At 38.2% G+C, this 288,358-nt stretch overlaps 2 protein-coding genes, 1 long non-coding RNA gene and 1 other non-coding gene across 7 annotated transcripts; 3 read left to right on the forward strand and 1 right to left on the reverse strand.

Moving 5' to 3' along the window:
* Positions 1 to 21,453: 21,453 nt before the first annotated feature.
* PDE5A (phosphodiesterase 5A) lies at positions 21,454 to 181,697 on the reverse strand. 4 transcript variants are annotated; one of them, XM_037830561.1, is made up of 21 exons: positions 181,051 to 181,694; positions 158,047 to 158,635; positions 128,300 to 128,389; positions 96,143 to 96,214; positions 94,385 to 94,474; positions 90,348 to 90,485; positions 88,194 to 88,261; positions 82,219 to 82,327; positions 81,107 to 81,194; positions 75,522 to 75,697; positions 72,241 to 72,300; positions 55,445 to 55,591; positions 50,764 to 50,889; positions 49,091 to 49,185; positions 42,529 to 42,616; positions 38,581 to 38,681; positions 36,778 to 36,855; positions 34,696 to 34,759; positions 28,939 to 29,013; positions 28,128 to 28,211; positions 21,454 to 26,021 (listed from the first exon to the last, which is right to left on the reverse strand). In XM_037830561.1, exons 1-21 carry the CDS (start codon positions 181,170 to 181,172, stop codon positions 25,884 to 25,886), a joined length of 2,598 nt encoding a protein of 865 aa, XP_037686489.1. In that variant the 5' UTR covers positions 181,173 to 181,694; the 3' UTR covers positions 21,454 to 25,883. The 4 variants fall into 4 exon arrangements, with proteins under 4 accessions (XP_037686489.1, XP_037686492.1, XP_037686490.1 ...); XM_037830564.1 differs by lacking the exon at positions 181,051 to 181,694 and adding an exon at positions 180,485 to 180,621 and having other exon boundaries at positions 25,884 to 26,021; XM_037830562.1 differs by lacking the exon at positions 181,051 to 181,694 and adding an exon at positions 179,614 to 180,362 and having other exon boundaries at positions 25,884 to 26,021.
* LOC119529813 lies at positions 181,194 to 225,797 on the forward strand. Its single transcript, XR_005215954.1, has 3 exons — positions 181,194 to 181,663; positions 216,663 to 216,693; positions 225,505 to 225,797. It is a non-coding gene; the product is annotated as an uncharacterized LOC119529813 (long non-coding RNA).
* A 34,830-nt stretch (positions 225,798 to 260,627) lies between these two features.
* Positions 260,628 to 260,706, forward strand: TRNAI-GAU. The gene has a single exon. It is a non-coding gene; the product is annotated as a tRNA-Ile (tRNA).
* A 491-nt stretch (positions 260,707 to 261,197) lies between these two features.
* Positions 261,198 to 261,530, forward strand: LOC119530432 (40S ribosomal protein S24-like). Its single transcript, XM_037831470.1, has one exon. It carries the CDS (start codon positions 261,198 to 261,200, stop codon positions 261,528 to 261,530), a length of 333 nt encoding a protein of 110 aa, XP_037687398.1.
* The last annotated feature ends 26,828 nt before the right edge of the window (positions 261,531 to 288,358 follow it).

A 288,358-nucleotide genomic window follows, 5' to 3' on the forward strand; every position in this document is an offset into this window, starting at 1 on the left:
TGCACTGCTTGGATCCACCCCAGGATTCCAGTTGGTCTCTTTCTTTGGGAATATATGAAAAAGGAAGGTTAGTGGGATGAACCACTGGCCCCACCATGGCAGCAATCCTGCCGGCTGCAACTGATACTCAGCATCTCTCTTTCATTACCCATTCTAGATTCGCTTTGCCCTGGAGGTTAGCCTGAGGGGACTGAGACCCTGGCCATCATGCTCTTCTCATGCCATGGCTGAAGCATTGCTGTGCCCATTTTCTTTCCAAATTGGACAAAGAGATGCTCTAGTGGATCATCTGGGCACCAATCATAGTCTTCCTGTCCCCATTATGTAACAGCAGCCCTACTTTCCTCCCGATGGTCAGGGTCAGTTACTCCTGTGAGTATGGTGACTTCTTCCCTTGCCTACTGGTCTCTTAGCACACAGAGATGAAGTGACTGTGTGACCGCCACAGCTTAAGGCTTAATGGGACTTTTGCTATGTTTGCTGGTGGAAGCATTTCCCTTCTGAGTCACACAGTTCAGAGGGACTAGGAAGCACAAATTCCCTAAGTTCGTCACCAAGAGTGACTACAACAGAGCAACTTCTACTTTTACCCTTTAGTTCCCAGCCCTATGTATTCTACCTATTGAGGATGGAATGTCATGTAATGGTTATTAATGAGTATACACCACATTCCAGATGATGGTGCCCGACCCTTGCAGTACATCAGCTCCAGGCTGGCACCTCAGCTGCCCCTTCCAAAGGCCACCTTCTGGGCTTTGTGGTAAGCAAGGACCCAGTGGATCCCATGGTCTTGTACCCTTGATTGTACCTCTTTTGCTTATAATAAAGTGGGTTCCTTGGTCTGATGTGATGTGATGCAGGATGCCAGTGGATCAAAAACTCTGTTAGCCCTAAGACAGGGATGCTGACTGAGGCCTGGCAGGCAGGAAAGGCAAAACCATGCCTTGAATATGTGTCTATTCCAAGCAAGCTGAGTTGCAGCCCCTTCCAGGGTAGAAGAGATCCAAAGTAATAAACATGTCACTAAGAAGTGCCCTCCAACGATGATGACATATCAGGGGCTCAGCCTTGGTCTCTTTTGGACTTTTGGCAGAGACAACCACCAGATCAACCTTGGAGAGTGGGAGCCCATGCTGTTGGGTCCATGCATAGTCTCCATCCCCACTACTGCAGTTATTCATTCATGCTCTCATTGTACCGACACTGCGTGTCCAGTGAAAGAGGCTGATTATGTCACTGGTCAGGCCATTCTATCTCTAGGGTTGTTTAGTACCTTTTCATGGTAGATACACTCTGATGGGTAAGATGAGATTCAAGGATCCAATGTGTTGTGCTTAATCATAGGTCCATCCCCATATCCCTTTCCCAACCTACTTGTCCTCAATATTCCAGTCTTTCTTCCTACCAGAGTAACCAGCCAAGCCATTTACCCCTTCCCCAAAATCTATGTATACTCTTACTTTGGGCTACTTCTCCATGTAAGGTGACCAGTTATTCCCCCTGAGGCTTCTTCCCATTAAGAGGATTCCTCACCCTTGTCTGGTATGGCTGCCCTGTCTTCCTGGCTGACATCCACCTGCTGAGTCTACCCATTCATGAATCAAGCATGGCCTTTTCCCTCTCCCATCAGGTGGTCATAAGGGATCTCCCTCTAACCCCAGAATGTGGCTATAGGTGTGAAGTGCCAGTGTCACAGAGGTGATATGGGGTTCTGGGCCACCTACTTGGGAAGCTTACTTGTGCCATCTGGTTCTGTCACCTTCAATCCTTGTAATACCACTTTCATCCTATAGTGATTTGCTGATGCTGCTGTTATGCAAAATACCAGAAATGGATTGGCTTTTATAAAGGGAATTTATATGGTTACAAATTTACAGTCCTGAGGCCATAAAAGTATTCAAATTAAGGCATTAACATGAGTATACTTTCACTGAAGGAAGGCCAATAGCATACAGAAAACCTCTGTTAGCTAGGAAGGCATATGGCTGGTGTCAGATGATCCAGTTGTGTTCCAGCTCCGCTCTCAGCTCCTGTGCATTCTTAGTTCTTTCTCCCAGGATGGTTCTCTATAAGTGCCTGGGGGTCCTGTCTTAGCATATCCCAGTACAAACTCTGGGCTTCATCTCTCTTAGCTTCTCTGGAGCAAACTCTGGGCTAGCAAAAGTCTGCTTGCTCCCAGGTTGCATTTCAAAATGGCACTCTCCAAAATGTCTCTGAGCTTAGCTTCTCGGGGCAAACTCTGGGCTAGTATCTCCAAAGTATCAGCAAATATCTGCTTTCAATGGCTGTCTCCAGAACGTCTCTCTCAGCTACAGCACTGAGCTCCTTCTGTCTGAGCTCTTATAGGGCTCTAGTAAACTAATTAAGACCCACACTGAATGGGTGGGTCTACTCCCCCATGAAAATAATCTAATGAAACGTATTACCCATAGTTGGGTTGGTCACATCTCCATGGAAACAACCTAATCCAAAGATTCCAACCTAATCAACACTAATACTTCTGCCCCCACAAGATTGCATTAAAGAACATGGCATTTGGGGGGACATAATACATCCAAACCAGCACAGGCGTCCTCCAAGGTGTCCTCCAACCTTATGACTTGGTGGATTTTACACAGGATTTTAACCCTCGAACTATGACATTTTGGGCCAGATAATATTTGTAGTGAGGGGCTCTCCCGGGCACTGTAGGATCTTTAGCAGCATCTGTGGACTCCCCCCACTGGATCCCTTTCATTCAGTCAGGTCTGGAAACTGGACAAAGGATTGTGACTTTTTATTAGGGTAGTTCCCCTCAGCTTTCTAAACATCAATTTTTAATTTGCTGATTTTAGAGATTGGGTAACCCATTGTTGGCTGTCTATCCACCTTGTGCCTAGGAATAGCATGTTTCCTTAACCATCTTCATAGCTCACTGTAGGTCAGGCTCCCTTGGTGTTACTTTGACCTTGCTGTCCATTATAATAATCATACACACCTTTCTTTCATTACCCTTAGTATCTGCCTCTGGCATCTGTATTACTCCAGGGTCCTCTCATTGCCTTCAGGAGCTCAATTCTGTAACAACATCTCCTGAGACCTGACCTTCAGAGGATAGACACCACTGAGCTTGACAATACTAGTGCCCCTTTCACCAGTGCATTCCTTATCACTTTGGGAAACATAGCGACTTCCCGTTCTCCTGCAGAACATACTGGTTGGTGGGTTATCTTCTCCTGCAGAACATACTGGTTGGTGGGTTATCTGACCTTACATAATGTATCTGCTCTAGCATGAGCATTTCCATCCTTTCTCCCACCATCTCCCATGGCAATTCTGGCATTTCTATTTCACTTAGTGTGGACCAGCACTTTCTTTTACATTCCAAGGGTCATTCTAGCAGCACATCAGCACCATCTCCTGGGGTCTTTGCCAGAGTGTTAAATCCCTTATCAAGGGATAGTTCTCCCATAACAATAAAATCTCCCTTATCCAGCATTAAGGATTGAATTGGGTCCCCCAAAAGATATGTTGAAGACCTAATCCCCTCATTTGGAAATACGGTCTTTACAGATGAAGTTGGGCAAGTTAACATGAGGTCTTACTAGAGGAGGCTGTGCCCTTAATCCAATATGACTGGTGTCCTTATTAGAAGGGAAGAGGAGGCACAGACAGAGAGGACAGATGTGTGACAACAGAAGTAGAGATTGAGTTGTGTTGACACAAGCCAAGGAACACCAAGGAACCACCAGAAGTCAGGAGAGAAGAGCGGAACATATTTTTCCCTACAGACTTCAGAGGGAACATGGCCTTCTGACACCTTGATTTGGACTTCTAGACTCCAGAACTGTGCAACAATAAATTTCTGTTGTTTGACGCTACCCATTTTGTGGTACTTGGTTATAGTACCCCTAGCAAACTAAGCCATTTGCTTTATGCTTTGCCCTTCTTTCCCCTTATTCCGGTACCCTCAGTATCCACTCCCATATATACTGTGCTGGCTTCTGCTGGCATTTTTTTTTTTTTCCCCTGGGCCCTGAAGCTCTTTTCAGGACATATTTCCTTTCCTTCCTTGCAACCTAGCACTTCTTTGGCTGGGTTATTTGTGGTTTGACCTTAGTTCTTGTTCTGGTGGCCACAGGAGAGGTGAGGAACCTACACTGAGAAGAAGGGAGCAGGTGTTGCCTTGCAAGGCAGAGACGTCTGCATAGGCCTTAAGCAAGGGGGATGGAGGTGGCTATGGCTAGCCTTTTACAGGGCTATTTTTGCAAGTCCAGAGGGTACCGGGGATCAGGGGTTTCAAGGTTTGTGAGTGAATAGACCCAAATGTCCCCATCCCAAGACTCAGATCCCTGCTGCTTCCTAACCAAGGACCTGACTTTGGCATAGTAGACTTGCCTGGGTTATTGAATTCAACAGTCTCTGTAGCTCTGCTGTTCTTATAATCAAGTCCTGGGCCTAATCCTTAGCTTTTTCTCTCCTTGGCTACAGGAGATGAAGATCTCTTTCTATGTTGCCAAGGAGGACCTCTGATTTTCACACTTTGACTTAAACTGGTGATCATGGTTCAGCCTTTCATTATCTTCCTCCAACATATCAATGGTATTCAGCAACAGACTTTGGATTCTCTTGTCCTTTTAATTACTACTTTCCTCAAACCTTCAAATGACTGAGATATTGCATCCACCAGTTCACTCGCAGTGAGAATTTTAACAACTGCCCTTCTATTATTTCTGGTGCTCTACTTACCACCAATGAAATGATTTTCATTGCCAGCTGAACTGCCAGTGATCTAGACCCCAAATCCCTTTTTAGAGTCTTCTTTCTCAGACTGTGAGGTGGAGAACTGTGTGCTCTAGACTTGGGAACAATCGCTGTGAAGGAGCAAAGGAAACAAGATTGGGCAGAGGGAGAAGTTGCAACATGAAGCAGCAGCAACAAAAGGCCTCACCCAATCCCATGTGGAGCTCTGGAGCTGGGAAGGCCCTTTAGAGCTTTTCCCAGTTGAGGCAAGGTAGCTGGCTCTGGGTCCTCTTTGCCAACCAGCCCTGGGTGTGGGCTGCTCCCAGGGGAGGGACATAACCTCGGGCAAAGCAGCTCCTTTAGGCCAAGGGCGAGTCCTGGGGAGGGACTCAGCTGCGAATCACAACAGGCAACACTGACAGCGGCTGAGGGAATGAGGGCATCCATGCTGAAGGGGGGATCTTGGCGCTGCATCCCTAGCACTCACTTTAACATCATCATATCACACTCTTTTCGATATTCAAACATATTTAGAGCATCACCCTATTTTGGTTGAAAAAATGTACATATGTATATTTTATACATAAAAAAATATGTATATTTTTTCCACCAAAATAGGATGATGCTCTAAATATGTTCGGTAACTTTTCTTCACATCCTCCCCACCCAAACTTAATATATTGTGAACATTTCCCATGTAAAGTAAATATATTTGAAATGGTAAATTTTAATTTCTTGTACCCTAAGCAGCAAGATTTATATTCCAAGCCACCTATCTCCTGGCTATTTATATGTCCTTTTCTTTTTGACACAAAATTCTGTCATCCTAATTTATCAAAGGATATAAAGTAAACTCTGTAAGGCCTATTCCATCAGGGATCCTCCCACATTAACTTTTTGAGTCTTCTAATCTCTGCAAGACCCCCCAGAGGACTTGAGAAAGTTTGTGGATTCAGGTTTGCGTTCATACATATAAAACTACTGAAAGATTGACTGTAACTATAAGGATGTGCAGGGACCTCTAAGGAGGCAACCTGGAGGATTCCTTATCTCCTCAGCTTTGTCCCAGACTGAAACTCCAGCAGTCTAGAAAAGGGCATGCTTTTCAGAAGTAATCGCATCCCTTCTACACTCTTCCCTAGGGCTGCCCAGATGCATATTCTGACTGAGAAATTATTTCCCAATTCCTTAAATTTAATCGGTGCCTACAATTTTTAATATTTCATACATCCCTGCCAAAATTATATTTAGGCTTTTTTTGAAGAAATATTTCTTCCTCTTTCATCAACAAGATGGATTCTATTGTATATGTTTGTGGTTTTTCCTACAAATTTCATTCCTTTTATTCTTTGGAATAAGTCTGTAATCATTAAGTCGTTTTTTTTATATAGATGGATAAGGGAATGGTTTTTCCCCCTCTATTAGATTTGCTGTGTTAAGTCATATTGTGAATAAAATGTAGTAGTTAAGAGCAGAGGGTTGGAGAACCCATCTTGTTGAAAATAAAGTCAAAATTTTTAAATTAGTTGTATAACATGGAGTAAGTTACCTAACCTCTTTGGGGTTTATCATGTTTGTCATGTTTTATCATTCAAATCTCAGTAAGTTATCATGATTCAAAGCAATATAAAGTGCCTGGCTCATTAGTATATGCCTGATAATTATTTCTAGTTATAAAACCAAGCCTCATGGTGTGTAATCAAATGTGATTTGTATTTATGTCAGAGCTCATCTCCATTTTGAGAGCATTGGCTAGGCCAGAGGAGACAGGGAAGTCAAGCTTCTGACTTTTTGTGTAGCCAGTGATTTCGACAGACTTGGTTATGGTAAGAGAGGAATTATAGAAGTCTGTGTTACATGCAGACATGTTTCCAAACTAAAGGGGAAGACAATGCATCTGAAAGAAATATTTCTTGGGCTGTGTTGGAATAACCCTGCAGGAATTTATGGACTGGAGAAGCATTTTTGGTGGGGTGTGGGGAAAGCAGTAGCAGTGGGCAGAAGATTAGATATCAGACTCCAGGGGGGCAATGGTGTTCTCTATGGGATAGTGCAACTCAAGGGCCAGCTCGAGGTCCCTTCTTGGGAATTTCCACAGAGGGGCACAGACCATGGAAAAGGGGCACAGAATTTGAGATGCAGAGAGAAGCAAGACTCTTGTGACAGTTAAATGCAAGGAGCTACTTTTACTTCATGGTTCAGATGGGGAATGTGGAAATGAAACACTCCTAGTGTTTTGTGAAATCTTTTCCAGAATACTTTTCTTGTTCTTCTCATCTCCTGATCACAAAATCAATACAACATATCAGAATATATAGATAAGTAAAAATAACTACAAGAAAGACATGGAAAATTTTCTCCACTCCAAGACAGCCATTATTAGCAACTTAATATTTATTTTATCCCCTCCTTTTTGATTGTATATGTACACATAAAATGTAAAATTAAAAAAGTATACCTTGTATAGAATTTTTTACTCTTATTTTCACTTAACAATATATTCATTTTGATAGAGCTATTTCTACATGATTTTTAAATGTCTGCATGATATTCTTTTATAGTGAAGTATCACAATTTATTTAATTAGTCTTCTATGGGATGGATATTGATATTGTTTTGAACTTCCATTATAATAACCTTGTACAAATTTTCTAATGCACATCTTTATTTCCTTAGGCAAAATTCCTAAAGTAGATCTGTTAGTGAAGTGGCCATAGTAAGAGCAGCTCTCACACAGATGAGGGTGAGTGTTCCTACCTGTAGACCATGACAGAAAGCCCTGGGCTGCAGACAAATGCTCTCCTCCTACTCCGTTCAAAATTGTTTGCTCTGCCCTGGCAAGAAATACCCTGGCTTATTGCTGCCCAAGAACCCGACCCAGTAGGACTGGAATTGTATTGGCAAATAGCTTGTAAAAAAGAATGATAGAATTATGATTGATAAATACCAACTGAAGCATTCTGTAACAGTTAAATAAATCTCCAGTGGGGAATAATAGATATACATTCCAGTAAGAAAGGAGTCTGTTTCTATAAGAGGTTAGTTTGGCCAACTTGAAAATGGGGGGAAAAAAAACTTCAAAGAAAACTGTTCTTCTGACATAGGCCATCAAAAATGAATGATTAACTGGCTACAATATCTTTGATGGTTATGACTATGCTATATATCAAACTGGTTCAGGGCAAAAAGCACTTGAAGGGTTATGCTGAAACAAGCAGATTACAGCAAGTGTGTTTAGTTACCTTTGCAATTAAACGCTCACTTCAGCCCTTTCTTCTCCTCTCTAATGTAAGAAATAACAAAAACATTGATGATGGACTTTTGTTTAACTGGAAGATATGGAGGTGATATAGAGGAAATTGACTGCATAACTAAGAGTTATCTGTAAGAAAAACTTCTGACTCAGCTGTCTTTGATCTCCAACCCCTTCTTAGGTGGTAGAAGCATATAACTATTCTCTCGCAGGGCAGCATAATTGGGATATGTGTTTGTAAGCCAGAAAAAAATGGTCTGCGTGATGCTGGGATGTGCGTCTACACTGTAATCCTCATTTATCTGTGAGGGACAAAACACAGAGGAAGTTCTGAAGTGACCCTTCTCTCAGACTAAGTGTTTAGCCCACTGGGCCCTTTCTGCCATGACAGCTTGGTAGTGAAGGGAACATGAACTTTGTAGCCAGACCTGAGTTGATATTCTAGCTATGCTACTTACAAGCTGTGTGACTTTGAATAAGCAACCCAACCTTCTCTTCCTTGTTTTCATCTGAAAAATGGCAATAAAATTGTATACCTGAGGAAGTTGCTGTGAGGCTGAAATGAGTTAATGGATGGAAGGGTTCTGGTGCAGAGTAACTACTCAATCAATACACATTTGTTTCCTTCCCTCCACTCTTTTTTTTTTATTTTTTTAATTTTTTTTAAATTTTTATTTTGAAATAAATTCAAAGTTATAGTTGCAAAAATAATACTAACCCCATACACAGAATTCCATCATACCCTGACCCCCCTCCCCCGATAGCTCAATCCACCAACTTTTACCTGCTGTCACATTGCTATTTCTTTCCCTCCCTGCCTATCCATCATCCATCATCTATTGCTCTGTCTTCTGAACATATGAGAGCAAGCTGCACACATCCTTGAACATACACTATAATTCACATATACACTTCCCATGAACAAGAACATTCTTTTATGCAATCCCATTAAGTGCATCTAAGAAGTACAAGAGATTCAACAATGATACGAAGCTTACATTCTATATTTCCTTTTCCTTATGTCTCAACTGTGTCTCTTTGAGCCACCTGTACTCTATCCTCCAATCCCATCCAAGTTCATCCTTGGCATTCAATTGTCATCTATTTAGACTGTCTTTTTTTTTTTTTTTTCCAATTGTGGAAACATATACAGCCTAAATCTTCCCATTCCACCCCCTCCCTAGCCTTCCATTAGTGGGATTAATCACATTTAGAATGTTGTAATGCTCTTTTCCACCATCCATTACTAGAAATTTCCCTTCACCTCAAACAGCAACCCTACACTCATTTCTTAACTCCCCATTGCCCCTTGCCCCATTTCTCTTAACCCAAACTCTACTTCATCTCTATGGTTATATTCTCTAATAATTTCTTTGTGTTTACTGTGGGGCTTAAAATTAACCTCTTAAATCCAGATCAATCTTGTTTTTCTTTGATACCACCTTCACTTCAATAGGACACATAAACTATGTTTCTATACTCCTGCATTCCCCCACCTTTATATAATTGTCTAAAATTACATATTTTATGTTGAGTTCAAAACCTCTGATTTGTCATTAGAGTTTGTGTATTTTATATCATGTAGGAAGTAAATAGTGGAGTTACAGTTCAAAAATTATTGAGTTCTATTTGTATTCCATTGTGGTTGGAGAATGTGCTTTGAGTATATTCAATTTTTCTTTTCTAAATTTCTTGAGGCTTGTTTTATGTCCCAGCTTATGGTCCCTTCTGGAGAAAGATCCGTGATCACTGGAGAAAAATAAGTGTCCTGGTGATTTGGGATGTAAGGTACTATATATGTCAGTTAAAATTCTCTATATCTCTTTCTCCTTTCTTTGTTTTTCTGTTGGTAGGGGTCCCTCTAGTATCTGAAGTAGGGCAGGTCTTTTATTGGCAAAGTCTCTCAGCATTTGTTTGTCTGTGAAAAATTTAAGCTCTCCCTCAAATTTGAAGGAGAGTTTTGCTGGATAAAGTATTCTTGGTTGGAAATTTTTCTCTCTCAGAATTTTAAATATGTCATGCCACTGCCTTCTCACCTCCATGGTGGCTGCTGAGTAGTCACAACTTAGTCTTATGTTGTTTTCTTTGTATGTGGTGAATTGCTTTTCTCTTGCTGCTTTCAGAACTTGCTCCTTCTCTTCAATATTTGAGAGTCTGATCAGAATATGTCTTGGAGTGGGTTTATTTGAATTTATTCTATTTGGAGTTCGCTGGGCATTTATGCTTTGTGTATTTATATTGTGTAGAAGGTTTGGGAAGTTTTCCCCAACAATTTCTTTGAATATTCTTTCTAGACATTTACCCTTCTCTTCCCCTGCTGGGAAACCAATGAGTCTTAAGTTTGGATGTTTTATTTTATCTATCGTAACCCTGAGATCCGTTTCGATTTTTTTCTCCATTCTTTCTTTTGTTCTTTCATTTTCTGTTCTGTGGACTTCTAGGACACTGAGATGTTGTTCAGCTTCCTCTAGTCTTGTATTGTGAATATCCAGAGTCTTTTTAATTTCGCCAACAGTTTCTTTTATTTCCATAAGTTCTTCTATTTTTTTTATTTACTCTTGCAATGTCTTCTTTATGCTCTTCTAGGGTCTTCTTTATGTCGCTTATATCCTGGGCATGGTCTTCTTGATGTCCTTTAAATCCTTTGCCATGTTTTTATTCCTCAATTGTAGTTCTTTGATTAATTATGCGAGTACAGTGTTTCTTCTGATATCTTGATTTGTGTGTTTGGAGTTGGATTCTCCATATCATCTGGTTTTATCATATGCGTTAAGATTTTCTGTTGTTTTTGGCCTCTTGGCATTTGGTTTGCTTGACAGGGTGCTTTCAAGTTGAAAAAAAAATACCAATCTAATTTTTCAGAGACACAGTTTGGTGGCGTACACTTTCTCTAACTAACCAGCAGATGGCGTCTGTGAGTCACCTATACCCCTCAAGTCAGTTCTCCACCTTGTCCCCACGGTGTGTGGGGAAATGATTCTTGTGGGGTTCAATTGGAGAACTCAGTTTGGGTGTATTGCTGGAGCCATCCACCCTGAATGTGGGGTGTGTGTACGGGTGGCCAGGGAGGAAGGACAGTTTTAATATTCAAATCTCCCAGGTTCCCAGAGATTCAAGGCCGCCGCAAGAGTCTAAGCCTTCATTTCGTTTCAGCCCAGACCCTCTCTCTCACTGTCCCACAAACCACCAGACTTGGCGTAGTGTCCCTGGGTTCTCCAAGCGGGCTCCCCCCCCCCAGCTGTGATCCTCCAGGAGCTCAGCCGAGGAAATGCCGTGCTACGTCACCAGTGCACGCCGTCCCTCAAGGGAAGCCCTGGGCTGCCAGGTTGTGCCGGCTCGCTTTCAGCCTGATGCAAAGATGGCCAAACGGGGCGTCTCCACACCCCCCTCCTCGCACAGTTCCTCCTTCCCAGCTCTGGGACAACTGGCGGGGCTCTGGGCTGTGGGCACGGCCCCAGGAAGGAGTTTATCCAGCCCTCCGGGGAGCCAGCTGCTAGCCGCAGCGTTTGTTTCAGCTTCCAGCTCTTCCCTCATTCCCCTGGCCCCACCGGATCTGCAGCGGGCTATCTTCCAGGCCAGACACCGTGAGGCTGGCCCAACCCTCTCTTGCTGTGTTTTACTGCATGGTTCCCACTATCACTGCTGCAGTCTCTCTGGGGTTTTTCCCTTTTTTTTTTTTTTAAAAAGAGCCCATCGGTCTCCAAATGCCAAACTCCAGCTTCCCCAGACCGCCGTGCGGCTGCGGGTCTTCCAGCCAGCTCACTTACTCGTTTCAGAATGCAGACTCCCAGTTTCACCAAGTATACAGCCCCTTTGGAACTAGAAGATCTCGTCCAGCTGGTGCATCGCTGTAACTGGTATTCTGGATCACCCTCTGGTTTTTATCTAGTGTTTTTCATGGAGGTGTTTTTTCACCCTGTCTCACCTAGCCGCCATCTTAGTTTTCTCTCCCCTCCACTATTCTAGAAGGCCTCTCCGTAATGCAGAGAATTGTCCTCTGCTAACTCTTTATAGAAAAGGCATCTTTAAGCATGAAATCACTTGCTAGTCATGCCCAGGACAAAGGCCTCACTCAGCTCTTGGGGGCCAATTGAGGTGCAGGGCTCAAGGCAGAAAGATGTTTTGCTGCAGCTGGGGGTCCTCAGGGCCTCTTTGCCTCCTGAGTTGGAACGGCCTTGATCTCATCTGGAGTGTACCCCAGGTTTTGGTGAAAAGGCCCCAAACTAGAGCAGCTAGGAAGGCCCAAGGCAGAGCTGGAGACCAACCCTACCCTGGATTTTGGCCTCTACTGAAAGCAACACTAACTCACTTTATCTCCTAACTCTCCTTTGAAAAGCTGGCTCCCTGATAGACTTGGAATAGACTGGTTCTCCTCAGAGATGCTTTTTTTTTTTTTTTAATAATTCAATTTTATTGAGATATATTCACATACCATGCAGTCATACAAAGCATACATTCAGTTGTTTGCAGTACCACCATATAGTTGTGCGTCCATCACCAAAATTAATTTTTGAACATTTTCATTATCACACACACAAAAATAATAAGAATAAAAATTAAAGTGAAAAAGAACAATCAAAGTAAAAAAAAATGCCGGGGTGCTTTTTATTTTTTTTGCCCCCATTTTTCTACTCATCCATCCATATACTAGACAAAGGGGAGTGTGGTCCATATGGCTTTCCCAATCACATTGTCACCCCTCATAAGCTACATTTTTATACAATTGTCTTCAAGACTCAAGGGGTCTGGGTTGTAGTTTGATAGTTTTAGGTATTTACTGCTAGCTATTCCAATTCATTAGAACCTAAAAAGGGTTGTCTATATTGTACGTAAGACTGCCCACCAGAGTGACCTCTCGGCTCCTTTTGGAATCTCTCAGTCACTGAAACTTATTTCATTTCATTTCACATCCCCCTTTTGGTCAAGAAGATGTTCTCCATCCCATGATGCCAGGTCCAGATTCCTCCCTGGAAGTCATATTCCATGTTGCCAGGGGTATTTATACCCCTCATCAGAGATGCTTTTTGCCACTCTTCCCGAAGACCCCCATCAAAACTGAGCTGTTCCCCTGGTTCTGATAATAAAAGCTGATTATTAACCTTTCTGTATATATGTTATATTTCACAGTAGAAATAACAAACTGTGGAACTGTAACTGATATTCTTTGAAATTCGTTCTCTAACTACTTGTTAAATTGTACTTTGAAAGTTATCACTGTTCTTTATGTAAGTTGTATTTCACAATAAAAAATATACAAAAAAAGAAGTGGTTATCAGACATGTGGGGTGATGGTTGGAAGACTTCTTTGCCCTCCCAAATTACTCCTGGATGTTATCCAAACTATCATAACATATTTAGATGATAAACCAGAAAGAACCTTTGCCCTCTACCCCCAGATCCTAGGAACAATTTGGCAAATTACCAGTAAGCAGTATCTCTAACAGATAAAATGCCAGCTCCCCCTTTGACCTATGACGTGCCATATCCAATTTGTCTTAGTTACAATGTGAGAGGATTTAATTTCATCATTCTGGCCCTTGCAATTAAGTGTCCTCCAAGATATCATCTATGAGAATAAGGAGTACTGAAAATGGAGCTAATATTTCAGGGTCCTGCCTAAACAATTGTAGAGAATGCAGAAGGGGAAGAAACCCTGGAAATGACCTTGCTCTTCCTTGTTCTTCATGCTTTGCCCTTGCTGAAGCTCAGTCTGAACCCTCTCAAGTTTGACTTCTCTGGTCTCACTGTAGATGGAATATGTTATACTTTTGTGGAGATGAAAATCCAAATAATCAGAGAACAAATTTTGCAATGAGTTTGCTGTTCAACTTCTAGTGGTCTCTCTAAAGTGTTTCTTCAATCATTATTTATCCTTTTAATCTTGAGATTGTAAGCAGTTAGAAGAAAAGAGCAATGTCTTACATGAGTGGTTCTCAAACTCCAGCATGCATCAGAATAACCTGGAAGGTCTACTGAACACCGAATTTTCTGCTCCACCCGCCGTGGGTCTGGCATGGGGCCTGAGAGTTTGCATTATTAACAGGTGCTGCCAATGCTGCTGGTTCAAGAAACTACACTTTGAAAATTACTGTTTTACATAACAAGAGACTGACCACTTGGAACCCTTAGAGAGTGGACTATTTCGTACTGCAAAATGTTCCAGATTTGATGTAGGAAGACCTAGGTTCAAGTGGTAACCCTGCAAGTTACAAATGGTGAAACAGTTGAGGCTATGAGGCTTAGTTTAATTATCTGAAAGACAGGAATGAAACTAATGCCTATATCAGAGAATTATGATAAAGATCAGATCAGCTTATAAATGCGAAAGAGCTTGGTAAATGGCAAAGCACGATCTGAGTTCAATTCATTCATGGTTCTATGCTTTCAATAGCTAAGTTTTACTCACTAAAGAACAAAAGCTTATTTTAACCTCTGGGTGAGAAACCTTTCATCATCACCATCATCAGAGTAATACTAATAACAATTATAGAGGTCTCCTACTATTTATTGTACTTTCTTTACTGGGCCCATGATAAAATCTATTTATCAGGTATACATTTTTTGCTAGCCTAAGGGAGTATATTGGACAGAAGTTAAATCTTTCTTGAGCCTCAGTCAGGGCAGTCCCTAGGGTGTGCAAGGCCACTGTCTATTAATTTATTAAAATATATATATTATAAAATTCAAGAGCCCATGGGAGGGACACTGATTGTGGTAGACTGAATAATGGCTCCCCAAAGATGTTCTCATCCTTATCTTTGGAGTCTGTGAACATGTCTCTATATATGTTTGCGGTAATTATTTATAGCAGCAATAGGAAACTAAAACAGTGCTTTGCTAATGAAAATTTAGAATAACGGGTAGAGAAAAAGATTGACACATTCAAAAAAATCATTCAATTAGTGCAGGTGAAAATCAATTTGAAATGGTACTGGGTACAATCTTTTCCTGTATAGGTCTGGAAACCAACTGCTTGTGTCCTTTCTATCTCCCATCAAGAGAAAAAAGGAGCAGTGTTCTATTACTCACAGTGCTGTGACTCTTTGAACTTTTTGGGCTGTAATCACTGCGTTCCTAGAATGTGATCTCTTTCAACGTTGACCACTCCCCTGCCTTCCACACACTGTCCCCGGTGGAAGGAGGTTAGTGGGAACGATTTCATTTGCACAGGAATGTTCCGTCTCTCTAACAACGCAGTTTGGTGGACCTGGGCAAGCCCAGAGTTAACACATTGATCAGAGGCAGGAGAGGACATTGATCAGAGGACCCAGTGGAATTTCGGAGCAGTGGTCTAGAAAGCCCCCAGATGAGACAGGCACAGTTGCTCCTAGAAAACTAGGTGACACTGGCTGGAGTGGAGCTTTGTGGAAGGGATGGGTGAGTATAGGGTTTGGAGAACATGTCTGTGTTAGAGGACATGGATAGTCGAATGGGATTGTTATCACTGTGCCTCAGACCGTTCCCCAGGCTAGACCCTGGGACAGTCCATATACCCACACTTACCTAGGATTTCTAACTTGCACTGGATCAGGGTGGAAAGATCAGAAAAAGCAACAAATCCCCAGTGTTTACTGCTTTTCATTAGATTAGCAGTGGGCCATTTAAAGGATGTGGACCAATGGCTGTCACCCACCACTTAGGTACCTCACAGAGTTGAGTCCAGGGTGGAACGAGGCCAAGAGGATTACTTGGAGACGTGCCTCCAAATGGAAACAGTAGTGAGTAATGAATGATTTCCCTCAATAACCTTGATCAAATAGTTCTATATCTGAATACCTTGGGGATCTGATCCTATAGTCTGCTCATTGTGACTTTGCTCATTGTAAATTGTAAATTGTTTCCTCATGTGTCTTGCAATTTTGAATTTGTCTTTAGTGGTATAATTTCTATGGGTGTGTTCTTCCAAAAAGATTTTTCCTTTGCTTTTGCCTGAATTCCAGGCAGGGACATCACCTGCCTGGGACTTCTTTTTGGGCTTACAGCTTAACTTGGGTGGTCCAGGATCACAATCACACCCCAAACCTATGTGAGTGTGAGGGTGAACTCAGTGTTATATTTTGTGTTTTGTTTTGTTTTTGCCAGAGCTCGGATTAGGACAGACATGCTTCCTTCATGTTTCCCCAGGTCTTTGAATTGACTGCCCCCCACCCCTCCCTTTCTACATGTTCATTGAGGACATAACTCTTCAGGGGTTTCTTCTTTATTTGGGGGTGGGAAGGGGCATTCCCCACATGCTTCACAGGCTCTCAAGGCATGTTTCCTGCTTGGGCCCCACCCAAGTGAATAAAACTTAGCTATTAAATCCACACAACATTGTGACAGAGATCTGCAAATCTTTCCAGGTCTGACTTGGCATCAGCTCACATGCTTAACTGCTTGGGTTTTTAGTTACCTTTATTCTGGCCTCTGGGCATTTCCCTTCTTTTCTTAAGAGCGCAAATATGCATTTAAAGGGCACTTGCTTTATTCCATCCAGCATTTGCAAGTATTTAAATAAGCAGTGAGAATTCTTACAAGTTCTCCAGTCTGCCTATAGGTTTCCACACAGGCTATTTCTTCTCTCTTTTCACTTGGCTAACCTAGATGTCATACCCTTAAGGAAGCCTCTATGCCCCTTAAGTGTGAATCAGTACTCTCCAATTCCCACACTGCGCATAGATATAATTTTGTATTTGCCCTTGTGAACTAGAAGCTCTGTGAGAGATGCCTGTTTAGTTTAACCCAGCCCGACAGTGGAGACCCAACTATTTTTTCTGTTAATTATAGTCTCTAGTTTGTGTTGATTGTATTTTCCCCCCAATCCCACCCTACTTTTAACACTTTGCAATGTTGACATTCATTTGTTCTACCTCATGTAAAAACATATTTGTACCTTTTATTACAATCGTTGAGCACCCTAGGTTTTCCTGAGTTATACAGTTCCAGTCTTTATCGCTTGTCTTTTGTTCTGGTGTCCCACATGGTCCTAACCTTCCTCTTTCAACCACACTCACAGTTATCTTTGTTCAGTGTGCTTACATTGCTGTGCTACTATCTCCCAAAATTGTGTTCCAAACATCTAATTCCTGTCTTTTCCTTTCTATCTGCAGTGCTTCCTTTAGTATTTCCTGTAAAGCAAGTATCTTGTTCACAAACTCTGTCATTGTCTGTTTTTCAGAGACTATTTTAACCTCTCTCTCATATTTGAAGGACAGTTTTGCCTGATATAGGATTCTTGGTTGTTGGTTTTTCTCTTTCAGTATCTTAAAAATATCACACCACTTCCTTCTTGCCTCCATGGTTTCTGCTGAGAAATCCGCACATAGTCTTATTAAGCTTCCTTGTTATGTGATGGATTGCTTTTCTCTTGCTGCTTTCAGGAGTATCTCTTCATCTTCGACGTTAGATAATCTGATTATCAAGCGTCTTGATGTAGGCCTATTCAGATCTATTCTGTTTGGGGTATGCTGTGCTTCTTGGATCCATAATTTTATGTTTTTCATAAGAGACAGGAAATTTTCATTGATTATTTCCTCTATTATTGCTTCTGCCCCTTTTCTCTTCTCTTCTCCTGGGACACCAACAACACACACATTCTTGCTTTTTGTTTTGTTCTTATGTTCCCAGAGACACTGGTTGTATTTTTCCATTCTTTTCCCTGTCTGTTCTTTTGTGTGTAGGCTTTCAGGTGCCTTGTTCTCCAGTTCCTCAGTGTTTTCTTCTGCCTCTTGAAATCTGCTGTCGTATGTTTCCATTGTGTCTTTCAAGTCTTGTGTTGTGTTTTTCATTTCCATATATTCTGCCAGTTGGTTTTTTGAACTTTCAATTTCTACCTTATATACGTCCTGTATTTTCATTATACAGTTCATCTCTTTCACCATATCTTCCCTGAACTTTTTAAATCGATTTAGTATTAGTTGTTTCAATTCCTGTATCTCAGTTGAAGTGTAAGTTTGTTCCTTTGACTGGGCCATAACTTCATTTTTCTTAGTGTAGGTTGTAGCTTTCTGTTGTCTAGGCATGGTTTCCTTGGTTATCCCAATCAGATTTTCCCATACCAGAAGGGACTCAGGTCCCAGAAAGAAATATTCAGTAACCAGTTTTCCTGAGGGTGTGTCTTAGAAAACTGGTAAACTCTGTGAGGCCTCAGGTCACTGTGCTTTTCTGCCCAGCAGGTGAGACCTGTCAGCCTGTACCTCCAGACTGGTGTAAGGAGGTGTGGCCTGTGGCTATTTTCCCCCAGGCTCTGGGGTCTGGTTCGGAATGGAAGGCAGGTAGTAGAGCTGGGCCCCACCTCTTTCCTCTTAGGGAAGATAACCCCCGAGGGAGAGGTCATTAGCATTTCAATGGTCTCTCTCTGCCTGTGCTATCTCCACCCTTGTCTGGGTCAGAGCACTGGGAACTGAAAATGGCTGAGGCTTTCTCCGAGTCGAAACAGGGACAGAAAGTCCCCTACAGGGCCAGTCCGTGGCCACCCTCTGGCTCTCCAAAGTCAGTCATTACCCAAAGCCTCTGTTTGCTTGTTGGAGAGTCATACTGAGCAGTTGATGCTTGTTAATTAAAACCCCAATTGGAGCTCAGCTGAGCTATATTTGCTTGCTGGGAGAGAGCTGCTCTCTAGCACCATGAGGCTTTGCAGCTCGGGCCGTGGGGGGAGAGGGCTCCCGGCTTGGATCCGCAGTTTTTACTTACAGATATTATGCTACAATCTTGGGCATTTCTCCCAATTTGAGTTGGTGTATGATGAGTGGATGGTCACAGTTGTCCCCCCTTAGTTATTCCAGATTATTTACTAGTTGTTTCTGGTTGTTTATTATGGGTCCAGGGGAACTTCCAGCTTCCACTCTTCTCTATGCTGCCATCTTAGGAACTGTCGAGACCCAACTATTTTTAAGTGAATGGAAACCTTTGTTGATTTCTGCTTGTTGCTTATTTTAAAATGTTAAGTCTTGTTTCCACAGGATTGTTGGCTTCTAGCCTTTAGGGATTTTCCTTGGCTTCTAGCAATATGGTAAAAGTCCCACTAAGGGAAACTCCAAGATGGTTATCAATTTATTAATGATAGCCTGGCAACTAACTTGTTTTTCACAGAAAACAAATATTAAAAAAAAATCTGTTTTATTATTAACCTTAATTTATCATCTTAAATTTCAGCTCTTGTCCAACTGAGTATTTCTAAAAATGCTGCATTGATTTTTCTATTGTCCTTCACAAGAATTACCTTCCCCTTTCTTTATAAAAAATTCCATTTGCATCAAGGGAGAAAGGATGGAAATCTGTTCTTTCACCCAACAAATATTTGCTGAGTACCTTCTAAGTACAAGAATGAATGCAGACAGATGCTTGTAGCTTGGAAGGGCTGTGTGATTCAGGTAGGTGTTCTTAGGGCAGGGGAAAACTGAACATCCTACAGGATGGAGCCAGAATAGAAAATGCGAAGCAGGAGTTTCAAGAAGCAGAAGGAATAGTGATGGGGCACAACACTTGCCTTCATTTCCCAGGGAGCATATGACTTACTCTAATAGATCCAGTGGAGCACCTTTAATAGCTACCTTCTATTGGCTTTTTTGGAGACAAAGCAGGTATATTTCAAGTACAGTTGTTAACCAGGCTTTATGTCTTTTCTCCTTAGTTAAGGCAGATCAGTGAGAAAACCAGAAAATTCCCAACTTTCAGAGAGTGGTTGGTAAAGGGGGAAGCTTGTTTTTGACTGGAATAAACTGGACTTATGTTGTATAAAGCCTAAAAACGCTCCTGTTGGGTAAGAAGAAATAGTGCTATAAGGTGAAATTTTGAGCTATGGCCAAAAGCAATTAATACAGGCTCTATTAAAGTTGAAAATTATGCATGTCCACATTCATTGTTTTCTTTTTCTTTAGCCATCCAAACGTGCCTCTCAGATTCCAGTTTAGAAAGAGGGATCCTAAATGTGTCCCTGGGGTTGCTGTCAGACGAACTAAGAGTCGACTTCGTTCTTGTGGCTACTTCCTTAAATCTTTCCGGTCCAGTATAAACACCTCTCTCTCTTTCTCTCTCTCTCTCTGGTCCACTATAAACACCCCCCACCCTCTGGTCCACTATAAACACCTCTCTCTCTCTCACACACACTCAAACACTTTAAATGGAAAAAAAAAAAAAAAGCCTGAGACAGAAATCGTGCATGCCATTTAATTGGTCAGATTTCTTTTGATTTTGAATCATTGTGATTTTGATTCCATTCCTATCTCTTGTAGGTTTTTATTTTAAACAAACTGTGAACAGAAAATGTAATTTTTTTTTTCTGCTGAGGCTGAATATAGCTCAACGTCATAGAGAATACTCTCCATAAGTTCAAAGTGTTTTTTTTTTTTTAATGTTATGTGCCTTAGGAATAAAAAAATCATATTCTGACATTTGTATATATCAAACATAGAATCCGTTTGCTGCGAGAGCAGCATAGCTAGCTAATAGCAAGAATATAGGTTCAAGGGATTTGTCAAATGCTTCCTTTTTCAAGAGGGAGGGTTGTTTCCATAGGGAGGGCTGAAGTCTCTCTGAATGCAGTGTTGAGTGTCAGAGAGACGTCAGATGATCAGTTCGTTTTGTGGGAGAAAATCTTGAGAATGGTCACTGGACAAAGAACAGTAAGCAAGTCTAAAAAAAAAAGCCCATAAAGTAACAGTTACTTTTTATCTTTTTTTGTTAACCTTAAATTATCTATTGATTTTTTCCTCCATTTTTCTTTAGCTAGTAAAAATCTTTTAAAAAGGAGTATTGTTCGTTGTTATTGCTCAGGGGGGAGTACTTTTTAAAATACAACTGAAACTCTGGCTCCCTCTTGTGGTCACAAAATCTAAAATACTGTTTTTAATGAGCTTAGATTTTATTTTTGCCTTTAGCTTTTGGAACTAGGCATAGCTTAGAAATTCTGCCCCACATGAAGAGGGCTCGCTAGGCGCAAACCCAAATGATGGAATCGGAAATTCTACATTTTAATTCTACCTCTATACCTCCAGACCAGTAGCACTGAGACAGGTGGTATCTTGTCCCTAATGCTTCTAGGTAGGGTGAAAGTATTATTACAGCCCATTTGACCCAATAAAAATAGAGTTGGAATCTTTTAAATTTCAAATTCAAAAAGAGAACTAAGTGGAAAAAATACCTGCTTTGAAACCACATAGATCTGGGCTTGAATCCAGCTCATGCCACTGACAAGTACTGAACTCCCAAGCCTACCCCTCATGCAGCACGAGGTCAATAAGAATCAGTCTCCACAGATGTGACGGACCCAAAATGAGAAAATACACTGAAAATGTTGCCATCAAATCAGTACCAAATTATATTAATAAAAGGAAGACAGCTACTGAGAGGCATCTAGGCTAAGGAAAGGATTCTATTAATCACTTTTTTCTTCAGCTAATAGGACCACAGTTTAGCTTGATTAAAGTCTCTCAAACTAGAGGACCCATTCTCTCTACCCAATATTCAAAGTCCCCTAATAATCACACAATGTCCATACCTAATTGTTCATCCTTCTTTTTATTTTTACAAAGCAGGGCAAAATGAGGAAATAACTGACAGGTGAAGAGTTTGCACAATCGAAAACCAACCTGATCATCTCATGACTTTACAGAGACCACAGGTAGATGCAAGTTTCTTTTTTAAAGTGATTTGGTCATAGAAGAATCCTCTGAAATGGTTCTTATGGTGGGCAAGAGGAAAGAAAAGAAACCAGCATTCACAATTATTTAAAATGACTTAAACACAAAACATAATATACATAGTAACTCCTTTATCCTAGTACAAAAATAGTGCTAGAAACTATATATTTGTTCAAATATATTGAAAAGTAGAAGAATACAAATAGATATTAACATTGGCTAGTGATGATTCATAAGTTTTTGTTTTTTCTTAAACTGTAATAGAAATTTATATTTTAAACTATTTACACTGCTTTCAACAACATTCATTAAGACACCTTTACACAGGCTTTTGATCAATATACAGAAAGACAGGGTGTGCCTTAATACTTTCTTCCTTGTTCCCTGGTAGAGCAGAAGGGGTCCAAAACTGTGCATAATTTAGCAGACTGAGAGAACTTTGTGTAATCTCTACCTGGCTAGCATATGAAAACAGAATCTCTATAGTGGAGCATGTAACTCCTGACATAGGTGTCTTTAAGCTATCAACAGGTTAAATGATTCATTCTTGTAAGAATGACAGGATGTTCACCAACAGATTCTTCATGACTTTCTAGGAAAGCAGTGCTCAGGAAACTGCATAATACATATGTTATAGATGAAAACAAAACTGATATAATGCAACCTATGCTTTCATGTTGAATCGGCAGGATCAGAGGCTTTGGTAAGTCTCTTATCCGGCACTTTCCGCATAGTGCTTCTTGATGTCACTGCTCTCTCTCCGAGGCTGGGCACAGTATCTAACACGGCAGAGGCTTAATAAAAGGTGGAATGACTAATGTCTAATACTGAGCAATTAAACTGTGCCCCCTTATTTTAACTACAATTGATCACAGGAGAGGAGAGCAATTAGTTTTTTTCATCCTTTCATCTTAAGTCAATCTTGTAAAACAAAACAAAACACCTAGCATTGCTTTGTGATGGCCTGTTAAGTTTTAGGAGTACAATCTGGTGAAAAACATAGGAAAACTGAAAATCAAATCTGAGCAGGTCTAACATTTGTGCTCTATGCTGAAAATAAAGGCACTTCACTGCTAGGCAAGAATATATTTGTGCCAAAAGTTTCCTCCCAGAATCCTATATTTTCAACATATGTTTATACCCATTCTTATCTCTAACACTCCTACTAAAGAAAACTACCTTCATAACTAAGAAATCAGTGGTGACACCACCATCACTCTGGGTTTGTACTTTGAGGTAAAATGTACAAAGAGCTCTAAATCTCACGCTCATGAGGAATCTGCATGTGAAGCTGAGGAAATGGACTGTCTGTTTTATTGGTCTTGGAAACAACGTAAGAAATGACCTGTGGGATTAGATCACTATGGTCTCAAGCCCAATATCCCGTTTCTGACAGTGGTCTCCAGGGCCCACCAGGACTTACACAGTAGCTGCCTTCTGTGACATCTGACTTGGAGGCGAAGGCTTAGCCCAAACATAACTCCTTTAATAGCACAACTTGTTCAGGCACATAGAGGTTAAGTGATTTACATAAATTCACACAGGAGTGTGATTAGTAAAGGCCAAACCTCTGAATAATATAAAGCCAGACAATTTTAGAGACATCTTTGAACCAGTTAGTAAAACAGTGGGGACTGTTTTTGTCTGAAATTTGAAATTAAATGATATCACATTACTCCGCTGTAATGAAAATAACAAACACAGGCCCGAAATACAAAAAGTCAACACTATTTTTTTTTTTATCTAGAACAAGAAAAATCCCTTTTTAGTTACGGGTAATATAAATATAGGTTAGGGTGAGGGAGGACTGAATATATATTTTTCCCAGTTTGAGAAGATATTAGAAAGGAAATAATCACAGAAGAGTAAAAACTTTGATTTGAGCCCATGTACCAGAGATATTAATCCATGTATGGAATGATTTTTCCTAAAAACGACAAATTATTTGAACCAATCAACCAGTCCTAAAGAAGTACTCTCCTTGGTTATGAACTAAAACATCTAACAATAAGATTAAATAGGTAGGCATGGGATTGCCCAATTTCTTTTAATTAGTAAAATAAAATAAATCTGTATCCAAAGGCAAATCAAACACTTTCTAATCTTAATATATCTTCTTGCCTGTTAAAATGATACACATACAAATCCTCCACACACACTCAACCATGTCTTTACAAAAATTCTCGGTGACATATATTAGAGGGACCTAAACCAACTATTAAAGTACATGATTATAGCATAACTTCAAAATCAGAATGTGTGTGATAAAAAGATAGTTATTAAATATAATTATTCTCTGCAACAATTTTTCTATACTAAGAAATCATATATGCATGCATAGGTGTTTGCCAGTATGCAGTTATAATTATGATTTTAGTGATAGTCTGTGTAATTTACACATCAATGCCACCAAGAGGCGGCCTTACAGATCTCATCTGTATGACATAAAATAAAAATAAAAAAGGTCCTGAAAACACAAGTATTACAATGACAATACATACAACATTAAACAGTTGATAACCTCCTAGACTAGCTTTTTCCACTACAAAGTAATGGCAATACAATTTATTTTGTGGTTTTTCCTTGAATGGCAAGAATAAAGCCACATTATGTCAAGTTAAACATACACACAGTTTGGAACTCAGAGTTTTAAAAACTTAAAGAACATGCTGAATCTTAGGCAGAGTTCATGGAAATAGGATTTGCATAGGAAACAATGTGTTTTAGTGAAAGTCTTTGAGATTGCTGTATTACCATATCTCCAAGAAATTTCTATCCAAATAAGTAATACAAACTCACATGAAATAATTTTTGGGGTGGTGGGGAAACAAATCCAACAAATATCTCTCTTCCTATGCTCCCTAAATCTGAACTTTCTGCACATTTGGAACAGATTTTCCTTTCCTAAACCAGCTGCTCAAATCATTCACTACATTTCAAATACTAAAGAGTGTATTTAGAGGCACATATGTACAGTGGGAATCCACTTAGGGCTCAGTTTCCACGGAAACTGTTAACTGTGCTAAAAGCCATGGAAAGGGAGTATCACCAACTACAAGCTCATGGCCAAAATTCAGGATCCACTCCCACCCAAACTTTTGTGATTCCGGGTTGACTTGTCCCATAAACCAAAATGTGGCAGCTTCTCAATCACAAACCTCAACACTGCTAAGTTTGATTCGGGCTTAAGGTTTCTCACTTAACTGCTTCCTGAAATTCATTTCTGACCCCAGCATCAGGGATTGATCTTTGCTAAATATTGTTAAAACTTTTCTCCATACTTCGTTTGACAGAGAGAAAAAGATGACTCATGTTGTCATCTCATATCTGTAGCCATATCTCACTTCAGGTCAATGCTCCCATTATTAATTTTTTCCTCATTTTCCTGTTGAGATTGAAGCTGTTGACTGATGGTTCCATAAGGAAGTGAAAGATGAGAAAGTTATTTAAAAAAGAAAGTTCGATATTCAAAACACTCACTGACTCTCAGAAGGGTCTTCCACCAGAACATTTCTCTGCACTGAGATTTAGGCATCCACGGCTGTTCCAGTCCTGGATCACACACATTTCTTGATAAAATCAGTGACTGGCTCTTCTCCTAAGGTTTTCCTGCTTTACATCACACAGCTTAGACTGAAGGGATTTTCTGCTTTTGCATAGACAAACTGCACTAAAACGAGAAAAGCCTGTTCTCTTTTAAAAACAGCAAATCAATTAAATAATACCTGTTGTTTATAGTACTGCCTCATAGTACTTTGGATTTGTTTCAGTGTCTTTACATTTTTTTTGATTAAGATGATACATTGTTGACAAATAGCCTCTTTTCCCTTTAAGACCCACTCAGTCAACATTTTTCTGTGTCCCAAGAAGGCTTTAAAATGTCACAGAATAACATTCAATTTGTTCCTGGCCTAGTTTTGAAAAAAAGAAAGATTCCAAACATTCTTGAAAGATTGGTAATTCAGAAAACACAAAAACCAATTATTTAAAATCTCCAAGCAAAAAACATCCTCGGTGCAAGGATGCCACTTGCACTTTGCAGTGTGCAAAATATCACAAACAGCACCCTTCTAAATGTGCTAAGATCACAGGTTCAGTGGCATAAAACAAATACACAGAAAACATGTAATAGTCCCTTAAAAACATATCGTGCTATGCTCTCAAAAGTTGTGCAAAAAGAAAAATACATCAGTGGCAAAAGTATACACCAAATCTGTACAGTGTAGAGCAAAAGTAGGCCTACTGCAGAATACACCGTCTCAATAAAACATCTGCATGAACCAGCCCACTCAGTTCCGCTTGGCCTGGCTGCTCTCCCCATTAATCAGCATCTTCTCTTGCTGTTCTGCAAGGGCCTGCCATTTTTGCCTGTTCTTTCTGCAGCCATCCAGCAAAGGGAAACAGTCCTCTGATACGTGGGTCAGGGCCTAAAGAATAAAAGAAAGCAAACAACCAGAAGGAAGCCAGGAAGTATAGTCCTCTCCTACAGGCTGTCACAAAGGGCCACCTCCCATGCTCATTTCACGAGCAGGCCCACTGTCGGGGTTTTCGCAAGCTGAGTGCATAAGCAGGTCACTGACAAATCACTCCTTTTAAGGTATACAGAGGGGGAGCACATGCTGGGAGAGAGAGCACACATTCTAAAATAACGTTATTGAAGTATAGAAACAGATTCATGAGGAACCCACTTGAGGAAAAGAACAATGCATTTTGTTTCTATGTAGCACAGATGGCTCTCCCTAAGTATGACTACACTGGGAACTGCTTTGTTTTTGTGTTTTTCTACTGAATGGTTTTATGCGATGTACTTAAATAGATTTTTATCAAGGATTACAATAAAGATTAATTTATAATTCTGTGTGGGTATTATTTTCCAACTATACTGTCAAATATTTAGCTACGATAATTTCCACTGCAGATTTCTTTGTCACAGAAACACTGAAAATGACTTAAACACCCTGAACAGGGCCATATTATGTTACTATTTTGTAGCCATTAAAATGTTGTCATAGAAACATTTGACACAGAAAGATGTACATGATTATTGTGAATGGTGAAAAGTAATTTTTTTAAGGGTAAAACATATGAAAATGCTATGAAAGATATATACTAGCATGTCCACTAGTTATCTCTGGTTAGTGGGATTACGAGTGATTTTTATCTTCCTTTTTGCTCTCTGAATTCTCATATTTTTCTAATAAATAATGGTAAAATATCAAAATCACACAGAATTTTCAGCAGCAGATTCAAATAAACTGAATTCTTGTACTGATAAAAAACAAAGAAAAATGTACAATGGGTCGTCTGATTGCTATTTTGAACATATATGTAGTCAAATACTTACATATACATACACACATATATATACACATACATATAGATACAGATACAGCTATATAGATGGAAGGGAATTAAAAAAGGCATTAGTATGTTCAATTGGGGTGAGGACTTTTTACTCCAATCACTAAGGGAAGCATCTGTTGTGGAAAGAAGGAGATGTTCAAGGGTATCTGAAACACTGCTGTGAACACACTTCTGAGGAAGAACCTACAAGCGAAGGAGTAAATAAGTAGAAAGCTGAGGCAGGTGGGGACAGTGCAAAAGGAACACATCTGCTGTTCATCAGTCCTTTTGGTGTGCCCTGTCCTTAATTCCTCCTTTTCCTTGTAAGCCACAGATTCTTTGTTAAATTCTTCTGATGATAAAGCCTCTCACCTCACTAGGGGCGAGACCTGGACTCTAGACACAGTTCTCATACTAACCACCTATTTGACTTGGACAAACACTTCCATTTTCCTAGAAATGAATTTTACAAATTCGGTTACTTAAGATGTCTGAAGGAGAAGATTTCTAGGGTTTCTTCTGGTTCTGACATTCTAATATTGATATTCTAACACAACTCCATAATAAATGTTCCTTCCCCAAATAATTCAAAATTAAAGCAGTTTCTGGTTTAAACTTTTTAAAGACAAAGCCAGCATCTACTTTCTGTCCCTGGGTTATAAATATGTAAACTAGTAAATTGAATAGTTACTAAACCAGCAGGTAAGTAAAAATAGGAGCCTGCAACATCCCGTCTAAGCTACCTCCTTTTAATCTTCATATACATTTTCTTAATATTAAAACCATACTTATGACAATGAGAAAAAAATGGATAGTTAGTTTTCCTTATTTAGGTCAAAACTTAGACTTAAAAAAGAGCATACAAATAGAGTGTGTACAATAAACCTCATGGAGGGTAGTGTAGACAAATGATTCTTAAGACTTAGTTAAATCAGTTTACTGGAGCCCAACCACAGAAAGTACTCAATAGACATTTATACACTGAATGAATTAAAGTAAATATAAAATGTGTTCCTTGTTCAAGCAAACTTCATGTTCATCAATAAAAGAAACAATAATGATAATTTTATTTTGTCTCTTGATTGAGAAGCAAAAAAATATGACTAGAGTTAATCCCTTGAATTTATTTTAGGTTTTAATTCACAACACTAAATACAGAAAATCGAAGTTTCCTTTCTTCATATAAATACCTCATATAGTTGCAAACAGATGGCATCTATGAATCCGACTTGCATACTTGGGATTTTGTTTTTCTTTTCTCTGTTCATTAGATCCTGAAAACACAGACAAACACAAACACACATATGCATGGATCTGCATTTATTTAAATAATACTATGTAAGTTGCCTCTAAAAAGATGAATCACTAGATTAGCCAAGGAAAGGCAGATTAAAAGCTATACAAAAAAAACCCAACGGTGCTTCATTTGCTACAAAAACTCATTCTGAAAGTCAGAAATGCTTTGAGAAGGATTTTTTTTTCCTTGTTTTTGGAGCAGGTAAGGTATTTGAGATCTGCACACTAGGTAAAAAGGTAGTATGCATCAAAAAACTTGAAAATCTGTGTGCCCTTCAACAAAGCAATTCCAGGAATTTTTATCAAAATTTTAGCAAGATAGATGCTTACCACAGTGCTGTTAATAATAGTGAACACTGCAAACATCATTACCCTAAAGAAAGTGACTACTTTTAAATTATGGTGAAATATATATTATGTAGTCATTATAAATAATACAGCTGTTAGCATGGAAGTGACATTTACATGGAAAATGCAAATGACAAAATAGTAGGTAAAATATGATTACAAGAGTCTTTTTTTGTCCTCTTTTACTTTTATTTTCTGCAATGAACATGTATGCTTCTTCCAATAAGAATAAAGATTTTAAAAATAAAATGAGGAGAAATTGTGTTCCTAAGGAAAGAACATACTCACAAAGCATAAAAAGAAGTCTACAAAAAAAATGTATTTGAGTAATTCCTATCAACAAGGTCTCATACTCACAGTGGGCTCTATGTTGAGTTCTTTCCTTTCCCTGTCTCCTTGGTCAAAAAATTCAGTCGCTACCAGTTCTGCTATCTGAAATAAATAACAAAATGAGCTCTGGCAATAGAAAGCAGATCACACTGTCAAAAACCGAGTTTGAGTGAAGAAAATCAATCAAATTTGTAGTTTTCAACCACATCAGTAAAATCAGAAAAAAGCGGTAGTGAGTAACAGAAATGATGTTTCATTTGTTTTAAATGTGCAACTAATCACAAAGGCTATATAGTTTTGTACCTTCTGTGACAAAGCAGAAAAATCAACACGGTATTTAAACTTCAGCGGTCAGTGAAAAAAAAAAACAGAGTACTATGTGTCCACCTGAGTACATAGTCAATGAGGTATTTATTAAGTGCCTGTTATACCAGGTGCTGTGAAAAGCACAGCATCAAACAGGTTTATATATGGTGACTGAAGGATATGATTTTTAAGTTTCCTTTAATCAACAGGTTCCTCCTTTGCCTCTATTTTTCTTGCAATTTTTTTTGTTGTTGTTGAATAAACTGGGTTGTGTATCCTGCAGAGTATCCTACAGCTTAGATTTTGCTGATTCCATCTGGTGATGTCATTTAATATGTTCCTCTGTACCTTGTATTTCCACAAACTCGTAATGGATCTGGAAGGTGGATCAGATTGAGACTGGGTTTTTTTTGGTCATGATACTTCATAGGCAGTGTTGTAAACTTCCCTCAGGGGCTATGGTAATGCCTTGTTGCCTCTCTTTTTACGATATTAGATACATTAAATTAGGGGTTTCAAAATGTGATATTCAAGTCCATCATTCCTTTTTCCTTTATTAGTTGGAATACAGTAAAGAGAAACTTCTCTACATCGACTATTTTGTTACTGAGGTACAGTTCATTTAAGAAGAGCAAAAGAAATGCTTGATTTCCCCCCTTTACCGGTTTTTTTAAAAGGTGGTGGTTCTCAAGCATCCACCAAAGATGAACCTGGAGGGTTTATAAAAATTATTTTTATTATTTTGAAACTCTTGAATTTAAACATATTTAATGTATTTCAATCTTTATTGGTGCTCAAATTTTCCCATCTTTGGCCAGGAGGAATTTATTAAATTGGCTTCTATGGTCTTTTGACACAAACCTCTTAGTCTTTGAAGGCTTCATTGTTTTCTGGTATAGCAAAATGTTCTAGGCTCTAGAACCGGATCAGCCATTTCTCTATGGAGTCCTGGTTCCTTTCACTTGAGATATTTAGAAACCTAAAGGTTTGTTTTCCCATCATTAAGGTATATCACTAGAGAAACATTGTCACGTTAGTTTTCTAACATCACTTGGAATAAAATAACTCCTCTCTGTGTGGTGGTTTTGCAACCAGAATCATGTTTGTTTCACTTTATGTTCAAGGTTTAGTGTTTGCTTTTCTTATTTATTCAATTTTATTTTATAATTTATTATATTGTATAATATAACTTGCCTGGTTTCAAAGTCAAATCTATGATACAAATACAGTCAAGGAACTCTAGCTTCCATCTCTGTTCTCTCCAACCTATTCCCTTCCTCCTCAAGAGGAAACCATTAACTTTTTTGTGTGTGGCTAATAATTCTTCTTTTTTTTAATATAAGCAAATACTAATGTTTCACTTCCTCTTAGATAAATGGTAGCACACCATAACAATTTTTCTCTGCCTTCTTTTTTGCTTTTTCACTTAAAAATATACCTTGGTGATCACTTCCAAATAGTATGGAGATAATCCTCATTCTTTTTGCAGTCATACAGAACTCATTATGTAAATGAGTAAACTTTCTTCTATCAGTAACCCACTGATGAATATGTGAGTTGTTTCTAGTCTTTGCTTTTACAAATAGCACTAAAATGAATAGCCTTGTGTAAATATATTTTTATATTTGTGCCAGTGTATCTCTGGGATAAGATTCCCAGAAGTAATGGCAAATGCATATGTACAGGTATATATCTCCAAAAGGCCGTAATATTTTGCATTCTTCTTTTCCCAGTTTCTCCAAACTGTCAAACTTGTGAGTTTTTTTGCCAGTTGGACAGTTGAGAAATGGTAATTTTAACAGAACAGAGTTTACATACTGTGAATTGCACAGATCTTACAACTCAGTGTATTGAAAATGCATATAACCCTATAACCCACAGCCCATTCAAGGTAGAGAATATTCCTACCACCCAAGAAACTGCCCTCATACCCCTTCTCAGTCAATCCCTGCCCCTTTCTTCTTCTCCCCACTATTCAGATCTTTTTTTTATACAGTGTATTTGTCCATTCTCTTGTTGATGGGTGTGATGGTTGGGTTCATGTGTCAACTTGGCTAGGTGGCCTAGCTGTCTGGTCAAGTGGGCACTGGCCTGACGATTGCTGTGAGGATATTTGAGGCTGGTTAATAAACCAACGGGCTGGTTTGTTGGATCATCAGTCAATTGACTGCAGCTGACTGATGACTCATCAAGGGGCGTGCTTCCACAGTGAGAGAATGCAATTGGCTGGATTTGGTCCGAGTGATCAGTTGGAGGCTTATAAACTGGACGGTTAGAGAACCTTCACTTCTTCTTCAGCTGCTCAGTGAAGCTTTTCCTGGGGAGCTCGTTCAAGTTGCCAGTTCGTTTCCTGAGGAGTTCGTCGAAGTTGCCGGTTCGTTTCCTGAGGAGTTCGTCAAAGTTGTTGGTTCGTTTCCTGAGGAGTTTGTCGGACGTCTTCCTTGGAGTTGACAGCTTGTTGATGGCTCTGCAGAAATTGGACTAGTGCGCTCCCGCAGTTGCGTGAGTCACTTTTACAATTTGATAATCAGAGACATCTCTCATTGATTCTGTTTCCAAGGAGAACCCTAACTAATACAATGGGCATTTGAGTTGTTTCCAGCTTCTGATTATTAGGAATAAAGATCTTCTTGTACAAGTTTGTATGTGTCAGTGTAGTTTTAATTTGCATTTTTCTTTATGACTGAGTTTTTTAGGACTTTTTCAAAAGGGCAAGAGTCATTCCTATCACTTTTTTCTATTGACTGTCCAACTCTTTGGCCCATTTTTCTAGAGTTGTTGGTCTTCTCTATTTTTAGAAACTCTTTATGTATCAGACATACTAACCATCTATTGGATATAAGTTGCAAATATTTTTTTCACAGTTTCTCATTGTCTTTTACTTTGCTAATGTTACCTTTTGACATGCAAATGTTTATTTTATTTTTTTTTATTTCTATGCCATCAAATTGATCAGTCTTTTCCTTTATTGCTTCTGTAAGTTGAGCCATAGTTAAGAAAGTCTTCCCACTCCTAGATTATAGAAGAGTCTATTCATGTGTATCTAGTACTTGTCTGGTTTCATTCTGTACAGTGAACTCACAGTTCCATTTAAGGTATATAGAGTGGATCCAATTTTATCTATCTCCATATGGCTATCTATTCATCTGCACACAGTTTGTAAAAAGTCTATCTTTTCCCTAATTATTTGAAATGCCACCTATATTACATATTAAACATCCTATCAAACTCTAGATTTTCTATTGTGTTCAACTCAACCTGTCAGCAATACCAAAACTTTTTTAATTATAGAGGTTTTATAGTATTGTTTTGGTCTCTAGACCCCATCTTCATTTCTCTAACTTTTCAGGGTTCTCTTGACTATTTTTGCTTATTGGTTTACTTCAAATGAATTTTGAAATCAACTTTTGAACAAAAATTGATGTAATTTTTATTGCAACTGCACCAATTCTATAAATTAACCTCAGGAGGGAGAAATGACATCTTTATGCTAATGAGTTTTTCTATCTAAGAACATGATCTATCTTTCCATGTAACTTGGTCTACTTTTGTACTTTAGTAGTGTCTATAATTTTCCTCATAGTATTTGGATACTTTTAAGTTCAGAATGAGGTATTTCATTTTATTAATTTACTTTTTGCTGTCACAAACAGTGTTTTTCTTTCCATTATATCCTCTAATTGCTGGTTGTCTGTTTATATGAAGGTTATTAAAATTTATTGATTAATTTTATAACCTCTTGTTTGTAATAGTTTTCCCATTGCTTATTTTGGATTTTCCATATATGTAAGTAGAGACAGTTTTACTTCTTGCTTTCTAATTCTTAGGACTCTGATTGCTTTCACTTACCTAATTGCATTGGCTAATTCCTCTAGCACAAAGATTTTTATTTATTTTTATGGAATAAGACCTCTGTTTATTTTATTATTCTAAGGAAGTATATTTCTTTAACATGAATGGGTATTGCATTTTGACAAATGTCATTGCCGTATTTATGGGTACGATCAGATGTTTTTTTTTCCCTCAGTTAGTTACTAACATAATGGTAATCATTGCTTGTAATCTCAGTATTTCCTGTCATTTTTAAATCAGCTAAAGGAGCAAATATATTAAGAAAGAATACAAGTCTAAAGGGTAAGTGAGTACTAACTTTGAAGAAAGAGAAAGGAAAATCAGTGCCTGTGGGACTTCATAATCATCATCATAGTGGTAAAAGAAGTAACAGTAGCATTTAATAAGCATCTACTATGTACCTGGCACACAGTAGTAAGTCATCTAAGCCTCACAGCAATCTTAAGAGGAAAATCTCCATTTTACAGATTAGGAAATTGAGGCCCAAAGATGAAGTAACTTATATAAGGATAAATAGCAAATATGTAGCAGCACAGGACATGAACACATGCAGTATATGTCCAAAACCTGCTCTCTTAACCACTGCCTGATACTCTCCCTACTTCTGTAAATCTCTTCTTGGTAGTCTCCAACTTCTTTCCTTTTGTGCATGTGTGATTTTCTCTCCCTTCATTTATTTTCTCCCCATCAAACAACAGATTATGAGTCTGAAGAAAGAAAAGATAAATGAAAAAATAAATTCTTCCCCATTCCAATCTCTTTCCCATTTGGAAATGGGTATATAGCCCTATTTAATATAGAACAGGAAGGTATGTAAATACCTCCTTTCTTGAGTGCTCAGGAAAAGTCAGCTTTGGCACATGGAGAGTGATTTCTGATCCTGCTTTCTCAGCATGTGTTTCACAGGATGAGTCTGTAGCTGCTTGGTTCCGTGACTCAGCTGCCATGGTCCACGACCAACAGCAGATTGTCAGTAATCTTAGCTAGTGATATAAGGATTCAAAATGCATCTTGAAAAACAAAACCACAATATACACACCACTGCATGTATCGCCATCAGTTTTCTGAGCCCAGGGCCTTTATTGCCTTTGCAAAACTTCACAGCAGTTACTTACTTAGAAGAAGGTATTTCCGCCTCCTAGCCACAGGCCCTGATCAGATCCTTCCTGACATTTTATACCAACATTTCCTATGTCTAACAAGCCTCAGAAATGTTTAAGTTCTGCTTCTTAATGTCTGTTTAGAGCTGAGATTTAACATAGTAGTCTAACCATATGAAAAACAGCTTTGCTGCTTCTAATTTTCAAAGCTATTAAAGGGGTGTGCTAAAAAAATATCCCAATGTGAGCCAGACATAGTACTGGAATTAAAACTTACCAATAATTAGGCTTTTGTGGTCTTACTATAGATGCTTGCTTTCTTAACATTTCTTGCAAATATTATTAAGTGCAAATGAATCTTCTTAAAAGGAAACCTTGTTTATGTCCAACTACCTGCTTTTAATACTACTTAAAATTAGAAAAAAAATTCCGTAAATACTTAAACTACTTCAGGAGCTACTAAGAGTAAAGACTTCTCTTATTTTGACTTGTTAATTAACACTTTTACAGTCACTAAGCAACATACCCGTTGTTGAATAGGCCAGGGTTTTGTTATTGCAGAAAGATCACAAGCTGTCATCAGCATCGCTCTGTTAAGGGAAAAAAGAAACCCAACACTCCTATTTACTTTTAGGTGAATGCATAACCTCAGTAAATAGTTCCTAATAAGAAGTTAAATTAAAGTCCTTTAAACTATGGTAATGGCAGTTTATAAAGACTAAAGAAATAAAGAGAATTTATATAGAAGTCTACTGACGCATTGATAACAGCATCACTGGTTTGGTTACACTGTGAACTACTGGAATTTGCCCTCAAGCTGCCTCATTTAGTTCCTGATTGGCACAAAGAGAAATTATTAACTTTTGGACAAAAATCTGCCTGCTATTATATTTTTTTTAATCTTGGTATCCCATTCTCAGCGACAATATGATGAAAACACATTGATTACTAGTAGTTAACCATTAAAGGATAATTATCAGACATTCCGCTGATAAAAGTGCTATATCAGAAAGGGATATGGTGGGTCATCCTAGTTCTCTCAACACATGCAGTGAAAAGCCTTTGAATGGTTCGACAGCATTTGCCAGTGAAAGAAAGGAGAGCTCGAGGGTCTTCAGTCCTCCTTTCACTGGAGAGGTGAAAACCATGACTGTCTCTTGAGTCTGTGACAAGATGCTCTAGAACTGTATGATACAGCTATTGTCTATTGTACGGCAAATGGTTCTGTCTTTAGCCCAGTGTTTTCCCATGTCAGATCCAAATATCTGCCATACAACCCCTTAATTTGTTTGAAGAAATAGGCAAAAAAGGCTAATACTGTAACACAGGAACACTCCAGGTTAAGTACTATATCATGTGTCCCTCTAGGGGAACCCAACCTAAATGTATATTCTCCTAACTGTATAAGGCCATAAAGAAAATGGATGCTCTATTGCTCTTATGTCTCTTACACTGATTCTTTCACAAGAAATCAGTGCACCAGTGATATTTTTTTATTACTGTTTGAACCCCATTTCATGACAGATTTTAATACTACTTGCCAATATAAACTGCTTCCCCAAAAGAACAGTGCATGCACCGATAGGAACTGAACTACAACCCAACAAGGGAGAGCACTAGAGCTACTGCACACTTCTGTGCAAGAGGTCACAGCTCAGGTGAGTGGTTTAGTGAGCACTCTGGCAGTGGAGCTGAGGTTGTATTTTCTTTTTGTTACTGAGAAAAAGTGTTCAGTAATCATAGCAGCATGTCTACACTTTTCCAAGACACTATTCAAAAAAAAACTTGTGAAGACTATTTATTAAGTGCTGGCAGTGGAGCTGAGGTTGTATTTTCTTTTTGTTACTGAGAAAAAGTGTTCAGTAATCATAGCAGCATGTCTACACTTTTCCAAGACACTATTCAAAAAAAAACTTGTGAAGACTATTTATTAAGTGATACATGCCTGCATAGAACAGGCAGCTGGGCATTTGCATATTGTCTTCCTATGAATTGCATTCTAAATAATATCAATCTATTTAAAGAAATGTTGACTTCAAAATTGTATTAGCACTATCCTTGCTACTCTATTGCCTACTTTTCTTTATTATTGACCCTCGTTCCTTCTCATTGATTAGTTCTTGCCATGGCTAAAGTAGTAAGAGTGAAGGGACAGTACCTATGACTAGACAGGAGGGCAGGATGGGGGTCCTAGTGAGGAAAAACCAAAACTATGAAGTGCTTCATTTCTGACAGCACTGCTCTGCCATCATTCAAGAGCAGTAGACACTTCACTGCCACCACTTGCTTCCGGAATTTTTAGGATGTTCTTTTCAGTACTTTCTTTTTAAAGAATTGTGAAAGTGAACAAGGGCACCCTGTAGCCTTGCATTGATACTCTACATTTTAAAAGTCTTTCTAGAACGAAGGAGCAAGTTGTTCACTTGAGTTCATAAATGCATTTCTTTTCAAATAAATATTCATGTTCAGCCCTTTGTACAGCACTCTGGAGAATTCTGACAGCCTTTAGGATCATCACGTTTTAATAAATAATTGCAATAAAAACCGAGAGTGAAAAAATTAATTGGGTAGTAAACTTTTCGGCTTTAAAGAGAGTGAACTGACTTACAAAAATAGCTCCTTTTGTTCAGGATCTTCCAAATTAAACTGATTTTTTCTTATAAGTTCAAAAAATTCTCCTCGCCTCCTTGAAAATAAAGAAAAATATTTCGTTAGGATTCCCTAGGCTCTTATTCCTTTGGTCTACAAAGACTCATGGAGTAAATTTTGGGGAAAAAATCTCTAATGGTTTTTTCCCACCTTAGGACCAAATTTAAAAGTCATCATTTAAAAATCTTTACTACCTCACTTTTTTCCCTTCTATCATTTTCTTTGGGTGAAATATAAAATCTCACCTAATTTCTAACTCCAAATTTCAAATAATGGTAATTTTATTTCTTTCACATTATTTATTTTAAGAAAATGAAAGAATATGAGTTAAAAATTGGATGCCAAGAATTATTTAAGAGATTTAAAGTGCATAGCATAATAAGATATAAGTTTTCTGTTTAACTTCATTTATTCTATTCATATATATTATGGGATAGGGTAAAACATGTTCATAATCATTATCAGTAAAAAGTAGTGAAGTGCTTTTGAAGCAAAGAAAAATCAAATGAAGTTTAAAATAATATTCATTCAGTGTACAGTGAATATCTTCTATGTGCCTAACATTGTTAAGCATTTTGGAAGTTGTAAGACAGAGTTGTTCTTTTCATAGGGTTTAAAATCTAGCTGGAGACATTAGACATAAGAAAAATATATGTAACAAAATTGATGCTATTCGATTATGTACCAAAAATGAGAAGTCTGTTTCATCAGGGTTCAGAGAGCCCCACATGATGTGCAAAGGCTGGGGCTTTGAGGGGAAGATGTGACTACAGTGAGTCTTCAAACTTTTGGTAATTTGGTAATCCGCATTCTACAAGTATTTCAGATATACTGAAGTTTACCATATTTTCTTGTATTCTAATGAATCATAAAGTGCTCCAAAACCCAATGAAACAGAGAAAGGGAGTTGTAAATGTGCAAATTCGGATATCTGTATACTCTGATGCATAATTTTATGAAAAGCCCATAGGGTAAAAAATGTTTTTGATTTTTTGTTCTATATGTTTTTACTTCTCATAAGAGTGTCTAAAACCATGGATGTGAATCCCTGTACACAGGAGAGAGATCTGGGTACAGGGCAATCCCAGAGTGTGATTCTCTGACTCCCCTCACTCCCATACATGAACCAAGGATCTCAGTCTGTGTTGGAAATTAATGCCTGCTCAAACACAGGAAATGATTTTCTAGTTCTTAGAAAGGCAGCTTAATATGCAGATACATGTCACAAATACCACTCTAATGCATTCCCTCATTTTTGAATTACTAATTTCAAATGTAAGTTCTACATTAAAACTTTGTAGCTGCCAAAATCAATTAGGAAGAAACAAGAGTTACTTGTTCGGTTTGCAGCTCCTTTTCCTGCCCACCTAGGCTTGGATGATGGTGTAAATGAATTGTGAAACGGTCAGAAGTTGGGAAAGCAATGGAAAGGAGAGAAACCAAATGGCTTATCTAACCTTTAGATTGGACAACTTGGCTTGGAATGACCTTGGGATGGCTATTTGCTTTGTATACAGTTTCAAAGTATTGGTGGATAAATATCAGAAACAACTGTGTATCCCATAATTTTTAGCATTTGAGTAAGGTAAAGAAGTGTAGGGTTTCTTGGCTTACTTTAAGAAACTGCTTCACAGTCTGATAAACAACTTTGCAGGGACATTTTCCTTATAATCTAAAAAGTTCTCAATATGGATTTTAAAAGTTTGAAATGATGCAAACACGTCTGAAAGCTACTACTTTCAGGGTTTTTGCTAGAACTTACTTAATGTACAGTGCTAGGTCTGTAGCTAAAATAGCTTGCTTGATTATTTTCAATGTGGTCTTATATTCTTCAATGGAGAGGCCACTGAGAATCTGATTGCCCTTTATAAAAAAAGAAAACCATCATTAGCACTCCCATCTGGAAAAGCTGTTGTCAGAAACTGAAACATTAAACTGACAAGAAGAACAATATCTGAAAACACAGTCACATATCCTAAACACGTGCCCAGTATTCTGAACTCATGAATATGGAGGGCACCTGCTTACGTAAAGCAAATCCCATTTGTTTCCCCTCTGCCCCCACCTCCTGCGTCTTCTCATATATGAAAAAAACAGCTCATAACAGGTAGATGTTTTTCCAACTCTTACATTCCTTAGGTCTTAATCAAGACCTTAAATATAGTAGTTATGTACCATTTTCCTTTGGCTGGTTAATTGCTATAATCTAACAGCAAGCAAAACTTTGAAAAAGCAAAGGCATATTAATGAATGTGAAGAGCAGAATGGCTAAAGTTTTAAATAATTGATTATTAAAAAGTAATTTCTCTGTGGTTCTTATAATAAACATGGTAACACTTTGGGTACAAATTTATATATTTTTAACTTAATCAGTATTGAGAATAGTGCGTATTCCTGAGGAACATGCCAGTATAAATGGGTAGAAGGCATGAGCCCAAGGTGTGCTTACTGGGTTGAAACATCTATAATGAATATTTAAAAGGGGGCTAATCCATGTGCAAATCATTGAAAGTTATCCCTATGTGACTACTTTTTATTTCTTGCCCATAAGTTAAAGCACAGTAGCTCTCTAATCTTATCTAATTAATGACAAAAATCTGTATTTACAACCATAAATATTGTTTTAAAATATTAAATCATTTTAGATTCTTGGCCAAACAGAAAGGTGTTCAGAAAATACCTCCTGATACTTTTATTTATTATAAGAGAAAACATTTTAAAGTGAAAAAGGAAATGTCTTTTGGTGTTATATTCTTAGTTTTCCTTTCCAAAGCTTTCCAAAAGTTGCAATTTCTTGTGTAATGGTTCTTACAAAGACAAAATACATGGATAGGCACTACAATTTGAGGTCAGTCATATTTATCACCAGATTCCTTATATGTTACGTTAAATAATAACATACATAACAAGTTATGTTAACTAATAACAGAGGTAGATAGCATAGGAATAACTGTCAAATATGTTTTTGAAAAAACAAAAAGGTTAGCATATTTTTTGTTTTTAAAAACTGAATTTGTTTTTTTCACTAATGTGAACTCTGTGAAAAATGTAAAATAAGTTGTCTTATATTGTAGAGTGCAGGTGACCAAGAGATGGACAGCAGCTCATGAAGAGGGAACAGTAATCTAATTAAGAACAGACAAGATATTGAGGCTGATCTTAATGACATGGGAATGCTCAGGTGTGTATATGGTTTGTTAATTTTCTTTTGGTATGGTAGGAGTACATTGGAAGGAATGAAGTTATTTCAGGATATTTGTTTTTCCCATTGCTTTGCTTTGCTTTGTTTGGAAAGGTTTTTTTATTTGATAAATAAAGTAATTTTAAATAAAAAAAAAACAAAAAAAAACCTGAATTTGGAGCAGGGTATTAAAATGAAAGTTTCAGCTGAGGTACTTAGATAGCAGATTCCAAGGAAAGTACAGATGTTTCTGCTATAACATGGCATATACGGTCCTAAAACACCTTAGTTCTGAAAAACTGCACACTAAAAATAACATAGTTTATGGGAAAAATAGCATTGGGGCAGATCACTCAAAACATACGCAACTTTGTAACTAGAGCACAACCAAACCAAAAATTGGTATATGTGAAAGTAACTTGGACAGCCCAGGCCAGCAGCCAAGGACATTAAAGGGACACAGAGAACAATCGAGTGGAAATGCTGGTTAGTGGGGGCGCTGAGACAATGTGGATGGAACTGGCTCTCTGAGACAGTGGGGTTGCGAGCAAGGTGAGCACTGAAGAAGAAAAACATGCCGTGAGTCTAGAGGAGTGCAGGTCAGGGAGCGAGCCTCAGGTGCAAGCACCCATTTTTAATATTCCTCAAATGGAATGGAAAGGGCTGCAGGTGCAGGAGCCAAGCTGAGGGCTTTTTCCTTTCTTGCTGAACGTCCAAATTCTACTCTCACTATCCTTGCACCTCTTACCCAAGAGATCTGGTATGTGAAACAATATGACTCCCACATTATATCGACTTAATACGACTTCTGCATTATACTGACTTCATTCCCCTACTTACCAATCACACATGAACTCACTCATATGTGTCGTAGCAAAAGAGTCTGTACTAGACCCTGTGCAGATTTATAAAGGAGGCTGCTGAGAAATGGTGTCTAACTCTTAACCCTTTACCCACACTGAAGTATTTAGGGAGAGGTTAAGAGTGTGTTCCTCTTCACCTCAAGTAAGAGAGGGGCTTTAGGGCTTTCTGTATGCCTCCTGTAGCTTAGTGGGATGGGGTAATGGCTACAGTGGACTTGTGTCTGATTCCTGTCTGGACGAGTTTACAAGGCGAGATACTGGATGGCTAGCCACTCTGACTGCAGGAGTAAGGGAAAGGTTGCTACTCTTTGGGATGGCCTGCATTCTCCAAGTTTAGGGGGCATGGAGTCAGCTTAAATCTTGTCCTGTCCATGAGGGCCATAAAGAGTGGCAAAGGGACCTTTAGTAGAAAGGAGCCGAAAGTGAACAGACAGATTCCTAGGAGCTGAGAAAGGAGTCATGGGTGACAAGCCAGACAGAGGTGATCACTCATATAAAGGGAACATCAAGTGGCATATTCCCCACAATGGGGGCTATTTGCAGAGAACATGAAATGACCCATAAGAAAAGAAATTTGGCTTAAGTACCTACCAGGTATGAAGAGCAAGACACTCAAGAGAGTACTATCTGTTAAGAATGCTCTTGCTCCTTCTCTTATCTATTCTCTCCCTTCCCACTCTCCAACTCTGGAGGGGCAGGAAACTAAATGGAGGTTGGAGATGAGGAAGGAAGTAGAAAAATACACAAAGTAGGGAACAAGAGAAGCCAACTAGGGAAATAAGGGGAGAACTTGAAACTTTAAATCAAGTCCAAAGTTTGGACCATTACACAAGTCTGGATAGGGTGGTTACTGAATTGAAAACTGTACACTATGTATTGTCATGTACAGTCATTAGAAAGTCACTCTTTTTTTAATCATACAAGAGTGATCAGAAAAGTCATGGAATTCCTTGAGCTTCCATGCAGGGGCCTGGGAAGAACTACCCCAATGAGCAAACTTAAGGAGAGACTAATAAAACTGCTTTAAGATTATGTCACATGCATTCTTATTATTCAACATAATAGTTACAACTTTCATTATTTTTTCTTATTATAAAAGCAATAAAATAGATAATGTACAAAAATAAAATTTATAATTTTACTAGACAAAGATAACCACTGTTAACATTTTGATGTATATTATGTCTTATTTTTTAAAATTTAAATGTTTAGCATAGCATACTGTATGCTTTGTGTTACATTGATAAAATATTCATTAAACAAATTGTTGAATAGCTTTATTCCCTACCAAAATAATTCTTTAGTGCATAGGCATTTCAACAAAAAGAAGAAAAGGTATTCCCTTGTGAAAGCTAATTCTAGAGCTATATAACCATTTCATCTGACCAAAAAAAAAAAAGAACTCAGAGCCACAGAATATCTATTTTGTTTGTTTTGAATTTGGAATAACAAAATTTCCCTTACCAAGCTATATTTAGGCAGTTTTGGTTGTCTAAAGAAGTGAAGCTGTGAAGATCTCAAATGTTTTGGCTTTGCCTTCCTTACCAAAAAGGGATAAAGTATGTTCAAGAATTTATGATACCGGGAACAAATCCAAAACATAAAAATAAAACTGAATTTATAAAGCTCTCTTTTGAAATGCCACAACCATAAATCAGGTACTTACTGGACTATTAAGAATCATCAAGCACTGGTCAAAATGATGATGCTCCATGATTGAATGACAGTAGAGTTGGGCAAGTGGGTGTTCACTTCTGAAAAATATTTTGTTGAAGAAAGAGGACAAAGTGAAAAAAAAAGAGATCAATTTTCCCAATGTGTGCCAGTTGATCAATTTCTCCTATTTTTGGTAATCTAAAAGAGAGTATACTTCACAAAATTAATTAAGCCAACAATCTTCTCTCCTTTTGCTGAAAAAAAAATGAGCTTATCTCTAGAAAATAAATACAACCACAGAGTCAACTTGTTTTCAAATACCAATGTAATCAAAGCATGAGCAATTTCATTGGTTTTAATACTAACTAAAATAGTAGAAGCAAGGAATAAGGGATAAAGAAAAGCTAATTTTTCCAAGAAATAAAGAAAAAAAGTCTTTGAAACAGTTGTATTGATAATATTTTTCAATTTTAAAACTGAAATTAATTTCAGAATCTGAAACAAGTTCACATGCTAGCTTCCACTCTGAAATAATGCTAAGGCAGAAGGTCAGATAATTACCATGTGCTTATATATATATAAAGAATTGACTGAGAGGAAATTAACTGAGGTGTGACTGGTGAAAGGTGAGGACAAGGGGATGGAGCGCCAGTGCACGCTTGGAAAAGGCAAGAAAGTAAACAGCTGAGTCAGAAAGTTTCCCATGCAGGACCCTGGCTAAAAGCTCAGGATATCTTGGAGCTCTCTGAGTTGAACTTAGGGATACCGTATACACCCTCTTTTTGTCTGGGTGGAAAGAGGGGGCAGGATTTTCTATTCAGTTCATTGTAAGTATGGGCTAGTTAGAAATTAAGTTTGTGAATTTTTTCTAAAGCATTACAAGTATACCCCTTCCTCATATTTCTCGGGAAACAGTTTTCACGTTTCTTTGCTAAAAAAAAGAGGTTTCTCTTCCTAAAATTTATCAAACAGGGATTTATGAATTGTAAAGCACCGTCCAAGTGTTAGAGAATACAACTGACTTGTTATTTCTTTACACTACTCTGCTAATCATTATTTTGCATTTAATCTGTTGATGACAGAGAAGCTACTCAAGAATGGAGAAAATAGAACATAAGGAAAAAAATGGAGAACAGAGGGAAAAAATGCGTAGAGTGAGAGAAGTCTAAGGGAAAGCAAAATCAGTAAAAGGACAAACAGAATCCATTATCTCCCTTTATAATCCAGCCTCCTATTCTGTGGTCTCTATTTTGGAGACGGTATTTTCGTATCACTGGGGTCAACGTTAACTTAACAGTTGCAGCCTTCCTCATCCTCTTCACTTAAAATAAAAGGAAAAGCTTCTAAAGTATCTATTACTTTTTATTTGTATCAAATTCAATGGCATACAGTATTAGCTTAATATCAACTGTATTCTACTAGGTGTTAGCTGTTTAAAAAACAAGGTTAGCCTCTTGAGCTTGGTCAGACTTTTTTTCCCTACAACAAATAGTACAGCAATGACAGTTATCATTTACACATTTTAACACCGTGCTCAGTTGTTCATATTTAATTTTGTACAATAACCCTATAAAGGAACACTTCTGTTCACCACTTCAAAATCCTCTCAGTTCTACCTTTTGACTCCAGTCACTGATGTGTAACTCAGTTTCGTGCAAGCCTGAAGAGACGTGCAGATACCTAGTAAAGGAGCCTTGTCCGGGCCCACTCTGACCACCTCACTTTTGCCCGAAGCGCTCTGACCCCACAGCTGGTGCCTATTCAACCAGGAAGTGTGGAGAGTAAAGGCCCATGGGGCCACCGCTGGCTAGTGGAGTGTGAGAACTTAGGGATAACTGCTCTCTGTTTGTCCCCTAGGCGGACAGCCTGTCTCACTTCATAAACATTCTTCAAAAGGGCCTGGCAGGATGAGCATACTGGGTGGACAGCTGGACAGCTCATCCTCAAATTGGCTTTCCCTTCTCTGTTTCACTCCCAGCCCTGCCTTCCTGCTGCCTGCGGTCACAGTCACAAATCAGCTACATACATGCCAGCCTTTGTCTCTGGCTCTGCTTCTGGGGTAATCCAGGCTGGGACCTGTCTAAAATTGGCATTATTATATTTATTTTTTAGAGTTTGAACAAAGGTCCACAGAGATTATCTAACTTGTTCAAGGTTAATAACTGATAGAGCTGGGATTCAAGTACATCCTCTTCACTGCTTCACACTGTCTCACGGCACCAGAATACTTTGCAGAGTACACACTCACTGACCTAGTTAAGAGATGGACTAGCAAATGCAGTGCGTTGGACATAACACAAACATATTTAGAATGTCAGATGTACATTATGTTTTTAGATGATGCAGAAAGGACTGTTTTGCATTATAGAAAAATTTTGGCTTATGAGATAGATGATTGCAAATTATGTGTTTGCCTTCACTTACATTCTAAAAATATAGATTTATGAATCAATAAGAGGATGACAAATACCCCAAATTTCCTGTTTACAAAAATATTCATGGAAACTAATGTCTTCTACATCCTGTTTCTTTTCATTCATTCAAACGCAAGGCTGTGTTGTCTCTATTTGAGGTCACGTCATAACGACCCATTTATACCATGGCTGCAGCAAAACTCTGTTCCCACGGTGATGTAAGCGAGCCTTCATGGTCTGGCATGCCCTCCTGCATTTTCCTCCTGTCCTACACAGTTGTTGGTCCATCTGTGAGAGTGGCACAGGGATGCCTGAGGAAAAATCCCACCAAAATTCTAGAAAATTTAAATATAAGGCCTTAGAAATAAATTGAAAATTAAAGCCCCAGGAGAAAAACACTCCTGCCACCTCAGTCTCCCTCTTTTCACTGGCTATAACAAGGGCCTTGATTCTGCTCCTCATTCACACACGTGGCTCTGGGCTCAAATCTCCAACTACTGCTTTGCACTCTTGTGGCTCCCATTGCAGTCTTTCCTTTGCCATTTCTCTCCAAATTACCAGTATTGTCTTCATCAGTGGTTATTTTGCCTTTCTAGACAAAAAACAGACTTGGTTTATTTTCTTCTTCTGTTTTCTGTAATCACATTTGATGACACAGATACTCAAGTTGATGATCCATTTGACCTTTTGACCTCATGGCCAAGCTATTTGGTGCAAGAAACTACATGGGACCCAGTTATCTTTGCCCTTCCCTCATCAGCTACAGACGAAGCAAGGGCTAGAATCTCCTATCTGTCATGAACAGCTCTGAAAAGAGCCAAAAACTGCAGAGCACTGAATATGCACCAGGTATGGTTCTAAGACTTTATGTCTATCAAGTTCCTTTAACCCTTATAAAAACCCTATGGGGTAGGTACTACCATTATTCCACTTTCTAAGATCCAGTTTAAGTCTCACTTCCTCCACTAATGGTGAAGCTGGACTACACCAGTCTTGACCAGTATCCTCCTCTGCTGAACACTTACAACCAGTAATTACACAGGTCAGGACCTACTACTTTCTTGCACTGATCCCTACTGCTTCATGAGACTGTGAAAATTCCTTGAGGGCAGGAACCACATTTTATACTTTTACAGCTCTCTCTCTGCCTAGCAAGGTACCAAGGCCCCAGTAATTGTTCATTATCCATCTGCCTAAAATGTAGGGGAATTTTACTATATTATCTTATAAGACACCAAACCCAAATCTAATGAAATAGATACATCCACAGTCTTACACTGGACCATGTACATTTCATGCTGGAAATTCCCCTATTAACACAAGTGTCCCTACCGTTGTGTTATCTCTAATGGATGCCTGTACTTGAGCCATTTTGTTCCTGCTCCTGCTTATTCTTTAACTAATTCAGAATCTATCTGAAAACACTCTTTTCTTTTTCAACCCACATGGGAGAAGTAAGCACAAGCGGTGAATTCTTTGCTCAAGTATTTCCCTGCCACGCTCTCAGTACTCACCAAAGGCGGAAGTCTTCCTAACCAGGGAAAGCATCCAAGAATCAAGGGATGAATCGAGGGAGAGCATCCTAATCAAAGAGTATCTTACTTCAAATTAATTTTCCAAAAATATGTTCAAGAAGAATGAATGACAGGAGAATTACGGTTTCTAACTTTGCCACCATGTGGGGGCCTTTTCTCTTTTTGAAGGATTACTCCTATTTCTGTGCTTCTTTTATTGTTATAATTTTTTTTACTTATTAGTCAGAATCTCTGATGAGGTCTAACAACAGTATACTGTTTTAGAAGTTAGGACTTTAGAGGGGTGTGTTCATGGTACTTTTACTCTCCCAAGAGTCTCCTGGTTCAGAAAATCCCACTTTAAGTATCACTCATTTACCACTAAGGAAGGAAAAAAGAAACAAAAAGAAACATCCCTGGAAAATTCTTGGTTTTCTCTGCTCAAACCACAGGGACGGAGGAAGAAACAAAAATCTCTGAAACTGCTTTAAATTTCTTTTTTGAAGTTATTTATTACTTGGTAGAAGTTGGTTTTGTGGTGGGTGTACAAGAAAGATTTTTCAATCTATGACTTTTTCCCAGGAAGTTTTTTTTTTTTGAAGAGATGATGATGTTTCTCCAGATGTTTTCCTGGATAATTATTTTTAAATAAACAAAGAAAAAAATAACTGAGTGTTTTTGCATTCTAAGGCAGGGCAATATAGCCCCTTAGTGCACTCTATATACCAATAATCCTTATGTTCAGTTCTGAAGTAGCGAGGGGCATGTCTGTGCACTGTCTCTGTGAGGCTGTGCTGACCACGGAAAGTCATACTATGTGGCTGGAGTCTGCGCTACAAATCTTTTCTTGTTGCTGTTCCCTTTCATAATTACTCCCTGTGTCTATGTTAAACTCAGGATCAAATCACATGACAAAGCACAGGAGACAGAGGACATATTAGCCAGTCAGTTCTCCAAAACATTTGATTTCAAGAAGGCAACACCCAGTCTCTGACAGTTAGGCAAGAGCGTGCTCTCTTTTCTCATCAGAAGGTCAGCTGAGGACATAGTTGCTACATTGCTACAATTCTTTTTACATGAAGTTTTCCATTTATTTAGATAAAGGGAATGTGATTAGAGTTTTCTGAAATTCCCTCAAGATATCAAACATTTGGAATTTCCTTAAGACATTCTATCCATTAATTGAATCACTTGCATACTTAAGGAAATGCTCAGTAGTAAGAGATTCTGCCATTATAATTTAGGCTTTTCAGTCAAATTGCTGCAAGAAAATAAAAATATCATAGTGGCTCAAAAATTTGACGAAAAATGATATCATTTTTATCATCTCATTTGTAATTGCAAATGTCACTTAAGGGAGCCTGAAACTCTTCTCTGAAGGGTTAGTATCTGTGATGGCCTGAAGCTGTATGCACCCCAAAAAATCCTATTCTTAAATTTAACCCATTCCTGTAGTGTGGACAATTGTGAGTAGGACCTTTTGGTGAGTAGGATCTTAACTTAGGTTGAGATTTGACCCACCTCAACTGGGGTGGGTTTACTCCTCTTATTGAAGTCCTTTAAAAGAGGAATCCTAATACAGAGAGAAACACAGGGAAGCTGAGAGGGAAGGACACACACAGAAGGTGAGAGAGAAAGCCACAGAAACATAGAGGAAGTCACTAAAGCCCGAAGCTGGATTCAACAAGAAGGGACAGAACAGCAGACGCCATGTGCCTTGCCATCTGACAGAGGAGTCCAGGTTTCATTTAATGATGCCTTGATTTGGACATTTTCATGGCCTTGAAACTGTAAGCTTGTCAGATAATAAATTCCCATTGTTAAAAGCCAGTCCATATCTTGTATATTGCATTTCAGCAGCTTTATCAAAGTAAAATAGTATCTTCCTTCCCAAATCAGTCAATGAGCAGACTTCTGCTAATGATATGACTATCCACTAGCATCTGCAGCTAACTTTTATTTAACTCTTGAATATGCATTGAACATTCTACTTGGTATTTATGTGCTTTATCTCTGAAAACTTACATCAACTCTATGAGGAAGGTATTCAACTATTTTCATTTTATAGACCAGGAAATTGAGATAGAGATTAGCTACCTTGCCCAAGGTCAGTGACCCAAGGTCACACACAGTTACTGTGGGGAAGAACTACGACTGAATCCAGTTCTCACCACAGAGCCTGAGTTCTCCAACATTGTGCTATTCTGCCTTCATGAAGACCAAAAGTCCCCTTTTATTAAGCATGTATTACGTGCCAAGGACCAAGCTGAGCACTTCTCAAGTATTGCCCTTTTATTCCAGGGTGAAATATGTTTTCAAGACTAGTCTTAATAATTTTCTACAGAAGCTCTTAAGCTAGATCTACACAAACGAAGCAAAACGCCTGGTAATTATCTAATGAAATAAAGATTCTGAACATAAATATTTTTTGAAATCCAGGCCAGAAACATTATTTTGCCCCAATACAATATTGGGCTGGCATTATTTTTTTCCATTTCCCTTGAATGCAACCAAAGTATGTTATGGGATCTTGACCAATTGAAATTTCGTACCATCAAATTTTGCTGTGGCTTTTACTTTAAAAAATACAGCCCTACAATTTAAAAGAAACATTTTCTTGTTCTGCTGGGGAAAAATGTCTTACCGTTGTATGTAAGAATTATTCACCCCGCGGTGATCCAAATCATGGCTTAAAGCAGCAATCAACAATGCAAGTATCTCCAGGTCAGTCAGCTTGGTCTGCAGGGCCAAAGACATTGGAGGAAAGACAGAAAGAAGCAAATTGGTAAACTGCATTATACTACCTCTTTGCAGTAATCATGTATTTTTTCTCAGTGTTTCACATATGCACTTTATAGTCACAAAGGACTCAAGCTGGAATCATATTCTGCAGGTAATTCCGTTGTCATTCAAGACAAGGATTTTATAAATGTTACTTATCAGCAGAAAAGAAATCAATAATCTGCCCAACTATAGTAAACAGTAATTCTCAATTATCACATACGTGTGGAAAAATCATTAAAAACTTTAAATAATTGTTTTCTTTCTGACTCTTAGTTACCTGAACTCTGCTGCCTTTACTCTTTGCAGCAAACAATGTGAACATTAAGCAAAACAGAATAAAAGATAATTAGGAATGAAAATTTGGCTTTAAAAAAATACATAACAGAGTCCAAAGCCAAGTGTAGGTTATTTTTAAATACTCGCCATTTGTATTATCTTTACTACTGTTCCCCTTAATTAGTAAGAAAAAAACAAGTTGAAATTATTATCAGCTCTATTCTGCTGGAAATCAATTCTCTAAATAGGTTTGACAACATATACACAAAATCATCATTTTGTTATTTTCTCACAAAAAAGCAAGGATAGTCTTTAGTGGTGAGAATCCTTATGACCTTTCTGTACCCAAAACAAGTTAAGCTTATTTCTTATAAATGTTTGCTACCACAGCAAAATACTACTATGATATGCTATATGCCTTCTTTGAAAGCAATTATTTCTTTTGTATCTAGCCAGTTAAAGTGTGCATGCTATGAAAACAGAGACAGAGAATAACATTTTTAGAACTTATTAAAAGAAAATAAGAGGAAAGTAAAAGAAAGGAAAGGAAAGAAAGGAAAAGAAAGGAAAGCAAAAGCAAAGCAAAGCAGGGACACTCTGAATTTAAAACATTTATATCATGGATGCCTGGAATTACTTACCTAGAATAACTAGTTGATTCTCAATGAAGTTAAAATCTAAGGACAGAGATATGGATAAAATTTGGCCTGAAAAGGAATGAACTGAATGTTTTCTGCAATGACCTTCCTTGTAGTTAGTCTCTGGTCAATGTATATGAAATCAAAACACTTGCCATTAAACAATACTTATAAGATTAACTGAGTACTCCAGAGAAAACGTGATCGTGGATCCTGGACTGACTTATCTATGAAGCCACTTGGGTGGTTTCGTACTATGGAACAGGTTGAATGTGAACATAAGAAAATGTGATATTTTTTCTTATTAATACTGTAGAGTTTGCTTTTGAAAGAAATATTTATTTGCCCAAAGATATTTAAGTATATTATGAAGTTATTTTAAAGATTTTAAAAATATATTTTTAATATATATTGTATATGAAAGAAAATTAGCAAGTAAGCATTTTGCCATACTAGCCCTCTTTAAATGACAAAATAAAATTTATGCTGTATGTGGAGGTAAAGATTATTCTCACTCATCATTAGTGCACATTAAAAAAAAAAACTTGAAAGAGCATGGCATAAATTTTACTTCTAAAGCAAGAAAATATCTTAAATATATGAACAGCTCTTAAAGTACCTGAATTTTGCCTGCTCTTAGAGCCACAAACATGCACTGAGCTGTATTAAAGGCATGTCTCCAATTATGATAGGCAACATTCTTCCGATAATTCTTCTTAACACTTAAAATCCACCTGCAAAGAACCTTTACGAAAGAAAGCATAAGTAATAACAATAATTGCAACACTGAACACATACTTACTACGTTCCAGGTACTGTATAAAGCATTCACATTTAATTCTTATGACTCTGTGTGTTGGGGGGGGCTGCTATTTTGATCATTTTATAGGTGAGGAGATTGAAGAAGAGGTTAAGTAATTTGCCTAAGGTCATGTTACCATTAAAGGTGGGGTCACAATTCAAACTTGAGCAGTTTAACTCCAGAGCCCACCACGTTAACCACCACACTAACCACATTATATATAATTTGCAAGGCATCTCTAATACGGGCAGGGTGCTGACTAGCTTTTAAAATAGCTATTATGTCAACTGTCATCCATTAGGAGAATCCAAATAGACAGTCACATATATATGAATTCACTTTTAGAGACTCATAGAAGCAGCCACTCGCGAATTCCTCCCATGCTCCCATTTTGTACATCTGAGAAGGTATTTAGTGGAAGGTTTTGGGGGTGGATTGGGGACAAGTTTGCAACACATCTCTAAAGACAAATTGGAGTTGCCAAGTCCTAATACAATCATTAGATCTTTGCTCCTTTTAAACCATGTGTAAATATTCAGGCAGAGTTACTGCTTGGTTACCAAGAAATAATTAAAAAATAATATATGTAAAATAAACCCTGTATTCTTTTATGAAAAAAAAATGTATTTTAAAAGAGGAAAAAACGATAGACATTCAAAGTCTCTTAAGTCGGGTTTATATCAACTTCTAAGTGCTGTATTCAATAAAATTATCAGAGGCACATGGGCTCAAGCATAGATATTCTGTGTTTGTGTGAGCTTCAGAGTCTGCTTCTCCAAATCACAATGATTTACTTTACCTTTGGGGAGCTGTAAAAATAAATATGTGCTTCTGTCTACATATATCACTGGGGATACTCTAAATACAGAGAGCATTACTCTGGGGGATGAAAAAAGTACCAGGAAAAGAATGTTGGTTTGACAATGTTTAATTCAGAGTGACTGGCTGCAGAAGTAGGTCAAAACACAAGGTTTCTTCATTGTTGGTAGAGACCTGCTTAGAGAGGATTTGGAGGTAATCAATGCTTTCCTGTTCTCCCTTTTCTTGTCAGGTCTTTCTGTTCCTGTTCTATGACTCAGTTTACAGGGAGCTTGGATAACCAAGAACTCTACTGTCTCCCACCCCTTTCACTCTAAGTCACCATATTTCCAACAGAGGATTTCAGTGTGCCTAAGACTGATATCTGTTAAACTCAAGTATATTACAGCTTCTTTCAACATGACCATTTCTGAAAAAGTTTGCCAAAAAGATGATGGATTAAACTTATTAGGAAAATATTAAGCAAGAGCTACAACCTTTCTTTGATGCACTTAGAAACCATATGGTGAAGTGTTGTAAAAAGTAAATATGATTAATTAAAGAAGCAAGGAAAATAAGTAGGAAAAACCAGAGATTAAATTTATGGGCGTATCTTTTTACTAATCATAAATTTGTAGCTATAATTAAATATACACATATACCATATAATGTGAAGCAAGGACTGAGATGACTCTAGGAAGCATAATTACTGATCAACTACTCTATTAGGCTTCTATTAAGATGGGCATAATAGAATTGGACAACCCAGGGGATACAGTAGTTTGTAATTAGATTTAAGTACAGTTTTGTATTCTGTTATCAGGATGTTCTCAACAGCATACCGGAAAATTATGGTCAGATCTAAGTGCCCAATGGATATGGGGCAACATGCAAATTGTGACACAGTATTCTGCACAGAACTATTGAATAGTTATTTGCAGTTTGGGTGACTCTAGAGAGTATGCTCATTACATGGAAAACATTCTCTGTCCTGAGTGCTGTACACGAGATGTTTAGGAGAATCAGAAGAAACAGAAACCGCATTTCAACTCTTGCCTTCAAGAAACTAGAGTTTCTTTTTTTGTTGCTGTTATTTTCTATAGTAAAAATAACAAAATGCACATTTTAGCAAATTTAAGTTAATTTATCTAAGTTAATTTATTTAAGCAAATAAATTAACATAAAAATTGAGAGCACAGATTTACAAAGTGCCAACCAGTAATCCAAGGGGCATGAAGTCAATCCTAGGTTTCTCCCAGGAAGAGTTGAGTTAGACTCTGAGGAAGAGAAAACTGTGTTGTGGCATGAAGTGGAGCAGACATACTTCAGAGAAAGAATGCCATGTAGAAGACAGAAGGTGAAATTAGGACAGCATATGCAGATTTATTTGAGTAGAGTCAAGAATCTGTTTCAGAGATGAGCAAGAGGCAACTTCTGGTGCACTGGTTGTAGGAGAGTAACTCAAGGTTTGGCAGCTAAGCAGAGATGTGAAGATTCTGTGAAGATATCTTCCAAAAGGAAATAGTCCCTGGCAGGGCAGCCTCATTATGCTAACATCCTTTTCAACAATAACATTTTAATTAAATCATCCTAAAATTATATTGACAATATCTGAAATAAATAAAACACAAGAGGCACTAAGGCAGGAGGGTGAATGTGATGTTCCAGTTGATAGTGGCCAAAATTAGAACAGCAAATATTCAAACAGAAAAGAAGGGTAGATGATTCAGATGTTGAGGAGGTATATTTGCCTAATGGACAGAAATTCAAGAAAAGGTAATAACAAAAACTGCCAAAGAAATTCTGAGTGACTATCCAGCCTTCAAATGCTAAGAACCAAGTAAGAAAAAAAATCAACTTGTCAGAATTTCATGAAAACGAACAAGGATCACATTCCTTTGTTCTGGTCAGGCCCTTTTAACAAAATCACTTCCAGTTTAAAGTACGGAAGCTCCCGGGAATGGAAGGGGATTTGGGAAGTCATCTAGATTTATAGGGTCCTGTAAATAGCGAGAAGCAGAACTGAGATTCACATTTAGAACTTCTGGCTCTGAGTGATGCCTTCACTCCAGTAACAGAAAATCCTTGTAAAAATGAGCCCTACAACCTACAACAGAGAGACAATGATGGGGCAATACCACCATAACTCAAGTTCAGCCTAAGACCATGGTAAGTGACATGTACTCCACACTGCGTTTTAAGCAGAGTATTAGACAAATGTACATATATATACAGACATATAAATATACATGCTCATAATCATATAGACGCATGTGTAATTCTCATAAGACTCCCATGGGAAAGGTATTCCAATTACCCCCAATGAAAAGATTGGGAAACTGAGCAGGTGCGAGATTAAATAAACTGCCCAAGGGAATAAGAGCTAGAACGCAAACTCAGGTCTGTATGACTCAAAAGCCAAGATCTGTCTACTCTACCATGTTGTCCTGATTTCTTCATTTGTAAAACAGAGAATAATATTAGAAATCATAACTAAAGAATCTTTCTTGAGAGTTTGTTATAATAATTAAATGAAGCAATATCCCTTCATCAACACACTCTAACGAGAGTGAAGTATTATTACAGAAGAGTCTACAGACAGTTGTTTTTTTGTTTTCACCCAAGAAAGAGTCAAAAAATTTTTGGTTAAATTTAAGAAAGAAGTACATTCAGGGCTCTCAATAATACCATATGTGACACTGTATTAATCTGGGCTGATAAACCCTTAGTTTTTTGAGCCTAACTGTGAAGCAGGGACAACATACTGCTGAAATGTGCACTCAGCACAGTCCAGGGTACACAGAAAACATTAGTCAATTCTCACTGCATGAATGAATAGATTGCTAAATATAGAGGACTTCAATAGACTTAAATCTCCAGATAGGAAATCTGTGTAAGGAGACTAAACATTCAACTGACCAGGAAAGGACAAAAAGTCCTTTCTGGTGTCACTTATTCTTTGATGCTACATAGCGATTATGAGACAAAATAGAATTCCCTGATTATCTCTCCAAACTGGTTTTAAAAGGTATTGACTTAAGCCTTGCTATTTTCTGAGAAGCAAATAAAGTAATCAACAGGGGATAAAATCAGTTTTCATCTTCACCCCATAGGGATCACCATGTTGCTTCAACCAGGACCTTGTCCCCTTATCAAGACACTTTCTCATTTCCAAAGGTGTTCACTCTTTTTGGATCTTTCCCTGTATACTGTTATTAAAACCTCTGCAAACAGATAGTGTACTTCCCTGCTGAAGATCCTCAGTGACACACCACTGTTTGTAGAATAAAACCCAAATTCCTTGGAATGGCTTCTAAGGTTCCATGTGATTTGCTCTGTACTTTCCTCTCCAGTTGCTTCTCTCGCCACTCTTACCCCCTGCCCCCAATCCAGTTGCTCTCCACCCCCTGCCCCCAATCTAGCGCTCTCCGCCCCCCACCCCAATCTTTCCTGTCATCCTGACTTTGTACTTCCTGCTCTCCCTTGTTAGAATATTCTTCCCTATTCTTCAATCTGGTGTTTGACACATGGTTGGAGTCCAATAAAAGTCCTAATGGTTGCTTTTTTTAAAAAGTCTGGGTCTTCATTAGGTGACAGTATATTAATCACTGAAATGTAAAAATTCCTATTCCATACTAGCATTTAAAACTAATTCTCTCTTACAAACACACTTTTCCAAAGGACAATACTGAATTCCTACCTCATGTTTCATCTGGAAATTCTGCACAAGGTTGAGGTCAGTGAACATCCGAATTGTACACAGTGCTGTTTCCAGATCAGACAACTCAAAGTCACTGAAGCCAAAGTCAATAATTTTAAGGGTCTGAGCAGATGGTACCACAGCAGCCTTAGGTAAGAGGAGAAGAAGAAAATGAAATAAAGCTGTTAATTAATCAGCAGTGAGTCACAGTTTTCTCACTTTGTTATAAGAAAACAGGATGTTTATTTTTTCCTTTTTATAATACACTAGAAATCTTTTAGTACAGTAACTACTACCATTTTTTTTTTAACTGAGGCACTATATGGTTCCAGGTGGGTTAGGTGGAGGAGAAGAGAGGACGACTGCGCTGAGGTTGTCACCTACAACAGTACACAGCCCTAAGGCTCCCAGTGATCCATCCCCTTTATAACTCCCTGTTCTTATTTATTCAATAGATACTTGTTACATAATTATTCTTGGCCTGCCCAGTGCTAAAGGCTGGGAAGAAGTGGTAAGCAGGATAATGATAATGTTTTAAACACTTGACATTCAATCTTCAGGACAACCTTATACAGTGGATGCTCTAGCTCCATTTTTCAGGTACAGAACTTAAGCACAAAGGTTAATTTTGTTGCTCATGTTAGCTCAACTAGTGAAGGAACCGAGCCTGGCTTCCAGGCAGGCGACTCTGCCCTCAGATTTGACACAATCCCTACCTACTCATGAGCCTATGTCCCACACTCGCTTCACCCAGGTCTGTCTCTAAGTATCACTTGGGGTGCCTATTAAAAGCACTTGCTGATTCAGTAGCTCTGGGATGGGTACTGGGAATCCGGTTTTGTTTCTGGGAGGGGTATCTGTTTTCACATCCTTGGTTTTGAGTTTATAATCATGTAATTGTGGTAAATAACTTTAATTTCAAACACACCTTCCCCTTTTTCATCAAGGTGCCTTTGCACCTCCTGCTTCTCCTGTAGAGCCTCTACTTGCTTTAACTGATGGACTCCTTTAAGGCACAGTTCCCACTAAAAAAGGGTTAAGTTCCCCTTTAAGCTAGCCTCCTATGGACACCTATTCATTCACATGAAGTTTACAATAATGTAATTTCCTGTTCATCTTTCTATCTCTTAAACTACACTGGGAGCTCCAGGTGGGGCTGTACCCATGTGCCTAGCAAAGGATACAGTTTAAATATCTGTTAATATAAACACTGATTAAATAAATGAGAGGAAAAAAATCTCATTCCCCTAGCTTAATTTGAGTCAACAAACTCTGTTTTTAGAAAGCCTCCTGGGAGGGTGAGTCTATTAATCTGAGCTGGGAAACTGGAAGATCTGGTAAGGGTTTGCCAATGAGTTTTGTTTGGTACACAGTGTTTTAAAAAAATGACTGATTTTTTTTTATACTAGGTAAAAAGTGGGCAAGTTTAGCAACAACAACAGCAAAAAAATAGGATTTCCATCTTCTCCTGAAAAACCAGGGAACACTGAGCCCTGATTCCCACAAAGCAACAGCCGGCCCAGGGCCAGGAGCCCTGGCTGAGCAGCTCCCCAGGCTTCTGTCCTAGACTTCCTGCCAGCCTTGGGGGCATCTACATACCCAGGAATCCCCACTTGTCCAACCCCTTCACCATGCACCTCCTGGCACTGTATTAATCAGGCTGAGATTTACCTGATGAGAGAGACTTTTAACTTGATACATGTGAGAATTAGATTAAGTTTAGCTTTCACACAGGGTGGGGGCAGTTAAGGAATTGGCCAAAGGATAAAAAGACAAACTGTAATCCACAGTCAGTCCCCCTGCTTATCCACCCACTATCCACAGTCAGTCCCCCTGCTTATCTGCCCACTATCCACAGTCAGTCCCCCTGCTTATCCGCCCACTATCTACTGTCCTTGCAAGGTGGAGACTTGGGGTAGAGTTTCCTTAAACAGCTTCATAAGTTGTTACCAAACTAGCTCAGACTGGCTCTGCAGCTCAAGAACAAAGGAAAGAGGGGTGGAGACTTGTTTCAAACGTTCCAAGTTTGCACAGGAGACTTTTTTTCAAATGTTTCCAATTTGGGCGGGCGGCATGTTTCAAATTTGCGTGGGCTAGTTAGGCTTGTCGAATAGAATGTAACCTCTGAAGTATCCAGCCAATGGAGAAACAGGGGAGGGACTTGCGGTTAGGTGTAGGGAATAAATACTGCTGGGTCTATTGTTTTGGGCGCCAACCCCCACATTTTGGTTGGGCGCCCGTTCTTGCAAGACCGTGAATAAATTTGCTTCTTCTCCACAATCGGGTGAGCGTTTATTCCTTTTTAGGAATAGTGCTTGTTTCTCACAATTTCTTGGTGGCTCGTCTGGGATCCGAAGCATCGGGGAGGACCCCCCAGGATGGAAGAAGGGAAGGCGCGCCCCGCCGTTTGAGCGGTCTCAGACTCCATCATTGGGGGCCCACCTCTGACTGCTGGTGAGACCTGCGATCAGATGCTTAGGTCTGCCGCTTGTGGACAAGAAAAGGGGAAGGGAAACATGCCTCACAGCCACCAGGTAACTCTGTGCACAGACCAAGGTAAGAAAACAGGACTATTAAGTATTACCTTGGTGGTGGGGACATTCTGATGAGTCTGAGGCTGATCCTAAGGGAAAAATGCCCAGACAAGACTCAGAATGTGGACATTCTGATGAGGCTGAGGCTGATCCTAAGGGAAAGACGCCCAGACAAGACTCAGAATGGGGAATAGAGGCAGCCGGCCGGCCGGGGATAAAGGAAAGGGGGTACCTGTAAGGTCCCCTGGGAACATTCCTCTAAATGGTCCATTGGGAAGGATGTTGAAACACTGGGCCAAAAGTGATCTGACCAAGGGAAAGGATAAAAAGAAATGTTATGTTTGGACAAGAGAAAGCATTTTGCCGCCTGATGTATTCTGGCCAAAATACAGGGCAGATGAGGTATGGCTTTGTGCTGACCTCGTGCATTATGCTAATAAAAAGAAACCTTTTTCCAAGGAAAAATATGACTATGCCATGTGCTGGCTGCAGGGAAAAGAAATCAGTTTTTATACCTTGAAAGTTAAGAACCCAGATTCAGAGACTGAATCTTTAGAAACGAAAACCTGGAATCCTTTGTTAAGCTTTCCCCTTCTTATGTTTCCCCTCCCCCACCGGAGCAGGAACCGTTAAGCCCTAAAGATTTAATGGAACCAGGCCACGCCCCCAGAGAATGGGAGGGGCAGTCAGAGAGCCAATCGGTGCTGACTGCTCCACCAGTTACAACCCACCCACAGTTGAGAAAAAAATTGGAACAATATAAAAAAGATATACAGGAGCTTCCGTTTCCAGAGGCTCCTGAGGAAAGGAGGATGAGGGTATAAACCCGCTGACTCTTTGTACCCTCTCAGGGAAGTCCCTGTTAGACCAGGAGAAATTGGTTATGTAAATGTCCCATTGATGAGTACAGAAGTAAGGAACCTGAAGAGGGAAATGAAATCATCAATAAAAGATGCAGCGAGGCTAGCTGAACAGTTAGATCAATTCTTAGGCCCCAGTTTATATACCTGGTCTGAACTTATGTCCATACTAAATATCCTCTTTATGGGAGAGGAAAGGGGAGTGGTGAGGAGGGCGGCTATGAGAGAATGGGAGAGGCAGCACCTGCCCGGATAAGGGGTGAGGGCAGCAGAGCAGAAGTTCCCCAATGTGGACCCCAATTGGAATAATAATGATCGGCGGCTAGAACACACATGGAAAATCTTAGAAAACTAGTCATACTGGGAATAAAATTGGCTGTACCCAAATCCCAGAACCTAAGTAAGGCCTTTGAGGTAAATCAGGAAAAAGATGAGACCCCCCCTCAGCCTACTGGCAAAGGTTGAGGGACCAGGTGAGGAAGTACTCAGGGATGAACCCTGATGATCTGTAGCCCAGGGAATGCTAAAGGTCAGCTATGTAAAGGGATCTTGGCCTGATATTCAAAAAAAGATCCAGAAAATGGATGGATGGCTGGATAAGCCATTGGAGGAGTTATTGAGAGAGTCTCAGAAAGTGTTTGTAAGAAGAGAGGAGGAAAAGCAGAAGCAGAAAGCTAAGGTCATGATGAGTATGGTTGACTTCATGGTCAAGGAGAGATTAGGGATGAAGCAGGGAGGAGACAGACGGGCAAGATAGAGAAGCAGTTGGGGCCAGTTAGAAAGAAAGAGGGGGGATTGGTCTGGGGGGAATTCAGGCCATGGCTGGCTTGCCTCTTCCCTGGACAAAAAAAAAGGGAACTAAGGAAATTTCTGGGTTTGGTGGGGGGTTGTATATGTTCAGATTTAAGGATTCTGTGGCATGGGGTTTGTGTAATTCTCTATCCGTATACTTAAGTGATGTGGGGCTGGATAGGTATTGGTGGATATATTTGCATATTTTAGCATATGCATTCTGGGAGTTAAAGATTTGTGTATCTAATGGAAGTTTGGGTTGTGTGTTTACACAGGGATGTGGGATAATTATATTTGTATGTAATAAAAGCATGTGATATGATTACGTAGGAGTCTTTAAAGCTGTGGAAGTCTGTCAGTGTATGGTTTGAGACTTGGCAGAGATTTCCTGTGTACTCATCTATGGTAGATTGGAGATGCTTCTTTATGTCTTTGTAGCATATACTAGTTTGTGTGTACTCTAAAACTGGGCAATTATGTGCAGGTTTACAATAGTGTGGAGAATGAAACAACTCTTTACTTGAAACTGTAAAAGAAACTGGCTGTACATGCTTGCAAATGGGCATAATGTGTGGTTCTGTATGGTTATGGGTGTGTATATATGAATTTTACTGTGTGCAGTGTTTTCCCTTAGTTAGGTAGAAGTGGTTTGAGTAGTGTAAGTTGTATGTGTCTGTCTGTTCCAAATACATAAGGGGCTGTGTGTTCTTGTGATTCATAGTATGGTTTCGCTGATATATTTTGGGCAAAAGCAGAAGGTTCATAATCAGAGTGCAAGTGGATTGTATGCACATGTTTCTGTAAAAGGGGTTGAGGTTCACTAAAGCTGCATCAAATGAGCTTGGGACAGTAAGTGGTGCATGTCTCTTCCCAGCTCTGTGTTTGGTGATGCCAGGTTGCTAGCTTGAAATTGGCTCCGGTGGGAATAGAGGCACCACTTATATTGTCAAATGCCACACACCAAGGCTTGTCCTCCTTCCCCTGAAGAGTGGGTTATTATTCATCTGGCAGCAAACCTTGTGTGTGTGTTTAAGGTGTACATATATGTGAATCAACTACATTCAGGCATCACTGAACTGGGTGTATTGGAGACTGGATTTTCAGTGGGTATTTGGGAATGGTGAGCCTTTTTGTTCATTAATCCTGGGTTATTCTGAATTATTGTTGCCCTTTAGTTTAATTGCTCCATTGTTTTTAGCAGTAAATAGCCTTAAATGCTGATAAATTCTTGCTGTGCTTCATATAAATAAGTTCAGGGGTGTCTGTACCTGAGGGAGGTGTTAGCAGTTTTACACCAGGGGAGTCATTGGGGAGTACAGCCTATGTGTGATCTGGTTCTTAAGCATTTTGGATGTGTGGGCCTTTATACTGTAGCTAAACAAATAAGTGAACGATGTATTATTTGCCAAAGGGTTAATAATAAAGTCCTAAGGAAACAAGTACAGAGGGGAAAGGAACCAGGCTTCAGGCCACTTCAGAGTATTCAAGTTAATTACACTGATATGCCCCCAGTGGGGCGGCTAAAACTAGAGATCTCCCTTCCTTAGATTCAAAGAACTTCTTCCTTAAAAATTATGTACTGGCTTTGTCTCCTACTCTGTCATCCCTCAGGCACCCTGGTTTGCTGGCCCAGACTCCGCCCCTTGGGTGTGCTGTCCATCAACACCAACCTGGCAGCTGGGTCCTCATCAAGTCATGGAAGGAGTCTGGACTTCAACCAGCCTGGGAGGAACCTTATCAAGTTTTGTTAACAACTGAAACAGCAGTCTGGACGGCAGAGAAAGGCTGAACTCACTACACCTGAGTAAAGGGACCGGTGTCTGAACCGGACGATAAATACCCAGCAACTCTGCCCAAATCTTGAAAAATAACTCCAACCGCAGATCTCTGAAGGGTCACTCTAAAATGACAATGGCTAGGAGGGACTATTGGAAAAGGCGGAGGGGGGGGAGGCACGCAGGTCAAACCCTGTGTCTCCATACCACTTGGTCAGGTGCTTTAGAAAACTAAAAAATAGGCAGCTTAAAGCTCAGACTAGAAATGGAGATAATTATGCTAGCCATAATGTTTCCAGTTTGGAAGGCAACGAGTCCTGTCAAACTAGTAATAAATATAACTGAAGGCTTAGAGTTTCAAACAGTGCAATCTGACGCATGTCAGGTAGTGAACTGTGGGAGCTTGGAGTACCAGCGGTGGCTGAGTGGAAAGGATAAATATCTATGCCCAGAGCCAGTAAGAAATATTTTCAGCTAAGTCTCCCCTTGCCTCTCTTAGGCTGATGTATGGTGGACTACCCAATACAAGGAATGGACTATAGATAGAAGTTGGATCCACCCAACCCACTGGAAATTAAAGAATAAAATAACCTTTTATAAAGGTAATACCCCAAATTGCAGGAATCATCAATGCAACCCAGTGGTAATAACTATTAAAGGAGCTGATAAACGACCCACTGCCAGTGGGGGAGATGATGGAATATATGGCATAGGGATAGAGGTTACTGGTAGAGATCCTCTGGGGAGATTCCGTCTACAAGTCCTTTCCTCTCCATTAAACTTGTCATTAACCACGCTATCTCCAGTTAGCCGTTCAGTAACCCTGGAGGGAGTTCAATCGGAGGCCAGTTCCCCAGTTCAGAATGATCCCAAGGTAATTAGAATAATCAAAGCAGAAAACTTAAAGCAAACCATAGAAACAGACACAGGGTAAAAAGATGCAAATGCCTGGGTAGAATGGGTTAAATATACAGTCCAGAGCCTAGACAAAAGTAGCTGCTATGCTTGTGCAACAGGCCGACCCACTGCTTGGATCATGCCCTTTCCCTTTGGTGTGGAAAAGCATGAGAAGGAGTTCAAGTGTGTGGCGCTCCTTTTCCAGAACACTACTCCTGGTGAAAACTGCAGTACGTTGCCCTCCCTTTTTCCTCCAATCAGGAGAGGAAACACCAAGGCCAGGCTAGCTCCTCACCCTGGTCCAGGAAACCACTCTGCTTGTCTCTCTGGATGGGGTGAGGGGCTCCAGGATCTCGGGACCATGGCCTCGTGTACCAAAGTGTGGGATGTGACTGAGGATAGTATTGGCAGTTTCCCCAGTCTAACCACACCCCGAGCAGACCTTCGGTGGTACTGCGGAAAGGGCGTCCTCCGACCAGTGTTACCTGAAAAATGGAAGGGGACCTGTGCTCTGGTTCAATTGGCCATCCCATTCATCCTGGCATTTGAGAAAGGGGAGGATGTGAAAACCCAAGAGAAAAGGGAGAAAAAGAGTTTACCTGGTTCTTTTGACAACCAGATATATTTAAAATGTGAGAAAGCTCTCCAAAGGTTTGAGAGACTAAAATGTAAAAGCTAAAAAGAGTTTAAAAGAAAAAGGGGGGAGCTGTGAGAATTAGATTAAGTTTAGCTTTCACACAGGGTAGGGGCGGTTAAGGAATTAGCGAAAGGTTAAAAAGACAAACTGTAATCAACAGTCAGTCCCCCTGCTTATCCACCACTAGCCACAGTCAGTCCCCCTGCTTATCCGCCCACTATCTACTGTCCTTGCAAGGTGGAGACTCAAGGTAGAGTTTCCTTAAACAGCTTCATAAGTTGTTACCAAACTAGCTCAGACTGGCTCTGCAGCTCAAGAACAAAGGAAAGAGAGGTGGAGACTTGTTTCAAATGTTCCAAGTTTGCACAGAAGACTTTTTTTCAAATGTTTCCAATTTGGGTGGGCTGCATGTTTCCAATTTGGGCGGGCTAGTTAGGCTTGTCGAATAGAATGTAACCTCTGAAGTATCCAGCCAATGGAAAAACAGGGGAGGGACTTGCGGTTAGGCATAGGGAATAAATACTGCTGGGTCTATTGTCTGGGTGCCAATCCCCACATTTTGGTTGGGCGCCCGTTCTTGCAAGACCGTGAATAAATTCGTTTCTTCTCCACAATCAGGTAAGCATTTATTCCTTTTTAGGAATAGTGCTTGTTTCTCACAATACACAGCAGAGGGAAGAAAAATCAAGCAATTTGAACCAGACTCCTTCTTTTACTTTCATCTTTTTTCCTAACTCTTTCCAAACCTCTTAGGCTTCCTGTGAGTATTTGGGGTTTCCCTACTCAGCTTTATATCTATCTTTTTCAAAGTAAAAAGGTCCAATTAATAAATTTTTAGAGCGCGCTAGAGCTTCCCTCACAAATCTGAGGGCCCATGCACATTCTCCTGCTTATCTGGGCCTTTAAATTTCATTTATGCATACCAGTTTTGTTCACACTTTAAATGAAAGCCACTCTCCTCATACTCTAAAAAAAGAATCTTTCCCAAGAGTAAAGTTCATAACAAAATATGCTTTCTGGTAGATCAGTTCCACAGGCTAAAGCATGGACTTAAACGGGAGAAGAGAGGAGGGTTTAAAACGTCTAGATAAATAACTCTGTCGTTTATGCCAGTTACGGACATCAGAGATGGAGCAGGCAATGCTAGGAAGTGAGGATGTGGGAATCGGCCCACCTTTTAACTCAAAGCAGACAGCAGCCGCTTTAGTCAAACATATTGTACTCTACAAGGGAACAGATGTTTTTTCCTTAGGGCATCATTATTCTTACAGCAGGAAGTTTTCGTTCCTTCCACAAAGGATATTCTAAAAGCTACAGGATAAAGATGAGCCAACACAGCTTGTGCTTCTCTCCATTATACACTCTAATTCCCAGCCTCTCTCCACTGAGAGTAGAATATTTCCTTTTATTTGTTCCTTTATGCCATGACTCAACCTTTCTGACCTGACCCAGTGGGGACCTGCAAACACTTTCCTTAAGAAACTTGTGCTCAGTGATGTAGAGGTCCAGAATTCTTGGGATTTATTGTTAACAAGTCACAAGGAGGTCAAATCATTTCAAGCGTTTGTAATCTCCTTCGTGACTGTCGCATGAGAATTCAACTTTCTGTTTGTCTCACAGTTTGCCTCAGAAGGGCTTGGGATAAAGGTGATTTTAAATAAAGCATATTACTACCTGTGCATTCTTATTTACCATTTCATAAAACAAAATGTTTTGCATTTTACTAATAGCAGGGAATAAAGTATGTGGTATTTTGCGATAGGAGATGTATACATACTTTTGGATTTTCATAGCTTCCTCTTTTAGTGATGTTTGGTTACAATTTGCAAAGTGAGAAAATGTTTTTTTGTTTTTGTTTTTGTTTTTTGTTTTAAGAAAGCATTAATAGATATAAATTTGAGATCCACGCCCAGATCTGCTAGTCACCAGCCAGAGGAAAGTCATTAGCAATTCTTCGTGAGTCTGATTTTCTCCTGGGCATATCTGCACTGTGGTATTGAAGATTAACAGAAATACTGTATTTTAAAGGGGCTGTGGAACAATAAGACACTATAAATATGCATGTATTTTTATGGTTGAACAATTTAACTCAAAACTCCTGGAACCGAAAGCCACCCCATAGGGTCTCTCTGTCCACATAAGGAGCACAAATGCTGTGGAGTTGCACGTAGCAGTGTTCAGAGACTTTAGCACTCAATCTAGATATGGTTAAACTCTGCTAGGGTTAGAGTTTTCACTCGTGTCAAAGTAACCAATGTGGAATGCAAACAAACAGACAAAGCTCACTGTGTTAAAGACTCAATATGACAAACAGCTTGGTAGTATAATCTCATTTATCTTCTGGGTTCTTTAATTGTATCTGCCACTCAAACTAAAGAAACTAGTTTGCCTCTAGTGGATTCTTTCAAGGAAACTCTTCTTTAAGTCATCTTAATTTTTGTTGGCTATTCTTCAGATTTTTATGACATTTTCTAATCCCTTGGCTCCTTTTCACCATTCTTGCAAAAATTAAAAACAAAAAGCCCCACAACTCTGGAAGAGAAATTCCCTACAGAGTGGGACTGGACATGTCTTTGGAAGTAGGAGTGGCTTAAGTTAAAGGAAGCAGCGGTCAGTGTTATAAAAATATTTTCATTTCTCAGTGATCTTAAATCAAAACCAATCATTCTGTTATTAACTGATAAGGAGGCTAAATATTAAATTGATTGTCAGCCAACAATCTAGATCAGCTACTACATTTGCATTTCAGGTGAGATGATGATCATAAAAAGAAATTTAAAAGCAGGGTAAAGTACATGGCAAAAAAGGAATGTTTGCTGTTGGAGGTTCTAGTCCTGGTGTTCCACTGATTTTGTCATCTTGAACAGGTTATTTGGCTTTTTGTTGTATTTTGATTTGCATTTCCCTGATGACTAATGACAGCAAGCATCTTTTCATGTATTTATTGGCCATTTGTATACTTACGTTGGAAAAATGTCTTTGAAGCCTTTTCCCATTTTTAAATTGGGTTGTCTGTCTTTTTGTTGTGTTGTAGTTTTTTATATATTCTGAATATTAAATCCTTATCAGTTATATGGTTTCCATATATCTTCTCCCATTCTGTAGGTTGTCTTTTTACTTTCTTGGTTAAGTTCTTTGATGTACCAAAGTTTTAAAATTTGATTAAGTCCTTTTTATCTAATTTTTCTTTTGTTGCTCATGCTTTTGGTGTAAAGTCTAAGAAGTCACTGCCTAACACAAGGTCCAGAAGATGATTCCTTATGTTTTCTTCTAGGAGTTCTATAGTTTTAATTCTTATATTTAGACTTTTGATCTATTTGAGTTAATTTTTATGTAAGGTGTGAGGTAGGGATCCAGTTTCATTATTTTGCATACATCTGTTCATTTCTCCCAGCACCACTTGTTGAAAAGACTATTCTTTCCCCATTGAGTAGACTTGGCACCTTTGTCAAAGACCAATTGGCCAAAGGTATAAGAGTTTATTTCTGAGCTTTCAATTCAATTCCATTGGTCTGTATATCTGTTCTTTGAGTTAGTACCACACTGTTTTGATTACTGTAGATTTGTAATAAATTTTGAAATCAAGAAGTGGGATTCTTCTAATTTTGTTCCACTTTCTCAAGATGGTTTTGGCTTCAGGGCTGCTTACCCTTCCATATAAATTTGATGATTTATATGACTTTTCCATTTCAGTGAAGAGGCTGTTGGAATTTTGATTGGAATTGCACTGAATCTGTATATTGCTTTGAGTAGAACTGACATCTTAATGATATTCAATCTTCTGATCCATGAACATGAATGTCCTTCAATTTATTTAGGTCTTCTTTAATTTCTTTCAGCAATGTTTTGAAGTTTTCCATGTGCAAGTCCTTTATATCCTTGGTTAAATTTATTTCTAGATATTTGATTCTTTTAGTTGCTATTGTAAATGGTTTTTTCTTGACTTCCTCTTCAACTGTTCATTTCTAAGTGTATAGAAATACCACTGATTTTTGCATGGCTGATCCTGTACCTTACCACTTCAGTGAATTAGTTTATTAGCTCTAGTAGCTTTGTTGTGGAGTTTTCACGATTGTCTACATATAGGATCATGTCATCTGCAAATAGGGAGTTTTACTTCCCTATTTATACTTTGCAAAGGCTTTTTAAAGAAGAAACAACACAGTTAGTTTGCAAGGCTGTTTGAATTTACTTTCTCTAAGAGGGGAGCTGAATCCAAATATAGGTGAGAAAGAAATCTATTCATACAAAGGGAGGTGAATATTCAACTTGGTATATGGGAGCAAATCTTATGAAGCATTGAATAGGGCACAGCAGAACTGGAATAGTACATTTTCTTCAATGACTATGTCAACATGTTTTATGATTTTTCCTTCTTTCTAACTTTATATAAGTGGATCCCTTTAAATCTCAAAAGGGAAGGGGGAGAGATTATAAAAAATAAGCTTCTAATTTTTCAAACTCTTATAAAGAAGGCATGGAAGAATGTTAAAAATTCTGATCAAATACTCATACACTTATGGGTAAAATTTAGAGTCAACTGATGACTAAATTGGGGTTAACAGATCTGGTTAACATCCTGGTTATCTGGCAGGTTTCATACATAATTTTTAAATTATCTAGAACTATGGTTTTTAGAACTGTACATAGTAGTTAGTAAATAAGAAGTTCAAGAATGGTGTCCTGATGGTACTATGAACAGCTGACTGTACACCATGGATGACTGTATGATATATGAATATATCTCAATAAAACTGAATTAAAAAAAAAAAAGAATGGTGTACCATATTCTGGAGCAAAGATTACCATTGGAAGTTTTCATTCATAAAATCAAAACAAAACAGATAAGATTAGCTTACCAGTAATAGAAGAATCAAACATTAAATCTCTCTCGCCATGTGAAACGGATGTGGCCTACTTAATGGTATGGACTTACATAGAAATGAATGTAGGAAGAGGGATGCGATTGGCTACTACAATCCAGTGACACCGGGTTTTAGGACCATAGGGCTGACTCTCCTCTGTGTTATTACTTGCTCAAAAATTTTTTCGTTTATAATTTGGTTATTGTGGTGGTTTGAAACTGTGTGTACTCCAGAAAAAACAAGTTCCTACATCTAATCCATTCCTGTGGATGTGGATCCAATGTAAGTAGGATCTTTCCCTGAGGCTGCTTCAGTTAAGGTGTGACCCACCTCATTCAGGATGGGAGTTAATCCTATTACTAGAGTCTGTTATAAGGGAATGAATACAGAGAGAGAGAGAAAGCAGCCACTGAAGCAAGAAGCTTAAATCAACAAAACCTGGAAGAGAAGGGAGAGACCAGCGGATGCCACCATGTGCCTCACCATGTATCAGAGGAGCCAAGGATCGCCAGCAGCCAGTCTTTGGGAGCAAAGCATCGCCTTGATGATGCTCACAGCCGCAAACTGTAAGCTAAGAAATTCCCATTGTTTAAAGCCAACCTGTTTCATGGTATCTGCTTTGAGCAGCCTAGGAAACTAAAACAGCTATCCATACAGATTTTCCAGAAAGTGAGGGAATGTGACTTATATCTTTGGATGTAAGGGTTGGATCAGTAATACTGACTAAGGCACCAGAGATTTGGGTCAGGCCCTGCCCCATGATGCTGTATTACCTGGAGCATCACACACAGGCCTCATCAAGACTATGTTCATGTGGCCTTTCTGGCTCTGAAGGTTAAGGTCAAGATGAGGTGAAATCCTGCCTCAACTGCCAACCTCTTCCCGCTTCTCTAGTTTGGTACAGAAGACCCTCAGGATCACAACAGAGTCTCACAATCAGCTAGATACATTCCCTATGATTAAAGAAATTGCTGTAAAGTGGAAGCTACAGGAACGGAACTGAATCAGTTCTGACTTCATGACAAAACTGAGAAACTTGTTCTAAAAAACTAAATTCTATTTATTTACTGCTCTTCTAACAAGACAGGAGGACAGAAAAGGCAATCAGTCAATCCAGCAAATATTCAGTTCCTGGAATTTTCTGGCTTTTTAGATAATAAATAAACATTTATGACATTTTCTCTTAAATAATGATTTTCTAATAACTTTAACCAAATTAGCTGGGGTCCCTTTATTGAGATCTCAACAATTTGAGACCAATGATTATTAAACAGTATATGGAAAAATTTTCAGTTTAAGGCCTTGTTTCTGCCACACCCAAATTTTAAGCCAAGAGGTTACTTTTAAAATGGGACAACAACCCAAGAAAGCAGGGAAAAAAATAAGGATTCTGAATTTCCTACCAGCTAGATTACCTTGCTATAACTAAGGAGCTTTTCTGGAAAAAGACATAACTATTCTGTATATTTAAGAACATTATTTAATTCTCATAAGAGCAAATTTTTGAAAAGAATAGTTAAGAAAAACATTCAACAGCGTCTCAATTTATTTTAGGTTTTAAATTGAAATGAACAATCAGACACATGACAAACAGCAATTTTTGGTAATTGCTGGGTAATGTGACTAATTACACACACCTGTGTAAAGGAATTTTTATTAGGTTGATAGAAAACTGGAGTGGAAATCAGTTGCTGAATCTCAAACAATTTAAATAAATTACTTGATCTACAAGCTATGTAACCCCAATTTTCTCAATGCAGCTGCCAAAAATCTATTTTCCAAATGGAACAACAGCTGGTTTTGAACAATATTGCAATATAGAAATTTTCAGTTATTCTGAAGTTTTTCTCTTGCTAAAATTGTAAAACATAATTGAGAAGATAATTTTCAGATTTTTCTGAAAGACCATACTATTTTCAAAATGAGAAGCAAAGTTTAAAATCCTAGTGATTTTTTTAGCTTAGTCTTTAGAAATTACTCAACTTGCTAGTTTTTATTTATCTAAAACAACACATGGCAGGCTGTAACCCTGCCCTCATCTTAGAACTAATTGAATAACCCCGCAGCGCCTGCAAGCACTTCAAATGCCATCTCTCCATGTGATCATTTCCAACTCATAGTACACATTTAGTTGAAAACATACCCTTCTAGGAGGAATAGACAAATGGGTCAATTAAGCCTGTGGTGAAAGAGACTTTAAACCAATAAATCTCTGTAAATAACTGAAAAACAGCTCTTTATTTCAAATATTATCATGAACTTACATAATGAATACAGCCAATTCAGTATGAGGCTAACTTCAAAAGAGTCTTAAGCTTTCAAGTGAAAACACGTAAAATTTCTTAAACTGCTCTTGGCAAATGACCCCGCTTCCTACTCAACTGAGATGAAGGAGAATGTCTATAAGATCCCACCCTACTCCCTTCTTTTCTAACTCATTCTCCTTCAGAGTAGTGTAATGGAATGTGGGCTCTGAATCCTGACTGCCCTGGATTTTAGTACTGGAACCATCACTTACCACCTGTGAGAACTCGAGTAGGATAATCTAGACTCCAACTTCAAATTCCCTTTGCTAATGGCACTTATCTCATAGGGTTGTTGTGGATTAAATACACTTGGTTAACACAGACAAAGAACTTAAAACATGCCAGGCGTGTAGTAAGTACTCAATAAAGGTAGCTATTATTATTTTCCTTTTGCTCTTATCTTTACAAAAGAAATGTCTCTCTCATGCCCAGGACACCTCACGGTCCGTTATCTCTTCACCACCTTCTTCCTTTGTCTCACACTCGCCCCTGTAGCTTCCGCCTTTGTCTAAGAACACATTGGCTCTCTTGCTTGGGAGCAACCTTCCTCACAAAAAACAAAACAGAAAATTTCACATGATTCAGCCAACGCCTTTCATAGCTACTTCACCACTCTCTCTTTTACACAAAGCTTATTACTGAAAAAACGTCTGTATTCACTTCCTCCATTTTCTTACCATTTCCTCTTGTCTTTGGCAATTTCAATCACTTGAAATGCTCTTGCAACAATCACCAGATCACTGAATCCAGCAGTCTTTTCTCAGTCCTCATATTTTTCAACCTTCCTAATACTTCCCTTTTTGAAATGCTGTCCTCCTTTGTCCTCTGTGCCACTGCACTATCCTAACCTTCCTCTCCCTGTTTACTATCACTTCTCTATCTTCTCAGCTGGTTTCTTCCCCTGCTCCTTCCATCTCAACCTACATTCACAAGAGATCTGCCCTATCTCTCTGCACCCTCTCTCCCAGTTACCCCACTCACATGGGATTGCTAACTCCCAAATCTCCGCCTCTAGCTCTGCCACATTCTGCCCCCTCCCCCACCCTAGTCCTGTCTTTCCTGATTTTTTGAAGATGTTCCACCAGCACCTCAAATTTACCAATGTCCTAAATCAAATCTACTAGCTTTCCTTCAAAACAAATGTCTCAATATTTCCACTCGTGTTAATTAACGGCACCACTGTTCTTTGAATTACCCAAGGTCAACACATTTGCATTAATCTTCTCTCATTCTAACAGCTCGTAACAGATGGGCTCTGAAGGTAGACTGAGTCTGCATCTTGACTCTTTCACTTAGTGGCATTGTAACCTGGTACAAGTCCCTTGGTTTCTCTAGGTTTCAGTATGGTCTTCGTAATACAACTGTGCCGTTTACATGAAAAAATGTACGTAAGGGCCTAGTGTACAAGCAAGCTAGGATGATGATGACAATGAACCAGAATCTCAATTATCTGTTCATGCCATTTCCATTCCTTTCACAACTGCTGTTGCATCTCTATAGACCTTATCTGTGTCATTTCAAATATGCCTTAAATTTAAACCCAGGGGGCCATGCTTGTTGTAAATGTAAAAGCACCTCAAATTTTCATTAATCCCAATCAAGGCAATATCAAATCTGGAACATGTGGCATTTACTTGCAAATCAATGTCGTTGTCTCCCACCATATGTTAACAGAGAATGTAATAAGAAATCAGGAACTCACTCTATCTGAATCAAATTTCAAAGCCATATGGTCAGAAATTAAAATCAATCACTCTCAATTCTTGATAATGCAGAGTAGATTATCAGTGACAAATCATAAAATCTTTGTTGTCATTAGCTTAGCTACACAATCACCTTTCAACCACCTGTCCCCATTTCCTTGGGAACTGAAAATAAATTTAATTTTGGCCTAAGAAAGATGTAAAGATATAACAATTACTGGAAAAATAAGAATAATACAATGTATTACAATGCCAATAAAAATTATCTTTTGCTTTGTATTATCAGTGACAAGAAAGTAGAGTTAATTATATATTTTTCTGAGAGTTGACCCAAATGCCAGTAGAAGCAGATACCCTGAGAAAAGCATATTTACATACTAACTGATGTCTATATTTAGTCATTCTTAAAAAGAAGCAGCAAAATTACCGCTAGAGACTGGAGCTCCCTTGTTTCTTCCTCTGCTGCTGACGCATGATATGACAGAACCTACAGGGCAAGAAAAGGACAGGTTATACATGAAAAGACAACCAAATGTAGACTAGAACTTCAAGCTTGGGATTCTGTAGAGACCACCAGACTACTCAGATGTCCCAATCTTGGTTGCTGCTTTCTTCAACAGATTGACAATCCCAGATCCATTTAGAAAATCCTCCTCAAAATGTAGATTCAATTGCTTGTTCTGAAAAATAAAAAGTTACACTCCCTATGTTCAAAGAAAAATCTAATATGTTTCATTCTGACATTTGTTGGTATAACAAACACAATTTTGTTATTTCGAATTTAAACCTATCACCTAGATAAAGAAAAAAAATAGTGACATGTTAGTTTTGCTTGTGTACAAAATTAGGAAAAAAAATACCTTTGCATAAACTTCCACTTTAATATCCACATTGGGGAAGAAGTAACCTAGAAGTATAGAAGTAGCTCTCAGAAAAGGCCTGTACCCACTGTAGAATTAATAAAGAAACCTGTGGTTGGGTTATAATGTTACAGAGATCCAGGGATCCCTTTACACTCATAGGACTCCAGAGCTGAGAAGATAGTAGTGCACACCTACAAATCCACCCAATGACAGCTGAAGACACGGGACGCTCGGATGCAGCTTTATACCTAGTGAGAGGACCTGGGGGACTATGACCCGGCTTTCAACGTATCTACTATACTTTCCATTACCCTAGTTGAATTACAAAGTTAGACTTGCTATCTTCTACTACCTCAAACCCAAAAGTTTAAAAATCGTTAATAAAAACATAACCCATTTCCAGGTTCTATATGGTAAGCCAAATAATTCATCAACCCCAGCTGATCTTCCTTGAAGCAGTCTTTAAAGTTTTAAGTAACTCAAAATCTAAAGCCAAAACCTACATGTTTACTCTCTTGTGATTCAAGATGTTTATAATACCATGCTACTTCTAATCTTTCTTAGCATTTTAATCATTAATCATTAGAAAGTCTCAGGTAATCAGGGCTGCTGTTCTCACCTGTGTGAAATCGGTGAGTGAGGGGCTGGAAACCTGTGGCTGCTGATACCACAGAGCGCATTTCTGAGAAAAGCTAAGACTGTGACCATGAGTTAGTCAAATACAAATAGCTGCAATGCAAAACCGGATAAATAAATAAAGGAATAATACAACGCATTCTAAATTTAGAAAAAATTATTATGCCACACAGGGGATAAAAAAGCACTTTACTCATAGGGTTGTAAGGATTAATTTTGTTAATCAGAATACAGAGTAAGCATTTGATAAAGGTTAGCTGCTATTATTATTGCTATTGTTTTATTATTATAATTATCGTGGCTGCTAGGTCAAAATAATTCACTGTTATCAGAAAACCTGAGGGGTTTGTGTTCCTGGCTTTTATCCAATGGATTAAGGAAAAGAAAAATTTTTTCAAGGTTGGGCTTATGAACACAGAAAGCACTTCCCATAATGACCTGAGACTGAACAATTTTTATTCTAAGTGAATAACCTAATTATTCATATATATAACTGAAGGAGAGCTACAGTGTAAAAATTAGTCCAGAAAATATTCAGAGATTTTATACTTTCAAGGGTAATTTATGTTTGAAGTTTTCCATAATAAAGAATTTTCAAAAAAGAAACAATTTCTAATTGGCAGCTGGCTTACATTCAAATCTTCAATGCAAAACCATGTGAACAAAAAAAATAAAACTGTATTAAAAATTGAATATATATATATTTGAAACTATTTCCCACAAAAGTTTATAATCCAAGGACTCTTATTTTACATAATACTGTAGAACAATTATTAGTGCTTTATATTCAAGATGAGGTGCCTTAGAGAGTAAAGGCCGTTGGTAAATCTTGATGTATAATGTGTGTCTTTTTGGCTGCTTAGGTTATGTATTTGTTAGAGGTCAGAGGAGAAGTTATTATGTCTCAAACACGACTTCCACTGATGACAACTACATCAGAATAGGATATCAACCAAACATAGGTCACACTAGTGGTCTATGGTGTGAGAAATATCCATGTTATATGCAGTGAATATTTGCAAGGCAATTAGTGAGCCGTATCTGGAAAGACCTGGACCCACCTGGGTAGGCCAGTGTCACAGGGAGAGCCGGCCTCTGAAGTCAGTCCCTCTAAGCCAGTGCGTTCATTAGCTGCCTGCACACTCAGAATCCCTTGGCAGAGCTTTGTAATGATACAGATCCCCAGCCTCTACTCAAGACTTACTGCACCAGAATTTTCAGAATCGGCTTCTGTTCTAGTTTGCTAATGCTGCGGAATGCAAAACACCAGAGATGGATTGGCTTTTATAAAAAGGGGGTTTATTTGGCTATACAGTTACAGTCTTAAGGCCATAAAGTATCCAAAGTAACACATCAGTAATCGGGTACCTTCACTAGAGGATGGCCAATGGCGTCCAGAAAACCTGTTAGCTGGGAAGGCACGTGGCTGGCGTCTGCTCCAAAGTTCTGGTTTCAAAATGGCTTTCTCCCAGGACATTCCTCTCTAGCAAGCTTGCTCTTCTTCAAATAACATCACTCACAGCTGAACTCCATCCAGTCTCTTTGAGTCAGCATGTTTTATATGGCCCCACTGATCAAGGCCCACCATGAATGGGTGGGGTCACACCTCCATGGGAGTATCCCACCAAAGTCACCACCCACAGCTGGGTGGGGCACATTCCAAACAAATCTAACCAGCACCAAAACATCTGTCCCACAAGACCACAAAGATAATGGCATTTGGGGGGCACAATACATTCAAACTGGCACAGCTTCCATAAATTTGCAGTTTGAATTCTGAGGTGATGCTGAAGTAGTTAGTTAGTCCAGGAGCTTAAAGTGTTTCTGCTTTTCATAGATTTATTTTTCCTTTCCTCAATTCTGATTCTGAATGCCTAAGATTTTTGTTTTTGAAGATTTTCAGAGCTGTCTGCATGGAGATGGGGAAGAGATCAGGCAAGGGGAAGGCCTTGATCTGGCTTAGTCATATGTCCCTTGACAAGTTTGTCAATTATTCTGGGTCTTAGTTTACTTAGCCATTTAAATGGGATAATATGGATTTGATCGTCTATCACACGACTTCTGTAAGAACACAAATGATATTACAACAACAACAAAATAACAACAAAATAACAACAACAAAACAAGTACTATGAGGTGTTAATGAGAGAAAGGTAAAAGCTGAGTGTTTGACAGTGGAGACCCAGAAGTCCCATAAGTGTCAGCTCACCTCCAAGGTGACCATCTGCTTGGCCATGGCTCTCTCCACTGCTTCATACATTTGTGTGTTCTGGATCCCCAAGCCACAAAAGATGACAAAAGCTTCCAGAAACTGCTCGTCATTTCGGTTGAAAGGCTTAACCTTGCCAGTGTTTTCCTCCAACTTATTAACAAGTTGGCAAACCCCTACAATGGTCCAAGAAATTGAGCAAATTTATTGTTAATTTTGATAATTTTTATTAACCTTAATACACAGACACACAAAGATGGTCTTATCCGTTTTCTCTTAGGAATGCTTGCTATTTCCAAATAATCACACAAATGTTCACAAATATAAGCTAGAAAAGTAAAGTAAATTAATTTATATGAGAACTGTTTTCACATAGTCATAAACGTATGATGCCTGGGTTAAAAAAAAACCTAAAGTACTATTTTCTTCTAGACTGTAGCAAATTTTAGTCAGTCGAGTCCCTAAAGACAATTTGTCCTTTGGAGACTAATTGGATTTTTGTATGTTTGCCAAGAGAACAATTTTGATGCACATCAGAATTTTGGGATGCACACATTGCCTTTCCTTTCTGAGAAACCAGAAGTATAAAAACTCAATTATACAAAAAAAATTGAATGCAGAAAACAGGCAATTCACATAGTCTCAAATTTCAAATATGCACCTCTGCGTCCGGGGGAATCAATTTGCAGACAACTTTCAATACTGCAAATAAATGACTAAAAATGAGTATTTACTTAGAAATACAAGCAGATGAAGAAAATCATAACCTCCCAAGCCCTGGCCTCTCTTGGAAAGTCAAACATGTAGTTGATAAAAATGGAAGATTACATCAACACTATGATAAATTTTACTGAACTGGGTTCATTATGGAACTTGGAGCCTAGTGGTCTCTCCATTAAGAGTTTGGTGACCCAGCTTACCTCTGGGTAAAACAAGCAAAGTGCTATTGAGTCCGTATCACTTCTGTCTCTGAATACATAACTAACTTCCATCAAGTGCCCACTGTGGGACAGGCACTGAACTAAATACATTATAAGCATTGTCTCCAGTCCTCATAATGTATACTATGAGGTAGGTGTGATCACCCCCATTTTACAGATGAGGAAACTGAGTCTTAGAAATACAGATGAAGAAAAATGAATCTCAGAAAGGTTAAGTCACTTGCTAAGGGTCACTTAGCAACTATATATGGGTCTGAAATTCAAACTGCAGCTCTTTCTGGCCCACAGGCCACTGCTTCCACTGCACACTGCTAGCAGTTCCCCAGTTGCATCCTGCTTGCCTACACCTCTGCCCAGGCTTTCCCACCAGTCTGTACCACACCCCTCATGACCATTCTTATTAACTCCCCAGTCAAACCCCATACTTGCTTCACAATGAGCTCCTGGAGGCCTCCCACTTTCCCTTTACTATGGCCTTAACATTATCACTTGGTGTACCATGGTGGATTTTATTTGTGTCTCTCCTTCTAAGCTGTAAATATCTTGGGTTTAGAAATTGTATTTTTTTTTCCCTATTAAATGCCTGGCATATAATAGGAACTCAAACAATGTTTGCTGAGTTAATGAAGGAATGCACGATTTTTGCTCTGGCCCAAACAACTTTTGTCCCTTTCCCATGAAAATATGGTCTTTATTATCCCTTATTTTTCCTGGAGCACAAAAGGATTTCATAAAATCTAAGATGATACATGGTTGCACATTAAGTCCTTTTATTGGGTCCTGGGACTAAAAACTGTACTAAATGGCCATCAGCATTCATTATCTTAATAGACGATATCCCATGTACGGTAAAAACATACACATATACAGTAGACCTTTTACATTCTCAAGGGTGATGCTCTCCAACCTTTGTGAATCCCCAAATTATAAATATGGAACTGTTTATATGGGCTCCTGGCTGTCACCCAAATCACATTTTCTTGAGAGTCATATGTTTCATGCCCTTATCCTTACATCAGAATGTGATTGCTTTTTCAAGTTTTACTGAATAAAATGTTTTCTTCTACTTGATGGCCATTTTTCATTAAAAAAAGATTTTTTAAAAAATCACTTCATAAGAATGACTACATATATAATAAAGAAAGAACAAAGAGGGGTCCAGACATAGGTATCAAGCAATCTGCCAGGCTTATGCCTAGCTAAGTAACTCTCTCTGGTATAGCAGTTCAAATCTACCCATCAGTAAAAATTACTGAATTAATACTTTAAGTGGTATTAATAAACTTAGAGAGGTTTAGACTATTTATGCCATGGTATCATATTGCAACACAAAGCTGAGCAGACTTTGTCTCCAAACATTTACCTTTTTTAAGATACACATGTAATTTGCTAAGCAAATCCAAAATAAATTAAGAGTAAGATTAGATTATATGGAGCAACACTCGGTGATTCAAAATTTATTGACCATCTATTCAGAAAGACTCAGTAAGCATGCAAGTCTCCCCAAATTTTATTGATACATAGGATCAGGAGGACACAAGTGTTTAAATGGTTCAATTAGGCTAACAGAACAAGTTTGAATGTATAAGAGACTCAGAAAATTCATTGTGGGAATAGAAAGCACAGAATCTTCTTACAGTATAGTTTAGAGAGAATTAGGACAGTAAACAGTTTAGAACATACATTCAGTAAGAAAATATACTTCTCTCATACTTTCCTATCAAACAATGTGTGGGAAAGCACTATAATTTTTTTTTTTCACCATATTTATTCACTCACAAAGAGATGGAAATGTAAGTTATTTAAGGTGGAAATGTTCTCAAACACTTTTTTCTTTTGGATGGGAATGGGACTAATTTCTGCAAAATCTCCCCTGAAACTGTTACAGAAAATAGACATAAAAAAATTCCTGGTGAGTACAATATGGGAAAAAGTCATGTTTAGCCTAAAAAACGGGGAAGATAACTGGATAAAATAAATGACTGTTGAGTGAGAAAAAATATTTCCTTAATACTGTTGGAAGCAAAGCGGTGGAAACACTCTGTATTAGCCAGAGCACTGAGAAAACATCTGATACAAAACAATACCTCAGGGAATAAATTTGATGATACAACAGGCCCTGTACTGCTCTAATGTCTATAATTTCATCTAAATGCCAGTAATAGAAAAAAATGAGGGAGAAGGAAGAGGATTACAAAAAACATATGGACCTGCCTGTCTTTCTGCATGCAACTCTGTGGGGATTCTCTATTAGAATTACATAATAGTGGAATCTGGCCTGTGACATGTAAGACAAATTATCTATAACCATGATATTTCCTATGCTGAATCCATGGGTACATTAAGTATAACCCAGAATTCAAATTCTTGGTTTTGTCACACTTGTAAAACAGCAAACACCAGAAAAATTTGTCCCTCATATTTGGAACCAACTTGAGGCCCCCAAAAACCCAGATAGAGGAATATTTTCTTTTTGTTTTTTTTTTTCTTTATTTTTATTTGTAGTAATTTTTCTCTCCAAAAACATTTGCTTACTTTCAGCTCTGTTAGCAATGAGGGTGACACAAAATGTATGCCATGAGAAGTCTGGAATTGCTACAATTGTTATGTTTATTTTATTTTATTTTTATTTCTTGTCTGAAACAGGGACATTTAGGATCATAGAATGTGAATTTTGAAAATACCTGAAAGGTTATTTAGTTCAACTTGCTCAGAAAATAAAACCCAGAGAAATGACTAATGGGCCCACAATCATTTAAATGGTAGAGTCAACAGGATGCTGTGATTCCTATTCCTAGTCCAGAGCTTTTTCCCTTTCACATAACTAGTTCTCATTTACCATATGCATAAAATGATGGAGAAGACCCAATGCAAACTTCCTCCAGCCACTCCCCATTCCCAGGAATGAGGAAAGGTGAAGATGTGACTTGATGTGGCAAGTTGCCATTATGCCCTGCTTCTTCTGAGAACTCACTGGTAAATAATATATTCCTTCTGGAATTTAATTTCACATTTACAAAGGACAATTGTTTATGCTAGAAGTCTGATCAGTGATAATCTTTAAAAGAGACTGTTTACTCATTAGTCCCTATTTCTCTGAGAATTGTAGAAGAGTGCAGTTACCCAAACAGACCTGCAGGAAGTTGGCAAGTTGACTTCTACCAGGCTTTAATATAGCAATTCACAGTCTTGTAGGCTTAGAAACTAGATTACCATTCTGGGGACAGAGCCATCTCTCGGTGCTGGAGAAACATTAACTAAGTTCACGAAACTGATTTATAAAACCAGAATAGTATTAATTTATAACGAGAAATAGATCTGTCTCAAGAACAGGAGTGCATGCACTGCAGCTGCAGTCCATTGCCTCAATTCCAATTCATTAATGTACATTAAGAAAAACTGTTGCAGCAACCAATAAATTTGAGGGTAAATGAATAATGCATTTTGTGAGCTAACATACCTTGGAAAGAAAATCATAATCAGAACAAGGGAAGCCTGATTGGTAAAGCTGGAATCAGAATAGAGGAAGTCAGATTCATGGAATGTTTCATGGCTTTAAGCCGATGTATCCGTCTCACAATAAGGATGCATATTGTCAAAGGGAATCGATCATTGAAAAAAAAAACTGATTACAACCTGATGCATCCATCGCCACCTAAGCAATGGTCTTGCCATCGTGATCAGAATATTCAATGCATATTGACACAACCTCTACAACCATCCCACATTAGGGACAAATGTTCTCTTGTCTCTGGACAGAACTTGGATGGGCACTTTCAATATCTGTCCTTTTTAAAAAAAATTTTCATTAATGATAACCCCCTTTCTGACTGATAATTTCCTTCAATAATATTGGTCAAGTCTTGTAACCTGGAAACTCTTCATTCTTTTTAAGTAAACTTACGTATCTAAATGTTGCTTATGCAGGGTTTTTATCATTTAAAATTTAGCCTTTAGAAGGCAGTCTTATTTCCTTTATTTCCAGGTTTGTGAGAAAATGTCCATAGTTCAGACTATTTTCACAATGTCAAGCATGCACGACCGGCACACATAAGTCCCATATTTTCTGTCCTACTCTTAATATAATCTGCAATGCCAAAAAACAAATATGTCTACAATAGAAACACTATTCCATTTTTCATAGAATGTATTCCTCCGCCATTACTGAAGTAGAAATTTTTCCTATAAACTTCGTATAAGAATGTAAGCTCCATAAGGAGCTGATTTATCCCAACTGCCACTGAATGAACAAATGAATGAATACAGCCTGCAATCTAAACCACATATTAAAAACAAAAATTTCAGAAACCAGGAAGTGAGACTTTATAACAATACATATTATCAACGTGATGTCTCTTACTTAGTCTAATTTTCAGCACAACATCATTCTTAAACAATAAATTCTACTGAAATAGGATTATAATAATCATTTCATTCCAGTTAATAAACCACAGCTAAGATATTTTTTAAATGTCTATTGGCATTTATCAACATAAAATCATTTCAAAATTCTTTTATTATTCGAATTTCTATCTTTTTTCCCCAGACATTTTAATTTTTAAATTTACACTGAAACGGAGAAGTTTCTGGAAATACAGAATTTCTTTTTTAAGTACAGAGTATAGGTTAACGGAAAGGCTTTACCTATCACTTTATTCTTCTTTCCATTTTTTATAGGTGTACAAAGCAAACTTCTAATGTGCTGTTGGTTTAAGTTTCCTGTGTTTTCATTCTAAAACAAAAACAAAGACAAAACAGCTAAAAATTCTGGAGAAACTGATTTGTCCATTAGATGCCACATCACCTACACAGACATCTGAATCCACTAATATATTCTCTTTTATTAGCTAAAGATAACATTAGAGTACAGAAAATGTACAAATGATAATAATGTTTGCAAAAATGCAATAAAGCCATCAGTCTTTATCAAAAAATAATACCTTATATTTCTCTATATTTTTTATTTCAAACTTTCCCCAAGCAGTTTATAATAATATTAAGTAAAGTATTTATTCAACAGCTATCAACTGGTATATTCTATATCTCAGATAATTTGACAACCCTCTTGTCAAATCCAAAAAGTAATCCCAAAGCAGAACCCAAAAGCAATACGCCACCTAGGATACTACTTGTTACAAGCTTTTCCTTCCTTAGCAGTGTCATTGTTTCTATTGCTCATATTTTTTAAGTTCTAAAAATGTCTCCTAGACATGCAAGCAATAAAACCAAAGGAGCCACCTCAAAGTGTAATGCTTTTCTGAAATAAGATGAGAGAAAAATACTAGAATTCAAGGTTTTCAATGTCTGAGAAACTGATCTTTGCTGCTTTACTATTCCAAAGAAAAGAGATAATTTTCCACAGCTACTCATTGTGATAGATTACCAATCATATAAGCTCAAGTTACACGGAACTTATTTTTTGAGGATAAAGTCAAGAACTCTAGGAACACTATCTAAGGAATGAAACTGACACTATATAGGTAAAAGCTAAATTACTTAATAATCAGTATATGGCTGTTCATCAATATCCTTTAAAAAAACTGAAAAAAGTACAGAGAAAAATATCTAAGTATTAGATGATCACCCCTCACTAGATGTGATGAGCTATTTTATTCTACTTTGTCAGATCAGGGAAAGCACAGATTAGTCCTTAAGTGTCAACTCTAGGGCCGGTCTCTCAGATGAGGAGTAACTGTAAGTACAGACCCAATGGGAAAACAACTTTCTGGCTTCAAGTCTAAAACTGGGTTACTTACTGTCCAGGGAAATCTTTTGTCCTTACTGACATCTGGGATATTAAGTGGTTCCATAGTATTTTTGACATACTGAGCATACATGTAATTGATTCTGTTTGCATCACGTTCCCTGCGGAAATAACAAATATGATGAGTTCCTCCTGGGCAGTGAGAAAATATGGACAAAATAAAGTTAAAGAACTGATTCTATGAGAGACAGACCAGTCTCAAATTATAGGAAAAGTATATTTTAATTGGCATGCAGCTTTAAATGTTTAATTTACAACTTTTGTAGTCACTATACTTTAGGTGTTTGGAAAAGGCAAAAATCCATACTTTCTCAACCATCTAAAAGAAGTTTAAACACGTTATAAGTAATCTTATTGCTACTGTTAATGTGCCCATTGATTTTTGTGCCATTTAATGTAAAATGTTTGGATTTTCCCCCATGTCTAATTTTTTCATCAGATAATAGAATGACTAAGGTATAGTGCTTGTTTTACTTCCTCAATCATTTACTTTATCTGTTCATCTCAATAAAACATTCCAAGTTCAAGGGAAAAAAACAAGCTGGCTTAGAATGTTATTAAACTCTTCTCCCTGGTTGAATCTTTTTCATCTCTCTTCCTCAACATCTTCTTTGTTCAATTTCTTCTCTACACTCTTTTTTGTGCTTTTAGATCCTCTGTAATGCTTTTTAAATAAAGAATGAATCTTCAATTTTTTTTTTTTAATTTACAATATTTTTACCATTTTTCCAGTCTCTTAGTTGGTTGAACATAGAGATTAATCTGATGCCAGAGGGGATATAAGTACAGTATCAGTGCTGGGGTTAGGAAAAACAGATCAAGACATGTTTTTTCATCAGGAAACTTTATAGGTTTCTAGATGATGAATTAGGGAAATAAGGTAAGGTCACAGAAATTTTCTCCTACTGTAGGATAGGCCTATCTTAATTGTAATTATCACTAAATAATGAAATAGCGAAGCCTAGTAGTAGAAGACACTTCAAAATAAAATACATGCTCTCAAAATTCCAATATTTGGCCCATCTGCTGTTCTTCTTACCCAGCTGCCAAACTGCTTCTTGGGCCAGTGGTTTCAAATGGTGTTCTTCAAGAGCTACTGATTTCACAAAGATTCCTGAAGTCTGTGGCCTCATTCCTGGCCTAGATATTTTCCTCTTCCCTTTCTTTGCTGTACATTTTAGTTTACATGCAATTTAGTCAAATCAGGTATTGACTGCGTGCCCAGTATTATGCATGAGGGGAAAACAATGAAAAGGAAATAACAGAATAGTCACATAGGAATAAATGAACTTTAGATTGAACACTTCCTGAAACTAGACTGATAACCTGTGAAGGTATGCAAATTATCATACAAATCAGACATAATACACTCATGGGGCTCCTATTTCGTGCTTTTTATCTGATGGCATTCAAGCAAAGGTTATGAGATAAGTGCAGGGTTTAGTTAACAAAACAATTTCTAAAACGATAAATATTAAATGGATAGCAAAAGCCAAAAGAAAAGAAAAGCAGCAGCAGCTATACTAAAGATAAGAAAAATGGAAAGGAGACCACAGGGAGAAAGGAGTACATTGGAAAAATAAGATACCCTTGTTCAAATTTCCTTTAAAATGATAATTATATTAATTATTTTTATTATTATTACCATTGTGTTAATAGTGGGAACCAGAAGAAACCCAAAATGGTTAAGCAACTTGCCAAAGATCATAAATTCAGCCTTTTGGGGGTTGACAGAGAGAATCAAAAATGCTAAAATTACTTTTAAATCATCAGGTATTTAATTTCTTTCTCAATTCCCTGAAAATTTTAAGTTTTCTCAATGGGTACTTAAGTAAAAAAGGAATATGATATTTATTGAACTTATGAAATACCATGTTTATTTTTTAATCTATAAGAAAGGCTGATAAATTACTAACTGCTGCACTCAATAAATACGTATTAAATATCTGGTCCATGGCAGGCAAACTTACTGCACAAGGGAGACAGACTTAGGTAGGTCAGTAGGTGTAATAAAGGAGTTTACCATCTATTAGAGGTACAGCATGAATATAACACACACCTGTTTTGGGGGTGCATTTGTTTTGGGTAGAGCAGGGCAGAGACTGCCGGCTGTCCTTCAGTGACTACACTTCTCAGCCACCCCAGAGGCTTGCTATGACCACGTGACTAAGTTCTGGACAACAGGAGGTAAGAGGCAACGTGTATAACAGCGTCTAGACACCTTCCTTAAGAGACAGCTGACACACCCTCTCTGTCCTTTCTCCATCCTGCTGTTTGAGACATGGATAAGATGTTTACCCTGAATACTTTTTAGTCTTACACTTAATATTTCAAAACTGTCTTCAATATATTATTTTAATTTAGGGAAGATATTTTGTTGATTAGGGGAAAAATCCTAAATAAGCCATGGTTTTCAACTGAGAAATAACTGCCTACAAAGAAGGACTTGCCTACTGCTAGCATCATCAAATTGCCTAGAATTCCATCTAAGGAAAAAAGTTTGGCTTGGCCAAGTGTTATTAGAGAATCAGAGTCCTGAAGTCTAGCAACAAGTAATTTTAGAAATGTAACAAAAGAATCTTCTGGTGAAAAATAAGTATCAATATTGGTTTAGTCCTCTTTTACTAAATGCCATTAATCATCTTAGAAAAGATGCAAGTGACTTGTAATTTACATTTTTGTGAATTAGGCCTGATATCTAATTTTTATTAAAATAAAAATGTATTCAAGACTAAGAGGTTTTTTAACTGCATCATCAGAATAAAAGGCTAACATTAAAATGTTTAGTAACATAAGCCATTAGTGTCAATAATCTTAACTATAAAATCAGTTAATGGATCAAAGTGAGCCATCTAAATTAGTCTCTTTTAAGGTAAGCACACTGACCTATTTTTCCTTTATAAAATATATCTTATCTAAGACAGTCTTGAAATGAGTAAATAAATTAAATGAAAGGATATCTTTTTTGTCTACAGAGGGAAGGTGTTACTTTATCAGAAACAAATCAAATACATAGCAAGACTTTGCTTTTGCTTTTATTTTTAAAACGCACATTCACCAGTAGAGGTCACTATTAAACCAGGCCACCAGGTTTGTTCAGTTATCACTTGAGAAACTGTACAAGACAGGCTGAATTTATAACAAAAATCATAATGCCAACACAAAAACATAATTATACAGACATATGCTGCATTCTAGGGTAAATACAGATAATTCATTATTTGATACTTTTAATATGCATTATATTGATTTTCTGTTGTCTGATAGACACATACATACATGTATATATTCATGTAATAGATGTATATATGTCTATATGGATTTATATAGTAATTCATTGTTTATGCAAATCAATAAAAAACAAATAAGTATTTACAAGTGTCTTAATCTAGAAACTTTCTAAAACATTTTTAAAAGCAACAAAAATGTCATAGCATCATAAAATCAAAATAATAATATTTATTGATGCTCTACTAAGGATAAGGAGCTTCATGACTGAACTAGGCAATAGAGCCTGAAGCCAGCATTTAGGAGGAACACATATATACCAGCATGTGAACACATTATCACACACTCAAAAAGGATACACTCCTAGCTAAAACAAAGTCAAATATGTCAGAAAATATAATGGCACAGGGGTTTAGGAAAGAACAGGCATGGAGATGGGATATAAACTTCAGCTCATGACCAGCAAGGCCAAAGGAGAAATAAAAGGTCAACTATTCAGTTAGGACCATGGAAACCCAAAACTCCAGGGTAGAAAAATCTCTGGGCTGAGAGAGCACTTTTTTTGGCATTTGCTACACAAGCTACCCTCAAGACATGATTAAGGTCAGTGGTACCTTTGGAGTCAGATGATTCCCCATCTGTCCCTAAATTAAACCTCTGCCCCATTGATAATTTCTAAAATTCTTTTAAAAGGAGAAAGGGAATTTCATTGCACCATTAGTATGCTTAAAATGATATCACATTGTTAAAATATACTCTGATAATTCTGAGTTTAATTTAAATACAATCACTTAAAAAGCTAAGGACTCTAGGTCAGGTGGTCAACAGTTTCTCAATCCTAATGGGGGAAGACAGAGGACAGGAAATGCGAGAAATTTTTTTTAGATAAGGGAGGAAGAAAGGAAAGGACATACACAAAACAAGAGCTGCTTTTATGGACAGTGTTCCTTGGCGTCAGTCTTATTCAAGAGGGTCGGAACAAAAACAGGCTGTGCACGTTAAGTATTTTATTCTTGCAGCTGCAAATTCAGGCAGTTCTGCTTTATATGAGCTACAGAGATGATTTTTGCTTTAATTTGCTTCCAACTTTTTATTAAAATGATTTTCTTCCAACTTTTCATGAGGAATGTTTTGAGACATGCAGAAAAGTTGGAAGTAAAATGGACACACTCCATCCACCTAGATTCAACAATTTTTATTATTGTGCCATATTTGCTTTATATATGGATGTGTGAATATATTTATTTATTTTACCATATTAAATTTAAAAATATTTACTTCTTTACCTTTGGCTGAACCACTTTAAAGTAAATTAGAAACATCATATTTCAACCCTAAATGCTTCAGCCTTCATGTCCTAAACATAAGAACATTATCCTACTAACCACAATGCCTTACTAATGCCAAGAAAAGTATCAATAATTCCCTATCATCATCTAATATCCAGTCCATATTCAAATTTCCAGTTGTCTCCACTAATGTCTTTGACAGCTGTTTTTTTGGTTTGTTTGTTTTGTGTTGTATTTTTAACCAGGATCTAATCAAGTTTCACATATTTACATTTGGCTGATACGTCCCTGAGAATAGTCCTTCCATCCATTTGTTTTTGAAGATGCTGACTTTTTGGAAGAGACAAGAATAGACTATTCTATAGCCTAGATGTTGTACAGAGTTTATTTTAAAAGATCTACCACCTTTTTCTAATGAAGGATCTTAGTTACTGAGGACCATACTAATTACAGTATCATTCACTACATAAAATAATTCTGAAACAGGTCAACTCTAGTGAAAAAAAATCTTGTACTTTAATATCAAACAATAAAGTTAAAATAATTAAAACAATTTTCTATTTCCATTATAATACAAGCCTTTTAGAAACAGTATCAATAGTTGTAACTTGAGTTGTTATCAGTAAAGTTCTTAGGAGTGTAACAGTCTGCAACAAATGAACAATGAACAATATGTCAATAGCATTAAGCTCAACAATTTCTTACACCTTATTGTGGTAGATTTATATTCCTGAAGAAATCCTGTCACTTAAGCCAACAATATTAGTTTTTTGCCAAGGGTGAAAAAGATTATGAGAAAAAAACATTTGGCAAGCTAACTCTTTTCAACTTTCTTTTCAAAATTCTTCAGAAAGCATCTATAAAATGGGTGCAATAACATCTATTATCTCCATCATACAAATACTTTATATTGTTTGTGAGGGATAAGGACGAAAATGAATAAAAATTTAAAAATAATGAAAAACATTAAAAATAACTACAGTGAAGAGCTGATCTGATTCTAGCCATAACACACATATTGGTATGATCAGGGCCACAGGCTTCCTTTTTTTATTAGTTAAATCCCCATGGCTGAGTCCAAAACAGAGCAGACTTACAGAAAAGTTTGTTCAGAAGCCTATCAAATTTCCAGTGAGGTTCCAATATGCAAAGAGAATACTTAACTGAAATATACTACTTGTGGGTCTTAAATGAATCAGTTGATGGAAAATACAATACTGAGTACTATCTTACTGAAACATAATTGATATATAAAATGATTCTTAGGTACATCAACTATAGTGGAAAACACTCTGGAACTTTAATATCAAATAAAGTATTTTCACAAATGAAACTATTTGTGGGACAAAAAAGTGCCTGTGGCTTACAAGTCTTAAACTGGTCATGAGATAACTATTTATTCATTATTATACATCTGTTGTAAAGACATATAAAGAATACGTTATTTCACCTTGTTAAAGTATCAGATGATTTTTCTAATTCTTCACATTCCATGTGAAACACACTAGAAAAAGAATCCTGAAAACAGAGCAACAACAGATATTGAGAAATAGGTTTGACAGGGTACTGAAAACTATCTAGATGTAGACATCCATGTCTGTGGAACTGACTAAGACAAAAATATTTGTAATATATTTTACTTACTTCCAGTCTAAATTGACCTGGCATTCATTTCAAGACACCCTCAAAGATGCTTCCCATTATAAAAGCCTTACTGAAAATTGTTCCTGATCTTCACTTGCAGGAATGCTTATTTGAGTATCATTTGGTTTATTTTTTCTACCAAGTGTCATCAGATATTTTAGCTTCAAAATTTCTCTATGCTTATTTTTAAATCCTCAATTTTGACTTCCGTGCATACGTTGATTGCTGCTATTAGAGCCCATGAACATACATAAATACTTTTGACATTAAAAATCAGAATACACATTTGCATCCACACTATATTTACAAATGAATAAAGAAGAGCCAAAGAAACAAAGAAAAAAAAACCACTGATAATAGTTTAATTTGGTGATGGAAGAACTGAATACTTTTTTTTCTTGCTTATATTTTTATTTTTGCTCATGATGTTGAATATTTTTAGTCAACAAATAATTGCAATATAAATGAAGACATCAAGTTGCCCAATTCTTTTCCTAAATCCAACAACTTAAATTGTTAAAAAGTGAGCAAAAGAAACTAACAGGCCTGTTGTTGAGCTATCTTTCAAAGAACCACTAATCAAAATCAGTTGCTACCATGACAAATGTTAACTGGTAGAAGTAAGCACTGAATGTTAATTAAAGTGATATTTAAGTTGTCTATAAAAGGAGTGCCTCATGTGTAACTTTCAAAAATTAAATGCTAAAGAGCAGGTCACAGAGTAAAAATAGTAAAATGACATACTGTATTAATGAGTTCTGACCTGAACTTTAAAAGGACAGCTACTATCTTGTGACCATCTCTCATTTAAATACATTAAGGATTTTATAACAGATTGAACTTATGAAATAATACCTGTGAGAATATGGATTATCCTATAGCAGTGAATTCTCATTTGATATCCTATTAATGAGAATTCTGTATTACACAATACATCCATTCTGACATATACATGCATATATGTGTGTATATATGGGCAGTTGTGTGTGGGTGTGTATATACGTATATGCTGGGCCATGCAGTACAGTCTTAAGATCTGAAACAATTAAAAATGCTAATATAAATTATGTATTAGATATCTTTTATTATTCTACTTACCCTCCAAAATCAATTCAGATATCATATATGGATTGACACTGACCTATACATACAAATGGTAATCCCTACTCTCTTTCCTATTAATCCACCAATGAAGAGCTTATTCTTAGGCACATAAGGAAAAAAATAAACAAGTACATCAAAAAGAAATATCCCAGAAGTGGTGTTTCATAGGTTGAGAAAGGAAGGAGATGCATAAGGAAAAGTGCCTTAAGACAGGGGATCTGATTCCAAAGGCACATTCGAGGCAGATGGTCTGCCTGTAGGGAACACACACTATAAGAACAACTCATCTTTCCCCACACATTACAAATCGGTGGACTGAAATCTAGCAATTAGAACAGTAATCTAACACTGATCTACCAATGAGCTCAGTGGTTTGCCACTGTGGGGAAAAGATTTGGTAGTACAGCGTCTTTAGTAACAGTGCCTCTACTGGGTCGGGACTTGTGGTTTCTAAACAATTCCCAGTGAAAAGAAATTTTGAGACCCAACCCATTCAGACCGGGGTCTATGTGTTCATGGCAACCAGGGCACCACTATTCCTGACCATGAGAAATCACCACCCTGCAGTGACAATGCATGTTTTCATCAAGATGGTGCAGTCCTCAACAAAAGCAGCACATAGACATTCCCATGATAACTATTAAAGGTGGGGGGACAGAGTGTGTTGAAGGCACCTCCAACCTCACCTCCACCTCTTTCCAACCAGTGCAGCTCACACACCGATCTGTTTACAAGAATCCACATGCAGTTCTGTTTGAGAGAGAGTTCTGAGGCTAAAATGAGGTGTAAAAGCAGTGCTTTAAGGAATTTAAGTTTCTGTCTTTCTAAAAATAAAAATGTCATACTCTGTACTCACGGAGCAATCTTCATCCACTATGAAAATGGTGCATTTTTGCACCTGCATGAAAGAGATAATAGTGGCAGCTATTTTCTTCAGAATTACTTCTAATGATTGCTGTTCTTCAAAAATTAAGCTAGCAAGGTCAAGGAGCACCTAAGTAAAAAAAAAAATTCAGTTTATTATTTATTGCTCATAATTATTAAAGGAATACAATAATTTATAGGGGTTATAAGTCGTTCATACAAGCTAGCAAGTCATGACAAAGTTTGCATTCAAATATTAAATATGTAATTGCCTGCTGACTAACAAAATTTCCCTATCAATCAGTAGTTAGCATGGTGGGGAAGATCATGGACTCTGGAAGTCAGACTAATCAGTTTTTAATCCTGGCTCCTCTTCTTGCTGCTTTAGTGACCAAGGGCAAGTTTCCTGAAAATAGGGATAGTAACAGTACCCAAAACTTGGGTTGTTTTGAGGATTAAATAAGTTAATATTGATAAAGAATTCTGAATGGTGTTAGTTACATCATACACACTATTATTGCTGTAGTTGTTCCAAACTTCTGAAATCAGCATATATTGAATCAAAAACATTTTCCACAGAGCATAGTAAATATTGTCTGAGGCAAACAAAGTGCTAAGCATTCCTTTAGCGTTTTTTCCTGAAATTTCTCTTTCCTCTAAATTTCATAGATCTTCTAATCTCTTGCTGCATTTGTGCAATGAGGGAGAAGGAAGGGGATTACAGAAAAGTTCTTGGCAGCTATAGTATCCTACCTGTGGCCTGAAAGATGAATAGGAATTGTTCAGGTGATGAGGGAAAGGAAGTATTTCAGATAAAAAGAATGGAATGGAGAGAAAGCAGCATACTGCAGGTTTTGATCAAGTTTTATGAGTGCATAGAATAAAAAGAGGAGAGCTAGGGAGATGAAGTTGCGGAGTTAAGCAAGGAGAGAATCTGAAAAGTTCTGTACATCTCATGAGCAGTTTGGACTTTGTCTGAGATGGATTGCCGGAGGGAAGTGACATGGTGTCACATTTGTGTTCTTAAAAACAGGGATTGGATTAAAGAGTGGAGCAGGGAGAGGTGGGATACCTGAAACACATGGTCTACACTGGCTCTCAGAGTTTCTCAAAGAGAGTGAGCTCCAGTTGCTCACAGGTATAACTGGTTTCATTGTCTTCCTTTTCTTTCCTGGCTCACTTTCCCTTTCCCTCACCCCTGCTGGTGTTTCTTTCAGAGCTGGAATAAACTACTTGTACTAGGGAAGAAAAAAAAGAGTGGAGCAGGGAGAACAGTTAGGAGGATATGGCAGCTGAAGGCAATGGGTTGGCCACAGGTCTTTTACCATCTCTTCTTCCTGTTACCCTGCAATAATGAGAGTAGAGACAACTAATTTTAAGCCCACAGAGGAGAATAATAGAGGGTCCATCAGTGAATCTGGTGGTTCAATATATCAGTGGAGGATGGAATATGGAGGGAGGAGTGGTAACTGATAGAGCAGAGTCTGTGGAGCTATGAGGGGTTTGGAATGCAAATGCTAGGAATTGTCCTCCTCCTCACCTCTGATCCACTCACTGTAGGGTGGCAGCTGGGCATCTATCTTCTTTGCAAAAACAAAAATAACTTCTCAAAATAAATTGAGCAGCCCCGGAGGAAAAAAACTGAGAATTAGGGATATACACAAATTCTTCTAAACAAATCATCCTAAAGCAAAGCCTTGCAGTTGATGAAGTTATCCATGTAAACAGAGTTCCCAAATAACTCTGGTTTGCTTCATGTACAAAAAATACAAACTATGTCAAACATGAAGAATATTAAGTGTACCCACCAGCTAGCTCTATTATAACTCAACAATTTGCGTCAGAGTTCTTTTTCCTTTTAATAAGTGAAACAGTACAGAAACCTTGAAGCCTGTATATTTTCTCTTAATCTTATGCCACTGTTGTTCCCTCTTCAGAATTAACCATTAGACTGAATTTAACGTTCTTATATTACTACATAGTTAATTATAAATAAAAACATAGAAAGGAGAATTTTAGATCCAAATATTACACAAATTGTATCATACTGTAGGTATAATCTGCAATTTGCTTTTTAGTTTAATATTAAATTATTGGTGTTTATGCCAATATTTGTGACTCTGTGTGTCTTTTTAAGTGCTCTGTAGCATATCTGAGTTTCTCCTGAGGAGGGGCCTTGAATAGTAATTATAGGGTCAGAGGGCACAAGTCTCTAATATGTTAGCAGATAGTGACAAACTGGTCTCCAAAATGGGTGTACCAATTTACATTCTCACTTGCAAAGTAAAAGAGTTCTGAATTTCCCTCACTAATACCTGGTATTACCATATTTTAAAATTTTGTCCAATTTGATAAATATAAAGTAGAATTTCCTTTTTGTTTTAATTTTACTATCCATGAATATTTGTGAGGTTAAACATCTGGACAAATTTAGCTTAATATACTTGGATATTTGAAGTTTTGGTTTTGTGAACTGTCTGCTGATATCCTTTGCCCATTTGTATACTGAGTGTCTTACTTACTGATGTATAGGAGTACATTGTAAATTCTGGATACTATTCTTGAGACAACTGCCTCACTCTTAAAATTTAAGGGACATCAAAGAATCACTAGACATTTTGTAAATCCTCCCAACTTAAAGAAAAGAGACGAAAACATCAAACAAAAGAGAAAATTTGAAGGAAAACTTGAAAAAAGATTCCTATTTTGCATTATCTGAGAAATCTGAAGGGATATTACATCATTTATTTAAAAAAGAAAAAGAAAATGAGGTGCAATCAGAGAAAAATTTCTTGGAAATTAAAAATGACTGTCCCCCACCCACTACCTCTCAAGAAAAATTAAATTATGAAAGCAAAGATAAAGAGACATCCAAAAAGCTTAAAGGCCAAAACAAACAGACAAAAGACAACACGCACAAAAACTATAAAGAATCAAAAGTGAGAATGACACAGATGTTAGTTAGAAAACCACAAAGCACTGTCTTAAAACGTCTAAGACAGTGATTTTCATCTCAAAATTCTATACCCAGCCAAACTGGTAGGCATTTTCATACATGTAAGGACTCAGAAAGCACACCTCACCAATTTCCTTCCTCAAATGGTTACCTGAGAATGTGCTGCATCAAAATAAGAGGGTAAACTGAGGAAGAAGTATGGGATCCAGAAAACAGTGAAATCATTCCAAGAAAGCAGGGAAGGAAAGTTATATGGTGACAGCTGGGCAGCAGGGAGAAATAACTCAGCTTGGAAGAGGGAAGATGGAGAATCTCATTTGGGAGTTCTCCAAGAAAAAGAGGAACTCAACAGAATGCCTAATATGATGGAGAATTTGGAGGGCAGGGGACAACATGAAGCTACAATAGGCAACGAGTTCAAGGAAAAAAGAAAGGAATTCAGAAACATCAAGGAAAAGGAAAAGTTATAAATAATGTGAACAATATTTACATAGTCATGGTAATCAACACTTTATTTGAAATTTCAACTTCAGAATTAACCTCGACAAAGTTTAAGATAACTTAATCATGATTAGGGAACAAAATACATATTAACTTAAAGAATATAAAAGAAAAAGGCCAGATGCAAAAGCAGGTGTAATGAGTGGTAGTTGGGAATGAGAGATGCTAAGATCTTGTCTTACAAAGTATGGAATCAAGAGATGACATCTATAGTTGACAGAGCAAGAACGAGAAGCATAAGTTTATTATATTATTTATCATCACAAATACAACTCATACCATAACTTAAAACACTGACATGATACAGATAAGGGAAATGGCAAGTAAGGAGTGGTGTATATCAGATAAATCTTCATCTCTCAAGTCAATGAATACTGTCTAACAGCAATAAAGCAACTGAGTATGGAAAATCAGAAATGGAAAAAAATATTAGAAGAAACAGCCAAATCATTTAGCAGCAGAATATGTACAATTTGAATTTTTAATCATGTTATATATTAGTTGCATTAAAATTTTAATAATTTTTGAGAAAACAATTTCTACACTCTCTGTTTAGTAATCAAGAGATTTACCTGATTTCTCTTGTTCTCCAGCAGTGAAGTCTCATAGAGCTGAGCATTATGAAGAACAATACCACAAAATGCCAAATAGGCAGCAAAGTCCTAGAAAACAGACAAAGAAACAGTTAAAAAAGAATTATCTATAAATCTGTCTAGTTATACTGACTGAAGTACTTAAAGGCATCCAAAAATATTTAAAGTTGAAATAAATATTTTAAAGCCAAAGTGTACATGTTTGTTCTGCATGAAATTCTAAAATTAGGAATTAAATTAACCACTAGTAGATGACAAGTATTAACACAATCCCCTAAGGCAATATGTTAGGTATAAATTAATAAGGAGAGAGAGTAGAGAGACTGACCCAGAACTCTTTAAATTATTTAAAATTGCAATTTGCTCTATGCAAAATTTGGTGTAGTCTTTGCACAGTATTAAAAGACTTGGTTCTATGCTGAGACTATATAAATAGTTCGTAACTTATTACTGGGGCACCTGAAAGCTCATGTACTTATTAAGAGAATATTGGCAATAATAGACCTATATAAAGATGCAAATATTAGTTTAAATATGCTCTTTTTATCCTCAGTAAACTACATTAGGGTGATGTGCTCACAATTACATTAATCATTGATTTAAATAAATTGTTAGAATGTCATATTTTATTTACAATTATAGAATTTTTTTCTAAGAGGTGACAGAGCCTAAAAACGTAAATCAATTTAATAAAAGTTTATATTAATGGACCACAGACCAATAATGGAATATAACGCCAACCTAGCATCATGTTTTCCCACCAAATATTCTCAGATGTCGCTAACATAATAGGAGGCTAGATGTCTATTACTTTGATTTAAAAGGGATTTGTACCTTCTCAAACAATTAAATTAAAAGGTACTTGCCACATTCTCAAGCAATTAAAATATGAGGACCAACACAGGCGCCAATCCAGCCTAGAGCACTGAGACAAAAATAACTGTCTTGTCTGGAACATCTTCCAAATTCAAAAGCTCCTTCTAATTTTCAGGGCAGCAACATAAAATAGTAACAGCTTGGAATAGGAAGAATTCAGTGGGCTGTATGATATACATGTAATTACATATTCAATAGGATACATAATAAAACCTCTTGACAGAATGATGTCATAAGCAGGTTTAAGGCCTTCAGTCCCAGAAAGCATGCCAAATTGGTGTGTGGAATGTATTCCTTCAGAGCTGGATGAGAAGAGAAATAAAATACTGCTGACTGCTGTTTTTTCTGAAGCTAAATTCACATCATCCAGCCTGAGTTCACACCTTGGCGCCCCACCATCTGTGTGCAGAGCTTATAAAACATTCTGAAATTTGCTTCACCAGGAGCCAATTCCAATTTTCAGCCAATCTGGAGTGCTGAATTTGGAGCAGTGCTTTTAGAGGTTTTTACTCGAGGTTGAATTCTTTATAGCAGTGATGAAAGGTAAATGTGAAAGTTAAAATACCAGCAGTTACCCTCTGTAGGGCCTCAACATGCCCACAGCCCTGTGAAGTCTTGGCTCCACAATGAGCGGGGAATGTGGGACTTTTTTCTGGTGCAGCCATGATTGAATACCAAGTTACTCTCAGGTCAATATGGCGCTGTATTCAGCCATAGGGAAGATCCACTTTCAAACAATTCAAATCATTTTTAACCATAACAATTTTCATGATCAATAATTTCAGCAACAGCTAATTATAATGCTATAAAGAGAAAGCGCCTTCCTTAAATTGACATTACATCCAACACAGATTTTGGTACCTTTTCATCTTTTTCAGTGAATGTCCCACCATTTCCAGATTTCTTGTTGATGGCTTGAGCTACACCAACCACCTGGTATAAGGAGCGTAAAGTGATAAGTTTTTCATTGACTGAAAGTATTGGTGCAAGTTCATCAGAATGTGTTTACAGAAGAATTTCTAGTTACATGTACTTTAAAATAACTCTAAGCTACAAAACAAAAACAAAACCCCTCAGCATTTGAACTAGTTTGGTATCTTTTTCTACACTCTTTTCTCCTAATAAGAGTTTGAATGTTTTTAATTTCTTGGGGCTCAAACAATATTTGATTCTCTAAGTCCACCCTGCATGCTTAATGAAATGATTAGCCATCATATTTCAACTGAATAATTTGCATACTTTTTGAAAAAATATACACAATTACTATTACATTTCAAATAAAATATATGATAACATGAACATTTTATATTGGCTTTAAAAATAATATTTCAAAAGGGCTAATTTTCTCTTTTACTAAAAATGAAACAGGACCGAGTAGCCAACCACAGAAGTATAACTGTAGGGATGTAGTACGACAACTTCAAATTCTTTTTGAAACTTCTATCCTTGAAAATTATTTTACCTTCAACAGACTTATTTTTGAGGAAAGATTACTATAAAATCAAAACAGGAATTAATAGGCTGAGGCTTATTTCAAATAGCTCAGAAGGAATTTGAAAAATAATCTGTACTTTCAGAAGACTAAACACTGTGACTGTCTTAAGTGTCCACAAAAAATTCAGCACAACTTTAAGTAGCCTCTCAACTCTCTGCTTGAAAGTCTATTTTACTTACCTCTGTAGTTACATACTACCTTAGTTTTATAAAGGTCTTCAACTTACTTTGACTCCCCTTTCCTACCTACAAATTCTACTCGTCCCTTCTTTCTGCAATTTAATGTCAGCAGAAATAAGCTATTGTCTCCTAAATGATTCCACTTTAGGTGTATGAAGCCCTTAGTTGTCTTAGCTTTAAGAAAAAGATAAAATCCTCCTCTAGGACATCAGAACAAGGAAAGGGAAAATACATTTCTTGTCTGATGTAGTGTTTGGTCTTCTTAGTGTCTTTCTTCCCCCCTGCCCCGCAAATAGAGTCAAGAGATGTTGATTTTAAAAGGTAGAATTATCCAATTATCCAGTACCTTTTTATTGCCTTTAGTTCATCTCTCTCTTATTCTTTGTATATTCTTTAGCTCTTGAAAATGGTGAATGGATTTCAGTATGCTCCGTTCTCAATGACTAATTGTATTGCAAAGCTTTTGTCTAATGTCAAAAATGTATGGATTACGGCTAGGCATGTTCACTCAAAATATAATCAATAGGAACCACTTGAGTCTCTGAGTTCTAATGTCCAGTATGACTTGGCTATTTTAATTGTCCATACATTCATTCATTCAACAAACACTGAAGTGCCTAATATACTGCAAGTAGTGATAAAAACGGGGAAATTCTGCTCAGAATCAAGACTGGGTGGTGCATAAACATACACTTACAGCACAGTAGGAAAGTATAACTGGTTTTATGGTACAGATATCCAGAAATTGCTGGGAGCCCAGAAATGGGTCACCTAATATGGTAAAACACAGACTTCAGAAATGCACATTTGAGCTTTTGTCTTGAATTCATGGTTTTATAAAAGAAAGTCCAAAATCTTAATCTTCATTTTAAGGAAGATGAGTTTAAAACAGATATGGTGACTGTTATGCAAAACTCCTCAGACACTTGAACAATAAAAACAAAACGAAAACATGTATTCATACGCTATTTATACCTGGAACTGGGTGAGGCTGTGAACAAAGCAAGCAAATAAGGAGACAGCTCCTATTTGCTTAAAAACATAAAGAGACAAAAAGTCAGCTGCTTATTAAATAACAAATAATCAAATTATTTTAACATTTTAGTCCATTGTTACATCACCATAAATTGGCAGTGAGATGTTTGCAACTTTCAAAGTTTTAAAAGGACACAAGGAAATCAGTAGCAGAATGTGTTCTCCGAAATCATGACTAGTAAAAATGATCATGTTTGTTAGCTGAGATCATTAGTGTCCCTTGAAAATGAGGTCAAAGTTTGTATGAGCAAATTAGCTTCTGTGGTCCATGGGTGTAGGCTCCAGATTCCTGTAATCTGGTGAGGGATCTGAACCCTGGGTGACTGAACAATGCTATAGCATGGGAGGGAGGAGATGGAAGGGGAGAAGTGGTATGAAGTTTTGTGGGTGGGTCAATCAGCATAAATCCTTACTAGAGGAGCAGAACCAAATTATAGCCTGTTTCCAGTGGGTTCACGTAAAACAAGTAGACACAGGGATGGCCTACTGTGTGATGGTGAACATTTTTCCACGTGCTTTTTAGACATTTGTACTAAAACCTGTATCCCTGAAAAATTAACTTAGTCATCTGCACCGGTGTACAATTTAAGTTGTAATCTGCTCGGGAGTATTTATAGGGTAAATGCTATTTCTGTATGGGCTGAAGAGTTTTTTCCCTGGTTACAAGAGCAATGTCCCTGAAACCATACTAAATATACTCCATTATTCACAATTTTCAACAGCAAAACAGTATTCATGCAGTTTCATAACTGTATTTTTCATTTCCAGAATTTCTATTTAATTCTTTTTTTTCAAATCTGCCCGTTCTTTCTTCTGTCGAGTCCCCTTTAAATACTGGCCTGTTTCCCTTCCTTCATCTCTTTGAATGAACTTATTTTAAAGTAACTTTCAAGTTTTTCTACCAACTCGAGTAGATGAATTCTCCTACTTGTTGCATCTGCTAACTCTCCGCCATCGTGACTATTTTCTCACGTTTATAATTTTAACTGCTGGTTCATCCTTAGGAGGGCTGTTTTCCATGGGAGTCCTATGTTCCCTGAGTCATGAATACCCATATATAGCTAATTTGACTCTGCCCTACACTGGTGGTGTGAATTTTCTTTTAAAGCAGTTTTATTCACACACCATACAATCCATCCAACATGTACAATCAATGGCTCTCAGTATAATCACAGAGTTGTGGTTTCATCACCACAGTCAATTTTAGAACACTGTCATAGCTAAAAACAAAACAAAACAAAACAAAAAACCAAGACAATTTTAGAACAGTGTCACAGCTAAAAACAAAACAAAACAAAACAAAATGAAAAACCATGACAACCCATCAACCCATACCCCTTAGAGCCCCCTATTATTGATACTTAGCATTGCTGTGGCACCTTTGTTATAACTGATGGAAGAATATTATAATACTTCTATTAACTGTAGTGCACAGCTCATATTAGGTGTCTTTTTTCTCATATACCACCCTATTATTAATGACATTTTTCTAGATTATGGAAGAACATTTTTATATTTGTACTATTAACCACGTTCATTGTCCATAATAGGGTTCACTATGTTATACAGTTCCATGTTTTTTCTTCTAGCTTTTCTTCTAGTGACATGCATGACCCTAAACTTCCCTTTTCAACCACAATGATACACACGATCCAGTGCTGTTAATTACACTCAAGATAACAAGCTACCATCACCGCTATTTATTTCCAAATATTTAGGATCAACTTTATTAAAAATTCTGCACAAATTATGCATCAGTTTCCCATTCTCTATACTATTCTATCTTCTAGTAACTTACACTCTGGATATTAACTCCATGAGTTTGCTCATTACATTAGTGAGATCATACAATATTTGTCCTTTTGTGTCTGGCTTATTTCACTCAACATAATGTCCCCCAGATTCATCCAAATTGTTGCATGCCCAGGACTTCATTTCTTCTTACAGCTGAATAATACTCCATCGTATGTATAAACCATATTTTGTTTATCCATTCATCAGTTGATGGACACTTGAGTTGTTTCCATCTTTTGGCAACTGTGAATAACGCCGCTATGAAATGAACACTGGTGTGCAAATGTCTGTTTGCATCCCAGCTTTCAGTTCTTCTGTGTATATATCTCATAGTAGGGTTGCTGAATCATATGGCAATTCTATACTTAGCTTCCTGAGGAACCACTAAACTGTCTGTCACAAAGCCTGTACAATTTTACATTCTCACCAGCAGTGAATAAGTGTTCCTATTTTTCTACATCCTCTCCAACACTGGCAGTTTTCTGTTTAATAGTGCTCATTCTCTTAAGCGTGAAATGACATTTTATTGTGGTTTTGATTTGCATTTCTCTAATAGTGATGAACATTTTTTCATGTGCTTTTTAGCCATTTGTATTTCTTTTTTGGAAAAACGTCCATTCAAGTCTTTTGCCCATTTTTCAATTGGGTTGTTTGTCATTTTATTGTTGAGTTGTGGGATTTTGTTATATATTCTGCATATTAAACCCTGATTGGAAATGTGGTTTCCAAATATTTTCTCCCTTTGAGTAGGCTGCCTTTTCATTTTCTCGACAACCTTTGAAGCACAAAAGTCTTCAATTTTGATGAGGTCCCCTTTATTTTTCATTGCTTCTGCTTTGGGTTTAAGGACTAAGAAACCGCCACCCACCACAAGATCTTGAAGATGCTTCCCTATGTTTTCTCCTAGGAATTTTATGGTCCTGACTTACATAAGTCTTTGATTTATTTTGAGTTAATTTTTGTTTACGGTGTGAGAAAGGAGTTCACTTTCATTCTTTTGGATATGGATATCCAGTTCTCCCAGCAACGTTTGTTGAAACAACTGTTTTGTCTCAGTTGAGTGGACTTGGCAGCCTTGTCAAAAATCAGTTGACTGAAAATGTGCAGGTCTATTTCTGAACTCTCAATTCAGTTCCATTGATCAATATGCCTATCTTTATGCCAATACCATATTATTTTGACCACTGTAGCTTTTTAATATGCTTTAAAGTCAGGAAGTGTGAGTCCTCCAACTTTGTTCTTCTTCAAGATGTTTTTGGCTATTCAGGACCCCCTACCCTTCCAAACGAATCTGATATATAGCTTTTCTATTTCTGCAAAGTAGGCTTTGGAATTTTGATTGGGATTGCATTGAATCTGTAAATCAATTTGGATAGAATCGACATCCTGATATTTAGTCTTTTAATCCCTGAACACAGAATATCCTTCCATGTATTTAGATGTTCTCTGATTTCTTTCAGTAATGTTTTGTAGTCTTCTGAATACAGGTCCTTTACAACCTTGGTTAAATTTATTCCTAGATATTGATTCTTTTAGTTGCTATTGTAAATGGATTTTTTTTCTTGATTTCCAACTCAGATCGCCCACTATTAGCATTTAGAAACACTACTGATTTTTGCATGTAGATCTTGTATCCTGCCTCTTTGCTGCATTTGTTTTTTAGCTCTAGTAGATTTGTTTTAGATTTTTTTGGACTTTATTAAGTATAGGATCATGACAACTGCAGTGAAAGTTTTACCTCTTTCTAATTTGGATGCCTTATTTCTACATAAGGACATCTCCATTTCTTCCGCAAAGGAGGAGGAAGAGTCAAAAAAGGTAGAGGGACAAAAGAAAAAGCAGAAAGAAAGAAAGAGGAAAAAAAAATGACAGCTAGAAAGCAAATTAATTCATTTGCTTCAAGCCAAGTAACAGCTAACTACTGGTCATTAAAAGTCAGTTTTCAAATACAGACTTTATTGTAAGTATATGTCAGACTTCGTAAGTAAGAGGTAAATGTCCTAAAAATGTTAGCCTCCATATTGAAAAGTCTATTCACTTCTGCCTACCTGCTGGCTACTTGCACCCTGACATTCGTACTCCATGCTTTTTTGTTTTTTTTAAAGCACAAAGAAGCATCTCTGTTTTCTATTTATTGACACTTTCTCCAGCATAGATTATTATGTCCTCACAGGGTCAAGTGTTCTTTTAGGAATGCAAACAGCAAGTCTTGATTCCTACTGGGTGAGCAGAGTGGAATGTGACAACTGGTGGTTTCAGGGGCAACTTGTTGCCACAGTGAGCAATTTCTTCTTCAATCAGCTGCTGCCCCAGACACTAACTAAGGTCATTCATCAATCCCAATATATTCCCCTTTCCTAGTTCCAGGAGATGCTCACAGGGAAACTAAAAGAAGGGGGAAAAAAAGGAACAGACTCTACAAATCTTAGCTACTCATCTGTCCTATCCAATGGAAATGTCTCCATCAGAATGACAGGACTGTAGACAGTCTATAACCTGAACTAAAAACTGTACTTCACTAAGAAAACAAGAACTTAATGCCATGCCCAGGAGCCACTAGAGAATTTTCCCTGGGGCTCTTTTCAACCTTTACCTCAACTCAGTCATTCATTCAGCAGCAAATATTAGTTTGGAATTTATTGGAATTCCAATAATTTATTGGCTCATGGTTTTGAGGCTAGAAGAAGTCCAAAATTGAGGCATCAGCAAGGCAGTGCTTTCTCCCCAAAGACTGTGTTGTTCTGGGGCTGGCTGCCAGTGATCTTTGGTCCTTGACTCTTCCATCACAAGGCAATGTATATGGTGGCATTTTCTTCTTTCTCATCCAGGTTCCTTTGATTTCTAGCTTCTGGCTGCTCCCCATGGCTTCGCTTTCTGTGTCAATTTGCTTATAAGGACTTCAGGCTATAATGGATTAAGCCCCACCCTCATTCATACTGGGCACACCTCAAAGGTCCTATTTACAAGTGGGTTCACACCCACAGGACCAGAGGTTGGAAACTGAATATGCCTTTTGGGGAGACATGATTCAATACCCAACAAGTGCCTGTTACATACCACTGTTCTAGGCAATGGAGATATAGTAAGGAACAAAACAGATAAAGATCCCCGTTCTCATGGAGTTTATTAGTCTTGAGAGGGAACCCCACCTGATACCCTTTCCCACACCTGTTTTACAGATAAGCAAACTGGAAGTTAGAGGAATGTCATGACCAATCGAGTCTTTTATTAACCTTGCTTCTAAGTCAGAGGCAATCAATAAATTATGGTCCTATTCCATGTGGTAGGCAAAATAATGTGCCCCCTACCCCCAAGATGTCCATGTCCTAAGCCCGAGAACCTGTGAATATGTTATCTCGCATAGCAAAAGGGATTTTGCAGAGGTGATTAGTTTAGGATTTTGACAGAGGGTGACATGGGGAGATTATCCTGGATTATCTTGATTAGCCCAATATAATCACAAGGATCCTTATAAAAGACAGAGAAAAGCGGAAAGATTTGAAGATGCTATGTTGCTGGCTAAGAAGATGACGTCATGAGCCAAGGGATGCAGGCAACCTGTAGAAGCTGGGAAAGGAAAGAAAACAGATTCTTCCCAAGAAAATCCATAAAAGAATGCAGTTAATGCTGACACCTTGATATTAGCCCACTGGGAGCAATTTTGGACTTCTGACCTCTAAAACTGTAAGATAATACATTTGTGTTGTTTTAAGCACCTATGGTTCTGGCAGTGTCACCGCAGCAATAAGAAACTAATACATTCCATTAGAATTCTTCTTCTCACATTCTTCGATTTCTTTCTCACTTTTCCTCACTCGATATTACATCTTCTGTTTTACCCATGAGAATCCTCACTTTCTTTAAAGGCCCTGGCAACTCATTTCTAATTGTCATCTTGCCTTCAGTCCATCTTTGACACTTATGCCAAACTTATTTTCTTGGAACACTGCTTTGCACACCCAGATCACCTCATTACTCAAAAATTTTTAATGGCTCTGTCCATCTTACAGAATAAAAATTGAAGACTTTGCCTAACATTCAACACCCCCAACTTTAACTAAGATCATTTATATGGTCCTTTGATTTACAATGCTACAATATCCTCCATTCACATCATTCCTTGAAATACTGCCTTCCACCTTCTCTAGGGACACTGAAAAAAAAAAGTGTTCCCTTCAAGCCCACCCCTGTGAAATTCTACAAGGCAGTTATTTGTACTATATGCCTGAAAATGAGGTATTCTTCTTTATAATCTTATCTTCTCTACTCATATCCTGACTCTCCAATTAGTTTGCTGTCTAAGGATATGATCTGTATCTTATGCCTTGTGGTGGCCTCAATACTTGCACTGTCCTGAAAGCACTCAATGTTTGATAGGTGCTTGTTGACAATGATGGGAGAATTATCAAAGGGGACAAAATATTTTTTAGGGTGATGTACTTACTGCCAATTCACATTCAAATAGTACTTAATTGTATCTGCCTATTTTTTTCTCTACCCTTTACTTAATATTAGAAATCTACCCAGACCAGAGAACTTGATGTGGCACTAAGAAGTTTCCATTATCAGTAAGCCTCTTAGTTACAGAGTTGAAACTTACAGCCTAAAAGAACACTGGGAGAGGTGGAAGGAAAGCCTTTTGACTGTTATTTTTAATTTAAACAATTTAGAAAATAAGATAACAAACACCCATGTCTTCGTCATGTAGATCAGTGGTAAAGTGTGCCAGAATCAACTGGAGGGCTTGTTAAAACAGCTCGCTGGGCTCAACCCCCAGAGTTTCAATTTCAATAGATCTGGGGTGGGCCCTGATAATTTGTATTTCCAAGTTCTCAGGGGATGCCAAATGCTGCTGGTCCAGGGACAAAAGACACTTTGAGAACCACTGATACAGAATTACTAAAAGTTAATATTTGGTGACTTCTCCTTTGTTCAAATTGAATTAATATAAATTGCAATTTGAAAGTTATCACCTTTTTGTATATATGTTATATTTTACAATAAGGAAATAACTGAAACTATGGTACTGTAACCATAACCTTCTTGGAAATTTCCTATATAACTACTTGTTAAATTGTACTTTGAAAGTTATCATCATTTTGCATATATGTTATATTTCACAATAAGGAAATAACTGAAACTGTGGCACTGTAACCCATGACATTCTTTGAAATTTGCTAACTACTGGTTAAATTGCACTTGGAAAATTATCACTTCTGTGTATGTATGTTATATTTCACAATTAAAAAAAAATTCAATTGGACTTTTTCTTCACAGTCCCATTTTCCTTCGTATCCCTCTTCCCCAGAGTCAACCACTATCTTTATACTCTTACCAAATACATGAATCCATTCATTTCATACACAATATTGTATTTCATACCAAATTTTACTCCTTTGATCCCCAGATGATGGATTTTCAGGTTATGTGCAATTTTTTTTTGCTATAAAAAGCAATCTACAACTAACATCTCTATACACGTCTTTGTGCACATGTGCAAGACTGTCTCTCGTGAAATCTTCATAGGGATTATAGAACGTATACCTTTACCACAAGTGCATAAGGGTTCCTGTTTAACTCACATTCTCATAAGTACCTGGTATTATCAGCTTTTTAATGTTTGTCAATATGATGGGTATATAAATGTTTCATTATTACTTTAATTTGCATGTTCCTGATTTCTAGAGAAAGTAAACATCTTTGCTATTTTTGTTTGTTGCACTAGTTTTCCTCTTCTGTGTTGTCCATGTGTTCCTATGCCAATTTTAACCTTTTTTGTTGTTGGTTTTTTTTGACTTTTATTAATGAATTTTAGAATTAAAGCTTGATATTTCTGTAAATGATTGGTAAGGCTGACTTTATTTGCTTGTGATCCATTTTTCTGCATCTGGTGTGCAAGCACCTCAACTATTTACCTCAAGAGAATATTTATGAATCTTCCAGGGTTGGGGAACAAGACACGTATGAATATAGGAGAATCAGATGTTTTTAGTTTGCTCTCACAGCTGGGTGGCTAGGAAGAGGCAACAAAGTGGAAGGGAAAGTTGCAAGATATAAACAGCATTGCCCTGAAGATAACTGACATCAGAAATAGATGTTCAATGCCCGGTGTCTCTAGCTTAGTTAAATTTATGTTATGTAAGCTGAAAAATGAAAGTCACAATGCTAAAAAGTTTGCCATTAAAAGAGGAGGAGGAGGAAGAGGAGGAGGAGGAGGAGAATGAGGAGGTGGAGAGAGGGACTGCTATGTGACAGACACTTTGTTCTGTTAATTCATTTAATCTTTACCACAACCCTTTCAGGTAGATAGCATTATCCTCATTTTGCAACAGGGGAAACTGAGGCACAAGGAGGTTAAACAGGTAGTCCAAGAATAAGCGGACCTGCATACACTCTACGTCTGAGGCTCCCCCCAGGGAGAAGTGAAGCCAGCACTGGTATAAAATGCAAATTCTTAAGCATTATCCTCTTAAACTGAAGGAATCATAAGGACTAAGGGTTTTGTTTTTTTTTTTAAAGCTCCCATGGGGTTCGCGTATCTTGTCAATGCATATTTTCACCAAAGGGAGGAGAACAAGTTTAAATTAGGACTTTCAGAAAACAAAGACAAATCCAAGGTGGCTGCAAAAAGTTCTGTTTTCTTTGACTTAGAATATAAATCTTGTGACAAGTTTTTGTAGCCAAGATCCATTTTTGCAACATAAAGAAAATCCCATGTTTCAAGGAAAAATGAGTAATACTAAACAGTTCCAAAACAAGTAGATTCTTCAAGAAAGGTGAAACTACTTTATGGTGATAGAAATCAGAACAGAGTTACCCATAGGTGGTGAGGATTGGCTGGGGTGATGAAACTGTTCTATATCTTGACTGGGGTATTGGTTACTGTGATGGCTAATTTTGTTTCAACGTGGCCAGGTTACGGTGTCCAGCTGTTTGGTCAAGCACTGGCCTCGTTGTTACTGTGGAAGCATTTCATAAATGTGAGGAGCATCTACAGTCAGGTGACCTCCATAAAGTGGGCAGGCCTCATCCAATCAGTTGGAGGTCTTAACAGCAAGAACTAAGAGTTAAAGAGGTCAGAAGAATTTCTACCTCAAGATTTCAACATCAACTCTTACCATTATTTCCAGCCTGCGAGCTTCCCCTAAGGAATCTGGACTCAAGATTTCAATATCACTTTTATCAGAATTTCCAGCCTGCAGCCTGCCCTACGGAGTTCGGACTTGCCAGCCCTACAATCACGAGTCAATTCCTTATAATAAATCTTATACACACACACACACATACACTTATATATGTACATACACATATACATATATCCTGTTGGTTCTGTTTCTCTGGAGAAGCCTGGCTGATACAGTTATACAGTTGTATATACAGTTATCAAAACCCATAAAATTTTACATATAGATCTGTGTATTTCACTGGATGTAATTTTTTTCCGTGCAATTTTATTGACATATGGTCACATACCACACAATCATCCAGTGTACAATCAATTGTTCACAGTACATCATATGTAGCTTTTCATTCATCATCACAATCAATTTTTGAACATTTTCATTACTCCCCAACAAAGTAATAAAAATAAAAATAAGAATCAAAATAAAATAGAACACCCAAAATTTCCCATCCCCTCACATCCCCCTATTATTCATTTACTTTTTCTCCCCTTTCTCTATCCATCTGTCCATATACTGGATAAAGGGAGTGTGAGCCACAAGGTTTTCATAATCACACAGTCACACCATATATAGTAAATAGTTATACATTCGTCTTCAAGAATCAAGGCTATTGGGCTGCAGATCAACAGTTTCAGGTATTTCTTTCTAGCTATTCTAATATACTAAAAACTAAAAGGGATAGCTATATAATGCATAAGAATAACTTCCTGAGTGACCTCTCACTCCATTTGAAATCTCTCAGCCACTGAAACTTTACTTTGTTTCATTTCTCTTCCCCTTTTTGGACTGTATGTAAATTTTAACTCAGTTTTTTTTTTTTTTTTTTTAAGAAGAATCTAAGTGACTTCTTTATTTTCTTATTTATGTTTTCAGTATTTTCCAACACTTATGAAATACATATGAATTTCTGTCATAATTATAAAATATTGTAAATAATTTTAAATGTGCTTTAGACTACTAAAAATAAACACAAGTTCTCTAGCTAGTTCATTTGCAACATTGACCAATCTCTTCCTAAATTCTGTTCCGCCTCTGGCATGCTTACTACTTGTGTAACTAGAAAAGACAGCAACGAAACTGTGTAATCCAATTGGTAGGCTACGTGGAGTCATCCAATTTTCCTCAGAATTCCAAATAAAATGCTATGCAGGTAACAATCTATCTTGTCTTTATGACCCCCATCCCAAAAATATTATGTATACATATATTTTTTGTCTTCATTTTATCATTCATCTACCCATACCCTGGATCCAGGAAGTGTCAGTCACAAGGTTTTCACAATTACACAGTCACACAATAAAAGCTATATAGTTATACAATCATCATTAACTCAGTTTTTTAAAGCAATAAAAAATAAGTGAATTTATAACTGCTGAAGGTATGTAAAAGTGGCGGCCCATGTGCTACATCCTCAGCTATCTCGGGAATGGTGAACCAGGCTGAGGTCCAGACCATTTGCCATCAGCTATTAGACAGGATGGAAGTTCCCCAGATGGGGCCAGTGCAAGTCCACCCTCTGGGAGTCAGCAGCTGCCCTGCCCCAGGATCGTCCCGAGGGAGCAGAACCAACCCGAGCCTGGGTTCCTTCCAGATGAGGCGATGTTGGGCACAAGTCTTAAGCCTAGTGTTTATTCCCATCCCTCTGCAGAATAAAAATTCCTCTTCCCTGCCAAGTACTAAATTCTCTGCTGCACCAGCTTTCAGCAGTGAGGTAAAGGTCTTAAACCTATAACCACTGGGACCCTTTAGCCTTCTTACTAGACCTTTCTGTCCCTTGGGATACAGAAATTCAGTCCAGAGACAAAACAGCACACAGCCATTGTGAGTGAAGTCTCCTTATATGCCCTTTAAAAACTGCCAGAGACACAAAGGTTACATAGCAGAAAAGAGCCTGCTGTCTTTCCCATGGCAGACTACGTCCCGTGTTTACTGTTGTTGTTTAACTTTCCATTGCTCCACTTGTCTGGCCTTGCAAGCATTCTCAAAGGAGGAAACTGACATTTTCTCAACCCCGACTAGGTACAAAGCTCTTTGCTAGAAAAGGGGCATATTCTTCCCTCATTAGGACTTTCAAAACCACCCCGTGCGTCTGTTCTTCATATTGAACCTTTACAGACGAACCACTCTTGGCACAGATCCACGAAGGAACTTGCTCAAGGAAACGCTGCTCGAAGCCAGCAATCAAGACAAAGGCATTTGTCTTCAAAGTCAGAGATCTTTCTTTCAAACTCTATGTCTCTGCCTAACTGGGAATAAGTCCAAAATAACAATCAAAAATTTGTATACTCGATACGTATTGTACATACTGTGTTTGGTATCAGAATAATTCCATCACTGTTTGTGCTCACCTTTACACATGACATTGACAAAAACTGCTTCAGAGACTTGGAGCCATTAAATAACTAAGATTTATTTTAACAGTGGTGTCCTGCATTCTGCCGGGTGCTGGCCTGCAAAGCTCAGGCTCACCCTGCACAGTGTTGTTGGATTTGGACTCTGTTAAACCAGGATCAAGCTTGTTCCACCACAGCCTGCCCTTATAATAGGTCTCTGTCCAAACAGCTTGGTAAACACTGTGCTAATAAAGCTTCTTGATAATTACAGGTTAAGAGGGTGTGCCCATCAGGTACACCTAATAGAAATAGGGGAGAAATAACACAACAATAGTAGCAAAAAGCAAGTTTTATATGTCAAAACACTTAATAGGCTGAATCCCATTTAAAAATTAAAGTTGGTATCAGAAGGATTGACAGAACACCTTCTTTATTAGAACTGAACCACATCTTAACAGCTCAAGAGATTAAGAAAATAAATGTACATGTACACATGTATATGTGTATGTGTGCACAGGCACAGATGCAGACTCAGACTCACAGATACGTATGTTCTCTCACACTCAGCAAATCCTCCACATAGAGAACATAGTCTATTAGGTCATCATGGCCAAAACAGAATTTTATCTATGATTGTTCTTCTTCCAAATGGAAGATGACCCTGAAAAGATGATCATATATGAAATCTTAGATGCAGACATGTCCCACTACCAAAACTCCAAGCTGTACGTGTTACCTGCAAAAAAAGAACATATCCTCCTTCATCTGGTTGTGTACAAAGGAACTGAAATTATTTATAACATTGCTTAAACTATAGATTTTATTATTATTTTATTCTATCCATAATTTGCATTTTCAAAAACTAAAATAGTAAAGAGTTAGTTGGTAGCTTTGCAGGTAAAAACACTAACAAAGATGAAGGAAGGCAGTTTACAACATGATGAGAAAAACACAAGCTTAGTTTAAGACAATGTGGGTCAGAATTCCAGTTCTGCCACTTAATAAACAAGCAATACTGGGAAATTTCCTTAACTTGACCAAGTCCATATTTCCTCATCTATAAATGGGGATGAGAGTATCAATAAATTACTGGTCTCTAAGGGTCAGCATGAAGATCCCATCTCCACTGCTATATACCACATAGCCTTGGTTAAATTTCTACTTGAGATCCCCTACTTTGTCAATCGATTTGAGTTACCATGCTTCAAGGTGGTAAAGAAATACTCTTGACAAAAAAGCATAGCACAAGTTCTCAAGTGAACTAGATTACTGCATACCAAAAGTGCAGTTGGAATGCTACTTTCTCTGTCAAATATCCTTGTCTCACTCTGCTCTGATGGAGCTTACACTCTAAGTGAGGGGAGACAGATAATAAACAAACCAGTAAGTCAATATGTAATATGTGAGGTGGTGATTAAGTGCTTACTTGCTATGGAGATAACAGAGCAGAGAAGGATGGTAATAGTTGCTTTTCAGTGAGAGTGGCCAAACTAAGTCTTATGCAGATGTCATTAGAACAAAATCCTGAAGGAGGCAAGGGGGTAAGCAACATGGATATCTGGGGAAGAGAATTCCAGACAGAGGGAACAGGAAGTGCAAAGGCTCTGGGGCTGGAGCTTACCTGATTTCTGAAGAAACAGCAAGCCTGCCAGAAGGCTGGAGGGGAGAGAGCTAGGGGGCAAAAGATAGGCAGTGAGATCAGAGAGGCACCAGGGGCCAGATCACGTAGGACCTATGGAGACATTGTGGTTGGGTGAGGCAGAAAACCATTGGAAGGTTTTGAGCAAGGGAGTGACAGGATCTAACAAGTTTTATACATTCTGTGTTGAGAAGAGACTGTAGGGAGCTAAAGGCATGAGGCAGGGATACTGTGATATTACACAAGGCTACTATATACAGTATCACAGGTGAGACATAATGATGGCTTGAACCAGGGTACTAGCACTAAAGGTGGTAAGCAGTGACTGAAGGTAAAGCTAACAGTTTTTGCTAACGAACTGGATGTCCACTGTGAGAGAAAGAAAGGAGTCGAGGATGAGTCCAAGGAATTTAGCCTGAATAGCTGCAATGATAGGGAAATTGTTAAGGGACATAGGGGAAAATATGGAGGAGCACATTTGGTGGGAAGGAAGATAAAGAGATATGTTAAGTTCAAGATGACTACTAGACCTAAAAAAGTAAAGAAGCCAAGAAAGCAGTTGAATATGTAAGTTTAAATTGAAGAAATAAGTATAACAGCAATATAAATTTGGTCAACATATAAATAGTAGTCAAGCTATGAAAGTAGATCAGATTACCACAGAAATAAGTGTAGCCAGATCAAAGAACAGGGCCCAGGAGAGAGGCAGTCAGTGAGGCAGAAGGAAAACCAAGGAGTCAGATGTCCTAAAAAGTGAGTGAAAAAAAAAACATCTGGGGAGAGAGGAGTGATCAACGACAATGTCAGATGCTGCTGACAGACTGGGTAAAATGAGGATTAAGAAGTGATCACCAGCTCTAGCTTCCTGGAAGTCACTGGGACCATGGCCAAGAGTGGTTTCCATAGAGTGGTGAAGGTGCAAGCTTGCGTGGAGTATGTTGACAAGAGAATGGAAGGAATGTTTCCAAATGGCAAAAAGTTGTGCTCTAATGGGGCTCAGAGAAATAGGGTGGCCCCTGAAAGGAGATGACAGGTGGTCTGTAGAAGTTTGGGTTTTTGTTTTTAAGATGGGAGAAATAACAGCATATGTGTGCACTGATAAACTGATTTGGTTGGGAGGGAAGTTTTGATGATTCTGGAGTGGGGAGAGTGGCAGGAAGTTTACTCTCATGGAGTATCCTTCTAACTGCTTTATTTTTCGCTAAAATAGCAAGCCAGGCGATCAGTTGAGAGTGGTGATGAGGAGGCAGAGTTGATATTTGAGGGGAGAGAAGAAAGTATTAGATAGTAAAACAACACATCCCCCCCCACCACCAAAACAAACAAACAAACAAACAAACAAAAAAACCAACAAGCTACTTGTCTTCTTGCCCACAAACTAACTCTCTCTGTTGCATGTTTTATCTTAGGGAATGTCACAGCTCTCCCCCGAACAGGCTGTCCAAAACCTTGAAAGTATTCTAGATTCTTCCATCTCCCATATTCCTCCAACAATTCACTCAGCTTCTCAAATGGATTACAATTCCTTGTCCTTGTTTCCAAGGCCAGGCCTGGGTGTGCCTCTCCTATGGGTTATCGCAAAAGCCCCTTACCAGCATCCCTGCCTCTAGATGCAGTACTCTACGTACAAACAAACATGGAAGTTATTTAATTACCAAAATCTATCAAGTCAAATTATGTGGCTCTGCGTTAGATAATAAACAAAGAAAACTGTTCATCCTTAAGCCTGTGGCTGCATAGATCTTTAAATAATAGCAAATGTTTTCAGGCTTAAAAAAAAATTCAGTGCCTCTGCACAGCATGGAGGGCTCTGCGTGACCTCGTCTCTGTCCACCTGCTCAGCCGCGACACAAGTCATGCCACTCCTTCCATTTTATGGAAGACACGGAAACAAAGTAACACACGCTCCGCCGTTCTTGGCTCATGAACTGATGTAGAAAACAAGTGTGTAGACTCTAATTATTATTCTTGTTATTTTTGTGTGTGTGCTAATGAAGGTGTCAGGGATTGATTTAGGTGATGAATGTACAACTATGTAATGGTACTGTAAACAATCGAAAGTACAATTTGTTTTGTATGACTGCGTGGTATGTGAATATATCTCAATAAAATGATGATAAAAAAAAAAAAAAAACTAGAGGGAAAAGGAATTGTGTGGAGCTTATATAAAAAGACACTAACAGAATGAAGATGGCTATGGTGTACTGGTCTATGTATTTCTCTTCCTAGCCTTCAGGTATTAGAGTTAGTAAAATTTGTCTGAAAAACATATACTATGTTGTTTTGTTAGTGGAAAGTCTATTTTTTTTTTGTTTTACATTAGCACATGTGCAAGTGACAATTTGTTGAGGAAATAAATATTTTCATTTGCATTTTAAGTCTCTGTTTTGTAGCCTTCTAATTCAAGACTGCCTATCCTTGTCCCTAAAAAAAAAAACTCAGCTGTTTCTGTTAAAACATCTTAAAAAGAAGACTATGAAAAATATTTTAATAAATTTTATCTTCTTAAAAAGGAAAAAAAAAAAAAAAAAAAGAAAACAAGTGTGTAGAAAAGTATAAGGATACACCAGTGAGCAATTCCTGTGGATATTTAAAAGCCCAAAGTACTCTTTAAAAAGACAAAAAAAAAGGGGCAGGGCAAAAAAGCAAAGTACTTATATTTCATGCAAATGATGATCTCATTTAGAACAACATTTCTGACATAACCTTTTAGAAACCTTTTAATACCTCAATCATTTACCACAGCACAGAGGCAAACATCTTCCTCTTTTTCTCCTCAGTCTTCCTCTTTGAATTCTCTACTTCCTCTTTTCCCTTTTACTCATGCCCATCTTGAGCAGCATATTCAACTCACTAACTATGTTGTTTAAACCCAGTTTATGTGGCCCCTGGTAGTTCAATTTATTTTTGAAGTACATGAAAGGTTAAAAAATAAAGATTTAATATATTATTTTCATGAACAGAGCTTGTCTTACCACCAAGTCTTTATTTTTATTGTGATACATGTATATAACACCAAATTTCCCATTTTAACCATTTTTAAGTGTGTACTTCAGTTGGTATTAATTACATTTACAATGTTGTACTTCCATCACCACCACCCTTTACCAAGATGTTTTCATGACCTAGAATGGAAACCATACATATTAAGCAAAACCTCCCCAACCCCTTTCCCTCAGGCCTCTGGTAACTTCTAATAATTTACTTTCTCTCTATGAATTTGCTAATTCTAAATATTTCAAATGGAATCATACAATATTTGTCCGTTTGTGTCTGGCTTATTTCACTCAACAAAATGATTTCAAGGTTTATCCATGCTGTCCCATGTATCAAAACTTTATTTCTTTTTATGGCTGTATAATATTCCATGGTATGTACACATCACATTTTGTTTGTCCATTCATCTGTTGATAGACAGGGCTTGTTTCCACCTTTCGGCTATTGCGGATAATGCTGCTATGAACACTGGTGTTCAATTATCTGTTTGAGTCCCTGCTTTCAATTTTCTGGGGTATCTACCTACAAGTGGAATTACCAGTGTTCCAGTCTGCTAAAGTGCCAGAATGCAAAATATCAGAAATGGGTTGGCTTTTACAATAGGGGTTTATTAGTTCACAATTTTACGTCTAAGGCCATGAAAATGTCCCAGTTAGGGCCATCAACAGGATGATACCTTCTCTGAAGAAAGGCCGATGGCGTCTGGGTTCCTCTGTCACATGGGAAGGCACATGGATAGAGTCTGCTGGGCCTCTCCCAGGGTTAGCTTCTGGTTTCCATTGCTTTCTCCAAAATGTCTCTGGGCTTATGTCTTAGCTTCTCTCTCTCAGCTCCTGGTGTCCTTGCCTGTTTCTCCAGGGCATTTCTCTCTAAGCATCTGTGGATCCTCTCTTAGCTTCTCTGGTGCAAATTTTGGATTTCATCTCTTAGCATCTCTCCTGGTTCTGGTTTCAATAACTGTCTCCAAAATGTCTCTGGGCATTTTCTCTCTTAGCTTCTCTGAGCTCTCTTCCAAATGTCTCCCCTTGAGCTCTATTAAGGACTCCAGTAAACTAATTAAGACCCACTTTGAATGGGTGGGATCACATCTCCATGGAAATGATCTAATCAAAAGGTCCCACCCACAATAGGTCTGCCCCCACAAGAGTGGATTAAAAGAACATGGCTTTTGTGGGGTACATAATAGATTCAAACCAGCATACCAGGTCATATGGTAAGTCTATGTTTAACGTTTTGCAGAACTACCAAACCATTTTATACAGTGGTTGCACCATTTTATATTCCCAACAACAACGTTCCAAGGATTCCAAAATCTGGCCACTTTTAAGGAAAGAGAATCAAGCCTCAAAATGCATCAGTAACTTGTGGTGGTTTTTAAATATTGCCACAAATTCCTTGATACTCCTCCCTTCAAGAGGTTGATCCCAATTCCCCTCCTCTTGAGTTTGGGCAGGACTTAATGAGTCACTTCCAAAGAACAGAAGATGCAGGAAGTGATGGTGTGCCACTGTGGAGAGCAGGCCACGAAAGGCACTGAGGCTTCCTCCTTGCTCACTCTTAACTCACTCACTCTGGGGGAAGTTAGCTGCCAGGCCATGGGGACACTCAAGCACTTATGGAGAAGCCCTGGTGATGAGGAGCAGAGGTCCCCTGCCAGCAACCACGAGGGAGCCCTAGGGGAAGGGGATGCCTCAGCCCACGGCAAGCAGCCTCGGCCCACCTCCTGACTTCTGAGCCAGACTTCTGACCCAGAATCACCCAGCTCACCAAGCAGCTTGGAATTCCTGATCCCTCAACCACAGAAACTGTGAGATAATAAATGGTGGATCCTTAAAACCACTATTTGGGGTAATTTGTTATGCTGCAAGAGAAAACTAATGATACTCATGAAACCAAAAAATCTGTAACAATCAAACAAATCTGCAATTCTAAATCCAGGTCATTTTCAATCTATTTCACTACTATGAGCTGAGGCAAAAACAACAACAACAACAACAAAATCATAAGTGGTCATCATCTCTTACTCTTCAATTTAAATTGAGCCTAGAATATTAATTTCCTGTCTGTGGTAGAAGAGAAACAACTAGGGATTTCTAGATGAGAACTTTATAAGAAGGAATACAGAATATTTAACAGTTTACAAAGCACTCTAACCTGTGTAATCTTAGCTCTTAATAGATGAATATGAATGTGTACACACATATCTACTGAGAACAGCAATTTCACTTACAACCACTTTAACTCTTTAAGAATGCAAGCAAAATCTATTCAAGGGTCTAATTATGTGGCTCTGGGTCAGATATATAATACAAAGAAAATTGTTTACAAGAGGTTCCAGTCCTCTAATAGCCATTATTCAGAATCTATGTAAAACCCCTCAAAACTAAATTTTTAAAATGAAGATAACTCTCATATTGAATAAAAAACAACATTCAGTATGAATTGAATTTTCTGAGCAGTAAAAATAAGACCTCATCTGGTCACATATAGACTACCATTAATTTAATCTTCACCCTCAAGCTTTTATTCACCCTTTCTTCTTTTCCTGAATCAGTAGTGTACCTTCAGGGATTTAACCTAGTAGCGCTATGTTTTTCATCTGCTGTTCTTAAGAAATGTTGTTTTTCCCCCTTAAGAAAATGGTTACCGTCTTCTTTACAAAATATACTTGTTTATTAAAGGACAATGTGGAAAAGAGGGAAAAAAAAAAAGATCATCACCACCATAACATCAAGTTCAGAACAAATGGAAATTTCACAAGTTTCTTTTATTTTCTTTCTAAAACAAAGCTACAAAAAAGAATACTGTAGGGGTATAAATGCTAAGAATGATTCTTAAGTTTAAAAAGGGCACAAAACTAGCCAGTTAAGACTAAAATAGATGAAAATCAACTGACAGTCTGCAATTAAACCCTGTGCATTTTTGTAGCTATAGTTTGATCTAGTTTTGACATAGAATTCAAAGCTTATGCTTAAAGCTATAAAGTTTATCTGTGCCAAGCAAGTTACTTGTCCAATTTAAGAAAGCCCTCGTCAGTTATCAGCACGAGACCACAGATAATGGTCTATTCTGCATTCACCCTGTCATGGGGGCCAACTATCATACAAACAATTTAAGAGCTGCTTCTCTTAAAAAGTTTTCATTCTTCCTCTGTAATTTCTCTAGCTCCCCTAATCCAGTCTCTGTTCTTTGAACTTGTGTATTGAACATTGAACTCATTTGACATTTGTTTTGCTACCTTACATTAATAATAATTTTTGTTGAACAAGATCTATCGCCAGAAATTGAAAACTTTTAAAAAGCAAATATCTCTCTTGCTTCATATTTTTTGATATCCCAACTGCCTAGACCAGTGCACTTCTGTATTGTAGTGATTCAATAATTACTTATCAAAACAAGATACTTAGAGGAAATACATGAAAGTGTATTTTTAAATGAGCAGACATAGTCATAAAGTTTAAATTCTAGAAAACATTTATTTTTGTATACTGCAGTTTGAATTACCCATCTGATTCCAGTAATGGCTGATTTTGTGATTTTGGGAGGTCATTAACTCTCAGTGATATATATCAGAGTATTTATCTCATAGAAATCTCATAAAATTAGCTGACACTTTCTTGAACCTCATCAGGCTTTTTTTCCTTTAAAGGAAGATATAAATAGTTATGAATTTATCTAAAATGCTCTTTTATCACATTATAAAGGATTATAATAAATCATCTATTTTAACTTTATATTTGGATCAAAATATTACAAGCACATCATAAAGGATGATAAAATAAAACCAAGATGATAAAACAAAAAAAGAAAAATAAAGAGCTCTAGTTCCAAATTGGACTTGTACTTAATAACTGGAGTTGACAAAAGACCAAAAGTAAGTGTTTCCTTCCAGCCTGAAGGGCATTAATGGATATAATCACCGGCTCAGATCAATAAGAAATTTTCACAGAACTTGGGTTATTTTATAATGTCCCACTTTCGATCTCCTATCCCACCCCCACTCCCCAACTGATCTAACAGAGAAAATTGGGCAGGCACTGAGTGAAAAACAAGGGCTCTGAATAAGAGTTAATACCTAAGGTCAGTTACATTGGTGCAGCCCCTATAAATAAAGAGGAACACTCATCTCTGCCATGTCATATAATGAGCAAAACTTCAGGGGAGGGCAGTATTTCAGAAATAGGTCACCTGAGCAAAGAAAGAGTGAATTTCCCTGAACTTTACTAAACATAAAAGGATTCTGTCTGGTTACAGAAATAACTAACACAAGTGACAAAAAGAAAAAAAAAAAAAAAAACTGGCCCAAGTGCTCAGGTCTGAAAAACCCAGCACTAAATCTATATAGAAATTCAATAGCAGCCCTAAAAACCCACGAATTCCACATACTTGGTTGAAGTTTTTTTCTTTTTTTCCATTATGCTTCACCACACTGGCCCAGATGAAAGTAAACCATGATCTGTAACTATGTTATCTCTGATAAAAATTTCCTCTTATTTAATGGTTGGATTCCAGGTATTATACAGAATGATATGCTGAGCCCTCTTACTCTGTATTTCTCTTTTTAAAGAGACACTGCAGCAAGGTGGTTTAAACATTGACTTTGAAACGACATGAAATACAGCCAGGTCTCCTTGTTCCCACCTTCAGGTCCTGCTTGTGTGTGGAGTAACATTAAATGCATCCATGTATTTGTTAACACCCCCCAAAAAATCGACAGTAATTTAAACGCTTACTGCAGTTTGAGAAAACACGAAGGGAGCGGGAAGCAGGTTGCAGTTATCATCCACAGCAGAATTTTAAGAAACTCCTTTTCCCCACTGTCTTAGCTTCCTAGGGCTGTCATAACAAAGTACCACAAACTGAGGGTCTTAAAACAACAGAAATGTATTGTCTCAAAGTTCTGGAGGCCTGAAGTCAGAAAAGAAGGTGTCAGCAGGGCCACACGTCCTCTGCAGTCTATAGGGAAGAATCTCTTCCATGCCTCTCTTCTGGCTTCTGGGTGTCTGTATGTGTGTGTCCAATTGCCCCCTTCTTTAAGGACACCAGTCATATTGCATTAGGACCCATGCTAACCCAGTTTGGCCTCATCTTAACTAATAACATCTTCAAAGACCCTATTTCCAAATAAGGTCACAGTCACAGGATTGAGGGTTAGTACTTGAAAATGTCTTTTTTGGGGGGAAGAAGGGGTCACACTTCAACCCATAATACCCATATTATGACCCTGTAGTCATATTGCCTAGGTTTGAATCTCAGCTTCAGCAGCCTGGACTTTGGCCAGGCTCTGTAAAATGTTCCAAGCCTCAGCTTGCTGCTGGGCAATATTAACTATGACTACCTCCCACGGTTGTTATAAAGATGAAATGAATTACTATGTGTAAGGTCCTTAAGACAATTCCCATAGGATTTGCTCAGTAAATATCATGTGCATTTACTGTCTCCTACACATGAGGCAGCTATTTCCAAAGTCCTACTCCCTTTTCAAACCACTCTTTCATATATAGCTTGCACTGGCTCTCTTTTCTCCCTTGCTCCCTTTTTCTTTTTGTCTTTTTTCATTTTCTCTAGCCAGTAGCTCTCTGACCTTTCCAAAATAAATTCCTTTGGCCTCTTAAGCTTCTTAAGTTTTTTTATTTTAATTTTTCCACTTTCCCATTAAGCCCATTCTCTTAGAACAGAGTAGGGAGAGGGAAGATTGCAAAAACTTATCCTCTACAAGTTTTTCAAAAGTCCTTGTCACAGAAGTTTAGAAATATTTATGATCCTTACTCTAAAAGAGCATCTCTGTATTTATTACACTTAACATTGATGAAAAGAACTCCTAGAAATTTTCAAATAGTTGAAATACTTCACAAGAGAGGCAAATGAGGAGCTTAGATATTTTACTGAATTTTAAAATCTTCCTGAAGTTTACATTTTCTAACTTATGTTATATAGTTTAGACTTTACTATTCAAATTTGAACTGCTGCATTAGACCAGCTTTCCAGAGTGAGTGCCTGTGCCTTAAAAAATCGAGGTCACTAAAGGCACCCAAGGTAGTTTTGTGAAGTCTACCACAATCAATAAACAATTAATTACTCAATAATCACAATTTATTGTAGGTCCCTTGGTAATTAGTTGGAATAGATGCTGGCTTACTCTATACAGTTGGACTAACAAATGAAAGACAGCAAATTCATTTTGACCCATTTATGAGAAAAAACAGTGAAAACATTTTTCTTTCTAAGCTTAAGGTTTGTTGAAGATTAATAGTAGGCCAGTTAAGTCAAAAGCTAGGCTGGTTATCATTTGGCCTCATCTGACTGTATATTTTTCATTTGTTTGTTTTGTTTTTTTATTTTTTAATGCAATTTTATTGAGATATGATCACATAACAGTCATTCCAAGCATACAATCAGTTGTTCACCATATCATCATATAGTTGTGCATTCATCACCACAATCAATCTTTGAACATTTTCATTACTCCAAAAAATAAAATAAAAATTAAAATAGAAAAGAACACTCAAAATATCCCATTCCCTTCCTCCCCCCATTGTACATTTACTTTTTTTTTTTGAAATAAAAGAAAATATTTTTCATTAATGAGTAATTCAAGTGACATAATTTTACCATTACAATCAGTTGCCCCTGGGTACCCTCATACAGCTGTGCATCCATCACCACACTTAATTTCTGTTCAATTTTTAGGAACTTTTCATTACTCCAGACAAGAAATAAAGTGAAAGATGAAAAAAGAAAAGGAAACTCGGATCCTCCCCTATCCCCAACCAACCCTCCTCAATTGTTGACTCGTAGTGTTGGTATAGTACATTTGTTACTGTCCATGAAAAGATGCTGAAATACTACTAACTGCAGTATACAGTCTGCAATAGGTATATATTTTCTCCCTATATACCCCTCTATTATTAACTTCCAATTCTATTGTCATACATTTGTTCTGGTTCATGGAAGCGATTTCCAATATTTGCACAGTTAATCATGGACAGTGCACACCACAGGATTCAGTTTTATACATTCCCACCTTTCAATCTCCAACCTTCCCTCTGGTGACATATATAACCCTGAGCTTCCCCATTCCACCTCATTCACATGCTATTCAGCACTGTTAGTTATTCTCACATCTTGCTACCAACATGTCTGTTCATTTCCAAACATCCAAGTTCATCCTTGTTGAACATTCTGTTCACACTAAGCAACTGCTCCATTCTTAAGCCTCTTCCTATATCCTGGTACGTTATATTTCATGTTTATGAGTTTACATATTATAATTAGTTCCTATCAGTGAGACCCTGCAATAATTGTCCTTACGTCTCTGGCTTATTTCACTCAGTATATTGCCCTCAAGGTTTTGTCATCAACCCATTTTTTTTTTCTTTTAATACGGTTTTGTTCACTCACCATACATTTCATCCTAAGTAAATAATCAATGGTTCTCTGTATGGTTATATATTTATGTGTTCACCACCTTCACCACTATCTATATAAGGGCATCTACATTTCTTTCACAAGGCAGGAGGGAGAGTCAAAGAAGGTAGAGAGGCAAAAGAAAGAGGAAAAAAAATGACAGCTAAGAAGCAGCAAAAGGAAAAATAACCTCAAATCAAAGCAGAGCAAAGAATCAGACAACACCACCAATGTCAAGTGTCCAACATGTCTTCCCTATCCCCCCCTCTTATCTACATTTACCTTGGTATATCACCTTGTCAGATCAAAGGAAGCATAACACAATGATTCTATTAGTTACAGTCTCTAGTTTATGCTGATTGCATCCCTCCCCCAGTGCCTCCCCACCTCTAACACCCTGCAAGGTTGACATTTGCCCATTCTCCCTCATAAAAGAACATATTTGTACATCTTATCACAACCGTTGAACACTCTAGATTTCACCAAGTTACACAGTCCCAGTCTTTATCTTTCCTCCTTTCTGGTGTCTCACATGCTCCCAACCTTCCTCTCCCAACCGTATTTATGGTTATCTTTGTTCAGTGTACTTACATTGTTGTGCCACCATCTCCCAAAATTGTGTTCCAAACCACACACTCCTGTCTTCTATCATTCTGTAGTGCTCCCTTTAATATTTCCTGTAGGGCAGGTGTCTTGTTCACGAAGTCTCTCATTGTCTGTTTGTCGGAAAATATTTTGAGCTCTCCCTCATATTTGAAGGACAGCTTTGCTGGATATAGGATTCTTGGTTGGTGGTTTTTCTCTTTCAGTATCCCAAATATATCACACCACTTCCTTCTTGCCTCCATGGTTTCTACTGAGAGATCCGCACATAGTCTTATTAAGCTTCCTTTGTATGTAATGGATCGCTTTTCTCTTGCTGCTTTCAGGATTCTCTCTTTGTCTTTGATATTTGATAATCTGATTATTAAGTGTCTTGGCGTAGGCCTCTTCATATCTCTTCTGTTTGGGGTACGCTGCGCTTCTTGGATCTTTAATTTTATGTCTTTCATAAGAGATGGGAAATTTTCATTAATTATTTCCTCTATTATTGCTTCTGCCCCCTTTCCCTTCTCTTCTCCTTCTGGGACACCAATGATATGTACATTACTGAACTTTGTTTCATCCTTGAGTTCCCAGAGATGTTGCTCGTATTTTTTCATTCTTTTCTCCATCTGCTCCTTTGCATGTAGGCTTTCAGGTGTTTTGTTCTCCAGTTCCTGAGTGTTTTCTTCTGCCTCTTGAGATCTGCTGTTGAATGTTTCCATTGTGTCTTTCATCTCTTGTGTTGTGCCTTTCGTTTCCATAGATTCTACTAGTTGTTTTTTTGAACTTTTGATTTCTGCCTTATATATGCCCAGTGTTTTCTTTACAGCCTCTATCTCTTTTGCAATATACTCTCTAAACTTTTTGAACTGATTTAGCATTAGTTGTTTAAATTCCTGTATCTCAGTTGAAGTGTATGTTTGTTCCTTTGACTGGGCCGTAATTTTGTTCCTCTTAGTGTAGGTTGTAATTTTCTGTTGTCTAGGCATGGTTTCCTTGGTTATCCACATCAGGCTTTCCAAGACCAGAACAGGCTCAGGTCCCAGAGGGAAGAAATATTCAGTATCTGGTTTCCCTGAGGGTGTGTCTTAGAAAATTGCTCCACTCTGTGATGCCTCAGGTCACTGTGCTTTTCTGCCTAGCAGGTGATGCCTGTTAGCCTATAATTCTTGACTGGTGTGAGGAGGTATGGCCGTGTTCCCCCAGGCTCTGGGGTCTGGTTCTGAATGGAAAGGGCCCCACCCCTTTCCTCTTAGAGAAGATAGAACCCCTAGGGGGAGGTCATTAGCATTTCAATGGTCTCTCTCTCTGCTTGTGCTATCCCCACCCTTCTCTGTCTGAGTCACAGCCCTGGGAACTGGAAATGACTGGGGCTTTCTCCACTGAGCCGAAAAACAAACAGATACTCCCCTTCAGACCCAGTCCAAGCGAGCCTTTGGCTCTCCAAGGTCAGTCATCACCCAAAGCCTCTGTCTGTTTTTTGGGGATTCGTACCTGTAGTGAGCAGTTCACAGTCGCTACTTAAAACCCCAGTTGGACCTCAGCTGAGCTATATTCGCTTGCTGGGAGAGAGCTTCTCTCTGGCACCATGAGGCTTTCCAGCTCGGGCTATGGGGGAGGGAGTCTCACGACTTGGATCTGCAGGTTTTACTTACAGATTTTATGCTGTGATCTTGGGCATTCCTCCCAATTCAGGTTGGTGTATGATGAGTGGATGGTCTCGTTTGTCCACCCGCAGTTGTTCTGGATTATTTACTAGTTGTTTCTGTTTTTTTTAGTTGTTCCAGGGGGACTACTTAGCTTCCAGTCCTCTCTATGCCACCATCTTCCCTCCTCCTCAGCTGACTGTATGTTTTGTGTCTGATGACCTCTTCATAAAACTCTCTCAATCCTCGTCTCTCTAAAAAGCTCTGTTAGTTCCGTCTCCTTTTAAAAAATAATAATAGCTGATAGTTATTGATCACTTACTAGCAACTCTGTGAATCCTTCTGCACACTGCATGACTGCACTTAATCTTCACAACAACCCTATGAGGTAAGTACTATTATTTTTTAAAGCTGTTTTATTGAGATATATTCAGATACCATGCCATCCATCCAAAGTGTACAATCAATGGCTTTAGTACATTCACAGAGTTGTGCATTCATCACCACAATTTTAGAACCTTTTCATCCTTTCCAAAAGAAAAAAACCCATATCCTTCAGCAGTCACTGCTTGATCCCTCTACCCCTCCCCATCCCTAAGTAACCACTAATCTATTTCTGTCTCTATAGATTCATAGATGTATGTATTTACATTTTATATAAGTGGAATCATACAATACTTTGTGCCTAGTTTCTTTCGTTTAGCATGTTTTATTTAACCATTATTTCTTTCATTAGAGAAATTATAGGTTTATGGAAAAGTCATATAAAAACTTAAATGTTCCCATATACCTCCCTATTGTTGACATTTTGCATAGTATGGTACCTTTGTTACAACTGATGAAAGAATATTAAAATAGTACTATTAACTATAGCCTATAGTTTACATTAGGTGTATTTTTTCCACATACCATCCTATTATTAACATCTTGTATTAGTGTTGCACATTTGTTATAATTCATGAAAGGATATTCTTATACTTGTACCATTAACCCCAGTCCATCATCCAAGCAGGGTTCACTGTGTTATACAAATATATATGTTTTATCTTCTAACTTTCCTTCTAGTAACACAGACGGCCCCAAAATCCCCCTTTCAACCATAGTCACATACATAATTCAGGGCTGTCAATTACACTTCACAATAATGTGCCACTATTACCACCCATTTTGCAGATGAGGAAACTGAAGCCCAGAGGGATTAACTAAGTCAATCCTGGTTACTCACCAGGACAGGTAAGTGACAGAGATGGGAATCAAGCCCAGACAAGATGACTCCAGAGCAAACGATCTTAACAATGACTTGCAAAAGCCTTACTGATGAAGTTCTCAATTTTCATTTCAAATTTTCATTAGAGAGAGAGGGGGTACTTTTGTGTGTACATAAAAGCAAACACTGCCCAGAGTTTGGTTACATAGCTAGAAATTTAAAACTTATTCTGGAGGCTGCGCATTGCATATTGCTGGTGGTTCTCAGCCAGCCAAGTTACTTTTTTTATATTGAAACAGCCATGCTGAGACTACAGCTATTCTATTTCTCCTCATTTCCTTTCTCTGAAGAAATAATTCTCAGAGGAAACAATGTGGAACTCCACTGTCGTGTGACTGTGGAAGCAAGAGTTAGAGGAAAGGGAATGCTGTGTTCTGGCAACTTTCCCTTCAGCAAGTTACTAGGTATTCAGTGAAATTACTGAAAGTTTTTTGTCTCATGAAATGCTTAGCAGCATGTAGACTTTTGTGGACAACAGTGAAGCTTCACAATAAGTCATCACAGGATGAAACAGACTGAGGCGGAGGTGCAAGAGCAAGGAGGTAGTGAAGCATGAAGAAGCCCTGGAACCCTGAGCAGCAGGGCCCTTGGCTAAGAGCTGGGTTATATAGTCAGGTAATCAAATTTAAATCATCCTCTACTAGAATGGCTAAAATGAAAAAGACTGACAATATTATGTGTTGATAAGGATGCAAAGCAACTGGAACTCTCATACTCTGACGGAATGCAATATGGTACAGCTACTTTGGAAAAGTTTGGAAGTTTCTTCTAAAATTAAACATACACCTACCATATGACCTAGCAATTCCTCCCCTGGATATTTACCCAAGAGAAATGAAAACATGTCCACAGAAAGGCCTGCATGCAAACAATGATAGCAACCTTTTTCATAATACATAAAAACTGGAAAACCTTAAATGTCTAAGAAGTGTGGGTAAACATATTGTGGTATATGCCTAAAATGGAATAAACTACTCAGCAATAAAAAGAAACAAACTACTGATACATGCAACAACATGGATGAAACTCAAAAGCTTTAAGCTAAGTGAAAAAAGCCAGATACAAAAGATTGTATACTGTATGATTCCATTTATATGACATTCTAGAAAAGGCATAACGATAGTGACAGAAAGGAGATCAGAAATTGTCAGGGGCTGAGGGTCGGCAGGGCAGGTGAGCACCTTCAAAGGGAAACAGGAGTACTTCAGGTGACAGAAATGTTTTACATCGTGATTATAGTGGTGGTGGTTTGGTTATATATGCATTCGTCAAAACTCATCCAAGTATACACTTAAAATGGGTGAATTTTCTTGTATGCAAATCACACCTCAACACACCTGTTATTACTATGTTTTTTTAATTTAACTCATCCTCAGTGGTAGTGTTATAGGTGAAAAACATGTATCCTGAGAATATTCTCTCATAGAATGGGCAGTACACTCACTTCACCATGGTGATTTTGTTGTATATTCTCACAATTCTCCCAATCCCCAATGCCAGAGATTGTTCATGCTATTTAGAAAGAGAAGTTTAATCAGAGCATGATTCAGGCTGATCCCTTTGCCAATACAAAGTTGTTTCTTCGGCCATGATTTTAAACCATAATTATTAACTGAAAGCTGAACTTTAGTAGAGCCTAGTTTTCTACCTACTCTTCTTAAGACCACAGAATCATAGTCCTTGGTATATAACTAGAACTGCCAGATAAAATACAGTGTGTCCAGTCAAATTTGATTTCAAATAAACAATGAAAAATTTTTTAGTATCTGTCCTAAATATTGAATGGGACATCCTTTTTATTTGCTATTACTGGCAACCCTGTTTATAACACACTGTCATCATTAGTCCATGTGTGGCTTTTTTAATTTTACTTATTCAGTCACACAATTAGTTAATTAACTAATTAATTAATTAATCTCATATTCATGTCTTCACTGCAGGTATAATTAGTAACTCTTGCTGGAACTATCCTCCTAAGAAACCATCTAGCAACTTGAAGGCACTGAGAACTTATTGAGGACTGCAGAGAAGGGACCGATTTAGGACCCTGTTAATCAAAGTGTGGTCTGCAGACCAATGGCATCACACCAACTCTGAGCTTGTTAGAAAAGAATCTCAGGCCCCACTCCAGACTTATTGAATTCAGAATCTGCATTTTAACAAGATCCCTACGGGATTCATACGCACACCAGTGTTTTAGAAGCACTGATTTAGAAAGTCATGTTTCAGGAAAATTCCCAGGACAATGGTATGCAGGATGGATCAAAGGAAATTGCACGTATAGAAACCCCTTACAGGAATATTTTAAAAGCTTAGGCATCAACTGCAAGATGTTTGGCGTAGGCAGCGGGAATGAAAAGAAAGGAAATGATGAGAAACACTGTAAAGAACAAAATCTATGGGACTTGATAACTGACTACTTGGAAAAGGGGAAACAAAGAGGTCAGAATTTGCATATAAATCAAATAGAAGCATAAACTATTTCCAATATCCTTGGCAATGATTCTCAACCTTGGCTGCACATGTAATCTTTTGGGGAGCTTTAAAAAATATTGATACCGGGGTCCCAACTCCATAGATTCTGACTGAACTGGTCCAAGAGGAAGCCTGGAAATCAGGATTCTGAATGTTTCCCAGATGATTCTAAAGTGTAGCCAAGGTTAAGAATCCAGCAATACAGGTTCTTTCAATCCACATGTTTTTACTCAGAGCAGTGATTTTCAACCCTGCTATTCTTTAGAATTATTTGGGAGCTTTAGAAATATGTCAGTACCCGGATCCTGCCTCCTAGAGAGTCTGATTTAACTGGCAATTTTTTAGAAGGCCCCCGGTTGATTGTAATGTGCAGCCAGGGTTGAGCATGCTCACTTGAAACGTGCCATTTAATTTATAATTCATGTACTTTCTTTTTCAAACAAGTATAAAATGATGAGAGAAAGTGCTGACAGAATTCAAATCTTCTAGTTAGTGTAAATATGAACCAACATTATTTCCATTTTCTCAGTCATAATCCACAATGAAATTTACACATTTTTTCAGATATAACTACCATTTCAATTTTTTCAAAACATCATTTTGAATCCAAAGAAATCAGCTGATGACCATTGCAATCGGATGACCATTTATGAAGCATAGATTATTGAGACACATAAAACATTACATGAAATAAATTGATTCCAACCACAACTGTAATTACATATCTTAGGATACAATAAGGCTTTCTGGAGGGGAGAATATGGCATGTCTAAATTTATTTCTAAATTAAAGACTATAATAAAATTGCTATCAGAATTCAAATAAAGTCTGAATAAAAACATCAAGCAGGATAGTTAAATCCTTTACAGTTAACTTGTCTCTATAGTGTTATTTCATTTGTGTGCAAAGTAAAAAAAAAAAAAATCTTTCAAAAAGAAACATATTTCTAAAAGACCTTTTATAAAATGGAAAATTGGCTTACCTCTTCCCTATGATTTTTAATTGGCATACAAAGAATACTTTGTGTCTTGTAACCTGTAATTTGGTCCACTTCTGCATTGAATCGAGGATCCTGGTAAGGAAAAAGAAATTCAATTTAACGACTGACCTGTTCAGAGATTCATTTGATTTTTCTGATTTATAAGATTAGAGCAATTTAACCTTCCACTTACCTTGTTACTCTGACAAGGTAACAAATGTGAAAGGCAACAAATCATGTAAGTATATATTATCTTTGATAAAGAAGAATGTTTTTTGTTTTTTAGCAAGTAGTGTTCATGAGAAACAAAAAATGCAAACAAATATTCAGAAATAAAAAAGTTCAAAATACTAACCATTTTAGAGCGCTTTACTTAAATTCAGGAAAATGTGGCATCTCTCTACCTCAGTCATACAGTTTGCCTGTCTCCATCTCAGTACCTGATTCCCCTACGCCATCCCAAGAAAAGCATCTCCACCTCTGAAACTCTCCCTATAAAACCTACCACATCCGAAAGAACCTTTCCAATACTGACTTTACTTCCCTTGTAATAGTTGTTTATATAACACTTCTCAGTACTCTGTACTTCTATTTCAGATATTCACAAGTATTTCCATATTTTTTTTGTACATATAAAAAACTTCATGGCCTTGATTCAGACTATAAACAAACTCAAGATCAGGAACTATGTCTCCTTTATCTTTTGAATCTCACCTTTTACAAAGCACATAATGCACATCCAATAATCATCAAGGACTTCTGAGAGGTGTAGAAGTTCCAAATGTGGGTTAAAGAAAGAACGGTTCAGGCTATTTTCCATTAAACTCTAGATTGGGAAGAACTAAAATTAGGCTACAGGTCCCATGAGAGGTTCTTTTTGTTGTTGTTGCTCACCACTGTAACCCCAGTACCTAACAAAGGAACTCAAAAGCATTTGCTAAATGAGGGAAGGAATTCACTAATGAATGATATCATAGCTATCAAATGTACTAATTTTTAGCTTATTATAGTTTAAAGCAAATCTTTAAAATGGGGGGGGGGGTGGGGCATAATACAGGAAATCAACAGATAACACTACATGAGATTAGATTACAATGGAAAGAAACATACCAGAACAGAAACATCTGAATGAATGTTGTTCCCTTCAAAGCAGAGTCTTGGAAAGCTACATGCTTACCCTAAAAATAGCATCAACTGCTCCAAAAACTCAGCATTTGGAATTCCCTTCAGAGAATATGGAATATCCACATTAGGGAATCCTCATCTTTTGGAGGTTGTTTTAATTTATTTTTCAATTAGTTCAATGTCATGTAAAGCCAAAGCTGTGAGTGAAGTAGGTAATTAATGACATTCTGCCATTTGGGGTCAGAAATGAGGCCAATTTTCATGTTAGGGCTAAACTTGGCTTTAAAGACAATGTCAAGAGAAAAGTTACAAATTGGTGGAAAATCACCACAAATATTTTATATTATAAATAAAACTGCATTTTGCTTTTTCTGCAAATCTGCTCAAAGTTATATTCAGACACACAGAAAACCTTAGCTGAATGTTTCTAATAAAATAGATCTTAAAGAGCATACTATTTTGCAAGGTATCTAAAGAAAGCAGACACATGTTAGAATTAGCACAAAAGAACTTTAAAGCAGCTAATATAAATGTATGTAAGAACTTAAAGGAAAATATAGTAATAATAAACAGATGGGAATCTCAACAACAAAAAAGAAAAACTGTAAAGAAGTCAAATGGGAATCCTAGAACTGAAAACTACAATGCCTAAAATGAAAAAGTCATTGATGGGTTTAACAGGAGAGTAGAAACAGTGGAAGAAAGGGTCAATGAGTCTGAAGATAGATAAACAAAAAGTACCCATAGAGAAAGACAGAGAAAAAAAAATATATAGAAAGTTAAGAGCTTTGGTGTTTTGTAGGACAATATAAAGTGGCCTAACAATATATAACCGGAGTCCTAAAGAGACAAGGGAAAATGAGGCAGAAAAATATTTAAAGATATAATGACCAAAGAATCAAATATCTAGTAATAAATTTAACCAAGGATGTAGAGGACCTATACACAGAAAACTAAAAAACACTGCTAAAGGAAAGCAAGTAAGTTTTCATGGACTGGAAGACTAAGTATCGTTAAGATGCAATTCTACCCAAATTGATTTACAGATTCAACACAATCCCAATCAAAATTCCAGCAGCCTATTTTGCAGAAATGGATACGACAATTATAAAATTTATTTGGAAGGTGGGGTCCAGAGTAGCCAAAAACATCTTGAAAAACAAGAATGAAGTTGGAAGACCCATGCTTCCTGACATTAAAGCATATTACAAAGCAACTGTGATCAAAACAGCATGGTACTGGCATAAAGACAGATATATTGATCAACAGAATCAAATTGAGAGCTCACAAATAGACCCTTACATCTATGACCAACTAATATTTGAAATGGAGGCCAAGTCCACTCAACTGGGATAGAATAGTCTCTTCAGCACATGGTGCTGGGAGAACTGGATATGCATAACCAAAAGAATGAAAGAGGACCTCTATCTCACACCTTACACAAAAATTAACTCAAAATGGATCAAAGACCTCAATATACAGCCAGGACCATAAAACTCCTAGAAGAAAATGTAAGGAAGCATCACTGAGATCTTGTGGTAGGAGGTGGTTTCATAGACTTCACACCCCAAGTACAAGCAGTGAAAGAAAAAATAGATAAATGGAACCGCCTCAAAACTGAAAATTATGTGCTTCAAAAAACTTTGTCAAGAAAGTGAAAAGGCAGCTTGCTCAATGGGAGAAAATATTTGGAAACTGCAGCATATCTAGTAAGAGTTTAATATCCAGAATATATAAAGAAATCCTACAATTCAACAATAAAAAGACAAACAACCCAATTTAAGAAGGGGCAAAAGACTTGAACAGACATTTTCCAAAAAGGTAATGCAAATGGCTAAAAAGCACATGTAAAGATGTTCAACATCACTAGCTATTAGAGAAATGCAAATTAAAACCACAAGATATCATTTTACACCTTCACTATTTAAAAAAAAACAGGAAACTACAAAGGTTGGAGAGGATGTGGAGAAACTGGAACTTATTCACTGCTGGCAGGAATGTAAAATGGTGCAGCCACTGTGGAAGACAGTTTGGTGTTTCCTCAGGAAGTTGAGTATAGAATTGCCATATGATCCAGCAATCCTGCTACTAGGTATACACCTGGAAGAAATGAAAGCAGGGATGCGAACAAACATTGCACACCAATGTTCACAGCAGCATTATTCACAATAGATGAAAAGATGGAAGCATCTCAACCGTCCAACCAATGAATGGATAAACAAAATGAGATATATCCATATGGTGGAATGTTATTCAGCTGTAAGAAGGAGTGAAGTCCTGAGTCATGAGAAACATGGATGAACCTTGAGGACATTATGTTGAGTGAAGTAAGTCAAGACACAAAAGGATAAATATTGTATGCTCTCACTAACATGAACTAATTATAATAAGCAAACTCATAGAGTCTAGAAGACAGGTTACCAAGAGACAGAATAGGGGTAGAGAATGGGGAGCTGATATTTAATTTGTACAGAATTTCTAGTTAGGTTGATTGTTAGTATATGGAAATTGATAGAGGTGATGGTAGCACATTATTGTGGGTGTCATTAATAATTAACAGTGCTGAATTATGTGTGTGAATGTTGTTGAAAGGGGAAATTTAGGGCCCTGAATGTTACTAGAAGGAAATTTAAAGGATAAAGCATGGGACTGTAGAACACAATGAACCCTTCTGTGGATGATGATTGAGGTTAACAGTACAAATATAAGAATGTTCTTTTAGGAACTATAACAAAAGAACGTCACTATTACAAGACGTTAATAGGATGGTATATGGGAAAAAATATACCTAAAGTAAAGTATAGACTATAGCTAACAGTAATATTTTAACATTCTTTCATCAGTTGTAACAAAGGTACCACACCAATGCTAAGCGTCAACAATAGGGAGGTATATGGGAATGTTATATTTTTTATTCTTAGAAAAATGTTATGTCACAGAAACAAACATTTTCTTGTCAGTTACACTATTTTACTCTGCTGCTTCTCTGAAAGTGCATGTGGTCAGCTGCAGATCAAAGCTTCATCTTCAGCAAAAAAAAAAAAAAAAAAAAAAAAAAAAAAAACCCACATACACCCAAAAACTTTACACAATAAGCAAGGAAAATATATAAATTATGTTCTACTGTCCATTCACATAACTCTGGTAAGAATGTAAAGGTGGGACAAAGTCAGGTCTTGACTGACATGGCACTTTTGGAAAACTTGAACTTTATACAGCTACATACTTCTATGGGAAAAGAAATGTGTCCTTTTTGTCTTGTCTGTTTTCTGGATAGATAGAGGCTTTTCCTATAGCCCTCACAGTAGCTAAAAATCTATTAAACCTCCCCACCTGGGGAATTCCTGCTACACATAAGTAATATGGCCAAAAGCTCTGGAATATATAACCTTGCCTAATAAAAGAAAGTATGCTATTAAACCAAGCTGTTGAGCTTGCATCTATGAACTTTATTTCTGTAATGACAAAACTAAAGTGAATTATAATTAATGCCTAGGAGTCACCCCCTGAAAACTGCCTGTTGCTCAAGTATGGCCTCTCTCTAAGCCAAACTCTGCAAATAAACTCATTACTTCTCCCCTATGTGGGATGGGACTCCCAGGGATGAGCCTCCCTGTCACCGAGGGATTATTACCACACGTTAATCAGCGATGCATTTAGAGAAAGACCTTGATCAAAAGGGGGAAATTTTATGGCTAAGAGATTTCAAAGAGAGTCGAGAGGTCCTTCTGGAAGGCAGCCTTATGCAGGTCTCAGCCAGATTTCACAAACTGTCACTGTGTGCAAAACCTCAAATGAAAGTGCTCCTGGGGCCCTAGGGACATCCAGACAACACAGGCAAGCCACATGGAAGTCAACACCCCCTCAGTGGGCTCTATCTGGGAATCTTTGAAAAGCTATTTTCCCAATATAATATAGTTATACTCACTTATAAATCCCCTAATCATGATTCTTCTACTTCTTTTATTTGAACCTATAATTTTCAATTAATTAAGTTTATTTCTCAGAGAATTAAAGCCTATGGGTTGTTCCTATACCAGCTGAACCCTGAAACCCAGCAGGTTATGATCAACTCCCACTCTCCAGTTCTTCTGGCCTGCCCCGGAAAATTAACAGAAAGATAAGGATGGATCACCCCTATCCCAAAAGCAAGGAGTACCTTCAACTGCAAGCAAAACAATTCCATTCCTCTGTCCCATAATGCATACACCCCTCCTCAGCTTGAAGCAGCCAGAGTGGTCATCATCCCAAATCCCTCAAGACTGAGGAATGAACAAAAATAAGGGGGGTCTGTAATTGCTGACTGCAGTGGATTTATTGTTACTGTAGTTTCTATCTTGTGTTAACTGAGTAATTTGTTACACTGCTATAAAAAAAGAGACAAGGGATACCATATATGCAAACTATTCTTAAAAGGTTCAGGGGAAAAAGTAACAAGGTATACATGTTAAATATTGGTGAATTGGGGTAATGGGTATAAAAGAGTTCTTTATAATATCCTTGCAACTTCTCTGTAAAGTTGAAGCTATTTCAAAATAAAACATTTTTTTTTTTTAATTAAAGAATGCAAGGGAGGAGAAGACATGTAGAGAATAGTAAACCAATAATCAGGGAACAATCTACTGCGTAAATAATTACAATAAATATAGTTCTAAAACTAAAAGAAAGAGATAATGACCCCAAATTTCCCAAAGTGGGTAAAAATCTTCAACTTATACCACACATTACATAAAATGTGAAAATGATGCACAGGATGGCTGAATTCTCATGAGAAAAATGAACACAAAGCAATGGGAAAACTTTTTCAAAGTGTTGAATGAAAACTACTGTCAACTAAGATTTCTCTGTCCAATGAAAATATCCTTCAAGAATATAGACAAAATAAACACATTTTCAGATCAATGAAATCCGAGAGAGAGAATTTGTCTCCAGCAGACCTGAACTTCCATGAATTGTTAGTTTTTCAGCCTGAAGGGAAGGATATTGGGATCTACACAAAGGAATAAAGAGTTTCAGAGTTGGCTTGACTATATGAGTAAATATATAAAGGATAAGGAAGCCCAGTTCTTCATTTTGGGAGAAGGAGCACCCAACAGAGAAAGGAGGAAGAAAACATGCACCTTGAGGTGCCGATTGAATTTGGAGTTCCAGTATAAGTTCTTAGTTTTTAATACAGTAAATAGACAGACATAAATAAAATGCAGTGTGCATGTGTATGTGTGTATTTATGTATTTTTTCCTTGCTCTGTCTGCTGACATACCAGGAGAAATGAGCATATACCAAAAGCAATGAATAATCTAATGCCCAGATCTCGTTTCTAAATACCATCCCCTCCACTAAAGGGAGCCAAGGCTTCTTGAAAAAAAGAATGATTTCAGGGCTAGGGCAGGGAAAATACGAGATAAGCCTCAAACATCTTGTGTCGAAGATGAGAAAATGCTCAAAGGATGATGGGGACATATCAAAAAGACACAGGAGGCAGCAAACCTGCTATAATTTGAGCTTCAAAATAAATAACAGAGTAAAATGCATTAAATGAAATAAAAACCATGAGTCCACACTGGTATAAATGAATGAATGAATGAATGAATAGAAGAGGCAAAAGTCCTCCTTCCATTAGAATGTCAACTAACAATTACAGAAGGTATGATGGAGTTAGAAAATGAAGGTATGGTAAAACTGGCATCTGAATAAATGATGAGGAACAGAATTTTTACAAAATCCCAAAGTATCTCTCCAATAGATGCCTATTAATCACAAACGGAAAAATTGTACCTTTATAATGGAGACACCCGGTGGACATCACTTTAATCAAGTTGTCAAATTTAATGTCATCAGTACTGGGACAAACTGACATCATGTGCCTCCTGATAAGATACAGTGAAAAGGTTATATCACCACCATCTGTTGTATTCCTGCCCAAAGTGCGTAACTGGAATCTATTCATGAAAGACATCTGACAAAATAACCGGACTGTACTCTTCAAAAATGTCTCAGTCAAGAAAAACAAAGGCTGAGAAACTGTTCCAGATTTAAAGGAGACCAAAAAGGCACATGCATGTGATCCTGGATTAGATTCTGGTTTAGGGACAAAATAAGGGACATTAATGAGACAACTGATGAAATTTGACTATGGACTGTTACATAATATATTGTATTGATGTAAAATTTCCTGATTTTCGAAAAAGTATAATGGCTATGTAAGAGAATATTTTGTAGAAACCATACACTGAAATATTTAGTAAAACTGTCAAGTTTTCATTAAACAGTTTAGAAAAATAAATATGTATATATTTACATGCATTATAAAGAAAGGAGAGAAAATAAAGCAAATGTGGAAAAGTAAAAAACCATTGGAAAATCCTGGTTAAGGATATATGGAAGTTTCTTATCCTGGTCTTGCAACTTTTCTGTAAGTTTTGAAATTATAACAAAAGAAAAAGTAACAGAAAACAAAAACAACACAGAGGACTCAACAAATTATAAGGCTGGTGTTCTTCCATAGAGTGGCATTTTTTTAAGACAATGCCTAACAGTGATTAAAAATTGAACTAAGACAGATGCAAAACAATCTAGAATAGTAGTTCTCAAACTGTGTTCCTTGGGGCATAATTATTCCATAAGAGATTAGTAGAGTTATCAAAATTAAAAGTCACTTTTGTTTTTTCTCTTCTAAAATTCATTTTGGGTATAGTTACATTCTTCAGAATTCCTCTTGAGAGAGGTCATATTTCTTTAGAAAAAATATTGTGATAAATACTTGGAGTAGTATGTCAGACCTGCAGGGTGGGAGACGGTGCAGATATGTTCCTCTGGAGAAAGAATGAGAAGAGAAGGATGAAGTGCGGCTGAGAGGAATTGCAGCTACACGGTAAAGCCACAGAAGCAGCAATGTGATCCTTCCCTAAGACCCTAAAATCTTCTCTCTAGAAGTCATGGCATGCAAGGAGTGGCTGTCCTGCACAAACAAGAGAGTCCAGGTTTTGAATTCCATTTGACTTGGGAAAGAGAGGCTGTTTTGACAATGTAAATCCTTAAGACACAGGAAATCCTGGTACAGCTTAAGGCTTCTCCAGGACATGGAATGAGAGGTTCAAGGCAATCCAATCTAGATATTGTATGACAACTAGCTTTCGTGCATGAGGAAATCTCCAAGCACATATCTATAGTTGTTATCATTATGTGTAAATTTCTTATTATAATAAATGCTGTGCCACATCCATGGAAGTTGCATGAGTGGCTGATGCAGCAGGAGATGATGTGTGACTGAATGTCACTGTATGGGCAGCATTTACCACCTAACCCTTTCACTGGTATGTGTGGTCTGACCAAGAGTCACTGGTCTATGTTGTGGGTCTTGTCCTATATTTTAAATACATGAATGTGTTATGTTATTACTAATAAAAGTAAGTGAATTAGCAAATTTACAGGCATACCTCATTTTATTGCGCTTTGCTTTACTGCACTTTGCAGATACTGCTTTCTTACAAATTGAAGGCTTGTGGCCACCCTGCATCAAACAAGTCTACAGACCCCATTTTTCCAGCAGCATGTGCTCACTTCGTATCTATGTGTCACACTTTAATTAAGGTATGTACATTGTTTTTTTTTTTTTTTTTTTTTTTTTTTTTGGCTTTTGTAAAAAGGGGGTTTATTTGGCTACACAGTTACAGTCTTAAGGCCGTAAAGTGTCCAAGGTAACACATCAGTAATCGGGTACCTTCACTGGAGGATGGCAATGGCGTCTGGAAAACCTCTGTTAGCTGGGAAGGCATGTGGCTGGCGTCTGCTCCAAAGTTCTGGTTTCAAAATGGCTTTCTCCCAGGATGTTCCTCTCTAGCAAGCTTGCTCCTCTTCAAAACATCACTCACAGCTGCACTCCGTCCAGTCTCTTTGAGTTAGCACATTTATATGGCTCCACTGATCAAGGCCCACCCTGAATGAGCGGGGCCACGCCTCCATGGAAATATCCCATCAGTTATCATTCACAGTTGGGTGGGGGGCATCTTCATGCAAACAACCTAATTCAAACGTTCCAACTTAATCCCCACTATTATGTCTGCCCCACAAAGAATATGGCTTTTTCTGGGGGACATAATACACTCAAACCAGCACACCAGCAAATAGTACAATTTGAGAGAATAGTAGGTTGAGTATTATTTTTTTTTAAAGATAAATTTTTACTTCCTCTGACCAGGTATAAAAACATCACAAGATGCAACCAGTGCTTGAATATATACATAGGGGGAGACTTTCAATGACAAGTTAGGGTGGCTCTTACAGGTGATTTGGGAACAAAAGTCCTTTTTGGCAGTTCTAAGTTGTGCTCTGAAAACCCTCTTCTGTAGCTTTCAGTGCCCTCATGCTATCACTATCAGATCCTTCTGTCATGGTCTCCCTCTAAGTTCATCCCTGCTCCAATAATAACATTCTCCCCATTCCAAACTGCAAAAGACAGAGGGTACTAGGCTTTAGGTAATCTTATACAATTAAAGTAGTATCCATTTTGGTGTCTGTGCATGTGTATACTTATATTTAATTTTTTGTGGTAACAATGCAGCATAAATTTTGTCATTTTAACTATTTTTTAAGTGCAAAATTCAGTGGCATTAAGTACATTCACAATGTTTTGCTGCTGTCACCACCATTCATTACCCAAACAGAAACTCTGTACCCATTAAGCAATAACCCCCTTACAGGGACTGAATCATGTTCCCCACAAAAGGTATGTTCTGGTCCCAACCTCTGGTCCCATTTGTAAATAGGAACTTTGAAAATGTTACTAGTTAATGTGTGCCGAAACTGAATGAAAGCGGGTCTTAATCCAATATGGCTTAAGTCCTCATAAGCAAAGGAAATTGGGCATGATGGTGAGAAGCCATGGAGAGCAGCTGGAAGTCAACAGAATCTGGGCAAAAAAGGAGAAGACACAGCCATGTGCATTGCCAGATGACAGAAAAGCCAAGGAAACCCAAAGATTGCCTGCGAGCCAAAAGATACCAACCCCAAGAGGAAGCAAGTCTACTAGCCTCTGAAGCTATGAAACAATAAAATCCAGTTATTAAGCCAACCCATTATGTGGTATTTTGTGAGCAGCCACATTCCGGATTAGGCCTAGTAGACAAGCTGCAGCCTGCCCTTGAGTCCCCCCGCCCATCGAGTGGTGCAAAGATGGCGCCCACATCCTGCTTCCGCTTTGTGATGTATGTGACAACCCTCTGTATTCACCAATCATGCTTGTATGCGTGGCGTTTGCCCATTGGATATACGTAAGGTTTATAAGAAAGTTCCCGGGCAGAGCTCGGGGAGACAGCCCACAAGGAGCCGCGCCTGACGGCCGCATCGAGGTTGTTCTCCCCCGAGGCGTCTTGCCCCGGGCGGAACCTGTAAAGAGGATGATTGCCTAGTTCCATTAAAAGCCTACATGCTTCACTGCTGCGAGTCCAGAGTGATCACGAGTGCGTCGGGTAAGACATTGTCCGCACCCTCTCTCCCCTTATCTCTCTGGTCCCCATCGCCGGCCGACCGAGGACTCGAGGCGAGGCGGAGAAAGCGCCGGACAAGTGGTGGCCCGTACGGGGAACTTCGAACCCGCAACCTCATTTGCGTTCCCCTCGCCCCGACGGAGACGTGCTCCCGGGATCCGTGGTTTGACCTCCGCGACTGATCACCGCGAGAAGGTAAGCACCCCCTTTCCATGCGAGGACTAGGGCCCGTGGGCGTTCAGGTAGCCCCGGGGACTCGGAAGAGCTCTCCGAGTGATTACAAGACAGTGCCGGCTGCAAGCATGGGGCAGTCCGGGAGTTCACCCCTACTAACCCCCTTAAAGACCCTTTTGAAACAGTGGGGTATCTCAGTTAAGAGAAGCTCTCTCCAGCGATTTTTTGATGATGTGGCCACTTTTGCCCCCTGGTTTCCTTGTTCCGGCAGCCTTAATCTGCCCTCGTGGATGAAACTTGGTCATGATATAGACCGAGCGCGCCAAACGGGTGTTTGTTTGGACCCGATTCTAGTCCCAATATGGGAGACTGTTCGTGCAGTACTTGAGTTAGAATCAGCCACTGGCCTAACTACGCCCACTGCCTTGTTGCAGGCGCGACATGCACTCCAAGAGGCTCAGTCTGTTTCGTCTGCGGAGGGCTCCCATAAGGGCAAGCCGCCGGAGTCGGATACTAGTTCTGATAATTCTGACTCAGGATCTGAGAGTGAGGCAGACGAAGGGCCGGAAGCGCCTCCGCTGATTGATCTAGAGGGACCTCCTGTTTCACCCACGCAGCCCTCCGCCCCACCACCAACGGCTGCTGCGCCCCTGAGGATGCACCTGCATCCGGTGGACGGTTTCGGTGGTTCCGTAAAGGGCCCGTATAGAGAGCTCCCTCTAGCGGTCATGCCGAGTAGATACCCTGGCCCTCCCGTGCAATGCCCAGAATCCCCACCCGATTACGCGGATCCTCCGCACCCTTCACCCAATAGGAGGCATTTTTGGAGGTGGAGCCTTTTCACCACATTCAGACCTTTTGGCGTTCTGGGCGGCTACCGACCGCTGCTCAATGAACCCGAACCAGCCTCCGAGATGTTCCCAGTCATTATCAATCAGCAAGCTCGTAATCATGAACCCTATGATTACAAGCTCTTGAAGGAGCTGAGGCAAGCCGTCCATCAGTACGGCCCTAACGCCCCTTACACCCTGAATATGGTTGAAAACCTCTCCGCCCTAAATCATACACCTGCAGATATCCTTCAGCTGGCTCGCTCTTGCTTGCCTCCTGGCAGGTTTATCGATTGGAAGGCGTGGTTTGAGGAGTTAGCTGAGGAACAAGCCGCAAGAAACGCTGTGGCAAGGCACGGCGGGTGGAATGCGGATATGCTTTTAGGGAAAGGTGCTCACGCCCAGAATCAGACAGGATACCCCCAGGAGGTTTATGCCCAAATTTTTCGCTGTTTCATAGGGGCTTGGAAAAAATTGACAGGGGAAGGAGAGGCGCAGGCTTCGCTTAGCGGCATACACCAGGGTCCCACAGAACCTTTTGTAGATTTTGTAGCGAAAATGCAGACTGCGGCTGAGAGGATTTTCTCAGATCCAATGGTTGCAGAAACTGTGGTTAAGCAGATGATTTTTGAGCAATGCAATAAGGAGTGCAAGGTTATCCTGGCACAGAATAAGGGAAAGAGCTTGACAGAGTGGGTTCGGCTTTGCAGGGACGCTGGCAGCCCGTTAACTAATGCGGGGCTGGCTGCTATGTTAGCCAGCTCCTTACAAGTAAACACAAAGGACCCCAGAGCTTTAGAGGTAAAGCCAAAAAGATGCTATGGCTGTGGCCAGCCCGGTCATTTTAAGAGAGACTGCCCCAATAAAGATCAACCGCCTGCCGTTCAGCACCTCCGCGGACCGCGTGCGGCCATTAAGCTGTGCGGCCGCTGCTACAAGGGGCCTCATCGCGCAGAGGACTGTAAGTCAGTCTTCAGCGCGCAGGGAGTACGCCTTTCTGGCCGCCCCGAACAGGATTCAAAAAACGGGCAGAGGGGGTCCACCCTTGCGGTGGGCCCCCAAACACACCAGCGGGCGATGCGGCTCCCATCCAGACCCGCGCATCTCCCGGATCAGCAGGATTGGACCTCCGTGCCACCTCCGGGCTCGTACTAACCCCAGCTATGGGAGTCCAATTGGTGGGGACCTCTTTCAAGGGGCCCTTACCAGCAGGAACGGTGGGGCTCTTAATAGGGAGAGCATCCACAGCCCTAAAAGGGTTAACAGTTATACCAGGTATTGTAGACTCAGATTTCACAGGCCATGTCCAGATTATGGTACAGTCTCTGCAGGGTACTCTGGTCATTGCAGAGGGTGATAAGTTGGCGCAGCTTCTGCTTTTGCCCAGCCTGCATTCAGTCTTTCCAAGCAAGCCAGGACAGAGGGGGAATAAAGGATTTGGATCCTCCGGAGAGGTTTTTGAGGGTCTTCAAATGTCCCTGGAGTCTCGACCCATGCTGACTCTTAAAGTGCAAGGCCGAGCCTTCCTAGGTCTGTTAGATACCGGAGCAGATAGGTCGATTATAAGACAGCAAGATTGGCCCCCCGCTTGGCCAACGAACCAAGCGGAAGACACCATCAGAGGGATCGGCCAAATCTCAGCGCCCATGGTGAGCGCCATTACTCTCCATTGGGAGGATGAGGAAGGGCATCAAGGCAGTTTTCAGCCTTATGTGCTGGCCCTGCCTGTTTCGTTATGGGGAAGAGATATTCTAGCTCAAATGGACGTGACTTTAACCACTGGTTACTCTCCAACTTCTAAACAGTTGCTGAATAGAATGGGATATGTCCCGGGCAGGGGGCTGGGAGCCTCCTTGCAAGGGCGCGTGAAGCCCGTTCAGACTGACCCTGACCCCGGTAGATGAGGCTTGGGTTTTTCCTAGGGGCCACTGAGGGTGCATACCCGCCTACACCCATAAAGTTAACATGGAAAGTTAAGGTCCCAGTCTGGGTACCTCAGTGGCCCTTACCTCAGGAAAAACTTTCAGCGTTGCACGCTGTGGTGTCAGATCAGTTGGAGAAGGGGCACATCGTTCCTTCCACGTCTCCCTGGAACACCCCTATCTTTGTCATTAAGAAAAAATCAGGTGCGTGGAGGCTATTACATGATCTGAGGGCCATCAATAGTTGCATGGAGCCTCTAGGACCTGTCCAGATGGGGTTGCCCCTCCTCTCAACTCTGCCAGAGCGGTGGCCTATTGTAGTCATAGACATTAGAGATTGCTTCTTTTCTATCCCACTTCACCCCGAGGATACCTCAAAATTTGCTTTCACAGTGCCCTCCCTAAATCAGGGGGAGCCCTGCCGTCGTTTTGAATGGACGGTTCTGCCTCAAGGTATGGCTAATAGCCCTACTATGTGTCAGCTGTACGTGGCCGAAAAACTAGTCAGTACCCGTCAGCTTTTTCCCCATGTGAGGATCCTCCATTACATGGATGACATCCTGTTGACCCATGGAAAGGTAGACCTCCTCAAGACCGCATTAGCACATTTAATTCTAACACTCCGAGAGGCCAACTTAGTAGTGGCCCCGGAAAAAATACAAATGACCGAGCTTGTCACCTTTTTAGGAGCAAGACTCACCCCTACCCACATTTCACCCCAGAAGGTTACACTCAGAGTAGATAGGATTCATACCCTAAATGATATGCAGAAGCTTATGGGGGACATAACCTGGATCCGCCCGTATTTGAAATTACCCAATGCAGATTTAATGCCCTTATTCGACTTGCTGAAAGGGGACCCGGATCTAACCTCGCCTAGACACCTCACCCCTGCGGCGAAGCAGTCCTTGTACCGAGTAGAGCGAGCGCTCAGCAATGCTGCATTGAAAAGAGTGAACCCCAACGAACCCTTTGATGTCTGCCTTCTACCGACAGACTCACAGCCCACCGCGGTGCTGTGGCAGCAAGGACCATTACTCTGGATCCACCCCGGAGTTTCCCCTAAAAAGATCTTAGAGCATTATCCCACTGCAGTCGCCGAACTGGCCCTACAAGCCATTAGACAGGCGGTGCAACATTTTGGTCTGCAGCCCAAAAACCTCAGGGTGCCTTACTCTTCTCAGCAACTTGAGGTGCTTACTGGGTGTATAGATCAATGGGCCATTCTCCGATGCACCTTTTCGGGATGTATCAATAATCAGTACCCCAAAGACCCCCTTCTACAGTTTGTCACCCGACACCCGGTGATTTTTCCCAGGGTCACGTCGCCTAGACCAATTAAAGGCGCTCTCACTGTGTACACTGATGGTTCCAGCTCGGGTATAGGAGCATATTGTGTGGAAGGAGATGCTCCCAAAACTGTTCTTTTTCAGCCACTCAAACCTCAGTGGGTCGAACTGCAGGTCGTCTCCACGGTTTTGAAAGAGTTTCCAGACCCCCTGAATATTGTCTCTGATTCCATCTATGTTGTTAATTCTCTGCAAATTTTGGAAGTCGTGGGCATTATAAAGGGTTCCTCCACAGTAAGCACCTTCTTTCTCGAGCTTCAGAAGGCGATTCTCGCGAGACAGCACCCCTTTCATATAGTTCATATTAGGGCTCATACGGGCTTACCTGGCCCCATGGCACGCGGTAACCATTTAGTAGATATGGCTACTCGGCAGCCACATGTCTTTCCTGCACTGACGCCTTGCCAACTAGCCCGAGAATTCCATCACAGGTTCCACATCAACGCGGGTACCCTGGCTAGGCGGTTTAAGATACCACGAGCAATAGCTAGAGACATAGTCCGAGCCTGTGGAAATTGTGTCACTCGAAAAGCTATCCCCTCAATAGGAGTAAACCCTAGGGGTCTCATCCCGGGAGACATTTGGCAGATGGATGTTACTCATTTTGCCGAGTTTGGTAGGGTCAAGTACTTGCATGTGTCAATTGATACCTGTTCTCAGGTGATGTTTGCCTCTGCCGAGACAGGGGAAAAGGTCCATCAGGTTATTGCGCATTGCCTTGCAGCTTGGGCAACGTGGGGCAAGCCAAAAACTTTGAAAACAGACAATGGACCGGCTTACGTCAGCAAGGCTTTCCAAAAATTTTGTGATGTTATGGAAGTTCACCTAAAACATGGCATCCCATACAACCCTCAGGGGCAAGGTATCATCGAGAGAGCGCATAGAACCATTAAAGAATTATTACAAAAGCAAAAGGGGGGAATAGGTCATGGTCTGTCCCCCAGGGCCCAATTGTCTGCCGCCCTATTTACATACAATTATTTAAATGAAAACACATCGACCATGACACCTGCCCTGCAACATACCACCCCAGGTCCTCTACATAGAGGCCTGGTCCGCTGGAAGGATGTTTTAACGGGGCAGTGGAAAGGCCCTGACCCAGTGCTCAGCTGGGCCAGAGGCTCTGTTTGTGTCTTTCCCCAGGAACTAGGACGTCAGCCAGTGTGGGTGCCGGAGAGATTGGTGAGAACCGTGCAGCCGCCTGAGAATACCAAAGAACTGCAGCCGGATAAGTCGTCGAACCCCCAACGTGACCTGTTGGATCCAGCCCTCGACTCGCGTAATGAGCGGTCAGATGATGTCGGTGGCGCCAACCACTCCCCAACAGCCCGGGAAGAGGGCCTGGGATATTGAACCTTTTTCCCTCCTGGTTTGTCCCTCTCTACCGGGGAACTCGCCTTAACCATGGAAAGTGTTAACGAACTTGCCAACGCCACTCGAAAGGCTATACAGGCCCACGGCAAAATGTTGCAACTGAATTCACAGGCCATTCAAAGCCTGCAGCTTGAGATACAGGAACTCGGCCAAGAGATAGACGTGCTCTGGGAAGTGATTGGGCAAGCATGTGATGCCCGATGGCTCTGGTCAAAAATCTGTGTCACTCCTACCAGAGCCAACACAACTGTTAATATTCAAAAGATCTCTGATTGGCTGAAGAATACTTATCTCCCTGAATTTCAGAATCTTACCCTGCAGGTGGAGTCCAGTCTAGATAGAATCGGGGGCATTAAGTTACAGCCCGTGACATTCGATCTGTCTACTTTAAAGGAAAAACTGGGGGAGTTGTGGAGCACAGTCACATCCTGGCTCTCCTGGCCTAATCTGACGAACTGGGTTCTCCTTGCTGTGGGGTTGTTAGTAGGTTTGATCATTGTTAAGAGCTTGCTGGAGCGTCTGTTTCAAAAACAGCAGCAATTGCGCGTTACCGCCATGATGGCCATGTCCTCTGCCTGTAACCCTCCTGATGACTATAGTCCCTCTGCCCAGCACCCATCCCAACCACTCGAAGCGGGGCATTTGGGGGCAAGGTTCGCAGCTAAGTATTTGGCAAAATCCCGGATATAAATAATCGGCACCAGTGATCCTATTTTTGTCTCAGGTAGATCTCTTGGGCAGAGTCCTAGTTGTGGCCAGACGGGACCCCTGCCATTGCACAGAGACACCTAGTGACGCCCTCGACACTGGCTACCGTTCTCCTAACCCTCTTGTCCCCCAGTTGCGAGACTGAGTACTGCAAGGAGAGCCACATGGTTTCCAGCTCATGGGCTCTCCGGTCTCTATATGAAGTGAGCATTCTGGTCGGTGCCAGAGGCCCCGCCGCAGTATGGCCGGGACCTAGTCCAGACTCCCCAAAGCACCAAAACATACGTTGTGGGCCATCTAGGTCCACGGGAGCACATTCATCACTGGAGACACTGGGGCATCAAAATAAAAACAAAAAGGGGGAGATGTGAGCAGCCACATTCCGGATTAGGCCTAGTAGACAAGCTGCAGCCTGCCCTTGAGTTCCCCCCGCCCATCGAGTGGTGCAAAGATGGCGCCCACATCCTGCTTCCGCTTTGTGATGTATGTGACAACCCTCTGTATTCACCAATCATGCTTGTATGCGTGGCGTTTGCCCATTGGATATACGTAAGGTTTATAAGAAAGTTCCCGGGCAGAGCTCGGGGAGACAGCCCACAAGGAGCCGCGCCTGACGGCCGCATCGAGGTTGTTCTCCCCCGAGGCGTCTTGCCCCGGGCGGAACCTGTAAAGAGGATGATTGCCTAGTTCCATTAAAAGCCTACATGCTTCACTGCTGCGAGTCCAGAGTGATCACGAGTGCGTCGGGTAAGACATTGTCCGCACCCTCTCTCCCCTTATCTCTCTGGTCCCCATCGCCGGCCGACCGAGGACTCGAGGCGAGGCGGAGAAAGCGCCGGACAGTATTTGTTTTAGCATCTAGGAAACGAAAACAGTCATTCCTACCTCTAATCTTCTTTCAGTTTCTATGAATTTGTTTATTCTAGACATTGCATATACATGGAAAAATACAATATTTGTCCTTTTGTGTCTCATTTCACTTAGCATAATGCTTTCAAGTTTCATCATGTTGTAGTATGTGTCAGAACTTTATTCCTTTTCATGGCTGAATAGTATTCCATTGTGTGTATGTACTACATCTGTCTATCTACTCATCTGTTGAAGGACACGGGTTGTTTCTACCTTTTGGCTATATAATGCTGCTGTGAACAATGGTGTACTCTTATCTGTTTGAATCCCTGTTTTCAATAGTTTTGAGTATATGGAGTAGAATTGCTGGGTCAAATGGTAATTCTATGTTTAACTTTTTGAGAAACCACAAAACTTTTTCACAGAGGGTGCACCATTTTACATTCCCAACAGCAATGCACAAGGGTTCCTATTTTTCCACATACTCACCAACATTTATTTTCCATTTCTTTAATGATGGCCATCTAATGTGGGTGAGGTGGTGGTGTCTATATTTTGAGGTTGTTCATTTTATAGACTGAGAAAAGGTATTTTGTATGCTACTAGCTGGCATCAGTTCTCTGCCATTTCTCACTGTGCAGGGTAGCTTGGGGGTGCTGGCCTCATCCATAAGCCTCCCCTTCTTTTAAAGCTTTATTTTCTACTGTAGACTTGGATAAGCAGGACCAGCACTAGGCACTCACCGGTCTTCTCACCATTTAGGCTCACATTATGTTCATTTAAACATGTTGTACCAATTTTTTTCACTGATCAGATAATATTGCTATACTGTGTCAGGCAACATTATTTTGCATTAGCCCCCTTACATATAACCAGATTTTGAACTCCTATGAATCATGCCCCTTTTTTTTTTTTTTTTTTTAAATCATCATTTTATTGAGATATATTCACATACCACGCAGTCATACAAAACAAATTGTACTTTCGATTGTTTACAGTACCATTACATAGTTGTACATTCATCACCTAAATCAATCCCTGACACCTTCATTAGCACACACACAAAAATAACAAGAATAATAATTAGAGTGAAAAAGAGCAATTGAAGTAAAAAAGAACACTGGGTACCTTTGTCTGTTTGTTTCCTTCCCCTACTTCTCTACACATCCATCCATAAACTAGACAAAGTGGAGTTTGGTCCTTATGGCTTTCCCAATCCCATTGTCACCCCTCATAAGCTACATTTTTATACAAGTGTCTTCGAGATTCATGGGTTCTGGGTTGTAGTTTAATAGTTTCAGGTATCCACCACCAGCTACCCCAATTCTTTAGAACCTAAAAAAGGTTGTCTAAAGTGTGCGTAAGAGTGCCCACCAGAGTGATCTCTCGACTCGTTTTGGAATCTCTCTGCCACTGAAGCTTATTTCATTTCCTTTCACATCCCCCTTTTGGTCAAGAAGATGTTCTCCATCCTACGATGCCGGGTCTACATTCCTCCCCGGGAGTCATATTCCACGTTGCCAGGGAGATTCACTTCCCTGGGTGTCTGATCCCACGTAGGGGGGAGGGCAGTGATTTCACCTTTCAAGTTGGCTTAGCCAGAGAGAGAGGGCCACATCTGAGCAACAAAGAGGCATTCAGGAGGAGACTCTTAGGCACAAATACAGGGAGGCCTAGCCTCTCCTTTGCAGCAACCGTCTTCCCAAGGGTAAAACTTATGGTAGAGGGCTCAACCCATCAAACCACCAGTCCCCTATGTCTGTGGTCATGTTAGCAGCCATGGAGGTGGGGTAGGCGAATACCCCTGCATTCTCCACAGGCTCCTCAAGGGGGCACTACATCTTTTTTTTTTTTTTTCCCTTGTTTGTCTTCTTTCTTTCTTTTTTTTTTTTTTAACTTTACCTTCTTTTTTAAATCAACTGTATGAAAAAAAAGTTAAAAAGAAAACAAACATACAATAAAAGAACATTTCAAAGAGACCATAACAAGGGAGTAAGAAAAAGACAACTAACCTAAGATAACTGCTTAACTTCCAACATGTTCCTACTTTACCCCAAGAAAGTTACATAATATAGCAACATTTCAGTGAACTTGTTCCTACTACATCCATCAGAAATTAACAGACCATAGTCATTTCTGGGCATCCCCAGAACGTTAAATAGCTTATCTGTTCTTCTTGGATTATTGTTCCCCCTTCCTTAATTGCTCTCTACTGCTAGTTCCCCTACATTCTACATTATAAACCATTTGTTTTACATTTTTCAAAGTTCACATTAGTGGTAGCATATAATATTTCTCTTTTTGTGCCTGGCTTATTTCGCTCAGCATTATGTCTTCAAGGTTCATCCATGTTGTCATATGTTTCACCAGATCGTTCCTTCTTACTGCCGCGTAGTATTCCATCGTGTGTATATACCACATTTTATTTATCCACTCATCTGTTGAAGGACATTTGGGTTGTTTCCATCTCTTGGCAATTGTGAATAATGCTGCTATGAACATTGGCGTGCAGATATCTGTTCGTGTCACTGCTTTCCGATCTTCCGGGTATATACCGAGAAGTGCAATCGCTGGATCGAATGGTAGCTCTATATCTAGTTTTCTAAGGAACCGCCAGACTGACTTCCAGAGTGGCTGAACCATTATACAGTCCCACCAACAATGAATAAGAGTTCCAATTTCTCCACATCCCCTCCAGCATTTGTAGTTTCCTGTTTGTTTAATGGCAGCCATTCTAACCGGTGTTAGATGGTATCTCATTGTGGTCTTAATTTGCATCTCTCTAATAGCTAGTGAAGCTGAACATTTTTTCATGTGTTTCTTGGCCATTTGTATTTCATCTTCAGAGAACTGTCTTTTCATATCTTTTGCCCATTTTATAATTGGGTCGACTGTACTATTGTCATTGAGTTGTAGGATTTCTTTATATATGCAAGATATCAGTCTTTTGTCAGATACATGGTTTCCAAAAATTTTTTCCCATTGAGTTGGCTGCCTCTTTACCTTTTTGAGAAATTCCTTTGAGGTGCAGAAACTTCTAAGCTTGAGGAGTTCCCATTTATCTATTTTCTCTTTTGTTGCTTGTGCTTTGGGTGTAAAGTCTAGGAAGTGGCCTCCTAATACAAGGTCTTGAAGATGTTTTCCTACATTATCTTCTAGGAGTTTTATGGTACTTTCTTTTATATTGAGATCTTTGGTCCATTTTGAGTTAATTTTTGTGTAGGGGGTGAGGTAGGGGTCCTCTTTCATTCTTTTGGATATGGATATCCAACTCTCCCAGCCCCATTTGTTGAAAAGACCATTATGGCTCAGTTCGGTGACTTTGGGTGCCTTATCAAAGATCAGTCGGCCATAGATCTGAGGGTCTATCTCTGAATTCTCAATTCGATTCCATTGATCTATATGTCTATCTTTGTGCCAGTACCATGCTGTTTTGGCAACTGTGACTTTATAATAAGCTTCAAAGTCAGGGAGTGTAAGTCCTCCCACTTCGTTTTTCTTTTTTAGAGTGTCTTTAGCAATTCGAGGCATCTTCCCTTTCCAAATAAATTTGATAACTAGCTTTTCCAAGTGTGCAAAGTAGGTTGTTGGAATTTTGATTGGGATTGCATTGAATCTGTAGATGAGTTTGGGTAGAATTGACATCTTAATGACATTTAGCCTTCCTATCCATGAACATGGAATATTTTTCCATCTTTTAAGGTCCCCTTCTATTTCTTTTAGTAGAGTTATGTAGTTTTCTTTGTATAGGTCTTTTACATCTTTGGTTAAGTTGATTCCTAGGTACTTGATTTTTTTAGTTGCTATTGAAAATGGTATCTTTTTCTTGAGTGTCTCTTCAGTTTGTTCATTTCTAGCATATAGAAACATTACTGACTTATGTGCATTAATCTTGTATCCCGCTACTTTGCTAAATTTGTTTATTAGCTCTAGTAGGTGTATCGTTGATTTCTCAGGGTTTTCTAGATATAAGATCATATCATCTGCAAACAATGACAGTTTTACTTCTTCTTTTCCAATCTGGATGCCTTTTATTTCTTTGTCTTGCCAGATTGCCCTGGCTAGCACTTCCAGCACAATGTTGAATAACAGTGGTGACAGCGGGCATCCTTGTCTTGTTCCTGATCTTAGAGGGAAGGCTTTCAGTCTCTCACCATTGAGTACTATGCTGGCTGTGGGTTTTTCATATATGCTCTTTATCATGTTGAGGAAGTTTCCTTCAATTCCTACCTTTTGAAGTGTTTTTATCAAAAAGGGATGTTGGATTTTGTCAAATGCTTTTTCAGCATCTATTGAGATGATCAATTGATTTTTCCCTTTCGAGTTTTTAATGTGTTGTAATACATTGATTGTTTTTCTTATGTTGAACCATCCTTGCATGCCTGGAATGAACCCCACTTGGTCATGGTGTATGATTTTTTAATGTGTCTTTGGATTCGATTTGCAAGTATTTTGTTGAGGATTTTTGCATCTATATTCATTAGGGAGATTGGCCGGTAGTTTTCCTTTTTTGTAGCATCTTTGCCTGGTTTTGGTATTAGATTGATGTTAGCTTCATAAAATGAGTTAGGTAGTGTTCCATTTTTTTCAATGTTTTGAAAGAGTTTGAGTAAGATTGGTGTCAGTTCTTTCTGGAAAGTTTGGTAGAATTCCCCTGTGAAGCCATCTGGCCCTGGGCATTTATTTGTGGGAAGATTTTTGATGACTGATTGGATCTCTTTGCTTGTGATGGGTTGGTTGAGGTCTTCTATTTCTTCTCTGGTCAGTCTAGGTTGTTCATATGTTTCCAGGAAATTGTCCATTTCTTCTACATTCTCCAGTTTGTTGCCATACAGTTGTTCATAATATCCTCTTATAATTTTTTTAATTTCTTCAGGATCTGCAGTTATGTCACCTTTTTCATTCATTATTTTGTTTATATGGGTCTTCTCTCTTTTTGATTTTGTCAGTCTAGCTAGGGGCTTGTCAATCTTGTTGATCTTCTCAAAGAACCAACTTTTGGTGATATTTATCCTTTCTATTGTTTTTTTGTTCTCTATGTCATTTATTTCTGCTTTAATCCTTGTTATTTCTTTTCTTGTACTTGGTTTAGGATTGGTTTGCTGTTCATTTTCTAGCTTCTTCAGTTGATCCATTAGTTCTTTGATTTTGGCTCTTTCTTCCTTTTTAATATATGCGTTTAGTGCTATAAATTTCCCCCTTAGCACTGCTTTTGCTGCATCCCATAGGTTTTGGTATGTTGTGTTCTCATTTTCATTCGTCTCTATATATTTAGCAATTTCTCTTGCTATTTCTTCTTTAACCCACTGATTGTTTAGGAGTGTGTTGTTTAACCTCCAGGTATTTGTGAATTTTCTAAGTCTCTGATGGTTATTGACTTCTAATTGTATTCCATTGTGGTCAGAGAATGTGCTTTGAATAATTTCAATCTTTTTAAATTTATTGAGGCTTGTTTTATGTCCCAGCATATGATCTATTCTGGAGAAAGTTCCGTGAGCACTAGAAAAGTATGTGTATCCTGGTGATTTGGGATGTAATGTCCTGTATATGTCTGTTAAATCTAATTCATTTATCAGATTGTTTAGGTTTTCAATTTCCTTATTGGTCTTCTGTCTGGTTGATCTATCTATAGGAGAGAGTGATGTGTTGAAGTCTCCCACAATTATTGTGGAAACATCAATTGCTTCCTTTAGTTTTGCCAGTGTTTCTCTCATGTATTTTGTGGCACCTTGATTGGGTGCATAGACATTTACGATTGTTATTTCTTCTTGCTGAATTGCCCCTTTTATTAGTATGTAGTGGCCTTCTTTGCCTCTCAAAACATCCCTGCATTTGAAGTCTATTTTATCTGAGATTAATATTGCTACACCTGCTTTCTTTTGGCTGTAGCTTGCATGAAATATTTTTTTCCATCCTTTCACTTTCAGTTTCTTTGTGTCCCTGTGTCTAAGATGAGTCTCTTGTATGCAACATATTGATGGTTCATTTTTTTTGATCCATTCTGCGAATCTATATCTTTTAATTGGGGAGTTTAATCCATTTACATTCAACGTTAAAACCGTGAAGGCATTTCTTGAATCGGCCATCTTATCCTTTGGTTTATGTTTGCCATATTTTTCCCTCTCTCTATTAATATCCTTTATTGTACCCAAACCGAATCTCTTTAGTACTGAACCTTTCTCCAAGTCTCTCTGTCCTGTCTTTGTTTCTCTGTCTGTAGGGCTCCCTTTAGTATCTCCAGTAGGGCAGGTCTCTTGTTAGCAAATTCTCTCAGCATTTGTTTGTCTGTGAAAAATTTAAGCTCTCCCTCAAATTTGAAGGAGAGCTTTGCTGGATAAAGTATTCTTGGCTGGAAAATCCTCTCACTCAGAAATTTAAATATATCGTGCCACTGCCTTCTCGCCTCCATGGTGGCTGCTGAGTAGTCACTACTTAGTCTTATGCTGTTTCCTTTGTATGTGGTGAATTGCTTTTCTCTTGCTGCTTTCAGAACTTGCTCCTTCTCTTCTATGTTTGACAGTGTGATCAGTATATGTCTCGGAGTGGGTTTTTTTGGATTTATTCTATTTGGAGTTCGCTGAGCATTTATGATTTGTGTATTTATGTTGTTTAGAAGATTTGGGAAGTTTTCCCCAACAATTTCTTTGAATACTCTTCCTAGACCTTTACCCTTTTCTTCCCCTTCTGGGACACCAATGAGTCTTATATTTGGACGTTTCATATTATCTATCATATCCCTGAGGTCCATTTCGAGTTTTTCAATTTTTTTCCCCATTCTTTCTTTTATGCTTTCATTTTCCATTCTGTCATCTTCCAGGTCACTGATACGTTGTTCAACTTCCTCTAGTCTTGTACTATGAGTGTCCAGAATCTTTTTAATTTGGTCAACAGTTTCTTTAATTTCCATAAGATCATCCATTTTTTTATTTAGTCTTGCAATGTCTTCTTTATGCTCTTCTAGGGTCTTCTTGATTTCCTTCATATCCCGTACTATGGTCTCATTGTTCATCTTTAGTTCTTTGAGTAGCTGCTCTAGGTGCTGTGTGTCTTCTGGTCTTTTGATTTGGGTGCTTGGGCTTGGGTTATCCATATCGTCTGGTTTTTTCATATGCTTTATAATTTTCTGTTGTTTTTGGCCTCGTGGCATTTGCTGAACTTGATAGGGTTCTTTTAGGGTTTGTAGACCTATTGAAGTCCTTATCTCTAATTTATCAGATTTACAGCTTCGTGGAGTACACTTTCTCTAACTAACCAGCAGGTGGCGTCCACGAGCCACCTGTTCTCCACAAGCCAGTTCTCCCCTGCTTAGCCTTTTTGGTGAGTGGGGGAGTGAGTCTTGTGGGGCCCAATTGGTGTACCAAGCTTGCGTGTGTAGTTGGTGTTGCCTGCCCTGTATGTGGGGCGTGTTTCTGGGCAGTCGGGGAGGGGGGGTGGCCCTAACAATCAAATCTCCCTGATCATCCTAGAGTTTTAAAGCTGCTGCAATAGTCTAGTCCTTCAGTTCAGTCCTGCCACAGTTTGTCTCTGCCACTGACCCACAAGTCTTTGGTATTGGCGTATGGCTCCTGAGACTTGCAAGTGGGCCCCTCTTCCAGGCTGTGCACCCCGGGTCCTCTGTTGAGGGATGACTGTGCTATGTCACAGGTGAGTGCCGTCCCCCCAGGGCAGTTCTGGGCTGCTGGGCTGTGTAGGGAGGCTCCCAGTCTGCTGAAATGATGGCTGAATGGGGCTTTGTTAATTCACACTGCTCCACCTTCCCAGCTCTGGGACATTCAGCTGAGGTTGCAGGGAAGGCTAATGACCACGCCCAGTTTTGTGGTGTGTGCCTGTTATTTGAAGCACTTCCGTCACACTGGGTTGTCTGGGGCAGCTCTGGGCTATGGGGCTGGTGATGGGCAGGAGTGTTTCCTGTCCACCAGGATGGTGGCTGTGAGCAGACACCCCCCTTTTCTTGGGAAGTTGTGATGTTTAGTGAATTTTCTCAGCCACTGGATTATTGCCTTTTGTCTCAGAGCTCTCTTAGTTCTGCTCTTGACTTGACGTGCCCAAATTGCAATTCTTTGAAGCTTTCTGTATTGGGCTTCTTAGAGTAATTGTTTTAGAAAAAGAAAAAAGGATTTAAAAAAAAAAAAAAAAAAAAAAAACGGCCCTCCTCAGAGATCTAATGGGTTATTGAAATGCTAATAGAGAAAGCAACCAGGGCCATTAAGGAAAGGTCCACAGGGCAGAGAGATCAGCTTTGCTTCGGGATTTGCATATGCGCCTCAAGGCCTGAGCTCCGCCCTTCCCCTTTCTGTGTTCACCAGAACTCCAAAAATCCTCTGCTTTTATTTTGGAGTTTTTCGAGTTGTTTTTTTTCTATGCCTGTCTCCTCTCTGGTGGGCTGGCTGCTCTCAGAGTCTCTGGTGTCTGGTCTCAGTCTATCTATGGTTGGAGTTTGAATCAGTAGAATGAGTTTCCGATAAGAGCAGCCACTGCAGATCTCCCTTCTCCTTCCCGGAGCTGACAGCCCCTCCTCCCCCAGGACTGAGCCTGGCAGGGAGGGGCGCGGGTCCCCTGGCCGCAAAAACTTACAGATTTCGCTGATCTCAGCAGTTCCACGTTTTCATGAGTGTTGTATGAAGTATGCCCAAAGACAGATTGCTCTGTGGTGTCCAGTCCACGCAGTTCCTGGCTTTTTACCTACTTTCCTGGAGGAGTAACTAAAACTTACAGCTCACCAGTCTGCCATCTTGCCCCGCCCACATTGTTTTTTTAGACATAATGCTATTATACACTTAGACTACAGTATGGTGTAAACATAACTTTTATATGTTCTGAGAACCCAAAAAAATTCGTATGACTTATTTTACTGTGATATCCTCTTTATTGTAGTGGTCTGGAACTGAACTTGCAATATCGCTGAGGTGTGCCTGTATTTCATTTTGTTACAAAGTTTGAAAAAGTGAATCAAATTTTGACCATTTATCCATGTAACTATTATTTATCCTTGGCTTTAATCTGAACATTACTAGATTTCATGAGCACCTTTTGGTTTTCCAATGCTACTTTACAATATTTAAAACATTCTATGGTCAACTAAGCTTAAGAAATACTATATTTAAGTGGCATTTTTATAGAAGTTTTTTTCTAAAAACTACCAGTCGGAAGGAAAGAACATGATATTTTGATTAATGAACTTATGGGTAAGACTGATTAATGAATTACCCATTAGTCAACTGACTTCCACTGTTAATACAAAGGTAAATAAGATGTCACAGATCAACCCTAGAACAGCTCATGAAACTCCTGGGATCGAAAATAACTGATGTAAAGGCCATTGTAAACCCCGATCCAGGGTGCCAAGGGTGAAGTGGCAACATGAGGAGTCCACGGGCTAAGAGGTTTCACCCCTGGGACTTACGCAAATCAAGGACACTGGGCCTCTTTCATGGAGTACTACAAGAATAAAATCATTATTAACTGAAAAACAAAAAATAGATTGTCAAAACGTTCAAGATGATGAGCAGATTAAATAAAATGCATCCAAGTGAAGAATTCTCAGGCTGGAAAGACTTAGGACCACAGAGACAAATGAAGGCTTTCCCAGCAAAGCTGGGATGGTCCTATCATCCTTGGGACTATAGTGCCACTGAAGGGTGGAAACCCAGCTGTCACTTAAGACAGGAAGGGAGTACTGCAGATTTGGCAGCAATCCTTCAGCTGTGTCCTTAATATCCTCTTGGAGTTTGCTATGTTGTGACATTACTACAGAGCTCAAAGAGGTCATGGAGATTTACCATGAATATCAGTAAATGTTTCAAAACAGTAGCAAGAAAGGAATAAATTGCTTACATAAACCACATTTCTTCTCAGTAGAATGGATTCAAAAGAAAAAAAAGTCTCAGGAGTTTACCTATCTGATCTATCACATCTCTTCCCAAATGCCACCTTAGTACTCCTCACCAGAACCATTATTCATTCACCCAACTTCAAGACTTGGGTCCTCTTCAACGCCTCTTTTCCCCTCTCTTCCATTTCTTATTAACTGCCAAGTTCTGCAAATTTTCTCTTTTCATCTGAAATCCATTCCTTCCTTTTTATCTTTAAGTTCAGTAGCCTGGTTCAGGTCCTCACTTCCTCATGCCAAGACCATTAAAGCAATTTTCTATTCTCACAGCTTCCAGTATTGCTCCCTCGAATTCATTTTATGATCAGTGTAACATTAGCCTTTCTAAAGTACAGTTTGAATCATACTGGTTCCATTTCAAACCATCCTCAACTGTTCCTCATGGCTTTGAACCAAATAAGTATACCTCTGCCTGACATTCAAGACCCCACTTAATCTCCCAGACTTGGTCCCATAGCTCTTCAATGTATACCCTGAGCACTACCCATACATCTCCAAACCACAGCCACACACTCCAATTTCCCTGATCTTCTTCAAACTTCTCTTTATATTGGAACCTCTGTGTGCACACATCTCAAGCTAATTAAATCTTACTATTTTCCAGGGTCCCTATCAGACACTGCCTCCTTAAAGAAACCTTTCCCCATTTCCCCAACTAGATGTCATCTCCTGCTTCCCTGAATTCACTACATTTTCTATGGCACCTATTATAATCTGCTTTCTACTGTATTTATTTAATTTATCTACTATAATTTTCATTCAACCAATGTTTATTAAGACCTGACTATACGCCAGATACTGTATTAGTCACCAGGAATACAGGGATGACTAAAACAGCCATGACCCCTCGAATGACATAAAAGCGAGGTGGGATTTCCACTGAACCTTTACAGTGTACCAAAGAGTACGCCACCTGTTCAATCACGGTGCTAAAAAATATCTCATAAACATACCAAGTGTCATTCAACTAAGATGCTTTGTTTCAAACCATAAGTTTATTAATAAAAGGATCAATTTAAACTGAAAATTTGAAGAAGTGTATAATATAACCTTTTAAAAAATTGTTTTACTTAGATAAGTTATAGGTTTGCAGAAAAATAATGTAAAAAATATAACAGTGTTCCCACATACGTACCCCCCCCAACATTACTAGCACTTTGCATTAGTGTGGTACCTTTATTATAACTGATGAAGCAATATTATAATTGTAGTATTAACTATAGTCCATAGTTTACATTAGAGTGTATTTTTTCTCCATTTAACACCCTATTGTTAACACCTTGCATTGTTGTGGTACATTTGTTATAATTCATGAAAGAACATTTTTATAATTGTACTACTGACTACAGTACATTGTTTACAATAGGGTTCACTATGATATACAGTCCTAATGTTTTATACTATAGTTTTTAAGTCCATAATTAAAGACCTGTGGATAACTAGTTGTAGCAAAAGTAGAAGAAATATCACGTCTTGCCACTGACATATTTTAGGGCACTATTTCCCATTTTATAAAAACAGTCATAACTTTATTTTTTAAAAAGACGAATTGAAAAAAGAGAAGGAAATAAAATCAGACTTTGATATCAATGGGAGTTGAATGAATGAAATGATTCAATGAATTGAATGAATGAAAAAAGACTATGGTTTGGTGGTTTTCTCCATAGTCTTTGAACCTATCACTGTAAAATCTCAACAAAATCCTCAGAAGTTCACATGGCAGTAAAGTAGATAGGTGTATTATAGTAATGAAGTAAGAAGCTGAGAGAACCCAACTATGAGATGAGCTCTCGTAACTTATCATGGAGGAAACAAGACAAGATTTCTCTCAGGCACATATTCTTGATTCAACCACCAGTGACAAAACCCTTACATTTAAAAGATGAGAAAAGCTCTTCCAAACATTCTAGTTTTAAGTTAAGTATGCAAATAGTTACACCTCATTTATCCTACTTCTTTTCAGTTTCAAATGTCCCCACCATTCAAAATAGTTATCCAGTGCCTCTCCCCCTCCCCACCTCTGCCCTGGTGGTTCCCCGTTTACCTCATACGCATCTTTGATGTTCAAGGGCTCCCCGAGCGCTGCCACGTGTCCCACAATGCCTTTGTTCCACTCTAAGCGGATACAGTTATTTGAAGCTTCTTCCAGTGTTGAACCTTCTGCAACATCAAAGAGGCGGCTGATAAGAAACTTGTCATTGGAGCTGTCCTCACAGACAAGGAACAGGGAATAGCGGTCAGCAGAGATGAGTCCATGGATATGCAAGAAAATTTTGTGACATAAGGCTGTGACATCCAAATGACTAGAAATATCTTTCACTAATTCCAAGAGTCTTGAGCACTGATCCCCTTCATCATTCTCAAACCTTCGAGGGGTTAGAGGCATCTGTTCCTTCTTTTCTGAGTCAGACAGGAAGCTCACAGTTCCCTCAGAATCCTTGACAACAATGGGTCTAAGGGGTCGGTCAAATTCGGAAGCAGAGATTTTCCTGGTTGGTGTTCCAGGGACACTGCTATCAGCCCGAGGACTCTGCTGCGAGAGGCAAGAACAAGATTCAGTGTGGCCTCTGATGCCTTCCTTGCAGACAGGGATGGTGTGAACTCTCTCAGCAAACCATGCATTGACCATTTCTCTGCAGAACAGAAGATTCAGACACATTAAGAAGAGGAAGGATACTGCCTCTGAAAACTGCTAACAATCCCTTATGGTAAACCAATAAAATAACAAATCGATTTGATAAAAACAAGACGGTTTACTTAAGACAATTTTATTCTGAAAAACTGCAGAAGATATTTGCTCCAACGAACATTTTAATAATGTCTGATTTCCAAACATATTGATAGACTACCTGATTTACAACACAACAAACATTAATCCTGCCTCTCTCAAAATCAGTTTGTATCTAACTAAAAGACAATAATTTGACATTAGTCTTAGGAATCCATAAATATGGAAGTCAATTTGCAGCTTAAAACACATAACTTCCTTGGAAGTTGTAAATTTTTAAATTAACAAATATTTATCTAAATTTAGCTGGCTAATATATTTAATTTTAGATAGGTATATCTGTATTGCTACACATAGATAAAAAAAGACTTAGAAGGGAAAATGGAAAACATAAACAATTTGATCTAGTGGGCAGGAAGATTTAGACTTCTGTAAATGTTAATACTAATAATGTTTGTTCAACAAATATTAACAGTAAAAATGATCCTTTTCTTCTGGATTATCTACTCCTCATATAAAGGAGGAAAATCTGAAAGTAGGGAGTACCTAATTTAAAAAATTCATTCTGAGAAAAGTGAGATGATTTATGTTTTTAATGTGCCCTGCTCTGAAAGAAACCTATTTCAGGTAAAGCCTAAGCTGTAGGTGACTTTTTTTTTAAACAGATCATACACAACCAAATGCATGCTTTTCAATTCAAATAATTCCCCTTGGAAAGCTGCAATCTTATACCAATTGATGGAGACATTCAGTGCTTTAAATATTTTTTAAATGTCTTCTTTTGAAACTAACTTCTGAGATAATTAATAACCCAAATAAGAATATTAGTTGCATCTAAAAGTTAGATATCCTTTTTCACTAATCCCTCTCCTAAAGTAAACAAATAAATAAAAATGAAATAACAAACAAAAATAGCCAACTTAATTATACATCTCATGCAAAAGACTTGACTTTTTCCAAAACTCAAATTTACCCTCAGAGAACAGAAACTGGCTTTTTATTATAAGACCAGTGCAATCTCTAATTTATAATGACATGGTTGATTTTTTACCAAACAAGCTGAGATTAAAAATTTTGACAATGCACTGTTTTGGAGAGAGTATTGGGATACAGACATTAAATATTTTATTTTCTAGGATGTTCCCCTAATTATTTTATTTTGAACAACAATGTGTTGTTTGTTAAATATATATTTGCTTGAAATTATATCTATCTAGAATGCAATGGCTTAAAAAAGAAAATAAAAGATAACACAAATGTTGTCAGGTTAACTTATAATTCCAAGTGTCAGATACAGTTATAAAGTCCATTTAAAGATCTCTTTAAAAAGCAATATAGGAGATAAGTTATACTGTACAGATCATAAGTATACAATTGTAGCACAGATTTAAAAATATATGATTGTCTTTATGTTTTATAAATGCATGCTCTGGATCAGGATAAAATTTCCAGTGACAACAATATACATTAATAGATGCTGTATTTCAAAAACTTAAATGGGGGTGACATACACTGGAAAACGCTTACATAACCCCCAAAACTGCACTAGTGGTGCCAAAGACACAGATGTCAAAACTGCATGTGAAGCTGTCAAAAATGTATGTGAAACTTTCAAATAAAATCATTTTATAAAAAGTAAGACAGGAAAAAAGCAATCTGTTTAAAGTAATATATTTTATGTAATTTTAAGTATGTGCATGTAACTAAATTATTAAACTAATATAAGTGGACATCTTAACTATCTCATATACAAACCTAAAATTCAGTCCCTACTTATTTCTTATCTTCTCACTGGGAAACAGAGACCTCCTTGCCTTTTTATTTTTCAATCAAGCTGTTTTAATTTGACATCTCCATGTTGATGTCAAAATAGACATATTAAGAGGGTAAAAAAAGAATTCTCAGTGCTTCACCCATCATCCTGCCCCAATCTCACTCCCTGCCAGTTTTCCTTAATCCGAATGAACAGTACCATCATCTCCACAGTTACCCAAACCAAACACCTAGGAATTACTCTAAATTTTTGTTTCCTTCAGTTCTCACATCCAGTCCAGCAGCCAAGTCCTGTCAAGTCAATTTCCAAAACCTTGTATCCCGATCTGTTTACTTCTATCTCCACTGCTACCAACCTGGTCCAAGCCCCACCATCTCTCACTTGTATTACTGCCATAACAGCCAAACTGGTCTCTTGCTTTTATACTTGGCCTTTCAATCCTTCTCCACACAGCAGCCAGAATAACCTTTTAACAAAGTAAATAAAAATCTTAACATCTTAACCACCCTACTTGGCTTCTCCTTGAACTGAGAATAAAATCCAAATTCTTTTAATCCCCTACCACAGTTCCTCTAGTACATGGTGGCTCCTTTAGTGCTTCCCAAGTACACCAAGCTCTCACTATCCCCCTGCCTGGAATGCTCTCCCCTCACCTGTCAAGAGTCCATCATGTTCCTTCCACATCCTCCGCTCTGACAGGCTTCCCTGACCACTACTCCATCTTAAGAGGCCCCCGACACATCATGCTCTCACTTCACACTATCTGAATTCTCACTGTTGGACGTTTTTCTTATTCAGTAATCTGTTGGTTTATTGTCTATCTCCTTCAATTAAATGTAAATGTCATCAGAACTACTTGTTTGTCTTGTTCATCACTGTATCTGCAGTACTTAGAACAGTGCCTGTCACATAGTAGGGCCTCAGTAAATATTCTTTCAGTGAAGTGAATGGGCTCCATCAAGGGCAGTTTTTTAAATGTCTGAACGCTGGTATTTTTGTCACAGAAAATTAGCATTGTTTTTCAGTTATTAATGCCCACCATCCTTCAGAGGTAAGCCTCATAATTGATCATGGCTAATTTTTCTCTGCATACCCTGCAGTGCCTAGTATGTGTCTTAAACAAAGCCAGTGTTAATTTATTTTTGTTATGTGTTTTTGATTACACTATTTGTCTCACACGTTTTGTTTCTAGACATTTTCTTGGAAATGAACTCAGTATAAGAGACAGGAAAAAACAGATCTAGTATACTCACTCATTCAATCAATCATTTTTATTAACCCCTGGCTGGGGAGGAGGGGGTTACATGCTTACACAGGAAAACACATGTTCTCATAATACCGAAACAACCACAGATTAAACTCACCACCAATAAAATGAATCCTTTGACACACATCTCTCCTGTAAAGCATCCCTTTACAAGTTTTGCAGCTGTATAAAGTGGGCTTTTCCTGTTGAGACTAGTATCTATGAAGTGGGATTTTCCTGTTAAGATTAGTATCTAGCCTCTCCCATTGATTTTTGGATCTTTCTGTCTCTAGGCACATACAAATCAATTGCAAACTGAAATTATATTAGATAAGATAAAGCCTATCTAGAAGTAGGTAAAAGTTATATTGGAAAATTGCTCCAATATCACACAAAGCCATTTACAATGAACTGTGCCGAATAAAGACCAGCTAACAACTGAAGAGCAAATCAACAAGGATAATGACGTAACAGACACTTGAAAAGAGAATTACATTCAAATAATTATTTTCTAAAGTAAATCCCTTGAGATTTTCAAACATTAATTAAAAAATAAAATTGAAAATAAAAAGAAAAAATACTCTATGACCCTGCTGCAAAAAAACAAACATGAAGTGCAGATATTGTTCATAATATACAATTTTTGTCAGAAAACTGTTTATTCTAAGAATTAGCAGGGAGTTTTCATTATCATCTAAATTTTATTAAATGTAAGATAAATTTACTTTCATTATTTGCAGTTCCATTTTTCAAGATAAAGTTCCAATCAAAACCTTTGCACTAATTTTTTTTCCCATTTTAACTGGATTCACTAGTAAGTGCTCTTTTCTTTCTATAATCAATTATTCCCATAGGCAATAATTATTATTATTAGGCAAAGATCCCTAGGATCCCTAGGGCACCATGCTGGGCCCCAGAGAACAGTAATGACAACCCCAGACAACGTCCCTCCTTTGGTCTTGTAGGGCCCACACATTGACAGTTCCTTAAGTGACCTCTCTCCCCAAACTTTAAGTGTATATTGTGCTCTGAAGGGAAGCTATACACACATTGACTTTTAGCTATTATATGAAGTAGTGTAATAGTACACATAGGAATAAAGATGGAGAGAAGGACGACTGTGAACATGACAGATACGGGGGTAAAAATGATCAGACGGGATTCAAGAAACCTGGGTTCCTGACTGGGCAAATACTTCGATGACTAAGAATAGGATCTCTATTTACCCTTCTCTTCCTTGATTCTAGTGGACTTTGAAAATTTATTCATATTAGTGATACTGAAAAAGCATCATTTTATTTAAAACTGATGAGTTTAAATTAGCAGTCCTTCTTTCTAACTTGTGAAACTGAATTAAACGGCAGAACCAAAGCCATTCTGCTATTTGGTGGCAAAACCAGGAATCAAATCTAGATCTCCCGTCCAAGTCCTATGGTCCATAGGATTAAAAGTTCCCAGCCCGTTCCTGACCAAAAGGGGTATGCAAAATGAAACAAAGTTTCAGTGGCTGAGAGATTCCAAATGGAGTCAAGAGGTCACTCTGGTGGGCATTCTTATGCACTATATAGATAACTCTTTTTAGGTTTTAGTGCAGTGAAATAGCTAGAAATAAATACCTGAAACTATCAAACTACAACCCAGTAGCCTTGATTCTTGAAGACGATTGTATAGCAATGCAGCTTACAAGGGGTGGCAGTGTGATTGTCAAAGCCTTGTGGATCCTTTTATCCAGTGTATGGATGGATGAGTAGAAAAATGGGGACAAAAAACTAAATGAAAAATAGGGTGGGAGGGGGAGGATGATTTGAGTGTTCTTTTTTACTTTTAGTTTTTATTCTTATTTTCACTTTTTCTGGTACAAGGAAAAAGTTCAAAAAATAGATTGGGGTGATGAATGCACAACTATATGATGATCCTGTGAACAACTAATTGTACACTTTGGATGACCGTATGCTTTGTGAATACATCTCAATGAAATTGAATAAAAAAAAAAGTTCCCAGCTCAGCAATGCTCGCCATGTAGAAGGCACCCAATAACTATCAGTTGAATCTGAAATAATCAAAATCAAATTAAAGCATAAGAAAACAAAATAAAAAAGGAGAGAAGACCCATATAAACAAAATAATGAATGAGAAAGGTGACATTACTGCAGATCCTGAAGAAATTTAAAAAATTGTAAGAGGATACTATGAACAACTGTATGCCAACAAACTGGATAACGCAGAGGAAATGGACAATTTCCTGGGAACATATGAACAACCTAGACTGACCAGAGAAGAAACAGAAGACCTCAACCAACCAATCACAGGCAAATCAGTCATCAAAAACTTCCCACAAATAAATGCCCAGGGCCAGATGGCTTCACAGGGGAATTCTACCAAACTTTCCAAAAAGAACTGACACCAATCTTACTTAAACTCTTTCAAAACATTGAAGAAAATGGAACACTACCTAACACTTTTTATGAAGCTAACATCAGTCTAATACCAAAACCAGGCAAAGAAGCTACAAAAAAGGAAAACTACAGGCCAATCTCCCTAATGAATACAGATGCAAAAATTCTCAACAAAATACTTGCAAATCAAATCCAAAGACACATTAAAAAAATTATACACCACAACCAACTGGGGTTCATTCCAGGCATGCAAGGATGGTTCAACATAAGAAAATCAATCAATGTATTACAACACATTAACAAGTCAAAAGGGAAAAATCAATTGATCATCTCAATAGATGCTGAAAAAGCATTTGACAAAATCCAACATCCCTTTTTGATAAAAACACTTCAAAAGGAAGGAATTGAAGGAAACTTCCTCAACATGATAAAGAGCATATATGAAAAACCCACAGCCAGCATAGTACTCAATGGGGAGAGACTGAAAGCCTTCCCTCTAAGATGAGGAACAAGACAAGGATGCCCGCTGTCACCACTGTTATTCAACATTGTGCTGGAAGTGCTAGCCAGGGCAATCCGGCAAGACAAAGAAATAAAAGGCATCCAAATTGGAAAAGAAGAAGTAAAACTGTCATTGTTTGCAGATGATATGATCTTATATCTAGAAAACCCTGAGAAATCAACGCTACAGCTACTAGAGCTAATAAACAAATTTAGCAAAGTAGCGGGATACAAGATTAATGCACATAAGTCAGTAATGTTTCTATATGCTAGAAATGAACAAACTGAAGAGACACTCAAGAAAAAGATACCATTTTCAATAGCAACTAAAAAAATAAAGTACCTAGGAATCAACTTAACCAAAGATGTAAAAGACCTATACAAAGAAAACTACATAACTCTACTAAAAGAAATAGAAGGGGACCTTAAAAGATGGAAAAATATTCCATGTTCATGGATAGGAAGGCTAAATGTCATTAAGATGTCAATTCTACCCAAACTCATCTACAGATTCAATGCAATCCCAATCAAAATTCCAACAACCTACTTTGCACACTTGGAAAAGCTAGTTATCAAATTTATTTGGAAAGGGAAGATGCCTCGAATTGCTAAAGACACTCTAAAAAAGAAAAACGAAGTGGGAGGACTTACACTCCCTGACTTTGAAGCTTATTATAAAGCCTCAGTAGTCAAAACAGCATGGTACTGGCACAAAGATAGACATATTGATCAACGGAATCGAATTGATCTGAGATAGGCCCCCAGATCTATGACTGACTGATCTTTGATAAGGCCCCCAAAGCCACTGAACTGGGACTTAACAGTCTTTTCAACAAATGGGGCTGGGAGAGTTGGATATCCATATCCAAAAGAATGACAGAGGACCCCTACTTCACATGCTACACAAAAATCAACTCAAAGTGGATCAAAGACCTCAATATAAAAGACAGTACCATAAAACTCCTAGAAGATAATGTAGGGAGACATCTTTAAGACCTTGTATTAGGAGGTCACTTCCTAGACCTTACACCCAAAGCACAAGCAACAAAGGAAAAAATAGATAAATGGGAACTTCCCAAGCTTAGAAGTTTCTGTACCTCAAAGGAATTTGTCAAAAAAGTGAAGAGGCAGCCAACTCACTGGGAAAAAATATTTGGAAACCATGTATCTGACAAAAGACTGATATCTTGCATATATAAACAAATCCTACAACTGAATAACAATAGTACAGACAGCCCAATTATAAAATGGGCAAAAGATATGAAGAGACAGATCTCTGAAGGGGAAATACAAATGGCCAAGAAACACATGAAAAAATGTTCAGCTTCACTAGCTATTAGAGAGATGCAAATTAAAACCACAATGAGATACCATCTCACACCAATTAGAATGGCTACCATTAAACAAACAGGAAACTTCAAATGCTGGAGAGGCTGTGGAGAAATTGGAACTCTTATTCATTGTTGGTGGGACTGTATAATGGTTCAGCCACTATGGAAGACAGTCTGGCAGTTTCTTGGAAAACTAGGTATAGAGTTACCCTTCGATCCAGCAATTGCACTTCTCGGTATATACCCGGAAGATCGGAAAGCAGTGACATGAACAGATATCTGCTGTCAACATTCAAAGCAGCATTATTCATAATTGCCAAGAGATGGAAACAACCCAAATGTCCTTCAACAGATGAGTGGATAAATAAAATGTGGTATATACACACAATGGAATACTATACGGCAGTAAGAAGGAATGATGTCGTGAAACATATGACAACATGGATGAACCTTGAAGACATAATGCTGAGCAAAATAAGCCAGGCACAAAAAGATAAATATTATATTCTACCACTAATGTGAACATTGAAAAATGTAAAATAAATGGTTTATAATGTAGAATGTAGGGGAACTAGTGATAGAGAGCAGTTAAAGAAGGGGGAATGATAACCCAATAAGAACAGATAAGCTATCGTGGGTAAATTTAACATTCTGGGAATGCCCAGGAATGACTAGGGTTTGTTAATTTCTGGTTGGTATGGTAAGAACAAGTTCACAGATATGTTACTATATTCGGTTACTTTCTTAGGGTGGAGTAGGAACAGGTTGGAAGTAAAGTAGTTATATTAGGTTAGTTGTCTTTTTCTTATTCCCTTGTTTTGGTTTGAAATTTTTTTTATTGTTAGTTTTTAAAAATTTTTTTTTCTATAGTTTACAGTTAAAAAAAAAAATGCAGAGTCCCCCTGAGGAGCTGGTGGAGAGAATGCAGGGGTGTTGGGTTTCCCCACTTTGATGGCTGCTGATATGCTCAGACATTGGGGACTGGCGGTTTGATGGGCTGAGCCCTCTACCACGGGACTTGCCCTTGGGAAGACTGTTGCTGCAAAGGAGAGGCTAGACCTACCTATAATTGTGCCTAAGCGCCTCCTCCTGAATGCCTCTTTGTTGCTCAGATGTGGCCCTCTCTCTCTAGCTAAGCCAATCTGGCAGGTGAAAATTACTGGCCTCCCCCCTACGTGGGACCTGACACCCAGGGGTGTAAATCTCCCTGGCAATGTGAAATATGACTCCCGGGAAGGAATCTGGACTCAGCATCGTGGGATGGAGAACATCTTCTTGACCAAAAGGCGGATGTGAAAGGAAATGAAATAAGTTTCAGTGGCTGAGAGATTCCAAAAGGAGCTGAGAGGTCACTCTGGTGGGCACTCTTATGCACAATATAGACAACCCTTTTTAGGTTCTAATGAATTGGAATAGCTAGCACCAAATACCTGAAACGATCAAACTACAACCCAGAAGCCCTGACTCTTGAAGACGATTGTATAACAATGTAGTTTATGAGGGGTGACAATGTGATTGGGAAAGCCACGTGGATCATACTCCCCTTTATCCCGTGTATGGATGGATAAGTAGAAAAACAGGGGCAAAAAAAAAAAAAAAAAAAAACACCAGTGTTCTTTTTTACTTTAATTGTTCTTTTTCACTTTAATTTTTATTCTTATTACTTTTGTGTGTGTGGTAATGAAAATGTTCAAAAATTAATTTTGGTGATGAACGCACAACTATATAATGGTACAGTGAACAACTCACTGCATGCTTTGTATGACTGCATGGTATGTGAATATATCTCAATAAAATTGAATTTTAAAAAAAAGCATAAGAAAACAGAGAGAGAGTAAAATCTCCAACAATACATCCTCTAACTTAATTCTCTTTCTTCAGATCATAAAAGGATAGCACACTATACTGCTAAGGTAAAAACACTGTCTCAAAGAACAAAGATTCATAAGGATAAGCAGCCTTAAAAAAAAATCTAACTGAATTCTATCTTGTCTATGTTTTTCTGGAAACAGGTCATGTTTTGCAAATCCTAAAACACTGTATTGAAAAAGATATACAATAAATGCATTCCAGAGAAGAGCCATTCTTGGGGAGGTTAGATTTAGCAAATAAAAACACAGGATGCCAGCTAAAACTCTATTTCAGGTAAACAATGCATAATTTTTTAGTCTCAGTTATATCTGAAATCCAAATTTAGCTAGGTGTTTCGTATTTTATCTGGCCACCTTAGTCATTCTATATTCTGTTTTTCCTAACGGAAATTGGTTGTGGACAGACAACAAAGAAAAGGTTGGCCCTACGTAGCATACTAATGAGTTCTAGGCAATCAAATCACTAATACTAATTTTATCATGGACAGAGTACATTGGGCTATCTTGCTGTGATCCTGTGTTTGATAAGTGAATCTTCTGAATGCTCTTAGATTAGGAAATTGTGGTAAAACTGGAGCATAAAATTCCTCCTTAAATCAAGTTCGTTTATTTTGCACTCAGAACCACACCATATAATATATTTCCTAGGGGAAAATAAACTGCAATCTACTTATCATTAAAAATACTTGGAACTTTACAAGCATCTGAAGGCTGTGCTGTTCAGCCATGATTCCTGGGTTCTAATCTTAGCACTTGCCAGCAATTTTCTTCCTCTGAACTTCAGTTTCATCTTCTATAAAATGGAGATAAATACAACCAGTTCTGACCTCTTTATGAAGCATAATGTGCTGACCGTCTTCATCAGGGAATAAACTCAAGAATGCCAAACTGGCACCCAGGAGGTTGTACTTATAGTCCCAGCTATAACACCAGACAGAGTAATGGTGAACCAATTACAACTTCTCCAAAGCTCATTTTCTCTGGAGTTCAAATTTTTCAGTTGTAAAAAAAATAAGACTGCTGTATGAAAGGGCCATTAAGACCCCCACAACCACTTACATTTATCAACAGGCCAGGAGGTGGTCATTTATTCACAGTCATTCATTTAACTTCTTTTTGTCCTCAGCATCCTCATTTTTAAGCAAAGGGTTAAAAAGCCCCTTCTTCACTAACCTCACAGGGTTAATGCATGAGTCACATTGGAAAAATGCATGTAAAAGCATTTCAAAATCTCTTCTAGAAATGTCTGCTTTGCTATCTCCTATACCCTTAGTACTCCTTCCACGGATGAGGGGTCGGGGTAAAGAGCCACAGAGTTCAGCCAAGACAAAGGATAAAGAAAAAAGGTTATGTTCTTGGCAGTTACAAGCCGACAGGCACAGTGGGACTAACGTGGTCTGGAAAAAGGCTTTGTACATGTACTCTGAGCACTCAAAGTCTTTGGCCAAAGTGAGTACTTTAGAATGCCCTCCTTTACAGAACTTCACTTAGTTTTTCAAAAGGAAGAGTTTAAATTACGTCGTAGTCATGTGAACAAAAAGGATAAAAAAGACACCAGTTCCACAGAGGTATTTTTACCCTTTGCCACATGCATGAATAATTTAGAGACTCTCCACTTTAAATTATGAGAATGCCCTTGCTAACTGCACGGCAAACCTGGGAGCAATCACAAAGCAGAGAAGCCCTCTTGAAGTCTTTCAGTTGATTGAACTTTTACAAGGCTATTAATGAAAGACAACAGGCCCTAGACACTTGAAATAAAGCCATGACCAAGGGAAATGCAACAGAAACTGATGCCAAGAATTTATCATTGATGACAAGATCCTGATGTTTAGCATCCCATCCAAATCAGTCCTCTCTTTTAGGCAAAATCTGTTTTATTATCATCTAGTCACTCATTTTCTACCTCACTTTATTTCACAAAAACATTTCTTGCCTCATGGAGTTGTACTACACACTTTTTTTTTAATGAATAAATTAAATGCAGCTGCTTTTAGAAGTTTATGGTATGTTTAAAAATAACCAGAGAAACCCTGAAGTGTAGCAAAACCAATGTTGGGAATTATTACTCTCAGGTAACACTAATGCAAATAACATCTGCAGTTTCAAACTTATATGTACCACAGCTGATGCTTAAGGCTCACTCAAAGCAAGTAAAGAACCCAAAAGAATGGTATTAATTAGACTGTAGGAATAAAGCCAAATGGAAGTTGCTAAAAACTTGCCACAAGTTATTGTCATACAAGTGACTTAAATTTTAAATCTCAAATATTTTTAAACAATGAATCTGATCAGAAGTATATTGTCTTAATAGTCTACATTAGAGAAGACTCTTCAAACTCAAGCTGCTCATGCAATGATGCCTTGTTATATAAATTAGTGCCATTAAGAATAATGTTTAACACATTTTGATTTCACGAGGCTTCTTCATAGCACTAATAGCACTATTCCCTTCAAGATGATGTTTCGATGTGTGTGGAGGGCCCAGCAAAACTGAAAGAGTTCACACACTCAAAAGGCCACTCAAAGGCCCAGCAGCCCAGTTTGAGTAGCTGCTGCAGGAAAAGGCTGAGCTTCACATTTCCAGTTTTGGACATTTTGGGTCTTTAGTAATACACAGTGGAGAAAGGGGTGGACAAATAAACTCATTCATGAATGACACAAAAGATCAAAGGAATTCTGGGGCAGGGGAGGTGGGGATGAAGCTTAGAAGGTGAACTGTAGTCATTTTTTACAATGATTGTAACACAAGAATGTGTTTCATCAAAATTATTATACACATGAGAGGAATAAAATGCTAGTACACATTTCATTTTATATACCCTACTTGTTCACATTTTTGAAGGAGCTGAAAAGTGTACTATTTTAAAAAGGATAAACACTCAATTAAGCAATGATTAAATTAAATGGTGACAAGCTAGCAGTGTCTATTTTTATGGTTATTTAAATAGCTTTAAGTTTCGTGTATTGGGTATATGTCATCTCATATACTCTAAAAATTTTATAAATTGATTTGTAATATTCATTGGAAAATGCATTGTACGGCATGTATTCTATAAAAAATTAAAACTTCACTCTCATTCCAATTCTCCTTTCACTCAAGATGTTATAATAATTCTGTAACAGGAAAAACTAAAATTTAAAATTTATGTTCAAGGATTTTCCACTAATCCTAACAAGTTACAGCTTCTTTCAAATGCCTGTTATCTAGAAGTGTTAAGCCAGACATGTAAAACTTATTGACAGGACAGAAGGATGCAAGTTCTTCCCTGACTTCCAAATACGATAAGCAAGTGGTATACACACACACACACACCTCTGTCCATAAGGGGCTCCATGAAGCAATAATTTTACTTTCTACCAAAGTCAGACTGTGCGTTCATCTTATAAAATGAATCTCAAAAAAGACAGAAATGACTTAAAATACATATTCAACATTCCACATGTCCTGAAAAGGAAAAATAATTGAAATACGTTTTCTGGGTTTTACAGAAAATTTCTTGGTATCTAGAAAAGTAAAGAAAAAGAAAAATTTACAATGTAAAGTAAAAATATAATTAGATGAAAAGTACTTGTAGAGCAACTAATTTAATGTGTTTTGTATTCTTGCCTAAAATAATGTATCAAAGGATAAAAATTCTTTGAAAATATACTATACTTAGGGTATTTGTGTTCTAATACCAAAAATATAATTGCAGTGGCCTATTATCTAAATTTTCAGCCACTCTATTTTAAAACGTCATAAGGTTTCCCATTTTTTATACTTTAAAAATGCATATGGAAACTAAACCCACTTGGGCAAAGTCTCTAGGCACATCATTAATGTGCTACATAAAACTAAGAGGGCCTAGGAGAAACTTCCACCTCTTCCTGAGTTAGATTTCCAGTGACACGGAACTAGGAGCCTTTGTTTGCTTTCATTTATGTTGACACCAAACTTCAGTAGAGCCCAGTGGCTCGGGGACCTAAATGGAACAGATCTAGGCTTCAACCCCACAACCAGCTCTTTCTAAGAGTATGAACTTAGGCACATTATTCTCTGTATAAAATAAAGATAATGGCATTTATCTCCTAGGGTTCTTAAGAAATAATGCATATAAAGTGATAGCATAGTGCCTAGTACACAATAAGTGTTTAATACCTGGTAGTTATTGCTTTTAAATTTTAAAGAACATTAAATGGAGTATACTTCAAACTAATTTTTTTCATAAAAATAGAATTTATTCAACTGGCCTCCATGGAATAACACTTAGATGTTAGCTATGGCTTTTTTTTTTAAGTCCCTAGCTTAGCTTCTCTACAGAAACACTTCATATTAAAAAAAATGGGTTGCTTTAGTGTGTTTTCTCAAATTGAAAGTGAAAAACCATGGACTCCCCAGATCATTAACTTCACTTACATATAACATAACTTTCTTAATTCTACTAAAGACCAGAAGCTAAACATTTAATTGAGAAAAATATACTCAAGAATGTAACTTATTTTTCCATTACTAATCAGAAACTAAATTTTTTCCAAAAATAACAGATTTGGGGAACTTTATCTTTTCAAATTATCAAAGATAAAATAAAACTGCAAAAGCAAATGTAAGATAATACACAAGTGACCTATGATGCAAGCCTTCATATTTCACAATAAACATAATGCTGAACTGGAACATGATTTTAGTACTTGATAAAACAATGTTTTTGCATTCTGCACTAGGGGATTTGGAGATTAAGGTTGGTCCGTTTTAGTTCTTAACCAAGAGGTCTTGCAGAAATTCCAGTAGTGGTTTGGTGCCACCCCTGGGCTTCAAGGATGGAAATACGGCAAATCCCATGAGTAGTAACTTTTGGGGAGATTTACATGGTGCCTTACATGGAGCAGAATGGGAAGCTGTGGGCCCTGAATGATCTATGACACACAATGCATATGCATTATGAGTCTACTACAAAAATGCGATCTTTTTTTCCTTTCTTTTCAAATGTTTTTTTTTCATCAGTTATGTGCATTTATCACTAATACTTTAATTACAAAGAAAGCAGTACATTTCCTGTGTGGAAATGGATGGAAAACTTCTGTATGGAAATCTGCTAAAATTTTCTGTAGGAAAAATGTAACTCACATGAAAAATAACCTTAGATGTTTTTCCAACTCTTCAATCCTCATTTCATACAGTTTTAGTTAGAAAACTGACCTGGATCCACGACTAATATTTGGAAACATACTTAAGGAACAAAACCATTCAATCTGAGAAGCTGTTACTCTGCTCTCCGGGTGAAAATCAAGGACTCTTAGAGCTGAAAGAGATTTTTTTAACTCATTTGTGAATCTCTCCACCTCAATTCCTCACCTACTCCCAATCCCCATTTTAGGGCTGAGGTTTTACTAACTTGGGCCAGTCACGAAATTAGAAGGAAGGTTGAAAACAAAATCCCAAGTCTGGACTCCCATCATGATTCCCTTTCCAGTACCTTGCACAATTCCACAAATGGTTCTGTTCAAACCATGAATATAATCGATCTAACAAATGAGAACGACACTTAAAGTCACTACTCTGGTGTTCAAATTCCCACTGACCAGAATAAGAGACTGACTACCAAAGTTTGGGATATATTTAAAGTACTAAAGGGAAATTATTCTCAAGGAGCAATAGTAAACTATGGAACTTCACTACTAAAAAGGTAAGAGGAAAGAAATTGAAATAGATTTTGAAGGGTTTGAAACAGTGGTTCCCAATCAAGCAGTGGTGCCAGCCCCTGGGGCACGTGGAAATGTATGAGAGTATATCTGCTGCTCCAATCTTGGGGTGCTCCTGGATTTAAAAAAGTGTCTGGGCCTGGGGATGTTAGACATGCTGCAATATACTGCACAGTCCCTCACAAGAAAAAGTGTCCCTACCAAATGCCAACAGCAGTGTCATTTGAGAAGCATTGGTTTAGAAGAAGAAATGACTAACAGAACTGTAAGAGGGTAGCCGATGAAACCGGAGAAATTTTGCATGTCTCCAACTGTTATCTTCCAAAAATTTCTACTCTAATTTTACAGTTCGGTTTGGCCTCATAAGTTAAGTTAATGCTCACCTAACGTTATTTAGTGCTTCCAAGCTTTCTCCAGTTATGAAAACATCTGAGACGCTTACTGGGACCAAATAGAAATAAAATGCAGAATTGCTTCATATGGTTTTACATTCAAATCTGACTGAGAGTTGGAAGGGACATAATGTTGTGTAATTTTCCATGCATTCACAATCACATAGTAGGAAAGATGTTCCCTAAAGGAAAACCTACAGCATTTGAAAGAAGATATAATAATGTAATCTATGCAGTAAATATGTAAATTGACTTGCTTTGCATCTTCGATATGGGAGAGAATGTACAAGACAGGTTATTTCCCAATCCCAGGTCTGAGAGGCCCCAAAGATTCCAAACCAAATGTTTTGAATATCTGTACATTTTCTATGAAGATGTTTTAATTTTGTTTTTTCAGACTGATGATAATTAAAACAAAAGAAAAGAGGAAAGAAATATGCTTTGGCTTGTCTGGATAACCGCCTTATACTAGGTACTGCTCTGCAAAATTTTAGGGCTCAAGTTTACATTTGTGTTTACGATCACATTGCAGCCCAATAGTTCTGGGATGAATGAAAAAAATAAAAGAGGTAGATGTAATATGCAAATAATACTTTCTCACCAAGAGCAAAACCGAAGTTGGTATGCTGTTCTATGCGAATAAAAATTTCATGACTGTTCAGAAAAGACCCAGGGGGAGAAGTGAGTCATCATAGGGCAAGTGTAGCAAAGGCGAGCTGACCTCGCCAGATCCTTCATCAGGCCGTTAGGTATTTACTGTGTGATGGGTGATTTCATGAACACTGTGAATTTGCATTTCGCTGGGGTTTTATCACTTTGTTCATAACTAATTTGTACATTTATTTTGCTTTATTTATAGTTGCATAAATGATGTTACAATGATTAATTTATACCCACTTTTAACTATTCCATGTTTAAATAACATTAAAATAAAAGAGGTCAACGTTAGGTGTGGGAGATGCCTGGCTGGGTTTCCCCACATTACTTTCTTTTGGGACCTGCTCCTCCCCAATAGCATATCATGCTTGGGGCTACCTGATCCAAAAGAGGAGCCAGACAAGCCTACCCACCTGGACACCATGTGGGTCTCAGGGTAGCCGCACAACCCAAGTGAAGCCACAGAAATTTTGGGAGGACCGATACGGAGAATACGGCACCTCTCTAGCATCAGAAGTTTAAGACCTACATAAAATGGCCAGGAGGACACTTTTTCAGCACCTGGAGAAAGCACACAGGAGAATAAAGTCAACAGATGGCCAGACCAAAAGGTAGTTGGACAAACAGAATTCTGAGAAGATCATTTAATCAGCTGAATCCACAGCCAAACCAACTCTCAGGCATTTCAATTTTGTGAGTCAATTCCCTACAGGTTTGAGTTAGGATTTCTCTCACTCGTGATTAAAAACTTTCTGATTAATATTCTGGAGATCAATAAGAATGTCTCTTTAACTGGAATAAATTATTAAATTTGAGAAACACTGGATTATATGGTCCCCTCTAATTCTAAAGTTCCATGATACTGTATATATGTGTGTATTTTAATTATTTTGTTGGCTCAAAAGATCAGGATCTTTATTTTTCTTATGTCCTTAGCATTGGTATTTACCATAGAGTAGACAGTAAATGATGATTCTTATTTTTTATAATTGTACTAGGGATATGAAATAAAATAGGGATTTTTCTCCTAAGTTAATATGTAAATGAATAGGTTATTCAGACTCTCGCAAAGAATAAAGAGGGTAACAATGCACATAAGACTTTAAAAAGCATGTCCACTACAAACTAAAAACCAGAGAAAAATATACTTTTAAAAGCTTTTTAAAAGCTGCTTTAGAATATGTATCAAAATGATTGTTATCGATGTACATTCGATTTGCTTTATCTGTCTTAAACATTTGGTTAGCGAAAATAGAAATTCCTACCATTCAGAGAAATGAATAAAGCACTTATGGCATTAAAAAATGTTATAATTCAAAATAAAATGAGAATACTGAGTCAGCAAATAATATTACAGGGCTAAATATCAAATGAATGACTCATATGGAAAAATTGTCTTCAATTTTTATTCCTAGATATGTAGCTCACAGGCACTTTTTACTGAGAACCCGATAAAACAGATATTTCTCAGATTGGTCAACTCAATCTATATCTGTGTGGCTAAACTAATGTCATAGGAAGTCCTGCAAAGTCTGCAGCCTAAATTCAGAAACTAGTCATTTTTCAACCTTCCATTATCAATCAACTTAGTGATTTATTAAATTGTCCTACAGTCCTTACTAAAGGCTTTTATCTTAACAAGTTCTTAACTCTACAATCAGTTGTGAGAACAAAGAGAAAATGTAACTTGCATGACAATTACAGGTTTAATAAATTATTTGGTTGAAAAATGTTTTATTGGGGTAAAATAATAAATACCAAGAGGTTCTGCTTAGTCTTTCAATTACAAAAGAAATATTTCCCAAGCATTATTAAAACCCACTAGGAAGTTCAAGCAAAGCTCTAAGTTAATTCGTGCTTTCAAATCTAGAGGAATGGAAGCATCTTAGTAAGGCACCTTCTCTATAACCAGATAAGGGTCAAGGTATGAGGTTTGCCTACCCAACTTGAAAGAAATTTCAAATATTTTAAAAGAAAAGGTATCAGAGAACAGTCAAATCACCAATTTAGGTGGAATTATTTAAAAAGGAAACGTACAGCATAATCATAATGCTAAAATATTGCTTATCTTAGGATGCTAAGGACATAATCTTGTGTAAAAAATGGCAATTTCTACAGGATCTTCAGATCACAAGCTGGAAAAAAAAAAAAAACCAACTACTGAATTTTAAGTCTATTTGAGTTTGGTGCTATGCTAAGCTAATCAATACAATTTAACATATCCATCCATGAGTAACTGCCACTGCATTAATTTTACCAGATTTTTCGGAATCATGACCTTGTATTTCAGGCCCTAAATGGATCTGAATTTAAAACTTTGAGAACACTAGACTTAGAAGGGCAATGAGAGGCATCACTTCAGGGGCTCCTATGGATTCCTCCAGGCGGGAAGAATTTAATTCACACGAGTACTTCAAGGGCACTAATAAAGGCAGCTTAAGAGCTGGCTATATAGACTCCAGTTATAAAAACAATACAAGGAAAAAAGGCAATTATTGTACCAGAATTACCATCATAAAAAATAGTATAAGTAATATCAAAGGCAGACTTGGTTAATGCCCAAAGGGTTTTATTAACTTCAACACTAAAATCTGCTTTAAAAAAAATGCTTAACAAATCATATCTGAAGACTGTAGAAAAATTTATATTTCTACATAATATTAGAAACAACAATCTTCAACAGTGGATAGCAATACTTATAACCACTGTCTGATTTTAATATAAATACCTTGCAAATAAAAACATCAGCACTTTTAGAGAAAAATTAAAAAAGAAAGACAAAAGTAACAGGAAATAATCCCAAACACAGGACCCGGAACCTCAACTAATACAGCACAGCTTTGCAGTGTCAAATAAAAAGTCTATCACAGAAAACTACATGGGAATGTAAAACTTCTGTTTCTGGACTTTGATCCAAGCGGTAATAAAATTGTGTCTTCCTATTAGTGTCTCCTATTTCCAGTATATGCCAAATATTCTCCAGCTTTTCCCCAGGTACAAAACAAAACAATAAAAAGTCAATCATGTCATCCCTACAATACTAAATGGCTTAAACATCACACACAATCACAGAGCTGATTAGTAACTAATGAAAAGTAACATTATTCTAATATGCTGTCAAGAATAACAATAGCTGTTAAGTGGCATTAGCACTAGGAAACCCTCAATTAACAGAATTATCTCAGGTCTGTATGACTGCAAGTTTTAGAGTATGAGGGTGTGAGTTTTCCAGATGCCGTGGTTACTCGCCTCATATTAATATTCATACTAATAGATTACATTATGAATCGCTCAATTGACACCCTCAATATGGCATAAACAGTTGTGATTACTAAAAAGTATCTTTTTCTACACTCCACACTATAGCTTTTAATGAGGTGCTTAGCTCCGCATTTGAAGTCTTAGGAGACAAGGTAACACAGCAGCATAACTGCCTTCAAGGTCACCAAAATTTACAAGTGTTTAAATGAGATTTTAGGAAGGCCAGAGCCTCTTCAATGATTGCCACTGAATGCAGATCACTCAAGTCTTCTAGAGAAGCATGCACTGAATGTCAAACGAAAACAGTTAAATCAAAAAATGAAAAATTTTAGTTCTGTCAGCAAGCCTGTTTACCAGCACGGAAGTGCACCTAAATTTATTTTGAATCTTAAAACATGCCAAATGCTCCTACAGAACTATCCTGTTTCATGGGTTTCCTGAATCACGTATTTATTTTGCATCTACAAAAAGGGAGAAAAGTAAGGAAATGTGCACTTGTAAGTTAAAAAAAAAAAAGCTCTGAAGTTAAAAGTACGCAATAATCTTTTACTATAATCGTGCAAACCACACGGGGCATAGCAGTTTGGTATTTTTATAATCAACAAATGTCCAACCTCTCATTCTTACTTTAAAAGTCTCCAGTTAATACCCCCAAATATAAGTCTAAGATGGAATACATGGTTTCATGAAGAACTTCTCGCTACACTATACGCAAACTTAGATTATATTCTTGACTTCAAAACTCGCAGCACTTCATATTGTTATATAACTACTAAAAGTTATGACCTGTACTATTCTTAAATATTCTGTTCTTTCATTTTCCAATGTATACTCAACATAAACTCTTTCCTTAAGACATTATATATACCTATGTCATAAAAAGTTCAATTTATTGATAACATCAACTGTAATAAAAAAACCATAACTGGAAAAAAATATTTTTATGGAGTCTCAGATGATCTAAATTTTACACAATAGCAGCGTAATTTTGAAAAATAGTATTTTAACCCTACACTACATTGAAGAAAAGGAAAAATAAATGTAACAATTCAATTTCAATTTATTTTCCAATAAAATGTTACCAGACTTTAATTGCCTAAAAAACACCTCCAAAGAACACCCCCCTACACACACACCTAAAAAAAATCAGCCCAGTTGTACTCCCCGGTCCTCATTCTATGAGCTAGAATTCGATGATAGCAGAAGGGTGGGAGTTGCAAGGATGACAGGAACTGGGGACAGATGGCCTCTGACTAGTAGGTGACAGTCTGAAAACTGCCAGCCCATAGCAATCGATAATTCTAGACTTAGATGGCCTTAGCGCTTCACACTAAATTCGGAAAAAAAAAGTGCCCTTTGAAAAGAAACCCTTTTCCTTTCAGGGTTATTCACTGAATATATCCTTTGGCCGCTCCTGATTTAGGATTTTGAAAGACGGCGAAACCTGGAAAGGGGGTTTAAAAAAGAGGGCGGGGTAATTAAACCGAAGAGATAAGATATGTCCCGGAGCCGCCGCCTACGTCAAAAAACCCGGAAAGTGATCAAACCGACACTTCGAACATTCATTAGGAGAATCAAGGTTAAAAACAATAGTCCCACCTAAAACCCAAAAGTAATACATCCTCAAGAGAGTAAAGGAAGACAAAAATGTCATGTAGTCCATTTTCATCGAAGCATTGCCTCGCAGGAGGAAGCAGGGCACCACCACTCAGCGTCCGGTCCCCACCGGGCCCCCGGGAAAAGTGGGGAAGAGGGGATGCTGGAGCAAGTACCTGGTTTTGTCTCCAAAGGGCAACATAGCAAACTGGGGAAGTTCGAGGTGCAGACCATGCGGCTTCGGTCGACCTTGGACTCCAGAAGGCGCCGGGAGCGATGATGTGCCCAGGTGAGGCCGACGACTCACAGCCCGCTCCCCTACAGCTCCAGCCGCCGCGCCGCGCTCACCCGGCGCTGCACCGCCCCCTGGCGGGGAGCGCCCGGCAAGGCCACCGCCGCGCGCCGGCTGGGGGGAGCTCCGTGCCGAGTCCCGGCCAGCTCCTCCACCATCACCGCCCGGCGTGCGTCTCCTTCCCGGCCACTGCGGCCAGCATCGGCTGCCAGATGGCCGCCGTCCCGCACCGCTGGCTGCTGGGCTCGTCCCCTTCTCCAAAGGGTTGCGTCCAGGTGTCAGCCGGAGTCCGCGCTTAAGAGTCTTACCCCAGCTCCAGCTTCGCACCAACGACTCAGACTTCGGGGGACGAGCTCGCCACGCACTCTCCACTCCCCCTTTTTTGTCCCTCTGTTCCAGCCTCAATTCCTCCGTAACCCTCTGGCGACCGTTTTCCACGCGCGCCCCGACTGGCCCCTGCGCAACCGCTTCCGAAAGAACAGGCTAAAGCTCTCTCCTCCCCGCCCTCCACAGTAGCTTCCCCAGCGCTTGGCTCCGGACCAGGGAGAGCTGGCCTTTAGGGTCGGCGTGGGCCACGCGGGACCAGAAGCGCCCGGTGGTCCACTCCCGCCGCGCCTCCTCCACGCCCTTTGTGTGCGCGCCGGGAACCCCTTCACGGGGCCACTCCTTTCAGCGGCGCCGCCTTCTGCGAAAGCTCGCATGGGAGGAGGCGCGCGCTAAGGGACTGGAAAGGGGCAAAAGGTGACCGCACTCACTCTGGGAAGGTTCCGGCATGTTGCTGCCTTTGGACTTCCTCGTGGTCTCGCCCCTACCCGGGCTTCCCCGCCCCACCAGGGCCCCGGCGAAGGGGACGGGGGAGGAGCAGAGCCACTGGGATCAAGCTGGAAATGGCCCTTCCGTAGCTGCAGGAAAGGGACTCAAAAACTGTTTTGCTTTCGCTAAACGAATTTAAGAGAACCAGGAGACAAAAGAGATGCTGGAATAAGGCCCGCGAGCGCAGATGTATGTAAATCACCTTGCTCCAAGGGAATACCAGGTGGGCGGGGGTTGGGAGGGGCATACTTTTTTTTTGTATTTGAACTTTGAGAGCAAGTTGTACGAATCCGACGCTTCGGTTTTTCGACAGTGCTCGACTTAAAGTCGAGTTATCTATTCGTAACAGGACCAAGGACCTACTTCAAAAGGAAAGGGCCGGGGAAAGGGTATTGTTTAATAGTGAATGAAGGGAAAATTCAGTGGAGGATGGGGATCAGTCCCAGGTCGATCAACCCCAGATCACGCTCCATGCCCCAGCAGGGTCTTCCGTGGCTACTCTTCTTACCTGGTGGCTTTCCTAACAAAGTAAGAGAAGGTGAAGTCCTGGTGATCGTCCAGCCACGCTTCGACCGTGTCCTGGTCCGGCTGCTGCTGCGGCCGCCGGGGTCTAGGGCCGCCCGATTCCATCGTCGGCGCTGCGCAGCTCGGCAGTTCACTGGTGATCGTTTCCTACCCCAGCTGGGGTCCCTCCCTCGGAGGAGCTGGACTCTGCCTCGAGACACTCCCCCTTCCTTGCACCAGCCAGCCTGGCTTTCAGCGAGGCTGCCCAGCGCATAGCCAGCCTCCAGTCCCGCCCTTCCCGCTTTGCAGGGCTTGCAGGTGTGGCGGGTGGGGCCGGGTGCCGCCTTCCCGCGCTCACCGGGGGTTCCCGCCAAGGCTGGCTCACGCAGGCTCCAGGATCTGCGGGTCTCGTGGCGGCCGCGGCGGCGACTAGCGAACTCTCTGGTAGCCAAGTGGACGCGGCTGGGAAAGTAGGCCTCGCGTCCGCTGGGGTGCGCTATGAGCCGAATCGGCTCCGGGAGCGCGCAAAATTGACTGTGGGTGTGTTTGCAGTGTCCTGCCCCAGGAAGGAGAAAGTCGTGGTGTGGGAGACCCCTCTCAAGCCCAGAAGCAGAAAGGTAGGGGAAATTTCACCCGAAAGTGGGAGTTGTTACTACCCTGGGCGCGTGTCCTCGGGCCTGGGAGAACAATGACCATCCCTCCTCGCTTTGCTCTACGCGAACGCGTGGCCTCGCATCTCCCTCATAGCCCAGCCGGTGCCGCGGTTCAAAGCGCCAGAGCCACTGGTCGCGCCCGGGTGAGGCGAGTTGGGGGGCGTGGCAGCAAGACAAGACATCGGCAGCTCTGAATTCAAAGGAGTCGCAGGCGAAGTGTTGAGGGTCTAGGTTGGTAACTTGCAACAAAGCCTGGCCTGTGCTTAATGTTAATAATAGTAATAGTAAATTAAATGCCTTTAACCATCGGATCAAACGCTCCCTTTTCACCACTGATTTTCTAGAAAAAGAAGAGTAAACTGAAATAATCACAGGGGCTTTTGTACCTGAAAAAAGAAAAGCAAGGGCGCCTCTGTGCAATTGGGTTACCTTGAGAGCACAGCATTACCGGGTACAGTCAAGAGCAGTCAGTTGCTTTGTTGTACCCCCTTACCTAATTAGCACACTTTTAAATTAATTCATCATTTATGTTTAACTGGAATTAACACCCTTCTCCAAAAACGTATCAGTTAAAAGTACTCAGCATTCCTACCCTGTCTTGTCCTATCCCTATAGTGCTTTTTAAAAAGGAATTTCTAGAAAAATTAAAAAAAAAAAAAAAAAGGGAAAAGAAAAAAAAATAAAAAGGAATTGCTGTCTGTCTTCCTTGGCTTTGTCTGTCTTCCTCCTCATCTCCCTGTCCTGCATTTGCAGTTTAATGGTATTTTGCAATGACCCAATAATTTTTGGCAGAATTAAATCTCCAGTTGTAGGTTTCGCAATGCCTGAATAACACCATTAACAGTGATATACCAAGTGTTTTAGCTAACATACTTTTAACGTACTCCTTTCAAAACACTCTTGGCAAGAATATAAGAGATTACTCACTACATAGAAACACATAATTAAATAGATAATCTGGGAACTTTAAAAAATGTCTCCCAATCCCCAATGCAATGTTTTATCATTCCTGCATTTAAATAATTGTCCTTTTGTAACTTCATTTTCTCTCAAACTTAACTTTTGTAGGCAAGTAACCACAACCAATAAACACACACACACACGCACACACACAAAACTAGCAAAGAAGTAGAGTGGGAAGTAATGCATGATAAATTATGTCACATTTTAAAATAAGAATTTTTCTCCCAATTTGTTACTATGGTCATGATGATTATGAAATAAAGCCTTTCTTCTCAGGGTTCAGCTTTCTTCCTATGGAAATCCATGTATTCCTCATGACAGAAGAACAATTATAATCTAAAACTCTACTTAGCTATCAAGGCATGAGAGAGTTTTGGGCTTGAATTGTTTGTTTTGGTTAGCCACTTTGATTAAATGAACACGACAATATCAAATGTCTATTTTCTATCCTAATGGTTAAATTATGCTACAAGGAAGATTTCTAAAAAATTGCTCCAAGAAAAACAATCCATGGATTCCCCCATCAGTGAATCTCAATTCTGTGTAGTATAGATGGTGAGTTTGGGTTACTGGGAAGGCCTGTTACCTGAAGCTGGCATATTGCACACATTGCAAGGGATTGGGATAGGAGGGGTGGTTTCAAACTGTTCTAGTCTATAGGAAGCTCACATAAAATTTGTAATATACCTCTTGTAACTTAAAGGTCAGCATATTTTGAACTGTCCTTACCCTGACCTTTTGTTTTCACTCCATTTTATTCCTTATCCCAACTTGCTAAATTATTTTATGTTTTAACTTGTTGGTAAGTGTCCCGGTTTGTATATATTATGTCCCCCAGAAAAAGCCATATTCTTTAATGCAATCTTGCAGGGGCGGGGGGAGAGACGAATTAGTGTTGATTAGGTTGGAGTCTTTTGTTTGAGTGTTTCCATGGAGATGTAACTCAATCAGCTGTGGGCAAAACATTTGATTAAATTATTTCCATGGAGATATGGACCCCACCCATTCAGGGTGGGTATTGATTTAATCACTGGAATTCTATAAAAGAGCTCACAAACAGAAGGACCTCAGAGCAGTTGAGAGAGACATTTTGGAGACAGCAGTTGAAAGCAGACTTTTGCTGACACTCTGGAGATTCTAGCCCAGTGTTTGCACTGGAGAAGCTAAGAGAGGACAAAATGCCTCAAGAGCAACATTTTGAAGAATGCACAGGAGCTGAGAGGGGAGCTGGAACACAATCTGGGATCAGCAGATGCTAGCCACATGACTTTCTAGCTAACAGAGGTTTTCTGGACACTATTGGTCTTCCTTTGGTGAAAGTACTCTATTATTGATGCCTTGATTTGGACATTTTCATGGCCTTCAGACCATAAATTTGTAACCAAATAAACTCCCTTTATAAAAGCCAATCCATTTCTGGTATTTTGCATAACAGCAGCATTAGTCAACCAGAACAGTAAGAATTGCTCTAAACATCCTCAAATCTTGTTTTGGAGATTTAGTTGAAGAATAACTAAAGAAAACATTTCCAAGAAACAACTTGAAAAAAGCTGTTAATAGTATTTACAACAAAGAAATGAAAAAAAAGTGAAGCTCTCCAATGTATTCTCATTATACTACAATAAAATCTAAACTCTAATACCACTTACAAGGCTCTACATGATCTGACTTTTACCTACTTCTTCAGTTAAATATTTTGTCACACAACTGGAAAAAAACAAAACCACGGGTCATCAAATTTATTTTTCATAATAGAAGACACAAGTTGAAAGAATTATGATACCTTTACTGTCTTTTTTTTTTTTCAAAATGCTACATACTCTCTTCTGTTCCCTTGCAGCAATACTGTAATGCATAAGATAAAATAAAATAAAAAGTATACTAAACAACTTGATGCCAAAAAATTCAACAATTTTTGAAATTAGTTGAAAAGAACAAGTAGTGAAAACTGACACAAGATGAAATAAAAATTTGATTGAAGAAAAATTCATTAATACATTGAATTTATCATCAAAAACCTTCTTACAATGAAAATGTCAGGTCCAAATAGTTTCACTCATGAAAAGTAATGAAGGGAAAAGTAATTCTATTATTACACAAACTCTTTCATTAATCCATATAAAACTGAAACTAAAACATGAAAAAATTTTTAAAGAAATCAATATCCCTCATGAAATTGATATAAAAATTCTTAATAAATTATTAGCAAATTGAATCCAGCAATGTGTAAAACAAAGATTAAATTCCATGGTTAAGAGTGATTTATCCCAGGAACATAAGGTTGGTTTAACATTTGAAAATCACTTACTGTATCTCATCATATTAATAGAATAAAGGAGAAAATAGATGCAGAAAAAGTCATCTGACAAAATTCAATATCCATTCATGACTTTAAAAAAATCCTCAGCATACAAAGAACAGAAGGAAACTTTTCAATTTGATAAAGGGAATCTATTTTTAAAAACCCTACAGTTATACTTAATGGTAAAATAGTGAATGCTTTCCCCATAAGATTGGGAACAGAGCAAGGAAGTCCAATTTCATCACTTCTATTCAACACTGTACTGGATGTTCTCACCAGTGCAATAAAACAAGGAAAAGAAATAGAAAGCATAAAGATTGTAAAGGAAAAAGTAAAACTTTCTCTGTTTGCAGACATGAGTGTCTATAAAGAATATCCTAAAGAATCTACAAAGCAATTACTAAAACTAAGAGGTGGTATAGCAAGATTGAAGCATAAATGGTCAATGTACAAAACTCAATTGCATTTCTGTATACTGGCAATGAACAATTAGAAAAGAAAAGTAGAAAATAATACTGTATGCAATAATGTTAAAAACATGAAATACTTAGGGACAAATTTAACAAATTTAACAAAATATGAACAAGAAGTGTACACTAAAAATTATAATGCATTGCTGGGATCTTGTCTCTATATGAAGAATTCCCACAACTTAATAATAAAAAGCACATCAATGGGAGAAAAACTGGCAAAAGACTTAAGCAGACACTTTACAAAGGAAGCTGTGAATGGCCACTAAGCATCAGTAAAAATGCTTAACATCATTAGTCTTCAGGGAAATGTGAATTAAAAGCACAGTGAGGAAAAATGTGAAAATATTAAACTTAGTTCTCCCTAGCCTTCAACTGATTAGATGATACTTCTCTTTGCTGAAGTTGATCTCTTTGGTTATTTGTAAATGTAATCAGCCATAGATGCAATCAATTTACTGACGATTTAAATCTATGAAATATCCTCATAGTAACAGTCAGACCAGTGCATGTTTGACCAAACAACTGGACACCATAACCTGGTCAAGTTGACAAGTGAACTTAACCATCAGAGCAGTCTTCAACAGACAGCTAAAAGAGCTTTCAGCTAGCAAGAAAATAAATCCTTTGACAGTGCCTCCTGGGTAGTGTATGTAAATATGTCAACATGTAACCTTTGGGGAAGGGTTATTTCTTTTAGTGATCTTTTAAAGTTGTATCAAACTTAATAAGGTCACCTTTTATACTTAGCAGCCCTAAACTCATGTGAAGTAGCAGTTTTTGAATGATAGCATTGGAGTACTTATTTCAAGTTGTTGCATAGTAGGGCTCAACCTCATTTTTTAAATGTGTGGATTTAAATCAGGTTCTGATTCTCAATTTCAAGGACAGAGCCAACTTATGAATAAAAACACTGTGTTAAGGTGCAATGATTCCAGCCAGGGCTCAAATTTCTCTTTTCAAAATCGAACATGGAGCTTTCTACCCAAGTCTGATGGCGGCCAAGAATTCAGTTTGATATACAAGGGCTGATCCATGTGAAAAGATGTTATACAGAGGATAGTAAGCAGCTGTTCTTCGTATCAACAAAGATCACACATAGAGGGGAAATGAACTTACATTAAAGCAGGAGGGATTTGGGGACAGATACTAGACACACTTCCCTGACAAAGGGATATAACACAGATGGATACAGGACTGAAAACAACTGTGGATTCTTTCCCTAGAGACTTTTTTACAAATGATTGGACAACCATCTGTTGATAATGCTTTGAAGTCCTGTCTAAGAAGCAGACAAAACTAAAGAGCTCTAGAGGTTCTTTGCTGCCCTTTCACCTGCATATGGAGAGCATGTTAAACAAAGGAAGTGCATTGTTTACATTTATAAATAATATTAACCACTCACAGAAACAAAAAATAACATAAACCTCTCATACTCAGAACAAATCTATACAATTCCCATCCACTCTTCTATTAAAGAAGAGATTCCATTCTCTAGAGAAAATATCCTGCACTAGTCAGAATGACTAAATATAAAATAATTAGTTTAGAAAAAATAGCAAGGCGTGAAATACTTTTAAGTCAACTGCATCAAGGTGTGACACACTTAACTAAAAATCAGTTTAAAAGTAGGTCATTTGAAATAGAGTTTAAATTTGAAGGGAAAAAATGTGTATTTTTTAAAAGAAAATCTAGGGAAATAGAGGTTTCCTGATCTTGAATTTCTGGACTAAATAATCTTTTCTCTTTCCATTATAAATTATAGGTAAAAAATTGGGGGCTGATATTTATAAGTCTCTTTAAAAAAAATCTCAAATGGCTTCATAAATACAATTGTGTTTATAGTCCCTTCTCAAACACGTAAGGAAAAGTGTGATTTAATTATCATTCCAGAGAAGAAGACTGAAAGTAATTTTCATCTTTTTGGAGTAGACTTTTGATAAACTTCTGTAAAACAATTCTTTTTTAAAAAGTCAATATTTTATAATTCCGTAAAATCAGTTAAAACTCAATCAAAGGGGTGGCAAGATGGTGGCATAGAGAGGAGTGGAAGTTAGTTAATCCCCTGGAACAACTAATAAACAACCAGGAACAACTAGTAAATAATCTGGAATAACTGCTGGGGGACAACCGTGAGTGTCCACATATCATACCCCAACCTGGATTGGGAGGAATGTCTGAGATTGCAGCATAAAATCTGTAAGTAAAAGCTGCAGAACTGCGCCAGGAGCTCTCTCCCACATGGTAGGCCAAACAGCAAAACCTCCCTGTGGTAGAAAGCAGCACTCTCTGAACAAGCAAATATATCTCAATCCATCTCCAACTGGGGTTTTAATTAACAAATGTTGACTGCTGAATATAAGCTACAAACCCCCAACAAGTAGACAGAGGCTTTTAGTGATGACTGACCTTAAAGAACCAGAAGACTCCACTGTCCCAGGAGGGAAGCCCAGAAGACCAGGTGTTACCTCTGGCCGACAAGTCAAATTGGGGATCCATGGACTGGTTCTGAAGGGGGGCTTTCTGTTCCTTTTTCTGTCTCTCAACCTGAGCAGCTCAGTGGAGAAAACCTTAGCCATTTTCAATTCACAGGGTTCTAACCCAGACAAGGGTAGGGATAGCAGAGTCAGCGAGACAAAGAACCTATTTAAATGCAGATGATAACTCCCTAGGGGTGTGTATCTTCCCTAAGAGAAAGGAGGTGGTGCCCAGCTCTGTTACCCGCCTTGCATTCAGATCAAGACCCCAGAGCCTGGGGGAAAACAGCCAAAACAGAAACTAAGGGGGCCACACAACCTTACACCAGTCAGGAGTGATTGTCTAACAGGTGCCACCTGCTGGGAAGGTTAGTAAAAGCACAGCTGCTAGAAGCCTCACAGGGTGTGTTAATCTTCTAAAATACACCCTCAGGGAAACCTGATACTGAATATTTCCACCTTATGACCTGAGCCCATTCTAGTCTGGGGAAACCTGATTGGGGTAACCAAGGAAACCAGATGCCTAGACAACAGAAAACTAAACCTACACTAAGAAAAATGAAGTTATGGCCCAGTAAAAGGAAGAAGCTTACACTTCAACTGAGATACAGGAATTGAAACAACTAATGCTAAATCAATTCAACAATTTTAGGGAAGATACAGCAAAAGAGATGAAGAATATAATGAAAACACTGGGTGAACATGAGGTAGAAATCGAAAGTTTGTAAAAACAACCAGCAGAATCTATGGAAATGAAAGGCACAACACAAAAGATGAAAGTCACAACGAAGACATACAATAGCAGATCTCAAGAGGCAGAAGAAAACACTCAGGAACTGGAGAAGAAGACACCTGAAAGCCTATACACAAAAGAACAGATAGGGAAAAGAATGGAAAAATATAAACAGCACCTCAGGGAATTGAATGACAACATGAAAAGCATGAATGTATGTGTCATGGGAGTCCCAGAAGGAGAAGAGAAGGGAAAAGGGACAGAAGCAACAATAGAGGAAATAATCCATGAAAATTTCCCATCTCTTATGAAAGATAAAAAATTACAGATTCAAGAAGCACAGCGTACCCCAAACAGAATAGATCTGAATACACCTATGCCAAAACACTCAATAATCAGATTATCAAACATCAAAGACAAAGAGAGAATCCTAAAAGCAGCAAGAGAAAAGCAATCCATCACATACAAAGGAAGCTTGATAAGACTTGATTTCTCAGTAGAAACCATGGGGGCAAGAAGGACGTGGTGTGATATATTTAAGATACTGAAAGAGAAAAACCACCAACCAAGAATCCAGCAAAACTGTCCTTCAAATATGAGGGAGAGTTTAAAATATTCTCTGACAGACAATGACAGAGTTTGTTAACAGGATTCCTGCTTTATAGGAAACACTAAAGGAAGCCCTGCAGACAGAAAAGAGAAGACAGGAGTGAGAGGTTTGGAACACAGTTTTGGGTAACGGTAGCACAGCAATGTAAGTACACTGAACAAAGATGACTTTGAGTACGGTTGAAAGAGGAAGGTTAGGAGCATGTGGGACACCAGAAGGAAAGAGGAAAGATAAAGACTGGGACTGTATAACTCAGTGAAACCTAGAGTGCTCAACAATTGTGATAAAATGTACAAATATGTTTTTACGTGAGGGAGAACAAATGAATGTCAACCCTGCATGGTGTTAAAAATAGGGTGGTATTGGGGGAAAAATACAATCAATGCAAACTAGGGACTACAGTTAACAGAAACATTGTATTATGCTTCCTTTAATGTACAAAGGCAATATACCAAAGCTAAATACATATAAGATGGAGAAATAAGGGAGGAGTATGGAACTCTTGGCATTGGTGATGTTGTCTGACTCTTTATTCTACTTTAGTTTAATGCTATCTTTCTTTTATTGCTTCTTAGCTGTGATGGGTTTTTGTTGTTGCTGTTTTTCTCTTTCTTTTTTCTTTTTCTATTGTTTCTCTGCCTTCTTTGACTCTTCCTCCTTCTTTGTGGGAGAAATGGAGATGCACTTATATAGATAGTGGTTATGGTAGTGAATACATAAATACGTGACTATACAGGGAACCATTGATTGTTTACTTATGGTGTGTGAACAAAACCTTCTTAAAAAAAAAAAAACCTGGGTTGATGAAGAAATCTTGAGGGCACTGTACTGAGTGAAATAAGAGACACCTAAGAACAAATATTGCAGGGTCTCACTAATATGAACTAATTATAATATTTAAACTCATAGCTATGAAATGTAAGTTATCAGGATATAAAACGAGACTCAAGAATGGGGAGCGGTTGCTTATTATGAGCAGAATGTTCAACTAGGTTGAACTTAAGTGTTCGGAAATGGACAGAAGTGATGGTAGCACATTGTGAGAATAGCAGCCCTGAATGGTATGTGAATGTGGTGGAAAGGAGAAGCTCAGAGTCATGTATGTCACCAGAAGGAAAGTTGGAGGTTATAAGATGGGAATGTATGAAACAATGAATCTTGTGGTGGGCATTGTCCATGATTAACTGTACAAATATTAGAAATCTTTCTCATGAACTAGAACAAATGTATGACACTATAACTAGAAGTTCATAACAGAGGGGCATATAAGGAAACAAATATACCAATTGCAAACTATATACTACAGTTAATAGCATTTTAACATTCTTTCATCAGCAGTAACAAATGTACTATACCAGTACTATGAGTCTATAATGAAAGAGGGGTTGTTAGGGGTATGGGAGGATTTGAGTTTTCTTTTTTTGTCTTTATTTCTCTTCTGGAGTAATGAAAATGTTCTAAAAATTGAAAAAAAAATTGATTGTGGTGATGGATGCACAGCTGTACCATGGGCAATTGATTGTGCACTTTGGAACTTTGGATAATTGTATGGTATGTGAACAATCTCAATAAAATAAATATAAAAAAAAAATCAAGAGCCAACATTAGGTATACTATAAATTGTGCAAAAATTTTTACTCAGTTTTGATACATACCTTGAAAATACTACATTTTTTGTTTTTTTTTGTTTGTTTTTTTTATAAATCTAAGGCCATATGGAGATCTAGACTAAGTCAGAAGAACATACTGTTAGATACGGTCATATTTTCCGTCAATAGGTCAATTTTCCTATCCTTTTCTTACAGGGAACTTCACAGTATATTGAAAGGGAATAACTTGCAGTCATTTCAATCTGGAAATTTCAGGATAAAATTTCCAACTATGCTTACAGAAAGTATTGTCTTTAAATGATAGCACTTCCAAGAAGAGTAATCAATAAATCAATAGAAAGAAGGAATTATATCCACAGAGCAGGCCCCAGCTCCTTTGGTTCATTTGTTTTCATTCTTCTGTTGTTATGAAGTCATGGAGGTGGTTCATAAATTAGAAGCATTGCTCAAATATTTCTAGCATGAGAGTAAGGACTGCATAATTCCTTTCATATTAGTGTAAATCGTATATTAATAAGTATTGTGTCTTCAAAATATTTGTAAATTATTTTGAATTTTCTTTCTTTCATTCTTTCTTTTCCTGAAATTTGGGGCTCAACATTCCCAGTGAATCTAAAAAATATTTAAATAATGCTTTAAAACTCTAGAACTTATCAAAGCAATTGATTTTCTTACAAAATAGCTGCCTTAGAAGAGCATATACTTTTATAACCAATACTGTTCTTGCTGAAAACATTTTGGGAAATTCCTCTTTGGAATGCTTTTGGAGCCTGCATTAGTCTTTTTGCAGCTCTTCACTGGTCACAAGTTTTGGGTGTGTTTATTTTATGCTGAGAGTGAGTTTGTTTCTTTGTATATTTTAAACAACCATAAAAGTCATTCCATCAATGGTCTGGTGGGAAATACATTTAGATGTATGTATATGTATATGTAAAATAAGAAATAGTTATAAAGTAATGACACTTCTATTTTCTAGCTGTGTGGCCACCCTGATTCAATTGGCCACACCTAAATAGGACCTTCAGAGATCCTATTCGTAAATGTGTCCATACCCTGATTTGCCTTAATATATTCAAAGATACTATTGACAATAGGTTCACAACCACAGGAAAGTAGATTAGGAGTAAAATAAAAATATCTTTTCTGGGAGACATGTTTCAATATAACACACTGATATAAATAGAGGGCAGGAAGTTAGAAGTGGGGGGTGATAGTTGAAACAAAAGGTTGTCATTTCCTGAGACCCTTGAGTAGAGGACAGAGTTGGATAGATTTGCATAGGAGCCTGGAGCCTTCTGGAAGAGAGGAACCAAGACACTTGTCTTTATTTCCGGTAATTTAGCAGAAGGGGATCTGCCAAGTTGCATCAGATTGTTCATGACCTAGATGTAGAAAGAGACAAGATCAGTGGCTCCCCTGAGGAAATATTAGGAACAAAAAGGCGCAGATTTACCCTGAAGCCACAGAATCTTCCAGGATCCTTCACTTGTAGGGGTCTTTTGAAGGCCCAGGAGGATTCCTAGCAAGTAACCTCAAGGGTTATAAGTATTTAACTGCTGAGTAAGGCAGCTAACTCTTTATATTCCAATATTTTCTCCTTCTACTTCTTTAGTCTAATAGCAAAAGAATAGCCACAGGCATTTTGTGGGTCCAGCTAGGGGAAGTTGAGTTAGGAATACATTTAGTTTGGGCTAAGTGGGATATTTTATCTGGTCAAACTCAATTCTGTTTATTGTTAGGTTTTTCCTAGCAACCCTGGTATAGGAATGGCTTGCAATAACATTCCTGCTACTTCCAAACCACCTAGTATGAGAAGGTACAGAAATCCTATTGCAATGTACAGATGCCCTACGTCATCTTCACTAAAAGTACGTGGCTAGGGAAGGAGAAACCGGCTCTTTCTGATTTGGAGAATCTTGAGAATTGTGATGAGGCTTATTTTTAAATGAGACTACTAGATGTTTTAAAAGCACTGACAGATACTCAGTGGTTAGCAAAAGATTCTGGAAGAAATAGAATGTGTGTAGTACTCTATTAGATTTGCTGAAGAAGGTATTAACTATTTGATCCCTAAATAAACCAAAAAAAGAGAATGGAAACTGTGGTTTAATGCCTTAAACTCAGATTCTACCATTCCCTGACCCCTACCAAACAGCAACAACAACAAATAGCAACAACAAAACTGAACCTCACGAAGAAAGAGGACACACAGTGTCTGATGTTGTTAGACTGGGTACACTGCACCCTGAGCCCCAGCAAGTAGCAGGAATGAACTGACATCTTGGGGAAGACTATTTTTCCTCTGGTTGGGAAATTGAGGGTATGTTCTAGGAATGAAATTCTAGCCCAAAGAAAGCTGTATTATGAACACTGTTTAAGAATGCAAGAGTGAAAGGTATCGTAATGCGAACAACTAAAGCGGGTAATGGAAGGTTTATGTGGTTCTCTCCTGGTGGTCTTTCCTGTTTTCTCAAGCACGGAGCACTACATCACTCTGGCAGAATACTTGAAAACATTTGAGGATTAGGAGAATCATTGGATATGCTGGATCTTTTCAGTTTGCCCCTCTAGATCTCCTCTGTTCCCCAGGGGGCTGACCTATAAAGTCTGCATCAACAAGCTCCCTATCCCCCTGGCTATTGGTTGACTTGGTTAATGGGAGCACCAGCAGGAGAGAGGAGGGCAGGACAGGAATGAGCTCAGGATTTTTATTTACCTGGGTTGTAGACTAAAGATGGTGGCTAATTTTTTGCTATTTCCCTGAGAGGTGGAATCTAATTCCTCTCTCCTTTAACCTAAACTGGCTTAAGTCACATACGTGACAAATCGAATGCAGTGGAAGTGACATTTTGGGACTTCCAAGGCTAAGTCAATACAAGAAGGCTTGAGGTCTCCCTCCACCCAGGTCTCAGTGCAAGTGCTGAGAAAGAGTGAGGGAAAGAGAGGCAGCAGCCATTGCCTTTTTGTGACCTACCTTGGAGACTGTATAGCCTCAATTCTTCAATACTCTACTGGTTGGGGTAGTCACAAGCCCTGCCTAGATATAAGGGGAGAAGAGGGAGACCAACTGCCCAGCTTACCAGTGACTGAAGGGGGTTCCTGGGACATTGGACTTTCAGTTTGAAAACTGGAAAAGTTTGGGCGCACTGAGATGACTTGGTCATCCTAGGAGATGAAATATAGGTCCCTACCTCTCAGTGTGAAGAGTGTTAGTCATATTGTAAGAAGAGCATGGTAGATGTGATTCATAAAGGGGTGAGGCCATCTTTCAAAAAAAAAAAAAAATTTACCACACACATACAAATGTATTTAATCAAAATAAGAAAGACATAACTATGACTATTATAATTTCTTTTTTTCTGCTGCAGGTCATATGATTGTAACTTCTGTTATTCCCTTTGCCATTAGTAAACACTTCAGCTGATTGAAGTTCCTTGTCTGCTAAGAAGGGTCTGTGTCATTAGCAACCTGCTTATATTGGTTTGTTGTAATTTTTCATTGACTTTAATCACAAGAAATGGGAGTAGTAAGAGGCACCCCAGGGAATTTCTTTCATTCCAGACATACCCCATTTTATCCCAATTTCCCTGTATTGTAAGGATCAATTGCCCCAGCCAATGCAGTGCCCCTTTCTTTGCTTATTGATTGACTGGCATAAGGATACCAAAGTTCCCAGTTGGCAGTGTCAACTTCCAGTTTAATGGAACCATTGTTATGCCCCCTGGTGAACGCATTTTTCCCTTGGGAAGTAAGGCATCTAGACCAACAGAGTCCAATGTTGTGGGGATGGGAAGAAAAAATGTTGCTAATTTAGCTATGGGGAAAACACCACCATATATTGACCACTGATTAGAATATATACTCTATCCTGGAGGGCATTGCTCCAGCCCTGATTGATTATGCTTGGGAAAGGTTCTATATGGGGACTCAGTGTTGGTCTCTACAGATGGCAGTTTGGGCAATCAGCAGTGGCTGTAGACAGATTAGCCTTGTAAGTAGAAGTTCATGTTTTTAGCTCATGCATGACCTCTGCCTCTGCTTCCATGGCCATTTTGTACTTGAGCCTATTGGGCAAGGATTTACGTGGCGAGGGAAGGAGGCTGACTTATGTCCATGAAACAAGTCATCTTATCCACCTGATTATTAAAATCCTCCACTGAAGTGCAATTTACATGAGGAACCCAGAAGCCTCAGGGAGTTTGAGACCAAAACACATGCCCAGAAATTTGTAGGAAAATCTGTCTGGGTGGACTAGGGTGACCTTGAACAAACCATGGTAGCAGAGAAGGACAGTGGGACATCTGGGAACAAAGTTCCCTTAAGAAAGAGAGATCTTGGCTGACCCAGGCTCAACATAAGGTCCTAATTGTTGTTGGGGGAGAACTGATATAGCACAGCTTGTAATTTAGTTTAGAATTCTCTAAGGACCCAGCCACCAAGATGTGGTGTGGTGTAGTGTTTTTAGGGAATAATGACTGAACATGGCATTATGAACAAAAGGACTCTACTCTAGGAATCCAAACATGAAGCATCCTTGAAGCCAGTCCAGGGGCTTAGGTCAGCCCAACAAGGGTTAATTAACAAGAATCTGAGGAACTATTGGGACCAAGCTCCAAAACAGACAGCATATAGCAGTAAGAAATGATGGAGGCAGCAGGTTGACTAGACTTTAGTTCTCAGAATTCCATTTGACCATTTGGAAAGGATTCGCCATTTGGGACTGAGTAATCCCTGGGGGTCTTGGTAAATGTGTGTGTGCTGGAGCTAGGGTGGATAAAGGGATATACTGGGCTACCTACTATTAGGATTTGTTTTGACTGAGTGATTAATTGGAACAACATAAGGAAAAAATGTATAGCTTTTTATTCTCTGGGTTTGTGTAGCAAGTCATATACAGCTACACATGATATTTGGTTGTGTTAGAAATTTAAAAAAAAAATCCTCTTTATGTATTTCTGGAATCTGAAACTAAATAATGCCAGTTTCTATATTCTTTATCCTTGCTCTTAATTTTTAAAAAAATCTGAAGAAAAAATAACCTTATACAATGAGTGAGGGTCCAACTACAAAATCTGAGGGCACAGTCCCCCACGAAATTGTCCTCAGTTCAGACACCAGCCACAAGTTTGGGGATCCTCAGGAATCCTCACTTCTGATTAGCTGGTTAAAAATTTGGGGTTTCCCACAGACTCCCTCAGATTCGACAATTTGCTAGAAAGACTCACAAAATTCAGAAAAACACTAAACTTGCTATTGCAGTTTTATTATAGTAAAAGGATATGAATACGAGCCAGCCAAATGAGGAGACATGTGAGGGTCTGAGATTTAAAGCTTCTGTCATCTTCAGGGATGTGTTACCCTCCTGACACATCAATGTGTGGCAATACTCAAGGTATTGCCAACCAGGGAAGCTCACTTGAGCTCTGGTGTCCATAATTTTTTACTGGGGTTTCATTACATAGGCATGACTGACTGATTCAATGTCCAGATGGTTGAACTTAACTTCTGTACCTCCTGCCCTGAGATCATGAGGCAAAAGGACCTAACCCTCTAATCACAGAATTGATCTTTCTGATATTATCTTGTGAACAAACTGTCTAGGACCCACCATAAGCCACCTCCTTTGCATAAATGTCCGAGGGGCCCACCATGAACTACAAAGGTACTTCCGTCACTTAGAAATTCCAAAGGTTTACAGGTTACCTCCCAGGAACTGAGGGCAAAGACCAGCCAAATTCTTTTTTATATACCTTGTAATACCATAAATGAAAGGATTTGTACTTATATGCCTCATATCCTTATAATAATAGCTTCTTTGATTGGGGAACTCCATCAACAGGCATTTCCCAGAAGTTGCTTAACCTTTATTGAGGGCCTACATCTGTCAGGCCTTGCACTAGGATTTTACACAACTCATCTCTTTTAAACCTTCCCACAATGCAGTGACATACATAGTCTTTCCATTTTGTAAATGAAGAAATAGGTTCAGAGGGCTTAGGAATCTCTTCTAGGTGTTGTAAGAGATGGATCTCTAAACATACTATTGATTTTACAATATCACACTTAAATCAAGTGGCAAGTGAAGCATGATACTTGAATGCAGCCAATCTAAGAACAAAATCAAGGTATAATATAAATATAAGATCTAATAGAAGAATAGTCCACATATCTCCTATTTTGTTCCCATTAATCACTCACCCCAAATAAATCCTATTAGCAGGAAGCCCCAGCATATCTCTCTTCAATTCCAACCCCCTCTACCAATTACCTGAACTATACATATGACAAGAATGTATAATAGATGTATAAAATCCCTTAGCTCCATGCCTTGTATATGAGAAATACTTGTTAAAGTTTGGTTGAATAAAAGATTAGCAAAAGCATAATCTGAAATTCTCAGCAACAAACAGGGAATAAAAAGGAAATGTTTGATACCACTTCCAAAGTTACAGCTTGATTTTAAGAATAGCAGCTTCAGAATAACCAACCTGGTATATAACTCCTTTTGAACAAATGGGTTGAAAGCACACCACAGATTTGAAAGAAAGGATTACAAAAAGTCTCTAGACTCTGAATAGTTCTAAAGCCTTTATATATGGAAGAATATTACCTCCTCATTTTTAAAATTTGCTTTTGAATTTTGGAGGGCTATATTTTATACATGATCATCAATTCACATTTGACATACACATTTCTGCATTCATTTGTCCCCTTCTTCTAACAATACCTAGAATTTATTCAGCTATCTTCCCTCACACCTCCCATGGGCCTCAGAAAAACTGACCTCAGATCCAGCTCCAGGGTTGACTCTGGAGTATCAAAGGCTAACCCCAGTCTAAAGCCAATGATTGGTGCAGGAGAGGACCCATAATTCAATCAAGGTGAGGAGAAGTTTTCAAAGAGTGTCTGAGAAAGACACATCATCCTAATGAGAGAGATTCTCAGAGTAACCCTCCTCTGTATATGTCACCTTAGTTCTTCTGCAACTGTTTTCCTACTATCCTGAAAATGAAACTTTATTAAGATTTGGAAAATGGAGCTAGGCTGCCACCACTAGGGAGTGCCCTCCTTGTCTTCTTCCAGTTAATTGAGCCAGTCAATAACTGACTGCTTACATCTGTTGGAGGAGGGCCTTCTGCCATTTGCTGCTGAAAGTATTCTAATTGCTACTCTATCAACATTTTCTTCTAATCAAATTCTGCCGTCATTGGAGTTCTGATGTAGATTTAATAGAACAAATAAAAAAGACACTCCTTGCTTACGGTATCAAAATGTAGGACTGTCATGCAGATCCAGAACTCTGTACTTAAGGACCTGTCAAGTCTAATACACACTCTCTAAAGACTACATTAGTTTAAAAACATGATAATTCAAATATGTTCAGTCATCTGAAGTCATCAAATTGCAGTTCCCAACACTGTTCATTGTATATTTTGTAAAATTACATGTGTCCTGTGAAAGCAAGAAGCTCAAGTAAATAATACACTTGGCAAAGGAAAATGAAGAGTAAGGATGTGTATATAATTTGTGTATGAATTCCTGCAGAACATTTGCATATTTTAACACCAGTTGAAATGATTAAAAATTTTAAAACCACACATATTTTTCAAATCCAACAACTTAAGACATCCTTAATTATTTTCAGGTACATTTAAAAAGAATTAGTAGCCATTAAAATTTGTTTGAAGTTGTAATGTTACTTTTTACCTCAAAAAGAACATTTGACCACTTAGTAGATGATGGCAATATACATAATTTTTAAAGAGAACATTCTGAATTTAAGAGCTCACTGAACAGTCAATATAGAGTTTCAAATTGGGCCTGTCTTATGCAATTAATTGAAAACTATACAATTAACTGAAAATGTGTCCATTTGGTTTAAAGACCTAGCAGGGAAGAATAATCTGAAATTTATGAATTATCATTTTATTTATACTCAGATCTCAATAGTAGGCTCATGCATAGACTATATTCTTGAATATAAAATAAGAGCAAAATGTACTTTGAAAATTTAAATGGTTTTATTTGTTAAATAATTATTTATGACCTATAACCAAGTTACTACTTGTTAAATAAAAAAGTAATTACTTTTGCTTTTTGCTTTATGACTGAGGATAAAAAAAGATTATTTCTTAAGTTTGCTTGTTTTTCTTCCCAACTAGTACTAATGGCACCTTTATTTGGCCTGAAGGGATAGAAAATGACCAAGGTCTTAAGCAAACTAGAGGATTGGTTTTTGGTTCCCCAAAGAGAATTTTTCTTTGTATTTTTGCATTTAGTCAAATAAACAATAATTCTATAGGTTTTTTTTTTTTTTTTTCAGTTGAATAAAGAGCAGGATATCTGGTCTGTTCGTCAGAATGTGTTCATATACAATCATACTCTTGTCCCCAATTGATCTTATAATAGCTATTTTCCAACTCAGTTTTGGATTGATAGTTTATGATGTCAAACATTTATTAATTCATGTGAAATAGCTATAATTGTTAAACCAGATTAACAAATATCTATTGAATATCACTATATACCAGCGTTATATTTAAACATTATTATTTTCCCTGATGGACACAAAAATCCAAGTTGTTTCAGCCATATCATCATCTTATAAGGTGGAGATAGTATCCTAACTTCTTCATTTAGTGTAAAGAAAACCTTGATGCAAAGTAAGTTAGTAAAAACATGAAAAGTGATAATGAAGCTTGTATCCATCATTCAGTTAAATTTATAAAACAAAACAATATTTTCTAATAATGCCTTTTGAAATCTCTACCACCTTTCCTGTTTCAGCCGTTACCTGGTATCTAATAAGCACATGACTCTTTTCAGATAAATGTATCCCTTCCATTTTATTTTCTATGAAAGCTAATGGATTTAGAGCTTGTAAATTTTTTTTTTTTTTTTTTTTTTTTTTACTTCATTAGGACCCAAATGGGTAATGCTACAGAGGGGGAAGCATGCCATGCATAGAAGAATAATTCAACTATTCATAGGATCCAGAAAGCTTCTTGAAGTTTATTCAGGGTTTATTTATCCATTTATATATTTATTGACAAAGGAGTTTTGAATGCCCTCTCTGTAAAATAAATTTTAATTATTTCAAAGTGCTTTGTTAAAATGCCCTATTAGTGAGAAGACAATTACTAGGCCATTTCTTTTCTGTTTATTTTGTAAGGAAATGAACCCCTCTGAGATTATTTGATTTGACTATGTATTCCTAAAGTAAATACTGCTGTTGATGTCTTCCTGTTTAATGTTAGGCTAGTCCACTGACCCAGGAAATCTTCCAGTTGTGTTTTAAAGTTTCCTTCATCGGATTCCCAGATAAATCCTTTCATGTTATTTAATTTGTAAAACCTACTACCTCCTAAATTCAAACTTTCATGGCATTTTTATTCTTACATAGACTAACAGATGGAACTATTTTATAAATATAATGGTATTATTTTTAAGTAATGATGCAATGTCTCATTTAGGCCAGCATTTAACATATGTCACATTAACTTTTAGACAAAAATTAAATTACCTATCTTGGTTTCCTAGTTCTTGAGAAGTTACTTACTACTCTTTCTTTTTTTTTTTCTTATCTATGAAATGAAAATCCAGCAAATCTATTGAACTTCCTACATGTGGACCCACATACTTTCCTGTCCTGCTGTTCGAGAGGATGAGCTTGACTCCCACCTGGGGAATCCTCTGTGTGCCAGGTCCTGTCCCTCCTTAACTTCTGGAAAGCTCTGCTGAGCCCTTCTCTCTCCTGCATTCCCATTCTTTCTTTCTTTCTGTACTAGATTATTCATAAAACATGCTGAATAGCATAGCCCAGCTTAAAAAAAAAAAAAAGAACAAAGCTCTTCCTTCACTCCATATCACACCCTAGTCTGCCCATTTCTCTGTTCCCCTTTATGGTGGAGCTCTATACTTGTTTCTTGTTTTCTTCTCTTCCTCATTCTCTGCCTGGACTTTTATTTGAATCCACTTGCTTTACTCACCCTTGGTATTTTCTCTTAAACTTACTATAACTAGGCTTTCTCCCCATTCCACTCCACAGAGAAACATCTCATCGAGGCCACAAATGACCTCTATGTTGCCACACCCAGCATAAAATTCTCAGCCTTATCTAACTTGACATATCAGCAGCCTTAGATGCAGTAGACTATCCCTTCTCCATTTTCCTCTCTTGGCTTCCAGGACACCACACAGCCTTTTCTTTTCTTCTTTCTCATTGGCTACCTTTTTTTCTCTTCATTGCTAGATCTTCCTGACCAGGATTCAGTCTTTAGTCCCTTTCTCTATTCATGTTTATTTCCTTGGCAATCTCATCTCTGAGCTGAGAGCCCTGAAAATTGTGTCCAGCCAAGACTTTTCCCCTGAACTCTGGATTGGATACTCCAATGACATACTCAGTATCACCACTGGATATCTAAGAGGTTCTGTAACTTAACATGTCTAGAATAGAATACCTCATTTTTACCTACAAAACTACTCCTCTCTTAGCGCTCTTGTTCAATCCAGTGAACAGCATCACCATTCATCCATGCCAAAACAGCCTTGATTCCTCTCTTCCTTTTATGCCCCCACTCAATCCATTAGGTTCCTCTGTTGGTTATGTATTTAATATGTGTCCTGAATCTGACCAATTCTTATCTCTTCCATTCTAACCAAGTATAGTCATCTCTTTTCTGGATTATTGTTGTAGTCTCAGAGCTAGTCTCTTGCTTCTGTAATTTGTCTCCCTCTATAATTTACTTTCCCTACAGCAGTCAATGTAATTCACAAGCTGGATCGTGTCAATCTCCTGCTGTCTATCCATCTTGGCTTCCCATCACACTCAGAATAAAATCTAAATGTCTTACCACCACCTACAAGACCCTTGCAGTTTGACCTTGGCTACCACTACAGCTTTACTGTTAATGCAATTTTATTGAGATATATTCACACATTATACAACCCATCCCAAGCATACCATCACTGGCTCACAGTATCATCACTAGTTTGTGCATACATCCTCATGATCAATTTTAGAACACTACATTACTCCAGCAAAGAAATAAAAAGAAAAAAGAAAACCCCCTACTCTTTACCCCCCACCCCACTATTGACCCATGATATTGGTGTGGTACATTTGTTACTGTTGATGCAAGCACATTAAAATATTACTGTTAACCATAGACCATCGTTTGTAATAGGTACATTTTCCCCATATACCCCTCTTATTATTAACTCCTTGTAATAGCATTGTACATTTGCTCTAGTTCATGAAAGAACTATTTTATATTTAATAAAACCTACAACTTAATTTCTGATGACATACATGACTCTAAACTTTCTCTTTCCACCACATTCACACACCATTCAGCACTGTTAGATATTCTCACAATAATGTGCTACCATCACGTCTATCCATTTCCAAACGTTTAAGTTCAACCTAGTTAAATATTCTGCACATATTAAGCAACTGCTGCCCATTTTTTAGGCTCATTCTATATCCTGGTAACCTATATTCTATATTTTATGTCTATGAGCTTACATATTATAATTATTTCTTATCAGTGAGATCATACAGTATTTGTACTTTTGTGTCTGATTTATTTCAATTAACATAGTCTCCAAGTTTATTTTTTCTACCACTATTCTCCTCACTCCCTATTCAAGTTCACCCACATCAGCCTTCTTATTCCTTTAGACAGACTGGGTCATGTCACAGAGCACTTGAGCTTCCTAGCCCATTGCCTTCAACACTCTCACTGGGATATTCCTAGATATTCCCATGGCTCATCTCCTCCAATATTCAAGTCTCTGCTCCAATATCACCCCTACAGCGAAGACTTCCTTGACCACAATAGCTAATGTGCCACTCCATCACTCTCTCTTCCATTAACATGTTTATTTTTATTTTCAGTAGTTGTTGCTACTTGAAATTACTTTTATGAATTTATTTGTTCTAGAATACAAACTTACATCTTCTTTCAGAATACAAGCTTATGAGAGCAGGTACTTTGTCCTCTCTTTCATTCCTGGCTGGATGTTCAGTTCCTAGAATAGTGTCTGTATATAGTAGGAACTCAATATATGTTTATTGAATGAATTCATGAATAAACAGTTAAAGCAAAATCCTCACCATCTGCACGTAACTGGTAGCTAGAACAAGACACAGTTAAATAGAAAAGGATTTTAACAGACAATTCAAAATAAAATGGTTGGCCCCCAAAATTGTTTCCTAATGAAAATTTGTTTGTTGAATGAGGTAATGATTTACGTTTACTAATAGCACCATAGACTTATGGGTTATACAAGTCTCTGCCTACCGAAAAGGAAGCTGGGGGAACTTTACATATATATAAAGTGTAAATATCAAACAAGATAGGCTTTGTTTCTCATTGTGATATAAAGACAACTAGAAAAGAAGATTCTGTGGCATCTTTCTTTATCGATTCCATATTCATATCCTAACCCTGCCTGGTATCCTGGGGGCCAAATATCATTTTCATTTGTTCATTCATTTGACAAATACTTATTGAGAAATATGTTTCAGACTCTGTGCTGTTCTGTTTATAATCTAGGCTTCTCTCGGCGTCTGGTCTTTTACTTTACTTTTCTCTGTTTTTCTTGGGCAACCTCATCCATCCCATTACTTCAGATATGTTCTAATGGCATCTCAATTTCACATCGCCAATCCACATCTTGCCAAGTTGCAAACTCAAAGACTGCCTACTACATCTCCACACCCGGAACAAATACAATTTAAATGCAATTTGTTAGTAAAGCAAACAACACAAACAAACCCTGAGGCTCTCCCTGCCTGAGTCAGAGATGAGTCATTCTCACGTCCTCCTTTTCCCTTAGCGCACAGGGCCTTTCTAACTGTTTCTCTAACTGGTTACCTTGCATCTATTCCTACTGATAGTGCTTCATCCTTTTCTTGCCTATTTATTGCTCTAAGGTTCGCTCTGCCTCCAGTCTTGGATTCCTCCAATTCTTGCTCCTCACTGCTGCAAACATGAACTATGTAAGTTGGAAATCTGAATAGTTCACTTCCCTGAATAAATCTTTGCTGACTCTCCATCTCCCACAGACAAATCTCATACCCTTCATTGTAAGGATAAACCCTTTTGAGCCTCATCAGCTCCTCTTCTGCAGGAGCTTTTATGTTCTAGACCAACAGAATGACATGCAGGTCCATGAAACTGACTAATACAGAACCTACCACCACAGTCCACTCCTTGTCAACTTGGAAGCTATCTACATCACCTTAAACCATGTATAAACTCTAAATAAAAAACAATAACATCTATTTTTTGCCTAACAATACTCAACTGTCCTGCATACAACCAAAACACACTAAATCTTTCCAGAATAAGGTGCAAGTCCTTGGGTAATAGTCACTCTTCAACTTAATTAGTATCTTATAACTTAAATACTACCACAGGAACAATACAACTTATGTCATATGATAAGGGGATAAGGTAAGGAAGAAAACAAAGATATTTGCTTTATGTATATATACATATGCATAACAAATATTCATACCATTTATATATGATAATATATATTCATATCAGTACAGTCTTCATTTCTTTAACTGGTCACATGGTTGTAGTTCATATTTATCACTACTTTCTTAGAACTTTTTGCATTTGTATGTGTTTTCCCAGCTTGAATTGCTCAGCTTTTGCCTTGTGTGGCTGATGAATCTGTGTTTTTCCATCAGGACTCAGATCAAATTATGCTATTATTGAAGCTTCTTAAACCATGATATCATCCAGAAGTAGACCTTCTCTCTTCTGTGTTATGATACCTTGCATACACCTCTTTATTTCTGTATACTATATTGTAATGTAATTATTTGTCTGTAGGTTTGTCTACTCTGCTGGGCGGGAAAATCCATGCAGGCAGGAACTATGTGTTATTAATCTTGTCATTTCAGCCTGTTTCTTTTTATTTCACCTTCTCTGAGGAAGGAGGAACAGTCAATCTGCACTATTTTTTAAATGAATATTTTAACTTTAGAAGTTTAGATGAAAGATAAACTTAAAAATTATATTTTTTCTAAAACACAATAGCTATTTTCCTAATATTACTCATTTATACGAGTTTTTTTTTAAATTGAGATGTAATTCACACACCATAAAATTCACCCTTTTAAAGTATATAATTCAGTGGTTTTAGTATATTCACAAAGTTGTACAGCCACCATCACTGTCTAATTCCAGAACATTTTCATCATCTTCCAAAGAAACCCCATACCCTTTTGTTACTCCTTATTACCCACCACATCCCAGACCCTGGTAAACACTAATCTACTTTCTGTCTCTGGACATTTCATATAAATGGAATTATACAATATACATTCTAGTGTCTTTCACTTTACATAAAGTTTTCAAGGTTCATCCATGTAGTAGCATGTAACAATACTTATTTTTTAAATTGTGGAATAATATTCCAGTATATGGATATGCCACATATTGTTCATCTGTTTATCAGTTGATGGACATTTGGGTTGTTTCCAATCTTAGGCTGTTATGCAAAATGTTTCTATGACTATTCGTGTGCAAGTTTTTGCATAGACATATGTTTGCCTTCTCCTGGGTATTTTCCTAAGGGTGGAATTGCTGGACCATGTGGTAACTCTGTGTTTAACTTTCGAGGAACTGCCAAACCATTTTCCAGAGTGACCAACCATTTTACTTTACCACTACCCATATATGAGGGTTCCAATTTCTCTACCTCCTGAACAACATTTGCTGTTGTCTGTCTTTTTTATTATAGCCATCCAAGTGGATGTGAGGTGGTATCTCATTGCGAATGGTATCTCATTCATTCCATAGAAAGGAGGTATAGAGTTCCATACTATCTAAAATTAGTAAAAAAAAATTTATTTTATATTAATCTGAAATAGGAATTTAAGCATCTCAGAAGATAGAACTATCCTTTTTTCTTGTCTATAAACAGTTTCAATGTTTCATCATAAGCCTTATCATATTTTCAATCAGTTCTTACTTTTCCTGAGATAATCTCCTGTTTTTTCACATTTTTCTTTTTGTAATACAAAATCCCCAAAAGCATAAAACCTCTTAAGATTTGACCTGTGTTAATTTGGAGGAAAAAATACTTTCTAGCTCCCATCTTTCCATATATTGTACTCTCAAGTAACATGTGACGTAACAGTATAGGACTAATAAACTCACATTTAACTTCTAGGTCCTTGTGACTCCTTAGACTATCTTTATTTTTTTGTTGTTAAGTAGTCTTTCTTGGTAACCAGCTGAAGTCTTGTTTTTGTTTGCACTTAACCCAAACTTATTATTATTTGAAAACATAATAAACATACTCTAAATTCCTTTCTGCTGCCCAAAATGGTGTTCAGCGTAAGTGATGCATTTCTGAAACTGAATGAATTTATTTGAGCATCTGGTAGGGTGGAATGGACTTTGTTGGCATGGGAGTTTGAGACTTTCTACACACATTCCCGTTGTTGAATCTTATGAATGAGATGGCTGTGATTGTGGCCAGCACTGCAGTCTTCAGCGTAGGAAAAGATTATCCCAAGATTATCCGAGCTCACTCAGAAGATGAGGGGAATGATTTAGCCAGATGGATTTCCCAAGCTGATAAGATATGGCCAGATGCTGCAGCCTGTTTTCTGCAGTGTTAGGGCTTTTTAGAGACTTCCGTTGACATGCCTATATATTCTGATGGAGTGGTTGCTCTATTTTTTCCATGCTTATGTGAACATTCATCCAAAGACTTCCTTGTGAGCATATGCTTTCAGCATTTCCCAGTTTTCTCTGGGGGCTTTTTAGCTTCGTCATTGACTGAATGTTTCATTCATTCATTCATCCACTATTTATTCACCAGGGAGCTATGGTGGTATGTCTGTGATGATGATGATGATGATGATGATGATGATAATGATGATGATGATGAAAACATTATCTCCTAAAAGCCCTATCTAATCTTTTTCTTCAACTACCATGTGTTTACATAGTGTGTATAACTCAGTCCACCCATTCTACACAATCTTACCTTGGACATCCCAGTTTAAATATTATAATTCTGCCCTTGTGAGTGTGCAAGGTAAATGTTAGCTTAAATAGTGTAACTTCACCTTCATGAACATAAGCAAGTAAACATTCATCACTATATAACTCATTTCACCAATTATGTATAATCATTTTATTCTGTTCTAGAAATCAAAAATAACAGACATGCTTCATCTCTTAACATAGAGTAAGAAAAAAGGAGGTAAAGCAAATTATGTATGTAGAAGGATAATATGCTTGGGAGTCACATTAGCTTAGATATGTCTCATCAGTGATGAATCATAAGGCCCAATTTTCACCCACTAATCCTGACTAATGCATTTTGATTACAAAACATTTTATTTTCTGTCTTCAAATTTCTTTGATAATGCTGGTTTTTCCTAAGAAGGGATTTGACTTTCTGTAGTTGACTCTCAAGTTGAGATTAATATTGGCCAGCAACTAACTTCTCACATTCACCCCAGTCTTTCTCACAAGTAAAATTTCTTTGTTTTGTTTGCATTTCTAACAAAATTACTTTTAATTTGTGCCACTGGAAGTTTGAATAATGGGCCATAAAAAATAGTCCTGTCCCATCACCTCCCAAAAATATTACACTGATCCAATTAACAAGTCAAGGAAGATTATCTTCCCTCAAATATATAATAAGGAGGGTTGGGTTAAGCTATGTATTTTAGGAACTGGAATTAAAAGAGGTGATACCCCATTTACCACAGCAGTTTATGTCATAAGGGAACTTGTCATTGCTGCAATTAGCATATACAGTCCTGTAAAATCTGGGACTCACAGGTATGCCTGTAAATGGAAGTTTATATCAAAGTTCCCACAGGCACTGGACCATTTGTTTCAATTTGGACATGCAATCAATCACATACTCATAGTCCATAAACTTGAGCAGAGTGTAGCATTGGGCTTGGATAACATGGTTTTATGGTTCCAGATGTCCTCTTATTTTTCAAATTTGCTTTGTAGTAAGTGATCCACTGAGTATTATTCATTTAGAAAACACTTTTTCTTTCAGTGCCACTTACATTCCATTTCTAAAAGAGAAAGAGACACTTCAATCCGCAAATAATAAATTCAACAGGTTCTATTCTACAACACATAGCATTATATTACTTTCAATAATTTTAGAAGTCATAAGTTCCTCTTCCATCTTGTCTCCATTGGTCAAATTCTTATTATCAGAATAAGTTTTAGAATACTAACTTAGGTAGTAATACAGCCTAGGGCTAAGACTGGATCTTACGGCTCTTGGCTGATGCCTGGCTTGATCGTGGTCAACTTACATAGCCATCCAAGACCCAGAATTCTCATACATAAAATGGGATGATAATAAAACAGGAGAGCCTTCTTACCTGAGGAGAAATGGTACTGAAACAAAAAGCCACTTAAAAATGAATCCACTCCAAATAGAATACAAATTTCATAGGAAATTCTAAAAGTTTAGAAATTCATCCTTAAAAATTCAAACAAAAGTACATGAAAATGAATTTATTTTAATTCAGAGTTAGCATTGCAAAGATACACTATTTCTTAGCATGAATAAAGAATGAATTAGGTATTATGTTTTGGCATAATATTTTTGGGATAAAATTACATGACAGCATAATATATATACTTTTCTATATGCCTTCAGATTTGGCTTTTGAAGCAGGATCATGATCTTTTTTTTTTTTTTTCCGAGTATTTAAAAGAAAATTTAATGTGCCAAAATTTAGATAAACATTAAATTTGCCATTTTAATGATATTTAAGTGTACAATTCAGTGGCATTAGTTACTTTTACAGTGTTGTACTACCATCACCAAGACTTTTTCATCACTCCAAACAGAAACTCTGTACCCATTAAGCAATAAGTCCCCATTCCCCATTCCTCTGGCCCCTGGTAACCTCTATAAGTTTCCATCTCCATAAATTTGTCCATCTGGATATTTCATATAAGTGGAGTAATAAAATATTTGTCCTTCTGTGTCTGCCTTCTTTCACTTAGCATAATGCTTTCAAGCTTCATTCATGTTGCAGCAGGTACTAGAAGTTCATTCCTTTTTATAGCCAAATAATATTCCATTATATGCATATATTGCATTTTGTTTATCCATTCATCTGTTGATGGACACTTGGGTTGTTTCCACTCTTTTTATGAAGTTTTGTGCTAACATATTTAGCTTATTAGACTTTCATCATAGAATATAATTTTTGGCCCATATACCTTGACATTATCTATCTCTTAAGTGTATTTCTTCAATGAAATCTCCTATCAACCCTCTCTTTTCTTCTTGGAAATATATGTTAATTGGCTACCAAATGCTAGGCCCTGCTCTAGATATTGGAAATGTTGTGAAAAATAAGACATAGTTTTTGCTCTGAAGAGGTTCTCAAAATAGTAAAAAGACTTGCCAAGAAGCAAATAATTCTAGTGTAATATAATATGTTAAGTACCACAGTAGAGCCAACAGAAGACAATAGAAGAATGGAGGAAGGGGTTATTAATTCTGCCTGGTGAAGGCTTCACTGAGAAGGTGGGCTTAAAAAATGAGTAGGTCTTTCCATATAGTGGGGACATGAACACAGGCAAAGAGATGTGCTCTAACTAGAACTTCTAGCACAATGTTGAATAACAATGGTGACAGGGGACATCCTTGTCTTGTTCCAATTCTTAGAGGGAAAGCTTTCAATCTTTCCCCATTGAGTACAATGTTAGTGTGAGTTTTTATATATTGCCTTTATCACATTGAGAAAATTCCCTTCTATTCCTATCTTTTGAATTGTTTTCATCAAGAAAGGATGTTGAATTTTGTCAAATGTCTTTTCTGCATTGATCACAGTGATCATGTGGTTCTTCTGCTTTGTTTTATTGATGTGGTGTATTACATTAATTGATTTTCTTGTGTTGAACCAGCTTTGCATACCACTTGGTCGTGGTATATAATTCTTTTAATATGCTGCTGGATTCACTCTGCAAGTACTTTTTGAGGATTTTTGCATCTATGTTCATTAGAAAACTTGGTCTGTAATTTTCTTTTCTTGTAGTGTCTTTATCTGGCTTTAATATTAGGGTGATGCTGACTTCATAGAATGAGTTAGGTAGGGTTACCTCCTCCTCAATTTTTGGAAGAGTTTGAGGAGGGTTGGTATTCTTCTTGGAAAGATTGGTAGAGTGCACCTGGTGAATCCTAGTCCTGGGCTTTTCTTTGTTGGGAAGTTTTTGATGACTGATTTAATCTCTTTACTTTTTTACTTGTCTGTTGAGATCTTCTATATCTTCTACAGTCTGTGTTGGTCATTTATGCCTTTATAGGAATTTGTCCATTTCACCTAAGTTGTCTAATTTGTTGGCGTACAGTTGTTCATAATATCCTCTTATGATCCTTGTATTCCTGTGGGGTCAGTAGTAATGCCCCTCACCTTTGTTTCTGATTTTATTTGCATCCTCTCTCTTTTTTTCTTTGCCAGTCTAGCTAAGGGGCTGACAATTTTATTTATCCTCTCAAAGAACCAACTTTTTTTTTCTTTTTTTTAAATTTTATTTTATTTTGAAATAAATTTGAAGTTATAGGAACAGTTGCAAAAACAATACAAACCCCATACACAGAACTCCAGCATACCCTGACCCCCCTCCCCTGATACTGGTGCTGCTCTGAGCTGTGGGCACGGCCCCGGGCAGGAATGTCTCCAGCCCACTGGGGAGTGGCTGCAAGCAGCTGGGTTTCTTTCTCCTTCTGGCTCTTCCCTCCACTCCCCTGGCCTTGAGGGAATCTGCAGCAGGCTATCCTCCACGCCAGACACCGAGACGCCAGCTCAGACTGCTTCTGCCTTGCTTCCACTGTGCAGTTTTCACCGTCGCTTTTCACCATCGCAAATGCAGCCGCTCCTGGGTTTTTCCCTTTTTTTTTTTTTTTTAAAGAACCAGTCCATCTCCAAATGCCAACCCCTGGCTTCCCCACACTGCAGCATGGCTGTGGGTCTTTCAGCTGGCTTACTCACTTGTTTCAGAATGCAGACTCCCATATTCGCCAAGTATACGGCCCCTGTGGTTATAGCAGACCTTGTCCAGCTGGTGCATCGCTGAAACCGGTATTCTGGGTCACCTTCTGGTTTTTATCTAGTATTTTTCATGGAGGTGTTATTTTGCCCTGTCTCACCTAGCCGCCATCTTAGGTTCTCCAGGATCATGATCTTTGATATTTAAATCACTCTTCTTTGAAGAACTGTCCTTGTCAATAGTTTGTTGATTTTCTATTCTCCAGTTGTTAGCTACTCTAAATTCTGCTAGATCTTCATTTATCAATGTCTTTGCTTGTGATATGAATGGGTTTCCAAATTTTTAAATCAACTTCATGAAATCTGCATTTTTTCCAAGACTGACAATTGTGCTTTTCCATTGGTTTTCACAGTGTTACTGGATGTTTGATATAATTAACAAGAAACCGATGGGCAAAAACCTTGGCTCTCACAGTGAGATAGATGCTAACATTAAGTGGAAGTGATGTTAGTTTGAGTCAGAAGTCATTCTATAAGTGGGCAAATTATTAGTGAATATTTTGTGATATAGTGACTTTTACTTTCCTCTTCACCACTGTGACTCAGTTAACAAATACTCTTAATAGGAGTTCTCTCTATACTCAGTTACATTATTGAGAAAACTAAATGTGGGAATGTATCTAAGACACTTAGCACTATGCCTGGCATATAATAATCAATGCATACATATTAGTGATTGTTCCTATTATCATTATTTTATAAGCATCCTCTGATGAAGACAGTTAATTATAGACCATAAGTCTTTGGAGTACCCACATAACAGAATGGAACTAACCATGTAGTGATAAAAAACTTTTGGGTTCATCAACTAATATATTTAACTCACCAGAATTTACCATCACAAACTGACTGAGAAAAAACACTTGTTAGAAACTCTGTAACCCAATCTATTCATGCTGCTTTTCTCTTCAAAGGGAAGACACAGAAGCTATGGATAGAGGGCTTGAACTCTAAGTCAGTGGTGGAAAAAGAGAATGGTTTGTAGTTGAATCAGTGAATCAATGAGAGTTTAAGGCAGCATGTCAGCTGCAATTTTTTTGAGACCCCTTTCCTCTACTTTCTTCTTCCTTCAGCTTGTCTGCAGTCCTCTTTGAGCTAAGATAGAAATCAAAAGTAATGGTAAGAGCCAATTATTATGATTTTTATCTGAGGCTGTGATGCAAAGAGCCAAAAAAAAGGGGGGGGTGAGGGTGGGGGTTGGGGTGGGGGTGGGTGGGGATAGATGGAAAGATAAATAACCCAGGCTGAGAACATGCTTTCATGCTTTGCCCAGTTCTGGGATATGCTGTCAAAATGACTTTGCTAACAAATAAATGGAACCTAATCATACAATGGTTGCATTTCTACAGTTTGACTCCTTTTCCTCTCCTTGCTCCGATTCTTAGCTTCATTTGAAAAATGTTATCAGATCACTAAATACTGTAATAATCTGGTTCAGTGCTTCTCAATCATTAATGTGCGTAAGTATCACCTGGGGATAAAAATGCAGGTTCTGATTCAATAGATCTGGGGAAGGGTCTGAGATTCTGCGTTTCTAACAAGCTCTCAGGTGGGCTAAGGCCCACTCACACTTAGAAGAGCAAGGATCTAGTATATATCCAGGAACGTTAACTGGGACAAAATTAAAGTCCTTACCAATGTTTAGAGAGTAAATGTGCAGTTCTCCCCTTATCAGCACTACTTTGCCATAAATCAGGAAAGGGAATTATATTGGTCTTTCAAGCACTATTTGGGCTTATAAAGGCATACTAATTAATTTTTGGTCCTTCAAGGACATTACAAAATGATGTTCTATTTTCTTCTGGGATATTAACATTAAGCTATATCATCTAATTTTGCTTTGACAAAATTGTGAAAGTAGATAGTCATTGATTTTCCTGGTTTCCCAGTTACCTCATGATCTCTTTTCCCTGAATGAAGTTTCTAAACTTATTCTAATTAGAGTGTCAGTAACTAATAATGATAGTATAAGACAGATAGGAACTCAGTATTTCCTAAGACCCTACTATGTGAGATATACTGTTTTTAAGTGTTGGAGTCAAATGATGAAAAAAAAACAGAAATGATAGCTAATTGCATCCTCACTCAACCCCATGAGGTAGGCAACATTTTATAGATGAGAAATCAGAGGGAAATTGAGTTAAATAACTGCAGCAGTGATAGCTGGTAAGTGGCAGAGCTGAGTTATGAACCCAGTTCTTTTTGACTCCAAAACCCTTGCTAAAGTCCCTGAACTCATATTGAATAGGAATTTGCCTACTCCCTCAACATGATAAATAACTAGGGCTCTTGTATTCTCTTGCCCAAAAGTAGTTACTCTATTTCTCTCCTGTCAGAATAAAGCTGCTGACAGTGTAGTGACAGCTGCCAATATGTTATGTAAATAAGGATATCTTCTTCAAGTCCAATTAATCCAAATACACATCATATTTTAAAACTTGCTTTAAAGTTTAATTGTCTTCCTCATTTTAGTGTGGTGTCCTTTCTATTTCTTGCTCTGGATAATTGATCAGAATTGATATTTTTAAAAAGACAAAGGAATCTCACTATACCCAAAAATCATTTTGATTTAAAAAAATCATTTTGAAGAGGTTTGCAGATCTCAATGTGAAAGGTAAAACAATAAAATTTACGGAGATAACCTGGGGAAAATGTCTGTATGAACTTGATGTAGGGAAAGACTTTTTGAGCAGGATACAGAAAACACTAATCATAAATATTGATAAAGTATAGTATATTAAAACTTCTGATGGTAAAAATATAATATAAGAAAGTAAAAAGCAAGATATTTATAATACATAGTACTCATAGCCAGAATACAAACAAACAAACATTTCCAACATATCAGTAAGAACAAGAAAGAAAACATAGTAGAAAAACATTGTAAAAGGCTTGAATGGGCACTGCTGGGGATTGAATCATGACCCCTACAAAAGATCCCAGTCACTGGTCCTGTGGGTGTGAACTCATTTGTAAATGGGACCTTCGAAGATGTTATTAGTTAAGATGTGCCCCAGCTGAAAGAGGGTGGGCCTTAATCTAATATGGTTGAAGTCCTTATAAGCAAAGGAAATTAGACACAAAAAGAGAAGCCTCAGGGAGCTGCCAGAAGCTGGAAGTCAACAGATCCTTGATGGGAATGGAGAAGACACCACCATGTGCTTTGCCATGTGACAGAAAAGCCAAGGAGCTCCAAAGATTGCCAACCAGTGGAAGGTACTCACCCTGGAAGGAAGCAAGCTTTCTAGCCTTTGACACCATGAGCCAATAAATTCCAATAAATTTATTAAGCTGACCCATTGTATGATATTTGTTTAGCAACTGGGAATCTAAAACAGGCACTTCATGGAAAAGTGTATTGGAATTGCCAGTAAGCATATGAAAATGTTCTCAACCTCATTTGTCATCAGGAAAAATGCAAATTAAAGCCACAATAAGATACCACCCCAAACACTCCAGAATAGCTAAAATTAAAAAGCTTAATAATACTAAATTTAGAAATGATGTGGAGCAACCGGAACTCTCATACATTACTAATAGGAATGCAAACTGGAAAACCTTTGACAACATCTATTATAATGGAACAAATGCCCAGACAATGACTCAACAATTTCACTCCTCAGCATATATGTAACAGGTACGTGAACAAAAGAAAGTCATCTCCAAGAATATTCATATTCTTAAGCAATTATAATAGTAAAAACTGGAAACAATAAAAAGGTCTATAAACAGTAGAATGGATAAATAAACTGTGTTTTTTAATTCAGTGAAATACTGTTGAACAATGAGTATGAACAAACCATATGGATGACTCTCATAAATGTAATGTCTAGCAAAAGAAGTCAGACACAAATGCATACGCATTGTATGATTTCATTTATATGAAGTTCAAAAAGAGGCAAAACCTCTGTGTGTTAAAAATCAGGGTAGTTGCTTTTGGGGATAAGTGTGTAGCAACTGGCAGCGTCATGAGGGAGATTTCCAGGGTGCTGGAAATGTACCATTTCTTGATCTGGGTGTTAGTGAAACTGCCACTTACCAACCCCTTTTTCCACTGAAGTAGCCTCTCTCCTACTGGTTTGAAAAAATTTCCACTTCTTTTGTTTAAGCCCCACTGCCTCATGTTTATTCAGAAGAAGCTCACTTCACTGAAAGAAAAGTTACTCTTTCTTTTGCCTTTGCACCACCTGCTAAGGCTGGCTCTGGCTGGTTCTGGTCACTGAGCGTGCTAAGCCTCCATTTTAAGACCAAGCATGACTTGCAACAGAACACACTCTGCTAAACCCGCCCTTTAGCCTGCCTGCCTCCAACGGGATTAGCCACATCATCTCACCCCATCCTTAGCCACTCCCTTTAGCCCGCCTTCCCCAGATGGTATAAAATCCAGGATCCGTTTTGTCTGGGGAGAGCTGATCCTCTGTTCTCCTTGCTGGCTGACTACGCAATAAACTCTTTCTCTTGTCAAAATCCTGATGTCATGGCATTGACTTGTGTGTGTGTCAGGCAACAAGCTCACTTTTGGCAGTAATAGTTACTCACTGTTATGTGCTCTCTTTGAGATGTATACTTACGTATACATAGGTATGAGGCATCTACTTTTCTATATACCTTTTGTTTTTTTAAATAAGAATTAAAATAGCACAGAGGATTAAAATTATTTGAAACATGGAGGAGTAAACTTATTTGAAGTCTCCGTGTTTTCAAGATCATCTGTTACTAGTTTTCCTCTCTATATAACAAAGGATTTCTCTCTATATAACAAAGAATTTTCTTTATTACATTCATTTGACTTCCATAACCAAAATTTATTTTTTAAACTTTAATGACACTTGTAAAATACATTTCTATTATTGCTTTTTTTTTTGCCCCCAGGTTTTTGCCTTTTCTACATCAAATTCATTCTTTATTCTTTTTGGAGTTCTGACCTGACTCTGCTTTTTGTCACTTTTCCATTTGCCTTTTATGCTTCACTAGAGCACTGGTAATAATCCCATTTGACCTTAAGACAATGCATTATCAAACATTAAACAAAGACCAGTCGCCCTGAGCCTGATGTGTGACCTCATTCCATCTAACATTTAAGGAAACATCATCACTTAATGATGATGGAACACTTGTTTCCTGAGGATGTGGGGCTTATGACTGAATAGATGGTCTTTGAAAAAGAGCACAGATGATGGGAGTATAAAGGAGCTTATCCTGTCAGAAGTGAAAAACCACCCTGTCATCATATTGTGCTATGGATAGCTTCAAAATCTTTCCATTGCCACCACCCATTGTAGCTCATGGCAGCATGTAGGAATGGTTTGGAAAAGACACACGTTCTGGGGTCATCAGGTAGGGGTTCAAACTCTCACTCTTACTAACTGCGTTCCTGAACAAGTGATTCAATCTCTCTGAACTTCGATTGACTTCTCTATAAAATGGGAATAAAAATAGCTACATCACAAAACTATTGCAAGGATTAAATTATGCAGCTTTATGAATGTTTCAAACATAATATTTAGCACATCCAGATGTTCAAAAGATATTAACTCTTTTCTCTTTTCCATCCTTTCCCTCTTAGGCAAAAATATGTCATGGAAATAGTTTGCAATCTAGATATTTGAGTTTGTGACATTTGGCTTCTGGAAATGACAGGCTGTTGGGTATTTATTTCATGGACTACATGTTGAGTCCATATATCCTTTCATAGCTTTTTTTTTTCCTTTTTAGATTTTCCAGAAGAAAACAGTATCCCAAATGGGTAAGAAAATAATTCTTTTAGTGGGAACAAAGGTACTTGATCTAGTATCTTATATGAACACAGAAAAGTAATATACCTGATAATTTATTTTGTATTTTTAATTCCTATATAAAAAGCCTCACTAATCTGTACAAATCTCTGGTGAATAGCTGGATACAATTATAGGGTTTTAAAATAAATGCACATTTGGCTATTTTTGTTTATGAGCAATTGAATTTGGTTTTAAAAAATATATTACCTTGGAAAGTTGGGAAGGAAATAAGTATCAGGGACTTTAGCATTGATTAATCTCCTCATTTTATATCTGAAAATTTAGGGAGGAGAAGCAACTTCTTCAACTAACAGGTGATTTTTAAAAGTTAGGGGTGTCAGTGAATCACACTTCTCTTTTCTGAGTTTTAACTGGTAGAAAGTAGACACAAATGATGAAAAAGAGATCAATGAATCAGTGTATTAATGGCTGGTAAAGCTGGATTACGATAGGCAGCTGTAGCTTAATGTTGAAGGGGCAGTGTACTGAAATGGCCCCTCAAAATTGAGATGCTAGAGCCCTTCAGAATTGGTTCTGCAAAACTGACTCCATGTACAGTTGCCTTGCCAGCCCCATGGAGGAGAAGAGGCCACTGGCAAACTCAGACACTGCAGGGTGCAATTCAAGAGAGTCAGCTGAGTCCTCTTGACTTTTTTCCAGGTAATGGCTCTCTCCTATAAGTCAGCAGATGATGTGAAAAAGCCAGAAAATATTTATTTTAAATACTATTTTCACTATATATAATCTTACCTAGATTATTTATTTATTTAGCTTGCCTATTTGAACTAGGTCCTATAAGAGAAATGTTAACCTAGTAGCTACCCTAATTATAATTCTAGATTTTTTTAATCATCATTTTATTGTTTGGTGGATTTTCCCCTCAACATCAAACAACTTAGTATAATACCTCACAAATGCAAGTCCATTAAGGATTCTAGAGAGCTTTGCCAATTTTCCTTATTGAAATTTATAAGGGGTTAGTAATCTGAATTCTCAAGGAGCTATTTCATAGTTTCAAATTGATAAATGTTCTATAAAACTGCAAAAGCCAAAGAGAAAGAAGGAAAATAAGCCACATAAGAGTGAAGGGCTACTCATCTCATGGTGGTCATGATAAAATTAGGTGAGTGGTTTTCTGGCCACAAATAGCAACTTACCCCTAAAGTTATGAACCCCTCATTGAAATACAAAGAACTGCCAGTTTATTGAATCACCAGTTAAGCAAATCAGTTTTATGTTAAGGCAGGAAAAGCACGAGTAGCCTTTGAGGACATATAATTTTAATTTCATTCTGTAGGCCTCTTCATGCCACAAAGGATTTGAGGCATCTAACCAATTATTCAACAAAGGACAACCTTTTTTTTTAACTCTCTCAGGAATTAGGTATTAACCACTTTTGCATGTAGCAGTGTAGAGCTGAACAAAATACACAAAAAGGAGCTCAGTGAATCATTCACATGTGTGGTTCCTGTAATGTTTTAAATCCTTTGTGCATTTGGAAAACTCCAGGAACCAAAAGAATTGAGAGGGTTGGGGTGTTGAAATTAAAAGGCACTGCATTATAAGTCTCCATTCTGATTCAATAACTCAGGAGAAATATCCATGTCAGTTTTAATTTATTATCTGGTAATACTTTATTCAGCCTCTCTCACTTTCTCTTTCTTGCTCCCATACTCTCTTGTCCTCTCTTCCCTTAAGTATTGTTTGTGAGAACAGAATAAATTAAGCTCAGTGCCTTCAATCTCTGTGATCTTCTATCACAAATTAAAATGGTTAAGGCTATTTCGCACAGTCTTAACCAAAAAAATAGGTTAAAAAGAACATTCTTTTTCATGTAGTAAAAGTGGAAGATACAGCTATACTTTTAGATTAGTGCATGGCTGTTGTAATGGTGTATCTTTCCATTTCTACTAATGGAAACTATAACCTACAGAAGCTATAAAAGAAGTTTGGGTCTGTCTGTCTTCATTCACCTCTGAACTTATATATATGCATTCTCTTGAATATAGATGATAACTTCCTACTTGGGAAATCTGGTGTCTTTTGTTGATAGGAGAGTGGCAGCTGTATATGGCCTGATTTCTTTTGTGTCATGTTTTATTATTTTCATCACTGTTTTCACACTAAAACACCGCCCTCATTTTAATCATTTCTATATTCTAAAGATTTTGCAAAGCCTCCTTGGAATATCCCTCTAAAAGAGCTTGCTGCTTTTTAGTTTATGAACTGAAATAGTCATCTATTTCAGTGGTCCTTAATTTAGGCTGCAAGAATAGAATCATCTGGGGTCTTTTAGAAAATATAGATGATGATGTACGAGGAGGCCCAGACATCAGAATATTTTTTGAATCTTCCCATCCCCTTCTCGAGATGATGCTATTGGTTGAGAGTCACACAGTTATCTACGACTGGCTTCTCTACTTTGAGAGGTGATACCGCATAGCATAATAGTATGATGGACCCCTTGCCAGTCTGCCTGGCTTCAAATCCTGGCTGCCACTTTCTATCAGTGTGACTTCAGGCAAGGTACTTAGCCACTCTGACCCTCAGTTTCCTTATTTGTAAAACAGAGATGATGGTAATAATAGAACATATATCAGTGAACCTCTGAAAGGATTACCTCAATCAATTCATGTAAAGTGATCAGAGCAGTGTTTGGTACATAATGTATAATATGTGAGGGTATTAATATATTTAATTCCCATTCACAAAACTTTTTTCATTTAAAAATTTCTCCCAAATGTTATAGAAAGCCTTATTTATCATAGGTGATTTATGCATTTTAATGTTTATGGTGTTCCTAAGCAATGCACGAGGATTTTCTAGTGTTTTCTTGTCTCATCGTCCCCATGATTTCCCAATATATGTGTAAGATAACCCAATTAATGATTATATTAATTCATGAAAATTTGATTATTTATATCCTCATTTTATTTCTAAAGGATTTTGGATAGTAGCTTATATTAATGTATACAATATAACAAGTTGAAAGAGCTAGAAAAGAAAATTAGAGCAAAGGAGAAATTAGCTCAGGAAGATAAGTGAGCTTTTTAAATTTGGTTCCTAAGAATGTACCCTATAAGGTCTTGTACTCTTCATAGAGTGAGGCCTCAAACAATGAAAGCCATAAACGAAGTGGTATTTTATATTATCTATGCAACAATTTTCCTGTTAATGTAGGAAATAGAAAGATGATTTTTATCATTGCTGATCTTATAAGTGGGAAAATTAAGCTTTAAAAAATGAAGCAGATTTTTCTAGTTTACAGGTCAGCAACAATGAAAAAACCATAGTCAGATGCTATTTGTTTTATCTACAAATGGCATACTTTATATCATAACATTAGATAAAATATATGTCCTTTAAAAATACCTGCAAGACATTACTATCCCATGAAAGACAATTGTGTACATTCATTGTCCAAAGAAATGAGTCTAAAATATATGCCAGATATTGCATTTATTTCCATTTCTGGGATCCCCTTTTATCAAAGCATGCAACTGCTTGTGGTTAACTCTCAAGTCTATAAAAGGAAACTAATGACAAGTTTGGCCTAGCATTCATCCATAATCACCTCTGGACATCCTTCCCCATCTTGTCAAACAACTGTCACGCCCAACAGCTGATCTGCAGGGCACCCAAGCTGGAGGGTTGCCTGGCGGGAAGACACGTTGGCATGTATTCCCTAAGCAGCCAGAGAATATGCAGGGTTCTTGTGGACTAATCCATTAAGCCAAGACACAACATCTTTCAAGTCTAAAAATTTTAGAAAGCCGTTTAGTGCTCCACCACTGTTACCTTTGAGCTCAGTTGTGGAAACATTTCATTCTCTGTATCAGAGGAGGCAGGTTTGAGATGTTGCACATTATTAGTCACCAATGGTGTTAAACTAGTCAGGATTGTTTTGTATGGTAAATCTATTCCAAGACTAAAAATTATCAAGGAGGTTGAAAAGTTTGAGTGTCTTCAAGGACTCCAAGGAGAGTCTGTGTGTTATTTGTGTATATGTAACATTCCCCTTCCCATACAGTTAACACTTATCTTAATTCCACTAAAAATGGCGGGTTGAGAGAAAACATGAAAATATAAGGTGAATGTCTCCTGGCTACACTCACTCAGTTTTTATCTTAAGTTGGTAGTAGCTTATATTTCAATGGATAGTTTCTAAGTTCTCATATTCTTATACGCCATTCTGAAGGATGAAGGATGTTAATTAGAGTATAGGGACACCATCTTTGATTTTTATTCAGCACACAGATAATTATAGCTTTTAATCTCATTTTTTGCGTGTGTGTGGTTTCAGGATACCAGGTGGGTTCTAATTAAAAATAAATTTATCCTTCTTTGTGTACCACCTACTGCCTCATAGGATAGCCTTTATAACCAGAAGCATCATTCATTCATTGGTTACTTACTAAGTGCTTATTAGCTACATAGTCCTATGTTAGATATTGTGAAGAATATAGAGAAAAAAACAAACAAACATCAAAACAAAAACAAAAACAAAAACAAGAAAGTCTTATGTGGTGGTGAGAAAAGCATGGATTGCAAATCTGATCCAGATTTGAATTTCATCACCATCATTTTTTCACTGTGTAAATTAGAAAGCCTCAACTTCCTCACTTGTAAAACTGAAATGTTACATCCTACTAAAGAGCCTAGTTATTGTGACAGTTAATCAGATAATATATGTAAAGCCCTTAGTACGTACAAGACACTCAATAACTGTTAATTCCCACGTCTATTCTCAGTTTAGAGACCTATAAGGGAATTAGGACAAATATTCAAGTAATTATAAACAAGGTAAAACCAGTGTATCCACAAGCAAAGTGTAATAAAAATTCAAAGAAGAGAAAGGTCACTTCTGGTTGCAGTTGGGGAGAGATGAATAGGGAATTAGCCAACGTTTTTATGAAGGAGGCTGCCTCAAGGTAAGTCTTCAAGAAGAGGCTGGATCTTGGTGGGAATATTATAGGTGTAAGGAAGAACAAGGACAACATGCAAGTGGGATAATGTGAAATGTAGTAAAACCTTGACTTGACTAGAAGACGTGGGTGGAAGGAGAAGAGGGAAGACTGACAATACACTGGAAGGCAATGCACAAAGGAAAATAATAGAGGTGTACCATTTGAAGTGGGTATTAATCCTCTTCTTACTTTGAAAATTGGAAACTAAAGGGGAAAATTAAGCATTTATCCTACCTTTAAAGTAGAAATTATATTTCAGGGTAGCCAAATAGCCCCAGTTGGTGAGCAAAGCTCTTCTTCACAAAAGAATGTGAATCTGTAGTACAGAAAGAATGACTGAATTAGAAAACCATCATTCTGCAACCTCTATTGAATGTATCAATGCAAGGATAATGACTTGGTATTAAAATCAATAGGTACATGGTTGGTGGGAAAACTGAACATTTGCATAGTACCAAAATAATACCACACCCACTATCTTCTAGTCTTAAGGGAAAATGATAACTCTAACAATGGAAGGATCAGACCCTCACCACCCACATCCAGTAATTTTAGCATCACTAATGGTAGAGCACACGTATTTTATGAGTCTTCTGTTTTGATGCAAAATTGAGTAAACTTCATCACTCAATACACTTTAATAAAAAACATTTAATGTTAAGACTTTAGAGCTGACATCTAGTTTATAGGAAATGCAGGGGCTAGACTCAGCTGATGACATAATGACAAAGCAATTAGACAAATCCAGAAGATGAGAAATTACGCAGGGACACTGGTCTGGCTCCTTCACCATCAGTGTCATGGGGGAAAAGCAGGACTTTGCAAAATTAAAAGGAACTGAAGGGACATAACAAGATGCAATGTGTGGTTCCAGAATTGAATCCCGGTTTGAACAAGCCAATGATAAAGAACATTTTTGGAACAATTGGGGAAATTTGAACAAGGAGTGCACATTAAGTAAGATGAAAGTTTATTTACTTGCATAAGGGGTTATTGTTAACTGAAAAAAAAAACAAGCTGCAAAATGGAATGCATAGGATGAACTTATTTTCGTAAAAAAAAAATTGTCCTATATTTGCATAGAAAAAGATCTGGAAGGATAGAAAATAACCAGTTAGTGGTAATTTCTGAGTGGTAGAAATACGCAATTTTAATTTCCTTATATTTGCATATTCATGTTTTCTAGCTTTCTACAATTCACATATCCTGTTTTTGTAACAATAATGCTTTTTGATGTTTTTATAAAAAGGATGGCAGAAAGGGATGGAGCACAAATAGTAAAGACACAAGAGAGAAAGGGAGGAACTCGGCTGGTGGTGTTAAGAGCGGTAGGGTCATCCTTTGTAACTGAGGCAATGGTACAACATGCAGAATTCTGGAAACAAATTCAAAATATAAAGCCTTGACTAAAGCTTTAAATAAGTCCAAAGGGACTGAGCAGTGAGGAAAAATCCAAGTAGGAGGCAGGGATAAATGCTGGCCATGTTGGGCCAGATGCCTCTGCCTGCCTATTGGATGGCAGTTATGTACCCCATCTTCCACCCCAAATAAGATTACACTCTGGAGAAAAGAAGACGGGGCAGGGAGGGAATTCTTTGACTATTTAACCAGAAGAATTTGAGACCCATCAAGTGACTGAATTTACTTGAGTTAGAGCAGGTTTTTCTCCTATTAGGCTGAATAGAGGTCCAGGTTTGAGCTCATTTTAGTTGTAGGAAAAAATCTATACATTTTTGCCCATTTAAGTCTTAAAATACAAATTCCATGTCCACTAATGATTTAAAACTGTGGGTCAGGGAAAAAGTGGAAGCGTTATAAAGAAGATGGATAGAGAATGAAGAAGATCCTGGAGGGGGTATGGAATATGGGGTCAAAGATAATAATGTATGAGTTGGCTTTAAAGTAGAAGGGACTCACTTCTTGGTCAGGAAAATGGGTGGCTTTTGATTATTATGTTCACATTCCATTTCTCTTAAAAATTGGCAGCCACACTCAAAAAATTACCAATATGCAATTTTGAACTTTGTGCTTTTATTATCAGACTAAGACATCAACGAAGATATTAAGGAACAGATTCTAAGAGTGTCATAGCATCAGAGAAACTAGCAATCAGCAAGGCCATTAGTCAATGGTCATTGGGCATTTTGGCTGGTATTTCATTTACCTGAAGAGAACACTCCCCTTCTTGGGAAATTGAGAGATGGTATTTGAGTACATTTGGAAGAGGAAGTAAAAAAAAATCTACTTCAGAGGGGATCAATAGATGAAGGAACAGAAGGGTAAAGGGGAGAAAGTAAAAGTAAAGAGAAGTAAATTGGAGTTTTTTACAAGTCTTAGAGTAGGTTGAGTTAATCTCCTTCTTACTCTGCCCTCTAGGTCTTTACTTTCTCCCAGCCCTCTAGCCACTCACAGTGGGTCATGCTCCCATGACTTGCCACCAAGGGCACACAAGCACACTTACACAGTTCTCGAGATGGGTGCTCTGTTTCCATCCAGGATTTGAAGGTAGCAACATGTCACAGAGTATGGCACCATAAGTACTCCAGTGGTTCCATGTCTTCAGGAGAGCGTTTATCTGAACCTGGGATGCAATGTTAGTTATGTCCTGGGAAAAACCAAGAAATCATGATGCTAAATACACATCAAGTTCATATTTAGTTTTATAAAATACTCCAAACACATTTATTAGTACATTTGAATAATTATATGCATTGTTATTCCAGGCACCTGTACATATGGATATAACGACTAGAACCATAGGTTAAAATATTCAAGGGAAAATATTGATCATTTATAATATTCTCTCTTGAAGTAGCACCTTCCATACCATAATAACTTACCATATATATCTGAGATTTTTCATCTGTGTACCCAGTTACCAAGTTAGCAGTTTGTCTATAGTTATATTTACTGATGTAATGGCTAAGCCAACAGAAGACAAGGCAACTTAAAAGAATAAGGCAAATTAAAAGAATAAATATCATTAAATAGAAAAAAGTTAAATAGATGAAAATCAGAATGAGAAAAAAATATATAAATTGAGTCAAGAACCCAGACGATGGAGAGAGAACATAGCTGCATTAATATGACTATTGAAATTGAGCTGCAAACTTGCTTTTGACCTTCCTGGTGGCCAAAGAAATAAAGAAAGGAACCATTAAGAGTTACAGGATTTGCATTGCCTGTTAGAATAAAAGTATGTCAGCTCCCCAGGACAAGCAGAGCTTTTTTTGGCATTTAAAAAGGTAACATAAGGCAGTATTCCTGAAAGTGTTGTTCACAGAATGGTGCTATTCTGTAAATTGTTTGTTACCAGTCTATGATGTGATAGATACAGCAATTAGAAGTACCCTGGCTAAAACTCAGTTCAATGTGGGGACAAGAGCAGACATCCTTGACTTGTTCTTGATCTTTGGGGGAAAGCCTTCCATCTTTCACTGCTGAGTAAATGTAAACTACAGGTTTTATCAGGATGAGGAAATTGCCTACTATTTCTAGTTTGTTGAGGGTTTTCTTTTTTTTAATTTAAATAGAGTGTTGAATTTTGTCAAGTGCTTTTCCTGCATCTATAGAGATAAATATATGGTTTTTATCTTTTATTATCATAACATGGCATATGTCTTAGTTTTCCAGCTGCTATGACAAATATTACACAAAGGGTTGGCCTAAACAATAGGAATTTAATGTCTAATGGTTTCAGAGGCTAGAAGGCTAGTTTCCTCCTGGGGTTGGTAGTATACTGCCTGGTTGTCAATTCCTGGAGTTTCTTGGCTTTCCCGTCACATGGTGATCACCTTCTCCTTTCTCTTCCAGGTTCCAGTGACTTCCAACTTCTGCTCCTCCATGTAACTTTCTCTTCATAAAATTTCCAATAATAGGATTAAGGCCCAACCTCATTCAATTGGCCACAACTTAACTAAAAAAAAATCTTTAAAAGTTCCCATTTTCAATGGGTTCACACCCATAGGAATGGATTAAGATTAAGAACATGTTTGTTTCCCTATCCCCTCCCCTGGGGCAGATAATTCAGCCTACCACAGTGTATTGGATTGATTGACTGCATTTCTGGATTACATCCCACTTGGAGTATTATTACTTTTAAATAAATGGCCTAGAGCAATGTTTCCCAAAGTGTAAGCTTCAGAACAATAATTACATAGGATGCTAATAGTTGCTTCATGAAAAAGAAAAGGGTACATAAAATAAATTTGGGACATTCTGGCTTAAAGGTCAACAGGTTTATTTACAACAGGATATCTCAAAGAATATAATATACTGACACAGTTTTGAATCTCCAAGGGGCAGATATAGTATACCATATTTCATAAACTTTTCTAGCAAGAAGCCCTTCTCTTTCCATACTGAGAGATTAATTTTCCACCAAATACACTCTTGGAAATTTTGTCCCATAGAATTTTGATGCAACTTCTCTATCAGGTAATAGTGGCCTAAAAATTCTTAGAACTGATAGGATCATCAACTTTCTGATTATCTATTGCTGTCTAGAAAAATTCACTCAGCATCCAATAAATATTTGGAGAGTGTCTCTTATGTGCCAGATATTCTTCTAGGGATTGGAGAGATAGCAATGAAAAAAACATGACAAAAGAAATCTCTGCTTTTGTGGTGCCTATATTCTGGAAGAGGAGCAAATAGACCTAAAAAGTATATAAATGATACAGCATATTAGAAAGCATAATTATGTTACAGAGAAAAGAAAAATCAGGGTGAGGGTTTTGGAAATTCTGAGTAGGAGGATGGACAGCATGTTTGAGTATTTAATAGGGCACTCAAGAAAAGCCTTGCTGAGAAGGTGACATTAGGGAGAAGCGACAGCATGTCTAGGTTGAACAAAAACAGCACAGAGGCCAATATGGGGGAAGCAGACTGAATGAGCTATTCTCACCTCCTACAGGGTTACTGCAATAGCCTCCTACCTAATTTTACACCTACTTTTGCCGCTACCTCCCCCTGGGTTGAGAGTAGATTCTGTGTAGGCAAAAGTAGAGAGAGAGGAAGCAAGGATGACTCTAAAGCTTTCATCTATTAAGATTGAGGTGGTATCAACAGACAAGGGGATGAATGTGGGTGGAGCAGGTTCGTGGAGGAAAGTCAAGGTTTCAGTTCTGGAAAATGTTGCATTTGAGATTTCCATTAGACTTTTTATACATGTTAGCTCAGCCAAGAAATTAAGTCACAATGGCCTCTGTTACTGCCTCGAAAAAGTACACCTTTTACCCAACACTAGTAGAGATATCAACCTGCCAATACTCTATCTGCATCATGAATATATGTAGAGATGAGGAAAAAACTAAAACTGAATAGATTTTATTTGAAATATCTATTCTTTAATTTATATATACCACCTTTTTTTTCCAGGGAATTGTTTGATTTTTAGAACTTGCCTTATTCATGGATTAAGTAGCTCTTGCTTCAAGTATTTTGTGAACCTCCCTTAAAAAAAAAAAAAACTAAACTAAAATCTCCTGTCTACTTATAGAGTTTATCAGACTTCTGCTTTTAAAACGCACACCATGGACTAAGATATAACTGTGAATTAATTAACGAGACTGCTTTGCTCTAGCCATTTAAGAAGGGGTAGAAGCAGCTGGGAGAGCAGCAATGACTGAGGAGAGAAAACTATACTCTGGGGCTGTAAATTATCAAGAAAGGGGTGGTGTCATTGCTTGTCTTCTTAAGTTTAGGTTACAGTTCCCAGCTTCCCTTGCAAGCCATGTGACTGAGTTCTAGCCAATTGAATGTGAGTGGAAGTGATATGTGCATTTGTTCCTTCTCATTTTGACTTGATGAAGACTAGCATGGCCATATTGGAAGCCACATGTTAAAGATAATGGAACCAAAAATAGAAGAAGCCTGGGTCTCTGAATTTCTGCTCAAAAGAGACCATCTGTCAATAAATCAACCATTTGGGGTTTTATATGAGTGAGAAATACATGTCTATTGTATTTGACCTATCATACATGGGTAAGTTTATTTATAACAGTGGCTAATGTTCTCAAAACCAGTACAAAAGGAGAAACAGGAGTTCAAAAGGAAACCTGGCTTAGCACCCCATTTTCCTATTTTGCTTCCCATCTTGGAGCTGTTGTTTCCTTCAATTCTCCTATAAAGGTAACTGAGGAAGAGAATCACATTGCGTAGTTTTAAATGCAGGGCTTAAACTAAACTCATGAAACATTCAATTTACTATAATATTGATTAAAGCATGATTTCAAAGATGCACAACTTTGAGAGCGGAGTGAATTGGTAGTATAATTGAGATGTTCAGTTTTCCCAATTTGGCAATGTCAGCTAAATTGGTACAGGATGTATGGTGGCATTTAGACATCTAATTCATCTCTCTATTTGAAAATCTCTGATCATGCTTTTGGATAGAGGCCTTTCTCAAATATTACATCCTGTCTAGGACAGCATTTGTTACAAAAAGTTTGCTTAGAAGTTTATCAATTTTTAATATATCAATTATTTGGCTTTATAGGAACACTAGGTAAAGTCCATATTTTCAAATCTCATATACACACATCTGCTAGGAAAAAATAAAGCTGTTTTCAACATAAGGGGGAAATCTTATGCAGTGATTCCATGTCAAATATATATACTACTCAAAATGCAAAATGTCATGGATTTTCCTATTTTGTACTTAGAGGAAAAGAATAAGTAAATTAACATCCTATAAGGAAATGAAAAAATTTGAAGATTTCATCTGTATGTGTTTGTATATATACACATACATGCGTGTGAGTAAAAATCTACCGGTATTTAAACCCTGATTCAGTTTTCTGCATAGACAGATATTACCTTGTGTACTATAATAATACATTGAGTATTGGCAAGTTCCTCTTCCACAGATATCTCCTCTAAGAAGGTAACAAGTTTCAAATGTATTTAATTTACTTTACAATATTTCCAATAATAAAAATAATAGTACAAAAGTTTTACTGAGCACCTACCATGTATCAGGGACTATGTAAAACAATTTTCATGAATCTTTTCATTTAATTCTCACAGGGACCCAATTGGAGGCAACATTATTTTCCACTTTCACAGTGAGAAAATTGAAGCACAGATAAGTTTAATGACTTGCTCAAGGTTATATCTAGTATGTGAGAGAGCTGGGATTTGAACAATCTGACAGTCTGGCTCTATAGCCCATCCTCAATAATGCTTGGAAAAGTTAACATATTAAGAGTCTTTCATTGAGTGCAAATCAATTCATTATTTTTATTAATGATCACACATATTAGGTATTAAAGTAATACCTAAAGCAGGAAATTAAAAGAAGAAACTTTTAGTGCATACCTTTATATTAGTACATATACATATGGTTATACTTATAGTTACATTAGTATAGATATAGTACTTAGCATAAGTGCTATATACCATATATAAACTTTAATTGGTGTTTAAATACTAGGAATTTTTTTACTCGTTGTTACCTAAACATTTAGAGAAAACCTTAAACTATTTGGTATATACAGTTCATGCGTGCACACACATACGTATGTATACTACACCAATATATACTTTACTATATACTAATATATTATAATAAATAAACATACAGTTATATAAATAATCATGTAAAGTACAGCAAAATAAAATATTTAAAACCAGTATTTTGAACTAATCTGGGAAAGATTTGGTATTTTTTATGTGAAAAGTATCAAAAATGAAATATTTCCATAAAGTTCTCTTGTGATATGTTTGACAATAAAAATGAGCTCTTATGGTGAGTAATTTTTCAGAATCTTCAGCAGTAACCCAGCATCTGGCATACAGTTTGAATAAATGAATAAATATATAACTATTAAAAGTGTTTCCCTTTAGATCTGCTTCATATCAATGAATTATAAAAATTATTTATATAACAAATTATTATCTATATTAATTTATAAATAGTTCTAAACTAGTTCTTATAGCTACTTCATGACCTTATGAAAGTTAAACTTTTGATCTCTAATATTTTCGCATTGTTAATCTGATTATCATACATTTCTTTAAAGTACAAAAGTAAATCACGGAGTGGGGCAATCCATGTTAAATGATCATCGTTTCTAGATTAGTAGATTTGTAGTTCATGACATTATATTGTACCTTTAACCATGACAACTAGAAAGATATGTACAGTTATGCTGTCCAATACAGTTAGTAATAGCAAATGCACTTAATGTGGCTATTTAATGTTTGTATTTTAAACAATTAAAATGAAATAAAATAAAAAAATTCAGTTAGTTGCTGTAGCAGCAATCACACTGAACAGCATGATATTGAACATTTCCATCATAACAAGTCCTATTAGACAATGATGTCCTAAAGAAAGGGAGAGTTTATAATATGAATCAATTTTATTCATAGATAATTTACCAACCTCCCTTTTGCTGGCAATTTCTTACTTTCCATACCATTATCAAAGTGTTCCACTAATAACATGCCTGGCCTGAGTTTCAAGTCTTGCCTGCCCCTCGTTCTAGCTCTGGAGAAGTTACTAATCAAGAAACATGGAAAGGTAAGTAAAAAGGAGGCAAGAAGGAAAGCAAAAGCAAGCAGCAGGGCAAAGCACAAGTTGCAAAAATCAGCTTTCATGTGATCAAGAAAGTTGACTATGATACATCATAGATGAGTAATATAGTCTTGGTCATTTGCCTTCTAGCTTTTGGTGATTCCAATTTTCCTTACAGAGGTCTGATAGTACTATGAAGTAATGTGACTCATCAGTTTGGTGACTGGCCTAAAATCAAACACTACAAAGAGAAAAGCAAGTTAGAAACAGAAAAAGTAAAAGAATACAGATAAATTCAAAACCGCTAAGTAACAATGCCATTTCACTGCTGTGGCTGATTGAATTTGTCCTGAATGCTTCCACACTTACAGATTTGGGATTCCTGATGCTTTCTTCCTTTCAGCCAACAGCCCTTCCAGTGTATCCAACAAAGCAAGAGTCTCCTGTAAAGTTGTCTCCTTCCAATTGTCTCCTGTAAAGCTCTACCCTAGATGTTAACCTCCTACTCTGAGCTTTTCCTCTGGGATTCCTTTCTCAAACCTAATCTAAAGAAATGACTGATTACATCCAAGTGGGTTTCCTAGGCAATGACACAGTATCAGTTATTTAAGTCTTCCTATCTAAAAGATTTAAAAGTTCCCATTTCCATTACAAATGCACTCATTCCTAGCCACTTGCTGACCCAATTACAGTACGTCACCATAATTGGTCTCTCAGTCACCATCGTCTCCTTTTCAAGCAGCATTTTAGTCTGTCTCTTTTCAAACACAATGTAATAAATACCAGGTTTCAGAAATTTATGAGGACAAGCAGAAAGAAAAAGGTGTTTGCACATGAGTGCAGAAATAATTCACTGTAGTGTTTAACGTTTGTCTTTTTAAAACAAACTCAAGCTTTGGGAGGAACATTCCAGGAAACAGAAAAAGGAAACATCTCATATATGCTTCTAAATGTAGTTGAGATATTTTAAGTCAAATATTTAGCCATTCACCCAAAACATTCACTTTTTTTCATCAAGAAATCCTAAGTTTTGTAACTTACTATGAATTGTTCATATATTGCATTGTGCAAGATGTGTTTATTTCCTTTTTGGTAGAATTAACAGAAAATATTTACAAGAGCATTTCAGAAAGTCTTGAATCATTTTGGTGTCCAAATTTGAACAGAGCAAAATTATAATGCCTAATGCTTAGGCTACATTTTTAGGCTACCGTATCCAGTCACCTTCTATCATCCCTCTTGGCATAAGACATTCAAGCCATAACATGCCTACTCCAAAGAAGAGCTCTGAATTTTACTGGAGTTACTTAATTTCGGGCACATTTTTCTTTCATAGAAGGAGAGCCACAATATTGCCTAAAGGTGAAAGAGCTGGTCTAGTGTTAGGCTTGGGAGCATGAGAATTTTTCCAGAAAGTCAATAAGTTACAGACTTGACTCAGAGTTAGTACATATTTCAATATTTCTAAGAAGCAGACGTCTCTACTTGAGGCTAAACAATGCCCACTACTAGTGTTTGGCTATTTTCTGTAGATTGTTTGAAGTCTATTTGAATGACGCATTTAGGAACCTCTTTGAAAAGAAATCTTAAAGGAAAGAGGGCTTTGTTGGGGTTACGTGTCAATTTTGAGTACAGCCATGCTGTTCTGATGTTCCAGGATCTCATATTTGATTCCTGTGGGGATGAGAGATGCACTCTGTACCTTCAGTTTGCTCATTTTATTATAAAAGTCTTTGAGGTTCTTTGGAGCTGGATCAAGATGCTTTCCTGACCCTTCAATTGAGGCCACCCAGTCAATGTTGTACAAGCTCAAAAGAATAAAGAGACTGTTATTGGCATGTAGATAATCTTCCAATTTCTTCTTATTCCTTCCAGGTGACTGTGCTGGTTTGTATGTATTGTGTCCCCCCAAACACCATTTTCTTTGGTGTAATCTTGTGTGGGCAGACGTATCAGTGTTGATTAGATTGTAATTCTTTGAGTGCTTCTGTGGAGATGCACCCCACCCAGCTGTGGGTGATGACTCTGATTGGATAATTTCCATGGAGGTGTTAACCCACCCATTCAGGGTGGGTCTAAATTAAATCACTGGAGCCATACAAATGAGCTGACAAACAGAAGGAACTCAGTGCAGCTATGAGTGACATTTTGAAGAGCAACTGAGAGTGACATTTTGAAGAGGAGCTACAGCCAAGAGGGACACTGAAGTATGCACTGGAACTGAGAGAGTAGCAGCAGATGAGAGACAGTTTGAAGATGGCCATTGAAAGCAGACTCTTGCTCCAGAGAAGCTAAGAGAGGACAAACACCCCAAGAGCAACTAGAAGTGACATTTTTGAGGAGCTGCAGCCTAGAGAGGAACGTCCTGGGAGAAAGCCATTTTGAACCCAGAACTTTGGAGCAGACACCAGCCACATGCCTTCCCAGCTAACAGAGGTTTTCTGGACACCATTGGCCATCCTCTGGTGAAGATACCCGATTACTGATGTGTTGCCTTGGACACTTTATGGCCTTAAGACTGTAGCTGTGTAGCCAAATAAACCCCCTTTTATAAAAGCCATTCCATCTCTGGTGTTTTGCATCCCGGCAGCATTAGCAAACTAGAACAGTGACATGCTTCAATGAAATCAGATGGATATTAGGAGACCTTAATTGGTGCTAAACATTAGAGATACAGTGGTGAGAAATGCAGATATAGTGTCTTCCTTCAGAACAGTTGCAGTCTAATGAAGGAGGCAGACCTTAAAAATAAGTTCAACACTATTCATGTAATTACAAGGATGTTTGTGGGAACATACGGCAGGGGGTTATAATCCAATGTGCATATAGGTAGGGAAAGCCTCTTAGAGTGAGAGGTTAGTTGGTAGCTGAGGGATGGGTCAAGTTCATCAGGTAGATGGCATATGGAGAAAAAGCATTACAGGCATGTGCAAAGGCCCCAGGGCAAGAATGAATCTAGTGTGTTCAAAGAACATTAAGAAACTGGTGTGGCTGGTTGAAGAGGTGCATGAGGGAGATGAGGCTATAGAGGCAGAGAAGGACCAGATGATAGAGGGCTCTGTGAGCCATGGGAAGAATTCCAATTTTTTATACTAAGAGTCATGGGAAACCATCAAAGCATTTTGAATAGGGAATGGCATGATCTGAATTGCCTTATTCAAAGTTATTTGTGGCACTCCGTAGCTGTATGAGTTATAGGGTGGTAAGAATGAATGTGGGGATCTTAGTTAGGAGGCTGTGCAGTAATCAAGCCAAGAGACACTGGTGATTTCAGGGTGGTAGTTTTCAAAGTGTGCTCCGTGGACACCTGGGAGTCCAAGAAATCCTTTCAGGGGGTCTGCAAAGTAAAAATTATTTTCCTAAAAATAGTGAGGTATTATTTGCTTTTTAAATTGTTTTGATATTTGCACTGATGGTACAAATGCAACAGTGGGTAAACTTCAGGAGTTTTAGCTCTAACCAAGGCCAAGACTTTGAATTCTTCATTGAATTCCTCACCTCAACATATTCTCAGAGGAAACTTTCAAGCTTTGCTGAAGAATTCCCTTGATGAAGCAGAAAAATTTATTAACTTTATTAAATCTCATCCCTTGAGCACACATCTTTTTAATATTCTGTGTGACAAAAACAATAAAGCTTTTGTTGAGGTAGCTGCAAGTTATCACCAGCTTTTCAAAGCAGAAGCTGTTTTCTCTTTGTGGCAGCACAGGTCAGGTGCTCATTGCAGCAGAGGGCTGGGGGAGGCAGGATATGAGAGCGGATGCTCTAAAATCAAGACAAGAATAGAGATAAAACAGTGGGGGCATATAGAAATATACCTGTGGATATTTACGTCACTCTGCAAGGGCTATTTAACTCCCCAGTCTTGCTTATTATGGAGTCTGTTCTGGTTTGCTAATGCTGCTGTTTTGCAAAACACCAGAAATGGATTGGCTTTCATAAAGGGGGTTTATTAGGTTACAAAGTTACAGCCTTAAGGCCATAAAGTATCCAAAGTAAGGCATCAACAATAGGGTACCCTCACTGGAGGATGGCCAATGGCATCCGGAAAATCTCTGTTAGCTAGGAAGGCATGTGACTGGTGACGGCTTGCTTCCAGGTTATGCTTCAAAATGGTGTTTTCCAAAATGTTGCTCTTGGGGCTTTTTGTCCTTTCTCAGCTGCAGCTCCTCTTAAAAATGTCACACTCAGTTGCTCTGAGATGCCTCTGTTTGTGAGCTCTTTTTATAGGACTCCAGTGAACTAATCAAGACCAACCCTGAATGGGCGGAGCCACATTTCCATGGAAACATTCAATCAAGAGGTCACACCCTAATCAAAGGTGTCACTCACGGGTGGATCACATCTCCATGGAAACACTGAATCAGAAGTTTCCAACCTAATAAACACTAATATGTCTGCCCCCACAAGATTACATTAAAGAATGTGGCTTTTTCTGGGGGACATAATACATATAAACCAGTACAGAGTCCAAAACAAGCTCTCAGGGTGGCCCTAGAAACCCACTGTCTGGTTGGTATTAACGGTGATGTGCTAGAGTTGCTCACAACAGAACAGGGCAACCATCCGTGTGCATCTCTTCCCAGCTCCACATTCAGTGATATTAGGTGGGTAGCTGAGGTCAGACATAAGGGGGAAGATTTACATCACTTTAACTGCCAAACGCTACCAGTCCTGCCTTTTATGAACCCTGGACAGCCAGTTATTAAACAGTTACCAGCACACCCTTGGTCCTAGCTAAGTCTCTGTATTTGTTCTCTTTGTCATGTCATTGGCTTTCTCCATTAAGCCCATTTATTTAATACTCTTTGATTGTAAAGACAATAGGGATAATAGCTAGTATCATTAAAATATAAACATATGGCATATAATGTTTATGTGCTCAATAAGTATTTGTTGAAAATTGAATTTTAATTGAATAAAATGTGGGTCCAAATAGGCTAAAAATATATATGGCTATTGATGGAAAAGTCTAAGAATAATTGCGATTCATATAATTTATTATCTATCTTCCCACAGCACATTACATGTGTTTTGAATATAGCATTTACGTCATATTAGAGTTATTTGTTTATATATGAATGCCAAAAATGTAGCCATTTAGACAAGCAATAAAGTTGCTGTGTTCCCTTATTTCCTATTTACTCTTGTGAAAACCTATTTAGAGAAGAAACTAAAATCTTTATTTTCTCTGTGATATATTTCTTTAAATAGGTCTAGTGTTGGTATCCATTTAGGATAAAATTTGGGAATTTAGAAAGAGACTCCATTTGATCAGTCTTTAATGATACCTTGTCAAGTCACTCTTTCCTAGTAAATAATTAGAATAGAAAAAAATAAGCTCACTAATAATCAATTCTCAGTCATTCAATGATTAATGGGATAGTTTTTTTGAGTTGTTTGTTATCTCTGTTTTATCTTTATTCTTTTTCTGGCTTCCTGCTACTGAGTCTTTGCATTATTCATTAGAACACATATTACAATTGCATGACCAGGGGAAATAAAGGGCTCTGAAATGCAAGTAATATTCTTTATTTACTATTTGTTAACAGTTCTCCAAAAAGTATTATTGCAGGAGAAGAGGGTCAAAACAATTAACTTACATGAAATTTATTTGTATTTGTAGGTTTCAAATACCCATTTACCATAAAGTTGTATATACATGACTTTATACACTAAATAGAGGCTAGAAACACTAAAATTAAGTGAAGTTTGTTTAGAATCTCTATGAACCGTATATTTTGTCCACTTCTAAAAAGGATCAAAACATTTTAAAAAATAGATAGTAACCCCTCTTCCTCCAGATAAGCCTTCATGTCTCACCATTTAAAATGTAGTTTCACAGCAGGTACTTCATCATGATGAGTGCCTTTGAACATGTTCTTTGGAAGATAAACAGTGGAAGATAAACAAAATTTTGGGCTTCAGTTACAGCAGAGCCTTCCAAAAGAAATAATGTTACTAGTTAATCCTTAGAGTGCTGGAATTTGCTGGACTGCTAGCCAAATGAATATTTAGGAGATTACCTATGTGTCTGTACATATGCTTAAATCTCGACTCTCTGCTCTGAGGAAAGAGCAAAAGGAAGACAAATGTAGGGCCGCTGACAATCCTGGAGGTGTTGAAGATTATAGAGACACAGTTCGTATTCGAGAATATTTGTTCATGTGGTGTGTGTGCATGTGTAAAGGGAGCTGGGGGTGAAAGGAAGAGGAGTGAAATTAACTGTTAGCACCCCTGTCACTGCTGAAACTTGGAGCTAAGCAGGCAAAGTTTTTAAAAGTCTACCTGATAATCTTCAAAACTGCTGCAAAGAAAAGTGGTTAGGGCATCTAAGGCCTAGGTGACTGTTTGTTTGCAAGAACTGCTGTTATGCAAAATACCAGAAATGGATTGGCTTTTATAAAGGGGGTTTATCCTGTTACAAATTTACAGTCCTAAGGCCATAAAAGTGTCCAAACTAAGGCATCAACAAGATTATATCTTCACTGAAGAACGGCCGATGATGTCTGGAACACCTCTGTCAGCTGGGAACGCACATGGCTGGTGTCTGCTGGTCCTTTGCTCCCAGGTTGTGTTTCAAAATTGTCTCTCTCCAAGATGTTGCTGGGCTTCTGTCTTCGTTCCAAGCATTTCTAAGCATCTCCGAGCGTCAGCAAGCATCTGGGTCTGTGTCGGCTCTTAGTTTCTCTCTTAAGTACTCCAGTGAACTAATCAAGACTTACCCTGAATGGGAAGGCCCACACCTCCATGGAAATAATTCAATCAGAGGTTCCACCCTAATCAACAGACTAATCATTCTGGCCCCACAAGATTGCATTAAAGAACATAGCTTTTCAAGGGACACAATATATCCAAACTGGCACAGTGAGGTTTTAGGCAGCCTGACTCAAGGTTCTCTTTTTTTTTTTTTTAATTTAAAATTTTTTTTCTTACCAATGGTGATGACATCTTTCTAGTTTGAAGATTGAACTTAGTTTTACTATAGTCAACTGGTCTTTTGTTTCTCTGGTAATTGAGTGTGCATAGATTTGCATGTATCCTTCATTAATCTTTCATAGGATGTAGGAAAACACCTAGGTATACACACGTAAACGTACATAAGCAACCAACATTAAATATCCATTTAATGTAGCATCTAGGAAGAGTTCAAAAACATTGCTGTGGGTACAGAGGAAAAATCTTACTTCCCAGATACTGTCTTATGAATCCATTTTTGATATCAGACTTTAATTGAATTAACAACTCCTTGTCCCCCAATCTCTCATGATTATAGCAGCCACATTGCTGGCTGCACTGAAACTAGGGAAAAAGCCCCTCTGTTTGCACTGGTTTGCAGTGCATAAAAAAGTAAGAACCCAATGAAGGAAACCAGGTGCAGATAGCAAGAGCCTCATCAACACTGTGTGGTTCCCAGAATAAGTTTCCCACACTGGTCAGGTCAAGCTTTGGAGTGATGTGTGATTTCTCTTCCTGGCCCCCAAAAGAGTGAAAAGTCCCTCCCCCCACCCAACCACCTATGGCATAGAGAAAGAAGAAGAGAAGAAAATGGAATTTCTATATTTTTATTAATTGATGGAATTTTAAATTTACTTTTTAATCTATACACTTGTCTCTGAATAAAATGCTATTTCAAAGATTTAATTGAAGGCACACATTAGTGCCAAACTGGATGAAAGTATGATTTTTTTTTTTTATTTTTTTAGGCCCTTAGAAGTTGTAATCCCTTATTTTTGACATTTCTTTTGAGGCTGTAGCATATTTCTGTTCTTTTTGCTTGATCTTCAATTTCCTTTCTTACCATTAGTTCCAGAGGTTGGTTTGTGGATCAAACAAATTCACATTGAGTCAAAAGAGATACACATTTTGAAAACTTACCTTTGAGAGAAGATATCTTGCCATCTTATTTTCCTGCATCAGCCAGCATCCTCTAATGGAGAATTATTTCCCTTAACCTCATGGGACACAGTTTGATATTTCAGAAGAATGTAATAATTACAAATCAAAACCAGCGTTAATCAGAAGAATCCTTTGTGAAAGCCAAAAGGAGTGTGTGGTGTTTTGAAGCTATATGTACTCCAGAAAATCATGTTCAATTTAATCCATTCCTGTGGATGTGGATCCATTGTAAATAGGACCTTTTAATGAGGATACTTCAGTTAAGGTGTGTTTCATCTCAATCAGGATGGGTCTAATCCTCTTACCGGATCCTTTATAAACAGAATCAAAAAAGAGAGAGAGAGAGAGAGAGGGAGGGAGGGAGAGAGAGAGAGACATGTGCCATGGGAGCAAGAAGCTGAAAGCAAATAAACCCAGAAGAAAAGGGAGAGTCCAGCAGATACCTCCATGTGCCTTGCCATGTAGCAGAAGAGCCAAGAGCCAAGGATCCCTGGCAGCTGGTCTTCTGGAAGAAAGATTCCCCTTGATGATGCTTTGATTGAGACATTTTCTCGGCTTCAGAACTAAACTTGTAAGCTAATAAATTCCCATTGTTAAAGCCAGTGCATTTCACAATGCATTTCATGGTATCTGCTTTGAGCAGCCTACCAAACTAGAACAGGGAGGCGATTAAATACTTAGTTCTAAGTCAATAAAGACCTTCTATTTATAATTAAAATAAAAATTCATTATCATGCAAATGGCTTTGCTGGAATTATCACATATAGCTAAAAAGGAGAACCACACAATACATTGAATTGCAGTAATTTTTTTACTTCCTAAAAATGCCGTGATAAGACTATTAAAGGGGTCACCCCAAATTACAACAAATCAGAAATAGTTCAGTGCACAATCAATAAATATTTTTCATATTTATCATTTGCCAGGTAAAGTGCTAGATGCAGTGCTTATATAAAAACCATTTTATTCGTCTTGTCTACTGGGATGAAAGATTTAAGTTTCATTTTCTTCAAAATGACAAATTAAGTAATTTTATTTGGAATGTAATAGACATTTAATAATCATTCTAAGTACTTATATAATCTCTTATAATTGTTAATGACAGTCTGTTTCCTAAAAATTTAGTTTTAATAATATTTCAGATCAACAATGTTTGGTGTCAGCAATTGCATGACTATTCCTAAAAAGAAATGTGGATAAGAAATCAAAATGCCATGTAGAATTCCATTTTAATAACTGTTATACTAACCAGGTATGTAGTTAAGACTAATAAGACTATCTATTTTTTCTAAAATGATTTATTAAAGTTTTTAACTATTTGTGATTAAATGATTAATGATTATGTAAATAAAGCATTTTAAATATTGTTAAATATTGTACAAGTACTTAAGGCTAAATTATTATGAAGCAGTTCTTCTAGTCTCTAGATAAGCCAATGTCTTAGCATATCACTAAATCGATAGTTGAGTAAGATTCCATAAGATGTAGCTTTTTCACTTAATGAATTTTCATATATTAATATCTCATTTAGGAAACAATTTTATCAAAGAATTTGCAAAGAATAGCATCAAAATAATGATAATAATTAATTTAATTTCAAATATAATAAGCTTGTCTTTCAGTATTGCTAATGTGCTGAAAAGAACTGAAAAAATATTGAAAGATTTGGATGGGGTTTTTTATACTAAGTAGAATCCCCTCCCCATACCTGATATAAAAGTTTTGTTTTCTTTCAAGTAATAACATATCATGGTGAGAACACAAGGTTAGAGAGACATCCAAAGCAGGCTTGTGACAATTAACTTTAAGAATAACATTTAATTTACTTAACAAAAAGAACTTGAAGTTAACTACATTTTAAAAGACAGGAAAGTTGGGAAAATGTGGGTTTGTATGTGAGTCACATTAATCCACAAGAAGAAATTAGAATGCTCTTCAAAATACAGGTCAGCTGAGCTCACTAAACATTTTGAAAGTTATGTAACTTTCTGACTTGCTTAGGATGTAAAGACCATGCCTCTGTCTACAGAATTTAATTTATAACCCATGTGGGAATGTATTCAATAAGTTTTAGTTTCAGTTCTAAATAGTATGCTCTTAAATGAAGATAGCTCTCACTGGAAAAAAAAGTGCGTATAACGATGTATTTTTCTAAACGTAAGCAGACAAGCACACTGAAATCAAAGTCATATCAGAAAAACAGACCCAAAATAATTTGCTGGAGGGAAGTTCATGTATACCCAGAACTCACGGAACTCTAGCTCTGGCCGAAGACTTTGTAAATAAATCTGTACAGCATAAAGTACTGGAGGTTAGAGGCTATTTAGTATAAATAAGCAAAAACAGAGCTTGTATCTGACATACTATATTACAGAAGACTCTCCCCCAAGGTTTTCAAGTATTGGAATTCATAGTAGAAAGCCAAATAAATATATTGTTGAAAATCTAACTAGCATATGAAAACGTTCATCTGTTATATGGCATTTTTAAACATGTATTTTAGGACCATGAACTATGGGCTATTTGAGATATCTTTTTGATGCTTGCTCTGGGGATATGGCTGCAATTTAATTTCCAAATTTGAGATACAGTTGCACTTTAGGAAGGGAAAATAACTGCTGATTATGTGCCAAGCAGAGTAACAGGTTTTCATTTATATCTCTCAATTTCTTATAACAACCAAAAGGGGACATTCTACACTCAGATTGCAGATGAAGATTCTCAGATTCAATGTTTAAGAATTAACTTTGTGGGGAGTTCTTAAACTTTATTCATTCACTCATTTGTTTATCTTAAAGAAGCAAATAAATTCAAGCTTCATTCATTGGGAGAGATATGTTTATGTGTTACAAATAGAAAAGGAAATGGTGCCATTCCCACATCTGTGGAAACTCCAGGAATGACTGACTGTGATGGGTCATCAAACCGTGGGCTCCCTTTCATGAATGGGATGATGGAGTGGGGAGTTTAGAACCTAGAGGAAGGAATCAGAGAGAGAGTAGAATTTATACATATGCATTTGTATCTTATATGGACATGCCTCATGTCTTCATTTTGAATCTCAAGGCACTGAGGGACACCATTTTCCTTCTGTATTCTTTATTCTTTCCTTCTACCTTTCCCAGTACCCAGGAGTCAGCGTAGTCACCAGCTATCGTATACACACAGGTCCAGAGGCCATGAAATACTTCATGTACCAGAGGAAATACTGCAAGTTCTCACTTCCCAATGTCTTGACCCGCAGATTCCTGTGAAGAAGAACCCTGGAGGCACCTTAAATTCAATTCAGTTCAATTCAATTAAACAGGATTATCTTTCTCAGAAGACCGTCTGTTAGGCCTCTCTCTGACTGTTCTTCTCTCCCTTCTTCAGTGTCAACTTAAACATGACTCAGCCCTTCTACCTTTGGAAACCCTCACCCCAATTTTTAAAAAAAAAGTGATGCAAATATGAGATGAATGGTGCTCATATTAAATTTCTTGTTTCAGTTTGTTTTAAGGCTTACCTTACTTGAGGCTCTGACTTTCTTATGTTTACTCCCCAGCCCTAACAATCTGTCAGCAACCCATGACACCACAGAAAAGAGACTATAGCAGCTGGGGCTGACAAAGTGCAGTATGAAGACAAGGATGATTTTATCATGTCTGACATAGCCTTATATGAGTCATATCAGTGTCCATCTGCTTCAGTATTTTATTACTGATAGAAAGTTTAAAGAATATGGCATTAAGATTAAAGTTTAGGCTTCTTTAGTAACATAAAATCATAAGGGTTAGAACTAGAATGGACTTTAGCCCAAAGCCCTCAATTGTCTTAGAAAAAAGACAACTAAGAATAACAAGAAAAAAAGAAATAACTTGTGATGCAGGCCAAGTAAAGCACTAAGGTTTTTATATACATATTCTCTATACATATGTATTTTATTTTCTCAAATTCTTACGATAACCATCAATGCAGGAATCATTATCCCCAACTTTTAGATGAAGTTTCTGAGATTCAGAGGTGCTTAGGAAGATTTTAAGATTTTAAAGACGAGGAAGCAAGTGGTTTATTGCATTACCCTCAACAGGTCATGATGTTAGCCTGGATTACAGACTTGGGGTTGGAGAGAAGGAGACAATAGAATCAATAAAAACCTAGGACATAGAACCAAAGGAAGTCAGTGATAGCTTTGTTGTGGCAGATGAGGGGAAGGAGAAGGATGAGCAAAATTTGACAACAATTTTTGGCTTGAAGAACTGATGGATGATAGAACCACTTGCAATGATGAAATACCCTGAAAAAAGATTTGGGAAGTGAGGATGAGGCAGGGGGCACAGGATGGGTTCAGGGAGCAAGGAGATCATAAACCGCTGGCATGATACAGACAACTTTTTCAAATAGTTTTTAGGTTGGATGCAGATAACGTTTCCTATTGAATGTCCTCTCGCCACTTTTCCCTCCCTTTTTCCAGGTGACAATCCAATTAGTACTTGCGTAATGATAGTGGTTGAAATTTAGCAACTCACTTGATCTAAGACCTGTGGACTTAGCTAGATTTTAAGTAACTTGGGAGAAATGATATTGTCTTAGAGGAATTGCTAGTGTAATGGGGAGTGAACCTAAACTGGGAATTGAATTGATGAGTGTTTGATGTCAAGGTGCAGCTAAAAGCTCAAAGAAGACTATTTGGGTGAAGTAATTTACCTAAAAGGAGGGTGTCTGGGGACAGAAAATGGAAGGTATATACGCATACAGGAAGCTGTCTATTTCACAGATGGCTCCCATGGACTTACACTGAACTCTGATGGGAAGAGGGGTTGCAAGAAGAATGTGAGGGCTCTGCTTTCAATGACAACTCAATTAGACACAGAAGCACATATTTTCTGGCTTAGGGATCAAAGTGATGAAATAGGATACAGGTTAGGGAAGAGCATCATTTTCCCATTTCTAAGCAGAACAAAACCTGGTTCTGAAATGATGTGGGCTGTATGGGCTGAAGGGTTTGCACTTTGGGGGAACCAGGACAGGAGTTAATTCTCTGGTCAGGGAACCAGTTTTAAGTGCCATCTCAAGTGGTTCTACCAGCCAGAACCTCAACAAGGCATGTCAAGCAGAAAAATCTGTGAGAAGTACTCTCCAATCTAGTGCTCTCTGCCTCTGTGGACTACAGAAATAGGTGGATGGGAGGCTGAAATTCCACATGGAGGGGCAGGAGATTTGAGCTACTGCTGTTACTGTGGTTTTGTTTGTAAGCACAGGATGGTGAAGCCAGAGGGAAAAATGTGGATTGCACTAGAAAAGTCGTGAAGTGGAAGTGTGTTTCAGAATAACTGGTGAGATTTTTTAAAGAGGACCCATATCCATTTCCTACTTCCAGAGATTCTAATTTAAGAAGCCTAGGATGGCATCTTGGCAACTGTATTATGAAAAGTCTCCAAGAATAATTCTGATGCTTGTGGCCTGGTTAAAATCATCAGAGTTGTTGTAGTCAGAGGTAGAAATGGCTGGTAAAAGAGAAGATATTTAGATTTGGGGGATGAATTCTCTTTTTTTACTTTATTATTTTACATCCTCACCCCTTCACTTCAGCTTTCCACATTCTCATTAAAACAGCTTCTTTTCCACAATATTAGTTTTCTTAATTCCCCACTGAAAGTTTCTCAGGAGGAGAATTACTGGAAGATCCAGGCAGCCTTAGATTCTTAGGTTTTCATACTTGGACTCACATGAAAAGAAATATTAGGAATGTAAACATCTATTTTCTTCCTTAGAAGAAAATGGCTTGCAATCTTATTTTGTTTGATCGACTCAATTTTAAACAATTGTGTGAATATTTTTCTTGAAACATCCTCTCTCTTCAATGATTATTTCCACAGCTTGCTCTACTGTTATTTTTTACTTAAAAGTTATCAATGGAATTTAGACATCAAAGCACCTTCAGTTCATTTCTCCACTTTGGCTCCATAGGGTACAGCAACAACTCTCCAGAATTGGTAAAGCCACAAAAAGATCCCTTACCGTATATACCTTCATTCTTGTGTAAGCCAGGGGAGAATGATTTTCATTTGTAGACTCAATAGCATTAAAAATAAACCAAGCTATTGATGTAATTTCTAGTGAATGATTCTTTTATTCCTCAACATTCTTCACAATTTTCTATACGATGAAATTCTTGCTTCTTGAAATAAAACTAAAATATGATAACTGCCATGTGAAGTGTTTACCAGTGCTAAAATCTGCAAATTCCTTTTCCAGTAACTGAGAAAATAGAGGTTAAAGGTATATTGGAATTAGACATAGACCTCCATTTACTCTCTGGGTATTAGAGAAGAGAGAGAAGATCAAGCTCCAATTTGAAAGAGACATGATTCAGCAGGTGAGGAAGAAGCATGAGTTTCTAAAGAGAGAAGTAACACATTAAGTGCTAGGAGAAGAGTCTTCAATCTTGGGAACATAATAACCTGGCAGTCAGATGGGTGCCCCAGGCCAGACTGACTCTATCAGCTGCTGGGAAAATCAACATAACTCCTCTGCTGGAGGACGAAACACATTCCAATCAGATATGATCCAACCAGCCAGGGAGCTTTTAGTATCATGAGAAAAAGAAGTACTGATTCTTTTAACTGAGAAACTGGACAATGTCTCACCCATCATTTTTGTTAATGCTCCTTTTTCTTCATTAACTTTATGAAAAAAATTTAATTTAAAAGTTGATAAAAATTAGAACTGCATAATAGCTATTTGACTCTTTAACATTGATAGTTATGTATCTTTTTATTTTAAAAAATTTTAAGGAAAAGATATCTAAAGTAAAATTTAATGACACACAAAATGAAACAGAAGCTGCAACTTTTTATTACATTTTTTCCTTTAATCCATTTGATTTGGATTTACTATTCATAAGCTGAAAGGAAACTTTTTCCCCCCAAAAAAAACTTCTGTCCTTATTGAATAATTTTAGACAATTGACTTGTGCTCTCCAAAACTAAGCACTTTATTTGGAAAATACAAAACAACAACAAAACAAAACAAAATGACAACAACAACAATAACAAAAAACCGAGCATCTACTTATTATTTTTATAGACTGGGTTTTCAGATCTAAACACTAAGAATTTACTCAAATATATTCCCTGGGACTATTGTGACATAGTCCTAAATTTTATATAAAAAAAAAACTGTATATGATTATATTACCCAGAATATGTTGTGGGGTGAATAGATATAGCCTTTAAAAAATGAAAAAAAGAAAGAAAAGAAAATCTTTCTCTTTCTCAAGGCTTATTAACTAAAAATTCAAAGTTTACTTATATTTTCCAGGGGAGAGATCATATGATTTGGCAGATAAGGTAGCATATGAACAGTGGTGACACGAAAGAGAGGCTCAGGGGCCATCTCTCAGTGACCTGCCCCTCCTTCTAGCTACACTAGCAAAATTTAATGATTTTTTCCCTCTTACTAGATAATTGCCATTTTCTCAATCATCTTGAAATTTGAAAATCATCTTTTGAAAAGTTTCTGTTTTCATTGATTTGTAATTTATAATCTAAGTAAAAACAAGTAAGATGACTCCTCTAAGCTCCCCTAACCCCCACTTCCTGCTATCCCTAAATCTCTCCTTGTGAACATGTGAACATGCTGATCCCAGCGAATCCATGAACAAATATGGAAACAAATTTCTTTGAGCAGAAATGCTCATTGTCCTTAAAGAAAACAAAGAATAGTGCTCAATAGTTAAGGCCCAAACTGCCATGCAAATAAAGTCTTTCCTAAAGAAAAACGGACAAAAATCATTTTTTTGAATAAAAGAGAGACTCAGATTAAATGACTACATAGCATATGTTGCATGAATGATTGGGATGACGTTGCATCATTAAAACTAAGCTTTTATTCTATCATTTTTATATAGGTGTGTTTTATAGGAAAGCTACACTGGAAAATGAGAATATGATGGGGATTGTATGTTATTGATTTCTTTATTCTTCAATTGTCCTGGGCTAAATTTTTGAGGATTTCCCATCCACCACCTGCTTCTACACATCTAAACCCCACACACATAAGGACCGGAGGAAAAGCAGAGTATTTTCTCTAATTTTAGAAGCTGGAGGAGTGGAGTAATAAAGTGGATATTTACATGGAAAATATTTAAAATTTTCTTTTGCAGTTATTTGGAAAGAAATCCAAAATTCCTCAGTTTCTAGAAACTCAAAGGATGGTAGGGGCTGTAGCTGACTGCCAGGGTGTGACTGCAGTGTAAAATAAGGGCACAATTGAGGTTGATGTGTTAGTCAGGGATTTCCCTTGAGATATAGCTTTAGTTTCTGTTTCACTAAAAGCAAATTAAGAAGTCTCTATGTGTAAAATCTTGTAGTCTAGGGATGTATAGAAAAAGAAACTAAACATGGCCCCTGTTTTAAAGGAGATTTTAATCTGGTGAGGGTAACAGGCTGCAGAGATCGGATGCAGGGAGTGAACACGAAGGGAACAGAGGGTGTGGGAGAAATGCTGACAATGAGCTGAATAAAGAACGCCCCAGCCTTGCTGTTCTAATAACAGAAGTGTTGCTGTTGGGAATATCTTTTAAATCCCATGCTTGCAGAGTAACCAATGTTACACTATCTAGCTCAGAGGGGGTTGTCATCAATAAATCTCATCTGAGTCTGGAATCTGATAGTGCTCATTAGCACACCCCAGTATCTAGTATTTATATGTCTATTGTCTCAGTGGTTCTTAAACTTTGGACGGTTACGTATCCCTTTGAAAATGTGAATAAACTATGATTCCTTCCCATGAAGAAAAAAGTGAAAGTACATGAACAATTCAGGGAGCTTTTTCTAAAATCCTTGTGCAAATCACTTAACCTCTCTGTGTTTCTGCTCCTCAACCTGTAAAATGGGAATAATGATACCTACTCCACAGGGTAGTTGGGAGGATTAAATGAAATATTTAGATAAAATATCTGGCACAGAACCTAGAACAAATGTTCAATAAATGGCTACCATTATTTTTTTTCTTTCTTCCTTCATCTTTATTATGAGACTGTGTTCTTTCCTTCATTATAACTGACTCCATCACAGTGACAAAGTAAGGGCATCAAAGAAGGACACGTTCACCAAGGAAAATAGAAAGAAATAAAGGGAAAAATGAGTTTCATATCCAGGCATGAATATGATAAAATAAGAAAATTTGGAAACTTCACAGGAAGTTGTCTGAGGGAATGTCTAGGAGAATCCTACAAAGGAACTATGAAGAGGCTACTCTAGTTGTAGATACATTGGGGATTTAATGTAATAATAATGATAATAGTATTAATTTCAAAAACAATGGTGAACATAAACTTCTGGAGAACTTGCTATGTGCCAAGCATTGTGGATCACCTTATTTAATCTTCACAACAATATGAAATAATACAGTCCATGATCACTTATCTGAAATTTTAAAATAAAAAAAAAAAACTCTGAACTCTAAATTTTTGTTATAATTGATTTGGCAGCAAAACCTGACCTGAATTGGCATGAGGCTTTTAAAGTCTTTACCTCACTTAAGGTAAATATTCATACATTTTGCCTTTTGGTCATGGGGTGCTTTCTCAAACTCCCTTGGGAGAATGCTCCATATTACCATTCTATACTGTGAAAGTTTCAAAATTTCAAAATTCACCTGGCTTCCAGGATTTTAGATAAGGTAAGATGAGCATTTAAAAAGAGAAAACATTTATTGAAAAGTTGCCATATACCTGGTTTTGTTCCAAGACTATCCTTATATAATTCATTTCATCTTCATAATAATCCTAGGAGGCAGACATATTTATCATTCCCCCTGCCTTATAATGAAGCAACTGAGGTTGAGAGAGGTCATGGAACCCAAGCTTACCACCAAGTAACTCAGAAACATCATTTGAACCCAGGCTGTCTGGGTCTAGGAATCTTTTGCTTAATTACTACACATGATACCTTATTTATATTATTGTCATTGTTATCCTCATTCTATAGATGAAAATGATTTGTCCAAGATAAAGTATCTGTGTGATCTTGGGCAAATTACTTAGTCATTTTATGCCTCAGTTTTCCCTTCTGTAAAATGGGAGTAATGATATTACATACTTCAAAGGGTTGTAGTAAAGATTAAGGTAAGTTGATACATTTAAAGCACATAGAGAATTACCTGACATAAGTAATCAATATATTTTAGCTCTAACTATTATAACAAATATGCCATGGGGCTGTTAGTGTACAGAAAGAGGATATGATGAAAATCAATCATTTTGCAAATATTTGGTACAGAGGAGGTAAAAGGGATAATATTTTCCAGGTATTAAATCAACACTATTTGTTGTTGTTCTGTAGTCTCTAGGTGTTGAGTCAATGGCATTTTTTGTTTCAGAGTGAGGGAAGGTGCTGAACAAAGAGGTAGTTTTTCCTCTGAGTCCTCAGCTAACATTTAAAAAAAATCCATTGTAAGACCTTGGTCATAAAGCCAAGCTTAGTTAAAGACCAAAAGTGTTTTCTAAAATTCAAGAGATTTCTTTTACATTTAAAGATCTGATGTTGGTTCACTTATATCCTAGAGTATTGTGTCTATTACAAGTCATAGCATAAAGAGAACAGAAACTTTATTGTAAGAAAAGTTCCCTTATGACAGGAGGGAGAATTCCCATCCAGCGAGACGAGTAAGATCTCGGAAACAGAGAAAGAGAAGTGGAAGAGCTGAGAGATGAATGACCTGGATCACCTGCCTGGGTAACAATGCCCTGGGGAGATAGGGAGAGAGAGTTCTGTAAGCTCCTTAGCCAAGCCCTGCATTCAGCCTGGTGCTGGGGCTATGCAGTCTCTGAGCAATGTCTGAGGAAATGTTTGAATGCCTCAAATAATTCTGCATATTGTAGCATGGTTAGGAAATGCAATGGATGGCTCTTGGGTATTCCATAAGAGCCACAGATATGAGAAAATCAGTGGAATACAGACAGGTCAATTTAGGGCCTTAGGACCAGGGAAAATGACAAAATCCAGAGGTATGAACAGTAGGTGATCCCTCAGCACCATGGAGCAAAACAAAACCAGTCGTACCTTAGGAGGCACTGGAGGAAGATGCCCAGTGATGAAGGAGAGAAAAGGAAATCCCAGTAGAAAACAGCATGTGGACCAAAGGCCTCTCCCTTCACCACCATACTGGCATCGACCCAGATGGGTTAATGTATGGGGAAAAAAATGAATCTCAGCCTTTAACATACATCATACACAAAAAGTAGCACAAAATAGTCATAGAACTAAACACAAGAGCTAAAACCATAAAACTTCTAGAAGAAACATAAGAGAAAATCTTCATAATCTTGGGTTAGGCAATGATTTCTTAGACAAGACATAATCATAAGCCATAAATGAAAAAATTGGTGAATTGTACTTTATCAAAATTTAAAGTTTCACTTGTCAATATACACTGTTAATAAAATGAAAAGACAAGCCACAAATTGGGGAAAATATTTGCAAAACATACATCTGACAAAGAGCTTATATACAAAATACATAAATAACTCTTAAAACCCAATGATAAGACAAACAACCCAATTAAGAAATGGGAAAAAGATTTGAACATTATAAAAGCAGATAAACAAATGTGTAATATGCTCAGGAGAAAATGCTCAACATCGTTAGTCACTAGGAAAATGCAAATTAAAATCACAATAAAATGCAATCACATATCCACTAAAATAAAATGTCTCAACAAATTAAAAAATATTGAAATCATATGATGTATCATCTCCAATCACAATGGAATGAAGGTAGAAATAAATAACAGGGAGAACTGGAAAATTCACAAATATGTGGAAATTAAACAATACATTTTTAAACAACCAAGAGGTCGCAGAAGAAATCACAAGGGAAATTAGGAAATATATTGAGGCCAATGAAAACAAAAGCACAACATACCAAAACTTATGGGATGCAGCAAATGCAGTGCTGAGGGGGAATTTTATAGCTATAAATATTTACATTAAAAAGAAGAAAGACCTCAAATCAGATCTAACCTCATAACTGGAGAATCTAAAAAAAAAGAAGGGCAAACTAAACCCAAAGCAAGCAGAAGGAAAGAAATAACAAAGATTAGAGAGGAGAAAAATGAAATAGAGAATAAAAAACAACAAGGAGAATCAACAAAACCCACACTTGGTTCTTTAAAAAGATCAATAAATATTATCATCTTCAGCTAGACTGACATAGAAAAAGAGAGGACACAAATAATCAAAATCAGAAATGAAAGATGTACTACTACTGACCCCACAGAAATAAAAAAAGATTATAAGAGGATAATGTGAACAACTGTATGTGAACAAATTAGATAACCTAGATGAAATGGGAAAATTCCTGAAATTTTATTCTTGGGGATCTTGAATTTTATGAACAGAAAGAATTTATTTCCATGTGAAAGTCTTAGATATGATAAAGTGTTACTTTACCGACTATTGCATTAAATTATTTGGGAATTCAAATACCTGGAGTAGCCAATTGCAATTGATAGTACAAAGATGGATAAACTTATTAAGTGGTGGGGGGAAGCACACTGGGAAGAATCATCTATCTTTGGATTTTTCCTGACTCAAAAATATCTCTATAAAGAGTATCACATGTGGCATGCTTGTTAAGGATTTTGTTATGTTCCCCACTTAATCTTAGTTCCATGGATTTGTAAGCACTCTCCTCTAAGTAACCTGTGTCTAAAGATTAAAAGGAACTATACTTTTAGCAAAGAAGGAGGAGGAGGAGGAGGAGGAAGAGGAGGAGCAGGAGAAGAAGGAGAAATAGGAGATCTCAATAAACTGATAACTAGTAAAGAGATTTAATCAGTCACAAAAACCTACCAAAATAGGAAAGCCCAGGAGCAGGTGGCTTCACTTGTGAATTTTACCAAACATTCCAAGAAGAATTAAAACCAATCCTGCTCATACTCTTGCAAAAAAAATTGAAGAGGAAGGAACACTCCCTAACTCATTCTATGAGGAAAATATCACCCTCATACCAAAGCCAGATAAAGATACCACAAGAAATGAAGAGACCAATATCATTTATGAATATAGATACAAAAATCCTCAACAAAATACTAGCAAACCAAATTCAATAGCATATTAAAGCAATTGTTTACTATGATCAAGTGGGATTTATCCCATTTATACAAGGATGGTTCAACATAAAGAAATCAATGAATGAAATATACCACATAAGTAGAATGAAGGGAAAGACCACATGATCATCTCAACTGATGCAGAAAAGGCATTTGACAAAATTCAGCACCTCTTCTTGTTAAAAACACCAATAAAACTAGGAATAGAAGAAAATTTCCTCAACATAACAAAGAGCACATATGAAAACCCAGAGTTAACATCATATTCAATGGTGAAAGACTGAAAACTTTCCCTCTAAGATCAGGAGCAAGACAAGGATGCCCACTGTCACTCAACTTTGTACTGGAAGTTCTAGACAGAAATTAGATAAGAAAAAGAAATAACAGATATCAAAATTAGAAAGGAAGGAGTGAACCTTTCCCTATTTGAAGACGGCATGATCTTATGTACAGAAAATCCTGAAAGCCACACCAAAGCTACTGGAACTAAGTGAATTCAGCAAAGAGGGAAGAGTACAAGATCAATATGCAAACATCAGTAGCATTTCTGTGTAGTAGTAATGAATAATATGAAGAGAAAAATAAAAAAAATCCATTCACAATAGCAACTAAAAGAAATATCTAGTAATAGGAATAAATCTAACCAAGGATCTAAAGGACTTGCACAGAGAAAACTACAAAACATTGCTAAAAGAAATCAAAGAAGGACATTCCATGATTATGGATTGGAAGACTAAATATTGTTGATATTAATTCTACCAAAAATGATTTACAGGTTCAACACAATCCCAATAAAAACTCCAATTGCCTTCTTTGCAGAAATGGAAAAGCCAATTATCAAATTTAGATGGAAGAATAAGGGGCCATGAATTGCCAAAATCCTCTGGAAAAAGAATGGAATTGGAGGACTCACAAACTTACTAATTTTAAAACATATCAGCAAGCTAAATTAATTAAAGCAGCATTGTCCTGGTAAAAAGACATATAGAGCTCTTTTCCTCTCTGGCTGCTTGAGGATCACCGGGCATCATGAATGACACGGTAACCATCCGGACCAGGAAATTCATGACCAACTGTCCGGCGCCTTCTCGCTCGGTCCCGCGCGTCCTGTCCTCGGCCGGCAAGGAGAACAGAGGGAAAGAGGGAGAGACGCAGACAAACTGACACTTGAGGTACGCAATGGCAGTGAATGCAAGCCTTTTACTGGAGCCAGGAAGAAAATTTTCTCTGTTACATATTCCACACGAGGCCCTATACCCCGTGGGAGAACAACCTCTATGCGGCCGTCAGGCACGGCTCCCTGTGGGCTGTCTCCCCGAGGCTAGCCCGGGTAATTTCTTATATACAATAGTTACAACCAATGTGCTGGCAGTACGCAAGCGTGTACAATAGGCTAGCAGCAACCGCTGCCTCATGCGTCATATGCGGAAGCAGGATACGGGCGCCATCTTGGCTCAAACGATGGGCGGGGGCTACTCTGGAGCAGGTCGCGGCGTGTCCACTAGGCCTTAACCCGGAAAGCGGCTCCCCACATCTCCCCCTTTTTTATATATTTCAACCCAGTGTCTCCATTGATGAGTGTACTCCCGTGGGCCTGAGTGACCCACTACATGTTTTGGTGCTTTGGGGAGTCTGGACTAGGCCCCTGCCATTTTACGGCGGAACCTCTGGCACCGACCAGAATGCTTACCTCATATAGAGACCGGAGAGCCCGTGAGCTGGAAACAACGTGACTCTCCCTACAGTACTTCGCCTCGTAACTGGGGAAAGACGGTTGGGGCAGGAGAGTGGCAACCAGCGTCAAAGGCGTCACTAGGCGTCTCTGTGCAATAGCCAGAGTCCAGTCTGGCCACAACTGGGACTCCGCCTAAGAGACTCGCCTGAGACAAAAATTAAGACTGCTGGAGTTATATGTTATATCCGGGATACGGCCATGGACTTTGCCGCGAACCTGGCCCCAGAGCGCCCCACCCCGAGTGGCCGGGACGGGGATCGATCAGTATAGAAACTACTGTTAGAAGTACTACAGGTTGAAGACATAGCCATCATAGTGGTAACGCGCAGTTGCTGCTGTGCTTGAAACAAGCGTTCTAACAGGCATTTGACGATTACTAAACCCACCAACAACCCTATAGCGAGGAGAACCCAAGTGGTCAGATTGGGCCACGAAAACCAGGAAGTAACTCGGTTCCACAGGTCAGTTACCAAACTGACAAGGTTGAACTTAACGGGGGTCAACTTAACGGCCCCAATCTTGTCCAGGCTGACGTCCACCTGCTGGGTAAGATTGGTAAAAGTTGGCAGATAAGTATTTTTAAGCCAGTCAGAGACTTTGTGGGTGTTAGCAGTTACATTGGCCCTGACCGGAGTGACGCAAAGTCTGAAAAGGATCCATCGGGTGTCACACAGTTGCTCGACTGTTTTCCAGAGCCCATCTATCTCCTGTCCAAGTTCCTGTATTTCACTTTGCATTTTCTGGATCGCTTGCGAACTCAATTCTAACATTAGATTGTGGGCGTGCAACGCGTCCCGGGTGGCATTGGCTAAAGTGTTGACTGTTTCCATCGTCAGGGCGATCTGCTCCGTTGTCCAGGCTTGAAGCACCGCATTCCCCACTGCTGGGACGAACAATGAAGCGACGATGCCGCCGAGGTTCCACAGCCAGCCTTTGACACTTCTTGGTTTCCTGTTAAGGGAGGGATTAAAAGGCCCAGAAAACGGAAAGTTTTCCGTTGATACAACCTGGGTAATAGGGCCTACCCAATCAGTGGTATTGACCGGGACCCAAACATAGCTGGGACGGTAGGTTAGGATGGCGTAGGGAGGGAATCCGTTCCAGCATTCAGACAGGGTACAGGGGACGCTGGAACAGTTGAAGGTAGGCTCTGTAGAGAGTAGAAAGGCGAAGGGAGGGAGCACACAAACCTGCCTGTGCAAAGGGAAGGAACAATTCTTATCAGCATATGTTCCCTCTGCACCCGAAAAAGAACAATTGGGAGAGTTACCCGTCGCGCCGGTTGACGTGTTGGTAAGGGTACCATTCAATAGCATGAAATAGCGCAGGTCCAGACATGCCCCCAGGGGGTTGCAGGCCAAATGCTGAGCGAAGGTTTGGATACGGGAGGCTTTGGGGTCGATTAATGGTTCTCGACATTGGTTTACGGTACCCCACGCCGATGCCTCAGTATATTTTCGGATCTTGCTTATTGCTGTGAAATTACGTATGTGAGGGCGCACGGACCAGAGCCACCAGTCCTCACTTAAGAGGAACGGGTGCCTCACGGGCATACAGCTGTGCCAAGAGAAGTCCCCCAGAGTGGTTTTCCTGTGCAGATCATGCGCGCAAGGGGAGAAAGGAGGCTGCGGGGCATCAGGATCTCGAGAGCAGTTAAGGACTGTTGGTCTAAACCCAGAAAGCTTGAGGCATCTTTTCGTCTCATTTTTGTTAAGCAACCCCTCACAGTCCTGTTGATAGCCAGCCGAGGTATTAAGAAATTCTAGCAAGACTCCAAAAGTCACCTGAGTGCAATGGGTATCACAGGCAGTACTTGTGCTGTTTGCGCAGGAACAATTAGCTATAGAGCGATTAGCAAATGAAAGGATCAGCGTGTCATCGGTTAGAGGAAAGGTCTCGTTGAAGGTTATGGAGGAAACATTGGTAGGCAAAGGTAGATGATGGAGGCTAAGAGTTAAATTAGGAGTGAAGAACTGAGGAGAGGCGGGGGACCCCGCAGAAAAGGGAGCTAGCGTCGGGGGATGGTGCCAGAGGCCCCAGAGGAACTGATCTTCTCCCTGAACCACTGCAACACTGCTGAGAAAGAGAAAACAAATCAGGAGGGTATTTATAGGGGAATAGGGGTTGGGATCACCGGTCCTCCCCCTGGACGACGGGGAGGCGGTCAGGATCATTCTCATCATCTTGCTGGTCCTCTTGCTGGTCGTCACCAGCGTTGAAGGTTGGGTCTCTTGTGTCATGTTGGGGGTTCCCCAATTGGTCAGGCTGCAGCTTCTCAGCGCTCTCGGGCGTTGATACGGCTCTCACCAATCTCTCCGGAACCCACACCGGTTGACGTCCTGGTTCCTGTGGGAAGACACAAACAGAGCCTCTGGCCCAGCTGAGCACGGGGTCAGGGCCTTGCCACTGTCCTGACAGGACATCCTTCCATCGGACTAGACCTCTATGTGGAGGACTCGGGGTGGTGTGCTGAAGGGCAGGTGTCATGCCCTGTGAATTTTCATTTAAGAAATTATACGTGAATAAGGCTACAGACAGTTGAGCCTTTGGGGATAGGCCGTGACCTATCCCCTCTTTCTGTTTTTTGAGCAAGTCTTTCAGAGACCTGTGTGCTCTTTCAATGATACCTTGTCCTTGAGGGTTGTAAGGGATTCCATGCTTCAATTGTACTCCCATATTATCACAAAATTTTTGGAAAGTTTTACTGGTATAAGCAGGTCCGTTATCTGTCTTTAACATTTTTGGCTTGCCCCACACTGCCCAAGCGGCAAGGCAGTGTGCAATGACTTGGTGGACTTTTTCTCCTGTCTCAGCAGAGGCAAATAATATTTGAGAACATGTGTCTACTGACACATGCAGGTATTTGATTTTTCCGTACTCTGAATGATGAGTGACATCCATTTGCCAAATGTCTCCTGGGACGAGACCTCTAGGGTTAACTCCCACAGATGGGATATGCTGCTGAGTAACACAATTTCCACAAGCTCGGACTATGTCTCTAGCGGCCGCTCGCGGTATACTAAACCGCTTAGCCAGGGTACCTGCATTGATATGAAATTTGGCGTGGAACTCTCGGGCTTGCTGATATGGTGTCAGCACGGGGAAGACGTGTGGCTGTCGAGTGGCCACATCTACTATGTGATTTCCTTGGGCCACGGGACCAGGTAGGCCTGAATGGGCCCTAATGTGAGTTGTGTAAAAGGGATGTTGCCTAGTATGAATCGTCTTTTGCAGCTCGAGAAAGAATGTGCTTACAGTGGAGGAGCATTTTATAATGCCCACAGTTTCTAGGATTTGTAGAGAATTTACGACATAAAGGGAATCAGAGACAATATTCAGGGGGCCAGGAAACTCTCTCAGGACTTTAATAGTAACCTGCAATTCAACCCACTGCGGTTTTTGTGGTTGAAAAAACACTGTTTTGGGAGTGTCCCCTTCCACACAATACGCCCCTGTACCGGAGCTGGAGCCATCCGTGTACACGGTGAGGGCGTTCGCTAGTGGCCTAGACGAAGTCACTTTGGGAAAGATTACCGGATGTTGGGTGACAAACTGTAAGAGGGGGTCTTTGGGATATTGGTTATTAATACATCCCGAAAAGGTGCATCGGAGAACAGCCCATTGATCTATGCATCCGGTAAGCACCTCAATTTGTGGGAGAGAGTAGGGTACTCTAAGGTTTTTTGGTGGTTGGCCAAGGTGTTGGATGGCCTTCTTGATGGCCTCCAGGGCCAGATCTGCAACTGCGGTAGGGTAATGCTCTAAGATCTTTTTTGGAGAAACTCCGGGGTGGATCCAGAGCAATGGCCCCTGTTGCCACAGCACCGCCGTGGGCTGTGACACCGTCGGCAGCAGGCAAGCTTCGAAAGGCTTATCAGGGTTTATTCTTTTTAACGTGGCACTACTGAGTGCCTGTTCTACTTGGCATAGTGCTTGTCTCGCTTCAGGGGTGAAGGACCGGGGCGAAGCTAAGTCCGGATCCCCTTTAAGCAAGTCAAACAAGGGTCTTAATTCGGCATTGGGTAACTTCAGATATGGGCGAACCCAATTTATATCTCCCATGAGTTTTTGTAAGTCATTGAGGGTGTTCAGTTTATCTAACCTGAGAGACACCTTTTGGGGGGAGACTTGAGTAGACGTAAGTTTTGCTCCCAGGAAGGTGACAATCTCGGTCATCTGGATCTTCTCTGGGGCTATTTCAAGATTGACCTCTCTAAGTGCAAGAACCAAATGTGATAGTGCAGCGTTAAGGAGATCTGGGCTTTCATGAGTCAGCAAGATATCATCCATGTAATGAAGGATCCTTACTTTGGGGAATTGCTGCCGGGTATCGGCCAACTGTGCAGCGACATACAACTGACACATGGTAGGGCTGTTGGTCATGCCCTGGGGCAGGACTGTCCACTCAAAGCGGTGACAGGGCCCCTCTTGGTTTAGAGAGGGCACAGTAAAAGCAAATTTTTGGGTATCCTCTGTGTGAAGTGGGATAGAAAAGAAACAGTCTTTGATATCTAAGATGATAACAGGCCAACGCTCTGGCAGGGCCGAAAGGAGGGGCAACCCCATCTGAACGGGCCCTAAAGGCTCCATGCAATTATTGATGGCTCTTAAATCGTGCAGCAACCTCCACTTGCCTGATTTTTTCTTTATAACAAAAATAGGGGTGTTCCAAGGTGATGTGGAGGGAATGAGGTGGCCCTCTCTTAGCTGATCTGACACCAGAGTGTGTAATGCGGAGAGCTTTTCCCGTGATAAGGGCCACTGAGGCACCCAAACCGGAGATTTGGTCTTCCATTTTAGCTTTATGGGTGTGGGTGGGAACATTCCCTCAGTGGCCCCCAGGAAAAACCCAGGCCTTGCTTGACAATGTTGGAGGTAGCTTGTATGGGCTCTACACGTCCCTGTAACGAGGCTCCTAAGCCTTTGCCAGGGACATATCCCATTCCTTTTAACAATCGCTTAGAGGTTGGGGAGCAACCACTGGTCAAGGTAACGTCCATCTGGGTAAGAATGTCTCTTCCCCACAGGGAAACAGGCAGGGCTAATACATATGGCTGAAAACTACCTTGGTGTCCTTCTTCGTCTGCCCAATGAAGGGCAGCGGCACTCAGCATGGGTGCCGAAACCTGGCCTATTCCTCTGATGATATCTTCCGCCTTGCACGTCGGCCAGGTAGAGGGCCAGTCCTGTTGTCTTATAATTGACCGATCGGCCCCGGTATCTAGCAGGCCTAGGAAAGATCTGCCTTGTACCTTGATAGTCAGCATGGGTCGAGACTCCAGAGACATATGGAAGCCCTCAAAAACTTCTCCTGAAGACCCAAATCCCTTATCTCCTCTCTGTCTGGGTCTACTCTGAAAGAGTGTATGCAAGCTGGGTAGGAACAAGAGCTGTGCCAGCTTGTCACCTTTTGCAATGACCAGCGTACCTTGCTGAGATTGTACCATAATCTGGACGTAACCTGTGAAATCTGAATCCACAACACCTGGTATGACACTTAGTCCTTTCAGGGCTGTGGATGCTCTCCCTATTATGAGCCCAACAGTCTTTGCTGGCAAGGGCCCTTTAAAGGAGGTCCCTACCAACTGGACACCCATGGAGGGGGTCAGTACGAGTCTGGAGGTGGCACAGAGGTCCAGTCCCGCTGACCCAGGGGATGCGCGAATTTGGGCGGGCTTCGTGTCGCCGGATGGCATGCAGGGGGGCCCACCGAAAGGGTGGACCCCCCCTGCCCGTTTTTTGGGTCCTGTTCAGGACGGCCAGAAAGGCGCACACCTTGCGCATCGAAGGCTGACCTACAGTCTTCTGCGCGATGAGGTCCCTTGTGGCAACGGCCACATAGTCTGGTTGCTGCATATGGTCTACCAAACTGTGGAGTGGCAGGTGGTTGACCTTTATTGGGACAGTTCCTCTTAATATGTCCCAGCTGGCCACAATGATAACATCCTCTGGGCTTCATTTCTAGTTCTTTAGATTTCTTTGCAGACACTTGCAAGGAGTTGGCTAGCATGGCAGCTAGACCTGCATTAGTTAACGGGCTGCCAGCATCTCTGCAAAGCCGAACCCAGTCCGTCAGCTGTTTTCCTCTGTTTTGTGCTAAAATAACTTTACATTCTTTATTACACTGTTCAAATATCATTTGTTTAACTACAGTCTCTGCCACCCCTGGATCTGAGAAAATTCTCTCGGCTGCAGTTTGCATTTTGGCTACAAAGTCCACAAAAGGTTCTGTGGGGCCCTGATGAATATTACTGAGCGAGGCTTGAGCCTCTCCCTCACCTGTCAGCTTTTTCCAAGCTCCCACGAAACAACGGAAGATTTGGGCATAGACCTCTTGAGGGAACCGCGTTTGATTTTGGGCATGGGCTCCCCTCCCCAACAGCATGTCTGTATTCCACGCGCCATGTCTTCCCACTGCGTTCCTAGCCGCTTGTTCCTCAGCTAACTCTTCAAACCACGCTTTCCAATCTATAAATCGGCCTGGTGGCAAACAAGCACGGGCTAACTGAACGATATCTGCGGGCGTATGATTTAGGGCGGAGAGGTTTTCAACCATGTTCAGGGTATAAGGGGCATTGGGGCCGTACTGATGGACAGCCTGCCTTAGCTCTTTCAAAAGTTTGTAATCATATGCTTCATATTGGTTGTTGCCTTGGTGGTTAATAATAACCGGGTACATTTCTGGGGATGGTTCTGGCTTAAGTGGTTGGTACCCACCTAGTATACCGAAAGGCCTAAAGGTGAAAGAGGGGACCCATTTCCAGAAATGCCTCCCTCCACATTCTGATGGTATGGGGTCTAGGGGGCCTGAGTATTCAGGTGGGGGATACGGCTGTGGATGCCCCTCCCCCGGCCCGCCTGCAAGGGGCTCCGGGTCCCGCAAAGGCGGACCATCGTGATTATCGGATTCGGGCACTAGTGGGAGCTCTCGGCAAGGGCCTTTGGCGGAGCCGCTCAACCAGCCCACCGGAAGCCGCGGCGTTTTTTGTGACGCGGCGACAGGAGCCGGCGGGGCGGAAGGCCGCGTGGGTGGGGCGGGAGGCTCCTCCCAAGCAATTAATGGAGGCGCTTCCGCTCCCTCACCGTCATCACTACCCGATTCTGAGGCAGAGGTGTCCGAGCTACCACCACTCAACTCTGGCTGCTTGCCTTTATGTGAGCCGGCCGCAGATGACACCGACTGGGTTTCTTGGAGAGCGTGCCGTACCTCTTGCAAGGCGGAGGACGGACTTAGGCCTGTAGTCGACTCCAGTTCAAGGACCGCGCGGACGGTCTCCCATATAGGGACTAGAATTGGATCCAGACAAACGCCCGTCTGACGCGCCCAGTCTATATCGTGACCAAGCTTCAGCCAAGAGGGCAGACTAAGGCTGCCGGTGGAGGGAAACCAAGGGGCAAAAGTTTCAACATCATCGAGAAACCTCTGTAGGGAGCTTTTCTTAACTGAGATACCCCTCTGCTTCAGGAGGGTTTTTAAAGGAGCCAATAAAGGCGAACTTCCAGACTGCCCCATGCTTGCAGTCGGCGCTGTACTTTAACCACTCGGAGAGCTCTTCCGAGTCCCCGGGACCGCCTGAGAACCCACGGGCCCTGACTCTCACGTAAAAGAAACACTCACCTTCTCGCGCTGATCAGGCGCAGGAAGTCCGCTGCAGTGAAAAAGGAGCGAGGCGAAAGGTATGTGCCCCGTACGGTTAGCTCAGTTGGTTAGAGCTTGGTGCTGATAACGCCAAGGTCGCGGGTTCGATCCCCGTACGGGCCACCACTTGTCCGGCGCCTTCTCGCTCGGTCCCGCGCGTCCTGTCCTCGGCCGGCAAGGAGAACAGAGGGAAAGAGGGAGAGACGCAGACAAACTGACACTTGAGGTACGCAATGGCAGTGAATGCAAGCCTTTTACTGGAGCCAGGAAGAAAATTTTCTCTGTTACATATTCCACACGAGGCCCTATACCCCGTGGGAGAACAACCTCTATGCGGCCGTCAGGCACGGCTCCCTGTGGGCTGTCTCCCCGAGGCTAGCCCGGGTAATTTCTTATATACAATAGTTACAACCAATGTGCTGGCAGTACGCAAGCGTGTACAATAGGCTAGCAGCAACCGCTGCCTCATGCGTCATATGCGGAAGCAGGATACGGGCGCCATCTTGGCTCAAACGATGGGCGGGGGCTACTCTGGAGCAGGTCGCGGCGTGTCCACTAGGCCTTAACCCGGAAAGCGGCTCCCCACAACCAACCGACTACTTCAGCGGAAACAAATGGTCATCGATGTTCTTCACCCTGGAAAGGCAACAGTACCTAAGACAGAAATTCGGGAAAAACTAGCCAAAATGTACAAGACTACACCAGATGTCATCTTTGTATTTGGATTCAGAACCCATTTTGGTGGTGGCAAGACAACTGGCTTTGGCATGATTTATGACTCCTTGGATTATGCAAAGAAAAATGAACCCAAACACAGACTTGCAAGACATGGTCTGTATGAGAAGAAAAAGACCTCCAGAAAACAGCGAAAGGAACGCAAGAACAGAATGAAGAAAGTCAGGGGGCCTGCAAAGGCCAATGTTGGTGCTGGCAAAAAGAAGGAGTAAAGACTCTTCAATGACTTGATCCGTGATTGTGCAGATTTTACCAGAGGATTAATAAAACTAAAAACTTTGATATGTTTGGTTGTTTGAAATATATTTGAAGTTTACTGGAAGTGTTACAAAATCAGTTCTGCTGTTATGACAGATTTAGATTGGTGCTCAGGGTTCACATTGTCCCATTAAACATTCCGTCATGAAAACTCAATCTAATGATGGGAGTGTTTGTCATTCCTTTAACTGCATGAAGATCTGAGGTGCAGAACATTGGCAACATGGGATCATCTAGGCCAGGCTTGTGTGCATACCAGTGTGCACTTAGTTGGTCTCTGAAAGAGATCTGAATCATTTTTGGTCTTCTGGACTCCCAACTTATTGTTACTTAAATTGTCTGCTGATCACAGTGGGAATTAAAATTTCTAGAACACATTTCCATCATTTATCCTGAAGTAAACAGGATGTCAAAATTGAAAAAACAAACAAACAAACAAACAAAAAAGACATATAGACCAACAGAATCAAATCTAGGGTTCATAAATAAAACCTCACATCTATAGCCAATTGATTTTTGACAAGGCTGCCAAGGCTACTTAATGTGAAAAAATAAACTCTTCAACAAGTGGTACTGAGAACTGGATATTCATATACAAAAGAATGAAGGTGGGCCCCTGCCTCACAGCATATACAAAAATTAACTCAAAATGGATCAAAGAGCTAAATATAAAAACCAAAACTATTAAAATCCTAGAAATAAACATCCTTAGGACCTTGTTTCAGGCAACGATTTCTTAGACTTTACAACAAAAGCATGAGCAACAAGAGAAAAAATAGATACATGGACTTCATCAAAATTTAAAACTTTTGTGCATTGAAACACTCCATCATGAAAAGTATAAAGACAACCTACAGAATGGAGAACATATTTGGAAACTGCATATCTGATGAGGGTTTCATCCAGAATATATAAAGAAGTACACTCAAACAATCCAATTAAAACATGGTCGAAAGACCTGAATAGACATTTCTCCAAAGTAGATATACAATGGCTGATAAGCAAATGAAAACATGCTCAACATCATTAGTCACTAAAGAAATACAAGTCAACACCACAATGAGATATAATTCACACCCAGTAGAATGGCTACTATTTTAAAAAAATGAAATTAACTTTTGGAGAAGATATGGAGACATACAAACTCCTTCATTGTTGGTGGGAATGTAAAATGGTGCAGCCTTTATGGAAAGCTTAGAAGGATAAGTATAGAATTACCATATGTCCCAGCAACCCCACTTCTAGCTATATATCCAAAAGAATTGAAAGCAGGAACATTAGTTATTTACACACTGATGTTCATGGCAGCATTATTCATGACTGTCAAAAGTAACCCAAGTATCTGTGAACAGATGAATGTATAAACAAAATGTGGTATATACATATGGTGGAATACTATTCAGCCATAAGAAAGGAATGGAGTTCTGATACATGCTACAACATGGATGAACCTTGAAGACATCATGTTTAGTGAAATAAGCGTGACACAAAAGGACAAATATTGTATGATCTCACTGATATGACATAATTAGAATAAGTAAATTCATAGGGTCAGAAACTAGAATATAGTTTACCAGTATCTGGAGTTTGTGTAGAGAATGGAGAATTAATGCTCAGTTGGTACAAGGTTTCTAATTGGAGTGATGGAAAATTTTGGTAATGTATGGTAGTGATGCTAGCACAGAATTGTGAATGTCGTTAACAGCACTGAATTATATATTTGAATGTGGTTAAAGGGGAAATTATAGGTAGTTTGTACGTCTCTAGAACAAAAAATAAGAACAACAACAAATATGACTGCAACAGAGAGAACCCTAATGTAACCTATGGACTCAAGTAAATAGTATAATTATAGTAACATTGTTTCATTAATTGTTACAAAGCTACCACACAAATGCAACTTGTTAATGTGGAAAGCTGAGCGTGTGTGTGTGCGTGTGTGTGGAGTGCAGGTTTATGGAAACTGTATTTTTTGCAACATTTTTCTGTAAACCTACAATTTTTCTAATTAAAAAGTTTAAGAAAATATATAAGTAAACTACATATAGACGAGGAGGATAAAGAGATTGGGGCCTAGAGTTTGAAAGGAGCAAGAACTCAGGAGCTTCAGGAATTAAAGGTGACAAAAGGGTAGGTTGAAAGATCAGGACAACTTTCAGTAACTACTCTTAGTCACAGAAATGGATGGAGCAGATTCAGTGTCTGGCAAAGCCAGTGAGAAAAAGTCAGGTCATTAGGGACCTAAAGTGTTCCAGTTTAGCTCTTTATACTTCCTCATACTGTTGAGCTAGAGTTCAAAGAGGGAAAATGTCACTGACGTAAATAAACCTTGGAGATATTCTAGCAATGAATTTAGCTGAATTAGGATTTATACAAACTAAGTTTCTGCTCTTTTTCTTCCTGTTTTGCTTTCCATTTTAGATCTTAGAAATCTTATCAGTAAACAGCTAGGGGTATATTCCTACCATTGCTTTAGAGATGGCTTCATGTTATGTGTTTCCCCCTCCAGTGGGCTTTAAGTACCAGACCCAGTTAAAACAAATAATTTCCAAAATAAATATGAAGTCAGAGAGTGTGTCTTGATTTGTGTTTTGCAATCTAGACATTTGTTCTTACGAGGGATTCTTTTTCTCCACCACATGTGGATATTTGGAATTATAAAAACAATACAGATTTTGTTTTCTGTATCCCAAAACTGCATGAGTGGCTTCGAGTGTTGGGGAAGTGCTCTCAATAGAATAAGGAAATTCATTTTTAACAACAACTACAAACTAATGTGGGCCACAGAATCTGCTTCTTCAGTGGTGTCTGCGGACAGAAGAGGCTGAGGCAGATAAAGGAGTGCTCAAGGATGTCTTTAAGGGATCTGTGCTGTGTTTTGTGATCATACTTAGTTGCTCACCTATAACTCCAAGGCAGCAGTTGGTGGTGTCTGTGGTTAGAGCCCTCTTTTTCTATGTGAAAAATGATTTACATTGAATTTTATGAAACATTGATGAAAGAGTAGACAAGCCTTAGAATGAGATCCGGGAGAGTGCAATACCATGCAATTTGTTTTTGAGTAAAAGTCAGGTAGAGAAGAAGAGTCACTATTCATCTGAAGGGCTTCTTTTTTTGGACAATTTGAATTTGCTGTGGTCAGGTGTTGGGCAGGTGTTATGGAATCATGAACAGGAAGGGAAATGAGGAAGGCAAAACTAGGGGTTATTCTTATTTGATTCCCAACAGGATCTCCAACTCTGTTCCCAAAAGCCAAAGTAGCAGAAGTAAAGCACAGATTAAGGCATAGATATGGCAAATGCCTTTTGCCCCCCTCTTCCCTCCTTTCTAGAAAGACTAAAAGGTGCCTTCAGTTTCCAAGGTCTCATCACTTTGTATAAATGCAAATATACATAGATCAACATGTTACCTGTCTGAAACAGCTAAGCAATGTTAAGTGTCTATTAGAGAGAAAGGAAAGAGGACAGTAGCTTGATTGTGTCTTTAGCTACATTTCCAATATCTAGTCTTTCCCTTCCAGGTGGAATCCAGAGCAATGTACTGAATCAAGATAGGTAATTAATTTTTTCTTTTTTCTTTTTTTTTTTTTTTTTTGCCAGGCAGTAACTTGAATGTTTAAAGAGTTTGACTCAAATGGTCATCGTGTGTATAAATGATGTGCATTTTGGGAATTGTGTATGATTAAGTCCCATAAACATCTATAATAGCACTCACATCCCTGTAGATTAGAGAGTGAGTTTTTAATTAAAATTTCCCCACATCCACTCCTTAGACTTCCTGGTTGATTTCTTAGAAATCTGACAATTTCTGAGCAACAGTTTTCCCAGGGCTCTGCAGTAATAGCTGTGTCTTTTAAGAATATCCTCTGTTGCGGTCGCAGTTGATTCGTCTGGGGGAGGGTGGCGGCCGGTTGCTAAATCCTAGGCTCCCAGGATTGCTCCGAGGGTACCGGCGGCGGGGGCTCTTTCCCGGAGGCGAGGGCGAGGCGGGGGACTTGGCCAGGTCCCCGGCGGGAGGCGTGCAAGTATGGAGGGCGGCGAGAAAGGAACAGGCGGGACACGGTTCTTTTAGGATGAAGAAAACCAAGAGAGTTTATTAGGGGAGAGTACAAGCTTATATTGGGCGGTTTAGAGGGCGGGGTAGCTATAAGGGTTAAAGGCTTGGATTGGTTCTGAGAGGACGCGGAAGCTGTTTGTCACGGGCAGGAGTTGCTCTGGCAACGGTGCATGCGCACTGGCGGTGGGGGAGTTGCTCTGGCAACGGGGAGTGTCCGGGCAAGATAAGGGGGTGGGGAAAAGGCGGTTCCCTCCGGCAAGCCTCCCCTAACACTGGTATTTTGGGTGAGGAAATGGGGCCTGCCTCCGGCCTCACTTTCCCAGGCCCGGGGGGCTGTGGAGGGCGCACTCACCCGTACCCACTACCCTCCCCAGGGGTGGATCCGGTCCCCCAGCCCAGGCCCGCCAAGTTAAGGCACGTAATCAGTGTCCCGCACTCTGTGATTTTGTCCTTACTGTGGACAAGTTTCCATTTTAAGCAGGGTGTGTGTGTACACATGCACACTCACATGCAGTACACCCACATGTGACCGCATCCCTCATAAACTATTTCTGTCTTATTTATAAGCCAAGACTGAGTAGTATCAGGGATAAGTATTGAAGATGCTTCTCCCAAAGGCTGTTAGGGAAAACATTGGATTAAAAGGGAAATAATTACTCATTAACCCTTCAGAAGATTCTCAAACTACAATTCACCCTTAAGTTGAAAGAATGGTGAAAATTAATGCCACCAAATCTTATCATTACTTATTTTTCTCTTCTGTTTTACTTAGACAAAACCAATGGAGTTAATTTGGGGTCATTTTGCTTATTATAACAAGCTTATTTTAATAAGGACACTTATGTTCCTATTCTTTTATACTACATTTCTGGGTTGTTAATTTATGACATATCCATGTTGTGATTTCTCACAGTTCCTTCATGGAGTATACCATTTTATTTCTAGATAGCTGGTCATATTTGAATGCCTTATTCTTTTAATTCAAATAGTAAAATTTTCTTCTTCAATATTCTTTTGCAGAGGAAAAAAGCAGATTCTCACAGGCTGAAACACTTAAATATGTCCTCAAAACATTCATGGGAAATAGAAAGAATAGGTCTGTCACATTGTTAGCAGTAAAATACTTAAAAGAAGTAGGTCTCCAGCAAAACTACTTTACTGTGAAGAAATAATCCCATCCCAGATTACTCAGTATATAACTACTGGACTCAAAAAGAGCAAAAATAACAGAGAGACAAGAGAAATAACTGTCACTGAGTCACATCAGCCCCAGATACATACCAACAAATAACAGTCCATTTCTATCTTAGACTTTTAAATTACAAAAAAGGAGATTTGTTTGAGGCTCTTTCTATGTCATATTTAAGAGTTTTTAGAAGAGTTCTGGAAGAGGTTATATTTAGGATAGACTTTGTTTCCTAGCTTGAGGAACTCTTTGGAAAAAATAAATGGTGATTGTCTGCCCCACCCCTCTGCCAGCTGGTTCACAGAAAACTTGCTCTGTCCTCACCTAGTTTTCAGTACTGTCTGTGGCTTGGTAGACACTATGGGTGGAGAGTGGAGATGGAAGGAAGAGAATGCACAAATTTTTCTTATTTCAGTTCTCTTCTATCCATCAGCCACTGAATCACCAGGCTCTGTTTCAACCTCCAGTGTCTTGAAATAAGGCTTTAAGCAATAGCTCTATTAGTAGTCACAGCCTGGTGGTTTCTAGGTTATATTGGGAAGGCAGAGTGTTTTTATTTTTTAATTTTGGGTTTTAGTTTGTTAGCTTATTTTAAAGTAATCTGTGTATTGAATATATGTTATACCTTAATGCCATTTAATACACAAATCAAAGTATGTAGCTCAAGGAATTTCCACAAAATAAAACATTCACATATCCAGAACCCAGTAGTTGCCAACATTGTAAAATCAGGAGATTACTACATAAACACCCAGATTCCTGATTTCTCTTGATCAGTTAGAATATCTCACTGTACTAAGCCCACATTTCCACAGAGCATCTGTCAGGTAAGTTGAGAAGCAGCCAGTCCTTTTAGGTAGAGCATGTGCTCTCCAATTTTTCTTTCTCTACCACTACCTAATATCCTACCTCTGAAGGGCAGTTTGGCTGTTACTGACAAAAGCAAACCCAGTGAAAATTAGATTGACTTTAGAGTTCGTAAGACAAAAAAAGTGTGAGAGGAATGTGGGAGTCAATGGAGTTTTATTAAAAGCATTAGCATTTTGACTGAGCTTGGCTGAAAAGACCTAAAAAAATGCAGATTCCAAGTGGTCGGAAACTTTATAAATTGGAATTGATCATATTATAGAGCAAGTTGGCTGGAGCCTGCCTGGTGGTTGTTGCATATTCCATCTGTATTAATCACATGATGGTCATTGGGCTTCTGACAGAGGTGTTAAGGTCAGGTTTTGCCAACTTCTCTAGGTATTCTCTGATTGTGGTGTATTCCTACAGTTCTGTAGTTCTGCTGCTTCAGATCTACACATTTCCAATATTTAGGCTTGTATAGTCACAGTCAGAATCTCCCAGTGCTATCTACTCCTTGAAAATTAGGCATCTTCAAATTAACTCTAGTTTATTAGTGGCAAATTGCTAAAAGTATTAATTTTGTGCATCATATTGAATATTGTTCGACTACTCAATAATTATCCTCATCCTCCCTCCTTTCTAACAAACACTGAGTTATGTTCAGGTAATTTAATCTTCTTGATATGGCCATTTTTTCCTAATCCAATCATAGTAATCCCATTCTCCTTGCTAGTTCATATTTTAGTAATAGTTGTGATGCACTTAATGGTCTTCTCGGGGGGCTTAGAGGAAATTTTTGCTGTGTTTCAAAAGGGACACAGAAAAAGACCTTTTTCTTTTCCTTTTCTTTTTTTTTTCTTTTTTTTTTTTTTTTTGTATTACCTTGTGAGGTTGTGATATGAGGTAATTATCCTTAGGACAAGCCTATATCCTGAAGACTGCATTGTGGAAAAATGGAAAGATTTTTAGTCCTTGATGATTTTTAGGCACAGAATTAAACAGCCCTGGAGCTGCCCTATCTCAGTATTTCTTAAGTGAAATAATAAATGTCATTTGGTGTCAGAGAGTTAGGCCAGGATTTTTTGTTTCTTGTAGCTGAAATCATCCTAATTGATACACTGGTGGGGGAAGGGGGGAGGGAAATATTTCATTAGTGAATGATTTGTTAAAGGAGTTGTCAGATTAAGCAAGAAGTTCTTTATTTCAGCTTGGTATGCTACAGGATAAATCACCCTAGAAAGGAGAGAGAAAATGGGATGATGGTGGAAAGCTAAAACAGAATTATTAATGTAAAAATAAAAACTGTATATAGATAGGTGACAGTAGTCCAGACCAGGAGCCAGACCTGTTGCACAAAGTTCATTATGATAAAATGTTAAAAAATGTATATGTATGTTTTCTGTAAGGTTGTTCATATAGGTCATATAGTTTGTGCTTCTGATGGATTATGAGTACTTTCATGTTTCCTAAATGTTTAACCTAAATTATTAATATTGCATTAATTCAACAAAGTCATCTCATCTACTCACCATTAATGACAGGTAAGCCTTTTTGGTTTTGAGCTCAGCTTCAATCAAGTTTGAAGATAAATATTTCTGTGAACTAAACTTCTGTAATGAAATTTATTTGTTCATAAACTCTGTATCATAATCTTATATATCAAGTAGAGCCATGAGCAGTGGCTGTGTATATTTAGAAACACTCAGTGTTTGGTTTGAATTTGGGGCCCAAAGAGTTCTTCATTATGATCAGTGTGTTATTCCTTCAAAGCTATACACATGTATATCCTCCTGGCTTAGCCTCTCTGTGTTATGCTGTGGTCTGTCAATGAAAAGTATGTAATACACTGTTTTAGTTTCTTTGGCTGTTCAAGCAAATACCATGCAATAAGTTGACTTAAACAATGGGGATATATTAGCTCATGGTTTTTAAGGCTGGGAAAAAGTCCAAATCAAGGCATCATCAATTCACAATTCCTGGAGATAGGTGTTCTGGGGCTGGCGGCTGGTGATCCTTGGTCCCAGGCTCCTCTGTCACATGGCAATGCATGGGGTGGTCTCTCAGTTTTCTTCGGGGTTCTGAGGAATTTCAGCTTCTTACTTCCCGTGGCTTTCTCTCTTTCCCATTTAAATTTCATTTTGCTCATAAAGGACTCCAGTAATACGATTAAGATCCATCCTGATTGAGGTGGGGCACAGCTTAACTGAAGTAACCTCATCAAAAAAATCCTACCTATAATGGGTTAATACACACACACAGGAATGTATTAAGTTTAAGAACATGTTATTCTGGAGCACCTACAGCTCCAAATCATACATGCACCATTACATCATTTGACAGGAACTTTACAAGATAGAAATTATATGGGAGAAACAGGAACAAATCTGGGAAGTCAGGTAAGTAACTAGTAACCTTTTTAAAGTCACAGGTGCTAGAAAATAAAAATTAGGTGCTTAGAGTCTAAGGAGAGTGAAAGGACAGGCAAAGTGTTGGCTAAGCACAGAGGCAGCCATAGCCTAGATCGGGATTAAGGAAGTCATGGTCATGTGTCAAAGCCAGCCTGCTGCTGTTTTTGCATGGCCTATGAGCTAAGAAAGGTTTTTATATTTTTAAATGGTTGGCAAAAAAAAAACAAAAGAAAAATATTTCATGACATCAGAAAATTATATGAATCTAAAATTTCAGTGATTATACATAAAATATTTGGGGGGGGGGTGTATACAGCCATGCTCATCCACTTACCTGTTGTCTGTGACTATTTTCAGTCTACAAAGGCAGAGTTGAATAGATGCAACAGACCGTATGGCTACAAAATAGAAAATATTTACTATCTGTCCCTCCACAGAAAATGTGTTCTAACCCATATGGCCTAGACCAATGCTTCTCAATGTACTGTGCACACAAGTCATCTGAGGATCTTATTAGAATGCAAATTCTGATTCAGGAAGTCTAGGAGGAGCCTGAATACCTGCATTTCCAATGAGCTCCCAGGTGACAGGGATGCTGCTAGGCTAAGGACCACAATTTATGCAGCAAGACCTTGTGCAGGGGTCATCAAACTTTTTCTGCAAAGGGCCAGATCATAAGTATTTTAGGAACTGCAGGCCGTAAGGTTTCACTTGCAATTGCTCAGATCTGCAGGGAAAAGCAGCCATGGGCCATATGCAGACAAATGGGCATGGCTGTGTTCCAATTAAAGTATATTGCTGAAACAGGCAGTGGGCTGGATGTGGCCCACTGGCTGTAGTTTGCCAACCCCTGGCCAAAAGTATTAGTATAGGGTGTCCAATAAGAAATAGTCATGGTCCTTCCCTCAACTTGCTTAGCAGTTCCTTTACCCACCCCAGTAATAATGTTGATGAATTGAACAACTAACTTTTGTTGAGTGACTATTCCCTGCCAGGCTTTACGCTAAACATTCTGGGCACTCTCTTTTTAACCCTCACAATAACTAAATTACAGGAACTATCAACATTATTGTTTACAAATGAGAAAACTGAGCTTCATGGAAAAATAACTTACCCAAAGCTGCCACAACAAATCATTGGTGAGCTGGGATAAAATATAACCCATGACGTGGCTAGTATACAGAGTGTCTACACTCACAGGAGTTCACAACTAGGAAACCAGACCGGGACTAAACTGGCTTCCTTCCTTGTGGGGCCTGGTGCTCACAGATCTAAACAATAAAAGATGAGGCATTTATTTCTAATCAAAACTGTTTTAGAGCCAAAATTAAATGTAATGGCAGAAAACTGTTTGTTTGGCTCAATGAGAACAGTTTTTTGTTTTGGGAGAGATTTAACGTCTTCACAGCACATTCTTGAAGTTAAGGCTCAGACAGATCTCAGAAAGCAAACTTTTAATAGTCTTAGATTTTCCATGCTCCAAAAATAAAATTGCTTTACTTTATAATAATATGTTGTTTTAGGCACCAAATAACATGGCTTTCTGACTTTTCTGTATACTTTGGAATTTTTAATTATACAATGAGTGACAAATGTTCTTTCTAACCACAGTGACTGAAAATGCATTTCTCTTCCAAATTCTTCTAGAATTCTTTTTTCGCCCTGTTCTTAGTTACGGTTACTGAAATAGAGAGGAAATCTTGATTCTGGCCTAGAATATAAGATTATTTTTTTTCTTCTTTATGTTGTCATTTCTGTGTAAATTAAAGTCTGTAGGTAAGGCATGCAACAACGTAACTACATTATAATATAGTAATAGAACACTTAGAACAAACATGTTGTACATGAAAATTGTTTGGAAAAATGTTTCTAGAGTCTCAGACACAATAACTTTAGATTATTGATAACATATAAAGATGAATACTTGTCATTTTTATGAATCAGCTGTTGAAAAATTTAATATCACTTCCTTGAGGGCTAACAATAATTTCTTTTTTTATGAGGAATCAATTAAAGTTACAAGACAGGAGGAATATAATAAAGTTTTCTAAATCCTAAGAAACTATCAACTCAAATTCTTAAGTTAGACAGGAAATTGAAATATGACACCAAAATTTGAAATGAGCACCACCATAGAATCTTAGATTTCTAGAGGTAGAATTTTCATGATCTAATTTAGTCATTTCATTCTGTCTCCATATTTCTCTGGAAGTCCAAATCAGTTGAGATTCCTAAACCATTTCCTTCTTCAACAGAAATATATTGAAGAATTTTTCCTGAGTCTAGGAATACAAGGATCCAAAGATATTATTCTTTCTTATGTGGGTCTCACAAACTGGCAGAGAAGACATATGCAGATCTATGAAGATGCAGGTTTTAATAGTGCGATTACACAAAAGCTGTAAGAGTACTGCAGTGGGGGCAACTACCTTTCTCTAACTGAGATGGTAACAGAAGTGTTTCAAAATCAGTTGCTATTTGAACCAGGCTCTGAAGGACAAAGAGGAGTTTATTATGGGGAGGAAGATAACTGGTTTGGAAAAGGGTACATTAGGCAAATGGCTTTGGGTAAAGGAATGGAAGTAAGAATGATCAAAGGGAAAAAAACCATATGATTATCTCAATGATGCAAAAAAGGCATTTGACGGAATTCAGCATCCATTCTTGATGAAAACACTTCAAAGGATAGGAATAGAAGGAAACTTTCTCAACATGCTAAAGGGAATAAATGAAAAACCCACAGATAATATCATACTCAATGCAGAAAGACTGGAAGTATTCCCTCTAAGATCAGGGACAAGACAGGGATGCCCACTGTCACCATTGTTATTCGACATTGTGCTGGAAGTTCTAGCTAGGGCAATTAGGCAAGAAAAGGAAATAAAAGGCATTCAAACTGGAAAGAAAGAAGTAAACCTTTTACTGTTTGCAGATGATATGATCTTATATCTAGAAAATCCAGAAAAATCTACAGAAAAGCTCTTAGAGCTTATATATGAGTACAACACAATGACAGGATACAAGATCAACACACAAAAATCAGTACTGTTTCTATACACTAGTAAGGACCAATCTGAGGAGGAAATCAAGGCAAAAAAATTCCATTTACAATAGCAAAAAAAAAGAATTAAATATTTAGGAATAAATTTAACCAAAGACATAAAAGACCTATACACAGAAAACTACAAAAAAAAAATTGCTAAAAGAGATCAAGGAAGCTCTAAATAAAGGGAAGGACATACCATGGAAGACTAAATATAGTAAAGGTGTCAATTCTGCCCAGATTTATTTATAGAATCAATGCAATACAATTAAAATCCCAATAAATTACTTTGCAGAAATAAAAAAATCAAATTTTTGGAAGGACAGGGTGAACCAAATAGCTTAAATTACCTTGAAAAAGAAAAATGAAGTGGAAAGTCTCACACTACCTGACTTTAAAGTATATTACAAAGCTACAGTGGTCAAAAAAGCATAATATTGGCATAAAGATAGATATACTAACCAATGGAATTGAACTGAGTGTTCAGAAATAGATCCTCTCATCTACAGACAACTAATCTTTGATAAGTTGACTCAATTAGGACAGAGTAGCCTCTTCAACAAATGGTACTTGGAGAACTGGATATCCATATTCAAAGGAATGAAAGAGGACCCCTATCTCATACCTTATGCAAAAATTAACTCAAAATGGATCAAAAACCTAAACATTAGAGCTAGTAGAATAATAGAAGAAGCTAATAACTAATAGAAAATGTAGGGAGATATCTTAAAGATCTTGTAATAGGAGATGGTTTCCTAGACCTTACACCCAAAGCACAAGCATTGAAAGTAGAAATAGACAAATGGGATCTCCTCAAAACTGAACATTTTTATGCATCAAAGAACTTTGTCAGGAAAGTAAGAATGAATAAGTGTTTATTAGTTTGTTATCCCTTACTGAGTATTGACTCAATAAGTTATCCCTTACCTAGTCTTAGAATGTCATTTAATGTCCACAACTCTTTCGATCTCCACTTTGCAGATAAGAAAATTGAAGCTTAGGGAAACTAAGTATTTTGTCTCCATTTCACACATTTAGAAGGTGGTTCTACTGTAATTAGAATCACACGGTCTAATTACACAGTTTGCTCTATTAGCAATGGTGATAAAAATTACAGGTTAGGGTATTTGGAAGTGGTATGGTATGCTTAGAGATAAGGGTGCAGAAGTAAGTTGGAGACAAATTGTGCAGAGATTGGTTTATCAGATTGGGAATTTAAACTTTGAGTATATAGACAATTGGTAAATTGCCAAAGTTTTAAGAAAAAGTCTTAAATGGATTGCGAGTGGAAAGGGAGATTGGAGGCCCAGAGGCTAGAAAGGAGCATACTCTCCTGGGCCATGTTAGAAATAATGAAGTTTGGAACTGAGGCATTGGCAGTGGGGTAGAGAGTGTTGATGGAATCAAGAAATACTTTTCAGAATCTGTCAGAAGGGTTAATAATCTACTCAGTGGACTCTATTGCATTGCTCTTCCCTCTTTTTTGAACCAGTGCTGAAAGCAGAGATCAGTTCAGCTCGAGTGATTAAAACAATAATCTCAAACCTTAGAAAGGGTCTAATAAGAACATGCTCATGCTATTTAAATAATTATATCATAGAAGACATTAAAATATTTTTAGAATTCCAGAGACTGAGCTATTTATATATTTTAAAACAAACTACAAAATAGTGACAGAAAACATTTGGTTGAAATGCTTTGATGCAATCTCATTTATCTTTGTTAAACTGTCAACTTCTTTGGGATAAATTCACCCAAGTATTAGTATAGTTATAGAGAAAATACTGCAGGTTAGCTTATTCAAACTAAAATCTGGTTATTTTAAAAAATCTATCTGTTGTTTCCTATGATAGCCTTAAATTTATCACCAGTGTAATGTGTTTTTGTTTGCTAAAGCTGCTAGAATGCAAAATACCAGAAATGGACTGGCTTTTAAAATGGGGGTTATTAGTTATATTTATAGTTCTAAGGCCATGAAAATGTCTCAGTTAAGGTATCAATAGGACGATACCTTCTCTGAAGAAAGGCTGACAGCATCTGAGGTTTGTCACATTCAAAGGCACATGACTGGAGTCTGCTGGGCCTCTCCCGGGGTTAACTTCTCATTTCTATTGCTTTTTCCAAAATGTCTCTGGGCTTCTGTCTTAGCTTCTCTCTCTCAGCTCCTGTGAGTCCTTGCTTATTTCTCCCAGGGTGTTTCTCTCTAAGCATCTGAGGTCCTCTCTTAGCTTTTCTGGGGCAAACTCTTGATTTCATCTCTTAGCTTCTCTCTTGGTTCTGGTTTCAATGGCTGTCTCCAAAATGTCTCTCGGCATTTTATCTCTAAGTGTCTCTGGGTTCTCACTTAGCTTCTCTAAGGTTAACTCTGAGCTTCATCTCTTAGCTTAGCATCTCCAAACATCTTTCTCTCTGCATCTCCAAGTGTCTGGGTTGGTGTCGGCTCTGAGCTCTCTCTCTGAGCTCTCTTAAGGACTCCAGTAAACTAATTAAGACCCACCTTTATTGGGTAGGGTCACATCTCCATGGAAATAATCTAATCAAAATGGCCCACCCACAAATGGGTGGGTCACATCGCCATGGAAATAATCTAATCAAAAACCCCACCCACTATAAGTATGCCCACACAACAGTGGATTAAAAGAAAATAGTCTTTTATTGGGTACATAACAGATTCAAACCAGCACATAATGTAACAACATTTAGCTTCCATACAAAAATAAGACATTAATCAAGGTTTTCCAGTCACCTACAATTGGGACAGAAAGAACCAAGTCTTTATCTCCTTGTAACTATAGCCCTTATCTGAGCAGTTTAACTGAGAAGCTACCCATACACTCATGTATATTCAGCAGGATATTTTCTTAATTTCATAAGAAAATAGCAATTACCAGCAGAAATTTACTAACACAGGCTGGACGTCCCTTAAGTGAATTTCTTTTATTTTTAGGAATTATTTTATGCAGGTATCTGGTGCCACCCACAGACCAAGCATTGTGACTTGTTTACCCAGAGTGACGTTTGGCCTGTCTGTATGTACTTGGCAGGCTTTCCCAGCCGTTGGTTGGGGCCATGTGACACAACTGGCCATTTGTCAGGCAACAGCAAATATAAGCAATATTTGTAAACCTTATTCCCATTCTTACATTTTAAAAGCACAGTATCACAAATTTGAGAAAAATGAGACGTAAGCTAACATTCATATACACTCTATAGCTCACTAAATAAGAGTCTAGTTGATAATGACAAGAATATTGAAAATTCTGTCTTATTGGTTATTTGCACAATTGAAACTGAAGCTACCCGCAAATGGTAAACATTCTTCTCCTAGTGTTCTCCCAGGCACCAGAACACAAAACAAACAAACCCTAAATTGTGTGGAAATAATGTTATAACATTCTTGTGATTGACTTTCAATTTGATATTTTGCATCATTGCTGAGATACAAAGAATGCTTGGAATGTTGATTTGGAATGTTGAGCACAAACAGAATTCAGTGTTATAAGTTTTGAAAGAAGCCTACCAATTAAGGAGTTTAAAATTCTTGTATTTCATCACTTCTGAGAGACCATTACTTTGTGAATTAATATTCTACAAAACAGTAGTCCAAAAAGATGGAGATGGAGAAGGCAAATGGAAAAACAAGAATAATTATACTTCTTTGTTTAGTTCAAAGGCACACCTGAAGAATAATATTAAGGCTAAAGACGCATAGCTCACAGTGCAAATTTATTGGCATTGACTAAGAAGTACCAAACATGTCAATATTGTGATTTTAGATTACTGCTAAAAAATGTGATGTAACAGGAAAAGACTACAGCAACTTTATTCTCACTATCCAAACTGTCACTGCCAAGCTGAAGAAGGGCTCTGCATCATACAACGTTCTAAGGACTTGGTGTAGTTTAAGTCTGTCAGGTGATCTAGAATGAACATGTCCAATCAAAAGAGGAGACTTAACTGTGAGGGGCCTTGTCCTCTGCTCATGTAAGACTTTGGTACATAGCAGGTGTCAACCTGGAATCAGATGTCTAAGTGGGAGCTATCATTTTTTTTTTTTTTTTCCATAGGAAGAATCTAAACACATTCCAGAGAATGATCATATGGTTATGCAGTCCATATAGATACACAGTCCACACAAAGTTTCCTAACAATTTAAGGAAGGTTCTGGAGGTGAGAGAGAGTGAGGGAGGGAGGGAGAGAGAGAGAGAGAGAGGAGTGAAGGGCAGGAGAGGGTTAGGGGAAAGGGTAGAGGATAGAGAATGTGCTTTCCAAGGCCCTAAGTTCTCAGAACTTTGGAAAAGGGATAGTAAGACTTTGTTCTGCTTGAATAGGGTTCTATCTAGGCTAGACCATCTCATACCTGGACACTGTAAAGTTTTAGTATTATAATACATGGCCTCATATTATTCAGAATCACTGGCACATGGACAGGGAACATTTGCATTTCAGTCCCCTTTACAGGCGACTGCTGCCCACTGCAGAGAGAATTCAGCAGTGGTACTTGACACTTGGCCACTACCCTCATAGATGAAAAGTGATGGACCCAGCCCGATTGACACTGACTGGCTTGCATCCTGTCCTAATGGATTCCTAAATGATTACACATTGGTCAAATTCATGAACATCACTGCTGCACAGAAAACAGCAAGGTTTCTGGCACCCGGTATGCTTTAGGAAAAAGCCTCTTGCCTATAACTCTTACAAAGTTAAAACCAGTGGAGTAGAATTCTAAAATGTTAAACAATATTAATAGTTGTGTTATCATGTCTACAATCTTATAAAGATGCTTCATTTGTAAAATAAAATTGAAATAAAAACCAGTTTAAAAAGAAATTGTAAAAAATAGCCATGATGCAAATCAGGGAAGAGGCAAACTTTTCTGATCTGGAGGTTTTGCCCTGCCTGGCCTAGAAAACTCAGTTTTCTGCATTGTGTAGAATATTGATACCAGTGCTCAGGAGGACTTGAGTTTGAATCTGTTGCCACATATTTGGTTCTGTGTTTAGAGCATTTGTTTAAAGCAGTTTTCTGATGTGAGACAACATTTACAAAGAGATACTAGGATGGCTGAAAAACCACTGAACAAGACAATTTATCCAACTGAATACATAGTGGGGATTTGGAATGATTCTTTTGAATCCATAACAAGTGGCAGTGAAGAAAGAATGACCAATTTTCCAGATGTTTGAGATGAAACAACACTTTCTGGGATTCACATTTCATATCACGGTTGTTTAATCGGCAAAATGCTGAAGTGATTAAATATGAAACCATGAAGCTGAAGCTTGAGAAAACTGTTTGGTCAGAAATGTTTCTGGAATGAGCCCTCAGCTTTAGTTATTTCTATTCAGTTGGTCAGTGATGAAATGTGCTATAATCAGCCTGCTAAATTATCCACAGAGGAAGATTTACTTTGGTGGTTTGAAGGTATTTTCTTTCAGAATTTTGTTGTGGCAGCACATCCCTTAACAGCTCATTTCCTGAGGATCCTAAGCAAGAGCCAAACCGAGGGAATATGAAGAGTTTAAGATCTCTCACCTCACCGTGAACCCTTCCCTTGTTTAGACATAGAAGACACTCTCCTAATCTGGTTAAAATGGAACACTGCCACAAAGACTCTAAGTATTTATTATGCAGAGACCCAGGGCCTATTTTTCACTAGAAAAATAAGAGATGTCTTTACCAGCATTGCGCTTTGCCCAAACATGAAAATGAAGCCAAAACTAATGAAACAATTTTGTTTTTCCTATAACAAATTAGTTGGAGAAAAATTTAATAGGTTCATGTGCAAACAGTATTAACATCTTTCAGTTGTCCACTGGGAATTTATGACTACTCCAATTCCTATTGATTTAACTACTTATTGGTCTTAGGATTTTTTGTCTTACCTCAACTGGATGCTAAATGGCTGATAATGTAAATATGTTTTTTTCACATGTAAAGTTACTTGTAAGATAAATATATTCTCAGGATGGTAAATGACTGAATCGATAGTGCTAAATCCTAAAATCAGAGGAGGGATAGCATGAGGGGACTGGTGCTACATGAGGTGATTCACTAATTAATAACTGTAATAAGCAGTAGGAAAATGTTCCAAATTTCCTTAATGCTTCAAAAACATTTTCTAACTTCTGTTGTCTGAGTACTTTTCAGTTTTTTTCAATGGAAAAAGATATAATCCACTTCATTTGAATTTCCTTTTCTAGTAACTCATCAACTTATGACTTTTATTTTATTTTGGCATATTAAAAAATTTTAGTTGCTAGAAGAGTTTTTTTACTCATTCACTCAATAAGTATTTATTGATTATTCTTTGTGCCAGGCACTAATGATACAGTGAAAAACTATGTCTGTGCCCTCATAGAGCTCATGTTCTGATAAAGAAATCCATATATGATATCAGGTAGTGATATGTCATATAAAAAATTAACAAGGCAGGAGATTTGGAGTGATGGGAATGCTACTTTAGGTAGGGTAGTTGGAGATGGACTCTCCTTGAAAGAAACATCTGAGCAGTGACCTGGATGATGTGAGAGGGAGCCATGCACTGTTTAGGAGAAAAAGCTTCCAGATAGAAGGAAGTATGAGTGCAAAGGACTTTTGTCCAACTAGTTTATTCATATAAGGTAACCAGTCATCTAATTTCCTTTCATATTCATAACAATGGTATCGCAAAGATCACTGCTAGTCCTGAATTAGGATATTTTATAGGTTTATAAAGTCTCTTTAATTAATATTCCTGAAAAAATATTTTCAGAGAGTCAAAAAAAAAATTAAAGTTATTTCATTTTCAACTTCTTTATTTTGTACAGCTTTTTAGTTTGTTTTATAGTAACAACTGTTAGTTAAATCACATTATTAAAAATAATAAAGCAAAACAAAATTTAAAAATAATTGATCAAAAGTAGAATTCAAAATAAGGTGATTCTGGCTTGGATTACATCCAAAGAGGTTAACTACCAAATCACCAAAGAGCCTTATTGGGTAGGACCCTGCTTTAGAATCCTTTTCCTTTAAAGTTAAGGCAGCTAATAAAAATTATTCCACAGTATTAGAGTATCCTTTCATTTGTATTCTTGACCTCCATTATTCGTTTATCTCTTTATGTCAGCACACCTTATAACTCTTCTCATCACATTATTGGAAACATTCCTTATAGCAATTAAATGTAAAGATTACATTCAGTTCTTCTGCAATACTATTTAAGACTTTAAATTTAAACCCCCATGTCCTCTCTTGCAGCCCTCATTTTCCTTTCCATTCTAACAGGGTTTTAAATATGGCATTTTTCTCTCTTCCCTATTGTTAAAACCACCTAACTCTTATCCCTGGGGGTCTTTTAAACGTTTTATTCCAGAGTTAATACACACAGATGTCTACAGAGTAAAGGTCTGCAACAGGTCAAGTGTGAGATAATAGAGCATGGGGAGGACCAGGGTGTCTTGTTAAACCACAGTTGGTGCTCAGTTCCAGGCAGTGCCACCAGGACGGAAAGCAGGCCTCCGGGGACGGGATGCTCCAAGTTTTCAGAGAAGTCAGAAATCTGGATTTTTTTAAATATAAAATCTCCCAAATTTTAAACATTGGTAACTGACTCAAAATTTAAACATGCATCTGTGGGCTAACTAAAACACATTTGTGGTCTGATTTGGCCTTTGGACCATCATTTTGTGAGTGCTGTTTCCTTCTCTCAAGAACTACTTTATAATCTCTGTAGGTTATAAAACCAAACCAAAGATGAAACTTCTGTCTCTGATATCTCTCACTTTCCACTGTTTCTTTATTTTCTCCAGGACATATTTTTTTTTTTTTTTGGCCATTATTCCAAACATAACTTTGTAAAGAAAACTGTTTCCCACCGAATCTGTCTCTCAACTAAACTTTTCCAAATGTTTCCATATGTGTAACCTTGATTTATGTATGACTCATTTTCTGTCTTCCCTATCCATTCACTGGTTAAATGCTATAGCATCATTTGTATTCACTTCATCTTGCTCATTCTGGAAATCTCGACCTTACTTCTTAATTTTTGTTTCATTTTAATATCATACTTCATTAAACATATGTATTTTAGGTCCTGTCTTACAATTACTAATGAGAACCAAAGTTCTTTCTGTATGGACATCATCTTGAGGTTATGTTGAAATCCCTATAAATATCATGTGTTTTGATTAGTGTTCTAGCTTTCTGGGCTGCTCAGTCAAATACCAATGCAATGGTTTGGCTTAAACAGTGGCGAATTTGTTTGCTTACAGTTTTGAGGCTAAAAGAAAGTCCAAATCAAGACATCATCAAAGTGATGCTTTCTTCCCGAAGACTGTGGCATCCTGGGGTCCTTGGTTTGTCACATGGCAATGCACATGGTGGCCTTTTATGGCCTCTCCCGTCTTCTCCTAGTCCTGTTGATATCAAGCTTCTGACTGCTCCCTCTGTGGCTTTCTCTCTCACACTCTGTATTGATTCTGTTTACAAAGGATCCTGTAAGAGGCCTGAGGTGGTCCACACCTTAACTGAAGAAACCTCCTCCAAAGGTCCTACATATAATGGGTTCACACTAACAGGAATGGATTAAATTTAACAACATGTTTTTCTGGGGTTCACACAGTTCTAAACCACCACAATTAGTTAATGTGTCTGAAGGACATCATATCCAACCTCAAAATAAAAGGGATTATTTAAAACTAAACCTAATCTAATGTGATGTGATTGATCTATATTTTTTCAATTTAATAGTATCAGCTCCTGAAGTTCTTAAATTGTTTATTTAAAAAACAAACATAAAATGTTTTAAAGAGTGTCTTAGTTTGCCAGAGATGTTGTGACAAAAACCACACCATGGGTTGGTTAACAAATATGAATTCATTAGCTCATGGTTTCAGAGTCAGAAGTCCAAAATCAAGGCATAGACAAGTCTACACTCTCTCCCTAAATTCTGTCATGTTGTGGTGCCAGTTTGCCACAATCCTTGGAGTTCCTTGGTGCACATATCTGCCTCTTGTCACACGGTGATGTCCTTAATCTCCTTCTATGTGGTTTTCTCTTTCATTTTTTTCTCTTTGTGAGGCCTCCAGTAATAGGGATGAAGACTCACCTTAGAAGATCCTAGTCACAAATGAGTCACACCTTAACTCATCATATATCTTCAAAGGGTCCTGTTTACAAATGGGCTCATCTCCACAGGGATGTGGATTAAGATTAAGAACTTGTCTTTTGTTGGGGTACATAATTCACATACTTCTACAGTCTGCCCTCTGGACCCCCCACAGGCAAAATACATGACATTTCCAACCCTGCTTCCCCTGAGATGGCTGCTTGGATCAGTGAGTCACACCCCTGATCTCCTTAGCAACACCTGGTGTGGGGCCCCAGTCTTGGATGGCCCACATCTGGGAGCTCAGTGAGGGTCCTTAGGAGAGCTGTTCTGACCTAGTCTCGGAGCACACCACCTGTTGCAGTCTGCAAATGCTGCCCATTTTGTAAGACACCAGAAATGGATTGGCTTTTATAAAGGGGGTTTATTTGGTTACACAGTCACAGTCTTAAGGCCATAAAGCATCCAAGGTAATGCACCGACAATCGGTACCTTCACTAGAGACAGGCTATTGGCATCTGGAAAAGCTCTGTTAGCTGGGAAGTCACGTGGTTGGTGTCTGCTTGCTCTCAGGTTGCATTTCAAAATGGCATTCTCCAAAATGTCAGCTTCCAACGGCCATCTTCAAAATGTGTCTCTCAGCTGCAGCTAGCAGTGAGCGCCTTCTGTCTAAGCTTTTATAGGGCTTCAGTGAACTAATCAAGGCCCACGCTGAAAGGGTGGTGCCACACTTCCATGGAAATTATCTAATCAGAGTTATCATCTACAGTTGGGTGGGTCATATCTCCATGGAACCAACCTAATCCAAAGGTTCTAACTTAATCAACACTAATACGTCTGTCCCTACAAGATCGCATTAAAGAATATGGCTTTTTCAGGGGGACATAATATATACAAACCATCTGTCAGGCTGAGGCTTCTCCAAATCACCAATTTCTGGTTCCTTTTTTCTAAATAGTTCAATTTTCAACTTATTCCTTTCCTCTCTCATTTTACTATATGCATCAAGGAAAAATCAGGCTGTACCTTTCACACTTTGCTTGAAAATCTCCTCAGTTAAATATCCAAGATCACTTATAATTTCTGTCTTCCATCCAACATCACAGCACAATTTCATAAGTTCCCTATCACTTTATAACAAAGATCACTTTCTTCTAGTTTCTGATAACACATTCATCATTTCCTTCTAAGGCCCCACTGGAAGCATGTTTCTACAAGCAGTCTCTTCAGAGCAATCTAGGCTTTTTCTGTCAAGTACCTCAAAATTCTCCAGCCTCTATCTGCTATTAAATTCCAAAGTCATTTCCACATTTTTAGGTGTTTCCCCATCATCCAGAAGCACCTGGATTGATAGAATAGTGGAACGGCCTTTGGAAGACTCAATTATGGCACCAACTGGGTGGCCATACCCTGCAGGACTGGGGCAATGTTCTCCGGGATGTATATGCTCTAAATTAGCAACCAATCTACGGCGCTGTTTCCCCTGTACCCAGGATTCATGGGTCCAGGAATCAAGGAGTGGAAACAGGAGTTGCACTACTCACTATTGCTCCTAGTGATCCACTAGCAAAATTTTTGCTTAATTCCCCAACAACCTTATGCCCTGTGGGTCTGGAGGGCTTAGTTCCATAGGCAGGAGTGATTCTATCAGGAGACACAACAATGATTCCACTAAAGTGGAAACTAAGACTGCTGCCTGGCCACTTTGGGCTCCTCATGCCTCTGAATCAATAGGCAAAGATGGGAATTACTGTACTGCCTAGGATAACTGATCCTGATTACCAAGGGGAAATTGGACTGCTACTACACAATGCAATTAAGGGAGCATATGCTTGGAATACAGGATCCCTTAGGGCATCTGTTAGCACTACCATGCCCTGTGATTAAAGTCAATGGAAAACTACAACTCAGACAAACAAGACTACTAATGGCCCAGACCCTTCAAGAATGAAGGTTTGGATCACCCCACCAGGCAAAGAATCACTACCAGGTGAGGTGCTTACTGAGGGTAAGGGGAATATGGGATTGGAAGTGGAAGAAAGTGGTTACAAATACCAGTTATGACCACAAGACCAGTTGTAGAAACCAGCAGTGTAATTATTATGAGTATTTCTTCCTTATTTTGTTATGAATATGTTTGTATATATATAAAGCAATTACCTTTGTTTTCTTGCCTCTCTTATCCACTCATCATATACTGTAAGGTATACCAACTTTATTCCATAGTATTTAAGTCATAGGCTATCAAGGATAAGAATAAATATTACCCAAAGACTTGCATCCTTTAGAAAGACGGATTTGCAAGTATATGTCTACAATTAATAAATGAGATTGCCCTCAGCAACGTGGGCAGTTTCCTCATCCGATCAGTTGGAGGACTTAAAAGCCAGAACTGAGGATTTTAGAAGTTAGAAAGAAGAATTTTGGCCCCTACTTCAGCCAGCCCACTTCCCCTGGGGAATTCAACTTCACCTTTATTGGAGTTTCCAGCCTGTGGTCTGTCCTCTGGAATTTGGACTTGCCAGCCCTCACGGTCATGCCAATTCCTGTAATAATTTCTTAATATATGCACACACACATGGGGTTTTTATATATGCCATTGGTTCTGTTTTTCAGGAGGGCCCTAACTAATACAAAGTTTTTTGGTGAAAGTTAAATTACATAACAGATTTTATTTTCCTTGGCATTTTACGACAAGTCAAACTATAGCTCTGACCAATGGTGTGTACTAAATGTTTATTAACTGGCTTTGAGAGCAGTATTTGCTAATTAACATGGTATAAATCCTCCCACCATGGCCCATTTCAGACTAACAATGGAATGTTGACTGGTTGGCAAACTTCCTGAAATTTAACAACTGGCCATCACAAGCCAGGATGCACCAGCACCAGCACACCACAGGCTGGGAATAAATTTGTACAGACCATAAAAATAATCCTCATAACTTAAGAGTTTGTCATATTGGTTTTCAAACATGGACACTGGAACCTCAAACACTCTGCCATAGAATCCTCCAAACACCTAAAAAGGGGAAGGGTAAGCATGTAAGGATAAGAGTGGGGAAGTTTTACTGTATTTGCTATGTCCAGAATCTTACATCAAATATATTGAACAAGTATATTAAATTAAGTGAATAGTTCCTTTAGACTTTGAGATAAATATTAAATATGGCCCAAAAATGTAAAGATTTTAGTATTACTTATAGTATGTTGTCATTGGAAGTTTAATATCAATAAATGGCCATGGAAAAATGTATTTACTGCCAGGTGTCAAAACTCTTCCTTGTACTACTTTTTAATGTATTTTACTTCATTGTTTTTCTCTTTGGCAACCTTTCCCCTCAAATCAGTTCCGGTACAGCAATGCCAATTTATTTCACCCAAACAAATATCCTTTTGAAAGCTCTTTGTCAGCTAGACTGTTTACAATGTATAACTAAAAAGAGTTTTTCCTTTTTCAACACCACTCTTTAAATGGAAAGAACGCTACAGTGACCTTGCCAACCCCTATGCCAGAGCTTGGGGAAATTTTTGAAAAACAACCTCTGAATAATTTCAGCCTATCTGGAAATGCTAATTAATTTAGGGAAAAGAGACATAGATGTTTTTCAATCTGCCAAAATTAAAAGTTACAAATAATAAATTCTTAACTTTATTTATTCCTTTGAGCAACTAAAGTCTGGGACTCAACAATTATGTTGACTAAATTTATCTCCTCCTGAGAATTTTTTTTTTTCCAATTGGCAGGTGATAAGGAGCAGCACTTTCACAATAAATGGATGCTAGCATAGTTCTAGGTTGTGATTTTTTTCATAAGTGTAGGCAAGAAATAGATTAGGCAAAGAACACATAATCAGGTAATCTTTACCAAGTTTCTCTTTTAAAAACCTTGTATTTTTTAACTTGCCAATACACTCTCTTCTTCCTTTCTTATTTTTTCTAATCATTGCACAGTAGACACATAACTGATGCTCTAGAATAGTGGAGAGGAAAGGTATTTCTAAAAATAACATGAACAGATCAGAAAAAAATGTGGAAAATATTTCTCTTGTTTGAACTTTAAAAGGTGCTCAGTCAGGTAAAGCAAGTTGAGTGCATTGATTTTTAAATTTTATTTTGTAAAATATTGGAAACTCTCCCTTCCCCAAGGACTTAATACCACTGTCAGAAGGGTTGTTTTTCAATACATCATGAGTGACAATTTCTTTTTACCCCACCTACAAGGAAATTATTATCCATGTTTTTCCCAATCCTTCTGCATTGGCTGTTTGTCAGTTGGAAACATTGAAGGTTCTCATTTGTGAATAGGTGCTAAAATAGCACATTTGTTAAAAGAAAAAACAAACAGATACCCGTCTTACAGAGTTCAGCAAGAGTGAGACAATGCACTGTTTGAAAATTTCCATTCATTTATGTGCAATTTCTATGTACACTGAGATTAAACTCTGATTTTCCAGAGAACTCTTCTTCAAGTTGTCCTATTAAACACAATAAAGTACCTTCTTATCTGTAGCTACGTAGGTTTAAAAAAAAAAAAAAAAAGAAGAAAAACAAAACTTTCTTTCTATTTCTCTGTGGATGTCGAAGTGAAACCATAGTACAGCAAGAATTTGTTTTTAAAAAAGAAGAAAGGTGGATGACCAGGTACACTAAACTAGTGAATAATCCCTCCACAGACAAATCTTTGAACCAACATTTTCTGCTGGATGCAAGCTTCCTGAGGACTTTCTTTTCCTAGAAGTCGCCTGTGGTGCTAAGCATTAAGTGCTCAATGAGCTTTTCTTCTTTTTCTAATTGAGTTTCTTGGGTACTTAGAACTGTATCCTCCTTACCCTTTGATCCCTCCCCACCAAAACAAACAAACAAGCAAACAAAGAAATAAGAAAACAAAAAACATACTACCTAACCATAGAGATTCCAAATCTGGTGGTTGGCAGATTATGCTATGTATGTAACTTTGTTTCCTTTAAATTTTCCTACCAGATTTTTTTTAACCTAGCATCCTCCATTATTTCCTAATGTCTTTTGAATTTCTGCTTTTCTCTCTGGTGTGCCATCAATTAGCTAAATTAGTATGTCAGTTGATAACAGTTGTAATCTTCCTACCCATATCAGCACTGTGCAACTGGACTCCTGACGATGGAAAGAAGTCTGTCCTCTACCCGATCAGGTATAGAAAACCCAGACTACTTGCGTCTTTCACTTCCCAACCCATCCTTACCACAAATGAAAGGGAGAAGTTATAAAAAGGCTACTGCTGCTTCTAAGATACTGTTAGATCCTGATCTAGCCTGTTGAAGCCCTTAAAAAAAAATACTATGATTTACATTTTGAGAATATTAAAGGAGAATTTCTGCTTTCCAGGTTTATCAGTAATGAAAAGGAAAAGGAAAGGAAAGGAAATCATAGAAATGGTAGGATCATAAAAAAACTTGGAAAAAAGAAAGGCAAATAGCCTCCTTGTTCTCCTTTGCATTTGCTTAAATATTTTGCAGCTCTGAACCTGGATTTATCTCCGTTGCTATCAGGGCTACACAGTAACTTCAGATTCTCATGATGCCAAACCTTTAGGCACATGGGCAGAGAAACTGTATTGAAGAACTGCTGAAAGTAACATAAAAACCAAAATGAAACCCAAATTCCTCAAATAAAAGGCTAGCTATTGATCAAGTGAAATTTTCTTGATTTCTGCTTTTCTGAGTTACTCTGTCATTGCTTAAACATTATGCTCCTTTGTATCATTAGTGTGTTTTCGATTGTATTTCTCCACTCATCATAATCTTCAAATAGTGTTTCCTTTATTTTAAAAGGCTTTCAATGTTCCCATCCCCTTATTTTCCAACAGACTTGATTACAGCTGGGAGAGATTAACCGTTGCCCTAGAAACACTCAAAACATCAATTTCCCTGGAGCAATATCTCAATAATCTCAGCACTTAAATCACAGTGTTTAGTTAGAGCTGTTCAGTGAGTACTTTAAGTTTGATTAAATGACCATTAAATGGCCCAGAGCAACCAAAGTAAAAAGCTGGGAAGTGGTTGATTACCCATGCTGGAATGTAGTCCATTCATTCATTCGTTCATTCGGAGGAGACCAATTTTGTCAAGATCCCCTAGAAGTTACACAAATTACCCTTTACTACTGGTAACT

This window comes from Choloepus didactylus, chromosome 3 (assembly GCF_015220235.1).
Source record: "Choloepus didactylus isolate mChoDid1 chromosome 3, mChoDid1.pri, whole genome shotgun sequence".
NCBI lineage: Eukaryota > Metazoa > Chordata > Mammalia > Pilosa > Megalonychidae > Choloepus > Choloepus didactylus.

What these genes read in the sequence shown, in the direction of transcription:
- LOC119530432 (XM_037831470.1), top strand. Translation starts at nt 261,198, where the DNA reads ATGGTCATCGATGTTCTTCACCCTGGAAAGGCAACAGTACCTAAGACA.
- PDE5A (XM_037830561.1), bottom strand. Translation starts at nt 181,172, where the DNA reads ATGGAATCGGGCGGCCCTAGACCCCGGCGGCCGCAGCAGCAGCCGGAC. An exon ending in GAACAAAAGGAGCTATTTTT is followed by an intron (nt 34,760 to 36,777) that starts GTAAGTCAGTTC and finishes TTCCCTTAACAG; the next exon opens with AGCGATGCTGATGACAGCTT. An exon ending in CCTGGCCTATTCAACAACGG is followed by an intron (nt 29,014 to 34,695) that starts GTATGTTGCTTA and finishes TATTTATTTCAG; the next exon opens with ATAGCAGAACTGGTAGCGAC.